Below are 220,505 nucleotides of genomic sequence, written 5' to 3' on the forward strand. Positions count from 1 at the left end.
TCCAACCTCCCTGCCATGGGCAGGGACACCTCTCACTGGCACAGGTTGCTCAAGGTCTCACCCAGCTTGGCCCCAGGGAGGGAGTGGTAAGATGGGAGTGAAGAGTCTCAGTCTCTCAGCAGGGAGCTGCTGGCCAGCCACAAGCCCCTTCCTGCTCTTCTCGCTTGCTCCCTGGGATAGGACAAGCAGCAATGGATGGAAGCTGCAGCACAGCAGGTTCCAGCTCAGCACAAGGGGGAACTTCTTGCCTGGAAGGCTCCCAGAGCCCTGGCACAGGCTGCCCAGAGAGGTTGTGGAGTCTCCTTCACTGGAGCCTTTCCAGGTCTGTCTGGATGTGTTCTGTGTGCCCTGAGCTACATTGAATGGTGCTGCCCTGGCAGGGGGGTTGGACTGGATGATCTCTTTGGATCCCTTCCAACCCCTGACATCCTCTGGTCCCTTCCCCAGTGCTGCTCCTCACAGGGTCTGTGCAGGGCTGGGGGCTCTGTGGCTATGCTGTGGGAGATGTGCAGCACTTGCAGAGGGTCCATGCTGGGGCAGAAAAGGTGATGGCAGGGGAGGGCAGCCCCTCGCTGGGACAGCCAAGGTGTGGTGATCCCTGCTGGAGGAGGAGCAGGAGGAGGTTGCTAGCAGGAGGCCTTGGAGCCGCTGGGCTGCGGCTGGAGCCAGGCAGTGTGAGCATCTGGGAACAGCGAGCGGCGCTGCTCTGGCTCCACAGCCAGCCTGTGGGGGCTGTGCCTTTCGGACACTCATCTGCCTTTGCTTGAAAGGAGGAGGGCCCTGAGGAGGAGGGAGATGTGACCTCTTGGCCACTCAGCTGCCCCTCGACCGCCCTCGAAGCCTTTAGTGGTGAGCAGAGACCGGCAGTGCCCAGCACTGAGCAGGATCCGACGGCAGAATTGACAGGGGGTCGCAAGAGAGACAAACTCCCTCCTGCCTTGTGCCTCTCTGCTGCAGAGGAGCTGCCAAAAACAAACAGGGGGAAAGCCCCAACCCCCAAAACACCCAGAGGCAGAGGAGGTGGTGGAAGGGTGAGGCAGGAGGATGCTCACAGCTGGCATGGGTGGCACCATCGCAGCGGGCACCCAGCATGTGTGACACGGGGAGCAGGGCAGCGTTGGATGTGCCAAAGGAGAGGCAGCAAAGCACCATGAGCCCTTCTGCCTGCTCTGATTCATGCCTTCAGCTCAAGAGAAGCACTCCCCAGGCTGGTTTTCCATCAGCAGCTCACTGGAACTGTGCTGCCTGTGAAGGTTCTGGGAAAGCAACTGACTGCTGGAAAGAACCTCCCTGGTGACCTGGCAGTGCCCAGAGGTAGCTCCTGGTAAGTCCTTCCCATCTCATGTTCTTTCCATTCTGACAGAAGCTGTTGCTACACCTCCTTGTTGGGCCTGGTGCTGCTCTGCTCTGAGGGTGCTTCCTGTCCTCCCCTGGCCTGTGGTCCCCGTGGGATGCTGCACAGCCACTGCACCCCTCCCCCCCACTCAGGACATCACCGTGAGCTGTTCAGGTCCTTTCCCACAACACAACATCCACCTGGGACAGCTGCCCTGGCCCTCAGCTGAGAGTGAAACTCTTGAAGTGGGGAAGTTTTGTTCTCCTTTTTCCCCCCAGCTCTTCCTCCTGTGAGGCAGAGGCAGCTTACATTGTCCCCTGCAGGGGGGAGGAGGGGACAGCCCCCATCTGAAAACGGAAAGCACAGCTTGACCTCAGCAGAGGATGTACAAATGAGTGGACCAAAGGCATCAGACCACATCCTGGCTGTATTTACACATTAAATAGAATAAATAATGTCCTGTCTGCAAGAGTTTGGCACAGGGAGCACAGTGTGGGCAGGGTCACACAGCAGCTGCTGCGCCTATCCTGCACCCCATCAGAGAGCTCAGCCAGCACCCTGAGGCCTTTGCCATCAGGGCTGAAGGCTGAAAGGTCTCTCTAGGGTCAGGAAGGTCCTTTGCTCACTCCAAGTGCAGCCAGCCAGGGTGGGAGCTGCAAGCTCCTAGCAGCAGGGTGGCTGACATCAGGCTGCAGCTCACTTTCGGTGCCTGTGTTGTGAAAGCTTTGGGTGGCATCGCAGCATCGGCGTCAGCTGGAGGCACTGCCCCGGGGAAACTCAAGGATGTTCTCAGCCCCAGGGGTGGCTCTGAGTCCAGGGCTGGGAGCCCCTGCACTGGGCTGCTGGGAGGGCAGACAAAGCAGGGTCACCCCTTGGAAACAGCCCAGTTTCCTTGGGCTTGCTTGTCAGGGATGATGGGGACCAATATCCTTGGCCTCAGTATCCTGTGATCCTTGGGTTTGGTGGTCAGACAGGGTGGGGACAAGCCCCTCCAGCACAGCCTGGTCCCTTGTCTTGTTAGCTTTACCTCACAGATTGGCTGGAGGGAAAGTGCAGGTTGTGCTGGGGGCTGGCCACAGTGGGCCCAGGGCCAAAGCAGCCTCAGAAAGAGGCAAACTGGCACTTCCTGGGCACCACTCAGCTCGGTGCAGTGCCAGTCAGGGACTGACAGTAGCTTATCAGAGCAGCTGCTCCCCATGGGCAGTGGCTAGAAGAGGTAGTTGTGTTGGCATGCAGGGCTGGTGGGCTCCTGGCACAGGGCTGGCTCACAGGCAGCTGTCCTTGCTGCCCCCACTCAGCAGGCTCAGGGGGTTCATCTGCACCTCGAGACACTTGCTGGTGCCAAGGCTGGAGAGGAGGGGCAGTGTCCCCAGGAGGTCAGTGTTGAAGGTGCTCAGGTCAAAAGGAGACTTTGGGAGCTCAGGGCCAGCTTTGGAGGCCAAGGGAGCAGCTGCAGCCTCGTAGCTCAGCAGTGTGGGGGCTTGAGGCCCCACCTGGCTGGCCAAATCCCAGGCTGTGGGCTGCCAGGGGACCCTCCATGGAGCAAGGTCCTGTGCAGGGCCGTGGGGATGCTCAGGAGAGGACTGTTTCAAGTACCCCTTGACCACGGCCAGCTTGGAGCTCTCAACACCCAGCACAGCATCCCTGCTGCCCTGCAGGGACCCTGCCCAGCCCCAGGAGGGCAGCCCCATGGCTGGGTCCTGCCTTGGCTCCACTGTGCCCTTGGACTGCTGCAGGTAACCATGGAACTCCACGCTGTGCCCACAGTCCTGGCTGGCAGCGGGGCAGAGGCTGAGCTCCTGGCCTGGGGGCTGCTTGGCCTCTGTGGGATTCACCTTCCCACTGTCCCAGCAGTGTGTGGGGCCAGGGATGCCCAAACCCACACCACTGTCATCACTGGGGGGCTCCTGCTGCTTGTAGCCCTGGGGCTCGGGGCTGGAGGAGCAGCTGAGCTGGGAGGAGGAGGAGGAGTGCAGGCAAATGCCACTGTCAGTGCTGGTGCAGCTGCTGTCTCTGCTGCCCATGGCCCCCAGTCCCAGCAAGCACGTCTGGTCCTCAGGCCACGCTGGGAGCCTCCAGCCCTCCTCCAGAAGCAGCTGGGCCATGCTGGTGCTGTTGCTGGGGCCACTCTCCTGCTGGGACTCCTTCTGGCAGAGGAAGAGCTGCTGGATAGGGTCTGGGCTGCCCAGGGATGAGGATGATTCCTCCATCCAGAGTGAGCTCTGCTTTATGAAGGATTTCTGGGGAGAGAGACAAGAGAGGGTGAGCTGTGCTTCATCCCTGCTCATCACCTGCCTCTCCCAGCAGCTGCCCGAGCCTGCACCCTCCTGCCCAGCTGCCTTACCAGGACAGATGGTGGCCTCACAGGTTTCTTGATGTAGGTGCACACCAGCAGCAGCCCCAGAAGCCCCAAGAGCAAGAGGGTGATGAAGAAGGAGCTGCTGATGGTCGGGACAAGCTCCAAGCTGCCTGCAAGAGATGAAGTGCCCAGGTGAGGAAGGAAAGGCAGAGTGCTGCATGCCCATGGCACAGAGGCCTTGAGCAGGGGCAGAGAGAGGAGTGCCCAGAGCCGGGCCAGGAGGCTGAGGAGGGTCCAAGGGCAGGGCGAGGAGCACTCACGGTGGCCGTGGCCGGTGGTGATGCACTGCTCGCCGGTGCGCCTGGTGGGGAGGCTCCTGCTGGCCACCTCGGGCTCCACACTCAGGCAGTACTGCGTGGCCCACAGCAGGCTGCTGATGTTGAACTCTGGAGTGGTCTTCATCACTTTGTACTGCAAGGAGCAGAGCGTGGGTTGGTACCTGAGAGACCCCAGCCCCTCTAGGGGTGTTAGGTCCTGTGCTTTCTTCCCTCCTCCTCCTCCTTCACTGGTCCTTGGGCAAAGTATCACAGTATCACAGCATCACAGTATCATCAGGGTTGGAAGAGACCTCACAGATCATCAAGTCCAACCCTTTACCACAGAGCTCAAGGCCAGACCATGGCACCAAGTGCCACGTCCAACCTTGCCTTGAAGTGCCCCAGGGACGGCGACTCCACCACCTCCCCGGGCAGCCCATTCCAGTGTCCAACCCAAAACCCCAACAAAAGCTGGGACCTGACTGCAATGGAATCACAGAAGCACAGAGCTGTTGGGTTGGAACCCTCCCCCCCGAGATCATCCAGTCCAGCCTCCAACCCAACCCCACCAAGGCCACCAAACCCTGTCCCCAAGTGCCATGGCCACAGGGTTCTTGAACACCTCCAGGCATGGGGACTCCACCACCTCCCTGGGCAGCCTGTGCCAATCCCTGACCACTCTTGCAGCAAAGAAATTCTGCCTCCTCTCCAACCTAACCCTTCCCTGGCACAACTTCAGGCCATGTCCTCTGCTCCTATCACCTGATATTAGGGAGAAGTGTCCAACCCCCACCTGAATCCAACCTCCCAGAGCAAAGCTCAGTGCTGCTGTGACCACTGGAGGCATCAGCTGTGGAATCAGCCCAGCGACCACCTTGCTGGGCAGAGCTGGCACATGCCCCCCAGTGCCCACTCCTGCTGCAAGAGGGAAGGGCTCCAAAAAGAGCCCTCATTTGCAGATCCCTGCTCTGCTATCTCAGGCAGGTTTTACTTTCCTCATCTCCAACCTAACCCTCCCCTGGGCACGATTTCAGGCCACATCCTCTCACCCTATCAGCTGATAACGAACACAGGAGAAGAGCCCAACCCTCACTTCACCCCAGGGAGCAACAAGAGGTCTCCTCCCCTCAGCCTCCTGAGCAACCTCTCCACCAGGCTGTGGCTGTGAGGAAGCTCAGTGAGAAGCTTTACAGAAGGCTACTTTAAATGTGCTCTTCAGCCTGAGCAGCCCTGGGGGTGGTTGAGGGAGGGGAAGCAAGGGCCCAGGAGCTGCTCTCACCTCCTTACTGTCCTGTGTCCTGACGTGCACCCAGTAGCGCATCAAGTGTGGGTGGATGTCCTCCAGCCTGAAGGTGCAGTTGCCCACCCAGAACTGCAGCTGCAGCTGCACATGGATGCTGTTGCCCCTCACTGAGAGTCTCTTGCCTGGCAGGCGCAGACTGGCTGCAGACAAAGAGGTCGGAAGAGCTCATCAGGGTCTCCTCCTGCTGTGCCTCCAAGAGCCTTCACCGCAGCGAGGGAGCTGTGACAGCTCCTCACAGCTGGTGCTGCCTGTGTCCCACCCCACAGCCCAGCCAGGTGTGAGGAGAGTCATAGAATCAGAGAGTCATGGAATCAGGCAGGTTGGAAGAGAGCTCCAAGCTCAGCCAGCCCAACCTAGCACCCAGCCCTGCCCAACCAACCAGACCATGGCACTAAGTGCCCCAGCCAGGCTTGGCTGCAACACCTCCAGCCACAGCCACTCCACCACCTCCCTGGGCAGCCCATTCCAATGCCAATCACTCTCTCTGCCAACAACTTCCTCCTAACATCCAGCCTCAACCTGCCCTGGCACAGCTTCAGGCTGTGTCCCCTTCTTCTGTCCCTGGCTGCCTGGCACCAGAGCCCAACCCCACCTGGCCACAGCCTCCCTGCAGGCAGCTGCAGGCAGCAATGAGCTCTGCCCTGAGCCTCCTCTGCTGCAGGCTGCACCCCCCCAGCTCCCTCAGCCTCTCCTCACAGGGCTGTGCTCCAGGCCCCTCCCCAGCCTTGCTGCCCTTCTCCAAACACCTTCCAGCACCTCAACATAAAGCTCTGCCCAACAGTCTGGCACCCTGACCTCTGCCTTCCCCCCTCAGCCGTGGGGTAGAAGCAGACCCCTGACTTACCTTCTTTTGGGGAGAAAATGCTGCTCCTCTGCCACGGGGACATGTGGCTGCCAGCCACAGCCCTGACCCGTGCATGGTAGCGGCAGGCAGCATCCCAGGTGTAGCAGGTGAGGTCACAGGAGTGCCCTGAGATGTTCACACAGGCTGGGATGGGTGCCCAGGAAGCATTAGTGCGATAGCTGTGGGGAGAAGCAGCAGGCATGAGAACAGTGCAAGCAGGTGCCAGGGGCTCATTGGTCACTGCTGTTGATGCCAGGACCAGGGCAGGGCTGGGGGGCCGTTGCTGTACTCACACTTTGTGCTCCACTTGGTACTGGATGTGCCCAGAGGCATTGTGCCCGGGCTCCCAGCGCAGCAGGTGATGCCCAATCTCTGCCTCGAAGCGCACAGCCCTGGGTGCTTCCAGCTTCTTACCTGTGGGACCCAGGGGAGGGCTGGCTGAGGCTGCCTGGCATGGAGCTGGGCACAGCTCCTCACAACTGCCTCACCTGGAACTTCACCCCCAAACCTCAGCAGAGTCTACAGAGACCTGAGCCCTTCCCAAGCCTCTGTTTGCTCATCCCCTTCTTGCCCTTGCCCCTGTGCTCTGGGGAGAGCCCAGCTCAGCCCCAGCGAGAGGCTCTGGCTGCTTCTCTGGCTCCAGAGAGGCTCCTGCTGCGTTTGCAGCTCCGTCTGTCCCTGCCACTTGTGCTTCTCTGCTATCTGGAAGCAGCAGCCTTCCGCACACCTCCAGCCTGCCCCCCGGCAGCAGAGCATCACTCAGTAACATCTGGCACCCCTTCGGTGCTGGTCTCCTCAGCAAGCAGCAAAGCTCCTCACTGCCCAGGCAGGATGGCTGGCAGCAGAGAAGTGTGCCAGCAGCTGGGGCACTTCACGGCAGTATGAGACACTGTGGTCCGTGCTGGTAGAGCTCAGCAGGGCTCCTGCCCAAGGACTGATGCTCTCTATGCTCCCAAGCAGCACAGAAAGGTGGGTGGCAAGCAGGGGACCCTGACTGTGTCCTACTCCGAGCAGGCAGGAGCCTGTGTGCACAGCCAGCAAAGGTATCCAGGCTGAGCGTCCCCAGCCCATGTCTCGGGTGGGACTGAGGGGAGCAGAGCAGCCTAGCAGGAGCTGTGGGGTCGCAGACAGCGAGCAGGGAGCTAAGAAGCAGCAGAGCATGGGCAAAGGAGACTCACCGTCCGCCGGCCGGCTGAGCAGCAGTGCCAGGCAGAGCGCCAGGGCTGCGGTGCAGGGGCCATGCCCGCTCAGCATCCTCGGCGGGCGCCGAGCAGGGTGCCGAGCTGTGCCGTGCCAGGCGCCCAGCCCTCGTTTTTCCCCTGTGGGCTGGCTCTGGGTGACGTCTCGGAGGCGTCAGCGCAGTGGGAAGAAAAGAGCTGCGTAGCCACTTCCACTTTTCTCTGCTGCCCACCCACGCAGCCTCCGCTGCCCTCCAGCCCAGGCTGGGCATTTCCTGAAGGAGGAGCTCTGGGGACTTCTGCGAACAGAGCTGCGCTGCTGAGAAAGGGAAAACGGGAGCGAGTGATGCGTGCTGTGCCGCACCGTCGGAGGAGATGTGGAAAGCCCAGCAAGGGGAGGGGGGTGTGGGGGGGGGGGAGGGTTGTTAGCACCCAGGATGACGTGGCAGCACGGGGTTTGTGATGCCCAGCAGTGTCCCCCTGAGCCGGTGCCCTTGTTCTGCCAGCAACTGAAGCCACCCAGGTCCTGGCCTGCCATGGAGACCCAGAGGAGGGTTTTTGTTCTCTCTTCCCTTGGGCTCACAGTATCACAGTATCACAGCATCACAGTATCACCAAGGTTGGAAGAGACCTCACAGATCATCAAGTCCAACCCTTTACCACAGAGCTCAAGGCCAGACCATGGCACCAAGTGCCACGTCCAGTCCTGCCTTGAACAGCTCCAGGGACGGCGACTCCACCACCTCCCCGGGCAGCCCATTCCAGTGTCCAATGACTCTCTCAGGGAAGAACTTTCTCCTCACCTCCAGCCTAAATCTCCCCTGGCACAGCCTGAGGCTGTGTCCTCTTGTTCTGGTGCTGGCCACCTGAGAGAAGAGAGCAACCTCCTCCTGGCCACAACCTCCCCTCAGGTAGTTGCAGACAGCAATAAGGTCTCCCCTGAGCCTCCTCCTCTCCAGGCTAACCAATCCCAGCTCCCTCAGCCTCTCTCTCCTGGCTCAGCCTGGCTCAGCCTATGCCCTCCTGTTTCTGGGGCCAGCAGGCAACCTCTGGGCTATTTTGTGCCCTGTACATACAGGCTTCTGCCCCGTGGGCATGTCCTGCCTATCTGGTGATGCTGACAGCTGCTCCTAGGACCTAAAGTGCCACCAAGCAGGCTGCCAGTCCCCAGCTCTGCCCTCCGGCAGACCAGAGCACAACAAAGCTCACTCGAAGGCTTTCCTGGGGCCTGTGCAAAGCCCCAGGGAGAGCAATTTGTGTCAAGAGAAGGAAATTCCCACTGGGGAAGTAGTGGAAAGGACTCAGATCAAAAGAGCAAGAGAAAGAATCTGGACTCGGGGTGGTGGTGCTGGTGGGTGCCTGGCAGCAGGGAGAGGCTCTCACTCAGCTGAGAGCTGGGCAGGGGAGCACAACTCCAGCAGCTTGACCCCATCTAGGCTTTACTTTTCCCTCTGTAGGGGACTAGCTGATATGCTGCCACTCTGCTGCAAGCTGGTGAGTCAGATCTGGCAGCCAGTGAATTTGGGAGCCCTGAGATGAGGCAAAGCTCACCCCACACAAAGCCACAGCTCCTGTTTCATCTGAAGGCTTGGAACCTGAAAGCAGCAGGACCAAAAAACGAGGAAGGAGGGAGCCATGTGGAAAACAAACCACCCTGGGGCTGGTCCTGCAGGTGAGGTGGTTCAGAGGCTCGAGAGAACTGCTGCAGTTTGGGGGAACATGGAACAGGCTGAGGAGAAATGTTCTGCTGACTGCTCAGCCCAGGAGTGCTCACTCACTGCGTGCTGCTCGGTGCTGCTGCAGGAGTGTGGGCACTGACAGGTGCCACGGGAAGAGCCAGTGGTGCTGGGACAGTGTGGCACTGCCCCCACAGGCTGCCCACTCTGCAGATGCTGCCCAGGATCCCTATCTTGGCCATTCTTTCCCCCCTCCATTCTCCCTGAAACACCTCTTGGCATCTCCTTCTCTAGAGCCTCTCAGGATGTGTTCCTGGGTGGCCCTGTTTTGGCAGGAGGTGTCAGAGTGAATCAGAGAATCAGGCAGGTTGGAAGAGAGCTCCAGGATCAGCCAGTCCAACCTAGCACCCAGCCCTGCCCAACCAACCAGACCATGGCACTAAGTGCCCCAGCCAGGCTTGGCTGCAACACCTCCAGCCACAGCCACTCCACCACCTCCCTGGGCAGCCCATTCCAGTGCCAATCACTCTCTCTGACAATAACTTCCTCCTAACATCCAGCCTGAACCTGCCCTGGCACAGCTTCAGACTGTGTCCCCTTCTTCTGGCCCTGGGTGATTGGCAGCCCAACTCCACCTGGCTACAGCCTCCCTGCAGGCAGCTGCAGGCAGCAATGAGCTCTGCCCTGAGCCTCCTCTGCTGCAGGCTGCACCCCCCCAGCTCCCTCAGCCTCTCCTCCCAGGGCTGTGCTCCAGGCCCCTCCCCAGCCTTGCTGCCCTTCTCTCAACACCTTCCAGCACCTCAACATCTCTCTTGAATAGAGGAGCCCACAACTGGACCATGGACTGGATGATCTTCAGGGCTCCCTTCCAACCCCTACCATTCTATGACCTCTGGACTGCAGGATTGGTGTCTCCTGCTGCCTTTGCTGCTACCATCTCTGCTGCAAGGGGTTCCAGGAAAGACCTACAGTCCCACAGGGCAACGAGGGCAGAGGCAGACCTGTGCCTGCAGCCTGAAGCAGGTGGGTGCAGCAGTTCCTGCCCAGCACACAGCTCCTGGCACCAGCAGGGAGCTGATGCTCACCACAGCCCTGCTTTGCACTCAAAACCAAAAGGGAAGGAGCAGGCTCAGGTTTTCAGAGTCAGAGAATTCGAGTTAAGCCTCCAGAGCACTGCCAGGTTTCCTTTCCTTCTTCACAGCCACTGAGTAATCTCTGAGCAGGAGCAGCTGTGTTTTGAATAACCTGGAAACCACCTGAGGCAGAGCCAGGCAGCAGGTCTGGGACCAGAGCTTCTGCAGCTCCCTTTGGATGAGGCTGGAGTGGGGCTGGGATCCTAGTGCCCACCCCCCTACCCACCCCCAGTGATGTGACTGACCTTGAAATACCCCCTGGCAGGCCACTGTGTTGGGCAGGGTGGCACCAGCACAGAGAAACCCATCCCATAGGACAACTGGCAGAGCTGATCCAGCTCTTCCCTGCCCTCCACCACTGAGGACTTTGCCCAAGGTGGTGCCCCAGAGGGGCAGGTGTGGGCAGTGATGCTGGGCTGGGGCTGGAGAGTGGTTCTGCTGCAGGATAAAGCATCCTGCCTGGGAGAGCAGGGTTGGACTCTTCCCTTCCCTGGTCCTTCATGCCTGCAGGTCACAGCAGGGAGTGGAGGAGCTCCTGGGCTCTCCTGGCCTGGCTCTGTGTGCCACAAACACCACAGTTTGCTGAGCAGGAGGCAGCAGCAGGGCTCAGAGGAGCAGTTACCAGCAAGAAGGTGTGAGGATGTCACCCAGGAGGTGTTGCACACATGACATTTAACATCAGGTTTCTGAGGTCAAGGCCAGGCACAGAGCTCTTTGTGTCTTGCTTTCTGTAGGTGGCTTTGCAGAAACAGCAGCAAAGAAACGTTCCTGGAGTTAGCACCTGAGGCTGCTTTCTGGGCAGCCCTTTTCAGAAGAGGATGAGGCACAGGGGCAGGGCTGGCTCAAGGCCCACTGGAGAGAGGTAGAATCAGAGAATCATAGAATCAAGCAGGTTGGAAGAGAGCTCCAGGATCACCCAGCTCTGCCCAACCAACCAGACCATGGCACTAAGTGCCCCAGCCAGGCTTGGCTGCAACACCTCCAGCCACAGCCACTCCACCACCTCCCTGGGCAGCCCATTCCAGTGCCAATCACTCTCTCTGACAACAACTTCCTAACAACATCCAGCCTAGACCTGCCCTGGCACAGCTTCAGACTGTGTCCCCTTCTTCTGGTGCTGCTTGCCTGGCAGCAGAGCCCCAACCCCACCTGGCTACAGCCTCCCTGCAGGCAGCTGCAGGCAGCAATGAGCTCTGCCCTGAGCCTTCTCTGCTGCAGGCTGCACCCCCCCAGCTCTCTCAGCCTCTCCTCACAGGGCTCTGCTCCAGGCCCCTCCCCAGCCTTGCTGCCCTTCTCTCAACACCTTCCAGCACCTCAGCATCTCTCTGCAATGGAGGAGCCCAGAACTGGACACAGCACTCCAGGGGTGGCCTGAGCAGTGCTGAGCACAGGGGCACAAGAACCTCCCTTGTTCTGCTGCCCACACTGCTCCTGAGCCAGCCCAGGATGCCATTGGCTCTGCTGCCCACCTGGGCACTGCTGCCTCCTCTGCAGCTCCTCTCTCCCAGCACCCCCAGCTCCCTCTCTGCCTGCCTGCTCTCAGCCACTCTGGCCCCAGCCTGTAGTGCTGCCTGGGGTTGTTGTGGCCAAAGTGCAGAACCCTGCCCTTGGCCTTGTTCAGTCTCATCCCCTTGGCCTCTGCCCACCCATGCAGCCTGGCCAGGTCCCTCTGCAGGGCTCTGTTACCCTCCAACAGCTCCACAGCTGCTCCTAGCTTGGTGTCATCTGCAAACTTACTGATGCTGGACTCAATCTCCTGCTCCAAATCATCAATAAAGACACAGAACAGGACTGTGCCCAGCACTGGTCCCTGGGGCACACCACCAGTGCCAGGTGCCAGCTGCCAGCTGGATGTGGCACCATTCACCACCACTCTCTGGGCCCAGCCCTCCAGCCAGTTCTTGACCCATAACAGAGTGAATCTGTCCAGGCCAGGAGCTGCCAGCTGTGCCAGGAGCTGCTTGTGGCAGATGGTGTAGGTGGTGATGGGCTTGGCAATGACCTGGACACAAGAAATCAGCAGCAAACACCAACACCAGTATGGGCCTAGATGATATTTTGAAGTCACTTCCAACCTTTAACACTCTGTGATTCTGTGACCTGAGCCTCAGCCAGCTCCTCCAGGCAACCTTCTCTGGGCTGCCCAAGTTTGGCCCCAGGCTGTGAGCAGGAAAAGAGCAGGAGATGACCCCCTCTGGAAAGGGATGTGATGAGGAGCCCCAGGACAGGGTGGAGATGAGACCAGGATCCATCCTAGATGAGACCAGGATTCATCCTAGATGAGACCAGGATCCATCCTGGATGAGACCAGGATCCATCCTAGATGAGACCAGGATCCATCCTAGATGAGACCAGGATCCATCCTGGGCTTTCCAGGATTGGAATCAAGAGAGCTTTGAAGAAGGTTTCCTTCGAGCAGCCTGTGCCGGGGTCTCACCACCCTCACTGTGCACAACTCCCTCCTGAAGTCCAACCTAAATCCACCCTGCTCTGGTCCCAAACCCTTGCCTCTCATCCTATCACTCCAAGCAGCCCCTCCCCAGCCTTCCTGTGCATCCCCTTCAGATACTGAAATGCAGCTCTAAGGTCTCCCCGGAGCCTTCTCTTCTCCAGGCTGAGCAACCCCAACTCTCTCAGCCTATCCCCTAACAGAGCTGCTGGCTCCTGCTGCCCTGCCCGGCGCTGCCCGGCTGGGTGCCCAGCAGCAGCAGGGGCAGATGTTTTGCAGGCTGTGCCTGGAGCAGTTGGGAAAGAGGCAGCGGCGGAGCCGGGCAGGTCCGACTGGTTTCCCTCCGCGCCCGGCGCTGGCACTGACGTACGAGCCCAGCTCGCCAAACAGACCCTGCCCCGTCCCCGAGTGCGCCGCCAGCGATGGCAGTGCCGGAGCGCTGAGCCCAGCCCTGCCCTGCCGCGGCCCATGGACGGGAAAACCTCACCGGTAAGCGCTGGCCTGGCACGGGGTACCCAGGGCTGCTTTCCTCGGGGCTCGGTTGGTGCCTGGGGTCTCCCTCGGGCTCGGCAAGGTGTTGTCCTCGCAGCAGCCCTTGGCTCTGGGCTGAGCTGCCTGTGGGATGCTGCCTCTGGCACCCCTTGGGATGCGATGGGAGCAGCAGTGCCAGCGGCATCCCTGGTGGCAGCTCCTTGCTGTTGGGCTCCCGGCTCTGTGAAGCAGGAGGATCAGCTGGTGCTACTTGGCACCTGTGGGAGCTGCATCTTCCTGAGCCCTCTGGCTGGCATGGCAGCTGTGGCATGTCCTTTGCCCACCCTCCTGGCAGCTTTCTCCATCCTTTTGGGACTGGGGTGACTGGAGCTTGCTCAGTCTTGGTTGTGGTTGTGGGGCCTTGCTGGGCATCCTGTCATGGGGCAAACATCCATCGTGGTTGGGCACTGGTGAGGGCAGAAGGTAATCACTGTGCTGAGCACCGCCAGCTATGTCAGTGACAGCTGGAATGGGCAAAGCTGGCAGTGATGGGGTGGATGGGACTTGAAGAGTGGCAGGACCAGCTCTAACAGCCACCCTCCTGCCCCTCAGCATGCAGGTGCCTTGGCAGCAGCCAGGAACAGGGGCAAAGTGGGCTCATGCCAGATGTTGACTGGGTCACAGGCTCACAGGATATTAGGAGTTGGAAGGGACCCAAGGAGCTCATTGAGTCCAACCCCCCTCTGCCAGAGCAGGACAATCCTATCTAACACAGATCACAGAGCAACATATCCAGCACTGCTCTGTCGTGTCACATCTCAGCTCTGGGTGGCTCTGAAAGTGGGCAGCAGCACTGCATCTTGGTATGAGCAGGGTAGGAATTGGGATGCCCACCTGTGGAGATGATTACCTCATCCTGGGCATCCCCACTGGGCCACCTGGGCTGTGTAACTTGGATTAAATGGGCCGTCAGGAGCCCCAGGTGCCACCCTCTGCTTTGGTGCTGCAGGAGAAGTCACTTCATCTGTCGGTGCCCGGTTTGCCCATCTGTGGAATGGGCTGAGCAGGGATTACTCACCCCTGGAACGTGGTCTGCCAGAAGGGCTGCTGGAGCTGGCAGTGGACAGCCCACGGGGCTGACTCAGCTTGCAAAATGGCCCTCACCTGCTCGGGGATCTCACTTCCCTGGCAGCATCCTGCCCTCTTCGTCCCCAGCACCGGGGGTCTGCCCCCTGCCAGGAGGCACAGCTCAGCTGCAGGATGGGTGTCACTGGGGCGGGGAGAACGGAGCCTTCCCAGGCAGGGAGGACAATGCTGCTGTTGTGTGCTCGGTGACCTGATCTGCGGCGGGGGAAGGAGCCAAGCCCCTGCCCCTGCCCCTGCCCCTGCCCCTGCCGGGGCTGCGAGCGGCAGGCAGCGGCGGGGAAGGGCAGGGCTGCCCAGCAGCGGCGGGGAAGGGCAGGGCTGCCCAGCAGCGGTGGGGAAGGACAGCAGTGGGGAGCTCCAGCACCTCTCCAGGCAGCTCCTCCCAGCCTGTTTAAGCCAGGCTGCCTCTCTCCTCTCTTAATGCTCCGGAGTCGTGGGGAGCTGCTGTGTCCTTCTGCTCCTGTGGGACACGGCTGGGCCCTGGGACAGTTGCAACACTGCAGGTGTTGTCTGCTTGCTTCCGCTCTCCCTCCCACTCCGAAACTGCGGCTGAGTGCTGGCTGCCTTCCCTGCCTTCCCTCCACACCACCTGTGGATCCTGAGCCCAACCCAGGCTGTCCTCTGGTGACTGTCCCCTGCCGGTGTGGGTTTGGTGACCTCTCCTCTGCAGCACGGAGCCCTCCAGCTGGAGGTCAGTGCACAGAGCAGCTGGAGGTCAGTGCACAGAGCCCAGCTGGAGGTCAGTGCACAGAGCAGCTGGAGGTCAGTGCACAGAGCCCAGCCAGAGGTCAGTGCACACAGCAGCTGGAGGTCAGTGCACAGAGCCCAGCCAGAGGTCAGTGCACAGAGCCCAGCTGGAGGTCAGTGCACAGAGCCCAGCTGGAGGTCAGTGCACAGAGCCCAGCTGGAGGTCAGTGCACAGAGCAGCTGGAGGTCAGTGCACAGAGCCCAGCCAGAGGTCAGTGCACAGAGCAGCTGGAGGTCAGTGCACACAGCAGCTGGAGGTCAGTGCACAGAGCATGTGGCTGTGTGCAGGGGTCTGTGCTTCTGCTCTCTGTGGTTTGGTGCTTTCCCCTCTCTGCACGAAGCCTTAGGGCAGAGCAGGGAAGGAAGGAGGTGAGGGCTGTGCTCGCAGAATCAGAGAGCTGTTTGGGTTGGAAAAGCCCTCTAAGATCATCCAGTCCAACCTTGAACTCAGCACCACCATGGTCACCAAACCATGCCCCCAACTGCCCTGGCCACAGGCTTCTTGAACCCCTACAGGCATGGGGACCCCACCACCTCCCTGGGCAGCCTGTGCCGATCCCTGACAACACCTGCAGCAAACAAATTCTCCCTAATCTCCAACCTAGCCCTCCCCTGGCACAGTTTCAGGCCATTTCCTCTCCTCTTATCACCTGATACTGCAAAGGGCAGGTGCTGCAGGCAGGCACCAGCAACTCATCCCCCAGCAGCCTGGGCTGGGTGTGAGGTGAGCAGAGCTGGCCCAGGTGTCCCCACTCCGTGTCCTCAGCATCCCTTACCCCCAGCTATTTCTAAACCAGCCCTTGCAAGGCAAGGAGCTGGAGGTGCTGCCCCTCCCCACATCAACCCCCAAGCAGCGCTGAAGCCTTTTGTGGCTGCCGGAACCTTTCAGAGAGGAGATCAGAAGGGTTCAAACCGCAGCCAGGGGTGTGAGAGAGGCATGGCTCCGGGTCTGACTTTTACTGAAAAGCCAGCAAAGGATGAGTAAAGGTTTTGTGGGCAGCAAGAGGCAGGGGCAAGGCACACTCCTGACAGAAACAGCATCCTAGAGCTGCTGGTTTCTGTTCTCTGCCGGCTAGGAAAGAGCAAGCAGCGATGCTGGTTACTGGGAGCTGTGGTAGAGGAATTTGTTTGTTAGATGCTCTGATAGACCCGAAAAAAAACAACACCCCAAACCACCTCGGACTTTAGACTTTGAAGGCAACAAAGTAGGTGAGAGCTCAGCCAAGCGTGAGAAGGAGCATGGGCTTCCTGCTGGGCAACAATAAGAGCAATTTAATGTGTTGATTGGAGGTGTTTGCACAGCCGGGATGGGAGTGCTGCAGTGTCCAGCATCGATGGCTCCTGGGGAAAGCTGAGCTGTGCTGCTTGCGAGTGTGATGGATTCACGGTGAGGCTGGGGAGGCACTGGAACAGGTTGTCCAAGAAGGTTGTGGAGAACAGAGAGGGAGGGTGAGGAGACACTGGCACAGGTTGGCCAGGGAGGATGTGGAGCACAGAGAGGGAGGGTGAGGAGACACTGGCACAGGTTGGCCAGGGAGGTTGTGGAGCACAGAGAGGGAGGGTGAGGAGACACTGGCACAGGTTGGCCAGGGAGGTTGTGGAGCACAGAGAGGGAGGGTGAGGAGACACTGGCACAGGTTGGCCAGGGAGGTTGTGAAGCACAGAGAGGGAGGGTGAGGAGACACTGGCACAGGTTGCCCAGGGAGGCTGTGGAGCACATTCTGTGCTTCTGTGCTCCACAGCCTCCCTGGAGGTGTTCAAGGCCAGGCTGGATGAGGCCTTGAGTAACCTGGGCTGGTGGGAGATGTTCCCTGCCCACAGTAGGGAGGTTGGGGCTGGTTGATTTTCAGGACCCCTGAGGCTTTCAGGCTCTGCTCACTGCTCCCTGGGATAGCACAAGCAGCAATGGATGGAAGCTGCAGCACAGGAGGTTCCAGCTCAGCACAAGGGGGAACTTGATGACTGGAAGGTTCCCAGAGCCCTGACACAGGCTGCCCAGAGAGGTTGTGGAGTCTCCTTCACTGGAGCCTTTGCAGGCCTGTCTGGATGTGTTCCTGTGTGACCTGAGCTAGATTGTATGGTCCTGCTCTGTCAGGGGGGTTGGACTGGATGATCTCTTTGGATCCCTTCCAACCCCTGACATACTCTGACCCTGTGATCTTTTCCAACTCAATCCATTCTGTGAATCTCTGGAGAGGTCCTTAACAGCACTGGAGATCTGCTGAGCTGAGACCTGAAGAGTTCCTGGCTGCTGCAGCATGAGCTGTGGGAAGCATTGGGTGTGTAGAGGTCTCTGGCACTGTTCTGGGCATTTCCAACAGCTGCTGTGTGCACATGGGCAGGAGAAATTCTGCTCCTGGAGTTGCCTGTTGCTTTGTTTCTGCAGAGCAGGTCCTTGCTTTGGTGCAGGACCTGCTGCAGCTCTGCCTCTCCTGCCCACCACTCCCTAACATGTGGCACTGAGATGCCCAGGGGTGCTTCATGGGGTGATACCTGCTGCAAGAGCTTGAATCCCACCAGTGAGGCTGCTCAGACTCCTGGTGGGAGGCTGCTGTACCAGTCCAGGCCACCCACTGCACACGCTGCAGAGCTCTCCTGAGCTCCCTGGCACCTCTGGGTGAGGCCATGAGAGGGCAAACCTGGGGCATAGCTGCCATGGGCTTGCCCACGCAGCTGCTGTGAAAGTCAGGCACAGAGCAATGTGGCTCTGGGCTGCAGGTTGAGCAGATTCAGGCTTGTGGCTGTTGAGGGGGGAAGGGGTGAGAAGGGATGAGTGATGCTGTGAAACAGAAACTGCCTCTGCTCCTCCCTGAGCACATAAGAGCCAGGGAGCTGCTTGCTGGGTCCCTGCCCCCTCATGTGAGTGGGGATGTGGCCTTTGACAGCCAGGAGACATCAGTGGTGCCTGTGCCAAGGGGCCCGCAGGCAGCAGTAGGAGGCTTGTGCCAGGAGGTGGCTCTTGGCACCTCGCTGCTGGCCACGGAAGGCAGCCAAGCAGGCTCCCTAGGCGCCTGGGGTGCTGTGCCTGGGCTGGGAGCAGTTCTGGGGGCACAGCTCAGGAGGTGTGGTGTCCCTGGTGGTGCTCAGGCCAGAGGCAGACCCTGGCAGGAGGCTGCATGGCCACGCCAGGTGAGTGACTCAGGGGATAATGCCCAGGAAGTGACACCAACGCCTTGAGAGGGCACAGCCAGAGTCACGAAGCATGAGCCTGAGCAGGCTCCAGACCTGCTCATTAGGGCTCCTGATTCCCAGCAGGAAACACGAGGGCAGAGAAAAATCCAGCTGGAAAGAGGCAGCTTGGCAGTGGTGGCTCCTGCTCTGCTCAAGGTGCCCATCCTCTGCCCACTCCAGAGCCATGCACAAGCCCCGGTGCTGCTTGCTGGCTTGGCAGGGCAGAGGATGCTTCGTGGCACAGGGAATTGTCCTCTCCAGCAGCTGCAGGGCCAACAGTCAGACAGGCTCCCAGAGGGATGTGTCTGCACCCACCTCCTGGCCACTGAGTGGTGCCAGGCTGGTGAGCTGGGATGTGAGTGCCAAGGTGGCCACACTGTTGCCAAAGGTTGGCAGCTCTGCTTCTCCCGGGGGTGCCCCTGCTGTGGGACAGCAGTGACAGTGTCTGCAGGCACAGACAGAGCCTGGATTGGTTTGGCTTCCCTTGAGCAGCCCCAGTGTGAACGTGGTTGATGTGGGGCTGAGAGGCAGCGAGGACCTGCTGAGAACACAGCTCAGGCTGGGCTGGCAGTGCCCTGTGCTGGCTGGCAGCACCCTTACCGTCTGGGTGAGGCACTCAGCCACTCCTTACTGCCAGAGATGTGTCTCTAGGGGTTTACAAAGGGCAGAGGAAGCAACACACCTCTTGTGGGCTCCTCTCTGAGGTCCGCTGGAGCCCTGGGAAGAGGCTGTCTGGAGGAAAGGAAACAGGAGAGATTCTTCTGCTGCAAACTCATGGCTGAGGAGTGACACAACTGCAGAGCAGCATTCCAGGGTGCAGGACGTTTCAGGGCTTGGAAAACACTGAGGATTATTAAGTGTTACTAAATAACTGCTGGGAATTGCAGTGCGTTTTTCAAGTGGCTAATTAAGGACAGATGCATAAATTGGGGCACCTGCCCCGTGGAACTGGGCCACGGCGTGGCTGACCCCACGCCAAGTCCCCAGCTGATTGCTCTTGATCAAAGCCAGCAGCTGAGGGAATCTGGCCAGCAGCCACCTGAAGGGGGACGAGGGCTGTGACAGAGAGGACTTGAGCTGCCCCAGGTAGAATCATAGAATCATAGAACCAAGCAGGTTGGAAGAGACCTCCAAGCTCATCCAGTCCAACCTAGCACCCAGCCCTATCCAGTCAACCAGACCATGGCACTAAGTGCCTCATCCAGGCTTTGCTTGAACACTTCCAGGGATGGTACCTCCACCACCTCCCTGGGCAGCCCATTCCAATGCCAATCACTCTCTCTGCCAACAACTTCCTCCAAACATCCAGCCTATACCTACCCTGGCACAACTTGAGACTGTGTCTCCTTGTTCTATTGCTGGTTGCCTGGGAGAAGAGGCCACCCCCCACCTGGCTACAGCCTCCCTGCAAGTAGTTGCAGACAGCAATGAAGTCACCCCTGAGCCTCCTCTGCTGCAGGCTGCACACCCCCAGCTCCCTCAGCCTCTCCTCATAGGGTTTGTGTTCCAGGCCCTTCCCCAGCTTTGTTGCCCTTCTCTGGACACCTTCCAGCACCTCAACATCTCTCTTGAATTGAGGGGCCCAGGACTGGACACAGCACTCAAGGTGTGGCCTGAGCAGTGCTGAGTACAGGGGAAGAAGAACCTCCCTTGTCCTGCTGCCCACACTGCTCCTGATGCAGGCCATGGCTCAGGCTGAAGGGCACAGAAAGTGGCACTGCAGTGGTAGCTCTCTGGGTGGTTCAGGGTACCAAGGAGGAACGGGCACTGGTGGCAGTGGATGGCCATGCTGGGCAGCTCAATGCTATGCCAGGGATCTCAGTGCCACGCTGGGAGGCTTGGGTCCATGTCACCTTTGTCGTCACCTGGGTGGTGGGGTGGCAGCCGCGGGGATGGGTGGGTGGGTGGGTGGGCAGCGGTCGCTGGCAGTGACAGTGCCCCCTGCTTGCAGGCCAGCAGTGTCCCTCCCAGCCTCCATGCCTCCACAGTCAGCAACATCTTCAGTGCCCGAGCTCCACAGCCCCGAGACAGTGTCCTTGGCATCAGCTTCAAGCCCTACAGCCCAGAGCCCAGCGCAGCCCCGGCCGCCTGCACGACCTGTGAGAGCCCACGTAAGAGGATGGTGCCAAGGACAGGCTCTGGCAGTCCTGGCTCCTGTCCCACCTCGGGTGGGGAGGCACAGAGGGAGGCAGAGAATGGGCACCTGTGCCCACTGCTGGCACAAGGCTTAGCCCCAGACTTGTGTTTCCCCGGGAGAGTGAGGGGTGCTGAGGACGGTGACCATGGCAGGGTGGGCGATGCCAGGGGACAGTGTGGGGGTGGGCATGACTCTGCTGTCCCACATCTTGTTGCTCCTCTGGGAAGCCAGGAAGCTCTTGCCATGTGCCAGTGGACAGCAGGGTCTGGGCATTCTGCAGAGGCAGCTGCTCCCCCTGACCCCTGCCTGTGCCCTGCTGCCAGGATCCTCCATGTTCAGAGCTCCCTGCATGAGCCAGCGACGCCTCGCACTCATCTTCTGCATCTCCATCCTCATCGTGCTGCTCACTGCCCTCATCCTGCTCTGTGAGTGTGCTCCCAGCCGGGACTCAGGGGGCTGGGGGTCAGCAGAGGGTGGGGACACCTCAGAGGGTCTGGGGGTCAGCAGAGGGTGGGGATGCCTCAGAGGGGCTGGGGATCAGCAGAGGGTGGGGACGCCTCAGAGGGGCTGGGGGGCAGCAGAGGGTGGGGATGCCTCAGAGGGGCTGGGGATCAGCAGAGGGTGGGGATGCCTCAGAGGGGGTGGGGATGTCTCAGAGCGGCTGGGGGTCAGCAGAGGGTGGGGATGCCTCAGAGGGGCTGGGGGTCAGCAGAGGGTGGGGATGCCTCAGAGGGGCTGGGGATCAGCAGAGGCTGAGGAGTGCCCCAGGGAAAGCCCGAAGGGAGCAGGAGAGTTGTGCTCTTCCCATTTCCTGGCCGTTCCTGACATCTGCTGGACAGGCAGGAGCAGACTGCCAGGGCGTTCCTGCTCTGCTGCGGGGGTGCCTGTGGCGCCTGGGGGGGGCGGGGGCTACACAGTGCTTTCCTTCTCAGGGACTGGCTTTGGCAGAGCGCCTCTAGCAGCACTCGCACTTGCCCTCTCTGAGCGTAGGGTTAGGAGGCAGGACCCATCACACAGAGCAGCCTGTGGGTGGAGAGCTGGCACAGGCATGGGGAAGTCACTTTAGTCCTGGTGCCACCCAGCTGCTCTGGCCGGTGGGTTTGAAGCACCTGCCTGGGCAGGCTGGATGCAGCCAGAGCAGTGGGACCTGCAGGACAAGGGAGGGGATTCTGCCCCCCTGCTCTTCTCTGGGGAGACCCCCAACTTGCAGCACTGCATCCAGTTCTGGGGTCCACAGCACAAGAATGACCTGGAGCTGCTGGAGAAGGTCCAGAGGAGACCAGGAAGATGATCAGAGAGCTGGAAAACCTCTGCTGCGGGGACAGGCTGAGAGAGCTGGAGCTGTTCAGAGAAGAGAAGCCTCCAGGGAGACCACAGAGCAGCCTCCCAGTCCCTGAAGGGGCTCCAGGAGAGCTGGGGAGGGACTTCTGACAGGGGCTTCTTCTCTTGCTCCCAGTTATGTTCTGGAGGTCACAGACTGGCATCATCTACAAGGAGCCTGCCGAGAGCTGCAGGGACAGCCCCGTGCGCTGCGACGGCATCGTCGACTGCTCCCAGCGCAGTGATGAGCTGGGCTGTGGTGAGCCCCCAGGGGTGCAGGGGCTGAGGGGACCCCCGGGGTGCTGTAGTGCTGCTGACCCCCTGCTCCCTGCCCTCAGTGCGCTTCACATCCGACCAGTCCTTGCTCCACGTCTACTCCAGCGAGGAGAGCCAGTGGCTGCCGGTGTGCAGCAGCGCCTGGAACGAGTCCTTCTCCAGGAAGACCTGCAGGCAGTTGGGCTTCCAGAAGTGAGTCACAGCCTGCACTGGGCTGCGAGGGACCCTCCAAGGGCATCTTGTCCAACCCCCCCTGCAGGCAGCAGGGACAGCTCCAGCTGGAGCAGGCTGCACAGGGACACAGCAAAGCTGAGCTTGGCTGGCTGCAGGGATGGGGCCTCAAGCACAGCCCTGGGCAGCCTGTGCCAGTGTCTCAGCACCCTCCCTGTGCACAGCTTCCTCCTAGTGTCCAACCTAACTCTGCCCTGCTCCAGCTCCAAACCATTGCCTCTCATCCTATCACTCCAAGCCTTTCTGCACAGTCCCTCCCCAGCCTGCCTGTGGGTCCCCTTCAGCTACTGAAATGCAGCTCTAAGGTCTCCTTGGAGCCTTCTCTTTTCCAGGCTGAGCAGCCTCAACTCTCTCAGCCTGTCCCCATAATAGTGGTTCTCCATCCCTCCGTTCATCTTTGTGGCCTCCTCTGGACCTGCTCCAGCCGGTCTATGTCCCTCTTCTGTTGGGAGGGACCCTGTTGGGGTGCTGGGGTCCTGTCAGCCCCTGAGTATTGCTTCTGCCCTGGCTGGGTGCAGGATGCACTCTGCTGTTCCCCACCCAGTGCTGTGCTTGCTGTTGGAGGCTGTGTCCAGCTCCAGGCATTCCAGCCTGTCCCCAACTGGCTTTAGTGCCCAGACCCTCTTTGAGAAGGCAGGGCCAGGGGGTTGGTGGCCAGCTGGGGGGGATCTTCACTGCCCCTCTCCTCTCCCCTCTCAGTGCATCACAGACTGAGTACATCCCCCTGCACATCTCTGGAAAGAGCCTCACCGTCAGCGACGAGCGAGAGACCATCCAGCAGAGCCTCAACAGGTACCAGGCAGTGCCACCTCCTATCCCTGCCCTTGCCCTGCTCCCACAGGTCTGGGGCTGAGGTTTGCACCTCCTTCTTCTGTCCCACAGCTCCCAGTGTCTGACAGGAAAGTACGTCTCCCTCCGCTGCACAAGTAAGGGGGCTGCCTGGCCGAGGGTGGGCACTGCCAAGGCGGGCTGGAGAGCCCTGTCCTCCTCTCCTTGGCAGTGCTGGGCAAACAGGGCATCTTCCAGCATCCCCCTCATCTCCACTGGTCCTGACGAGTGCACCAAGCAGGGCTGGTGCCCGGGACTGGGGGGAGGAGGGGACTGTGTGCATGCCCCCAGGCTGCCTTGTCTCAGCCTTGCTCTCCCCGCAGCCTGCGGGCAGAGGATCTCGGGGAGGATCATCGGGGGGAAGGAGACCTCGGTGAGCAGGTGGCCCTGGCAGGTCAGCGTGCAGTACGGCCCCATCCACATCTGCGGGGGCACCGTCATCGATGCCCAGTGGGTGCTCACCGCTGCCCACTGCTTCTTCATGTGAGTGCTGCTGCCGGCAGCTGCCCGCAGTGCCCTGCGGGCACCGGGTGCCAGAGCTCAGCCCAGGGCCTCATTCCTTGCTGCCCTCTCCTCGCCCTGCCCAGGAACAGCATGAAGATCCTGGACGACTGGAAGGTGTACGGTGGGGTCTCGGACCTGAAGCAGCAGGCAGAGGGCATCCCTGTGTCCCAGGTCATCATCAACTCCAACTACAGCGACGACCACGACGACTACGACATTGCCCTCATGAAGCTCTCCAGGCCCCTGGCACTCTCAGGTGGGGTTCTCAGCTTGCTGTGCCCTGAGGGCAGGCTTGGCTGGGGCTGGCACTGGGGGGAACAGAGAGTTTGGGGGATGGGCAGGGACAACGTAGATCCCTTCAGAGCTATCCCCTGAGCTGCTGCCAGCTGGAGCATCCTGCTCCGCTGAGGCCACGCTGCTGTTGGGATGTGCCACATCATCCCCTGGCATGGCCTGGCACACTCAGCCGTGCAGCTGGCATGGTGCTGCTGCCTGCGCCCACCACGGGCAACGCAGCAGGGACCCTGCCTGGGTGGGCACAGAGTGGGGAGCCTTTGCTGCCAGCAGGCTCCTCCCTAGCTGCGGGGCTGGTGACTGCAGTGGGTATTTAGCTGCTGGGTGACTCATGCCTTTGTCCCTGCTTGCTGCTCCTGACGCCTCCTGCAGCCCAGGTCCGCCCTGCCTGCCTGCCCATGCACGGGCAGCGCTTCCAGACCGGCAGGTCCTGCTTCATCACCGGCTTCGGGAAGACCAAGGAGAACGAAGGTGAGGGAGGACACAGCTCCTGTCTGCCACGGCCCGAGCTCAGAACCCTCCTGCATCTCTGCTGAGCTACTCTGGGTTTGGTTTTGGGCCACTCCCTCCAAGAAGGACATTGAAAAGCTGGAGGTGTCCAGAGGAGAGAACAATGCTGGGGAAGGGTCTGGAGAACAGGGCTGGGAAGGAGCAGCTGAGGGAGCTGGGGGTGAAAGGGACCTGGGGGTACTGATAGATAGTAGCTGAAGATGAGCCAGCAGTGTGCCCAGGTGGCCAGGAGAGCCAATGGCATCCTAGGCTGCATCAGGAACAGTGTGGCCAGTAGGACAAGGGAGGTTATTCTGCCCCTGTACTCAGCACTGCTCAGGCCACACCTTGAGTGCTGTGTCCAGTTCTGGGCCCCTCAATTCAAGAGAGATGTTGAGGTGCTGGAACGTGTCCAGAGAAGGGCAACAAAGCTGGTGAGGGGCCTGGAGCACAAACCCTATGAGGAGAGGCTGAGGGAGCTGGGGGTGTGCAGTCTGCAGCAGAGGAGGCTCAGGGGTGACCTTATTGCTGTCTACAACTACCTGAAGGGAGGCTGTAGCCAGGTGGGGGGTGGCCTCTTCTCCCAGGCAACCAGCAATAGAACAAGGGGACACAGTCTCAAGTTGTGCCAGGGGAAGTCTAGGCTGGATGTTAGGAGGAAGTTCTTCACAGAGAGGGTGATTGGCATTGGAATGGGCTGCCCAGGGAGGTGGTGGAGGCACCGTCCCTGGGGGTGTTCAAGAAAAGCCTGGCTGAGGCACTTAGTGCCATGGTCTGGTTGACTGGGTAGGGCTGGGTGCTAGGTTGGACTGGCTGAGCTTGGAGGTCTCTTCCAACCTGGTTGATTCTGTGATCCTATGATTAGTGTGGAGAAGAGGAGGCTGAGGGAGAGTTCATTGCTCTCTGCAGCTCCCTGAGAGGAGGCTGCAGGGAGCTGAGGGCTGGGCTCTGCTGCCTGCTTATCAGGTGATAAGAGGAGAGGACATGGCCTGAAACTGTGCCAGGGGAGGGTTAGGTTGGAGAGGAGGAAAAATTTCTTTGCCACAAGAGTGGTCAGGGACTGGCACAGGGAGGTGGTGGAGTCCCCATGCCTGGAGGTGTTCCAGAACCCTGTGGCCCTGCCACTTGGGGGCATGGTTTGGTGGGCACGGCAGGGTTGGGTTGCTGATTGGACTGGATGGTCCTGGAGGGCTTTTCCAACCCAAACAGTTCTGTGATTGGAGAGCCATTCCCACAGCACCTGGGTGCCAGTGTCCTCCCTCACTGCTCAGTACTGTGAAGGGTCCTGGGCATGGCAGAGGGGGACACAACAAAGCCCCTCCTGCCCCACAGCTGCTCCTGCCTTGCAGATAACACATCCCCGAGGCTGCGGGAGGCCGAGGTGAAGCTGATTGACTACAAGATCTGCAACAGCGATAAGGTCTACGAGGGCTACCTCACCCCACGCATGATGTGTGCTGGGTACCTGCAGGGAGGGAAGGATGCCTGCCAGGTGAGCGGGGGGCACATGGCACACCAGGCAGGCTGGCATGGCACCAGCAAGGCTGCCTGCTTTTCCACCAGTGTCACCTGGCTGGGTACCAGCAGAGGGGTATCTCCTGTCCCCTCTCCTTACTGAGCAGAGGGCTGGAGATGCTCTGCTGTGAGGAGAGACTGAGGGAGCTGGGGATGTTCGGTCTGGAGAGGAGAAGGCTCCGAGAGGACCTTCTTGTGGCCTTTCAGTATCTGGAGGGGGCTACAAGAAAGCTGGGGAGGGACTTTGTAGGCTGTCAGGGAGTGATAGGACTGGGGGGAATGGAACAAAGCTGGAGGTGGGCAGAGGCAGACTGGAGGTTAGGAAGAAGTTCTTCAGCATGAGGGTGGTGAGGGCCTGGCAGGGGTTGCTCAGGGAGGTGGTGGTGGCAACCTCATCCCTGGAGGTGTTTAAGGCCAGGCTGGATGAGGCTCTGACCAGCCTGATCTAGTGTGAGGTGTCCCTGGGCATGGCAGGTGGGGGTTGGAACTGGCTGCTGCTTGTGGCCCCCTCCAACCCTGACTGCTTCTGTGATTCTGTGATGATTCCACTGCCCTGCCCCTCCGTGCCAGGGTGACAGCGGAGGGCCCCTGGTCTGTGAGGACAACGGCCGCTGGTACGTGGCTGGGGTGACCAGCTGGGGCACAGGATGTGGGCAGAAGAACAAGCCTGGCGTCTACACACGGGTGACAAAGCTCCTCAGCTGGATATACAGCAAAATGGAGGTGAGTGGGCACGGCAGGGCACTGATGGGTGGCGCTGGGTGCCGCCCGTGGCACCTCGCCCTTGCTCTCCTCTCTCTCTCCTTTGCAGAGCGAGAACGACTAAGACCGGGACGGAGCCTTGCCTGGGCTGTGCCTCTCAGGTTGGCACGGGGCCCCCCTGCCCTTGGTGACTACCAGGGCATGAAGCTACCAGCAGATCTCCCACCTCTTTCAGGGCTGCCCTTGCAGCCAGGGACCTGCCCCCTGCCCCCAGCCCTGGAATACACAGAGCCTGCAGAGTGACTCTGCCCTCGCCCAGTGCGTGGAGGGTGACCTGGCAGCAGCTGGGCAAAGCACTCGCACGGCTGGCAGTGGCAGGGGGCAGCAGCCTGTGCCAGCAGCTGGCATTGCTGGCTCCTCACCCCGTATCTGTGGTTCTCCTGGTGTAAATAGATGTGTCCAGACGGGGTGTCACGAGTGCTTCCTGGTGGGACTGTGGCACACATGGGGCTGCTGGCACTGCCCCTTCAGCTGGTGGAGGTTGTGGATGAGAGCAAGGAGCAGGGAAGCACTGAGGTGCCCATGGCAAGGAAGGGTTTTCCTGCACATGCTGTTCCTAGGTTGCACCCAAGCCACTGGAGTGTGCAGCACGGGGTGCAGCTGGCGTGGTACAGCTCTGTGCCATGTGCATGTGTGCAGCTTACACCTGCCAGGCCATGCTGCCCCTTTTCCTCATGCAGGGCACTGTGAGGTGCAGTTACATCACCCTCTGAGAGGAGCAGCAGTTGCTGTGGTGTTCAGCAACCCAGAATTGTTTGGGTTGGAAAAGCCCTCCAAGGTCATCCAGTCCAACCAGCAACTCAGCCCCACCGTGGCCACCAAACCATGTCCCCAGGTGCCATGGCCACAGGTTTCTTGAGCACCTCCAGGCATGGTGTTTGCAGATGGGTCTGGGAAGCTGATGTCCTCCCCGTGACAGAAGTGCCCATCTCCTTGGTTTTCCATGCCCTGGATGTGCCCCAAGCCAGTGCCCACTCTGCCTGAATGAGGATCTTGCCTTGGGTGTGGGGCAGGAAGAGTTACAGAAGCCAGCAGCAGCTAAAGGCCAAGGTGGAGAGTGGCACCAAGCAGTGGAGGATGTCCCAGCTGCTTTTCCAGTGACCCTCTTGGATTTGCTTCCTCCTCCCTCTGGCTGTTGAGGCTGAAGGGATCATGGGGACAGCCTCAGCTCCCTGGCCACACCAAAGTGGGGACACACTCCCCCCCTGGAAACCAGTGCCCATCACTCCCCATTGGTGCTTTGAGGCTCGGCAGGTGCCACAGGAGATCCCCAGGTTGGCACTGCAAGTGCCTGCTGGGTGAGCAGAGCCTGCACCTGCCTTTTGCCAAGGCTGCAAACCTCTCCCCACATGTGTGGTCAGCTGCAGAGGGGTCCTGGGGAGCCTGCCCCCCTCCCCTGCCCCCTTCTTCTCAATAAACAGTTCAGTAGTGCTCTGCATGGAGATGGCTCTGTTGGACAGGCTGGGAAGAGAGCTGGTGAGTGCCAGTGCCCAGGTAGCCAAGGGGCCCCCAGAGGGGACAGAGCTCTGCCCACCCCTGGCTCTGCACCAGACCCTATCTGGGGACCACACTGTGATACTCCAGGACTGCTCCACTCCTCCTGGCTCTTTGGATTCTGGTGCCAAGGCTGTGCTGTGGGTCCATGGATCTGGTGCTGGTGTGCAGTAGGTGAGTTGGGGGCTGCAGCTGTGTGCCTCCATGTAAAACACCCTTCCTGCCCTTTACCCTCTGGGTTTCTGCTCATGACTGGGAGAAAAGAGGGGGCTGGGTCTTAGGGGGGTCTTGGCAGCAGGTGCTCAGGTCTGGAGGTAATATGGGCACAGAGATGTGTAAAGCCTCTGAGGAAGGATCTGTGGGCATGAGCTCCGGGGAGAGATGTACCAAAATTCAGCTGGTGGATGCTGTGGACCACAGAATCACTGAATCAAGCATTGAATCCAGCCCAACCTAGCACCCAGCCCTGCCCAACCAACCAGACCATGGCACTAAGTGTCCCAGCCAGGACTGGCTGCAACACCTCCAGGCACAGCCACTCCACCATCTCCCTGGGCAGCCCATTCCAATGCCAATCACTCTCTCTGACAACAACTTCCTCCTAACATCCAGCCTCAACCTGCCCTGGCACAGCTTGAGGCTGTGTCCCCTTGTTCTGTTGCTGCTTGCCTAGAAGAGGAGCCAAACCCCACCTGGCTACAGCCTCCCTGCAGGGAGCTGCAGGCAGCAATGAGCTCTGCCCTGAGCCTCCTCTTCTGCAGGCTACACACCTCCAGCTCCCTCAGCTTCTCCTCCCAGGGCTGTGCTCCAGGCCTTCCCAGAGAGGGCTGCACAGCCTCTGCAACAGCTCTAGCATGGAGGAATGGCAGCAATGAGCATCCAGCCTTGAGTTTCCCATGGGAGGATGAAAGGTTACTCACAAGAGGTTCTTTATTTCCCATCTTCCTGCAGCTGGAACCATCTACAGCAGGGACTGCTGCTTTCAGGAGCTCCCTGCCTCTGCTTGGATGCTCTGAAGCTTCCTCAGGAGCCTGGCCCAGCTGTTAGGGCCCCTTCTGTCCCCGGCCCGAGAAGGCAATGGCCACTCTGTCTGTCCCTAGGGAAGGAGGTCGGTGTGGTGTGGGAGAGCCAGCCCGAGCAGAGAGCTCAGGGCTGTGGTGTGCCAAGTGTGCTGCAGAGGAACTGAGCACAGCAGCTCCCCAAGTGGCACAAGGGTTGGACGCTGATCAGCATCCCTCCCAGTGAGGGGCATCTGGTTCCTGGGGGACTGAGAGGGGTCCAACTTCCCAGAAGCTGTGCATTTTTTTCCCAGGAGCTGTGTACTTTTAAAGTGCACAAATTAGAGACACTTTTCCCCCATACCATGGGTTTGATGGGTGAGCCACCAGGTGGATAAAGAACTGGCTTGGTGGCCACACCCAAAGAGTGGCTGCCAATGGCTCCATGGTCAAGTGGAAGCCAAGGACAAGAAGAGTCCCACAGAGATCAGTCCTGGTGCCAGTCTTGTTCAGCATCTCTGTGGGTGCCATGGGCAGAGGCACTGAGTGCAGCCTCAGCAGGTTTGCTGCCCACACCAAGCTGTGTGGTGCAGCAGCCAGGCTGGAGGGCAGGATCCATCCAGAGGGACCTGCACAGGCTGCAGAGGTGGGCACAAGCCAAGCTCAGGAGGGTCAGCAAGAGCAAGGGCAAGGTCCTGCAGCTGGGTTGAGGCAATGCCAAGCACAAATCCAGGCTGGGCAGGGAGTGGCTGAGAGCAGCCCTGAGGAGAAGGACTTGGGGGTGCTGCTGGAGGAGAAGCTCAGCAGCAGCCAGCAGTGTGCACTTGCAGCCCAGAGAGCCAAGCAGAGCCTGGGCTGCAGCAGCAGAAGTGTGGCCAGCAGGGACAGGGAGGGGATTCTCCTCCTCTGTTCTGCTCTGCTGAGACCCAACCTGGAGTGCTGCATCCAGCTCTGGAGCCCCTGGGACAAGAGGGCTGTGGAGATGCTGCAGAGTGTCCAGAGCAGGGCCAGGAGGATGCTCAGAGGCTGCAGCAGCTCTGCTGTGAGCACAGCTTGAAAGAGTTGGGGCTGTGCAGGCTGGAGCAGAGGAGGCTCCCAGGTGACCTTCTTGTGGCCTGACAGGATCTGAAGGGGGCTCCAAACAAGCTGGGGAGGGACTTTTGAGGCTGTGAGGGAGTGTCAGGAGTGGGGGGAATGGAGCAAAGGTGGAGGTGGGGAGAGTGAGGCTGGAGGTGAGGAGGAAGTTGTTGAGCAGGAGAGTGGTGAGAGGCTGGAATGGGTTGCCCAGGGAGGTGGTTGAGGCCCCATGGCTGGAGGTGTTTGAGGCCAGGCTGGCTGAGGCTGTGTGCAGCCTTCTCTAGGGTAGGGTGTCCCTGGGCATGGCAGGGGGGTTGGGACTGGCTGCTCCTTGTGCTCCCTTCCAACCCTGACTGATTCTGTGATTCTAAGTGTTCTAGAGACTCTGGTTTCCAGTCAGGTCTCCAGGATCTGTAGCTGCAGAGACTACCTGAGAAGTGAAGGTGAGAAGTTCGGGGGGTGTGTGGGCTGCAAGCACTTCCTCTCCTCTTCCGAGCATCCCTCAGCTTCCCCGAACTGGCTGCCTGCTGAGAGGGCAGGCAGAGAGCTGTGGTTTGCTGCCGAATTTTGGGATGAGCAGGTTTGGGATTGGGTCTGAAAGGGAGCCCAAAGCACCTCCCTCTGCCCCTGCTTGGAGCAGGTCCCCACGCACAGGGCGGTGCTTGGTGCTGCTCTAGACCTGCCCCAAAACAATGCCAGTCGCTGCCTTTGGGGAGGACTGAGTCAGCCTGACCTCAAACAGCTCTGCCAAGCAGCAACCCAGAGCCCTCCCATGGGGAAGGGCTGTGCCAGAGGCCAGGGCACTGCTTTTGCTTTGCTGCTCTGTGAGATCAGGGGGCAAGAAGCTCCCTGGGGCAATCCCTGATACCAAGGCAGGATGGGGGATGAGGAGGCTGAGAACAGCCCTGCAGAAAACGACTTGGGGGGGGTGCTGGTGGGAGGAGCTGGGCATGAGCCAGCAGTGGGCACTGGCAGGCCACAAGGCCAGTGGCAGAAGTGTGGCCTTTGGGGAAGGAGCAAACCAGCAGCTGGGACCCAGCAAGAGCTGATCTTGCTGGAGCTGTGCTCCTGGTGCTGCTGCCAGCTCAGGCCCGTGGGGGACCTGCTCCTCTGCTGTGCATTTCAGCCCCTCAGAGGTTTAGGTCAGAAGGGACCTCAAAGCTCAGCCAGTTCCAACCCCCCACCATGGGCAGGGACACCTCCCACTAGAATAGGTCATTCAAGACCTCATCCAACCTGGTCCTGAACATCTCCAGGGAGGTTGTGGAGCAGAGAATCACAGAATGTGATCTTTTTGATTCTCTGCTCCACAACCTCCCTGGGCAACCTGTGCCATTGTCTCACCACCTTCACTGTAAAGAACTTCTTTCTACCATCCAGTTTCAATCTAAAGTCTAAACCAATTCCTCCTCCTCCCCCTATCATTACAAGACCCTGTCAATAGTCCCTCCCCAACCTTCCTGTAGCTCCCTTCAGGTACTGGAAGGCCACTCCAAGGTCTCCTCCAAGTCTTTATCTTCTCCAGGCTGCACAGCCCCAACTCTCTCAGCCTGTCCTCATAGGAGAGGGCCTGGGTCTTCTGCTCTCTCCAAGCAGAGAAATGACTTCAGCCCCTAAGACAAATGTAATCTCCTGGCTCTAGGTCTGCCATGCAGTGGTGTCTCCTCACAAGCCCACGGAGAGGTGAGCTGTGCTCTCCCAGGGGCTGAAGTTCTCTCACCAGACGAGAAGTGATCAGTTTCTCCCATAGCTGCCTGCCCACAGCTGCTGTGCTCTGCTCTCCCCCAAAGCCAGCATCACACAGGCAAAGCAGAAGGCTTGGACATGGCTTTCCTCTCTACTTGGGCAGCAGCTGAGCCAAGAAGTCCTGCTGTCCATAGCTCCTGGGGGAGCACAGATGTGGGGGGATGCCAGCTTGGCCCCAAGGAGTCTCCTAGGAGCACCCCAGGCTGGCAGGACCTGCAGCTCTGGCAAAGCTGAGCACCCTGTGCTGAGCACTCTGCTCCAAGAGGAGGGAGCAGATGTGGCAGCCCACATCTGGGCAGGCTGTTCCCTTGTTCCTCACTGCCCTGGAAACCACAGGGCAGCGTCCCCGAGGACGGAACCACAGCCTGGCAGGCACCAGCTGAACTGCTACCCATTAGCGGTGTTTTTCTTCCCAAACTCTCCTTTTATAGCTCTTTGTTCTGCTCTGCGTCCAAGCTGATCTGTTTACACGGCCTGGGAGATGATCTCTCTCCCCAGCAATGTCTTTTTCCCATAGTTTGGGATCGGTTCCCTTCCACCTCGCTAACATCATCGCTTGGCACCGAGCCACCCAACTTCAGCTTGCACAACACCCACGCTGGCTGTAGCTCGACTGCTGACTGCAACCCCTCAGCAGCTTCGGCTTCCCCCAGCTGCTCTTGGCCAGGGCTCCTCGGGAAGCCAGCAGGAAGGGTGAGGCTGTCCTGGTGCGGGGCCGTGGCGCTGGGTTAAGTGCAGCCAAGTGGATCCGCACAGCTCCTGTCACTGCTCCCTTTCTCCCGTGGCCCCTGCCAGGCTGAGGGCTGCTTTGCCACCCAGCAGGCACTTTGCAAGCCCAGCATGGCTTCTCCGGTCTGTGCTTCATAGATTCATCGAATGCTTTGGGTTCGAAGGGAGCTTCAAGATCAGCCAGTTCCAACCCCGCCCCGGCCGTGGGTTGGGACACCTCCAGCCAGCCCAGATTGCTTAAGGCTTCATCCAACCTGGCCTTGAACGCCCCCAGGGCTGTCTGACTGAGCTGTGACTTCAGTGGGTCTTAAGTTACAGCCCCAGCTCATGCTTGTCCAAAGCTCATCCAGGATCTTGGGGGTTCCACTCACAAAAGTCTCCGGTGTGCCCCACAGAGCAGCAGCTTCTACCCTGCTCCCTGGGAGGCAGAGCAGTGCCTCAGGCCCTTCCCTTGCTCTTTAAGGCAAAGGCTTTTGAAGGGGGCAGCTCTGGAGGGCAGTGGCTCCTTCCCCTACCCCCTGCCTGGCCTCACTGCCCCCAGAGCGCCGAGAGGAGACGGCAGCTCGGCTGTAAGATGACACAGGCTGAGATGAAATCATGCCCTCACTGAAGCTGCTGGCAGAGCTCCTATTGACTCATTGACAGCATGAGATCAGCCCAGCCCCCCATCAGCACGAACCAGCATCACCTCTCTGGCCCCCACGCTGCTAGCCCACATTACACCAGCAAGAGCTTTGGTCCCATTTTACCTTACAAGACCTGTACTGGACACAGCTCTCCCAGCAGTGTGGCTTTGGGAGCTGCTGCTTGCTGCTGGAGCCCCTTGCCCACGATGGGAACAGATCCTGGACTCCACCACCCAGAGCAGGGCCTCCTTTTGACCTGAGTTTGTACAGAGGACAAAATCCATGCTGCCAGTTTTGCCACTTCCCCCCTGCCCTCCCCCAGTTTTACTTGCTGTGGGCAAACCTGCAAATGAAGAACTGAAGGAAGATCACTGTAGCCACCCCAGCCCCATCCAAGCACACTGCCCAGCCCCAGCCTGCACTGGGGCTTGGTGGCTGTGCTCTGCAGAGCCCCACCGTGCTCGCTGCAGGCTGCAGGGCATGACCATGGCATCAGAGCCCTTTACTGCGTGCAGTGGCTAATAGCAGCTGACGAGTGGGGAGGGTCAGAGAAGCCCAGAACTTCATTAGAGCTGCTTGATCCCTGCCTTGATCCCTGCAGGGTATCTGACAAGCACACTGGTGTCATCCCTACACATTGAAGAGCCTTGACATTGTCCAGCTCCTCCATCTTGGTCCACATCTCTTGGCTCTTCCCAGTAATTGCCCTGAGATGCCAGTGCTGGTTTATTTTCTGCTCCTGTTTTACTGGAAAGCAGGATGGGCTGTGTGCTGCTGCCTGATTTCTATCTCACAGGCACCTGAGTTACAAGGGGCTGGGCCAGCTTGGTGGTGACAGCATTGCTGGGGTGTTTTTGGAGAAGAAAAGGCCCTCCACGGCCACAGCAAGAGCTCAGCAGGCAGGGGTGTGCCAGCCTGGAAGTCAGCTAGTGCCCTGCAGTGCTCTCAGCGCCCATCCAACACAGTGTCCAGCTGTGGGTGTGCATGGACACCACGGAGCAGCTTTAGTTCTGTGGCTTGCAGAGCACTCAGGAGCTCAGCTGCCTGCGGTCCTGCTGCAGATGTCTACAGCCCTAGGCCAGGTGGCTCCAGACGGAGCCCACGGCCGCATCGGCGGCTCCAAGCCGGGACCGCAGCTCTCCTCCCTGTTGTGGTCACTGTGGCCAGGCTGCTCCCGAGCTACAAGCAGCTCCCCAAGCATGAGTGTTCCCTCCAGGGACCCTGCTGTGCCGTATCAGACACCTCTCACCCTCCGGATCCTGTTCCTCCCAGCTGTCTGGCAGGGATCAGCTGGTCATACGCCACGGAGCTCGGTGGCAGGGCGCTGGCTCGCAGCGGGGGTAGGTCCAGCCCTTCCCCTGCCAGACAGTATTTTGTCTGGGCTGTCAGACGGACGTGTTGCTTTCTGCTCAGCTCTGGGTGAAACCCAAAGGCTCTGGCTTTCTGCAGCTGCTGGATGCCGCTGGATCCAGAGGCGTCGACGCCAGCGGCAGGTCCTGAGTGCGCTCGAAAGCAAAACAGGTTACACCATCACCAAGCCAGGCTGTAAATGCCCCCGATGCCCCCTCCCCCCCAAAGCTTCTACTGAATGATGTGATCAAAGCTGTGTGAACGGGGCCACCTGGCCTGGCAGCCTCTTCCCCAGCTATGCCTTCTGCTCTGAGGTGGCAGCGAGCAGGCGTGCAAAGCCTCTGCTCTGTGCTGCCAGTTTTCCTGGGCACATTTTCTGTCAGCCTCGCAGGAGCGGCAGCCCATCGCTTGCCCATGGCCAGCCCCATGCCAGCTGCATGACACGGGGCGGAATCCAGGCTGCTGCTGCCCGCTGTGGGCAGGGGTTGCTCGAAGCCTGGCGCACGCTGCCCCTGCCCACCCGCACCCTGCACCCGCCGAGATGTTCTGGGGAGCTAACTCCGAGCACCTCCGGAGCTAAATCGCACCGGCCCCACACTCAGAGCACGCCGGGACTCGGCTGCAGGTGGGCGAACGAAGCAGAGCTACTCGGGCACGTCCCCAGGGGGGTGCAGCGGTGAAGGACCGGCTCCACCCCGGTCCCGGACGAGCCGCTCCCGCTCCGGCTGCCGGGGCGCGGCGGCGCCGGCTGCGCTGGGTCCGAGCATCGCTCGGCGGTGGGGGCCGGGCCGGGCCTCCCGCTCCCCCCGGCAGCGCCAGGCGCCGCCCCCGGCCCGCCCCACTCCGCTCCCCTTTGTGCGGCAGTCCCACTCCGCGCACACGCTGCCCGCTCCGCTCCCACCGGCACCGCCCGCAGTCGCAGCGGCCCCGGCCCGGCCCGGCCAGCTCAAGGTGGGTCCGGCCCCGCGGTGCCCCTGGAGAGGAGGGGGCGGCTCTGGGCTAGCAGCTGTTCGGGGCGGGGTGGGCTAAAGGGATCCTGCCTAGTTCGGAGCTCCGCGGAACCGGGGCTCGGCAGCGCCCCGCCGGACATAGCTCTCCCCCTGCCCCGCCCCGGTGCCCCGGGGCATCGCTCCCTAGCCTCGGGGACTCCTCTCCCGGCCGTGGCGGCCGCTATGGCAACGGCAGTACCGTGCTTTCCCTCATCCCCCCGTTGCCTGGCTACCAGCCCCTCATGCTGGGGAGGATGCCCCGGTGGACCAGCCATGCCCACCGGGGAGCAGCAGGAAGGACCGCGGGCACTCCCGGGCGGGTGGAGTGCGGGGAGCGGGCGGGATGCTCCTCTCCCAACTCTGGCACCATCCAGGGTTCTGTGGTTCAACATTTGGGGTAACGCCGTAGGAGGGTACCCCAGCAGCGGCTGCTTCATCCCGGGGAGGTGTAGGCGGAGGAGAGCCCATCTCAGGGCGGGTGTGACCAATGCACCGTGGAGAAGCAGAGCTGGGAGGCCATGTGGTAGAACTCGGATCACGCAGGAACATCTCCGTGGGAGGGGACGTGACAGGTGGTTGGTGTGGATGGACCTGGCTAAGCTTTGCAGCGTGAAGGAGCAGCCTGGCGTGTGGACGAGGACCCGGAGCGCTCCCCTGCAGCTGCCTCGGCAAGCCCCTGCCGTTCCCGGGCACCGCTGGGTCCCGTCGGGATTTCCAGCCTCGCTGAGTGGTTTCACTCCCAGCTTGGAAGGAAGACAAGCACGGAGGGCTCCTGCCTGAGCGTGGTTCCGAGGCAGAGAGACGGGGAGCGAACGAGGGCTGGCTGCCAGCGCGAAGAGCAGTCGCGGCGGTGCCAGGCCACCTGTTAGCGTGTGCCTGCAGCGTGCCAGAGGGTACCCCCTGCCTACACAGTGGGGTCTGCCGCCACCTTTCTCGAGATCCATGTTTCGTGCTGCCTCCTGAAGCTTATCCGTGACGGTCAAACACGCTGGAGAGTCGCGGTCTGCCAGTTTAGATGTTGGCGTTGAGAACCACTCCTTGGTGCCACGCTGTTCCCTTGGCTTCGCTTTTGGGCTCTTGGTGGCATTTCGAAGCGTAAAGAGGCTGCATGGAGAAGGCACCGCTCATGCCAGGCGACGTGGAGGTGTCTGGCTGAGGAGCTGTGCCACCTGCCTGGCTGTCCCTCCTGTGGCGTGTGGCTGCAGCGGTGCCGGTGGGGACCGGTGTCTGCCTTGTGCTCGGTGCTGGTTGTGACTGGAGAGCAGAGAAAATGTCTGCTCTGCTGCTGGGCTGAGCGTGGCAGCTTGGAGGTACCCCAGGACACACGGGAGCTTGAAGCAGCTTCTCTGGAGCTGCCGTTTCAGTGTATTGTGGTGATGTGGATTGCTCCCTCCACCAGGACCCACCAGGTAACCTCTGCTTTGGGTTGACCCGTTCGGTTCCTGCTGTGTTGATGCCTGGCTGTGCCCCACTTGGCACACAGAGCCCGGGAGCTGGGTGCGGTGGGAGGAGAGGACAGTGCGGGCAGGTGTGTCGGCTGGGCTCACAGCACCGCTTATCTAAAGGCAAATGGGAGCAGGATGGGGGCCGGGAGGGGGGGGATGCTGTTTCCCAACACCAAGGGCTGGGTTCCCTTCCTGCCTCCCGACGCCAGCCCTGCCAGGCAGCCATTAGCTCAGCACTCGTTGTGGTTTGCCTCAATGAAGGGCTGCCCTCGCTGCTCCATGCCTGCCACGTTTTGTCTGGTGAGATGTGGATGGTCAGGGTGGGTGCCTGAGCTGGATCTGGCCAAGCAGCTTTGGCTGAGGCTCCTCAATGCTCTGCAGTCAGTTGCCTGAGGCTGGGAGAAGCCCTATAGGAGGCAAGCTTAAAGCTGGGGTCCAGGTTGAGGGCTGCAGCACGGGGTGTGCTCAGAGCCTTGTTTAGCTGTGGGCAGTGATAGTGTGGCCCTGTAAGCACTGCCCCAGCCACAGCTGGGCTATGACTGTCTGCATGTGAGTCTTGTTCTGCAGAAGCAGGGCTGAAGTTGGGGTTCCTGGAGCTCTCAGAGGGGCTTTCCTTTGCCTATGATCTGCTTTGAGGAGACAGCCCAAGCCTACCAGAGAGAATTTCATCTCAGTCAAGTTATCTTTGTGCTTTCCGTTTGGGCAGCAGGCTTGGGAAGTGCCCTCCACACCAGCACGCCGAGGGCTGGGAATCTCTGCTGCTGCCCTCTCGTTCGGCAGCGCCAGGCACAACAACAGGCTCCTAACAGCCAGATTGATGCTGACGTGAAATGGCAGAAGAGCACATCCGTGCGGGGCTGGGGATGTCCATTCACACAGGCATGCTCTGAATCGCTGCAGGCAGCTGAGCGTTGCTGTCACGATCTTGGGGGCTATGCACAGAAACGAGAGATTTTAACTAGGTCTGATCTTCAGGAGATGCCCTGAGGCCTCTTGATGGAAGGAGGAGGCTGCCCTGCGTTGTGCTGTGATGGCTGGGACTTGACAGGGCAGATCTCTGCAAAACAATGGAAGAGAAAGGGGATTTTGAGGTTCAGCAGCGTTACAAATCTACCTGCCTAGCTGTGGGGTGGTTTGTTGTGCTGTGGGGAGCTGCTCAGATAAAAGGAGAGACTTGTTCTGCCTGCCTGGATTTTCCCTTCTCCCACACACCATCTCCATGCACACACCAAACCAGTGGCACGGCTGCTGGGAGGGATAATCCAGGAGCAAGAGGCTGAGGGAGAGCCTTGAATGGAGCAAAGCATGGTGGCTGTGGGCCTGGCAGGGGGGCATGTGGCCAGGAGTGGTTCCTGAGCTGTGCCCATATGGGTACAGGTGATTCCCAGCCCTGCTCTCCCTCAGCCACGTAGGCAGGGATGAGGGTGGTGTCAGTAGAATCATAGAATCAAGCAGATTGGAAGAGACCTCCGAGCTCATCCGGTCCAACCTAGCACCCAGCCCTGTCCAACCAACCAGAGCATGGCACTAAGTGCCCCAGCCAGGCTTTTCTTGAACAGTATTGGGGTTCCCCTTTAAAACTGCAGGATGGGTCGAGGTGAGAGGGAAGAAGAGCTGTAAGCACTGCTGTTCTGCTTCCCGAGCCGCTCAGACTCCCTCTGTATCCAGGCAGCAGGAAAAACCCCTCCTTTGATCCAAGCTGCAGGAGACATGTCCCACGCTGCCCCAGCCCCGTGCCTGCCACGACCGCCTGGCTGCTAGGTTTGGTGGCTGCAAACTTCGTGTCGCTGCTAGGGAGAAAACAGGGAGATGTGCGCCCAGCAGCTGCGCCAACGTGGCCAGGCACGGAGCCACCTTTGCTCTTAAGGCAGCTGCTGCTTTTCCGCTGCCTTTGTGCTCGGGCACAGCTGGGTCCAGCGGGCGCGCAGGGCAGGCAGCGCTGCCTCGGTGCCGGCGCGGCGAAGCCTCGGCGCTGTTTTGCTCTTCTCGCTTTTGATCTCAGCTTCGCAGAAGTGGGTGGGCCAGCTTGAAAAACAGCCCCGGAAAAAAAAACCAACCCCCACCAACCCCAACCTGTGGCACTTCACGAAGCATATGGCTCCCGGGAGGAGGGAGCGGGCTGCTCCGCAACGCTGTGTTTGTGTTGTCGAGCGAGGGCACTGCCAATCCCCACGGGTAACTCCTGCGCCGGGGAGCTTGGGCGTGCGGGAAGTTGTGAATTTTAGGGATTGGGCTGGGAAAACAAAGAACATATGTGTGCTGAGTGCCTGCCTGCCTGGGAAAGCAAACGCTGCTGCGGCGAGAAGCCGAGGAGTTGAGCGGAGGGCTGGAGAGAAGGGCTGCGGCTGCGCAGGGCCCCTCACTGGCTGCCTGCCTCGGAGGAGGGAAGGTGAAGCCTTGGTCAGTGCTTGAGCTGGGGAGCTTCTCTTCTGCCTGTGCTGGCAAAACAAGCAGGCAGCCAGCAACATGCTTCCTGCCCTGTCCCTGAGCTGTGGCGAGCGGAGCAGAGCTGTTTGCTGCTGCTTTCTGAGTGTCACAGAATGCGTTGGGTTGGAAGGGAACCTCAAAGCTCATCTCGTCCTGCCCCTCTGCAGGCAGCAAGGGACACCTCCAACTAGTTCAGGCTGCCCAGGGCTGCATCGAGCCTGATCTTGAATGCGTCCAGGGATTGGGCTGCAAGCTCACATCAGTGTCTCCCCAAAACAGAAAAGGTATGAGGGCAGATGGCTCGTTGACTTGGGGTGTGGAATGGTGTCTTCAGGGGTGCCAGGGCTGCCTGCTGCAGGAGGGGAGTGTGCCAGGGAAAGCACTCCTGGCACACCAACGCTCACAGCAGGGCTGCAGGCAGGGAAGTTTAACTCTGGCAGAGAGGGCCCAGCACCATGGCTGGGGTGGAAGGGCTCAGGACAGGGCAGGGATGGGTGTGAATAATGCAGCGTTCCCCAGGGATGTTCTCTAGGGAGCGTCACTGGAGCTGCTGCTGCTGCTGCAGTGGTAGCGAAAAGAACGTCGGAATAAACAGCCAAAGCTGATGAACGGCTTGTTCAGAAACTAAAAGCATCATTAATACTCTAGAAGAGCCAATTAATACCCTTCATCTAGCACTGCCATGTGCTGTGCTGCATCCCCTTGTGCACACACAACAGCCTGGCGCTGGCTAATGACACTGATTTGGCGTCGGCAGCCTGGGCGGTGAATAGATAAAGGACGTGAGATAAAAGGCAGGGGAGAATGCGCGGCTCGAAGTTACTGTAGCACCAGCTGCTGGGTCCTTTGTAGGTGTCTCTGAGACCTCGTAATTACCCAGGATGACGTCTCCCAGCTAACGAGGGGGCTTGTCTGGGTGCGGGGAGCCAGCGGCGTGCTCCAGCGCGGCCCCGCTCGGCACAATGGCAGCGGCAGCTGCGGGCAGGGAAATGAAAGCCTCCAGTGTGCAGATGAAACGCATCGGCTTCCAGATGACAAGATGGGGAAGGGGAGGGAAGGAGGGGAATTATCATGGGATGTGATTCGTTGTGATGAATAAATCGGGTCCTGGAAACGTGCTCCACATCTTCATGGGGCTGAGCGTGGTGCTGGAGGCAGGCTTCTTGGGAGCTGGCTCATGAAGGCATCACTGGAGAGCAGCCTTGGAGCCAAGCACTGCTGGCACCAGCGCTGGCAGGCTGGTGGGTGCTGCTGAGCCCACTCCCGGGCACCATGGCAGCACAAGCTGGGCTGTGGTGGGATCTGGAGGACCCTGGTGCCTTGGGGAGCCAACCCGGGGCAGCTGAGCTCACACCCCCCTCCCATCGCTGGCAGCTGGGGTGGGCTGGAATGGAGGCTACATTTAAATCAGGTCAGGCTCTGGAGGGGCTGAACAGCAGCACGCTGGGGATCTGCATCCATCAGGCAGCAGAATTCCTGCTCCGTCGAGGGCCCCTTCCTTATCGGCACTAATCCAACGCAGCAGCTGCAGCAGGTCTGTAGCACTCGCTGCTATCAGTGCTCTGCAGGGCCCCTGATAACCCCCCTGCCTCTCCTGTGCCAGCAGCAAACCCTCTCTGCACTCCTGCACCTTGTATGGGCACCCAGCCCCGTCACCGGGGCACTGTGTGACTGCCTGGCAGCAGCAGAGTGCAAACAAGCAGAGCCCTCTGTGCGAGCAAGCTGCGGGCACCCATCTGCCCTCCATGCCCCAGAGCCCCTGGCTTCCTCCTTTGAGGGAGACAGGAATGCCAAGCCCTCTCCTCCTGGCAAGAAGAAGAAGTGTCTGGGTCTGCAGTGCCCTGTGCCAGCTGGCAAGATGGAGAGCAGCCCTATCCCTCTGGGAGCAGGAGGAGGAAAGAGGCTTGAGGCCAGTTCACAGGTAGCTCTGTGCTGTCAGGACCCTCCTATGGCATGGTGGTGGCACTGGTGGCAGCCACTTCCAGCAGCAAGGGTGCCCATCCCAACTGGGTGCAGCAGCTTGGGGCATGGAGACCTGCACCTCTGCCTAAGCTGGCAGGGATGTCACAGCCATGGGTCTGTGCTCCAGCCAGGTGCCCCTGCATGGAGCAGGGTGTGGGTGCCTGTGAGGGGCCAGGGGAGCTCAGCTGTGAGGGGTCCAAGGGGTGCCCCTGATCTCTCTTTGCTGCTGCAGGGGAGCGTGGGGAGCTGGCAGGGCAGGCGTGGCTTCGAACTGTGTCCCACCAGGGCCACTGGCCTCATTGTGCCGTAATTACCCTGCTAATTGGGACAAATTAGCATATGCTCTAGGTGAAGGGCACAGCATCAGCCCTGCTGGAGAGATCGCAGCCCTTGTGCTGCCCCCATTGCCTGCCATGCTGCCCTGAGGCTGCACTGAAATCCATGCCAGGTGCAGAAATGGTTGAAAGTATGCCACAGAGCCCCACAAAACGTCAGTCTGTCTGTCTCTCAGCTCAAATCCTTCCTTTGCAACGTGTCCCTGGCAGGATGGGCACCAGGTATGGTGGCCTGGCTCCCAGAGGTTTCCCAGGGCCAGCCTGGCTCCTTCTCCCGCGGCACAGGCTGCAAGGGTTGTGCCCATAGTCGGGCACAGATTGCCTCTAGTCTCCCTGTGCACCCCAGTGCCCTCCATCAGGTGCTGATGCCTACTTCTCCCCTCTCTCTCAGCAGCCATGGAGGCAGCACTCATCTTCCTGTGCTCCCTGATGGTGCCAGCAGCCCTGACAGACGGTGGGTACCTGGAGCTTCCCGCATGCTAGAGGTGGCAGGGGCATAGGAAAACCCTGGGGCTGGAGTGGGATGTGGGGCTGTGGGAGTGGGATGCTGGCACTGGGAGGGGCACCGTGGCAGGCTCCAGGGACTCAGCTTGCTCACCTCACCGTTCCTTGTCTGCTTCTTTCCAGTGGCCACCCAGCAGAAGGAGGAGGAGGACCCCTTCAACTATGGTGAGGCAGGGACATGTTGGGGCAGGAGGCAACAGGGGCTGCTCCCTTGCCAGAGCCCAGCAGGAGCAAGCCCTGTGTCTCCTCCCTGCAGATTACCAGAGCCTGAGGATTGGGGGTCTGGTTTTTGCCGTGGTCCTGTTCACCGTTGGCATCCTGCTCATACTCAGTAAGCAGGGGAGGGGGCAGCTGCTGGTCCTTGGGGCTGTTCTCATGGGGGGGAGGCTGCTGGGAAGGGCCATGGCCCCTTCCTGCTTTGGCCACGCTCATGGTGTTCCTGTCCCCTTGCAGGCAGGAGGTGCAGGTGCAGTTTCAACCAGAAGCCCAGGTGAGTGAGGGCAGCCCGAGGTGGCACACCTCCCTTGGAGGTAGTGCTCAGCCCTACCCTGTTCCCTCTGCAGCTGGCAACTTTGTGGCTGTGCTCTGAGGTGCCCAACGCCAAGGAATATTCTGCTGCAGAGCTGCTGGGCAGGGCAAAGCACCTCTGCGTGCTCCCAGGGCACCTTCCTTGGCTTGTCCCTGTGCCAGTGGGCACCCCACCCCTGAGACAGGGCACAGATGCCTGCTCTGACTGTGCTCCTCTTCTTGCAGAGCTCCGGGGGATGAAGAGGCTCAGGCTGAGAACCTGATCACCTCTAACGGTAAGGCCACCCCTGCTGCTGCAGCTGCCTGCTCGTGGGGCACCGGGCTCCAGGTGGGCACTGCAAGCTGCTCTGCTCTTCCCTTTCCAGCGACAGGGGCACAGAAAGCGGAGAACTGAACGAGAGCCATGCGGTGAGTCCCGGGGCTGCCGAGGGCCAGTATGTGTGGTGGCATCAGGGCTGCCACAGCCTTGGTGCGGGGAGCAGCCAGGGCTGTTTGTGTGGGCTCTGAGCAGATCAACTTGGTGGGACTGAGCAGCTCTGCAACCCCAGTGTGGTGCAGGAGCAAGCTGGTAGGGACTGGAGCAGGAAAAGCTGCAGTGCTGCTGAGGACTTGGGTGTCCTGTGCTTGGCAAGCCCTGGGCAGCCCCCACAGGATAAGGGAGCATCTACCTGAATTTTCCCTTGGGCTGCATTTCCTTCCCTTGTGCTCCTCCTTCTGCAGAGTGGTTTTATTTTTAGGGTCCCTGGAGCACTGAGCATGAGTCCCTGGAGGTGTTTTGCTCCCTGCCTGCACTCTGAGCTCGGCTGAGCTCCAAGGCTGTGCTGTGGAGGTGAGGGTGGGTGGGTAGAATTCAGGAGCCCATGCTGGAGGCTGTGGCTTTGTGCTGGGGACAGATGAACCCTGTGCAAGGAAAGGCACCAGTGCAGCTCCCAGCCTGACTCTGTCCAGAGCAGGGCCAGGAGGATGCTCAGAGGGCTGCAGCAGCTCTGCTGTGAGCACAGACTGAAAGAGTTGGGGCTGTGCAGGCTGGAGCAGAGGAGGCTCCCAGGGGACCTTCTTGTGGCCTTCCAGGAGCTGAAGGGGACTCCAAAAAAGCTGGGGAGGGACTTTTGAGGCTGTGAGGGAGTGGCAGGAGTGGGGGGAATGGAGCAAAGGTGGAGGTGGAGAGAGTGAGGCTGGAGGTGAAGAGGAAGTTGTTGAGCAGGAGAGTGGTGAGAGGCTGGACTGGGTTGCCCAGGGAGGAGGTTGAGGCCCCATGGCTGGAGGTGTTTGAGGCCAGGCTGGCTGAGGCTGTGTGCAGCCTGCTCTAGGGTAGGGTGTCCCTGGGCATGGCAGGGGGCTTGTAACTGGCTGCTCCTTGTAGTCCAACCCTGACTGATTCTATGATCTGCCCTCCTCCCCATGCAGAGCCAGAGACCCGAGAGCAGACGCTCGGACCGCAGGTGCCAGCAGCCTGCGAGGAAACTGAAGTGGCAGCCACAGGTCCCTCTAAGGAGATGCCAGGCTGCTGTGTCTGTGTCACCCTCTGTACTCCAGCACCGGTTCTCTGCTCACTAACCTGACTCACCTGCGTCCTCCCTGCCTCCCGTGGTGTGTACCCTTGGTGTGAGATGATCATTACCTCTAGGGCTAGTCCTTGCTGGTGTTGTAATAGTGACTTTCTCCTCACCTCTCTCGTGCTGTGCGTGTGATTCGGGCTCTGTACGACTGGCAGGCACTGGCCACCCAGGAACAGGGCAGGACTGTGGGGTGTGGAGCCCACCACAGCCCTGGGGACCCCAGGTTGCCCTGCTCAGAGCCAGCTGTCTATGTGCCAGGCGGTTCACCCCCCGCTGGCTTTAAGCAGGGCTCGGGGATTGGCCCCGCGGCGCTTGGGGGACCTGCCCAGTATGACTCTGGACCATGTGTGGCAGTCTCAGCAATATCCTCCTGCCTGCCCCCCAGCCCAAGGGCAGCCATGGTGGGGATCAAGTCAGGCAGGGACATCCCACACTCAGCTTCCCTCGGTGTTGGCACCAGGGTGCTGGATTTAAGGCTGGAGGCAGCAACCCTTTTGTGCCTGCTCAGCTCTGCGGTTTGCATCCCGGGCTGGGACCAAGCCGTGGGTGTGGGATGCTGCTGTGAGCGTGAGGAAGTGCTGTGGTGGCAGAGAAGCCTGTGGAATCCCCCAGCACGGTGACACTGTGACAGAGGGTGGCTGTGCAGCCCTGACCCTGCCAACCAGCACAAACCAGCTCCTCGCCAGCGCTCCCAGGTGGGCAGGTTCACCAGTCTGAGGGCTAAAAAGAAACAGGGACTGGAATAAGGACCCAGCCCATGCCTGTCTCTGGCAGGGCAGGAGCAGTGACTTTTCCTCCTCCTCCTCCTCCTCCCTGCCCTTCCCAATGCCTTTGTCATTCCCTGTGCCGTGGCCCAGGACGTGGCCACTCGTGCCAGCCCTGCACGTTGTCCTGTGGTGCTTACATGTTGTCAGCTCTCTGGTGCCAACTTCCCTTTCTACCCATGGGGCAGCAACAAGAGCTGCTCAGGCCTGTCAGAGGCAAACCTGTGAGTCTGGCCCCTTCCCCAAGCCTGTGGGCACACAGGAGTGCAGCCTGGACTGGGGCTGGGGGCTGCTGGCCTGGTCAGGGGCTGCTCACCAAGGCAGAGTCAGTCTGGGCAGCAGCAGGGCACCCCCGGGGTGCACTGAAACACAGCACAGCACTGCCCATGTGGCAGGAACAGGTCCTGACCCTCCAGAATGGCTCTGGGTGTGTGTGTGGGGGGGGGGTTCCGCTGTGCTTACCCCACTGCAGTGACCCTGCCTTCAGGGTGGGCTGCGTCGCTGTGTGCTTGGCGCTGGGAAGCACTCTCTGTGCCATCCCTAGGCTGGAGGGGTTGTGTCTCCAGAGCTACGTCCTTTGCCTTCCTCCTGGCCATCACAAAGAGCTCTGCTCCCCCCTTGCCCACGCTGGGCAGAGCAGCCCCCACGCAGCCCAGCCCAAGCACCAGCCCTGTGCCGCGTGTCCCGCGTCGGAGTGCCCCTGCTGCCCGTGGTGTGCCCATCGGTGTTCACACGAAACAAAGCAACCCCTGTGGTGTGTGCAAATGGCAGAGTCCTGACTGGTGTCGAATAAACGGAGCCATTGTGTTTCCTTTTAACTGGGCCAGTGTGGTGAGGGACTGCTCTGTTCTGTGCTGGGACCCAGGGAGGAAGGACTCGAACGTGGCAGCGCCTGGCAGCGTTGGCTCCGGGGCTGCGCCTTCTGCCAGGGCTCCAGGTCTGTGGGGAAGGCTAGTGGGCAAAGAGTGTGGCCAGCAGGTCGAGGGAGGTTCTCCTCCCCCTCTGCTCTGTCCTCTTGAGGTCACTGCTGGAGTGTTGTGCCCAGGGCTGGGCTCCCCAGTGCCAGAGGGGCAGGGGTAGACTAGAGAGTGTCCGATGGAGGCTGTGAGGATGATGAAGGGACTGGAACAGCTGTGTGAGGAGGAGAGGCTGAGAGCCCTGGGGCTGGTTAGCCTGCAGAAGAGCAGCCTGAGAGGGGATCTGAGCAATGCTCATACAGATGTGAAGGGTGGGGACAAGGAGAAGGTGCCAGGCTCTGCTCAGTGCTGTCCTGTGACAGGACAAGGAGCAATGGGCACAACCTGGAGCCCAGGAGGTTCCAGCTCAGCATGAGGAGAAACTTCTTTGGTGTGAGGGTGGCAGAGCCCTGGAGCAGGCTGCCCAGAGAGAGGCTGTGGAGCCTCCTCCTCTGGAGACTTTCAAGACCCTTCTGGATGTGTTCCTGTGTGCCCTGCCCTGGGTGGTCCTGCTCTGGCAGGGGATTGGCCTGGATGATCTCTGGAGGTCCCTTCCAACCCCTACACGTTCTGACTCCCACACTGCCCCTGTGTGCTGGGCAGTGCCAGCAGGCAGGCTGGGGAGGAGGGAAGAGCACCCCCTGAGCAGCACAGCACAGAAGGGCTTTGTGCTGGCTGCAGCAGAGGCCTCTCCAAGCCCCCTCCCTGCTGCTTGTTTTCCGCAGCCAGCAGCAGTTTCACCAGCAGCCAGGGAGGGAGTGAAGGGGGCGTGTGGGCAGCTGGCCCAGCTGCACTGCCCCGGGGCACACAGGCACAGAGTCCCCTTGTGCCCTGGCCTTTCAGGTGGGCACTGGCATGATGGCCAAGGGGGATGCTGAGCACTGTCTCGGCTCCACGGCAGGATGGCTTCATGCATCACCCTCCTGGGGCTTGGCTTTGCAATGCGGTGCCAGAGCAGAGCTGTGTTGGGCTCTGAGTGCCCACACTCCTCCATCAAGCTCTGGGCATGGCAAGGGGAGCACTGCCCTGGGGCTGTCTCCACCCAGCCATGGCAGCAGTAACCAGCTGGGGCGCGTGACACCCTCTCCACGATGGTGAGATTAGAGCAAACTGGATTGAACAGCCCACCTGGCAGCTGGCATTGCCAGCCAGGGCTGGCACAGCCCTGAGAGGATGCAGAGTCCTGCTACCCACTGCTGGGCAGGGATGCACCGTGGATGTTGCTGTGCTGGGGTGCTCCAGGCCCCCTGGCACAGCTCAGTGCTGAGATGGGAGTTACTGACCTGGCTGTGGTGAGGACCTGTAGTGCCAGACTGCAGGGATGGGGCACGATGCCCGCACGTCTCTAGCCACGGGCATCTCTAGTCACAGCCCATCCCCAAGCCCATCTCTCTGCCAGGATGGTGGCAGGTGAAGCCCAGTGGGGCTGATGTTTAGGAAGCAAGGGAGGCTGTGCCACCCCTGTCCCAGCTGGGACACCCGTGACTCCCAGGGTGCTGCCCAGCCCTCCCTTCCTCTGGCACGGTGGGAACATGCCCAGCCCTCCCCTCTTGGGGCCTCCTTCCCAAAGGCGGGCAGCAGCCCTGTGCCTCCCCTCGTGACTGTGATAAACACTGCAGCAGGCCGTTAATGTTTAATGAGGTTTGCCTCCCAATTAATGTGCCTCCCCCCGGGTGCCTGCTGCCAGAGCCAGACGCCCGCCGGACAGCACACCAGGCACCATGAGTGACGGTAAGGGTGCCCCGGGGAGCACCTGCAGCCAGCACTGCCCACCCCAAAGGGGCTTCCCTGGGAGGGGAGGTGCTTTCGCGGGGGCATCTCCACACCACGATGGTGGGATGGTCCCTCCTGCACTGGGGAAGCTCTGGAGGAGCCTTCAGGGCAGACGCGGGGATGGATCCCCAGAGCTCGGCAGCTGTGGGCACACTGGCGCTGGTTGGTGCTTGGCTTCTCAGGGGCATCTCTCCTTCCAAATGGCTCCTGGCAGAGGGGTGCACAGCCAGGTAAGGTAGCTGGAGTGGTGGCACGCAGCCGTTAGATGGGCAAGCCTCCTGGCATGGAAGTAAGCCGCTGGGACACGCCCTGGTGCAAGGCTGCTCGGTGCCATGGGTGCAGAGCCAGCGCTGCCACACCGAGCCCTGTGTGGGCAATGCCACTTCCCGAGGGCACTGTGACCAGCAAGCAGCTGCTGCATGCAGTGGAGGTAAGGCCCTCAGCTGGAGCTTCACCCAAGGGCAACGATGCATCCTGTGGGAGCATCCTGCAGGACCACAACCTTCAAACTTCTTGAGGTCAGAAACAGGAATTTGGGAGTCTTCTCCTGGCGTGGCTATGCCCTGAGGAGGTGGAACTGCTCTTGCTTGCAGGCTTCATTCCCCATCTTTCCCACCTCACCTCCCTCTCCAGGTACCCACCATGAGCCTGGAGCTCCAGCCCTGGCTCTCACTTGGGTTTCTCCTCTTTTCCAGAGCAAGTGCCCGGGCAGGGCATGGACAGGTTCAGCTACGGTGAGTGTGTGCCCCACGCAGCCTGGGCACTGCAGGCAGCAGGACGGGCAGCCCACTCCCACAGCTGCCCTTGGGGTCTGTGCTGTGGGCTCAGCCCCACGCCTCTGCCAGGCTGACACCTGCTGGGCTCTCCTCCTCCCCAGACTATGAGACCATCCGCAACGGGGGCCTGATCTTCGCCGTCGTGGCTTTTGTGGTCGGGCTCCTCATCATCCTCAGTAAGTGCCTTGGCTGGGCTGGAGGCTCCCCTCAGCTCTGTCGCCCCTTTTCCACTCACCTCCCTCCTCACCCGGTGCCGGGGGACTGCTGACCCTACCCCACCGTGCCAGGAGTGGGCATCGCCTGCAGCTGGGGCTGCCTGGGAAGTTTCCACCCAGGCAAGCTCCCAGCAGAAGGCAAGTTGGGAAGGAGACCACGTAAATGTTTGGTGTTTCCCTGCCAGCACTGAGGCTTCAGAGAGAAGGTCACTCAGTAAAAATAGCAGGGAAAACTCTGACATTTCCAGAGTGAGAGAGCAGCTTTCCCAGAGCCCTCAGACCTCCCAGAGGGCCCCCATGCCAGCCTTGCAGGGCACCCTGCGACCCTGCTGCACCCTGTGGGGCCATGGGCAGCTGTGGCAGCTCTGCTGTGCCCAGCTATGTTGCCCAGGGGGGTTGGGGAGAAAGAGGAGAAAACTGCCTGCAGTTGGCATCACAGGGGCAGCTTAGGGAGAAAGGCAGGCAGGCAGCTGAGCAGGCTGTGTCTGGTGCTTTGCTGAGGGCTGCAGGTTCAGGGAGATGCAGAGGGGCTGGCCAGGTAGGGTGGGTAGGAGTGGGGTCAGTGTCACCCTTACACTAGTGGGGAGGGGGCTCAGGGAAGCCTCAGTTGCTGATCCCCAGTGAGGGACAAGCCTGTGAGCAGAGGCAGAGAGGGGTGAGTGAGATGGGGCAGGGGAGGAAGGCTCCAGTGCCGAGAGGTCTCAGTCACTCCTCTTGCCCCCAGGCCAGCGGTTCCACTGCGGAGGGAAGAAGAAGAGGTGAGTACTGCATGTCCTGAAGGCAGCCTCCTCGCTGCTCCCTGTCCTGGTCCTGCCAGCTGTAAAGGCTGGGGCGTGGGGGGTGTGACTCCTACTCCCTCCCACCGCAGCCATGCCCTTGCTTTTCATCCCACAGACGAGGCAACAACGAGGAGCTGTAGTTGCAGGTGAGTTGGAGGCTGCAGCCAGCTGGTAGCCAGGCTCTCTGGCTCTGCCTGTGCCAGGCAGCCACACTTGGAGGCCCCTGTGCTTCAGGGAAGCACTTACACAGGGGTTTGTCTCAGGAGCAGAGGAGCTGGTGGCCGTGTAGCTGTCCCAGCCTGGTTTCAGAGCTGCCATGGAAGCTGAGCTTCATCCCAAGTCCTTGCCAAGAGCCCTTACCCCGCTCCAGTGGATCCATTACCCTGCTCCCCCCTCCAGGCAAGGCCAGAACACAAACTGCCCTCATGCCTTCCCCACTGCCAGATCCAGCAGGAGCTCCTTGGCTAATAAAGTTCAAGCTGAGAGAGGTTAAACTCTATGCCCCAGGCGTTTGAATCACCCACTCTCCTGGCCTGGCACCAATGACTTTTGTGCCCTGCAGACATCTTCCAACACGGGCCTGGGAAAGGTTTCTATGAGCTCCTTTGCACCCCCTGGCACCGAGCAGCCGGCTGGCACCGCTCTGGCTCTGCACCGGGGGCTGCGGGAGGGGGGGTGGGGGAACATGCTCCTGCTCCTGGCTGCTTTTCCAGCTGTCAGTGGCCAAATCTTGTGGCATGTGCCCTTCCCCAGGGATGCCCAGCAGGGGACTTGCAGCACCCCACCGTGTTCTGCAGGCTGCCCAACACAGAAGTGCCCACTCCCACCCAGCTTCTGAGGCACCTGCACTCCGGCAAGGCTTGGGAGCTTGAGAGGTCCTTGATTCCTTAGCAACAACTGAAAACAGGAGTCTATTATCAGCATTCCTCTCGTGCCAAATCCCATGCTGAATCCAAAACACAACACTGCTCCAGCTAGTCAGAAGAAAAATCAGCTCCTTCCCCGCTGAAACCAGGCCCAGAGTGCTTGATCTTGGCACCCTCCTGGGCAAAGAGTGGCGCTGGGATGGTGCAGCCAACTCCTTGGTTTCACAGCCGCTCTTATCTCCGGGTGCAGCCAGGAGCATCTCCGACACCAAACCAGAGCAAACCTGCCCCGGTGGGGTGGTGAGGGAGGAGGGAGAGGGTTCCTCCTGCAGGAGGGTGAGGATCCCTCCTGCCTGCGGCTGAGCTGGTCCGACACAGACCTCTAGCGACCGGCCAGGCAACCCCACCCGCGGCTCCGGCAAACGGGGGGCTGCCGGTCCCCGCTAAACGCACCGGAGCCACAGCCACGGCGCTGCGGGATGGGGAGGGGTCGGTCGGGACTCTTACCCGGCTCCGGAAGGGTCTCTTCTTTCTCTGCCAGTCCCTGCCCGATCGCAGCCCCGCGGGGGCTCAGCTGTGCCCGCTGCAGTGCTCTGGCAGCTCTGGAACTGGCTGCTCTTGGGGCTGCAATTGAGGTCACAGAGTGGCAGTGAAACAGGATTAGCTGGGGGAAGGTTATTAGACAAAATCCGTGCAATTTGTCTGATCTGAGGTGCTTATTTAACACGGTAAGGAGATTATTTGGAACTATAATTTTGACTTAACACTGACCCACCAGGAAAGAGCCAGGACAGCTCTGCAGAGAGCAAAGGAGACCCAGAGTCCTTGGGTGGAAGGGAAAAGCTCCCCTTTGGCTGCAGGGACAAGCTGGAGCCTCTGCTCTCTTCCTGCTCCTCACTACTGTGCTTGTGGCCCCTCCAAGAAGTAGCTAAAGGTCACAGCAGCCAGGAGGGTAGGGCTAGGACATCATGGAGTGTGGAGCCAGGAGGGCAGGGCTAGGACATCATGGAATGTGGAGCCAGGAGGGCACGGCTAGGACATCATGGAGTGTGGAGCCAGGAGGGCAGGTGTAGGACATCATGGAATGTGGAGCCAGGAGGGCACGGCTAGGACATCATGGAGTGTGGAGCCAGGAGGGCAGGTGTAGGACAACATGGAATGTGGAGCCAGGAGGGCAGGGCTAGGACATCATGGAATGTGGAGCCAGGAGGGCAGGTGTAGGACATCATGGAGTGTGGAGCCAGGAGGGCAGGTGTAGGACATCATGGAGTGTGGAGCCAGGAGGGCAGGGCTAGGACATCATGGAATGTGGAGCCAGGAGGGCAGGTGTAGGACATCATGGAATGTGGAGCCAGGAGGGCAGGGCTAGGACATCATGGAGTGTGGAGCCAGGAGGGCAGGGCTAGGACATCATGGAGTGTGGAGCCAGGAGGGCAGGTGTAGGACATCATGAGGATCATGGAATCACAGAGCAGTTTCATTTGGTAACCCCTCCCCAGCCTCCAAGATCACCCAGCCCAGACAGCAAGCCCAACGCCACCATGGCCACTAAATCATGTGCCAAAGTGCCACACCTGTCTTGAACACCTCCAGGGATGGGGACTCCAGCACCACATGACCCCATCCTCAGCAGCGTTCTCACATCTTTTAGACCCTGTGCCCAAGCATGCCAGGGCTGAGGGAGGAGGCAGTGCCCTTCAAGGTACGTGTCCCCTGGCCCCCTGGAGAGCCCCACAGACGGAGCCACTGCGGGTGGAGATTAAGGGGAGTGAAAAGCTGTGTCTGGCTGCTGGGCAGGGCAGCTCTGTCTCAGCACCAGATGGCATTAATAGCATTATTCTGCACGGCTTGTGGACACCCACGTGTGCACCCCCCACACACAGAGTCCTCTGCACCCCAGCTGGGCTCAGGGCTGTGCCATGGCAAGGGCGTGCTGGGCAGGACACGCTGTCACACCTGGAGGGGGTCATGCTTGAAGGCTGCTGTCAGAGCTGAGTCACCTATTTATGTCTCTTCCAGGAGGGAGTCAAGGAACCTGAAACCAAAGAAAGCATCAAGGAGTGGCATGGTGTGTAGTAAGTGTGGCCTCCCCATGCCAGGGGCAGGGGTGCTGGGCTGGCACACAGCATGAGCCACCTAGGAGGCAGGGTTCTCTGCTCCTCTCCACACCTCCACATCCTTCACTCTGCACAGTGAGAGCTGTGGGATCAGCGAGCTGGGAAAGCCACAGGGAGAAGCCACCACGTCCCAGCTCAGCTGCCTCCCTCCAGCCACTGCAAACGCTCAGGGGGTGGCCCATGGGACTGGCACCAGCCCTGCAGCCCTTTCCTTGTGCCCACAGGCTGCCTGGGCAAGGAGGCATTCTTCTCCTCTGAACCAGGCAATCTTGGAGGATTTCTCTCACAGTGCCTTGAGCCATTAATCTTCTCAAAGTAAATCTTTTCTGTGACACAAAGGGGATTGGGTAAATAATGCAGGGGGCAACTGGAGTGCCCTTATCCTCTGGGAAGCCTTCCAGCTCCAGACAGCTTCCTCTTGGCACTGGTTGTCCCCTGTTTGCCTCGCTGGAGGGACAGGTGTGAGGAAGAGGAGCTCTGGGTGGCTGTGGTTTGGCCAGCTCTTGTGCTTCATCCACAGCTGATTGTGAGGAGAGGAGGCAGAGGGGCAGGAACAGGAGGAGCAGCAGCCAGGGAGGCCTGGAGCTTGCCAGCACTGCTCCACCATCTCCACGATGCTAGGGGATGCGTTTGGCCCGGGAGGAAACGTGAATGCAAAATGGCTCCTCATTAGTTAAAAGAGGAGAGCAGCAAATGGTGACTAATGGAGCCAAAGAGGGACACTCGATGAGCGGAGAGCCGGGGCCGGGCTGGCAAGGAGCCAACCGCACTCCTCCTCCTCCTCCTCCTCCTCCTGCTGCCTTTGTTCTGCTCCCAAAAAGGCAGCGCCGTGCCCGCCGGAGGAGCTGCGATCCGAGCTGAATTCTCCAGCCGAAGCCATCCCAAGCCCTGGGCGCTGCACATGCCCCCGAGCCGTGGTTTCTAGGCGATAACCACTCACACCAGGGCAGACGGCCGCCCCGGTGCCAGCCCTGTGCCATGCCACGGCTGCACAGCCCAGCAGCCGGGCTCCGGCAGCGCCTGGCTCCTCGTGGTGGATTAAGGTGGGAAGCCAAAAAAGGGGTCCCCGGGAGTTCAAGCCGCACAGATGAAGACCTGGTAGAGCTTTGCAGAGCCTCCTGTGCCACCGGGCTTGCCCTGGGGCTGGGACGGACGTGAACCCTGGTCACCATTCGGCGTCGGGGCTTCTGCCAGCCTGGGCACACGCCTTGGGCACCCTCACCCGGCTGTGCACCCCAGAGTGCTGCCAGAGTGCCCCGTGGCAGGCTCCGGCACCCCGCGCAGGTGCCCCTGCCTTGTCCTCCTGACTCACTTGGGCACCTGCCCGCCGCTGATGGGGGACACCTGCTCGGCCCACCGCGGGGGGCAAGCGGGGTAAAGAGCCGCAGCTGAGCCCCGGAGAAGCCGAGGCTCGGTGCCCGCTCCGCGCTGTGACACTAGGGGGAAGCAGAAATCCAGCTTCTGGCTTGGAAAGAGCCTTGCCCGGGAAGCGGCGAGTCCCGGAGCAGCCCGGCAGCGGGCACGGCTCCCGCTTGCCCTCGCAGCCCTGCGCAGCGCCTGGGCTGGCAGTGCAATGGCCCAGAGGCTCGGGGAGGACCCTTCCCTCTCTCCCTGTTACCCGGCTCCAAGCACCTCGCTGATTGCTGGGCATTTATTTAGCTTCCCCTTGCCCCACGTGGCAGCGGCTCAGTGCCCTCGGGGGAAACTGAGGCACACAGAGGACTCGCATCCTGCCCACAGCTTGAGGTGGGGGGAACCTATCCCCGCTCAGCATCAGCACACGGCCACTCTCGGGGGGGGCGAGGAGCCTGCCCCTTGCCCGGGTTGCTCAGGGAGGCAGGGACAGGCGAGGGGCACAGCAGGGCTGTGCTGTGCACTCAGGTGCTGCTGGTCACAGCCCTCTCCCCACCAGCTGCTCACGATAGCAGCTCAGCTGCGGCTCGTTCCCTCATCTGAGGGTTGTTTGTGTGGGTTTGCTGGTGGGGCTGGGTTGGTTTTGCAGGCCGAAGCTTGTCCCAGTGAAGGGTCACAGCAGGGCTCGCCCTGCTGGCTGCAGGGGTACTGCGAGGCTAAGCTCTTGCTGCGTGGGAAGCGCCTTGTGGCTGCCCGGCTGGTGCCAGGTAAGGGACCCTGGGGTTTTCCTGGCTGCTTCCCCTTGGGATTTGTCTGGGAGGGCAGCTGAGGCCAGCAGGCTGGGGAGAGGAGGTGAAGTGTGCTCTGGCTGAGGAGTGCTGCAGTGAGGGATGGTCCTTGTGTTCCTCTGCAGGACTCTTTTGCCAGCCCAGGGCAAATCTCTGGGTTGTGGCTGGCCCCAGCAGCTGGGGGGGGGGGGGGGAGGGGGCTTTCAGGACCCTCTTTCTGGTTGCTTTCCCCAGACACCCCTCTGCATGCTGGTATGGAGGGTGGACTTTTCCATATTAGTGGAAGAGATGTCCTTGGGGAAGAGCATGTGGCTGGCTAACAGGGTACATGGGCACAGGGCACTGCAGCCTGCCGAGGGGTGGGTGTGAGCAGGATGCCAGTTCTCGGGGCTGAAGGCTCATGCAAAGGCTGTGCACAAATGCTTCCTGCCCCTATTCAAATGAGGGAGCTGCAGGAAGCCCAAATGGTGGCTGCTGGGCAGGAGCTGAGGCCCAGGTGTGGGCTGGTAAGAGCCAGCTCCGGGGAGTGCCTGGCTGCTTGCCCACCGCTGCCAGGCCTGCGCGTGTGTCTGGGCACGGGAGGCTGACAAATGGCCTGGGCTCAGCAACCAAAGGAGGAGCAAACAGGGCTGTAAGGAATGGTGCAGGCAGCTCAAGGGCTTGCTGGGGCTCCCTGAGTGTGACACGGAGCTGTCACCCACCCTCTGAGCCTTTAGTGGTTGTTGCTCCTTGTGCTACTTGCCAGCTTGCCAGCAGATGTCCTGTCCTGGAGGAAGGAGGTTTGGGCAGGGGGAGGTTGGTGCTCATGGCAGAGGCTGATTCTGTGAGCTAGGGATGCTGACGGAAGGCACAGGGGATGCTGAGCAGCCGGGGGAGCTAAAAATGAGCTGGTGAGTAGCATCTGCTCCCTCTGCACATGTTCCTCACATGGAGATCTGCGAGGCCCTGTGGGTGCCATGCCAAGCGAGTGCCCTGCCAGCCCACGCACCCCCATTTCATTCACTCCTGTGTGTAGGAGGCTGGAAGCTGCATCCGAATCCAACACATTGCGTGAGGGAGAGCAAAGCTCTCTAGCAGGTTTTGTGGCTGTTAGCAGGCTGATCCATGCTGCCATTCTGCTGCAGCTGCCAGCAAGAGAAGGGGGCAGGTGCCTGGCATGTGGCTGGGGGCTCCCCAGAGCCTGGAATTTGCTTGTTTCCTTAGGTGTGGGCATGAATACCAATTTCCTTGCCAAGTGCCAGCTAACATCTGTATGGGGCTGTTGGCAGCAGTTGAAATGCACCCCAGTTCCTCGAGGGGTGCGTGGGCACCAGGTCTGCATCAGCTGCCGCTTCATCGGGACGCGGGTGGCACGGGCAGGGGTACGAGCGAGTGGCAGGGGGCCAGGAAGCAGCACATGCACGCGTGGGAGGGCTGTGTGCTGGGGACACCCACACACTGTGACAGAGCTGCTGAGGTGGCCCGGGAATGGGCTGAGTAGGGGGTGGTGACAGCTATGGAGCTTGGCAACAGCGGAGAAGGGGAAGCACATCCTCAGGGAGGAGGAGGAGGAGGAGGAGGAAGGCTGTGGTGTGTTGGACCCACACAGCACGGGCACAGTGTGTGCTCCCACCTCTGCTGTTGGCTTTCGGTGCTGAGGTCTGGTGGGGTGCATGTGCATGGGTTAGGGGGCAGTTGGCTTACATCCTGCTTGCCACTAAAGCGAGGATGTCTCTGCTGTGGGTGGCCTGGAGCAGGGAGGGAGGCTTTGGGGGGTGTGGTGTGTGCCAGGAGCCAGCTTCTCCATGCTCTTCAGCAGTGTGACACAGGAACCGCACACCCACACTGTGCCAGGACCACCTTGGTGGTGTGGGGGAGAGCTCTGACTCTTCCATGGGACCTCCAAGCATGAGGAATTGCAATGAACTGGTGTGGGTTAACACTGGGCAAGGAGCTGCTGGGTTTCCTTTTTAATTTCCTAGTCTATTTTTGGTGGGTTTGTTTTTTTTCTGGGGACCATGGTTGGGTTTTCAGCCAGGCCTGGTTGTTTGGTTTGGGTTTGGGTTTTGGTGTTGGTTGGTTTTGGTTTAATAATTGGTTTTGGGGGGGGGGGGGGGGGGTGGTGTTTCTTTAATGCTTGCTCTTTGGTTTGAGATCTGGGTGCTTCGATTCCAGTTTGCTGGCAAATGGAAATCTGGAAGGGCTGTTTGGGCAAGCCAAGCAAACCTGCCCTGATCACTCCAGGAAAAGACATTCCAAATGGCTCTAACGGTCAGAATAGGCTTTGGTGTGATTTAAGTCTTGAGGAGCAAGATCCTGGCCTTGAATTACTACCTTGGCTAAATACTCCCCTAAAGTGCAGTGGGACCCTAAGGTCGGTGTTTGCTGGTTAGAGGATGAATGTGTGGTGCAAGATCAGGCCTAGCAGAGTTCATGGGAGCAGCTGGGTGCTGCCTGTGCCATGAAAACCCAATTGCTATCCTCGGGCTGCTAAAAAGTGTCCAGGAGACCCGAGGAAAGGTGCTGGGACCAGCATGTCCTGGGTGGCCCAGCATCGGGGTTAGGACGTGGGGGTAGAGCTTGCAGGAGCTGGGGGGAGCCTGCTTCCTGGTGGGGGTGCAGCAGCGAGCTGGGGCTCTTCGTGGAGTGTGGCCATCAAGATAACCTTCCTCTGGCACCTGCCCACGGGTGCCACCCGGGTGCAGGGTGTGCGGCTCGGGCTCGTGGAGCAGCCCCCCCCCCCCTGCTCGCACACGGTGAGGAGGAGGAGGAAAAGGAGGAAGGGGGGAGCGGGGTGCTGCCCTCGGCGGGGGGCCGGGGAGCGGGGCGCGGGGCGGGGAGTGTGCGGGAGCCCGGCCCATCTCCCGCCGCCAGTCGCCGGGCGAGGGCCGGAGGAGGAGGAGGAGCGGCGGCGGCGGCGGCGGCGAGCGGGGCTGTGGGCACCTCCGGCGGGCTGGCAGCGCGGCGGCAGGAGCGCGGCACGCCGGGGCACCGCACCGCCCGCAATTGCGCCGCAGCCCGGGGCCACGGCTGCTCTTTATGGCATGTGGCTGGTAACTTTTCTCCTGCTGTACTCTTTGCGGAAAGGTAGGTGGGCACGGGGCGGGGGTGGACGAAGGGGGTCGCTGGGCACCGGCTGCGTGGCGTCGGGTTGGCCCCGGAAGCGGCTGGGGCGAAGCCGGTCTGGGCTCTCGGGACGAACCGGACTCGGAGCCTCGCGGTCCTCGGTGCGCCGTCCGCAGGGTCCCCGGAACTCCCCGAGGCTTCCGGTGCAGCCTCTCCGGAGGGTTCGGTCCCGGAGCCCTCCGTGCAGCCCATCCCGGGTCCTCGGAGCTCGCCGGGGCTCTCGGTGCACAACCTTTCCGCGGGAGCCGGCGGCGGCGGCTCTCGGCGCTCGCTCACGGGACGCAGCCGTCTCGGCGCTCCGAAGCAACGCGGTGCGCAGCCCCCGGAGCTCCCCGGTGCTGTCTGTGCAGCCCCTCTGGCGGACCGACTCCGGGACTCGGCGTTTCTCGGTGCTCTCCCCCGGGACGAGCCGTCTCGGCGGGGCTCTCGATGCGCGGTGCCCGGCGTTCTGCGGGGCTCTCGGTGCGCCCGCCGCGGACGGAGCGGAGCGGAGCGCGTTGCGGAGAGCGCGGAGCGGTGTCGCGTCCCGGAGCGATCTCAGAGCCGCTTGTCGGGGGTCCGCCGGTGGCTCCATGGAGCTGGAAGGCGGAATCGACGTGCGCAGCATCGCCGGACTGGGGCTCACCGCGGCTCCTCGTCCCCGCTTCCCGGGAGAACTTGGAGCGCTAACCTGATCCCGTGAGGCAGAGGAGATCCGGCGATGTTCTGGAAATCGCATCCTTCCCTCTTGGAATGCTGCACCGGTGCAACCCGGCGGCTCGGCAGGAGTCGGTTGAGAGGGGCTGGGGGGGGGGTGTGTGTGGAAATAATGAAACGAGTGTGAAGGAGATGCGCACGTAAAGATTAGAGATGGATTTGAAGTTGGAGATGAAGGGAATGCTGCCCACATCCATAGAGGTGATACTCTGCAGCGAGTCTCTAGATGCGATTAAGAAGCGAGGCAAAGAGCTGCGCCGAGCCCGGGTGGTTCAATCGCGGCGCTTGTCCCCGCCACCGGTCGGGGTTACATAAAGGACCTGCCCCTTGCCCAATCTGCAGGAATTTTAAATGGAATTCCTCTTCCAAATTGCCACCTCATTGCCACCTTGCCCATGACCCGACCTGCAGATGTGGCAATGGAGGCGCCCACCTTTCGGAAACCGTCTGCTGGGAGGATGCGCGATGACATCTGCCCTAATTATCGGTGGGGACATCTGGGAACAGCCGAAGGGACGTTTGGTGGAGGAAGGAGACAAGTGGAAGAGAAGGGGCCAGAGCTACCTCCTCGCCCTGAGCCCCCCCAACCCCCCGCTCTTGCTGCCCGCTGCTTTGCCCACTCAACCTTAATCCGCTGACAAATATTTACGGAGGTTTAATAGGGCACCCTGGCCGCTTCCGTGGGGGTGATCAATTATTCCATCAATTAGGAATTGTGGGATAGCTGCTGGATTCCAGCTGGAGCCGAAAGCTACGTTTGGGAGCTTTCCCCAAAATCGCTATTGTGTTCAGGATCCGCGGAGCCGAACGTGCCAGCCTCTGCTTTGCTTACATTTGCATTTTTTTGCTGTGCTAGAAGGGGAGGTGGAGGGGGGGGAGGGGGGGGGAAGAGAAACTAAACCCAACAACCGTCGAGGATGCTGTGATTTCTAACCCCTCCCTCCCCTTCTACCCTTACCCCACCGCCACCACCCCCCCTCCAGTCACCAAAATAACCAAGAGCTGCCCCTGGCTTTGTGGCTTTTGCAGGTTTTCAGCCTGGGCTTGTTGGAAAAGAGCTCACTTCCCACAGAGCTATCTCTTTGGAGGAGAGCAAATTAAAAGCCTCCATTAGCACAACTCCTCCTGGCCTCATTTTCTCCCTTTCCTTTTTTTTTTCTCCTGTAAGGAATAAAAAAACGTAATCTTCAGTGCTGATCCAGTCCTGGTGACGGTAAAAGCGTTAAAGCAAGACGGTTCCAGAGAGAGGACAGCAGTACAATGGAAGTTTCATTAGAATAATAGGCTTTGAAAATAGATATATAGATATATATATTAATAAATAAACCCCCCAATTGCTTAATGCATGATAAACCTTTCAGATACTTTAATATTTCTGGGCACTGAAGCGCATCCTTTTTAATGTGTTCCTGCTGTAGAACAAGAGCTCAAGTAGAAACTGAAAGCAAATAAAACACTTGATCCAGGGGAAACCACTGAAGTTTAGCAGTTCCCTCGGTGGGTTGGAGCTGCTCGTTTCTACCCCTCGACCCCCCCCTCCCAACACCATCACCCGACTTGGGAAACAAAAAGAGATGGTTGGCAAGCAAACAAAACGAGGAGTTGAGCAGAGAGATGGTCTGGCAGTGCGAAGGGGAGCAGGCAGGCAGAGGAAGAGGGGGAAGGAGCGACGCGAGGAAGGGCAGGCTGGTCGAAATTGAGAGGTTTGGAGCTGGGAGAGCATCTCCCTGCGTGTTCTTGCTGGGTATCTGTGCCGCCTGATCTGTGCTGGCGTTCTGGCTGCGTGCTGCTCTGCGCTGGGTGCAGTCAGCTATGCAGCCTGCGCCTCCTCGGCTCGCCCCATCCCGGCCCCCCAGTGTGGCACAGCGCTCGTTTGTCTCTGAAATGAAACATGGAAGCCTCATTAAATGCGCGGCGGAGAAGCCCGCAGAGCTTGCCCGCTCCTCGTCCTGCCCGGGGTTTGTTTGCCTTGCTGGTAGCCAGCGGTGCTGCCCAGCACAAGGAGAGGCAGTGGGCACTTGCCCTTAAGCGCTTACCTGTGCCTGGCATGGGCTGAGGGCTCCTGCTGCCCTTGGGTGAGGAAATCGAGGGAGGCAACCCAGATGTTTCTGGGTGCGTTTGTTCTGCGGAGGAGCAGGCTGTGCCTCGTGCGGGTGCCAGGGATGTGCCATGGCACAGCCCTCCCTGCTCAGCAGCTGGGGGCTTAGTCTTGGGCAGCCATGGCAGCAGGCACCTTTCTGCTGTGATGCTCTGCGCCCTATCTCTGTAGCCCTGATCTGGAGGGACGGGCAGCGCTCTGTCCTCCTTTGGAGCCATTGGCAGAGCCGAGTGCAGGGGATAAGGCTGGAAGCTTCTCTTTGTGGCAGGAATTCTGCCATGGCAGCACACGGGCTCTGAGCTGTGCCATGGAGAACGTGAGGCCATCTTGCACCCTGGTACGCAGAGTGTGACTTCCTCGGAGGGCACGGAGGTGGAAGACGTTGCGCGGCCGCGGCCGTTACCGTGCGGGCACGGCTGGGAGCAGCGGTGGGGTTGGGTGCAGTGTTCCTCACCCTGGAGTGCTTTTATGTAATCCTCATGGTGTGAGTTCCTCCTTCCCTGCGCCTGGATCCTGGAGGAAGCCAGCCCAGCACGGGCGAACTGCGCGCTGCTGCCGCCATCATCTGCCAGCAGCCCTCCACCAAACAGCTAGGAAATCCATGTCCCTGCCCCAGCTGCTGCCTCTGGGCTCTGCTGGCTCCTCTCAGAGAGAGGGGAGTGAGCGTGGCTCGGAGGGGAAGAGGTGGGGAGGTTTGGGAGCTTGCTCCTTTGTGCTGTTCCTCAAACCTGCTGGTGGTAATCCTCGTGCGCTGGATGGCATGGACCAGTGGGTCCAGAGGAAGCCTGGCAGCAGGTGTGTGTGGATCCCCTTGTACCTGCTTGGCTTGGCCCTGGCCTCAAAGGGGGGACTGTGCTGTCGCCTTGGCTTGGTAGTGCCACCAGATGTTCCCTAGGGACCCAGCTGTAGCTCCTCAGGTTCCACGTTCAGCGTGGCTGAGGTGTGGAAGTGGACTGTGGAAGGGGAGTGAGAGGCCATTGCCTGTGGTGCCTGAGCTCATGGCTCACCCCCAGAGCCCCTGGGAAAGGCTTGGGCAAGTTCAGGGGCTTGGGAGGTGGTGCAGAGCTGGGGGATGTCCAGCTCTGGGTCAGCCCTCTGTGTGGATGGGGTGGTGAGACTGGTGTCTCCAGCAAGCTGATGTGGCAGGTCCAGGGGCCAGGCGCATCAGTGGGCAGAGCTCTTCTTGTGCCAGGCAAGGGTTACAGCCTGAGCCTGGGTGCTGGCGTGATCACTGGAGGTGGCTCAGGCTGTAATTTCCATGCAGATGCATTAAGGAGCAGGCAGCTCCAAGCCTGTTTGAGCAGTGCCCTTTGGTGGTGGTGCCTGCCAGTCAGGAGGGACCACGGTGCTCAGATAGCAGGGGCTGTACCACAATGCTGACCCTCCTGAGGTGCCTGAACCTCGATGCCAGGGCAGGGAAGGTGCTGTGGTGTCAGCCATCTCTGTGCTGGACACCAGCTGAATGCTACAGGCCCTCTTTGCCATTTCGTGGCACAGTTTCCACCTCTCTGGCCACAGCGTGGGAGAGGCCTCTAGGCTGGAGTCATGGCTTTAACCCTTTGGGCTGGAAAGCCACCACGGTGGGGTGACATCCTGCATGGCTGCACCGTGCTCCTGGCAGGGTGTGTGCACCTCCTGAGAGGGTGCCAGCCTGATGCTTCCCACCTCACCTCAACTGCTCCTCTCCACATCCCTTCTGTGATGCTTGGAGATGCCACTTCTGGCCCTGTCAGCTCCGAGGCTGCTCCCTTCCTTAGGAGAAAGGCCATGAAAAGTGTCCTGAAGATGAGGGCTGAGGGCTTGGAGGAAGCTGGTGCCAGGGAAGGTAGAAGACTGCTGCAGCGCTGCAAATGGGCAGGCAGGATGTGATGCCACCACTGGCGTGTGGCAGCAGAGAGCAAAGGTGAGGACTTGCCACCTGCCTGTAATTCCCACCCTGCAATGCATGCCAAGCCTCAGGTCACATCCTCCTTGAGCAGGGCAGGTGTTAAACCCCCTTAATGAGGATAATGAATGAGCCACGAGATGGTGGTTACCCTCCTGTGCTGCACAGCAGCCCTGCAGCCCCTATAGCTGCTGGCTGGAGAAGCCCTGGTGGCTCCTGTAGTCCCTCAGCTGGATGGCAAATGGGTAGATCAGGGAATCATCCAGGTTGGAAGAGAGCTCCAAGCTCAGCCAGCCCAACCTAACACCCAGCCCTGCCCAACCAACCAGACCATGGCACTAAGTGCCCCAGCCAGGCTTGGCTGCAACACCTCCAGGCATGGTGACTCCATCACCTCCCTGGGCAGCCCATTCCAATGCCAATCACTCTCTCTGCCAACAACTTCCTCCTAACATCCAGCCTAGACCTGCCCTGGCACAGCTTGAGGCTGTGTCCCCTTCTTCTGGCCCTGCCTGCCTGGCAGCAGAGCCCAACCCCACCTGGCTACAGCCTCCCTGCAGGCAGCTGCAGACAGCAATGAGCTCTGCCCTGAGCCTCCTCTGCTGCAGGCTGCACCCCCCCAGCTCCCTCAGCCTCTCCTCCCAGGGCTGTGCTCCAGGCCCCTCCCCAGCCTTGCTGCCCTTCTCTCAACACCTTCCAGTAGCTCACCATGGACCTATTCCACCTCTTGAGGAATGGCATCAGCCCAGCCTAGATCCCCATGCTAGAGGAGAGCCTGAGCACCCCTGAAACACAACTTGTGTAGCCTTTTCTCATCTCTGCTGGATTTCCACCCAGTTTGATATACAGAGGACCTTGCTCAGCTGTGAGGAACTGGCTGGGTTTGGGTGGGCATGGGGCTGGTGAGGGGGGGATCCTGAGCAAAGAGATTGCCCACACAGATGATGTCTGTGCATCAGGGGTAGAAAAAGCTTCTTAGCTCAGGAGAAAAGGCTCTGATTGCACTGGCACAAAGCTTGTCATTGTCTGAGAGCAGTCCTAAATCCACCTCACAGCAGAGGGAAGGGAACATCTGTGGATGTTCCTCATGAAGTTTGGAGGAGAGGAGGGATTGTGTCAGTGGGCACTGGCCTGGGATGGCATTTCTGGGGTGCAGAGGCTGAGGTTTGGTCCCTGCCACTCCTCATGCAGGATTTGTGCCTACATCTCACAGAACAGTTTGTTTGGGTTGGAAGGGACCTTAAAGATCATCCCAAGGGCAGGGACACCCACATGCAGCACCAACGACCACCCAAGCACCTCAAAGCAGCACCAGTTCTGCTGCAAACCCTCATGTCCCCCAGGATGCAGGCACAGCCAGCACCCCACTACCACATCAATTCCCCAGAGCAGCTGCAGCTGCCCAGCAGGGATCAGGGCAGGATCCTTCCTGTGCCACCAACACTGCCCCCAAAGCTGCAGCACCCCTAGGAGAGGAGCAGGAGAGCTGCACTCGGTGCTGCTCCCCACTCCCAGGCTCAGCAGGAGAGGAACTTGGTCCTGCCTCAACAAGAACCCAAGCCACAGCCTGCTGCCAGGCATTGCTGGAGCATCCAAACACCAACATGTGCCATGTTAAAGGGCATGCTCCAAGACAGAGCTTGCAGCAGCCCAGAGGCCCAGCAGCAGCTCTAGAGGGCACTTCCTTGCTTCAGAACAGGGGACAGGACCAATGTATAGATCCAGAGACTCATAGAACAGTTTAGGTTGGAAGGGACCTTCAAGATCATCCAGTGCCAACTCCATGCCACAGGCAGGGACACCTCCAACCAGGCCAGGGTTGCTCAAGGCCTCATCCAGCCTGGCACTGAACACCTCCAGGGAGGTTGTGGATCAAAGATCACATTCTGTGCTTCTGTGCTCCACAACCTCCCTGGGCAACCTGTGCCAGTATCTCCTCGCCCTCCCTGCCTGTGCTCCACAACCTCCCTGGGCAACCTGTGCCAGTGTCTCCTCACCCTCCCTGCCTGTGCTCCACAACCTCCCTGGGCAACCTGTGCCAGTGTTTCCTCACTCTCCCTCTCTGTGCTCCACAACCTCCCTGGGCCAACCTGTGCCAGTGTCTCCTCACCCTCCCTCTCTGCTCCACATCCTCCCTGGGCAACCTGTGCCAGTGTCTCCTCACTCTCCCTCTCTGTGCTCCACAACCTTCCTGGGCAGCCTGTGCCAGTGTCTCCCCACCTTCACTGCCAAGAGTTCCTTACCCCCCCTCCAGTCTAAATCTGCCCTCCACCAGCTCCTCTTGGCTGCCTCTTCCAGAAGCAGGTGCCTGGTGGCAGCTCTTGGGGGTCGCTCTGTGCCGCTATCCAAGCTTGGAAAAGTCCGAACCGGGGAAGCTGGCAAATATTCCAAGGGGATGATGATAGCAAAATGATTTGCTGCTCCCAGTTCAGATAGAGGTATTAATATTTCAACAGCTCCAGGTTGTAATTTAGCCCAATTTAGGAAGATTGCACTTCTGATAACTTCAAATTCCTGCCTCTCAGTACCGGGCAGGCTGCGGCCGGCTTCGCGCGGAGCTTTCGCTCTGCTTCTGCTCTCCAGGCTTTGCCTCCTCCAATGCTGCAACCAACCCTCCCCCAAGCAGAAACTGTTCCATTTTGACTCTTCTTTTTCAGGTTCCTATGAATTAATGCCCTTTCCCCCCCCCCTCCCCAATCCTGGGTATTTAGGTTAGGGTCAGCACATCTGACCAGATGTGAGCAGTGATTTCTGGGTTAAAAATATTGCGGCGCTATTTTCTGCCTCGTTTAATCTCTCCTGGGTGATTTGGAGGCAGTTTTATGAAACATGGAATTAGGATGGAGGGAGCTCAATGCTAAATGGTAAAGGAGATTATCTGGATTTAACTCTATGCGTCTGTCACATAACTATTGCCAATCCCATAACCTCCATTTTCGAGGGAAAAGCCTTTTCTCCCTTTGACCTGAAAACAACAACAACAACAACAAAAAAGCAGCTGGGTGGGTAAGCTGAGAGATGCTCTTCAGGAGGGATTTTTCCACTCTGAACCCCAGACCCTCACCCATCCAGCCCTCAACCTTTGTGGGTGCTGCCTGGGGTGAAGGTGTTTCCCTCTCTTGGGTTGGAGGTGTTCTTTGGTCTTTGTCGTGGCAGCTTTTGTGTCTCAGGATTGCAGGGTGCCAGGGCAGAGTCATAGAATCAGGCAGGGTCGGAAGGGAGCACAAGGAGCAGCCAGTTCCAACCCCCCTGCCATGCCCAGGGACACCCTACCCTAGAGCAGGCTGCACACAGCCTCAGCCAACCTGGCCTCAAACACATCCAGCCTTGGGGCCTCAACCACCTCCCTGGGCAACCCATTCCAGCCTCTCACCACTCTCCTGCTCAACAACTTCCTCCTCACCTCCAGCCTCACTCTCCCCACCTCCTCCTTTGCTTCATTGCCCCCAGTCCTGACACTCCCTCACACCCTCAAAAGTCCCTCCCCAGCTTTTTTGCAGCCCCCTTCAGATCCTGGCAGGCCACAAGAAGGTCCCCTGGGAGCCTCCTCTGCTCCAGCCTGCACAGCCCCAACTCTTCCAGTCTTTGCTCACAGCAGAGCTGCTGCAGCCTCTGAGCATCCTCCTGGCCCTGCTCTGGACACTCTCCCACATCTCCACATCCCTCTTGTCCCAGGGGCTCCAGAGCTGGATGCAGGACTCCAGGTGGGCTCTCAGCAGAGCAGAGCAGAGCAGAGCAGAGGGGCAGAATCCCCTCCCTGGCCCTGCTGGCCACACTTCTGCTGCTGCAGCCCAGGCTCTGCTTGGCTTTCTGGGCTGCAAGTGCACACTGCTGGCTCCTGCTGAGCTTCTCCTCCAGCAGCACCCCCAAGTCCCTCTCCTCAGGGCTGCTCTCCAGCCACTCACTGCCCAGCCTGAATTTATGCTTGGGATTGCAGATCATCTGCTGCAACCCCTCTAGCAAACAGAATGGTTGGAAGGGACCCCAAGGATCATCTGCTCCTTTCTAGGTGACAGAAGGGTTGAAAGGAACTGGCACAGATGCTGCCAAGCTGAGCCTTCAAACTGCCCAGTGCAGGGCACTCCACTGCTGCCCTTGGGAGGTGATTCCAGCATCCAGCTGTTCTCACAGTGACAAATATCCTTCTGTAGCCCAATGGGAATGTCCTCAGCAGTAGTTTGTCCCCATCAGCCCTTGTCTTCTCCATGGGACTCTTCGTGTAAAAATCTTTCAAACTGCCTGTTCCTGTTCAATGAGACCTTGGGACAGGACCTCCTAGGAAGCTGTTTGCAGGTGATTCTCCTCTTGCATCTTAAAGCTGCTGCTTTTTCAAGCCCTAGACTGTGTCAGGAGGAAGCTCAACACAATGAGAGTGGTCAGCTAGTGGAAGAGATTGCCCAGAGTGGTCAGAGAGTGGAACAGATTGCCCAGAGCTGTGATTGAGGCCCCCATCTCTGGAGACATTCAAGATCAGCCTTGATATGTTCCTGTGCAGCCTGCTCTAGCTGGAGGTGTTCCTGCTGCCTGCAGGAAGGTTGGACAGACACATTCAAGAAGAGACTGGATGTGACCCTGGGCAGCCTGCTCTAGAGGTGCCCCTGGCTGACCACAGAGGTGCTGGACACGATGCCCTTGGGGGATCCCTTCCCACTCATTGCAGCCTGTGAGTGTGAGCGTGGCCATACTGAAACTGGTCTGGGGCGGAGGTGCTGAACGGAGCAGATCTAGGTGGTGGTTGGGGGTGTTGAGCAGTGCTCTGTTGGCCCCAGGCTGGTGGGTGAGGAGGGATGGATGAAGAGGGGTGGGTGAGGAGGGTTGGCTTTCTCTGTGCTCCTCACACGTGCCTGCCCCAGCTCCAGCCATCTTCTGCTGCGCTCGGGCGACAGGCATCGCCGCAAATAGCTCTCTGCTGCTGCTGGCGCGGGCTTTGTTTGCCTCCTCCGCCTGCAAACGTGCCTCTGCCTCTTTCATCTGTTGGGGAGCAGCACCGTGCTGCTCTGATGAAGGGAAGTGCTGATTCATGACGACAAACCAGCCTGGAGATGTCACAAAATGACATCCGCAGGGCCGAGCGTGGCCCCGCAGCTCTGCAAAGCCTCCTTTGGAGCTTTCGCTCCTCTGGGTCCTCCTCGGTCTTCTGCTGCTTGTCAGCGAGGGAGGACAAGATAAAAGGCTTTGTCTGCTGCTGCCTCTGCGTGGACGTGGGGAGCTGGTGCGTGGGGAGGTGTGGAGGTGCTTTCTTGACCCGTAAATCTGTTTGGTTCGTGTGGTGGCAGCGCCTGCCCTTGCTAGTCAGCTCATGTGTGATGTGGAAGGCTTTGCTGGGCACTCTGGCTGGGCAGTGCCCCTGGTGTGGGACAGTGGGGCCCTGAGGAGGCCAAGGAGGGAACTTGGTCATCTTAGGTGATGATTCAGAGTCCACAGAGAGCAGCAACCAAATGCTCTCACTTCTGGTTTCATGGGTGCTGAGAAGCGGCGGGAGGTTGTGTCCAGGTGGGAGCAGGCTGGGGAGGGCTCTGCTCTGGGATGGGGGTGAGGAGCTTTGGGGTTTCCCATCAGAAGGCTGAGGCACTTCTCCTGTGAACACAGGCTGAGAGAGTTGGGGCTGCTCAGCCTGGAGAGAAGGCTCCAGGGAGACCTTAGAGCTGCATTTCAGTAGCTGAAAGGGACCCACAGGCAGGCTGGGGAGGGACTGTGCAGAAGGGCTTGGAGTGACAGGATGAGAAGCAATGGTTTGGAGCTGGAGCAGGGCAGAGTTAGGTTGGACATCAGGAGGAAGCTGTGCACAGGGAGGGTGCTGAGACACTGGCACAGGCTGCCCAGGGCTGTGCTTGAGGCCACATCCCTGCAGCCAGCCAAGCTCAGCCTTGCTGTGTCCCTGTGCAGCCTGCTCCAGCTGGAGCTGTCCCTGCTGCCTGCAGGGGGTTGGACAAGCTGACCTTTGAGATTTCCTTCCAACCTAATGCAATTGATGAATCTTGACCTGGGCTGGTGGCACAGCACCAAGCCAGGAGAGACATCTACTCAGCACCACTGGGCGCTGTAGGATGCTTCGTGGGGAGGTGCAAATGGCTGTGACCAGTGACGCTCAATCAGCCATTCCTTGGGCAAGCAGCCACGAGGCCACCCATGGAGATGAGGCTTTCCTTCTCCTTGCTCCTGTCCCCTCCTCCCCAAGTGAAGAAATCGAGGTCAGGGAGGGTCCCCCGTGGCTGGTTCTGAGGCAGCAGCATGGCAGTGATCTGCTTATTGGCTCCGCAGCACCGCGCGCCCCGTGCCCAGCCCCAGCTATTAATACACCACCCAGGGCCACCTCCCCACCCTGGCCTGCTGCCTGCCTGCAAGGAGTGTGGCTAAAAACAGCAGCCAGACCCCAGAGGCTGGGGCTCCTCATCCTTATTTATAGTCCTTTTTGCTTTGGCTAGGAAGGAGGGACTGGAGGAGTTCCTAGGGTCCTGCCGCTATGGGCACATGCTGCAAGGGTTGGAGCTGTTCAGCATGCAGAAGGTTCCAGGGAGACCTTAGAGCATCCTCTCAGTACCCGAGGGGGTGACAGGAGAGCCTGGGAGGGACTTCTGACAAGGATTGGGAGTGATAGGATGAGAGGGAATGGATTGAAGCTGGAGGAGGGCAGATTGAGACTGGAGATGAGGAAGAAATTCTTGGCAGTGAGGGTTGGGATGCACTGGCACAGGTTGCCCAGGGAGGTTGTGGAGCAGAGAGAGGGAGGGTGAGGAGACACTGGCACAGGTTGGCCAGGGAGGTTGTGGAGTACAGAGAGGGAGGGTGAGGAGACACTGGCACAGGTTGGCCAGGGAGGTTGTGGAGCACAGAGAGGGAGGGTGAGGAGACACTGGCACAGGTTGCCCAGGGAGGTTGTGGAGCACAGAGAGGGAGGGTGAGGAGACACTGGCACAGGTTGCCCAGGGAGGTTGTGGAGCACAGAAGCACAGAATCTTTGGTCACATTCTGTGCTTCTGTGCTCCACAACCTCCCTAGAGGTGTTCAGTGCCAGGCTGGATGAGGTCTCGAGCAACCTGGGCTGGTGGGAGGTGTCCCTGCCTGTGGCATGGAGTTTGCACTGGATGATCTTGAAGGTCCCTTCCAACCTAAACTGTTCTATGAGTCTCTGGATCTATACATTGCTCCTGTCCCCTGTTCTGAAGCAGGGAAGTGCCCTCTAGAGCTGCTGCTGGGCCTCTGGGCTGCTGCAAGCTCTGTCTTGGAGCATGCCCTTTAACATGGCACATGTTGGTGTTTGGATGCTCCAGCAATGCCTGGCAGCAGGCTGTGGCTTGGGTTCTTGTGGAGGCAGGACCAAGTTCCTCTCCTGCTGAGCCTGGGAGTGGGGAGCAGCACCGAGTGCAGCTCTCCTGCTCCTCTCCTAGGGGTGCTGCAGCTTTGGGGGCAGTGTTGGTGGCACAGGAAGGATCCTGCCCTGATCCCTGCTGGGCAGCTGCAGCTGCTCTGGGGATCTGATGTGGTAGTGGGGTGCTGGCTGTGCCTGCATCCTGGGGGACATGAGGGCTTGCAGCAGAACTGGTGCTGCTTTGTGGTGCTTGGGTGGTCGTTGGTGCTGCATGTGGGTGTCCTCTGGCCTGTGGTTACTAAGGCACAGTCAGACCTGGTGCCCAGAGCCAGCTGGGGAAGCTTTGGGGGATGCCCTGGATACCCTTCCCTGCTCCCACAGCTGATTATCCTGGCTGGGTGTGATCCCTGCTGCCAGCAGGAGCACTGCCCTGTGAAGGTGGCTTTGTGCTTTCAGCTGATGCCCGCAGGTGCCAGGCTGTGGGCAGGGATGCCCTGCGGGGGGCTGACTGTGCCCGCAGAGATCATAGAACCATAGAATCAATCAGGTTGGAAGAGACCTCCAAGCTCAGCCAGTCCAACCTAGCACTCAGCCCTATCCAATCAACCAGACCATGGCACTAAGTGCCTCATCCAGGCTTTGCTTGAAGACTCCCAGGGACGCTGCCTCCACCACCTCCCTGGGCAGCCCATTCCAATGCCAATCACTCTCTCTGCCAACAACTTCCTCCTAACATCCAGCCTGTACCTACCCCAGCACAACTTGAGACTGTGTCCCCTTGTTCTATTGCTGGTTGGCTGGCAGAAGAGGCCACCCCCCACCTGGCTACAGTGTCCCTTCAGGTAGTTGTAGACAGCAATAAGGTCACCCCTGAGCCTCCTCTTCTCCAGGCTAAACAGGCCCAGCTCCCTCAGCCTCTCCTCATAGGATTTGTGCTCCAGGCCCCTCACCAGCTTTGTCACCCTTCTCTGGACATGTTCCAGCACCTCAACATCTCTCTTGAATTGAGTGGCCCAGAACTGGACACAGTACTCAAGGTGTGGCCTGACCAGTGCTGAGCACAGGGGCAGAATAACCTCCCTTGTCGTGCTGCCCACACTGCTCCTGAGCCAGCCCAGGATGCCATTGGCTCTCTTGGCCACCTGGGCACACTGCTGGCTCATCTTCAGCTTACTATCTATCAGTACCCCCAGGTCCCTTTCCTCCTGGCTGCTCTCCAGCCACTCATTCCCCAGCCTGTAGTGCTGCTTGGGGTTGTTGTGGCCAAAGTGCAGAACCCTGCCCTTGGCCTTGTTCAATCTCATCCCATTGGCCTCTGCCCACCCATCCAGCCTGGCCAGGTCCCTCTGCAGGGATGGTAACCCTCCCGCCCCTGTGGCTCTGCTCTCTCTGCAGCACATGCTGAAGATGTTGGAACCAGCCTCTACTTTGTGAACGACTCTATCCAGCAGGTCACCTTCTCCAGCACAGTGGGGGTGGTGATCCCCTGCCCGGCAGCAGGGTCACCCAGCGCCGTCCTTCGGTGGTACCTGGCCACGGGCGACGACATCTACGATGTGCCCCACATCAGGCATGTCCATGCCAATGGGACTTTGCAGCTCTACCCCTTCTCGCCATCAGCCTTCAACAGCTTCATCCACGACAACGACTACTTCTGCACTGCGGAGAACTCGGCTGGCAAGATCAGGAGCCCCAACATCCGTGTTAAAGCAGGTAGGAGCTGCTGGTGGGCACGGGGCTTGTGCCCGCTCTTGGCTTTCCTCTGCTCTTCTCTGCTGCTTGGCACGCAGAGCATGCACAGCTCAGCTCTCTCTCCCTGGCATGGCTCGCTGCTGCTGCTAACTGGCAGCTTGCTGCTGTTGGGGTGGTGGACTTGGGCTGTTTGGAAGGGGAGCAGGCTGCTGTCATCGCTGCCTTGCTGGGGCTGAGTTGCTGTTCTGCCTGCACCTTGGAGAGCAGCCTGGTGCTGGGCATTTCTGGAGGATCCAAACACCAACATGTGCCATGTTCAAGGGCATGGTCCAAAACAGAGCTTGCAGCAACCCAGATGCCCAGCAGCAGCTCTACAGGGCACTGCTGCTGCCCACCCAGGAGCAGAGCACAGAAGCAGGGCTGCTGTCGGAGGGCATCGATGGGTGCTGTGTGAGTGGAGGGCAGAAGGGCAGGGTGCTGGCTAAGCAGGGCTGCCAGCACATGTGTGCCAAGCAGCATCCTGCCCCTGCTAAGTCAGCTCTAACTCAGGCTGGTTACTGCCTAGGAGAGGCCTGGGATGGGCAGCTCAGAAGTGATGTGCAGCAACGTGAGGGTCTCCAGCGAGTGCCTGGAGGCTGTGGCGAGGCTGCAGCCTCGCAGCAGGAGAGGTCCTCTCACTTTGAACTGCTGTTGGCAGACCCAGGCACATCTGGGAGCTTTCCCTTGAAGCAGGAGAGGACCTCTCACTTTGAACTGCTGTTGGCAGACCCAGCCACATCTGGGAGCTTTGCCTCGCTGTGGGGTGAGCCATCTGAGTTTGTGTCCTGCTCCTGTCCCACATGCCCTCCTCGAGCCTGTCCCTTCCCACCCAGCCTCAGCGTGCCAAGGCTTATTAAGCTGAAGGAAAAGAAAGAGAAGGGGACTGTGGCAAAGAGCCGAGTGCCAAAGCCATTACAGTAAATGATTGACCAGGCTGAGGAGGGCTAATAGCCCAGGAACGGCTTCATTATGTAACCTATTAAAAGTGGGGCTGGCAGAGGGGATGCGACAGCAGCAGCTACAGGGGTTTTGGGTTTAATGCCTTGTAGTGCAGAGTAAATGAGTATTAACCCCCTTCCCGAGGGTGAATTATTTACCAGCACTCCCAGGTTGCCCAGAAACCACAGCCTGGCGAGCAGGGTGGCAGCAGATGGGCTGCAGGAAGGTTGGTGCCCAAGCACTGCAGGCTGGGCTTCCCCGGAGGGGAGAAGTCTTTGATCTGCCCTTACCCAGGCTGGGCTGGGGGATGAGAGGGAATGGATTGAAGCTGGAGGAGGGCAGGTTGAGAGTGGAGATGAGGAAGAAATTCTTGGCAGTGAGGGTGAGGAGACACTGGCACAGGTTGCCCAGGGAGGTTGTGGAGCACAGGGAGGGAGGGTGAGGAGACACTGGCAAAGGTTGCCCAAGGACGCTGTGGATTGGACAGTGAGGGTGAGGAGACACTGGCACAGGTTGCCCAGGGAGGTTGTGGATCACAGAAGCACCCTGGAGGTGTTCAGTGCCAGGCTGGTGGAATGGAGGAGATTGGCACTGGATGACCTTGAAGGTCCCTTCCAACCGAACCCATTCTGGGAATCGCTGCTGGTGGTGGGATTCAAGTGGGAGCCCTGCCCTGGTGCATCTGGCAGCAGACATGGGTGCTGGCCAGACATGAGGCTCTGTGAGGGCCACCAGCATGGCCACCAGCATGGCACCTTGAGCTGCTTCAGCTTCATGACATTTGGAAGAGGTTGTGAAGCATTCCCCTGCTTCTGTGCCCTGCTGGTCAGTTGTGTCCCAGTTGGACTCCAGCACTCTCTGTGGCAAGGCACTGAGTAAAGGCAGTGAGAGCTCTGTGAAGGAAGCAACTGAGTGCAGCTGGAAATGGGAAGGATGGAGAGAACCTCTGGAAGCCTTGGAGAAGCTGTTAGTGAGCACCTGGAGCAGTGGACAACAGCTTGGAAATGGAGCAGGGCAGAGTTAGGTTGGACATCAGGAGGAAGCTGTGCACAGGGAGGGTGCTGAGACACTGGCACAGGCTGCCCAGGGCTGTGCTTGAGGCCCCATCCCTGCAGCCAGCCAAGCTCAGCCTTGCTGTGTCCCTGTGCAGCCTGCTCCAGCTGGAGCTGTCCCTGCTGCCTGCAGGGGGTTGGACAAGATGCCCTTGGAGGGTCCCTTCCCAGGCAGTGCATTCTGTGGCTCTGTGATCTCTCCAGCCAAGGGAAAGTTGTAAGCTGTGGCCATAAGTCACCCTGGTGGGAATTACTGCCTGTGGCAGCTAAGGGCCAGGGTCAGAGCTGCTGGGCCAGCCGTGCCCAGCGTGCAGCAGGCTGGGCTGGGTGCTCCTCCTGGTCCTCACTGACCTTTAAACCCTGTGAATAAACCTCCTGCTTCGTGTGATTAAGGAGGCTTTTGCTGGCTAATCTGCTTTGCCTCTGGGGTCCCTTTCTGTGGTAGGCTTCTCCAGCTGTCTGCAGCTTGGACTTCAACATCTTCTGCTCACTGCTGGTCTCCCTGGGGGGACAGCTGGAGTGTGGAGCCCTGGGGTTCAGGGGGCAAACACTGCCACCCTGCCCTGCTTGTGTCTTTGCAGGATGGGCACCCAGTGGGGGCTTTCCTTTGGGGGCTGCTGAGGAGCTCTGCCTCAGGAGGGTTGTTGAGCTTCTCCTGCTCTGGTGGAAGGGACTTGCTAGGTGGTGAAGGAAGGATCTCTCCTGGTGCTCAGGTGCTGCAGGGCACAGTTGTTGCACTAAGGAGGAGCCTGCACTCACCCTGGGTTAGACTCAGCCTGCAGGAGATTGTGGTGTCTGCCTGTGCCATTGGCCATGGTGGCATCTTCTTGTCTCTCTGAAGAGGCTGGGGTGGATCTGCCTTATCTAGTGAGTGCTGCTGGAGGCTTGTGGCACTGGGGAGTCCTTGTCACCAGTCCAGGGAGCAGCATGGAGCTGTCAAAGGGATGTGCATCTCCCCAAGGAATAGGGCACATAGTGGGGACAGCTCCTGGCTCTCACTGTGCTGTTGCTTGGATAATTGTCCTCTGCTTCCCTGAATACTCCTCTGGTGGGCCTGGGAGGGTGCCAGGCTGTGTCACAGACTGTCCCTCCCAGCTGCATTGACAGCAGTGGGGATGATTATCCCCAAGGTGTGATGTTGAACATTGCAGCTCCTAACTGCCTGTGGTCCCCGTCCTGAAACCTGGCTGCTGACAACCTTTGCCTTAGCAGCTTCCATGACTCCAAAGCCAGCAGCTTGCCCTGGTGGCAAGCTGAGGTGATGCTGGGCATCAGAGGATGTTAGGGGTTGGAAGGGACCCAAAAAGATCACCCAGTCCAACCCCCCTGCCAGAGCAGGACCATTTAATCTAGCTCAGGGCACTCGGGGACACACCCAGACAGGCCTGGAAGGGATCCACAGAAGGAGATGCCACAACCTCTCTGGGCAGCCTGTGCCAGGGCTCTGGGACCCTTCCAGTCAAGAAGTTGCCCCTTGTGCTGAGCTGGAACCTCCTGTGCTGCAGCTTACACCCATCCCAGGGAGCAGTGAGCAGAGCCTGTCCCCAGCTCCTGACCCTCAGCCCTCAGATATTGATAAACATGTATTAGATCTCCTCTCAGTCTTCTCTTTTCCAGACTGAACAGCCCCAGGTACCTATCCCAGGGAGCAGTGAGCAGAGCCTGTCCCCTCCCCTCCTGACCCCCAGCCCTCAGAGATTGATAAACATTGATCATTGATCCCCTCTCAGCCTTCCCTTCTCCAGCCTAAGCAGCCCCAGGACCCTCAGCCTCTCCTCAGCAGGCAGTGCTCCAGTCCCCTCCTCATCCTCCTAGCCCTCCCTTGGCCTCTCTCCAGCAGATCCCTGTCCCTCTGCAACTGAGGATGTCTCTGACTACCAACCCCACCCCTGCAGCACACCCAGGGCTGCCTGGCATTCCCCTGGCAGGTTGCTTGGCAGAGTGCTCAGAGAGATACCTCTTCACCTGGGGAGCCCCACGCTGAAGGCAGTACTCAAGACGAGGTCTCACCAGGGCATCGTGGCAGGAGCCCTCCTCCTCCAGCCACTGCCCAGCGAGCCCAAAACTGCCATCTGCAAAGGCAAAGCTGCTTGCTGGGCACCTGTTTCGGGTGGGTTGGTTTGTTTGGGAGCCGTGGGCCTGAAGCAAAAGGCAGAGTGCTTCCCTGCAGCACTGCCGAGCTCCCGACCATCTGCTCTCCCCCACGCAGTGTTCAGGGAGCCGTACACCGTTCGGGTGGAGGACCAAAGGTCGATGCGTGGAAACGTGGCTGTCTTCAAGTGCCTCATCCCCTCTTCAGTGCAGGAATACGTTAGTGTTGTCTCCTGGGAGAAGGACACCGTCTCCATCATCCCAGGTAAGAGCTGCTGCCCCTTCTCTGTGCCGAGCCCGACCTGCCGCGGCCGCGCGCGGAACTGGCTGCCCCTGGAGGGGCTTTTCTTGCCTGGGTGTCCTCCCTGGTGCTGCCCGAGGAGGGCATCTCGGGATGAGCATCTGGTGGTGGTGAGCAGAGCTGTTGTGGTTAGGGTCTGCTCGCTGCTGTGGTTGGTACTTTGGGTGTCTCTGGGCTCGGGGGTGTTTGGTGTGGTGGTGTATGTGGTCCGTGCTGGCTTCTCCTGCGTGCCTGGTGGCATGAGCAATGTACTGAGTGCTGTGTTCAGTTCTGGGCCCCCCAGTTTAGGAGGGACATTGAGATGCTTGAGCGTGTCCAGAGAAGGGCAACGAGGCTGGGGAGAGGCCTTGAGCACAGCCCTACGAGGAGAGGCTGAGGGAGCTGGGATTGGTTAGCCTGGAGAAGAGGAGGCTCAGGGGTGACCTTATTGCTGTCTACAACTACCTGAGGGGTGGTTGTGGCCAGGAGGAGGTTGCTCTCTTCTCTCAGGTGGCCAGCACCAGAACGAGAGGACACAGCCTCAAGCTATGCCAGGGGAGATTTAGGCTGGAGGTGAGGAGAAAGTTCTTCCCTGAGAGAGTCATTGGACACTGGAATGGGCTGCCCGGGGAGGTGGTGGAGTCGCCGTCCCTGGAGCTGTTCAAGGCAGGACTGGACGTGGCACTTGGTGCCATGGTCTGGCCTTGAGCTCTGTGCTAAAGGGTTGGACTTGATGATCTGTGAGGTCTCTTCCAACCTTTGTGATACTGTTGATACTGTGAAAGTCTGTCCAGGCTGGCTGTGTCCCAGTTGGAGCTGGTTGATATTGGTGTTACCACATAGCAGTGCACAAAGGGAGGCTGCCAGGAGAATGGAGACTGCCTCCTGATAAAGGAGTCCCAAAGAGAAGACAGGAGGTGATGGGGACAAGTTATGGCTGGGGACATTCCCATTGGGCTCCAGAGGAAAATGTTTCCTCTCCAAAGCAGTTGGGCACTGGAATCATCTCCCAGGGGCAGCAGTGGAGTGCCCTGCACTGGGCAGTTTGAAGGCTCAGCTTGGCAGTGTCTGAGGCAGCTCCTCTCAACCCTTCTGTCACCTAGAAAGGAGCAGATAATCCTTAGGGTCCCTTCCAACCTAGCACTCTGTGAGTCCGTGAGGGTGAAGCACCAGCAACATTCCAGCTTCTCCTGGAGGCCTTCCCAAGTCTTTCAGCCCTGGGAAAGGAACTCGGTCAGAGCAGCACTGTGCCCCTCTTCCCTGTGCCAGCGCCTGCCAGCTGCCCGGCCCCGTGTGCCATGTGCCTGGGGGCAGGTGCTGGGCGCAGCGTGGGGCCAGCCCCGTGTACTGGGGTGACCTTTGGGCTCCCTCCTCAGCGGCTGTATTGATGGCAGCGCTGCCTGCCCGGCACAGCCTGTGTCAGCTGGCAGCGAGGTGATCGATAGCCACGGCCCGGGGGGGGGACAGGGACAGTTAAAGGATTTGGCCCAAAGTGACTGCTGGCAGCCTGGCATCTGCTCACAGCTCAGCAAGTCCCCAGGCTCCTCCAGGGCTTGGCATTGCTGCACCAGCTGCACCCTGGGGAGCAAGTGCTGGAGGGCAGGTGCCACCAGGAGCCAGGGGAGCAGATTCAGGAGGGCAGGTGCCACCAGGAGCCAGGGGAGCAGATTCAGGAGGGCAGATGCCCCCAGGAGCCCCGGGAGCAGGTTCAGGAGGGCAGGTGCCACCAGGAGCCAGGGGAGCAGATTCAGGAGGGCAGGTGCCCCCAGGAGCCCCGGGAGCAGGTTCAGGAGGGCAGGTGCCACCAGGAGCCAGGGGAGCAGATTCAGGAGGGCAGGTGCCACCAGGAGCCAGGGGAGCAGATTCAGGAGGGCAGATGCCCCCAGGAGCCCCGGGAGCAGGTTCAGGAGGGCAGGTGCCACCAGGAGCCAGGGGAGCAGATTCAGGAGGGCAGATGCCCCCAGGAGCCAGGGGAGCAGATTCAGGAGGGCAGATGCCCCCAGGAGCCAGGGGAGCAGATTCAGGAGGGCAGATGCCCCCAGGAGCCAGGGGAGCAGACTCAGCAGGTCAGATGCCATCAGGAGCAGGGCAGAAGCCTGGCACTAGCTGGGGCAGCACTGATGGAGCATGAGAGGTGGTTTGCTGTAATCCTTCCTGCAGGGATGTGTTGTTCTCAGGGAGCTGCTTCAGCTGGAGGGTGGCACAGCTCGTCCTGAGGCTGTGCTGGTGCCCTGCCCTGCCACTCCTCAGCTCATCTGCTGACTCAGCACTGCCCATATGCTGGCAGGTGGGTGAAGGAAAGCTGAACTCTGAGGCTGTAAGGCACCAGCAGGGTGTGTGTGCAGCTCCCTGCACAGCAGGGGACCCACCTGCATTGAGTGACTGCCCAGGGAGCACAGCCACCCCTCCTGGCCGAGGCCATGCCCTGGCTGGCACAGAGCCCGTCACGGTTGGCAACGCCAGGGCTGGGAGCCAGCTGCCTGCCTGAGGGGTCAGGACCTGAGTGTGCAGAGCTTCTCCTCCCCAGCACTGACCCCTTCCTGGCAGGCTTGGGATGAGCTCCAACATGGAACTCCTCACCTGGAGGACGTGGTCAGCCCTGGATGGATGTTCAGAGCCGTGAGCTCACCCTGCTCAGCAGCCAACCCATGCCTACAGCAAGGGCAACCCCATGGCAGCAGCTTGCAGCTGGAGGATCTTTAAGGTCCCTTCCAACTTTCCTTGCTGAAAAATGTCATTTGTCCATGCCATATCCACACATTCCTTGCACACCTCCAGGGACAGTGACTCCTTCTCTGGAGCCTTTCAGGACCCATCTGGATGCGTTCCTCTGTGATCTGTGCTGAGTTGTGTGGTTCTGCTCTGGCAGGGGGAATGGATTCGATGATCTCCTTGGGTCCCTTCCTACCCCTAATATCCTGTGATCCTGTGATCCTGTGGCTCCACCACCTCCCTGATCATGAACTTGTGTAAGGAGCTTCTGGAGCATTGGGGTGCTTGGGAATGCTGTGGAAATGTCCTTTTCTTCTTCATGGCTGAGAAAGCTCTGGTGAGTGGTCCTGGTTTGAAGATCCAGCTCTGGCAGTGCTCACAGAGGGTTGTGGTGAACCCTCAGGGTGGTGGTGAGATGGGGCAGAGTGGTGCCCACCACTCCTCCGAGGAGCAGTTCTGGTTGGCACTGAGCGTCCCCTGCGCTCGTGGTCTCCCCCAGCCACGTTCTCTGGTTGGCTGTGGCAGTGGATTTCTTTAGTTTTAATATGATGATTTAATTAGGGTGGAAGGATTTTAACATTCTAAAGCAATAATTACCCTAAAGACAGAACATATAAATTGTGTTACAGTGCAGAGTCAACACAAGCAAACAGCTCTGCCGCCGGATTACAAACACAGGAGCTGCCTGAGGCTTTTCTTTTTGCCTTCTGGCTCTTGTTAGAGCCAAAAGTGGCTTTGCTGCTACCAAACCCCTGGTCATTTCTCAGCCTCTGCTGAGCTGATGGTTCTGGCCTGATGCTGAGCTAGGCAGAGGAGGAAGGAAGAGGAGGTCTGTGCCATTGGGAGCGAGCGATGTGAGGGCTGAGTGGGCTGAAGTGTGGTCCCTCCGGCCATGGAGGTGTCCTTTTGGAGTGCTGATCCTCAGATGTGCTCTCCTGGCAGGGGTCAGGGCTCTGGAGGCACCAGAGCTCCTTCAGAATGTGTGGCTGCACCACACATGGCTCTTTCCTAGCCTCACTCTGCCAAACTCCCTGCTTTTCCTGAAACTTCCCTCCAGTGCTTCCCGTGGGAGCTGGGGAATCTTCCCAGCAAGTCCTGGTGCAGCTGTGCTGAGCAGTCCTGATCTGCAGGAGCAGGAGAAGCCTCCAGCCACACCTCTCCACGGCAGTAAAAATTTGGAAGTCACTCTTCTCCCAGGAAAATCCCTGCTTTCCATAGCATCCTTGGTTTCTCCTCCACTAAACTGGAACATTTTGTAGCCCAGGTCTTGGGAGAGGCAGCATGGCCCTGGGAATGCTGCTCTCACGAGCTGCAGGTGTGGGCTGGGAACCCACTGGTGAGCTGCTGCTGTTTTCTTGGTGGGCATTATTTGGGTTACAGGGCTTTGAGGTGTGGCTGGGCTTGCTGCTGCTCTTGCTGGCCCAGGAGCACTCCTCTTGTATGGCTTGTGTGGCCCCAGCTGAGGGAGCTGGGGGTGTGCAGCCTGCAGCAGAGGAGGCTCAGGGCAGAGCTCATTGCTGCCTGCAGCTGCCTGCAGGGAGGCTGTAGCCAGGTGGGGTTGGGCTCTGCTGCCAGGCAGCCAGCAACAGAACATGGGGACACAGTCTCAAGTTGTGCCAGGGGAGGTTCAGGCTGGATGTTAGGAGGAAGTTGTTGTCAGAGAGAGTGATTGGCATTGGAATGGGCTGCCCAGGGAGGTGGTGGAATCATCGTCCCTGGAGGTGTTGAAGCCAATCCTGGCTGGGGCACTTAGTGCCATGGTCTGGTTGGTTGGGCAGGGCTGGGTGCTAGGTTGGGCTGGCTGAGCTTGGAGCTCTCTTCCAACCTGCCTGATTCTCTGATTCTTTCTGTCAGAGCCCCTGGCAAAGATGTCTTTGCAGGAGCACATGGTGAGGCTGTTCAAGGAGATGATGGAATTGTTTGGGTTGGAAAAGATCCCTAAAATTGAGTCCAGCCTTCAGCTCAGCACCACCATGGCCACCAAAACATGTCCCCAGGTGGCCACATCCAGGGATGGGACTCCACCACTTCCCTGGACAGCCTGTTCCAACCCGTGACCACTCTTGCAGCAAATCAGTTTTCCTCATCTCCAACCTAACCTTCCCCTGGCACAATTTCAGACCATTTCCTCTCCTTCTATCACCTGAGACCAGGGAGCAGAGCCCAACCCCCACCTCACTGCCACCTCCTCTCAGGGAGCTACAGAGAGCAACGAGGTCTCCCTCAGCCTCCTTTTCTCTATCCATCACACCTTCTTCATGGGTGAGGAAGCTCTGGTGAGTGGTCCTGGTTTGAAGATCCAGCTCTGGCAGTGCTCACAGGGTTGTGGTGAACACTCAGGGTGGTGGTGAGATGGGGCAGAGTGGTGCCCACCACTCCTCTGAGTAGTTCTGGTTGGCACTGAGCGCCCCCTGCGCTCGTGTGGTCTCCCCCAGCCACGTTCCCTGGTTGGCTGTGGCAGTGGATGTCTTTAGTTTTAATATGAGATGCTACAATCCTAGAGTGGCTCAGGTTAGATGTGCCCTCAGAAATCATCTCCAACCTCCCCACCACGCTCAGCAACACCGCTCAAAGCTCGCCAAGGCAGCTTGCCGGGAGCGCTCTGCGTGGCTCTGTGTCTGCGTGGCTGCAGGAGGGGCTTGGGGGTGGCGAGCTGCATGATTTGGTTAAGTTGGCAAGATGGTAACTTACCCTGAAATCAGAGGTAAATCCTTGATGGGAGGTTACCCTGCCCATAAATCATCGTTAGTGCGGCTGGGCTCTGCGCGGCGCCCGCCTCGCCGCGCTGGAGTCTAAAGATGTGTGTTTAGTGGAGTCAAGGGTTGAGCAGAAATTACAGGCTTCTCAAAAACCCATTTGCTGCCTTTTGCTGCTGCTGCTGCTGCTCCTCCTCGCAGCAGAATCAATCTTGCTCCCGGTTCCCAGGGCTGGCTGCAAACCTTCAGCCCAGCTCGCTGGACCGCGGCCCCCAGCGCGGGCGGTGCTGGCGCAGGCAGGGGCTGCGCAGAGCACTTCGCAGCCAGGTGGTGATTGCAAACTCTGCTGCTGCTGCTGCTGCTGCTGCTGCTGCTGCATCTCGGTCTCTGTGAGCTGGGGGAGAGCTCTGCTGCTGAGCAGGGTGTTTCTCAGACCCTCCTGCCTTGGCTGTAGGGAAAGAGGGAGAAAGTCCTGCTGCAAAGTGGAGCACTGCTTGGGTCGTTGGAGAATCTGCTGCTCCTGCCTGGCTGCCTTCTATCAGAGTTCCCTGGCAAAGGTGGCTTTGCAGGAGCACATGCTGGGGCTGCTTGAGGAGATCACAGGGAGTTGTCTGGAGTGGAAAAGCTCTATCAGAGCATCCAGTCCAACCAGCAACCCAACCCCACTGTGGCCACTAAACCATGTCCCCAGGTGCCATGGCCACGTTTCTTGAACAGCTCCAGAGATGGTCCTGTCTTTGGGAAGCAAAACAAAAAGGGTAGAACTGACCCAAAATGGAACTCTGAGAAGCTGGAGGTGTGTTTTTGTGAATCTTCTTGGTTGAGCAGGAGCTTTTAGGAGTTCAGGAAATATCTGTCCTCACCTGTTTGTGGTATGAGCTGAATTTGACCTGTGTGGCACTTCCTGGCCCAGCCCCTGTGGTGCCCAAGGCTGCTTACAGGATCCTGAAACTCATCCCAGCAGCTCTTCAGAGAGGTGGGGAATGAGCATGCAGCAGTGTTCCTGTGGTCATAGAATCACAGAATCAAGCAGGCTGGAAGAGAGCTCCAAGCTCAGCCAGTCCAACCTAGCACCCAGCCCTGCCCAACCAACCACACCATGGCACTAAGTGCCCCAGCCAGGCTTGGCTGCAACACCTCCAGGGACGATGATTCCACCACCTCCCTGGGCAGCCCATTCCAATGCCAATCACTCTCTCTGGGAAGAGCTTCCTCCTACTATCAAGCCTAAACAAGTGTGGCCATCCAGTGGCTCTCCTGCACCACACCTTCCAGCCTCTGCATTCCCCTCTGGAATCTGAGAGGTTTGAGGAGCACAAACTCCAGCACCATCCACCTCCAGCTGTGGTGAGCCTGGGCAGCAATGTGAGGCTACCAGCAGTGAATCACTCAGCCAGGGCAGCCTTCTGTAGTTGGAGGTGTCCCTGCTGACTGCAGAGGGGTTGGACAAGATGCCCTTTGAGAGTCCTTTGCAACCCAACGCAGTCTGTGAAGCTGTGTGACCTGTGGGTGCTGCGTGCTGGGAGGGACAAGCCAAGGGGCAGAAGAGCCAGGACCTGGATAATTCAGCATTGTCCTGGTGTCAATAGGCTCGTTCTGGGACACATCAATCCCCTGTTACTGGAGGGGGAAAGCTGGAAGCTGGGAGGGAGTAAACACGGTGAGGCAGAAGGCAGCCCTTGTTCGGGTGTTTGTCACACGCCGAGGGGGCTTGGGGACAGGAGCTGCTGAGGAGCCTGAGCAGCCCTCAGCCTTTTGGTTTAGTGCTGCCTGAATGCAGGGTGGCCCCAGCTGGTTTGGTGTGAGGTGCCTGGCAGTGGGCAGCCCACGGTTCAGAGCGTGCCAGGCTACCCTGCTGCCCTGTCCCCAGCGCCACCTGCGGCAGGACGCCAGGCTGGTGGCTGGTGGAGACCTTCCCGGCGCGCTGGGGAGAGGAAGGTGCCCAAGGCTGCCTCTACCTCCTGTGCAGAGCGATGCGGATGGGCAGCTCCACCAGGAGAGCCCTGCCCACCGGGCAGAAGGTGGCAAGGACTTGGCCTTTCCACCGCTCCCGTGGCCCTTGCCGGGCCGGGCTGGAGGCAGCACGCAGCAACCTGATGTGATGCGAGGCAGCATCGTCCTGCCCTGCGCTCTCGGTGGGGGGGGGGGGGTGCCGCAGAGCCTCTGCCTCTGCCCATCCCCAAGGTGTCCTGGCTTTCTCCCCCACACCCTTGCCACCCTCTCTGGCTGTGACATGTGCCCAGACCTGTTACAGAGGGAAGTAGCTCCAGGCGTTATTCTCACCAAGTGGGGTGAGATTCTGTCTGAAATCATTTCATCCTTCCCCAGAGACTTGGCGTGAATTTTATCTAATCGCCATGGCAACAGATAAAAAAAGGTGTGAGCACATCTCCTTTTGCTGTGATAATTCAGATTTATATATTCAGATCAGATTGGAGTTAGAGGGCTGGGTTTTTTCTTCTCTCTTTTAAAGGGAGCAGATGCAGCAGAAGGTGTGACTGCAAATAATGTGGCGAGAACGTTTGATGATCCTGCCCTTTAAGAGGGGGGAGAGAGAGAGAGAGAGAGAGCTTTTTTTCCTGCAGGTTTTTTTGGAATATAATTATTCCATCAAATCCACTTTAACAAGGACTCATTACAGCCCTGATAATGCAGAGTCACGATGGAGACAATCTCACACACGCATGCACACACACACACACACACACACACAGAGCCAGGGAGGGACCACAGCCAGGAAACAAGATGCTTGGTCAACCAGCATGGTGCCGGTGCCTGGTTGCTGCTGGGGCCCTGGAGAGCAGGCCCAGGCTGGGCTGGTTGAGATCTGGCTGCCCTGGCCCATGTGTCACTGTGGTGGCCCTTGTGTAGCTGGGGAGATGCTCACAAGCACCTTTGGGTGCTTGGATCCTGTGCAGCCAGGCAGAGAAGTGACCAGTCACTGCTGGTGCCCTGTAGAGCAGGGTCAGGCTGGGCTGGTTGAGGTCTGGCCCATGTGTTATCATGGTGGCCCTTGTGTAGCTGGGGAAATGCTCACAAGCACCTTTGGGTGCTTGGATCCTGTGTATCCCAGCAGAGAAGTGCCCAGTCGCTGCTGGTGCCCTGTAGAGCAGGGCCAGGCTGGGCTGGTTGAGGTCTGGCCCATGTGTCACCGTGGTGGCCCTTGTGTAGCTGGGGAGATGTTCACAAGCACTCTTGGGTGCTTGGATCCTGTGTAGCTGGGGAGATGCTCACAAGCACCCTTGGGTGCTTGGATCCTGTGTAGCTGGGGAGATGCTCACAAGCACCCTTGGGTGCTTGGATCCTGTGTATCCCGGCAGAGAAGTGCCCAGTCGCTGCTGGTGCCTTGTAGAGCAGAGCTAAGCTGGGCTGGTTGAGATCTGGCTGCCATGGCCCATGTGCCACCATGGTGGTCTTGATGTGGCTGGGGAGATGCTCACAAGCACCTTTGGGTGCTTGGATCCTGTGCAGCCAGGCAGAGAAGTGCCCAGTCGCTGCTGGTGCCTTGTAGAGCAGGGCCAGGCTGGGCTGGTTGAGGTCAGGCTGCCCTGGCCCATGTGCCACTGTGGTGGCCTTTACATGGCTGGGGAGATGCCTGGCTCAGGAGCAGTGTGGGCAGCAGGACAAGGGAGGTTCTTTTTCCCTGTACTCAGCACTGCTCAGAACACACCTTGAGTGCTGTGTCCAGTGCTGAGCTACTCCATTCAAGAGAGATGTTGAGGTGCTGGAAGGTGTCCAGAGAAGGGCAATGAAGCTGGTGAGGGGCCTGGTACACAAACCCTACAAGGAGAGGCTGAGGGAGCTGGGGGTGTGCAGCCTGCAGCAGAGGAGGCTCAGGGCAGAGCTCATTGCTGTCTGCAGCTGCCTGCAGGGAGGCTGTAGCCAGGTGGGGTTGGGCTCTGCTGTCAGGCAGCCAGCAACAGAACACAGGACACAGCCTGGAGCTGTGCCAGGGTAGGTTCAGGCTGGATGTTGTTAGGAAGTTGTTGTCAGAGAGAGTGATTGGCATTGGAATGGGCTGCCCAGGGAGGTGGTGGAGTGGCTGTGCCTGGAGGTGTTCAGTCAAAGCCTGGCTGAGGCACTTAGTGCCATGGTCTAGATGACTGGATAGGGCTGGGTGCTAGGTTGGACTGGATGAGCTTGGAGGTCTCTTCCAACCTGATTGATTCTATGATTCTGTGATTCTCACAAGCACCTTTGAGTGCCTGGTTCCTGTGCAGCCAGGCAGAGAAGTGCCCAGTCACTGCTGGTGCCATGTAGAGCAGGGCCAGGCTGGGCTGGTTGAGATCTGGCTGCCCTGGCCCATGTGCCACTGTGGTGGCCTTTGTGTGGCTGGGGAGATCCTCACAGGCACCTTTGGGTGCTTGGATCCTGTGCAACCAGGCAGACAGTGGCACAGTGAGAGTGGTGAAACCTTGGCACAGGCTGCCCAGGGCTGTGCTTGAGGCCCCATCCCTGCAGCCAGCCAAGCTCAGCCTTGCTGTGTCCCTCTGCAGCCTGCTCCAGCTGGAGCTGTCCCTGCTGCCTGCAGGGGGTTGGACGAGATGCCTCAGGAGGGTCCCTTTCAGCCCAATGCAATCTGTGAAGCTGTGGACCAGGGGCTTGGGCTGGAGGGTCTGGAGCTGTGAGTTTCCAGCAGCAAGTTGTGGCTTTGTAAGGCACTGGGAAGAAGTTAGGAACAAGAGGACAAGCCTCTGGAGCTTTGGTGGCAGGCAGGAAGGGGAACGACCCAGGCTGATGTTCAGAAGGGCTGATTGACCTCCCATGCCTCCTGAGACATGTTCTTGGCCTCCTGGGCCAGCTGGGCTTGCTGGAGGAGCCTGGAGCCCCTGGGGCCAGGCACTGCCCACCTCACCAAGAGGCTTCTCTGCTGAAACCCAGCCCTTGGAGAAGGCTGCAGGCCCAGATCCTGCTGGAGCTGAGCTGCACAATGCTGTCTGGTGCTCTGTGTGGCTCCTGCTCCAGCACAGCCTGCTGCTGCTCCTTGCTGCCAGCAGCACCAAGCTTAGCAGAGCAGGTCCTGCTGGGCCAGAAGGGCTGTGGCACTCCTGTCCCCTGCCCAGAGGGCACTTCCTTCATTGTAAGGGTTTGTGCCTTATCAGGACCTCCCTGCTGCAGCAGAGGTGGTGTCCTCTGGGCTGGGAGTTCCTGTAGGCACTGGAGCAGCTCAGCCTGATGCTGTTGTGCCCGCTCTGCATGCATGCTGGGCATGGGGGTTGCAGCTCATGCTCCTTAGGGCCAGCTTGCCTAAGGGACCTTTGGGAGCCACTTGAAGCACTCTGCAGGGCTGCCACCAGCTCACTGGGCTTGGAAAGCACCAAATCCCCTTGGGAAAGCACCAAATCCCCTTGGAAAAGCCCAAGGAATGGGTTTGGAGGGAGAGGGTTCACTTCACCAGCTGTTTGCTGGCATCTTGAGCTTCTGCACCCTGCCCAAAGCTTGTTGTTTTTATACCCCCTTTGAAATTGTCACCTAATGTCCTGGCTCTGCTCCTGCTGTGCCCTGCCATCCCCAGGGAGCTGTGCCTACCAGGGCAGCCTGGCAGCACAGGCTGCAGCAAAGCCAAGGGATGTGGGAGCCGGGCACAGGTCAAAACTTTGCTAACCAGAGGTCTTCATGAGCTTGAGCCCCCTGCCCTTGGGGCCTCCTGATGGGCAGTGGAGGCACAGCGTTGAAGCCACTGCTGCTTTGTGCCATCACAGCCACTGCACCCACTCAGGAGGCTGGCACCTGTGTGCCCTGAGCGGGCAGCAGCAGGTGTCCGTGGGGAGGGGGCTGTTGGTGGTGTGGGTGTACACATACACACCCCCCCCTCCCCCCCTGCCCGGGGCCGTGCCCCCACGCACACAGGCAGATGCAGGAACAATCAGGGTCGTTATTCCTGCCGCGGTGCCAGTGGCAGTGGCAGCAGTGCCAGCTCCCTCACACAGACGGCTTTATTTCATCTCCTCTGCCTTTCAAAGCCTCTTTCATTTTGCATGAGCAGACAGATGTGAAGGGCTGCAGGCTGATAAATTCTGCTGCCTTCTGAAAGCAGAGGGTGGGGTTTCTGGTGTGGTTGCTTCTCTCTTCCTCCCTCTCCCCCCACCCCGACCCCCTCTCCGCAGCCGCCTTCGGTAGAGGATGCTCCGGCCATGGGACACTGCCTGATGCCCACCTGGTTGGGCAGTGAGGGTTGTAGTGCCAGCCTGAACATCCCCAGGGATAGCAGGACTGGGCTTTGGTGGGCACCTGGTGAGCAGAGAGGTGCAGATGCCCTCTCCAGAAGGCAGTGGCAGCTCTGGCACGCTCCGAGCCACAGCCGCACGCTTGCAGGGAGCTGCTGATCTCAGCTGGGCTTTGCTTTGGCCTCACAACCCAAATCCTCCTTCCCATACCTGCACCAAGCCTCTGGGGCTGCTGAGTTAGGGCCACTGCCAGCTGGGGAGCTGCTGAGGGCTGTGCCAGCTGCCAGCATCAGGCACAGAGAGCAAAGCATTGCTTGTGACAGGCACCCTGTGGGTGCTGCGCCACTGCTCCAAAGCCTGTCTGACCATGGGGGCTTGGGTGGCAGTGTTGGGAGGGTGGTCCCTGCACATCTCCTCTTCCTCCTCTTCTTCTTCTTCTGCCTGCTGAGAGCTGGGATTTAAAAATAAATCTCTCCATCTTTAATTGCAGTTTAAATGACTGCTGCATTTGTATTGAAATGTGGCTCTGTGAGGCTTGGAGAACAAGCAGGGGCACTGCTGTGGTGCCAGTCTTCAAGCCTGGCATTCATTTGGGTGAGGGCTTTTTTTATCTTGGGTTTTGTTGCTCTTTGCCAAAGCTGGAAGAAAGATCTGATTGTTCCCCTCAGGTGTAGTCAAAGGCAGCAGCCCCTTTGGTGCTCCTCAGGTTCCTGGATCTTTAGGTTGAGGTTGGATCTCAGGAAGTGTTTCTGTGCTTGAAAGGGGTCTCAAAGATGGGAGTGAGTTCCTCAAGGGTCATCAGCCCTGGAGGTGTCCAAGCAGCCTGTGGTGCTCAGGGATGTGGTTTAGTGGTGATCCTGCAGTGCTGGGTGAGGGTTGGACTGGATGAGCTTGGAGCTCTCTTTCAACCAGATGTGTTCTGGGAGGGTGTAAATAGAATGGAAGGGACCTTAAAGGTCGTGCAGGGACAGCTCCCACCAGCCTAAGGTTGCTCAAGGCTTCATCCAGCCCAGACTTGAACACCTCCCTGGGCAACCTGTGCCAGTGTCTCCTCACCCTCCCTCTCTGTGCTCCACAACCTCCCTGAGCAACCTGTGCCAGTGTCTCCTCACCCTCCCTCTCTGAGCTCCACAACCTCCCTGGGCAACCTGTGCCAGTGTCTCCTCACCCTCACTGCCAAGTACTTCCTTCTGATCTCTAGAGCTTGTGCTGTGGCACCCAGCAGGCTGAACCCTGAGAAGTGCTTTGCTGCCTTCTGCCACCCCAGGGCCTGTCTGCTGGGGCTTAGCACCTCTCAAGGTCCAGGCTGGTTGGGACTGTTGGATACATCCTCAGCTCCTTCTGAGGGCTTTTGGATCCAAGAACCTATGCTGGGTGCTGGCTGGGGTGAGGGTTGGTGCTTTGCTGTTGCTGGATGTTGCTGTTGTTGCTGTTGCTGATGTTGCTGGATGGCATTAAAAGCCTAATCAATGACTTGGGAGGATTGGATCAGATCTCTGAGAGGCTCTGAACGCCCCCCTAAGAGCAATGGACTGACTTCTGCCACCGCAGGACTGCCTGCAGGGGTTTGGGGGCTGGAAGCGAATGGTGTATGCATGGCACTGGATGGTGTCAGCTGATAGGTTGTGCTTGATGGTCTCCAAGGTCTTTGCCAACCTGCTCAACTCATGATCCTTGAGGTTCCTTCCAGCCCTGACAAGTCTATGCTGTCTCTCTGGGTCCAGGCTGGTCATGGCTATGGGATGCATCCTCAGTTCCTTCTGCAGGCTCTTGGATCCAAGAAGCCATGCTGGGGGCTGGCTGGGGTGAGGGCTGGTGCTTTGCTGTTGCTGTTGCTGATGTTGCTGGATGGCATTAAAAGCCCAATCAATGATTTGGAAGGGTTGGATCAGATCTCTGAGAGGCTCTGAACGCCCCCCTAAGAGCAATGGACTGACTTCTGCCACCCCAGGGCTGCCTGCAGGGGTTTGGGGGCTGGAAGCAGATGGTGTATGCATGGCTTTAGATGGTGTTAGCTGATAGCTTGGGCTTGATGGTCTCCAAGGTCTTTGCCAACCTGCTCAATTCGTGATCCTTGAGGTTCCTTCCAGCCCTGACAAGTCTATGCTGTCTCTCTGGGACCAGGCTGGTCGTGGCTATGGGATGCATCCTCAGTTCCTTCTGCAGGCTTTTGGATGCAAGAAGCCATGCTGGGGGCTGAGGGCTGGGGTGAGGGCTGGTGCTTTGTTGTTGCTGATGTTGCTGGATGGCATTAAAAGCCTAATCAATGACTTGGGAGGGTTGGATCAGATCTCTGAGAGGCTCTGAACGCCCCCCTAAGAGCAATGGACTGACTTCTGCCACCCCAGGGCTGGAAGCAGATGGTGTCTGCATGGCTTTAGATGGTGTTAGCTGATAGCTTGGGCTTGATGGTCTCCAAGGTCTTTGCCAACCTGCTCAATTCGTGATCCTTGAGGTTCCTTCCAGCTCTGACAAGTCTATGCTATCTCTCTGGGACCAGGCTGGTCGTGGCTATGGGATGCATCCTCAGCCCCTTCCGCAGGCTTTTGGATGCAAGAAGCCATGCTGGGGGCTGAGGGCTGGTGCTTTGTTGTTGATGGATGGTACTTAAAGGCTAATCAATGACTTGGGGGCGCGGGGTGAGATCTCTGCAAGGCTCTGCCTGACCCAGAGCCCTGGCTCAGAAGCCAGCCAGCCATTCAGGAGCATAAATCTCATTCAGAGTCGATAGGGATTAGGCTCCTAAGTGCCCAACATAGCTAAAGTGCTTCTGAAAACGTTGCTTGTTAGAGGGCTGTGGAGGAAGCCGCATGTGGTCTGCCCAGGCTCTAAGCTTATCAGTCAAAGGTGCTTTACTTGGTGACAGAAGCCACTTGTGGTAAACAAGCTGCTGGCCCCTCGGACCCGTGGCAATCTTTTAACCATTTATTAAAGCAGAGATGAACTCTTGCAGGAGATGAAAATCTTTAATAGGGAGCGTGGCAGAGATTTTTCACAGATGGCAGCACTGCCAAAAGCAGGCTTTGGAGACAGCATCCATCAAACACACTCCCTGCTCGCAGAGGGGAGCCGGCGTGGGGAGCTCAGAGGCGAGCTGGGGACTCGTTTGCTTTGCCCTTCGGTGCCTGAGTGCTTAGAGGCCACGTTCGTGTGCTCCTCAGAGGGCCAGAAAGCAGGGCTGTGTTCAGCTGGAAACTCAGAGTCCTCTGGAGCAACCCGGCAGGGAGAAGTGGGATGTGCAGAAAGGATGGGCAGGACCCCAGGGACAGTTGGGGTGACAGTGCTGGGGGGATGGTTCTGGCTGCTTGCTCCACTGCAGTCTCTGCCTGTCCTCCTGCCTGACACCTTCTGCCTGCTGCCACTCTGGCTGCTTGCACTGCTGAGGCTGCAGTCTCTGCCTGTCCTCCTGCCTGACACCTCCTGCTTGCTGCCACTGACTGCCTGCACTGCTGAGGCTGCAGCCTCTGCCTGACACCTTCTGCCTGCTGCCACTCTGGCTGCCTGCACTGCTGAGGCTGCAGTCTCTGCCTGTCCTCCTGCCTGACACCTTCTGCCTGCTGCCACTCTGGCTGCTTGCACTGCTGAGGCTGCAGCCTCTGCCTGTCCTTCTGCCTGCTGCCACTCTGCCTGCCTGCACTGCTGAGACTGCAGCCTCTGCCTGTCCTCCTGCCTGACACCTTCTGCTTGCTGCCACTGACTGCCTGCACTGCTGAGGCTGCAGCCTCTGCCTGTCCTCCTGCCTGACACCTTCTGCCTGCTGCCACTCTGGCTGCCTGCACTGCTGAGACTGCAGCCTCTGCCTGTCCTCCTGCCTGACACCTCCTGCTTGCTGCCACTGACTGCCTGCACTGCTGAGGCTCCACTCCAGCCTCTCCCTGTCCTCCTCCCTGACACCTCCTGCCAGTCCTAGAGCTGCCGCACCCTGCCTGGGCGCTGGGCAGGACAGGTCTGCTTCTCCCCCACCCCCAAACTGCCACCACCTTAAAAAGGCAGAATTCCCTTGGGAGCAGCAGTCAGCTGGCAGCTCATCTCCATTTCATCTGAAGGCTGCACCATGCTGGGTTCCAGCCCTGTTATGTTTTCTCTGGAGCAATCCCTTTTATTCCTGCCGTGGTTAATATTCCTTCCCAGAGCCTCTCTTGCCTCTTCTGGGTCTTTCCACCCAAAGCAGCCCTGAAACTGTAAATCCTCCTGGCCAAGCTCTGCTTCTTGTTTGCATGTCCCAAGCAGCTGCTTCCCTGCCTGCTCAGCTGCTGGCACCACCACCCAGCCTCTTCCCCACTGCCTGCTTTCTGCCCTCCCTTCCTGGCATCCTATTCTGGGATACCCTTTGCAGGCAGTGCTCAGCTTGGGCTCAGAGAGGAGATGTTTCTCTTGGTGCTCAGTGTTGGGCACTGTGCAGGGCTGTTGGTGCCATTTTAGGACTGGGCAAGAATGATTTGGGTTGGAAGGGACCTTCAAGATCTATGGCAGGGACATCTTCCACCAGCCCCAGGTTGCTCAAAGCCTCATCCAGCCTAGCCCAGAACACCTCCAGGGAGGTTGTGATCTTTGATCACATTCTGTGCTTCTGTGCTCCACAACCTCCCTGGCCAACCTGTGCCAGTGTCTCCTCACCCTCCCTCTCTGTCACCCACAACCTCCCTGGGCAACCTGTGCCAGTGTCTCCTCACCCTCCCTCTCTGTGCTTCACAACCTCCCTGAGCAAACCTGTGCCAGTGTCTCCTCACCCTCCCTCTCTGTGCTCCACAACCTCCCTGGGCAACCTGTGCCAGTGTCTCCTCACCCTCCCTCTCTGTGCTCCACAACCTCCCTGGGCAAACCTGTGCCAGTGTCTAGCAGGTTGCCCAAAGCCCCATTCAACCTAGCCTGGCATGTTTCCAGGGATAGAGCTTGTACCACCTCTGTGCCAAGCTTTCACCACCCTGAGTGTAAAAATCTTCATCCTTCTCTCTAACTCAAATCTCCCCTCTAGGAGTTTAAACCTCTCACCTCCTGTCTTGTTGTAACAGGCCCTGATTAAAACAAGGATTCCTGTATCCTGAGCAACCTGATCTAGTCAGGGATGCTGCTGCCCAGCACAGGAGGGTGGTGCTGCCCAGTGCAGGGGTGTTGCTGCCCCATGCACCCGTGCAGGGATGCTGCTGCCCAGTGTAGGGGGATTGCTGCCCAGTGCAGGGAGGTTACTGCCCAGTGCAGGGGTGCTGCTGCCCAGTGCAGGGGGATTGCTGCCCAGTGCAAGGGGATTGCTGCCCAGTGCAAGAGGATTGCTGTCCAGTGCAGGGGGGTTGCTGCCCAGTGCAAGGGGATTGCTGCCCAGTGCAAGAGGATTGCTGTCCAGTGCAGGGGGGTTGCTGCCCAGTGCAGGGGTGCTGCTGCCCAGTGCAGGGAGGTTACTGCCCAGTGCAGGGGTTCTGCTGCCCACTGCAGGGGTGCTGCTGCCCAGTGCAGGAGGATTGGTGCCCAGTGCAGGGGTGCTGCTGCCCAGTGCAGGGCGATTGCTGCCCAGTGCAGGGGTTCTGCTGCCCAGCGCAGGGGGATTGGTGCCCAGTGCAGGGGTGCTGCTGCCCAGTGCTGGGGGATTGCTGCCCAGTGCAGGGGTTCTGCTGCCCAGCGCAGGAGGATTGGTGCCCAGTGCAGGGGTGCTGCTGCCCAGTGCAGGGGTGCTGCTGCCCAGTGCTGGGGGATTGCTGCCCAGTGCAGGGAGGTTACTGCCCAGTGCAGGGAGGTTACTGCCCAGTGCAGGGGTGCTGCTGCCCAGTGCAGGGGTGCTGCTGCCCAGTGCTGGGGAATTGCTGCCCAGTGCAAGGGTGCTGCTGCCCAGTGCTGGGGGATTGCTGCCCAGTGCAAGGAGATTGCTGTCCAGTGCAGGGGTGCTGCTACCCAGTGCAGGGAGCTTGCAGCTTGGGGCAGCTCTTGCCATGCATTCTCTTGCTGAGCATCACTCCTGTACCTCGAGCACTGCAGATCTGACAGTGATTCAAACAAGGATTATTGTCCCTGAGCAGCCTGATCCAGTCAGTGGTGCTGCTGCTTGGTGCAGAGGGATTGCTACTCACTGCAGGAGCATTGCTGCCCAGGGCTGTGGTGTTGCTATCTGTGTCCAGAGAAGGACCACAAGGATGAGCTGAGGGCTGGAGCTGCTCTGCTGTGAGGAGAGACTGAGGGAGTTGGGGCTGTGCAGTCCAGAGAGGAGAAGGCTCCCAGGTGACCTTATTGTGGCCTTCCAGTGTCTGAAGTGGGCTACAAGAAAGCTGGGGAGGGACTTTTTAGGCTGTCAGGGAGTGATAGGACTGGGAGGAATGGAACAAAGCTGGAAAGGAGGAGAGTCAGACTGGAGGTTAGGAAGTTCTTCAGCATGAGGATGGTGAGAGCCTGGAATGCTCATGGAGGTGGTGGCAGCCTCATCCCTGGAGGTGTTTAAGGCCAGGCTGGCTGAGGCTGTGGGCAGCCTGCTCTAGTGTGAGGTGTCCCTGGGCATGGCAGGTGGGGGTTGGAACTGGCTGCTCTTTCGTGATCCCTTCCAGCTTCTATGTTTCTACCTAGTGCAAAGTGTTCCAGCTTGGAGCACCCCTTACCACATGCCCCCTTGCTGGGCATCCCCCCTGCACCCCAAGCTCTGCAGATCTGGCAGCCTCCTTCCCAGAGGCTGTTCCAAACTCCTCACGTGGGCTTCTCTTTCCTGCAGGGAAGAGTTCTCAAGAGATTGCATTTTTGTTTTGTTCTAGTGCAGAGCAGCTTTGCCCAAGTGGCCATCTCCAGCTTGCTGCCAGAGCACCTCGCAGTGCCAGCACCCTGTGGAGTGTGAATGGCTGAATTTCTTCTTTATTTAGACACAATGCATGGCACAAAGGAGCTAAAAATGATGAATTGCAGCTAATGCTGCTGCCTGATGCAGATAAGGCTGTAATTATTTGTTTGGGCAGCTTTAAATCAACAGCCAAAAGCCTGATGGAAAACAAAGCAGTAATTTCAATCTCAGCCTGGGAGGTTGGTGGATTGGGTGACCAAATGTCAACCTCAGTCCCAGGTTGGTGTGATCTCTGCCTTTTTTTGGGTGGTCAAAGCAGCTCAATGCTGTGCCACGCTTCATGTGCTGCCCTCAAACCTGCCCAGCACCATGCCTGGGCAGAGCTGCCCTCCTCAAAGCTTTCAGGCAGGGTTTGGCTCCTCTCTGTTTGTCTCAGCCTTGGCATTTTGCTGCTTCTGCTACTGTGAGTGCTGCAGGGAGGATGTGGCCACTCTGCCCACTGCAGAGAGGTGGTTTGGTCTCTTTCCTGAGGCCATTCCTGGCTCAAAAGGAGATTCACAGAAACATAGATTGGGTTGGGTTGGAAGGGAACTTGAAGCTCCTCCAGTGCCAACATCCTTCCATGGGCAAGGACACCTCCCACCAGCCCAGGTTGCTTAGGGTCTCATCCAGCCTGGCCTTGAACACCTCCAGGGAGGTTGTGGAGCACAGAGGCACAGAATGTGGCAACCTGTGCCAGTGTCTCCTCACCCTCCCTCTCTGTGCTCCACAACCTCCCTGGCCAACCTGTGCCAGTGTCTCCTCACCCTCCCTCTCTGTGCTCCACAACCTCCCTGGCCAACCTGTGCCAGTGTCTCCTCACCCTCACTGCCAAGAATTTCTTCCTCATCTCCAGTCCCAATCTGCCCTCTTCCAGCTTCAATCCAATCCCTCTCATCCTATCACTCCAATCCCTTGTCAAAAGTCCTTTCCCAGCATTCTTGTAGCTCCTTTAAGGTGCTGAGAGGGTTTGGGTTGGAGCTGTCTCAACTCTGGCTGCAGCTGAACCTGTGGTTGTCAGGTTTTCAGGTTCACTGTGTTTGTTTTGCTTCAGTTTAATTAAGTGATCCTGCAGCCACCAGAAATCAGCTCTCATGCTGCAAGTGGGGACTGGGCACAGTCCTGCTTGCTGGGCTGGGGGAGGGCAGCTCTGGAGGCTGGAAAAACCTGGGATGAGTGACAGAGAAACAGTTCCATGATTCTATCCCTTGAGCAGTTCCATCACTCCATGTTTTCTCCCCCCTCCCCCTCCCCAGGACAGGGATTCAGTGGTGGAAGCTTCATCCCTGGATGGTTTTAAGGCCAGGGTGGATGTGGCTCTGGGCAACTTGATCTAGCATGAGGTGTCCCTGGCCATGGCAGGGGAGGTTGGAACTGGATGATCCTTGAGGTCCCTTCCAACCCTGCCAATTCTGTGATCCCTGGCTGCAGCCATCAGCCCTGTCTCTGCTTAGAACCACAGAGCTGGTTGGGTTGGAAGAGACCTCCAAGGTCCTTGAGTCTTTGGTCATGCCAAATCTGTTGTGCTGCAGTCTCCCAAACACAGCTCAGTTTGCTTTTTATCAGATGCTCCTTTCCATCTCTGAGCAGACCTTATTGTGGCCTTCCAGGATCTGAAAGGGGCTAGAGAAAAGCTGGGGAGGGACTTTTCAGGCTGTCAGGGAGTGATAGGGCTGGAGAGAATGGATCAGAAGTAGGAGTAGATTCAGATGGGATGTTAGGAAGGAGATGTTCAGCATGAGAGTAGTGAGAGACTGGCTCAGGTTGCCCAGGGAAGTGGTGGAAGCTTCATCCCTGGAGATCACAGAATCAGTCAGGGTTGGAAGGGACCAGAAGGAGCAGCCAGTTCCAACCCCCCTGCCATAGGCAGGGAGACCCTGCCCTAGATCAGGCTGGCCTCATCCAGCCTGGCCATAAACACCTCCAGGGATGGAGCCTCAACCACCTCCCTGGGCAGCTGAGCTATTTAAAGCCAGGCTGGCTGAGGCTGTGGGCAGCCTGACCTAGCTTGAGGTGTCCCTGCCCATGGCAGGGGGGGGGGGTTGGAACTGGCTGCTCCTTCTGGTCCCTCCCAACCCTGACACTTCTGTGATTCCATCCCAGCTTCCACTGCAATCCTTCCTCCTGCAGAAAAGTGTTTTTAGGGAAGGGAGGAGCTGCCAGGGAGAGAGAGGCTTGGAGACTTTCAGGATCAGAGGGAGGCTGTGTGGTGGAGGAAAAGCTTTTTTGTCTCCTGCTTTCCCACCCCATGTAACTGTTTGGATGGGAAGGGGCAAACCACACATCTCACCAACTGCTTACCAAGGTGGGGGGGGAGGGGGGTTGGAGGTTTTTTTATCTCCTTTATGGCTTCTAATGCTATATCTGGTTTAAAAAAAAAACCCCTCTAAAAGCATCAGCATTAAAGCAATTTTCCAGAGTAATATAGCAAGAGGTCTACAAAAGCTCTGCAACAGTTGATAATAGTTGCCATCTTCAGCTGCAGATAATGATGTTAACAAATGTAAAGGCAGTAATGAGTGGAGAGTCAAAAAGCAGCTTTTGTTTCATGCGTTGGGGTTCTTTTTTTTTTGGGGGGGATGATGTCATTTTTGTGATGCAAATGAGATGGGGAATAAAGGAGGAGAGCAGCAAAAGGGAAAAAATCATGAAAAGCTTCGTTTGAAATGAGTCTTAATCCTCCCAGGCCAGAGTTGGAGGAGAGGGAGGGAAGGGAGAGAGGGAGGAGGGAAGGAAGAGAGGAGGGAGGAAGGAGGGAAAGAAGAGAGGAGGGAGGGAAGGAAGAGAGGAGAGAAGGAAGGGAAGGAGGAAAGGGAGAGAGGAAGGAGGGAAGGAAGAGAGGAGGGAGGAAGGAGGGAGAGAAGAGAGGAGAGAAGGAAGGGAAGGAGGAAAGGGAGAGAGGAAGGAGGGAAGGGAGGGAGGAAGGATGGAAGGGAGGGAGGAAGGAGGGAAGGGGAAAGAGGGGGAGAGAAGGAAGAGAAGAAGGAAGGAAGGAAGGAAGGAAGGAAGGAAGGAAGGAAGGAAGGAAGGAAGGAAGGAAGGAAGGAAGGAAGGAAGGAAGGAAGGAAGGAAGGAAGGAAGGAAGGAAGGAAGGAAGGAGAGAAGTGAGGTAGGAGGGGAGGGAGGAGGGAAGGAAGGGAGAAAGGTGAGAAGGAAGAGAGGAAGGAGGGGAAGGAAGGAAGGAAGAGGAAAGGAGAGAAGTGAGGTAGGAGGGGAGGGAGGAGGGAAGGAAGGGAGAAAGGAGAGAAGGAAGAGAGGAAGAGAGGAAGGAAGAGAGGAAGGAAGAGAGGAAGGGAGGAAGGGAGGGAGGGAGGGAGGGAGGAAGGGAGGAAGGGAGGAAGGGAGGAAGGGAGGAAGGGAGGAAGGGAGGAAGGGAGGAAGGGAGGAAGGGAGGAAGGGAGGAAGGGAGGAAGGGAGGAAGGAAGGAAGGAAGGAAGGAAGGAAGGAAGGAAGGAAGGAAGGAAGGAAGGAAGGAAGGAAGGAAGGAAGGAAGGAAGGAAGGAAGGAAGGAGGGAAGGAGGGAAGGAGGGAAGGGAGGGAGGAAGGGACGGAGGGAGGGAGGGAGGGAGGAAGGGGGAAGGAAGGACGGGGGGAAGGGGGGAAGGAGGGACGGAGGGAAGGAAGGAAGGGAGGACGGAAGGAAGGAAGGAAGGAAGGAAGGAAGGAAGGAAGGAAGGAAGGAAGGAAGGAAGGAAGGAAGGAAGGAAGGGACAGAGAGCCTGTGGCTGAGTGAGGTAGAGGTGTGAAGTTTGGCAGTCCCAGGTTTTGGGTGGGCAGTGCTGGGGATGGGTGGCCAGGGCTGGGCACTGCCAGGCAGCAGTGCAGGTCTGTTGTCATTGGTGGGCCTCAGCACTGGAGGAAAAATCTGTTAATGTGGGATTCCTGGGATGAATCCTGTCCCCTGAGGGACCTCCAGAGATCATCCAGGCCAATCCCCTGCCAGAGCAGGACCACCCAGGGCAGGGCACACAGGAACACATCCAGAAGGGTCTTGAAAGTCTCCAGAGGAGGAGGCTCCACAGCCTCTCTCTGGGCAGCCTGCTCCAGGGCTCTGCCACCCTCACACCAAAGAAGTTTCTCCTCATGCTGAGCTGGAACCTCCTGGGCTCCAGGTTGTGCCCATTGCTCCTTGTCCTGTCACAGGACAGCACTGAGCAGAGCCTGGCACCTTCTCCTTGTCCCCACCCTTCACATCTGTATGAGCATTGCTCAGATCCCCTCTCAGGCTGCTCTTCTCCAGGCTAACCAGCCCCAGGGCTCTCAGCCTCTCCTCCTCACACAGCTGTTCCAGTCCCTTCATCATCCTCACAGCCTCCACTGGACACTCTCTAGTCTACCCCTGCCCCTCTGGCACTGGGGAGCCCAGCCCTGGGCACAACACTCCAGCAGTACTCTCACCAGGGAAGGCATCAGAGCTGGCTGTGGCCTCGGCCACCACCACAGCACCGCTCCTGGGCAGGGAGTTTGGGCCAGTGCTGTCCTGGGCACAATCCTGCAGCTGTGGTCTCCCCAGGGCAGAGGAAAGGAGGCTTCAGCAGCCCAGCTCCTCATAGGCAAGGCTCTAGGGCTGCTGTCTCCTGACACAGCTGCTTCGAGGCAGAGCAGGATCCCTTCTTCTTGCTCCTGAGAGGCTGCAAATGCCACCTGCAGCGTTTCTGCAGCACCTTCCACTCCAAAACGATGCCAGCCGAGTTCAACCTTCTGCCAGCCCAGTGACTGCCTCTCCCCATCAGGAGGAGTGGATTTGCTTTATTTAGATTGACTCCCAGCCAAAGTGATAGGGACGAGGCTGGCAAATAAGCATCCTTGTGATGAGGACTGGCACTTCTGCATGTGCAGGAGACTCAGGTCTGTCAGCTCGTGTCAGCTCCACGACGATGGAAGTGTTTAATCTCCTAACCCTTGGCCAAGAAATGCATTAGGAGAGCTGCAGCAAAGAGGTGCTCAAGAAGGGAGGGAGGCTGCTGCCTGCCCCTCTCCTGGTAGCCTGCCTGTGAGGGGATGGGAAGAGGACAGCAGGAGGGGGTGCAGGGCAGAGCAGGTGCTGCAGCTGGAGGAGAGCTGTTGGGGTGGAGCTGGGGGGGGAGGGACTGGAGGAACCAGAGAAGCTTTTTGAAGGGTGTGCCTGGAAGAGCTGAAGTGGCCTAAAAGATAGCCAGAAAAGGACTTCTGACAAGGGCTTGTTGTGATAGGATGAGAGGGAATGGATTGAAGCTGGAGGAGGGGAGACTGAGACTGGAGACGAGGAAGAAATTCTTGCCAGTGAAGATGAGGAGACACTGGCATAGGTTGCCCAGGGAGGCTGCCCTGGAGGTGTTCAAGGCCTTGAGCAACCTGGGCTGGTGGGAGGTGTCCCTGCCCATGGCAGGGGGGTTGGCACTGGATGGTGTTTGAGGTCCTTTCCAACCCAGTCCATGAATTTGTGTCCTTCAGGCTGGGTCAGTGGCAGCTCAGGGGGCAGTGGGTGACCCTTGTGCCCACGCTGGCTGTGGGCAGTGGCTGTGGGCAGTATGCTTCTGCTGCAGCCTGAGCTGGCTCACGCTCTGCCAGCGAGCAGATGGTGGTCAAGGTTGCCTGAATGTCCTTGGGCACCATAAGCAGTGTCCCCAGTGCCAGGAGGATCACATCTGTCCCCTCTCGGAGCCTGGACTGGCACAGCTGGGCAGGGCAGCAGGGTGGGATCTGCTCCTGTGGCTCTCAGGAAGGCAGAGCTTGGTCAGGTGGATCTGGAGAGCTCCGAGGCTCCTCTCCACCCAGGGACAGGTCACCTTTGGAAGGATGTCCCCCGTGGCATCGTCCCTCTCTGCATGCTGGCTGTGGAGCTGGAGCTGTGTGAGCAGGCAGGCTCTGAGCAGCAGCATCCTCACTGGGGCAGCAAACTGGTGGCACTGGGACAGGAGGGAGAGCTCTGAGTGTTGAGAGCAGCCTGAGGGGGATCTCATCGATGCTGATCCATACTGCCAGGGTGGGGGTCAGGAGGATGGGGCCAGGCTTGGCTCAGTGGTACCCAGTGACAGGACCAGGGGTGATAGGCACCAACTGGGATGTCAGAAGTTCCACCTGAACACGAGGAGGAACTTCTCCAAGTTGAGGGTGAGGGAGCCCTGGGGGAGGCTGCCCAGTGAGGTGATGGAGTCTCCATCTCCAGAGGCATTCCCAACCCACCTGGGTGCATTCCTGTGTGACCTCCTCCAGGTGACCCTGCCTTGCCAGGGAGGCTGCACCACAGCGATCTCAGGGGGTCCCTTCCAACCCCCTGTGATTCCTTGGCATGTGTGAAGCATCTCAGGGGGTCTGGAAGGCAGCGATGCCCTGGCTGTGGGCACTGGCTGGGGCACACTGAGGAGGCAGTGATGTGGCCCTGGGCTGAGTGTGACATCTCATGGGGACAGGCCACGCTCTGAAACAAGAGGTCCTCATTCTCCTCATCTCTTTTTTATCCTTTTTTTTGTCTTTTCCCCATTTCCCCCCCCCTCTTTTTTCTGTTTTTCCTTTGTTTTCTTTGCCTTCTTTTCTTTCCATTCTTTTCTTTCTTTTTCTTTCTTCTGTTTTATTCCTTTCTTTTCTTTCTCCTTTTTTTTCTTTCATTTTCTTTTTTCATTCCATTTTTTCTTTCTTTTTTTTCTTTCACTTTTTCCTGTGTTCTATTTTCTTTCATTTTTTCCCATTCTGTTTCATCTTCCTCTTTTCTTTTCTTTCTTTTTTCTTTCTCTTTTTTTCTTCTATTTTATTTTTTCTTTCTATTTTTCTTCCTTTTGTTCTTTCTCCTTTATTCCTTTCTTTTTTTTCTGTCTTTTTTCCCTTTCTTTTTTCTTTTTTGTCTTTTTTTCTTTCACTTTTTTCTATCTTCTATTTTCTTTCATTTTTTCTTTCTTTTTCTTTTTCTTTTTCTTTTTCTTTTTCTTTTTCTTTTTCTTTTTCTTTTTCTTTTTCTTTTTCTTTTTCTTTTTCTTTTTCTTTTTCTTTTTCTTTTTCTTTTTCTTTTTCTTTTTCTTTTTTCTTTCTTTTTCTACTTTCTCCTTTCTTTGTTCTCTTTTCTTTCTTTTTTCTTTCTCTTTTTTCTTTCTTCTATTTTCTTTTTTCTTTGTATTTTCTCTTTTTTTTTCACTTTTTTCTACCTTCTATTTTGTTTTTTCCCTTTTTCTTTTTTCTTCCTTATTTCTTTCTTTTTCTTCGTTCTCTTTTCTTTCTTCTATTTTCTTCTTTCTTTCTTTTTTTCTTTCACTTTTTTCTTCAGTTTTCTTTCATTTTTTCCTTTCATTTTTTCCTTTTTTCTTTCTTTTTTCTTTCTTTTTCTTCTTCTTTTCTCTCTTCTCTTTTCTTTTTTCTTTCACTTTTTTCTATCTTCTATTTTCTTTCTTTTTTCCTTTTTTCTTTCTTTTTTCTTTCTTTTTCTTCTTTCTCTTTTCTTCTATTTTCTTTTTTTCTTTCTATTTCTTCTTTCCTTTTTTCCTTTCACTATTTTCTATCTTCTATTTTCTTTCATTTTTTCCTTTTTCTTTCATTTTTCCCCTTTTTCTTTCTTTTTCCTTTCTTTTTTCTTTCTTTTTCTTCTTTCTCTTTTCTTTCTTCTATTTTCTTTTTTCTATTTTTTTTCTTTCACTTTTTTCTGTCTTCTATTTTCTTTCTTTTTTCCTTTTTTCTTTTTTCTTTCTTTTTCTTCTTTCTCTTTTCTTCTCTTTTCTTTTTTTTTTCTATTTCTTCTTTCTTTTTTCTTTCACTTTTTTCTGTCTTCTATTTTCTTTCATTTTTCCTTTTTTCTTTCATTTTCCCCCCTTTTCTTTCTTTTTCCCTTTTTCTTTCTTTTTCTTCTTTCTCTTTTCTTTCTTCTATTTTCTTTTTTTCTATTTTTTGTTTCTTTTTTCTTTCACTTTTTTCTATCTTCTATTTTCTTTCCTTTTTTCCTTTTTTCTTTCATTTTCCCCCCTTTTCTTTCTTTTTCCCTTCTTTTTTCTTTCTTTTTCTTCTTTCTCTTTCCTCTCTTCTCTTTTCTTTCTTTTTTCTTTCTCTTTTTTCTTTCTTCTATTTTCTTTTTTCTGTCTATTTTTTCCTTTCACTTTTTTCTATCTTCTATTTTCTTTCATTTTTCCTTTTTTCTTCCTTTTTTCTTTCTTTATTTTCCCTTTTTTTCCTTTCTTTTTCTTCTTTCTCTTTTCTCTTTTCTTTCTTTTTTTTTTTCTCTTTTTTCTTTCTTCTATTTTCTTCTTTTCTTTCTCTTTTTTTTTCCCCTTTTTTTTTTCTTTTTTTTGAAGGGTGAAGCTGTGAGTTATCACATCTGGCTCTGCAATTTACAGCTTTTAATTAATCTGAAATTTCAGCCCAGATTTTTACGAGGGGCAGAGGCCTCTCCACGAGCTGGGGAGGAGCTGCAGCGAGGCTGTGAGATGGATCTGCAGGATGAAATATTGAGGCAATAAACAAGGCTGTATAAAACAGAGATGCAAAATAAAACCTGCCTGAGATAGCAGAGCAGGGATCTGCAAATGAGGGCTCTTTTTGGAGCCCTTCCCTCTTGCAGCAGGAGTGGGCACTGGGGGGCATGTGCCAGCTCTGCCCAGCAGGGTGGTCTCTGGGCTGATTCCACAGCTGATGCCTCCAGCGGTCACAGCAGCACTGAGCTTTGCTCTGGGAGGTTGGATTCAGGTGGGGGTTGGACACTTCTCCCTAATATCAGGTGATAGGAGCAGAGGACATGGCCTGAAGTTGTGCCAGGGGAGGGTTAGGTTGGAGAGGAGGCACAATTTCTTTGCTGCAAGAGTGGTCAGGGATTGGCACAGGCTGCCCAGGGAGGTGGTGAAGTTCCCATGCCTGGAGGTGTTCAAGAACCCTGTGGCCATGGCACTTGGGGACAGGGTTTGGTGGCTGTGGTGGTGCTGGGTTGGAGGCTGGACTGGATGATCCTGGAGGGCTTTTCTAGATGGAACATTCTATGAAGCATGAGGCAATGAGCCCTTAGCTGTCCTCCTGTGATGGACACTCAACCCACCTCCAGAGGCCTGTGAGGCCAAAGGAATGAATAGTCTGAGGAGTAAGGAAGGTTGCTCTGGGACTGGGCTCGGGATGTGGAGCTCTGGGGGAGCTCTCTGCAGCCTCCTGCCTCCGTTGCAGCAGACCTGGGCTGGGCTGGGCCAGGGAGGGGCACAAGGCATCCTCTCTCCATCAGCATCCCAGAGTCACAGCAGTGCTTCTGTTGGAAAAGTCTTCTAAGATCATCAAATTCAACCCTGCACCACTTTGGCCACCAAACTGTGTCTCCAAGTTTCTCAAACCCCTCCAGGGCTGGGAACTCCACCACCTCCCTGGGCAGCCTGTGCCTGTAGTACTCTGCTGCTCCTTCTTGGTGTGCAGAGCCAGAGCTGCTCTCTTGCTCTGAAACCTGACACAAGGATGTGTCTGTGTGGTCTGTCAGGGCTGCTTTAGACCCTCAGGAGGGTTGTTTGTGGTTACTAAACAAGCCAGCAGTTCTCTAGCCCTCATTAGCTGCCTCATCCTTCCTGGCTAACCTCTGGCTCAGTGCCCTGCAGAGTGCCCAAGCCCCTGTGCCCTGGGCATGGTGGCTGTGCTGTGCTGCCTGCCCTGGGGACGTGCAGGGGATCAGCACCCAGCACCGCACCCCCGTGGGAGCTGCAGGGTTGGATTGAGAGAGCAGAGGTGGATATTGGCTCGTGGGGCACACACTGCTCTGCCAGCTGCTGTGCTGGGTACTGGGGCGTTTGGCCGAGCCACAACCCACAGGGGTTTCTGCCTCTGCCCTCAGGGGCTCCCTGTGCTGCCAGGGAGGGTTGGCAGAGCTGGAAACAGCTTAATTTTCCCAGCAGTGAGCAGGAGCACGTCGGAAATGTGCTGACATCCACCTCGTTTGTGAGCTCAGGCTCTAATTACCCTGAGGATGCTGTGCTGGAGCTGCGGAGCCAGCACCCACCACGTGCCCCTGTGCCCAGAGTCACCCGTGCAGAGTCGGGTTGGGCAGCACCGTTTGGGCTCAGCAGCCCCCACGCTGTGGTGATGCTGGCAGTGCCCTTGTCCTGCAAGAGAGACCTAAGTGTCCCCTGAGGATGCTGCCTGTGGCTGGACAGCCTCAGCTCTCCCAGTGCCCCACGGCTGCTGGTGCCCTCCTGGGTGGGTCCAACAAGCTGCAGGTGCTGAGAGGAGGGAAGGAGGTGCCGGAGCTCTGGGGATGCTTCGGCCAGGAGGCTGCGAGTCAGACTTGCTGCCCTCCCTGGCGTTTCTTTCTGCAGCTCTCACGGGTGCTGCATTTATCCTCTGTTTTCCTTCTCAAGCCACCTAAAGCCTGGGAAATTGCACTAATGAAGGGTAATGACAGAGTGTGGGGAGCAGGCTGCTGCTGGGAGCCTTCTCGAGTTGGATAAACAGAGGCAGGAAATGCTTATTTGCAAATATCTTCTAGTGAGAGAGAGAGAGGAGGCAGCAAGCTGCTGCTGCCTCCACCACCACCTCCTCTCCTTCCATCAGCCTTCCTCCCTGCCAGCACCCTGCTGCTGCTGCTGCTCTGCCCATCACTGTGTGCCAGGATCAATCCCTTGGCAGCAGGGTGGGTACAAAGGGATGCTCCAGCCCTGCCTGAGGTAATTTCTCCTGCTGACCCCAGAGGTGGGGGCAGTGGACTGGGGGCTGGTGGCACTGGAGGTGCCTCCTTGTGCCCCAGGGTTCTGTGTGGTGTGAGAATGGCATGGGAGCTGTGGGCGAGGGGTGAGCTGGGAGCCTGCAGCAGGGTGGGTACAAGGGGATGCTCCAACCCTGCCTGAGGTGGTTTCTCCTGCTGACCCCAGAGGTTGGGGCAGTGGACTGGGGGCTGGTGGCACTGGAGGTGCCTCCTTGTGCCCCAGGGTTCTGTGTGGTGTGAGAATGGCATGGGAGCTGCGGGCGAGGGGCGAGCTGGGAGCCTGCTTTTAACATCAATATTCAGAGATGGTGCCCGTGAATAATTGATGGTCCTGTGAGCTGGGGCTTGTCTGTCTGTCACAGCAAAGCAGAGGGGACAGAGTGACAGGCTAGGGTGGGGGCAGACTCCTGTGGCATGCACAGGGTGGGCTCTTGCCTGCGTCTCAGCGGCTTCCCCTGGCACTGGGCAGAGCTCCTCCATGCTTGCCATGGTCCTGCTCTTGGGCAGGGCTGCCCAGCATGGGTCAGGGGGCTGCCAACAGCTCCTCCAGCTGCTCTCCAGCTCCTGGCAGGCTGTGGTGGCTGAGCCACCTTTTAGGTGAAAAATAATCTGTCAGCAGGATTTGTCTGACCTTAAATTAGCTCCTGCAGGAAGGGCTTAACCCTTATTGCTTCCTGCCTGGGTCTGCTGCAGGATTTGCTCTGAGGAGGGCTGGGCTCTTGGGAGGGTTTCAATCCACCTGTCCCTCAGTGGCCCCAGAGCTGGAGGTGTGGAGCAGTCTGGGTTTGGGGTTGAGGTGTGGAGCAGTTTGGGTTTGGGGCTGAGGTGTGGAGCAGTCTGGGTTTGGGACTGAGGTGTGGAGCAGTTTGGGTTTGGGGCTGAGGTGTGGAGCAGTCTGGGTTTGGGGCTGAGGCGTGGAGCAGTTTGGGTTTGGGGCTGAGGTGTGGAGCAGTCTGGGTTTGGGGCTGAGGTGTGGAGCAGCCTGGGTTTGGGGCTGCTGTGTTGGCTGTAGGGGATGGGGTCTGGCTTGCTCTGGTGGGTTGGATTTCATAGAACCATTAAGGTTGGAAGAGACCTCCAGGATCATCCAGTCCAGCCAGCAACCCAGCACCACCATGGCCACCAAACCCTGTCTCCAGGTGCCATGGCCACAGGGTTCTTGAACGCCTCCAGGCCTGGGGACTCCACCACCTCCCTGGGCAGCCTGTGCCCATCCCTGACCACTCTTGAAGCAAAGGAATTGTTTCCTGATATCCAGCCCAAGTTTGGAGCATGATTTGATTCAAGTCTTGTGTCTGGCTGGAGGTGCTCAGTGGTGCCCACTGCAAGCAGCAGAGACTCTGCTGGCTAAGAGTGACCCTGGGCCACATGGTGCCACCATCCCTGGAGATGGTGACAGCTGGGATGGATTTGATCTCATGCAGTTGGCCTCTCTGGAGCCCATGCAGGGCTGTTCTGCAGGCGTTCAGGGCTCACCTGTCCCTCTGCACATGGCTGCAGTCACCCTGCTGGCAGCAGGGGCAGGTGGCTCAATGGGGCTAAGCCTCCTGCCAGCCTTGGCACAAACCAAAGCCTCTCAGTTACCCTTTGGCAACCTCTGGCACTTCCTGCACGGAGCCCAAACCGCAAAGGAGAAGGCAGAGCTGGAAGCTTTGTTGCAGGAGGCCCTGAACGGGAGGGAGGAGCAGGGTTTGAGCTCCTGCTGCCAGCGCCGAGCTCGCTCCAAAGCAGCCTGGCAGCCTGGCGGGCGAGATGCAGCCCAGAGGTGCCCAAGTTGTGACCTCAGCAAATGTGCGAGGCGGGAGGGGAAAGCTTTCTTCCCTCTCCCCCGGCCTGGTGTCAGCCCAGCCGTGGCTTTTAAACCGCATTACACAGGCTTGTCAGCCCGGAGAAGATGTTATTAAGCTAAAATGCTGCGCGGGGAGCAGCAGGGGACTTCAGCGCTGCCTTTCAGCGCAGCTCTAACGCTGCTGCGGCTGCTGCCGCCGGAGCAAGCACCCGCGGCCGGGGCTGTAGCTGCCTGCCGAGCCCTGCTGGATAGACACAAGGGCCACGGGCACGGGGAGGTGTCGGTGCCAACGCACCCGGGCATCACCGTCCCTCTTCCAGCTGCAATGCCCCAGCGGCCGGGGCTGTAGCTGGCTGCCGAGCCCTGCTGGATGGACACAAGGGCCACGGGCACGGGGAGGTGTCGGTGCCAACGCGCCCGGGCATCACCGTCCCTCTTCCAGCTGCAAAGCCCCCGCGGCCGGGGCTGTAGCTGCCTGCCGAGCCCTGCTGGATAGACACAAGGGCTACGGGCACGGGGAGGTGTCGGTGCCAACGCGCCCGGGCATCACTGTCCCTCTTCCAGCTGCAAAGCAGGGTTGGGCTTTGCCCGCGGGCAGGCTGGGGAGGTGCGGGGTGGGGTGGGGGGGAGGGAGGCGAAGGCATCAGGGCAGCGGCTTGTGTGGAGCTGACAGCGAGCATGTGGGCAGCCCAGGGGCTCTCCTGCGGCCCTTCCTTCACGGGTCAGGGCTCTCGCTGCTGCCTGCCTCTCCTCTGGCCTCTGTTTGCCCCCCAGCACAGCTCCCGAGGCAGCCCGAGGTGCTCAGGCACGGCCAGGGCATCCCGCGGCTGGCATCCCGCACTGCCTGGCTTCACCCAGATGGCATCCACTTCTTCAGGCATGGTGGTGTTGGGTTGGTGATTGGACTCGATGATCTTAGAGACTGTTTCCAACCTTAGTGGCACTCGGGGACGTGGGTTAGTGGCTGTGATGGTGTTGGGTTGATAGGACCATAGAAGCAGTCAGGGTTGGAAGGGAGCACAAGGAGCAGCCAGTGCCAACCCCTCTGCCATGCCCAGGGACACCCTATCCTAGAGCAGGCTGCACACAGCCTCAGCCAGCCTGGCTTCAAACACCTCCAGCCATGGGACCTCAACCACCTCCCTGGGCAACCCATTCCAGCCTCTCACCACTCTGCTGCTCAACAACTTGCTCCTCATGTCCAGTTGATGGTTGGACTTGATGATCATAGAGGGCTTCTCCAATCCAAACCATTCCATGATTCTATGCTGGAGCTCTTTAGCCTGGCCAACAGCCTGTGGATAATATTCCTGAACTCCAGCCTCTTTTCCTCTCCATGCCAAGTCTCCTCCTGCTCTGTGCCATCCCTTTACCCACCACGTGAAGGTGACCTGAGTGTGCGGCGCGATGCCCGCAGCGGTGTGTGGGAAGGCAGCTGCAGGTGGGTGCAGGTTGAGCTTCAGAGCCTTCCAGAGCTGGCTCTGTGTGATGACACCACTTAGGTGAATCCTTTGAGTGGAATAAAGCAGGGTTGTGGTGCCCTGCTCCTGTACAGCACAAAAGGAAAGGGCAGGGGACAAAGTCTGGAGCGTGGGAGGGACCTGGTGGCACTTGTGTGATCTGCGGGCAAAGCAAAAGGTGGAGAGGGAAGAGCTGCTTTGACCTGACCCCAGGGAAGAACAGAACGAGGGAAGAAAGGGGAGAGGAGGTGAGCTGTAGTTACAAGGCTTGGTAATCCCTGAGTTGAGCCTGGTGAGTGCCGTGCTGGAGCCTGAACTCTTCCTGGGCTTGTTCAGCTCGGAGCAGGGATGAATGTTAAAGCAAAGCTGTTAGCAGCCTTATTAAAGGCTCTGGCCTCAGTCAATATCCCTGAGTCCCTGGTGGCTCAGGACTCTAATTCCTAAAGCTTCACACTTCCTTGCCAGCACTTTTTGCTTGGAGGTTCCCTTGTGTCATTTAAACCTTCCCACCCCTTTGCTGTCCTGGGATTTCATCTCATGTGGGGAGAGGACAGACCTTGGGCTGGAGTGTGAAACCCATCTGAGTGCTGCCAGCACATCTGGACCTTGCTGTGGGGCTCTCTCCAGCTCCAGGTGCCAGGGCTGCCCAGTCTCAGGCAGTGTTGGAGGTGGCAGTGCCAGAGGAGTCTACAAGGAAGCTGAGAAGGGACTTTTGTCAAGGACAAAAGCACATTCTGTGCTTCTGTGCTCCACAACCTCCCTGGGCAACCTGTGCCAGTGTCTCCTCACCCTCCCTCTCTGTGCTCCACAACCTCCCTGGGCAACCTTTGCCAGTGTCTCCTCACCCTCCCTCTTTGTGCTCCACAACCTCCCTGGGCAACCTGTGCCAGTGTCTCCTCACCCTCCCTCTTTGTGCTCCACAACCTCCCTGGGCAACCTGTGCCAGTGTCTCCTCACCCTCACTGTAAAGAGCTTCTTCCTGACATCCAGTTTCAGTCTCCCCTCTGCCAGTTCAAACCCATTTCTCCTCCTCCTGTCATTACCAGACCTTGGCAATAGTCCCTCTCCAGCCTTCCTGTAGCCCACTTCAGATCCTGGAAAGCCACTCCAAGCTCTCCTCCAAGCCTTCTCTTCTCCAGGCTGCAGAGCCCCAACTCTCTCAGCCTGTCCTCAGAGCAGAGCTGCTGCAGCCCTCTCAGCATCTTGATGGAAGAAACTCTTGACAGCAAGGGTGGGGAGCCTCAAGGGGCTCTGGGCAGCCTGTTCCTGCCTCACTTGTGGAAAAGGAATGGGAAAGCTCCCATCAGAGTGGATGTGATTCATAGAATCACAGAATGTCAGGGGCTGGAAGGGACCTTCAGAGCTCAGCCAGTCCAAGCCCCCTGCCAGAGCAGCATCACCCAGAGCAGATCACACAAGAAACACATCCAGGTGGCTTTTGAATATCTCCACAGAGGGAGACTCCACAGCCCCCCTGGGCAGCCTGTGCCAGGCTTCTGTCACCCTCACAGGGAAAAACAAATTCCTCCTCATGTTTCCATGGCACTTCCTCTGCCTCAGCTCCCACCACTGCCCCTTGTGCTGGCACTGGCATCCCCCAGCAGAGCCTGGCTCCAGCCTCCTGCCACTCACCTGCACATCCTAAAACCATTGCTGAGCTCACCTCTCGATGTCCTCCAAGCTCCCAGCCCCAGCTCCCTCAGGCACTGCTCCTAACAGAGCTGTTCCATTCCCTTCAGCATCTCTGTGGCTCTGTGCTGGACTCTCTCCAGCAGTTCTATGTCCCTCTTGAACTGGGGGGCCCAGAACTGGCCCCAATACTCCATTGACTGATGCCCCCAGTGCTTGACAACATGAAATGGCCCAGGCTAGCTCTACTTTAGAGGCACCAGGGGGGCTGACTTTTGCCTCTGGCCCCACCTGGGGCTGCCCAGAAGGGGAACCACATCCAACCTGGTGCCAGTGGGCAGGCTGAGGGTGGCTGGCAGGTGCCAGTGGTGCAGTTGCTCCAGCACCGTCGGTGCTCTGGCAGCTCCGCCTGGGAATAAATGTTTCAGTTGCACTATAAATAATGGAGGCAGTGAAGATGTTGTGTAAGTGGTGCTCTGGGTTTTGCCAGGAGGTGTGTAGTTTGTTGAGGGCTTTTGTTGTGCTTGTTTTACCTTCTTCTCCCTCCCTCCCTCCCTCCCTCCCCCCTCTCCACCTTGGTTGTTTGGTGGTTTTTGTTCCTGCTTCAATCTCCAGTCCAACAGAGAAAGCTTCACGTGGGGGACTTGAGGGAGCAGCACTGCTGCAAGGGAAGCAGAAAGTGGAACTGGTGGAACTGAGTCAATCAGTCCTTGTCAGTGACTTTGCAGCGCTGTGGAAGCAGCAGTGATGCTTCCCCTGGCCAGGAGCAGCCTTCCAGAGGCAAGGGCTGGGGCTGCTGTGGCTCTTACCTCAGCCAAAGCACCTCTGGACCCTGCTGCTGCAGCTGAGCAGGACCCCAGGTGGGCAGGGCAGCAGTGGCTGGGGTCTTGATGCTCCTGGTGAGATGCAGCTGGGACAGGAGGGGCTGCTGGGGTTACAAGCTGGGCTGCTGCCCCGGAGCACACTCAGCTGCCTCACATCCTGCTCTGCTCTCCAGCTCAGCACCCCTGTGCTCATGCCTGAGGGGCTGCTGGTGGTGGTTCAAGATGCTCTGCTGGTGACCCTTGGCAGCTCTGCCAACTGCTGCACCTTTTGTCTTCGTGGTGCTGAGCAAAGAAGGCTTTTGTGGTTTAGCTCACAGCCCTCTGCTCCTCCTGGGCTCTGCGAGCTCCAGCCTGCTGCTGCTGCAACCTTGTGCCTGCCAGCCCTAAAGCCAGGGTCAGGCCTTTAACCTGAGTGCTGCCAAGCCCTGAGAGCCTGTAGGCAGCTTGTTCTGTGCTCCTCTGGAAGGGAGCTTTGTGGAACACCCTAGGAGGTGCCACCCAGCCTATTTCACCTGTGCCCTAGGCAGTGTGGGGGTGCCCTGAGCCCTCGTTTGCAGGAGATCCCCTCCTGCTCTGCAGAGCTTCCCAATGCCTGTTGTGTTGGTGGTCACAGGGATGCTTGGAGGGCTGGAGAGGCTGCCAGGAGCAGCCCAGGAGGGCTGGAGCAGCTGGGCCTGCTGGGGAGGTGTCTGGGTGCAGGGAAGATCCCTGGAATCCCTGGAAGTGTTAAAGCCATAAAAGCTGTTTGTGATCATGGGGGTTGAAGAAGGCAGGGAGGGAGCAGTGCTGGAGCTCCTGGGCTGTGCTGCAGCCAAGGTCTGGAGTCTGGCTCCAAGCTGGTGAGTGCAGAGCCTGCCTGTGGCAATGTCCATTCCTGGAGCTGGCCTTGGCAGCAGGGACGCCTGCTCCTGGCTGTTGTGGGCAGGAGGCCATGCCCACTGCTATTTCGTGCCAGGGTGTTTCGTTCTGGAGCAGGGAGGAGGTGGAGTCTCCATCTCTGGAGACATTCAAAACCCTCCTGGAGGTGTTCCTGTGGGACCTTCTCAGGGTGCTGCTGTGAGAGGCAGCTGGCAGAGCTGCACCCTGAATGTACAGCTCCCCTCCCTCCCTGCAAGGTTTGCACAGCAGGGGTGCCCATCCTGCCCGTGTGCACATGGTTCTGCTGGCTGGCAGCCCCTGGTCTCTGGCAGCAGCTGCACAGGAGTTTCCATAGTGCCCGGTGTGGTTGGCACTCGGTGCCAGGCAGGGCCTCTGGGAGTGATTGGGGTTTAAATGGAATTGCCCCCAAGGAAAAGGTCCTGGTAACGGTGCCTGGCAAGAGGTGGAGCTAGGAGGTGCCAGCTGCGGGCCAGCAGGGCTGGGTGTGCTCTGAATGCAGGGCGAGCAGGAGCCCAGGGACACCAGGGGGACCCTTACCTGCTGTGGCCGAGGAGAGCCAGCAGCAGCTCCACCTGAGCCTCTGCTCCTCAGTCACCTGTGTCTCCATTTCTCACGGCCTGGCAGCAGCTGAGGGCACCGCAGGGCAGGTGGTGCTGGCAGCTTGGCCCTGCCAGACGTGCTGCGGGGCAGGAGGTGGCTGAAGGGGAAGGATGCTCGGAGCAGCAAGGAGGCACCGTGGGCTCCACAGACGTCTGCTTTGCCAGAGCTACCGCCCACAGCTCCCACCACCCCTCCTCCTCCTCCTCCTCCTCCTCCTCCTGGGGCAGGCAGCAGGGTGTCCTCCCCTCTCCTGGGGGGCCCAGCAGCCCTCTGTTCCGGGGGGGAGTGGATTAGGACAGGGCTTTGCTTCTCTGGGAGATGAGTGCTCCTAAGCACTTTGTGTTGTTGTGCATCCTGCTGAGAAGGAGCCAAATGTTCAGCCAGCTGGCCAGAGCCCGGCCTGGGGAGGGCTTATCTGTAGGTGTTGCAAACAAGACCTTAATTGATTTATCTGCACACACGACTTTTCATTTGGTGGTGGAGTGAAGAGCATGGCCCCAGAGCAGGGGGAAGGAGAGAGCAGGGAGGTGCTGAGTTGTCTCCACATCCCCAGCTGCATCCCTGGGTCGGGATGAGATGCTTATGGCAGGGGTGCCCCAAATGCTCTGCTCCTCTGGGGCTCCCAGCCTGCCCCACAGCTCTGGGGCAATCATGGAGCCATCCAGTGGGATGAAGCCAGAGAGGTTTGTTGCATCCCTTGGAAGGTGCTTGGGAGCCTGCTGAGGCTGGAGCCTCTGGCTCCCGGGAGAGATGTGAGGGGCGTGGAGGTGGCAGCTCTGCCTCCCTGGTTCTGCTCTGGAGTGGTGCAGAGAGGCAGGGAAGCACCAAGGAGACCTTCTCCTGAGAGTGACAGAGACCATGAATATTTCACAGCTCTGCCCAGGCCTGGCAGGAGCCAATGGATGTGGTTCTAATGCTGCTTGACAGGTGCCACACTCCCGGGGCCTTCAGCTCCTTGCTGCCCCTGCCTGAACGCAGGTCCCCGGGGAGGGGGCAGCTGTGTCCACCCTGGCATCTCTCGGTGCTGGTGCCCAGGGAGGGGCTGGTGATGCTCAGGCTGTTTGCAGGCTGCTGGGCAGTGGAGGAAGGAGTTTGGTTGTGCAGATTGGACCTCTGTGAATTCCTGCTGGGAGCCTGAGGAGCTCTCAGGGAAAGGAACCCACTTGGGGATGTGGTTTAATGTTCATGTTTGAACTTGATGACCTCAGAGGCTTATTCCAGCCAAAAAATGGTGACTGGACAAGAGGACATGGACTGAACTTGTGGCAGGGGAGGGTTAGGTTGGAGAGGAGGAACAATTTCTTTGCTGCAAGAGTGGTCAAAGCTTGGCACAGGCTGGCCAGGGAGGTGGTGGAGTCCCCATGCCTGGAGGTGTTCAATAACCCTGTGGCCATGGCACCCAGGGACATGGTTTGGTGGCTGTGGTGGTGATGCTGGGTTGAAGGTTGGGCTGGATGATCCTGGAGAGCTTTTCCAGCCCAAACAGTGCTATGGTTCTAGGGAGGTGAAACACAGCATCCTCAGGAGCTGCCCCAGTCGGTGCCACAGCCATGCCCACCACACCTGCCACCTTTGCAGGCATCTCCCTCAGCACTCTGCCAGCAACCTGCCAGGGGAATGCCAGGCAGCCCTGGGCATGCTGCAGGGGTGGGGTTGGTAGTCAGAGACACCCCCAGTTGAAGAGGGACAGGGATCTGCTGGAGAGAGGCCAAGGGAGGGCCAGGAGGATGATGAGGAGACTGAAGCACTGCCTGCTGAGGAGAGGCTGAGGGCCCTGGGGCTGCTTAGTCTGGAGAAGGGAAGACTGAGAGGGGATCAATGATCAATGTTTATCAGTGTCTGAGGGCTGGGGGTCAGCAGGGGGGGACAGGCTCTGCTCACTGCTGCCTGGGATAGGGATCTGGGATTGTCCCTGGGATAGGACAAGCAGCAATGGATGGAAGCTGCAGCACAGGAGGTTCCAGCTCAGCAGAAGGGGGAACTTCTTGACTGGAAGGCTCCCAGAGCCCTGGCACAGGCTGCCCAGAGAGGTTGTGGAGTCTCCTTCTCTGGAGCCTTTCCAGGCCTGTCTGGATGTGTTCCTGTGTGCCCTGAGCTAGATTGTGTGGTCCTGTTCTGGCAGGGGGATTGGACTGGATGAGCTCTTTGGGTCCCTTCCAATCCCTAACATCCTGTGATGCCCAGCATCACCTCAGCTTGTTCAGGCTGGAGGAGAAAACTCCAGGGAGACCTTAGGTGTTGAACACCTCCCTGGAGGTGTTGAAGAAAAGCCTGGATGGGGCACACAGTGTCATGGTCTGGTTGATTGGATAGGGCTGGGGAATAGGTTGGACTGGATGAATCATAGAATCAGTCAGGGCTGGAAGGGACCACAAGGAGCAGCCAGTTCCAAGCCCCCTGCCATGTCCAGGGACACCCTACCCTAGAGCAGGCTGCACACAGCCTCAGCCAGCCTGGCCTCAAACACCTCCAGCCATGGGGCCTCAACCACCTCCCTGGGCAACCCATTCCAGCCTCTCACCACTCTCCTGCTCAACAACTTCCTCCTCACCTCCAGCCTGAACCTATCCACCTCCACCTTTGCTCCATTCCCCCCACTCCTGCCACTCCCTCACAGCCTCAAAAGTCCCTCCCCAGCTTTTTTTGTAGCCCACTTCAGGCCACAAGAAGGTCCCCTGGGAGCCTTCTCTGCTCCAGCCTGCACAGCCCCAACTCTTTCAGTCTGTCCTCGTAGCAGAGAGGTCCCTTCCAACCCCTCACATCCTCTGATCCTCAGCCCCAGCTTGTGTCTGGCCTCCATCAGCTCCTGTAGGCCATCACTTCAGTCAGGCAGATGTGAGTGTACAGCTGCTGCCAGCAGGCTGCCCTCTGCTCCCTGCCAAGCCCAGGCCACTTACGCAGATCTCTTCTCACGCTGCCGGAATTGAAGCTGTCAGATGGGCTGCACCTTTTTATTCCCCCTCCTTCCTCTCCCTCACCCCCCTCCTTCCTGGCAATACAGACAGATTAATTCCACTATGGATACCCCAGCAGCCAGCAGAGATCAATAAAATGAGGTTGCATCCCTGACATATATATTACAGGAGTGGCACCAGCAATATTTTGTCGGCAGAGCTGAGCTGGATAGAGGCATGGAGAGCCCTGGAGAGGCCTTTTGGGCATGGGGGAGGCAAGAGGTAGTCACAGAATGGGTTGGGTTGGGTTGGGTTGGAAGGGACTTTTAAGAGCATCCAGTGGCAATCTTCCTGCCATGGGCAGGGACACCTAGCACCAGCCCCAGGTTGCTCAAGGGCTCATCCAACCTGGCATTGAGCACCATCAGCCCTGGAGGTGTCCAAGCAGCCTGTGGTGCTCAGGGATGTGGTTTAGTGGTGATCCTGCAGTGCTGGGTGAGGGTTGGACTGGATGAGCTTGGAGCTCTCTTTCAACCAGATGTGTTCTGGGAGGGTGTGATAGAGTGGAAGGGACCTTAAAGGTCGTGCAGGGACAGCTCCCACCAGCCTAAGGTTGCTCAAAGCCTCATCCAGCCTGGCCTTGAACACCTCCAGGGAGGTTGTGGAGCACAGAAGCACAGAATGGGATCAAAGATCTTTGATCCCATTCTGTGCTTCTGTGCTCCACAGCCTCCCTGGGCAAACCTGTGCCAGTGTCTCCTCACCCTCCCTGGGCAACCTGTTCTCCACAACCTCCCTCTCTGTGCTCCACAACCTCCCTGGCCAACCTGTGCCAGTGTCTCCTCAACCTCCCTGGGCAACCTGTGCTCCACAACCTCCCTCTCTGTGCTCCACAACCTCCCTGGCCAACCTGTGCCAGTGTCTCCTCACCCTCCCTCTCTGTGCTCCACAACCTCCCTGGGCATCCTGTGCCAGTGTCTCCTCACCCTCCGTCTCTGTGCTCCACAACCTCCCTGGCCAACCTGTGCCAGTGTCTCCTCACCCTCCCTCTCTGTGCTCCACAACCTCCCTGGGCATCCTGTGCCAGTGTCTCCTCACCCTCCCTCTCTGTGCTCCACAACCTCCCTGGCCAACCTGTGCCAGCATCTCCTCACCCTCCCTCTTTGTGCTCCACAACCTCCCTGGGCAACCTGTGCCAGTGTCTCCTCACCCTCCTTCTCTGTGCTCCACAACCTCCCTGGGCAACCTGTGCCAGTGTCTCCTCACCCTCCCTCCCTGCGCTCCACAACCTCCCTGGCCAACCTGTGCCACAGCTGGGGGTGCTTCCCACCTCCCCCCCTCTCCATTCAGCTCCCTCCAGAAATCCTCGCAGCAGGGATTTGCGCTTTGATTATTTCCACATACCATGGGGGGGGGGGGGGGGGGGAAGGTTTTGTGTAAAATTTGATTTGAGGAAACATTTTTTTTTCCCCCCCCTCCTGCAGCACGCTGTAGGATTGAGGGCTGTGTAATCCCTGCTAAATCACCCACCCGAGCCTGGTATTGCAGTGCCAGTATCAGAGCTAACAAAGGGGGATTAAGACGGGGAAAATGCCGCGTGAAAACCTGCCGCTCTTTGAGGGCTTTTAGTACAAAGAAGATAAGATAGGTAGAGCAGAGCCATTTTTAACCCAGTTTTTAATGCACTCCCTGCTTCTCTCTCTCTCTCTCTGTCTCTGCTGTGAGCACAGCCTGAAAGAGTTGGGGTTGTGCAGGCTGGAGCAGAGGAGGCTCCCAGGGGACCTTCTTGTGGTCTTCCAGGAGCTGAAGTGGGGCTACAGAAGAAGTTGGGGAGGGACTTTTGAGGCTGTGAGGGAGTGGCAGGAGTGGGGGGAATGGAGCAAAGGTGGAGGTGGATAGGTTCAGCCTGGAGGTGAGGAGGAAGTTGTTGAGCAGGAGAGTGGTGAGAGGCTGGAATGGGTTGCCCAGGGAGGTGGTTGAGGCCCCATGGCTGGAGGTGTTTGAGGCCAGGCTGGCTGAGGCTGTGTGCAGCCTGCTCTAGGGTAGGGTGTCCCTGGGCATGGCAGGGGTTGGCACTGGCTGCTCCTTGTGCTCCCTTCCAACCCTGACTGATTCTATGATTCTCCCTTCTGAGGCAAAGGAGAGGACAGGTGACAGCCCTTTAACCCTTCCCCTTCCTAGGCAAAGGAGAGGGAAGTTTTCAGCCCTTTAACCCTTTCCCTTCCTAGGCAAAGGAGAGGGAAGGTTTCAGCCCTTTAACCCTTTCCCTTCCTAGGCAAAGGAGAGGGAAGGTTTCAGCCCTTTAACCCTTTCCCTTCCTAGGCAAAGGAGAGGGAAGGTTTCAGCCCTTTAACCCTTCCCCTCCCACTGAACTGCTTTACACTGCAGAGGGTGGTGAGACACTGCCACAGGCTGCCCAGGGAGGTGGTTGAGGCTCTGTCCTTGAACGCATTTGATTTCAGCCTTGCTGTGGCCCTGCTCTGGTTGGGGGTGTCCCTGTTGGCTGCAGGAGGGTTGGACAAGATGCCCTTGGAGGGTCTCTTCTAAGGCAGTGTAATTTGTGAATCTGCATGGAGGAAGCACTCTGAAATGTGCTGGGCAGGAGAAGCTGCTGGGAGGATGCCCATGGCAGGTTGTTGTCCCCTGGTACCATTGCCAGCTCCAGGTACCAGGTGATAAAATGAGAGAAAATGGCCTGGAATTGTGCCAGGTGCCTGGGGAGGGTTAGGTTGGAGATGAGGGACAATGAGTTGGCTGCAAGAGTGGTCAGGGATTGGCACAGGCTGCTCAGGGAGGTGGTGGAGTCCCCATCCCTGGAGGTGTTCGAGCAACCTGTGGCTGTGGTGGGGTTGGTTTGATGGTTGGACTGGATGACTTTGGAGAGCTTTTCCAGCCAAAAGAATTCCAGATCCCAGGACTGAGTTGGTGTCTGCACATTGGACTGTCAGTGCTGGCTGTGCCACTCAGAGCTCTGTTGTGCCACCCAGCCTGGGAGCAAAGCACATTTCCATCTTGCCTCTCACTGTTGGGTGCTGTGGTGGCTGTGACCTGGGAGGGGATCCTTGTCCTGCTGGGAAGGGATCCCTGTCCCACTCTCCTGCTGGGAGGGGATCCCTGTCCTGCTTTCCTGTTGGGAAGAGATCTTCTGCTCTGCTGGGAAGGGATTGCTGTCCTGCTGGGAAGGGATCACTGTCCTACTGTCTTGCTGGGAAAGGATCCTTGTCCCACTGTCCTGCTGGGAAGGGATCTTGTCCTACTGTCTTGCTGGGAAAGGATCCTTGTCCCACTGTCCTGCTGGGAAGGGATCCCTGTCTCACTGTCCTGCTGGGAAGGGATCTTTGTCCCACTGTCTTGCTGGGAAAGGATCCTTGTCCCACTGTCCTGCTGGGAAGGGATCTTGTCCTACTGTCTTGCTGGGAAAGGATCCTTGTCCCACTGTCCTGCTGGGAAGGGATCCCTGTCTCACTGTCCTGCTGGGAAGGGATCTTTGTCCCACTGTCTTGCTGGGAAAGGATCCCTGTCCCACTGTCCTGCTGGGAAGGGATCCTTGTCCCACTGTCCTGCTGGGAGAGGATCGCTGTCCTGCTGGGAAGGGATCCAGGTCTCACTCTCCTGCTGGGAAGGGATCCCTGTCCCACTGTCCTGCTGGGAAGGGATCCTTGTCCCACTGTCCTGCTGGGAGAGGATCGCTGTCCTGCTGGGAAGGGATCCAGGTCTCACTCTCCTGCTGGGAAGGGATCCCTGTCCCACTGTCCTGCTGGGAAGGGATCCCTGTCCCACTGGGAAGGGATCCTTGTCCCACTGTCCTGCTGAGAAAGGATCCTTGTCCCATTGTCCTGCTGGGAAAGGATCACTGTCCTGCTGGGAAGGGATCCAGGTCTCACTGTCCTGCTGGGAGGGGATCCTTGTCCCACTGTCCTGCTGGGAAGGGATCCAGGTCTCACTGTCCTGCTGGGAGGGGATCCTTGTCCCACTGTCCTGCTGGGAAGGGATCCAGGTCTCACTGTCCTGCTGGGAGGGGATCCTTGTCCCGCTGTCCTGCTGGGAAAGGATCACTGTCCTGCTGAAAAGGGATCCCTGTCCCACTGGGAAGGGATCTCTGTCCCGCTGTCCTGCTGGGAGGGGCTCCCTGTCCCGCTGTCCTCCTGTCCCTCTGTCCCGCCGCCTCTCGGTCCGCCGTCCCCGGGCACCGCCGCGGTGCCGCTGGCAGCCGTCTCGGTCGCGTCGCCTCCTGCAGATGTATTAGCTGAGCTCGGGGAGTGCCAAGGCTCATCAGGCCAAGGGAAGAGATGCTCCAGGGGGAGATGAAAGGATCCCTTCAGTGGAATTCATGTGGAATAAGCTTTCCACAGGAGATATCTCCTCCTAATCCTCCTCAGCACTCGGCTGCTGCCTGGCAGCATCGGGGTTTATGGGCCTGTTAAAAATTCATTCTCCCTGCTCCAGCAGCAGGTCTGAGCTCTGGCAGCCCTGCCCAGGTCCTGCCAGGGCTGGGCTGTGCCCTTGGACCTGCCTCCTGCAGGACTTGTACAGGTCACCTGTGTGCCTGGCAAAACCAGCCTCCTAAACGTGCTTGCCTGGCAGGGTGGTGAGGCAGGCAGGGCTGTGCCAACCACGGGCTTGTGATGTTAAATGATAGAACAGTTTGGGATTGGAAGGGACCTTAAAAGTCAGCCAGTTCCAACCCCCTGCCATGGGCAGAGACACCTCCCACCAGCCCAGGTTGCTCAAGGGCTCATCTAGCCTGGCACTGAACACCTCCAGGGAGGTTGTGGAGCACAGAAGCAGAGAATGTGATCTTTGATCACATTCTGTGCTTCTGTGCTCCACAACCTCCCTGGACAACCTGTGCCAGTGTCTCCTCACCCTCCCTCTCTGTGCTCCACAACCTCCCTGCCCAACCTGTGCCAGTGTCTCCTCACCCTCCCTCTCTGTGCTCCACAACCTCCCTGCCCAACCTGTGCCAGTGTCTCTTCACCCTCACTATCAAGAGTTTCTTCCTCACCTCCAGTCTAAATCTGCCCTCCTCAAGCTTCAATCCATTCCCTCTCATCCTATCACTCCAGGTCCTTGTGAGAAGCCCCCCCCCCATCTCTCCTGTAGCCCCTTCAGATACTGAAACACAGCTCTAAGGTCTCCCTGGAGCCTTCTCTTCTCCAGACTCAACAGCCCCAACTCTCTCACCATGTCCCCACGGGGGAGGTTCTCCAACCCTCTGCTCATCTTCATGGCCCCCTCTGGACCCACTCCAGCAGCTGTGTCTGTCTTGTACTGGGGGGTCAAGAATTTTGTCCTCATCTCCAGTCTACTACCCAGATGGCTGAGGAGCTGCCTCTCAGCCATGCCACTACTGCAGTTTGGCATTGCCAAGCTGCCCAGCAGAGCCCCTGGAGCTGCTGTTCCCTCAGCTCTGCCCTTGCCTGCCTTACTGCAGCTCTGGCACTGCCAAGTGTTTCACTGCAGTGCTTTATGGTCCCAGGCAGGCTGAGGACAAGGGAGCTGTGAGAGCTGTGGGTGCCAGGTTGTCTTTACTCTGCCATCTGTGCCCAGGAGGTGGTAGATGCCTGTGCGTGGCAGCCTGAGATCCTGCAGATGTTGCTGCTCACAGGCTGGTATTGAGAACCAGAGCTGCACTGAGAGAGCCATCATTAATCTGCTGCACATCAACAGCCACCAGCAGGTCAGACTCTGCAGGGGACATTTTCCAGGTGACTGAACAGGGCTTTCCTCCTGCTGCTGCTGCTGCTGCTGCTGCTGGGGCCATGCCCTTCTCGGCCACTGGAAAACCCCACCCGGGTCTGGGGGACCTGCTGCAGCCCCCAGAGGTGCTGCCAGGACTGTGGTGGTGCTGCCTGGTGTGTTTGTCTGGCACCCAGCACGTGGCTGAGACCATCTGGAACCAAGCATGTCACAGGATCCTATAATGGCTTTTGAGTTGGGAGAGACCTTAAAGATCATCCAGTCCAACCCTCCTGCCACTAGCCCAGGTTGTTCAAGGCCTCATCCAACCTGGTCTTGCACACTTCCAGGGATGAGGTGTCCAGAGCTTCTCTGGGCAGCCTGTCCTAGTGTCTCACCATGCTGATAGCAGAGAGTTTCTTCCTAATGTCACAGAATCACAGAATCAGGCAGGTTGGCAGAGAGCTCCAAGCTCAGCCAGCCCAACCTAGCACCCAGCCCTGCCCAACCAACCAGACCATGGCACTAAGTGCCCCAGCCAGGACTGGCTGCAACACCTCCAGGCACAGCCACTCCACCACCTCCCTGGGCAGCCCATTCCAGTGCCAATCACTCTTTCTGGCAAGAACTTCCTCCTAACATCCAGCCTGAACCTCCCCCAGCACAACTTGAGGCTGTGTCCCCTTGTTCTGTTGCTGGCTGCCTGGCAGCAGAGACCAACCCCACCTGGCTACAACCTCCCTGCAGGTAGTTGTAGACAGCAATGAGCTCTGCCCTGAGCCTCCTCTTCTCCAGGCTAAACAACCTCAACCCACCCTGCTCTGCTTTCAGACCATTGCTCCTCGTCCTGTCACCTTTACCAACAGTCCTTCTCCAGCTCTCCTCTAGCTCCCTTCAGGTACATGGCCAAAAAAGTGTCCCTGTGAGGCAGAGGGGTAACTTCTGGTGCTGCTGGTCTGCATAAAGTGGATGGGAGGAAGAGCAGAGCTCCTGCAGCTCCTCATCCTCGCAGCAGCTCGATGGTTGCATGATAAACAACTTTGAGGGAGTGTTCAAATGCTGGAGGTGGGGCTGGCAGGAGAAGGGAGTCCATAATTGCAGGGGGAAAATAATGAGCTGCACTCCTCTTGGAACGTGCAGAGGCCTAACAAGAATCAGAGAATTAATTATCTGCTGTAATTAGTGTAATGACCTACACTATTAGAGGTTATTTACAGCAGGAATAAAGCTTCCCCCCTATAAATGTCAGGCTGGGCCGTGGAGATGCAAAGGCTGGAGCAAGCCCTGCATGGCTGCAGTGAGGGGCTGGGGGCAGGGCAGGGTGTAGGTGCCAGCCTGGATCCCCCTGGCAGGGCTCTGTTGTCCCTGGCACTGGGTAACAGTGGTCGTCACGTTCCCTGCTGCCTTGTGGCACTGTGGTGGCACTGTTGCTTTGGTGGAGATTGGCTGCATCTGAGCCTGCCTTGGGTGGCATTTGCCATGCTGGGGGTCGTGGCTCCTGCCAGACAGCAGTCTGGTGGCCCTCTGGGGTGCTGGAGGTGTTCAGACCTCACTGCTCCTCTGGCTGAGCACAGCCTGCTCTTCTCCCGTGCTCCAGAAAGGCTCTTTCCCTGCCTGAGGCACTCACCAGCTGCCCTCACAGCTCATAATGGAGACCTCAGCCTGCTGCTGTTCCCCAGCCCAAAGCCCTCCTGCCTCTGACAGGGTCCTTTTCTGTGCCTAGAGTGCACCAAGCAGGTCCATGAGTGGCATGGCCCCAGCATGGTGCACAGGGAGCTAGAGAGGCTCACTGCAGGGGGGCTCATTGCCCCCCGTGGAAGCAGAGAGTGGCAGTTTGGGTCCATGTGAGGGAGTTTTCCAAGGCATGGAATGGCTTGGGTTGGAAGAGACCTTAGAGACCATCTAGTTCAAACCCCTCTGCCCTGGGCTGGGACACCATAGAATCATAGAGTCAACCAAGTTGGAAGAGACCTCCAAGCTCATCCAGTCCAACCTATCCCCCAGCCCTATGCAATCAACCAGACCATGGCACTAAGTGCCCCAGCCAGGCTTGGCTTGGACACTTAAGTTATCTGAAGTGACACAACATCATCAATGTCTGAAGGATGGGGAGCAAGAGGGTGGTGCCAGGCTCTGTTCAGGTGGTGGCCTGTGACAGGACAAGGAGCAATGGGCACAAACTGGAACCCAGGAGGTTCCACCTCAACATGAGGAGAAACTTCTTTGGTGTGAGGGTGGCAGAGCCCTGGAGCAGACTGCCCAGAGAGGCTGTGGAGCCTTCTTCTCTGGAGGCATTCAAGACCCAACTGGATGTGTTCCTGTGTGCCCTGCTCTGGATGCTGCTGCTTTGGCAGGGGGGGTGGACTGGATGATGTCCAGAGGTCCATTCTGTGGTTCCTGGGGAACCAGAGCATCCCCAGCATCAGCAGTTTGGCCTTTGCAGGGGCATCTGCTTCTGCTCCTCTTGCACTCTCCAGTGTGGCTGTGGCTGCAGAGGCTCAGTCTGAGCAAGAACCCAGGCTGTGTGCTGGGCTCTGCTCTCCCCTCCCTCTGACTCAGGACTTTGACAGAGCAGCTCTCCTGTTCAGAGCATCCTCTGTGTGAGGAGCAGCATGAAGGGCAGGTGCTTCCCCAGTGCCCTCGATGGGGGTTACAAGGCTGCTGCCCTCATCCAGGCTTTGCTTGAACACCTCCAGGGAAGGCAGCTCCACCACCAGCCATGCCAAGGCCACAGGCAGCAGCGTGGCTGTGTGCAAGGGAGGTGTTTGGGGCTGCTTCTGGATGGCACCAGCAAGCTCTGCCCGCCCTCCTGTTCCTCTGGCCCTGTTGTTGCTCTGCCACTTGCTGGCCTGACTCAGGTGTCTCTGATGGGGCTGGGAGAGGTGCCATGGGGGAGGCAGGATGACCCTGCTCTAGGGTGCTGCCCGGTGCCATCTGCTGTGGAGCAGGTGGGAAGCTGGTGGTGAGTCCCCGGCAGCGAGAAGGAAGGGGAGGGCAGGGGGAAAGTTGTGAGCCTGGCGAAGGTAACCTGAGAATTCCTTGACATTTGAGAGAGGAGGATCATGACTGCTGCATTATTAACGCTGCAGAGATGAAATGCCTCACCTGTCACTGAGAACTGGCATCAATAATTCACTCTGGCACCTGCTGATTGCAGGGAAAGCAGCACTGGCCCAAACTCCCTGCCCAGGAGCAATGCTGTGGTGGTGGCCGAGGCCACAGCCAGCCCTGATGCCTTCCCTGGTGAGAGCACTGCTGGAGTGCTGTGCCCAGGGCTGGGCTCCCCAGTGCCAGAGGGGCAGGGGTAGACTAGAGAGTGTCCAGTGGAGGCTGTGAGGATGATGAAGGGACTGGAACAGCTGTGTGAGGAGGAGAGGCTGAGAGCCCTGGGGCTGGTTAGCCTGGAGAAGAGCAGCCTGAGAGGGGATCTGAGCAATGCTCATACAGATGTGAAGGGTGGGGACAAGGAGAAGGTGCCAGGCTCTGCTCAGTGCTGTCCTGTGACAGGACAAGGAGCAATGGGCACAACCTGGAGCCCAGGAGGTTCCAGCTCAGCATGAGGAGAAACTTCTTTGGTGTGAGGGTGGCAGAGCCCTGGAGCAGGCTGCCCAGAGAGAGGCTGTGGAGCCTCCTCCTCTGGAGACTTTCAAGACCCTTCTGGATGTGTTCCTGTGTGCCTTGCCCTGGGTGGTCCTGCTCTGGCAGGGAGGTTGGCCTGGATGATCTCTGGAGGTCCCTTCCAGCCTCTCCTATCCCATGATTCCCTCCAGTCAAGGTCCACCTGGACCACCACTACTTCTGCAAGCAGCCCCTGAAGCTGGTGCGGCTGCAGCAGGTGTGTGACAGGCAGCTGGACTGCCTGCAGGGCGAGGACGAGGCCAACTGCCCCCAGTGGGTCCCTGAGGGACCCCCAGCCCCTCTATCCCTCTGCGCTTCCCCCAGCCTCTGCTCCTCACTTCCCCCAGCCTCTGCTCCTCACTTCCCCCAGCCTCTGCTCCTCACTTCCCCCAGCCTCTGCTCCTCACTTCCCCAGCCTCTGCTCCTCACTTCCCCAGCCTCTGCTCCTCTCTTCCCCCAGCCTCTGCTTCTCACTTCCCCAGCCTCTGCTCCTCTCTTCCCACAGCCTCTGCTCCTCACTTCCCCAGCCTCTGCTCCTCTCTTCCCCCAGCCTCTGCTCCTCACTTCCCCAGCCTCTGCTCCTCACTTCCCCCAGCCCCTGATCCTCTCTTCCCCCAGTCCCTGCTCCTCTCTTCCCCCAGTCTCTGCTCCTCGCTTCCCCCAGCTTCTGCTCCTCTCTTCCCCCAGTCCCTGCTCCTCACTTCCCCCAGCCTCTGCTCCTCACTTCCCCCAGCCTCTGCTCCTCACTTCCCCAGCCTCTGCTCCTCACTTTCTCCAGTCTCTGCTCCTCTCTTCCCCCAGTCCCTGCTCCTCTCTTCCCCCAGCCTCTGCTCCTCTCTTCCCCCAGTCCCTGATCCTCTCTTCCCCCAGTCCCTGATCCTCTCTTCCCCCAGTCCCTGATCCTCACTTCCCCCTGTCCCTGATCCTTGCTTCCCCCAGCCTCTGCTCCTCTCTTCCCCCAGTCCCTGATCCTCTCTTCCCCCAGTCCCTGATCCTCACTTCCCCCTGTCCCTGATCCTTGCTTCCCCCAGCCTCTGCTCCTCTCTTCCCCCAGTCCCTGCTCCTCTCTTCCCCCAGCCCCTGCTCCTCTCTGCCTGCGCACGCCCAACCGCAGAGCCTGGGTCACCTCCCTCGGGGCTGCCAGGCAGGGTCAGCCGAGGGCATCACGGGCGGGCATCTGCACAGTGCCCAGGGGGCAGCGAGCAGAGCCAGGAGAGGAGCTGCTGCCCGAGCAGCAACCCCTGCTGGATCCCGGTGATGCAAACAGAGCGGAGCGCAGCTCTCGAGAGCTCGCTCCTTCCAACAGCCCCTTCATGTAATTTGAATGTACAATCGAGGGTTTTTATAGCTTAATATTCCAAGTGTTTGTGGTGCATCCTGGAATTTAAGTGTCTTAAACGTAATTATTGTTAATTGCTGGCAGGGTTCTATAAACTCATCCAATTAAAAAAAAGTTATTAACTTTATAAAATACGGCAGGCGTCCTGCAGAGCAGGAAATGACAGCTCCAGCAGCACAGCCCAGCTGCTGCCAGCTGCCTCCCTGCCACCTTGGAGGCAGAGAGTCAGAGAATCAAGCAGGTTGGAAGAGACCTCCAAGATCATCCAGTCCAACCTAGCACCCAGCCCTAGCCAGTCAACCAGACCATGGCACTAAGTGCCCCAGCCAGGCTTGGCTGCAACACCTCCAGCCACAGCCACTCCACCACCTCCCTGGGCAGCCCATTCCAATGCCAATCACTCTCTCTGACAACAACTTCCTCCTAACATCCAGCCTGTACCTACCCCAGCACAACTTGAGACTGTGTCCCCTTGTTCTGTTGCTGGTTACCTGGGAGAAGAGGCCACCCCCCACCCGGCTACAATGTCCCTTCAGGTAGTTGTAGACAGTAATAAGATCACCTCTGAGCCTCCTCTTCTCCAGGCTGCACACCCCCAGCTCCCTCAGCCTCTCCTCATAGGGTTTGTGTTCCAGGCCCCTCACCAGCTTTGTTGCCCTTCTCTGGACACCTTCCAGCACCTCAGCATCTCTCTTGAATTGAGGAGCCCAGAACTGGACACAGTACTCAAGGTGTGGCCTGAGCAGTGCTGAGTACAGGGGCAGAATAACCTCCTTTGTCCTACTGGCCACACTGTTCCTGATGCAGCCCAGGATGCCATTGGCTCTCTTGGCCACCTGGGCACACTGCTGGCTCAGCTTCAGCTACTATCTATCAGTACCCCCAGGTCCCTTTCCTCCTGGCTGCTCTCCAGCCACTCAGTCCCCAGCCTGTAGCTCTGCTTGGGGTTGTTGTGGCAGAGGATCAAGCAGGTTGGAAGAGACCTCCAAGCTCAGCCAGTCCAACCCAGCCCTAGCCAATCGACCAGACCGTGGCACTAAGTGACATCCCTGGAGGTGTTTAAGACCAGGCTGGACGAGGCTCTGGGCAGCCTGATCTAGGGTACAGTGTCCCTGACCATGGCAGGGGGGTTGGAACTGGATGATCCTTTTGGTCCCTTTCAACTCTGACAGATTCTATGATCCTTGTTGTCCCTTCCAACCTTCACTGATTCTATGATCCTTGTGATCCCTTCCAACCCTCACTGATTCTATGATCCTTGTGATCCCTTCCAACCCTCACTGATTCTATGATCCTTGTGATCCCTTCCAACCCTCACTGATTCTATGATTCTATGATCCTTGTGGTCCCTTCCAACCCTCACTGATTCTATGATTCTATGATCCTTGTGGTTCCTTCCAACCTTGACTGATTCTATGATCCTTGTGATCTCTTCCAACTCTGACAGATTCTATGATCCTTGTGATCCCTTCCATCCCTGACTGATTCTATGATTCTATTCTATGATTCACCCAGTCCAACCTAGCACCCAGCCCTGCCCAACCAACCAGACCATGGCACTAAGTGGCCCAGCCAGGCTTGGCTGCAACACCTCCAGCCACAGCCACTCCACCACCTCCCTGGGCAGCCCATTCCAATGCCAATCACTCTCTTTCTGGCAAGAACTTCCTCCTAACATCCACCCTGAACCTGCCCTGGCACAGCTTCAGGCTGTGTCCCCTTGTTCTGTTGCTGGTTGCCTGGCAGAAGAGACCAACCCCCACTTGTCTACAACCTCCCTGCAGGCAGCTGCAGACAGCAATGAGCTCTGCCCTGAGCCTCCTCTGCTGCAGGCTGCACACCCCCAGCTCCCTCAGCCTCTCCTCATAGGGTTTGTGCTCCAGGCCTTTCACCATCTTTGCTGCCCTTCTCTGGACACCTTCCAGCACCTTCAACATGGGAACCTCACTCTCTGTGCTGAATCCACCCTATGGAGCCCCAGCAACATTGGGGAGCTCCTGAATCATAGAATCAACCAGGTTGAAAGAGAGAAGTGGGGCACAAAATGAACAGAAGCCTCTGAGGAGGGAGAGTGGGGCTGGAAGGTGATCAGTGTGGGGTCAGGACCCAGGTGGGCATTTCTGCTTCCTGAGCTTGCCCTGCATCCTCCTGCTCCCTGAGCTGAGGGCCACTTGCAGCCAGCTGGGGATGATGATTGGAGTCTTACAGCCTAGTGCCAGAATTTATAGCCAGGGATTTATTGTCCCCTGATTGCTCTCCGCTGCCGTTTAACTCATGCCCTGGAAGAATTATTTAACGCACAGCAAGTGGAGTTGTGCTGAGGCTGCCTCATGCACATACATCTCCAACCTCCTCCTCCTCCTCTCATTTTCCTTCTGGGATTGAAATCCTGCTGTGTGTGGAAACAAACTCTGCTGGAGCCAGGAGGATTTGGATAGGGCTGCCCAGCTTTGGAAGGATTGACCATTTCCCTTCCTGGGTGCCTGCTGCCCCTCAGGTTGGCTCAGCCCAAAATCTCACTCAGGTAAGAGCTGGTGGAATCCTTCCAGGGAAGAGAGGGTCTGTAGGAAGGAAAAGAGATGAGGAAAAAGGAAGCTTTCTCTCAGATGAAGACACAGTGAAACAGGTTGCCCAGCGAGGCTGTGGATCACAGACAGGGTGGTGAGATGCTGGCACAGGTTGCCCAGGGAGGTTGTGGAGCACAGAGAGGGAGGGTGAGGAGACACTGGCACAGGTTGCCCAGGGAGGTTGTGGAGCACAGAGAGGGAGGGTGAGCAGACACTGGCACAGTTGTCCAGAGAGGTTGTGGAGCTCAGAGAGGGAGGGTGAGGAGATACTGGCATGGTTTGCCCAGGGAGGTTGTGGAGCACAGAGATGGAGGGTGAGCAGACACTGGCACAGATTGGCCAGGGAGGTTGTGGAGCACAGAGAGGGAGGGTGAGGAGACACTGGCATGGTTTGCCCAGGGAGGTTGTGGACCACATAGAGGGAGGGTGAGGAGACACTGGCATGGTTTGCCCAGGGAGGTTGTACATTCTGTGTTTCTGTGCTCCACAACCTCCCTGGACATGTTCAAATACAGGACGGACGAGGCCTTGAGCAACCTGTGTTGATGGGAGATGTCCCTGCCCATGGCAGGGGGTTGGCACTGGGTGATCTTGAAGGTCCCTTCCAACCCAACTCACTCTGTGATTCTAAGCAATGGCTCTTGAAAGTCAGCAGAGGAGCCTGGCTGAAGGCTCTCTCCTTTTCCCTGCTGGAAGCCAAGCAGGGAGACGAGAGGACGGCAGGCAGGGGACAGGTTTGGGAAGAGACCCATCCTAGGTAGGGAGGGTCGTTGTTTGGGCAGCATGTGGTGACATGTGGCCATGGAGCAGAGCCACGGGAGCTGAGATGGTCTGGGAGAGGGTCTGGGAGCAGCTGGGGCTGGGGCACAACACGGAGCACACCCGCGCCAGCTCCGCCAGCGGCTTTGGAGCCGACCTGGGCACGCAGCTTCGCTTTAGGATTGTTCCAGCCCTGCTTAATTGGCTCTTGGGCTCCCTGTGCAAGGCGGCCAGTGCATCTTAATGAGGGATGCTCAAAGCCTGCCTTTTTTTTTCCCTGGGACTAGAAGGAGGTGGTGTTTAATATTCATGTGTAGCTCTGCTCATTTGGAAGGTAACGAGGGAGTTGGATTCCCTGCTGGCAGCGGCTCGTGATGGGGTCTGGGCTCCTAAATCACCTGCGCCTCGTGGTGATGCTAGGCTGGGCTGGGCTGCAAGAGGCTGCCCCATAGGCGTGGGGATGGTGAGGTCTCCTTTGGTGCTCAGCATGGGCTCTGGAAAGTGCTTTTTCGTACCACTCACGGTCACGAGCTGGAGAATATTGCCACAGGCAACCGTGGAGGTCGAGCTCTTAGCCCAGAGCAATTGGATGTTGACATGGCAGGGAGATGCTGCCGAGCCAGAACAGCTTCTGAGTGCCTTCTGACAGAGCTGCTAAAGCCTTTGCTGCAGGCAGGGCTTCAGCTGCTCCTTGGCCCTTAGGGTCACTCCACGTCTGCCCACACTGGCATCTTTTGTGCTTCCCTGCCTGGAGCCAGGTGCTGGACATGGGAAGGGAAAGGAGGTGCTGGGGAGGCTGGGTGCCGGGAGGGCAATGCCACCTCCCCGCTCTCTGAATCAGGCTGGCCTGGCCGGAGAGGCATTTGTGAGCCCTGATTGTTGGGAGGAGCAGAAGATAGCCATGGGGAGCAGAGCTTTGCTTTCCATCTGTTCCCCTGACTCTGCTGCCATTCCCATCTCACCATGCTCGGGGAAGATGGGAGGGAGGAGATGCTGGCTCTGTTGTTGGGGTGGACCTCTGGGCATCCTGGCCAGCCTGTGCTCATGCAGCAAAATGGTAGCTCCTGGAGCCTTTTGGGGGGGGGGGGGGGGGGGGGGGGGGTGTCATTCTGCTGGGCAGATGTCAGCTGCCCGGAAGGGACCATCCTGGTGTCATCTGCTCTCTGAAACCCCTTCGCTTCCAACCTACCCGCATCATGCCCGTGTAAGCCCTTGGAGCCCTGAGCGCCATACTTGTGCCTGGCTCCTGTTCATGGCAAAGATGCCTACCCCAGTTGCCTCCCCCTGCCTGCCTCTCCTCTCCCCTGCCTTGCCTCATTGTCATTTTAGCCCAGCTCAGAGGCAGTCGGGCGCGGCGCTGTGCGCATGTTCCGAGCGGTGTCTTTTCGCAGCGCTGCGCTGATGCCAAGCAGTAATGACAGGTTCAAGCTTTTCTGCATCACAAATGAACTGCATGCAAATGGCTAGTCCTGAATGGAGCATAATTGTCAGCACCCAGAGTCCTGCCCTCCACCCATCCTCTTCCCCTCGTTCCGCAGGGGAGAGAAGCCATCAAACGGTTAACGGGCGACCGGGGCCGCGGAGGTTAGCGGGGAGCTGCCGTTTCCACTCTGCTAGAGCCCGAACCTGTTAGTGCAGAGCTGTGTGAAGAATGTCAGGGATTTGTTCCAAGCGTTATCGAGATGTGGCTTTACATCTGTAAATCCTTTTACGCATCGCAGCTCAGCCGTGAGGCTTCCCCACGTGACGGGCAGCGCTGCCTGCCTGGCACGGCCCCGACCGTGGTGCCCGGACAGAGCCAGGCACATGCATGTGGGATGCGATGGTGCTTTCGGGGCTCTGCAGCTTTGAGAGAGAAGCACACACCCCACCCCCCACCCCCAAAATGTTGATGCTTTTCACCTAAATCTGGCTGCAGGTCAAACCAAACCTGCTCGATGGTACCAGACCATCCCTCTCTGGGCTGCTTTGGGGCTCTGGCATTGACTGTTAGCATTGTTGCCATCACCATGGCCTCATTCGTGTTGTGGATTGAGACTGGAGATTAGGCAGAAATGCTTGTCAGGGAGGGTGGGGAGAGACTGGCACAGGTTGAGAGTGATGAGACACTGGCACAGGTTACCCAGGGAGGTTGTGGAGCACAGAGAGGGAGGGTGAGGAGACACTGGCACAGGTTTGCCCAGGGAGGTTGTGGAGCACAGGAGCACAGAATGTGATCAAAGATCACATTCTGTGCTCCTGTGCTCCACAACCTCCCTGGAGGTGTTCAAGGCCAGGCTGGATGAGACCTCGAGCAACCCTGGGCTAGTGGGAGATGTCTCTGCCCATGGAAGGGGGTTGGAACTGGATGATCTTGAAGGCCCCTTCCAACCCAACCCATTCGTCCTTGGAGTAGAGGAGGCTCCAAGGTGACCTTCTTGTGGCCTTCCAGGATCTGAAGGAAGCTACAAAAAAGCTGGGGAGGGACTTTTGAGGCTGTGAGGGAGTGGCAGGAGTGGGGGGAGTGGAGCAAAGCTGGAGGTGGGTAGGTTCAGCCTGGACATGAGGAGGAAGTTGTTGAGCAGGAGAGTGGTGAGAGGCTGGAATGGGTTGCCCAGGAAGGTGGTTGAGGCCCCATGGCTGGAGGTGTTTGAGGCCAGGCTGGCTGAGGCTGTGTGCAGCCTGCTCTAGGGTAGGGTGTCCCTGGGCATGGCAGGGGGCTTGGGACTGGCTGCTCCTTGTGCTCCCTTCCAACCCTGACTGCTTCTATGATTCTCTGATTCCATGAATCCAATCTGCATCAATGCTTTTCAGTCATGGTTGTGCCTGCAACCTTGGCTGGTGTAGCTGACCCCTGGGGAGCTTCTCCCATCGGGCAGCAGAGGGTTTAGCTTCGATGCCGCTTGGGTGCTTCTGCCGCGATGTCAGCAGCAGAACTGAATTCAGCAAGAGACTGTGAGGATCTCGGGCAGCATCAGGCAAAGATGCTCTATCATTCACTGTGATGTGTGCTGATGGGAGGGGGGGGGAAGGCTTGTTCATCCATCAGAAACTCAGCCACGCTGTCTCTGGGTGAGCAATTTGCCAGCGTTACCTGGTGTCACTCATTAGACGCAAGCTGTAACAGTCTCATTTACTCCTCAGGCTTCCTGCCGCTCAGTTACTCCTGCGTTTGACTTTGCACACCCAAACTTCAGCTCGTTTTTAGCCTCTGTCGAGTTCCCTCTTTCAAATGCCTGCTCGTTAAGCCCGGGCACAGCGTGTGGGCTACACGCACAGGAGAGAGGTTGGGAAGCCAGAATAGGACCCTGGTGCCCGATGCCATTCAGCTTTGCAGAGCAGTGTGAGTGGATTTCAAAGCCTGAGAGGGAAGCAGTTCCATCTCTAAGTCTGAACTACACCAACTGCCTTGGCTTTGGCTGCATTTTGGCTCTGGTTTTGACAGAGCTGTGAGCTTCTTAATAGAGCTGAATTTTTACATCAAATTGGATTGGTGCTCTTGGCCCATTCAGGGTTTTTTATCGACTTGGGCATAAAAGAAGAGGGGCAGAGAGTGCAAGGACTTTGTTTCCTCTAAGGAAGCAGAACTGAGGGCTTGAGTGAGTGTTTTGTGGTTTGAGCAGGTGTTTATTGGCTGGAGTTTTGCTGGTGTCTGAGAGCAGCAGCACCTGAAGGTGCAGGTGGGGACATGTTTCAGTGGCAAACTCGAGTGTTTCCCTTCAGCACTTGCCTTTGCTTCTGTGCTTAGATGATTTTTGCCACTCCTCTGGCTGGACCCAAGGTGTGAGCAGGATGATGGGGGAAGGTGAAGCCTTGGGTGCTGCCAGCTCACAAAACTGCCTTGCATGCATGGATGGGGCAGCTATTGCCATTCCACCAGCTCCCCAAATGCCCTGCAGCCCTCCTGGCTGTTTGGGCTCACAGCTGACCAGGGCCTGTTGTGCAGCTGTGCCAGGGGCTCGAGTGGCCACTGCAGTAGAGCTTGCTGCTCTCCATCTCTTTCAGATGGGAATGGTCCTCCTTTGTCTTTAAGTATGTCCCTCCTATTTGTCTGTCCCTTCCTGCACCACCTAAAGACTCCTGTCCTTGCTGATTTACAAGTCCTGGCTGAGGGTGAATCTCAGGCTTGACGTGGACAAAGAACCAAGACATTTGAGTAACATCAATCAGAGCTGTGGGATGTGTAAGCAATGCCTTGGGAATGATCCTGCAGGATGCAAACTAGGGAAGTGGTGTCAGGAATGCTTGGTGTTATGCTGAGACAAAAACAGCCCCTTAGAAGCAGCCTTTGTGCCTTCACACCACTGCTTGAGTTGTCACTGCAGCTGAGCTCTTTGGGAGGGAGAAGGTGAGGAGCAGTCATCTATGACCTGGTAGGGGAGAAGGTGATAATCTTTAGGATGTCTCTGGATACAGTGTTGGGAAATCTGTGTCTGTCTTGGACGCCACAGGAGGGGCTGATTTCTTCACCCCCAGCAACTGCAGTGATTTGTGTGGTTAGAGCTGGTTCTAGTCAGAGTGGAGGGAGTGGTGTTGAGATGTGCATCACAGTGATCATCCTGCAAATTCCAGAGCATTAGTGTCAGTGAAATGTCAGGCTGATATCTTCCTTGGCATTAGAACTCTTAATGCACTTTATCCTTTTGAACTTGTGGGGCTTCAAGTTAAAGCATGAGGGGAAAAAAAGTGGTTATAGAGCAGAGAATTAACACAGAAGGGAAAGGGGATGCCCTGCTCCTGGGCTGCTGGGCACAAAGCTTCCTTTAGTCTTTCAGTCAGGTTGAGCTCCAGCAAGCTGTGTTCATTTCTGTGACAACAGCCTGAAACTTGCTTGCTTTGCCCAAAGGGAACCTTAGCAGCAGCCTCTGAGCCTTTCCTGTTGTTGAAAAAGAGCTGCTCTGGTTGGACCTGGCCAATAATCCCAGGTGCCCACACAAATCCCTTCTGTCCCACAGCCAAGTGGCAGGAGCAAAGGTCTCCTGTCCCTTCAGGTACAAAGCTGGCCCAGGGCTTGTGGCTGTTGGTGGGGTGGACTTTCAGTGTATCCAGATGATATCCTGGGGGAGAAACCGTTCAGGGAAAGGAAAACCGCTGCTTATGCCTCCTCACATCCACAGTGCTGGGTGCTTGTGCTGCTTCTTCAGACCATCTCGGATGGCACTTCCCACTCCTCGGAGCTTCCCAGGGAAGCCACTACGTCCGTAGGTGGCAAGACGCGCTGGCAGCTGGACGGGGTTTGTGGGGAGGATGAGCTGAGAGGCTGAGTTCTCTCTCTGCCGCTTTGCCAGGCTCAGAGCCCACAGAGTGCCACCACCTCGGGCAGGAAACCCCCGCCTGGGGGGCAGGGAGCGAACCCGAACCTCGCAGCATCTAAGGGGGCCTGTGACGGGGGGGCCGAGACTCTGCCCGTGGTGCTGGCTGTGCCCTTAGCCTGTCCTGCATCCCTTGGCTACTGCCCGCGGTGCTGGCCCTGCCCTTAGCCTGTCCTGCATCCCTTGGCTACTGCCCGTGGTGCTGGCTGTGCCCTTAGCCTGTCCTGCATCCCTTGGCTACTGCCCGCGGTGCTGGCCCTGCCCTTAGCCTGTCCTGCATCCCTTGGCTACTGCCCGCGGTGCTGCCCATGCCCTTAGCCTGTCCTGCATCCCTTGGCTACTGCCCGCGGTGCTGGCCCTGCCCTTAGCCTGTCCTGCATCCCTTGGCCGCTGCCCGCGGTGCTGGCTGTGCCCTTAGCCTGTCCCTCGTCCCTCGGCCACTGCCCGCGGTGCTGGCTGTGCCCTTAGCCTGTTCCTCGGCCCTCGGCCACTGCCCGCGGTGCTGCCCATGCCCTTAGCCTGTCCTGCATCCCTTGGCCGCTGCCCGCGGTGCTGGCCGTGCCCAGGGCACCTGAGCCTCTCTCCATGGTGCTGACCGATCCGGAGGACTCGTGGCTGCCTACCGGCCCTTGGGTGCTCTCAAGAGACGCTGCTGAGGCTGAGGCCCAGGCTTCTGCTCACCGTTCCCACCCCGTGGGCTGTAATTGTGCCATGTCTCCAGCCCTCCACCACAGTCCCAGGCTTGCTGCCTGCCCCCAGCTCCTGCTGAGCGCAGCCAGGCAGTGCCAGGTGACCTGGAGTCCTGCTTTGGGCAGCTCTCCAGTTGCTGCCTGTTCTCATTTATGGTTGTATCTCTTTCAAAGCCCTTCACCTGGAAACCTGAAGTCTGCTACAATGTCCTAAGCACAGCACCGGGCTCTCTGGAGCCCTCAGCACCTGCTCTTCACACTCTCCCAATGTTTTTTCCACGATGAAGTGGGCTCTTCTGAAATGAGGACAGACTGAAAGAGTTGGGGTTGTGCAGGCTGGAGAAGAGGAGGCCTCGAGGTGACCTTCTTGTGGCCTTTCAATATCTGAAGTGGGCTACAAAAAAGCTGAGGAGAGACTTTCTAGGTTATCAGGGAGTGCCAGGAGTGGGGGGAATGGAGCAAAGCTGAGATGGATAGGTTCAGGCTGGAGGTGAGGGGGAAGTTGTTGGTGATGAGAGTGGTGAGAGGCTGGAATGGGTTGCCCAGGGAGGTGGTTGAGGTCCCATGGCTGGAGGTGTTTAAGGCCAGGCTGGCTGAGGCTGTGTGCAGCCTGCTCTAGGGTAGGGTGTCCCTGGGCATGGCAGGGGGGTTGGGACTGGCTGCTCCTTGTGCTCCCTCCCAACCCTGACTGATTCTATGATTCTATGAGATGTGAGGCAATGACCCCTTAGCTGTCCTCCTGTGATGGACACTCAACCCATCTCCAGAGGCCTGTAAGGCCAAGGCAATGAACAGACTGAGCAGTAAGGGGTAGGGTGTCCCTGCCCATGGCAGGAGGGTTGGAACTGGCTGCTCCTTGTGCTCCCTTCCAACCCTGCCTGATTCTGTGATTCTATGATTCTATGAAACCCAACTGGCTTCCTGCACCGCTGCAGCTTTCAGTGCCTCTCCTCATGCAGCAGCAGAGAGGAATCCAGTCCCCAGGCAGTGAATTAGGAGGTGGTAGCTGCTCATTTTTCATCTGACAAAAAAAAAAAAAAAAAAAGGAAAAAAAAATAGAGGCAGAAAAAAAATCAAATACAATCATCAAAAAATAAAGCTGCGTTTTTCATGTCTTCACCATTAGGAACATCTCTTGCTGCTGCTCTCCTCTCCCTCCTACCCCCAAATTATTGAGGCCTCAGCAGTGCTTCAAACCCTGTTGGCCACAACAACCCCATGCAGAGATACAGGCTGGGGTCAGAGTGGCTGAGAGCAGCCAGACAGAAAGGGATCTGGGGGTGCTGATTGATACCTGCCTGAACATGAGCCAGCAGTGTGCCCAGGTGGCCAAGAGAGCCAGTGGCATCCTGGCCTGCATCAGGAATGGTGTGGTCAGCAGGAGCAGGGAGGTCATTCTGCCCCTGTACTCTGCACTGGTTAGACCACACCTTGAGTGCTGTGTTCAGTTCTGGGCCCCCCAGTTTAGGAGGGACATTGAGATGCTTGAGCGTGTCCAGAGAAGGGCAACGAGGCTGGGGAGAGGCCTTGAGCACAGCCCTACGAGGAGAGGCTGAGGGAGCTGGGATTGGTTAGCCTGGAGAAGAGGAGGCTCAGGGCAGACCTTATTGCTGTCTGCAACTACCTGAGGGGTGGTTGTGGCCAGGAGGAGGTTGCTCTCTTCTCTCAGGTGGCCTGCACCAGAACAAGAGGACACAGCCTCAAGCTATGCCAGGGGAAATTTAGGCTGGAGGTGAGGAGAAAGTTCTTCCCTGAGAGAGTCATTGGACACTGGAATGGGCTGCCCGGGGAGGTGGTGGAGTCGCCGTCCCTGGAGCTGCTCAAGGCAGGACTGGACGTGGCACTTGGTGCCATGGTCTGGCCTTGAGCTCTGTGGCAAAGGGTTGGACTTGATGATCTGTGAGGTCTCTTCCAACCTTGGTGATACTGTGACACTGTGATACTGTGAAATTCATTCTCATTATTTTTTTGGATGCCAGCAGAGGGGTGGGAGTTGGAGCAGCCCCTGGGGCCGTAGCGTTGCAGAGGAGTCGCCTTCCCTTCATAAAAACCACTTTGTTGTTTGGAAACATCAATGTTGCTCTTCCAAAAGGCATCATCCTGCACGGAGCTGGGTTGGTTGCTTTTTTTTTTTGCTTCCCCTTGTCCTTAAGCTGTTACAACTCCTGGGAGATGTTTCCCTGGGCTTAGCAAAGCCACAGCCTCACGTTTATTGCCTCCGCGCGCGTGGCCGCAGCAGCCCCCTCGGATAATTTTGTTTAGGGCTGTGAAATTTGCCTTCAGATCTGAAATTGAATCCATTCTCTGCTTTCAGCAGCGTGATGGCTTTCTGCCTCCTCTCTCTCTTTCCCAAGGATGTTTGCAGTTATTGATGCTGAGTGCTGCTATTTATCACAGACAATACAGAACAAAGAAGAATTTATTAATAAGTCTGCTGTGCCCAGATGCTTTCTGCAGGAACCTCAAGCATACTATTTTCTCCTTGCCCCATTTATATCTACATGCTTTGGCTCCTGTCCTCTCAGATTAGATGCTTGCTGAGCAAAAGGGGGTGGCCCTGGAGCGTGTGGATGGGTTGGGTTCAATGCAGCAGGGAGGCTGCCTGGGGTATTGGCTGGGGGAAATAACAGAGTCCAGCGAGACTGGCGCTGAGGTGCAAGGCAGAGGTGTGGGCAGCACAGTGCCTTGGTGGCACCAGGGCTTCTGGGGACTGCTCTGCTTGCCTCTTGGCACAGGTTGGTTTGCCTCAAGCGAGGAGGATGTCCACAGGCAGGAGGTCTGCTCTGTGTCCTGCTGGGTTGTAGGAGTATTCTAGGGGACAGGCAGCATATGCTGAATGCCTTTGGCCCTTCTCTTCCTTCACTCACAATCACATCCTGCAAGCATCCTGGGTACTGTGTTTGCCCAGCCATCCTCCTCCTCTTGGCCTTCCTGTGAGGTGGTCTCAGCAGCAGCAGCAGAGGCAAGAGAGGGAGAGGATGTTTTGTGGCAGCTCCTCCTGGAAAACTGGAGTTGCTGAGGTAGTGACACCGATTCTTGCTGCTCCGGAGAAAGGGAAGGTGCCATGGGAAGTTGTGGTGCTGCTCTCCCCCTCAGGATGCTTATGCTCTAATTAAAGGTCAGTCTCCATTTGCATGCAGAGCATCTCGCTCCCTCCCTGGGCGCTTCAGCAGCAGAGGGCTGGTTTCCATCTGACCAAGCCCTGGCTGCAGCAATCACCCCGGGGGCTGAGAGGACCCTCTCCAGCTTTGGGAAATCCAGCAGAAACCATCGCGGCTCAGCCCCTATCATTGGGCAGCTTTGGCAGGGGGGAGAGAGAGAGAGAGAGAGCCCCTCCGCCGCTGCTCCCCCTCTCCAGCCCCCCAGGATGAGTGCCAGGCATTTATAGGTTCTTCTCCATGGATACATGTGCGGGCAGGGCGGTAAAAATACACCCAGGCACGAGTATATTTATCTGAAGTGCGCTGGAGCCGGCGCAGGCTGCGAGCTGATTCCCCCCGGGCGAAGCAGCATCCTCCCCCCACCCCCCACCACCACCACACCCCCACCCCACGCCCCCGAAGGGGAGCTGCACTGATAATTACTGCAAATATTTTGAATACAGAGCTCATCACAGGCCTTTGTCACCCTGACAGGCAGTGACCTGAGATGCAGTTCTCCTTTCTTCGTGCACCCAGGATGTGTAATTAAGGGGTGACTAAAAGATTCCTTATCAGCCTTTTGTTTCCCCGATGCGGCAGGCGGGTAGGAAATGCAGCCCCCATCCTTGCCTGCCTCCTGCCTCCCCACTGGAAACAGTGGGATTGACATTTGCTTTGCTCCTTTCCCTTCCCTCTGCCACGGGTCCTGCGCTTCCAGGGCCTCACTCTTCTCTGCCTGCAGCTTGGTGCTGAACGGTTTCAGCTCTGAACGGTCGCAGCTGCCCGGGAGAAGGCTGCTGGTTGAGTGGGCAACTTTGCAGCAGAGGAGCTGCGGACGTAGGAGGTACTGATGGGAGGGCACAGTGGTGCCAGCAGCCCATGAGACCATCGCTGAGGTGCAAGGCAGAGGTGTGGGCAGCACAGTGCCTCGGTGGCACCAGGGCTTCTGGGGACTGCTCTGCTTGCCTCTTGGCACAGGTCGGTTTGCGTCAAGCGAGGAGGATGTCCACGGGCAGGAGGTCTGCTCTGTGTCCTGCTGGGTGGCAGGAGCACTCTAGGGGACAGGCAGCATATGCTGAATGCCTTTGGCCCTTCTCTTCCTTCACTCACAATCACATCCTGCAAGCATCCTGGGTACTGTGTTTGCCCAGCCATCCTCCTCCTCTTAGCCTTCCTGTGAGGTGGTCTCAGCAGTAGCAGCAGCAGAGGCAAGAGAGGGAGAGGATGTTTTGTGGCAGCTCCTCCTGGAAAACTGGAGTTGCTGATGTAGTGACACTGATTCTTCTCAGCACCCCAAAGGCCTGGGGACACTGGGTGCAGGCACTTCACCTTAGATTGGCCTTCCAGTAGCTCAGAGAGCTTACAGGAAAGCTGGAGAGGGACTTTTGACAAGGGCTTGTTGTGATAGGGCAAGGGGCAACAGATTAAAGGTGGGAGAGGGCAGATTTAGACTGGAGATGAGGAAGAAATTCTTGACAGTGAAGGTGAGGAGACACTGGCACAGGTTGGCCAGGGAGGTTGTGGAGCACAGAGAGGGAGGGTGAGGAGACACTGGCACAGGTTGGCCAGGGAGGTTGTGGAGCACAGAGAGGGAGGGTGAGGAGACACTGGCACAGGTTGGCCAGGGAGGTTGTGGATTACAGAGAGGGAGGGTGAGGAGACACTGGCACAGGTTGCCCAGGGATGTTGTGGAGCACAGAGAGGGAGGGTGAGGAGACACTGGCACAGGTTGCCCAGGGAGGTTGTGGAGCACAGAAGCACAGAATGTGATCAAAGATCACATTCTGTGCTTCTGTGCTCCACAACCTCCCTGGAGGTGCTGAAGGCCAGGCTGGATGAAGTCCTGAGCAACCTGGGCTGGCACAAGGAGTCCCTGCCCATGGCAGGGGGCTTGGCACTGGCTGATCTTCAAAGTCCCTTCCGACTCCACCCACTCTGTGATTGTATGATGAAAGAAGCCCAAAGAACAGGGTGGAGAAGGCAGGACGGTGACAGGGAGAGGCAGGAGCTCTTGCAGTGATGCCTCACCAGCTGCTGACACCCCGAGCCGCTGGGGGCTGGGTGCTGGGGCTGGGCCAGGCTGTGCCACGCTGCGGTTAAATGCGGCGTGACAGCACCTGAGCGCGGCTACGTGCGGAGCAGCTGGCTGGGTGCTGGGGCTGGGCTGCACACATCAGCACCCCATCAATTATAGATCTCTGCTTCCCTCTGCTTCCAGGAGCAGGCACTTGGAGCTGGTAAAGGAGAGCAAGGAAAGGTTGGAGAGCAAGAGAGGGACTTGTGAGCTCAGGGCTTAGTCGTAGAAGCAGTCAGGGTTGGAAGGGACCAAAAAGATCAGTCAGTTCCAACCCCCCCCCTCCTGCCATGGGCAGGGACACCTCACACTAGATCAGGCTGGCCACAGCCTCATCCAGACTGCCCTTAATCACCTCCAGGGATGAGGTTGCCACCACCTCCCTGGGCAACCCCTTCCAGGTTCTCACCACCCTCGTGCTGAACAACTTCTTCCTAACATCCAGCCTGAATCTCCCCATTTCCAGCTTTGTTCCATCCTATCACTACCTGACAGCCTAAAAAGTCCATTTCCAGCTTTGTTCCATCCTATCACTACCTGACAGCCTAAAAAGTCCCTCCCCAGCTTTCTCGTAGACCCTTTAAAGATATTTAAAGGTTACAATTAGGTCCTCTCAGAGCCTTCCCCTCTCTGGACTGCACAGCCTCAAGTCCCTCAGTCTCTCCTCACAGCAGAGCAGCTCCAAGCCCTCTGCTCATCCTCGTGGCTCTTCTCTGGACACCTTCCAGCACCTCCATGACTCTCTTTGTATTAGGGGCTCCAAAACCAGGACCTGTTTCTCATCTGGAGGTGGCAAGCACTTGGCAGTCCTCTCATTGCTCCTTGACCAGCCCTGCCGTGCTCTCCAGTGCACCCTTGCACCTCTCCATGATGGGATCCTCACCTCCCTCACTCCAGCTATAGGCAGTGCCACAGGTTCCTCCTGCTCCTTAACAGGCAGCCCTAGACTCATAGAGTGGTTTGGGTTGGAAGAGACCTTAAAGCTCATCCAGTTCCAACCCCCTGCTACAGGCAGGGACACCTCCCACCATTCCAGGTCACTCAAGGCTTCATCCAGCCTGGCCCTGAACACCTCCCTGGGCAACCTGTGCCAGTGTCTCCTCACCCTCCCTCTCTGCAATCCACAACCTCCCTGGCCAACCTGTGCCAGTGTCTCTTCACCCTCCCTCTCTGCAATCCACAACCTCCCTGGCCAACCTGTGCCAGTGTCTCCTCACCCTCCCTCTCTGCAATCCACAACCTTCCTGGGCAACCTGTGCCAGTGTCTCCTCACCCTCCCTCTCTGTGCTCCACAACCTTCCTGGGCAACCTGTGCCAGTGTCTCCTCACCCTCCCTCTCTGCAATCCACAACCTCCCTGGGCAAACCTGTGCCAGTGTCTCCTCACCCTCCCTCTCTGTGATCAGGATCACATTCTGTGCTTCTGTGCTCCACAACCTCCCTGGGCAGCCTGTTCCAGCGTCTCCCCATCACAGGAATGATGGGTCCAGATCTTGCTCTGAGATCCTGGCACGGCTGCAGGAGCCTGACAGCCTTCCTGGAGCCACCAAACCTCCTCCTCACCTTCTCTTCCCCTCTTTCCTTGTGCGTCTCATTTCTCCAGCCAGCTGCCCTTACCTGGCAGCGCCACCTCCCCCTACCCTCCCTCCCCCCAGGGGCAGCGCAGGGCTCCGGTTACAGCTGTAGGGCACCGGGGGAGGGTTTCTCACTGGAGCTATCATTTGCCTGCTCCGAAAAGAAAAAAAAACCCCAAAACCATTCGCAGAATGAATTCACCTCCTGCAAACAGTTTGGGTTAATGAAAATGCATCTTTTCGTGTGGGCTCTCTCGGTAGGAGCTGGCTGCAGCTCAAGAGCTGCTCTGATCCATCCGGCACGAGGAGGAGATGGAGTTTGGTTGGGAATGAAATAAATAACACCCTCCCCAACCCCCCCCCCACCACTACCACCACCCCCAGCCCCCATTTTTAATACAATGTGGCCCAGCAGTAATCTCTGAGCAGACTGCAAGGGCTGCAGCAGGCTCCATCTGTGGCATTTTAATATGCAGCATTGTCTCCTTTCCCTGTGGTCCTCCTGTCCCGTCCCCCCCCCCCCCCCCCCCATCCCACTCCCTCCCCCTCACCCCCCGGCTCCTGCCTCACGCTCGGGCGAGTGAGATGTGAGCTGCTGGCACCTTCCCTGCTCACCCCCTCGGAGCTGGACGCAGCCGTGGAGCCCTGCCCGTCTCGACAGGCATATTTTAGGGTAATTGCTGCTGAATTCATTTTGCAGCCTCGGTTCTCCTCAGCTTTCCCCCCCTCCCCCCTCCCTCCTAACCCCCTCCTCCATATCTACATGGGGGAAAAAAAAATAGCCCATCCTCCCCGGGCCAGATGGCAGCTGAGGGCTCCCAGCCCTGCGCTGGTGTTTGGTGGCTCCTCCTGGCCAGTGAGGGAACAGAGGCTGGAGGTGGGACACTGAGTACCGTGGTCATGCCAGGCAGTGCCTGCCCTGTGTCCAGAGAACGTGTCCAGAGAAGGGCAGCAAGGCTGGGGAGGGGCCTGGAGCACAGCCCTGTGAGGAGAGGCTGAGGGAGCTGGGGGGGCGCAGCCTGCAGCAGAGGAGGCTCAGGGCAGAGCTCATTGCTGCCTGCAGCTGCCTGCAGGGAGGCTGTAGCCAGGTGGGGTTGGGCTCTGCTGCCAGGCAGGCAGGGCCAGAACAAGGAGACACAGCCTGAAGCTGTGCCAGGGGAGGTTGAGGCTGGATGTTAGGAGGAAGTTGTTGTCAGAGAGAGTGATTGGCATTGGAATGGGCTGCCCAGGGAGGTGGTGGAGTGGCTGTGGCTGGAGGTGTTCTTGCCAAGCCTGGCTGGGGCACTTAGTGCCATGGTCTGGTTGGTTGGGCAGGGCTGGGTGCTAGGTTGGGCTGGCTGAGCTTGGAGCTCTCTTCCAACCTGCTTGAGTCTATGATTCTAATGGTGATGTGCTGGAGCTTATGCTCTCACTCAGCCACCACTCTGCCAACCCTGGGCTGGCTTTGGGCCCGAGCTGCTTAAGCTGAGCTTTGCAGGTGGCCAGCTCTGACTTCTCAGTCAAGGTGGCTCTGGGTAATGTCACCTGGGCTGGCATCAGCAGAGCTGTGTACCTGTCCACGGGACTGTGAGCGCTGGAGGTGAGACTGACAGAGCCATTTCAAGGCTCACAGGGATGCCCTGTGCCATCCTGTCCCAGACTTTTAGGAACCCTGACAGCTGCCTCCTGTAGCTTGCTTTTGGAGACTGCAGTTCCCCTGTACTCTGTTCTGGTGAGGCTGCACCTCAAATACTGGGCTTTGGGCCACTCACTCCAAGAAGGGCATTGAGAGGCTGGAACATGTCCAGAGAAGGGCAACAAAGCTGCTGAGGGTCTGGAGAATGGGACAGGAGAGCAGCAGCTGAGGGCACTGGGGGTGTTTAGTCTGGAGACCTCATTGCTCTCTACAGCTCCCTGAGAGGAGGCTGCAGTGAGGTGGGGGTTGGGCTCTGCTCCCTAGTATGGTGATAGAAGGAGAGGAAATGGCCTGAAATTGTGCTAAGGGAGGCTTAGGTTGGAAATGAGGACAAATTCCTTTGGTCAGGGACTGGGCACAGGCTGCCCAGGCAGGTGATGGAGTCCCTATGCCTGGAAGAGTTCAAGAAAGGTTGGAAATGAGGAAAATGAGGACCAATTCCTTTGGTCAGGGACTGGGCACAGGCTGCCCAGGCAGGTGATGGAGTCCCTATGCCTGGAGGTGTTCAAGAAAGGTTGGAAATGAGGAAAATGAGGACCAATTCCTTTGGTCAGGGACTGGGCACAGGCTGCCCAGGCAGGCGATGGAGTCCCTATGCCTGGAGGTGTTCAAGAACCCTGTGGCCGTGGCACTTGGGGCCATAGTTCAGTGGCCATGGTGGTGCTGGGTTGCTGCTTGGACTGGCTGATCCTGGAGGGCTTTTCCAGCCCAAGCAATCCTGTGATTCCTCACCGAGGAGCATTCCCATCAGCTGCCACTCCGCGCTCGTGTTCTTGCAGCTCGGCCTCCCGTGTTATGTTTATCTCCTTCCAGGACTGCTGGCAGCAATGCCACTCTAGGCAGAAACTTAATTATCTCTCCTCGGGTAGCAGCAGGGCAGTGATTTATTGCTGCCTTTTGTTTCCATCCTCCCCTCACCTCTCTCTAATTGTGCTCCGGGAGAGACCTGCGCACGGCTTTGCCGCGCGGAGACACTGACACTGCTCTGCCGCTCTGCTGGAGCTGTGGGGCCTGGGCTTGGGATGTGGCAGTGGGCAGGGAGCTGAGCTGTGGCTGTGGAGCTCTCAGTGACCACGGATCTGGCTCTCAGTGCCCATGGAGCTCTCCTCTTGCTGGCCATGGAGCTCTTCTTCTTGCTGGCCATGGAGCTCCTTCTTGCTGCCCATGGAGCTCTCCTCTTGCTGGCCATGGAGCTCCCTCATGCTGGCTATGGAACTCCTTCTTGCTGGCCTTGGAGCTCTCCTCTTGCTGCCCATGGAGCTCCCTCTTGCTGCCCATGGAGCTCTCCTTTTGCTGGCCATGGAGCTCCCTCATGCTGGCTATGGAGCTCCTTCTTGCTGGCCTTGGAGCTCTCCTCTTGCTGGCCATGGAGCTCTCCTCTTGCTGGCCATGGAGCTCTCCTCTTGCTGGCCTTGGAGCTCTCCTCTTGCTGGCCATGGAGCTCTCCTCTTGCTGGCCTTGGAGCTCTCCTCTTGCTGGCCATGGAGCTCTCCTTGTGCTGCCCATGGAGTTCTTCTTCTTGCTGGCCATGGAGCTCTCCTCTTGCTGGCCATGGAGCTCTTCTTCTTGCTGGCCATGGAGTTCTCCTTTCTGGCCATGGAGCTCTCCTCTTGCTGGCCATGGAGCACTCCTCTTGCTGGCCATGGAGCTCTCTTGTGCTGGCCATGGAGCTCTCCTCTTGCTGGCCATGGAGCTCTCTCTTGCTGGCCATGGAGCTCTCTTGTGCTGGCCATGGAGCTCTCCTTCTTGTTGGCCGTGGAGCTCTCCTCTTGCTGGCCATGGAGCTCCCTTGTGCTGGCCATGGAGCTCCTTCTTGCTGGCCATGGAGCTCTCCTTCTTGCTGGCCATGCAGCTCTCTCTTGCTGGCCTTGGAGCTCCCTCTTGCTGGCCATGGAGCTCCCTCCTGCTGGCCTTGGAGCTCTTGGCCATAGAGTTCCCTCTTGGTGTCCATGGAGCTCCTTCTTTGTGGCCACAGAGTTCTTTTCCACGGAGCTGCCTCTCAGTAGCCATGGAGCTCTGTCTCAGTGCCCCAGTCCATACACCTGCCCAACGTGGTGACAGAGCATGCTGGGGTGTTTGGGGGTGCAGGGTGGGGGCTTGCAGTGCTGATGCTCTGCGATGCCTTTTCCCACTGTTGGTGGATGCTTTCCTTTGCCACAGTTAGTTGGCAGAGGCAACAGTGCCCTGGCTGAGATGGCTCCCCAGGAGCAGACCTGCTGGCTCCTCAGAGCCTCTGCAACCAAACCCACAGCTTTCTCCTGCTCCCCTGTCACGCCAGAGGGTTCTCCCTCTCTCCCCTCTCTCCCCTTTCTCCCCTCTCTCCCCCTCACCCCCTCTCCCCTGCACTGATCTGGGTGCGTGCTGACGGCAGCAGCCCCTGGGGAGCATCCTCCCTGCTGCTCTCGGGCACTGTGCTCTGCCCCCAGATCTGAAGGGAAGCAAAGAAGTTTGGGAAATGGCTTCTCCTCCCGGTGCCATCCACCGAGGCCCTGCTCTCACTCTCTGGGGACCAGGAAGGTGCTTTAATTATTCCTGCCTTCTGGAAGCACCGTGGTAATTAGCAGTGCTGCAGAGAGCAGGCCCTGGCTGGGCTTCTGAGCACTCCGAGGAGGTGGAAGCTCCTCAGTGTCTCCTCCGAGGCACAGCTGTGCCAGGAGCAGGGGAACACAGAGCTCCTACCCAGCCCAGACCCTTCCCCCTTTTCCCCCTCTCCTCTTTGTGTGGGGTCAGGAGGAATCGCTAAAGGGTGGGCACAGAAATGGTGGGGAAGGGCTTTGTGTTGGCTTCTACCCTGGCATCTGCTGGAGGGCTTTGAAGGTTTGATGTCCTGTGCCAGAGCTTTGCTGCAGCTGTGGTGCTCTGCTGGGAGGAGCTGCAAGGGGCAGTTCAGTGCTGGTTTATCTCTTGTCCCTTGCTTGTCTCTTGTCCCTTGTTTGTCTCTCATCCCTTGCTTGTCTCTTGTCCCTTGCTTCTCTCTCAGTTCAGTGCTGGTCTGTCTCTTGTCCCTTGCTTGTCTCTCATCCTTTGCTTGTCTCTTGTCTCTTGCTTCTCTCTCAGTTCAGTGCTGGTTTGTCTCTTGTCCCTTGCTTGTCTCTTGTCCCTTGCTTGTCTCTCATCCCTTGCTTGTCTCTCAGTTCAGTGTTGGTTTGTCTCTTGTCCCTTGCTTGTCTCTCATCCCTTGCTTGTCTCTCAGTTTAGTGCTGGTTTGTCTCTTGTCCCTTGCTTGTCTCTCATCCCTTGCTTGTCTCTCAGTTCAGTGTTGGTTTGTCTCTTGTCCCTTGCTTGTCTCTCATCCCTTGCTTGTCTCTCAGTTTAGTGCTGGTTTGTCTCTTGTCCCTTGCTTGTCTCTCATCCCTTGCTTGTCTCTCAGTTCAGTGTTGGTTTGTCTCTTGTCCCTTGCTTGTCTCTTGACCCTTGCTTGTCTCTCAGTTCAGTGCTGGTTTGTCTCTTGTCCCTTGCTTGTCTCTTGTCCCTTGCTTTCTGTGAGCAGAGTGGGCTGTGTCTGATGGGCCCTGGAAGTGCTGAGGGTACAGGAGCCAGCCCACTGCAGCTCTCTTGTCCTCACAGGGATGAGCTGGCAGCGTTGGTCCGAGCTCTATAGGGAACAGGGATGCTGCCCTGTCCAGCAGCTGAGCTGAGGTCAGCAGGAGTTGCAGCTCCTTCTCCTGTCCAAGCACTGTGACCTCTCCTGACCCATCCACCTCCAGCAGCTTGAGCCCCAGCTGCAAACCTGACTTGCAAGGAGCATCTATGTGAGTCAGGGCAGCTCAGCCTGTCTCATTGGGGTCTGACCCTCACTGCTGGGTGATGGGCACCTGGCACAGGCAGCTCTTGTGGGTGCCATGGGGGGGGGGGGGTTGTAGCTCCAGCAGCACGGCTGGGCAGGACGCAGCAGTTCCGCCTCAGTATGCAGAGCAGAGCTCTGCCATGAGGCCTTCCCTCTGCTTCTGAACAAATTGCTGATTATTTTTCCCCTCATTATTCATCTGACAGAGGAGCAGGTTGAGTAATTAGCGAGAGTGTGTGAACCTTGCAGAGACTTGGGAGGAAGGAGCTGGTGAAGGGGCTGGGTATTGGCCCTGCTGCTGCCGCCTGTCAGTGAGGAGCATCCGCAGCCCTCCCCACCCTGCCTTCCCCAGGGCACCTCAGCTGTTTTGCCCCCCCAAATCCCTTTCCCCACCCTTCCAGCACAGCATCAGCTGCGTGTGAGGCAGCAGCTGCTGGGAACAGTGGCCAGCAAGGCCTGGAGAGCAGCTGGAGGGGTGAGTAATGTGTAGCCATCAGCTCTGACGAGCTCTGGGAGGTGAGACCTGGCAGGGGCTGGACCAGGGCTGAAGTGTCAGCGTTGCCAGGCTGGGGAGGGATGGAGGTCTGTGTCCCTGCCCTAGCCAGAAGGGCTGAGTTTTGGCAGGGGGAAGGAGGCCTTTAGTGGGAATCTGTCACCAAGCTCACCAGGAGGCAGTGCCCCATGGTCTGTAGCTTTGGAGCTGGACACGTGAGGTGCTGCGTGGCCAGGCCGGGGGCTGTGTGCCACAGGCTCTCCCTTGGCACCCCTGTGTCCAAGGCTCCTGGGGTGCCCCAGCCGTGGAGGCTTCCCAGTATGGGCTGCTGCCTCTCTGCAGCAGCCAGCACGGATGAAGGCAGCCTGCTGGAGCCAGCGCTGCGGCCCCAGGCTGTCCTGGCACAGCGGCTGCTGGAAAGGCACCACTGAACCGTGCAGAGCAGGAGGGAGCCGTGGGCAGAAGGCCAGTGGCAGAGGAGGTGTCCCCCCAGGCTGGTGATGACAGCGTCCAGGCTGTCCTCCTCGTGTCCTTTGCCCTAAGCAGTGCTGCGACCTGGCAGGGCTGGGGGTGGGCACCTCTGGAGAGCCTTCCACATTGGCACGAGAGGAGAGGATCCACTCCGGGTGTCACTGCAGGGGAGCAAAGTGGGGCAGGAGCTCAGGGCTCAGCACATGGGTGCTGCTGACCAGGGAGTCACCAGCCAGCTGTAGGGTGCCAGCTGCGGGGTGCCAGCTGCCAGGAACCCAGCACCCAGAGCACGGCGTGGGTGCAGAGGGTGCTGTGCATCTCTGTGTGCCCTGCTTTTGCTGGGCCAGCCAAGGGCTGCAGGCCATTGGCAGTCAGCCAGGAGCTTCATCTGAGAGGGCAGAAGCCAGGGCAGCTGCTCTGAGTTTGCTCCAGGTGTATCCCATCACACAAACCTAGAGCTCAGTATAAAGGGGGGAGCTGGAGCAGGAAGCTTTTGCTGCTCCTTTTCCTGCTTCTCCTTGGCCCTGGGGGGACTTGGTCACCATTCTGCTCCCGAGGAGCCCTCCTGCTCACTGTGGCCTCTGTCCACACAGGAACACATCCAGGTGGGTCTTGAATGGCCCCAGATCAAAAGCCTCTGGGTGGAGCCTGATGCTGTTGGCAAGCTGCTGGGATCACAGCAGAGCTCTCCTGCCCTGCTTGTTTCTTGCTGTGAGCCTCGGTGCTACCTGCCAGAGTTTATCAGCAAGGACTTTAAGAGGTGTCTAGAGGGTTGGTAAGGAGCCAGCAGTGCTGGGCAGAGACTTGGTGGGCACAGTGCCATTTCCAGCCAGACTAAGCTGAGTCCTGGAAAGCAGTAACATGAGGAAGATGGTGAGAGTCAGGAGGTGTGCAGTGAGCATGGTTCTAGAGCCTCCCAGCTCCATCTCCCTGGCTCTTGCTCTAGCCAAGGGCAGCATGGTCCTGGCATGCTCTTGAGCTGCCTCCTCAGCATCTCAGTCAGAAGCCCTACACTTGATGCCATGGCAGGACAGCTGGTGGGCTGCCTTCCTGCTTAGCAGGGAGGGAGGTCACACAGCTCTGCAGCACAGCCATGCTCAGACCCCACCGAAGGAGGCAGGGCAGTGCTGCTCCTGCTCCCAGCCAGCCTGCTCTGCTCAGTGTAGCAGCAGTTCATGGTCCAGGTGCCATGCCTGCAGATAAATTCTGCCAGCTGAGCGGGTACCAGAGCTCTCCTGGGCTCCCCTGGCAACCTGTGCAGCTGCTGACGTGCAGACTCCTCTCCTGAGGTCTGCAGCAAGACCACTCCAGGGACCACTGCACCTTTGTCCCCTCTGACCTGTGGTGCTTTGGGTGCTGCTGCCCCTTGCGGGGTGCAGGTGTTGGTGCTGAGACCCCACTGCAACCACAGCTCTGCCAGAGCTGCTGGGCTGGGCTTGGTCTTGGGCCTCTAACTAGGTCAGTACATTTGCATTAATTACTGCTCAGATGTGGGGGGAGGAAGGGGCTGCTCCCTCCCCTCCCCCCCCACCTACCTCAGCCTCACTGTTCCCCAGAGTTGCAGTGGATTGGTGCCCGACCTGTGTCAAGGGAGCAGCACTGAGGCAACACCAGGAATGATTCCTCAGCTGCTCCCTGAGCCTTCCCAGCACATGGATGTGAGTGAATGGTGACTTTCGTGGCTCTGGAGGTGTTCCCCTCCCTGTTCTTCCTGGCAGGAGGGACTCGTGCTGGAATCTGCCTGCCCTGGGGCAGAGCCAGTGTGCAGGGCAGGAGGATTTGGGGTGAATCCATTGGTGTGGGCACCCATCTGTGCCTCCTTCAAGGAGATGATCTCTTTGGGTCCCTTCCAACCCTTAACATCCTGTGAGAAGAGGCTCAGGGGTGATCTGTCTGCAGCTCCCTGAAGGGAGGCTGTAGCCAGGTGGGGTTGGTCTCTCCTGCCAGGCAGTGAGCAACAGAAGAAGGGGACACAGCCTCAGGTTGTGCCAGGGCAGGTTCAGGGTGGATGTTAGGAGGAAGTTGTTGTCAGAGAGAGTGATTGGCACTGGAATGGGCTGCCCAGGGAGGTGGTGGAGTGGCTGTGGCTGGAGGTGTTCTTGCCAAGCCTGGCTGGGGCACTTAGTGCCATGGTCTGGTTGGTTGGGCAGGGCTGGGTGCTAGGTTGGGCTGGCTGAGCTTGGAGCTCTCTTCCAACCTGCTTGATCCTATGAGTCTATGATCTGCAGACCAATGCTGAGCAAGGGGAAAGGCAAAGAACAATCACAGGCAGCCTTCCTGAGCCATTCAGACTTCAGAGCTGCAGAGGAGGTTGTGTCCTGGGGATTTTTTTTTCTGTTGCTTTTGCAGCACTAATGAGCAGGGAGGAGGTTCTGCTCTTTGTTCCAGTCACATTCACTGTTGGGTTTTTTTTCCTTCTTCTTTCCTCTTTCCCCTGGTGAGAGGGGAGGAGGGGAGGACGAGATGCACTGTGCCTGCCTGCACTGGCATGTGGGACCCTGGCAGCGAGTGGCAGGGTAGGATCCTGCCACTCCACTCCAGAGTTGCTCGAGTTCTGCAGCTGCCTGCAGGGAGGCTGTAGCCAGGTGGGGTTGGTCTCTCCTGCCAGGCAGCCAGCAACAGAAAAGGGGGACACAGGCTCAAGCTGTGCCAGGGCAGGGTCAGGCTGGATGTTAGGAGAAAGTTGTTGGCAGAGAGAGTGATTGGCACTGGAATAGGCTGCCCAGGGAGGTGGTGGAGTCACTGTGGCTGGAGGTGTTGAAGCCAAGCCTGGCTGGGGCACTTAGTGCCATGGTCTGGTTGGTTGGGCAGGGCTGGGTGCTAGGTTGGGCTGGATGAGCTTGGAGCTCTCTTCCAGCCTGCTTGGTTCCATGATTCTGTGATTCCTCTCATGAGGCTTTTCTCAGCAGATCAAAGCAAGGCTTTGGCTGCCGCAGGATTCGCTGATCCTGGTGCAGGGCAGGGATTATTTTGCAGCTCTCCTGCAGTGTTCTGTGTTGCAGTGGAAGCTTTTCTGCCCTTGGGACGTCCCTCCTCGAGCTCCAGAAAGTTTCTCCCCCTGTTCATAGAATCAAGCAGGTTGGAGGAGACCTCCAAGCTCACCCAGTCCAACCTCTCCCCCAGCCCTATGCACTCAACCAGACCATGGCACTAAGTGCCCCAGCCAGGCTTGGCTTGGACACTTAAGTTATCTGAAGTGACACAACATCATCTATGTCTGAAGGATGGGGAGCAAGAGGGTGGTGCCAGGCTCTGTTCAGGTGGTGGCCTGTGACAGGACAAGGAGAAATGGGCACAAACTGGGACCCAGGAGGTTCCACCTCATCATGAGGAGAAACTTCTTTGGTGTGAGGGTGGCAGAGCCCTGGAGCAGGCTGCCCAGAGAGGCTGTGGAGCCTTCTCTGGAGGCATTCAAGACCCAGCTGGATGTGTTCCTGTGTGCCCTGCTCTGGATGCTGCTGCTTTGGCAGGGGGGGTGGACTGGATGATGTCCAGAGGTCCATTCTGTGGTTCCTGGGGAACCAGAGCATCCCCAGCATCAGCAGTTTGGCCTTTGCAGGGGCATCTGCTTCTGCTCCTCTTGCACTCTCCAGTGTGGCTGTGGCTGCAGAGGCTCAGTCTGAGCAAGAACCCAGGCTGTGTGCTGGGCTCTGCTCTCCCCTCCCTCTGACTCAGGACTTTGACAGAGCAGCTCTCCTGTTCAGAGCATCCTCTGTGTGAGGAGCAGCATGAAGGGCAGGTGCTTCCCCAGTGCCCTCGATGGGGGTTACAAGGCTGCTGTCTTGTTCAACCTCCCCCTGCTCTTCCCCTCCTCCCCACCTGAGGACTTCATCATCATGCAGCATGAATTTCATTAGCTCGTTTGGCGCTCGCAGCCAGGAGATAATTTAATCCAGAAGTGGCTTACAAGGAGGAGCATGGTTTAGTCTGCAAAGCTTTAATAACCCCCTTGGGCTTCTGTGGGTAGTGCCAGACTGTGGGCCAGGGCAGGGCTGCAGGTGCTGAGCTCCAAGCCCTTTGGACCTCGTTAGGAGGATCCTGCAGCACAGGATCCTGGCGGCAGCTCCGTGCCTCACTGACTGTCTGCAGGTTAACAGCTGTGCCTCTTTCCTGGCCACGGCCTCTTGACAGCCCCAGGGCTGGGGACACACTGCCAGCACAGACCTGTGGAATTGTTTGGGCTGGAAAAGCCCTCCAAGATCACCCAATCCAACCAGCAACCCAGCACCACCATGGCCACCGAACCCTGTCCCCACTGCATTGGCCACAGGGTTCTTGAATGCCTCCAGGGATGGGGACTCCACCACCTCCCTGGGCAGCCTGTGCCAATCCCTGACCACTCCTGCAGCAAAGTAATTTTTCCTCATCTCCAACATTCTCTCTTCCTATCATCTGAGATTAAGGAGCAGAGCCCAACCCCACCTTATGCAGCCTCCTCTCAGGGAGCTGTAGAGAGCCTCCTTTGCTCCTGGCTCCACACCCCCAGCTCCCTCAGCTGCTCCTCCCCAGCCCTGTTCTCCAAACCCTTCCCCAGCTTTGCTGCCCTTCTCTGAACACACTCCAGCCCCTCAGTGTCCTTGCAGTGAGGGGCCCAAAACTTAGGTGTGGCCCCACCAGTGCTGACTACAGGGGGACAGCCTTGCTGGTCACACTGTTCCTCCCTTCCCTGCTGTGTGTGCCTTTGAACAGGGGCTGACAAGTCCCCTTCCTGACGTGAAGCAGGTCACATCCAGGTTCTCCTCCAGGATTTGCTGTCTACGACTACCTAAAGGGAAGCTGTAGCCAGGTGGGGTTGGGCTCTGCTGCCAGGCACCCAGCAACAGAACAAGGGGACACAGCCTCAAGTGTGCCAGGGGAGCTTCAGGCTGGATGTGAGGAGGAAGTTCCTGGCAGAGAGAGTGATTGGCATTGGAATGGGCTGCCCAGGGAGGTGGTGGAGTCATTGTTCAAGCAGGTGCAAGCCAAGCCTGGCTGGGGCACTTAGTGCCATGGTCTGGTTGATTGGGCAGGGCTGGGTGCTAGGTTGGGCTGGCTGAGCTTGGAGATCTCTTCCAACCTGATTGATTCTGTGATTCTATGATTCCAAGCCCATTTGCGTCTGGGGGTTGTGATTTAAGCCCAGCTGGCAACTCAGCACCATGCAGCTGCTCACTCATTCCTCCCCCTGCCCAATGGGGCAGGCAGCAGAGTTGGACAAAGTCAAGCTTGTGTGGTCAGATGAGAACAATCAAATGATTGAAACCAAGTAGAAAAAAATAATCAAGGTCAGGTAGGATGTGGCTCAGAGCAACCTGATGGAGTCAAAGATGTGCTGCACTTTGGCTACAACAACCCCATGGAGAGATACAGGCTAGGGTCAGAGTGGCTGGAGAGCAGCCAGACAGAGAGGGATCTGGGGGTGCTGATTGATACCTGCCTGAACATGAGCCAGCAGTGTGCCCAGGTGGCCAAGAGAGCCAGTGGCATCCTGGCCTGCATCAGGAATGGTGTGGTCAGCAGGAGCAGGGAGGTCATTCTGCCCCTGTACTCTGCACTGGTTAGACCACACCTTGAGTATTGTGTTCAGTTCTGGGCTCCCCAGTTTAAAAGGGATGTTGAGATGCTTGAGCATGTCCAGAGAAGGGCAACGAGGCTGGGGAGAGGCCTTGAGCACAGCCCTACGAGGAGAGGCTGAGGGAGCTGGGATTGGTTAGCCTGGAGAAGAGGAGGCTCAGGGGTGACCTCATTGCTGTCTGCAACTACCTGAGGGGTGGTTGTGGCCAGGGGGAGGTTGCTCTCTTCTCTCAGGTGGCCAGCGCCAGAACAAGAGGACACAGCCTCAGGCTGCACCAGGGGAGATTTAGACTCGAGGTGAGGAGAAAGTTCTTCCCTGAGAGAGTCATTGGACACTGGAATGGGCTGCCCGGGGAGGTGGTGGAGTCGCCGTCCCTGGGGCACTTTAAGGCAAGGTTGGACGTGGCACTTGGTGCCATGGTCTGGCCTTGAGCTCTGTGGTAAAGGGTTGGGCTTGATGATCTGTGAGGTCTCTTCCAACCCTGATGATACTATGATACTATGATGATACTATGATGTCCCTGCTCACCACAGGAGGTTGGTTTGGTTGACCTTTAAAGGTCCCTTCCAATCCAAACTATTGGATGGAGTCACCACCACTGGAGACATTTAAAAAGCAGATGTGGACCTGGTGCTTAGGGATGTGGTTCAGTGGTGGCTTTGTAGTGCTGGATTAAAGGCTGGACTGGATGAACTTGGAGGTTTCTTCCAACCATAGTTATTCTGTGATTCATGAGCTGGAGCAGGGAGATCAGGTCAGGAGGAGGTGACAGGTCCTTCACAAATGCATCTTCATAGAATCAGTCAGGGTTGGAAGGGAGCACAAGGAGCAGCCAGTTCCAACCCCCCTGCCATGCCCAGGGACACCCTACCCTAGAGCAGGCTGCACACAGCCTCAGCCAGCCTGGCCTCAAACACCTCCAGCCATGGGGCCTCAACCACCTCCCTGGGCAACCCATTCCAGCCTCTCACCACTCTCCTGCTCAACAACTTCCTCCTCACCTCCAGCCTCACTCTCCCCACCTCCACCTTTGCTCCATTCTCCCCACTCCTGACACTCCCTCACAGCCTCAAAAGTCTCTCCCCAACTTTTTTTGTAGCCCCCTTCAGCTCCTGCAAGACCACAAGAAGCTCACCTTGGGGCTTTCTTTTCTGCAGACTGCACAGCCCCAACTCTTTCAGTCTGTCCTCACAGCAGAGCTGCTGCAGCCCTCTGAGCATCCCAGTGGCCCTTCTCTGGCCACACTCCAGCATCTCCACATCCCTCCTGTAACGTGGGGGGGAGGCTGCAGAACCGGATGCAGTTTAGTGAGCAAGCTGCAAGGAAAACAAACCAAAAGAAAAGAGAAACCAACCCAAAACCGACCAAACAACAAAAAAAAAAGCTTCCATATGCTGCTAGTGGCCTGGTTAATTAAGATCCACAGTTCTCTGGGTAGGAAAAGCCGACCTATATTTACTGTACGTAGGCAGACATCTGTCAGCTCCACGCCCGACACAGCCCCGCGCAGGTCCCTCCTGCTTCCTGCAGGCTTTCCCCATCGCAACTGTTTGAAGCTCTGCCGCAGACCCGAGTTAATTTTAAGCTGACTGTTACTATTCTAAACAGAAGGGAGGGCATATTTAGCCTCTCAGTACTCAAGAAGGCAAACCCACCCTCACCCCACACCCCCACCCCCCCCCTCTCCCTGCATGTTTCTAGTCATTTTTTTTTCCCCTAACAGTTTGCAGACAACAACAAACAACAAATCCTATTTGCTTCCTGCAGGAGAATATGTTCGGGGGTGATGGGGAAATGGATTATTTTTAAAGCTGCAGATGGTTCCCACATATTCCTCCTCAGCTCACTGCAGCTTTCCACCTCACTACGCTGCTTTGTAATTTAGCCCAGGGCTGTGGAGCAAGCGTTCTGTCGGCTCGGTTTTCTTGCTCTCCTCCTTCAGCCCCCCACTGCTTTCTGTCCCTTTTCTTCTTCTTCTTCTCCTCTTTCTCCTCCCCCTCTTCCTCTCCTTCTCCTCCTTCTCCCCCTCTTCCTCTCCTTCTCCTCCTTCTCCCCCTCTTCCTCTCCTTCTCCTCCTTCTCCCCCTCTTCCTCTCCTTCTCCTCCTTCTCCCCCTCTTCCTCTCCTTCTCCTCCTTCTCCCCCTCTTCCTCTCCTTCTCCTCCTTCTCCCCCTCTTCCTCTCCTTCTCCTCCTTCTCCCCCTCTTCCTCTCCTTCTCCTCCTTCTCCCCCTCTTCCTCTCCTTCTCCTCCTTCTCCCCCTCTTCCTCTCCTTCTCCTCCTTCTCCCCCTCTTCCTCTCCTTCTCCTCCTTCTCCCCCTCTTCCTCTCCTTCTCCTCCTTCTCCCCCTCTTCCTCTCCTTCTCCTCCTTCTCCCCCTCTTCCTCTCCTTCTCCTCCTTCTCCCCCTCTTCCTCTCCTCCTCGTCCTCCTGCTCCCCCTCTTCCTCTCCTCCTCGTCCTCCTGCTCCCCCTCTTCCTCTCCTCCTCGTCCTCCTGCTCCCCCTCTTCCTCTCCTCCTCGTCCTCCTTCTCCCCCTCTTCCTCTCCTCCTCGTCCTCCTGCTCCCCCTCTTCCTCTCCTCCTCGTCCTCCTGCTCCCCCTCTTCCTCTCCTCCTCGTCCTCCTGCTCCCCCTCTTCCTCTCCTCCTCGTCCTCCTCTCCCCCTCTTCCTCTCCTCCTCGTCCTCCTGCTCCCCCCCTTCCTCTCCTCCTCGTCCTCCTCCTCCCCCCCTTCCTCTCCTCCTCTTCTCCTTCTCCTCCTCTTCCCAAGCTTTTGTCCCACTGTTGGGATGGGTGCAAAGGCCAAGTGTGCTCTGTCTGGCCTTTCCTTTCAGATGTTGGAACAGATTGCCCAGGACAGTAGCAGAGTCCCCATCCCTGGAGGTGTGGGACGTGCTTTGGTGGCCATGGTGCTGTTGGGCTGCTGGTGGGACTGGATGATCTCAGAGAGCTTTTCTAGCCAAAACAGTTCTGTGATTCTATCATAGAATCCCTCCCAGCCTTTGTCAGAAGTCCCTCCCCAGCTCTCCTGAAGCCCCTTCAGGTATTGGGAGGCTGCCCTAAGAATCCTAGAATCAAGCAGGTTGGAAGAGACCTCCAAGATCATCCAGTCCAACCTAGCACCCAGCCCTATCCAGTCAACCAGACCATGGCACTAAGTGCCTCATCCAGGCTTTTCTTGAAGACCTCCAAGGTTGGTGACTCCACCACCTCCCTGGGCAGCCCATGCCAATGCCAGTCACTCTCTCTGTGAAGAACTTCCTCCTAACATCCAGCCTAGACCTGCCCTGGCACAACTTGAGACTGTCCCTTTGTTCTATTGGTGGTTGCCTGGGAGAAGAGGCCACCCCCCACCTGGCTACAATGTCCCTTCAGGTAGTTGTAGACAGCAATGAGCTCTGCCCTGAGCCTCCTCTGCTGCAGGCTGCACACCCCCAGCTCCCTCAGCCTCTCCTCACAGGGCTGTGCTCCAGGCCCCTCCCCAGCCTTGCTGCCCTTCTCTGGACACCTTCCAGCACCTCAACATCTCTCTTGAATTGAGGAACCCAGAACTGGACACAGCACTCAAGCTGTGGCCTGACCAGTGTTGAGTACAGTGCCTCATCCAGGCTTGGCTTGTACACCTCTATGGACAGGGACTCCACCACCTCCCTGGGCAGCCCATTCCAATGCCAACCACTCTCTCAAATATCACGATGAGCAGGGGATGCCTTCTCCCTCTCCCCATCACCTGGTGGGTTCACTCCTCTGCTGGGGCTTTCTCACTGCTGAGGTGAGGGCTGCACAAGCCCTGGGAAGGCTAACGAGGGGAAGGACACACTTCCAGCCCTGCACTTGCACTTCTTCCCCCCACCCCCCCCTCGCTTCCTCCTCCTCTGGCTCCCTGGTAGAAAACACAGCTTGCTTCTTTCTTTTTTTTTCTTTCTTTCTTTATTTCTTTGTTCTTCCATGGTTCAGCATTATAATTACTGAGATTTCACTGCAGGGCAAAATGATCATTTGACAATGTAAGTGGGGAAAATAATTCTGGTGTTATCCAGCAGCCTGACTCGTGTTATAATTATGGCACAACTCCTGCAGACTGGAGTGGGGGGGCAAAGAATTTCCTCTGATGCTGGTGTTTGTCTCCCCCAGATTTGATTGCAGATGGGAGGGTTTTGGGTCCCTCCTGTATTTTTAATAACCCAGGGTTGTTGATGGATGGCCAAGGACCAGAGTACCTGTTGTTTTCCCCTTTGTTTTCATTAGGTGTTCTCCATTTCTGTCACTCTTGGCGTCCGTGATGGATTCTTTATGAGCAAATATCTTGGGTAGAGCCCTTTGGAGTTGTCTGTGTGGTGATGTCTGCAGCAGCAGCAGCAAAGCCCAATTAAAACATGGGGAAATTGATTGGGGGTGGGGGGAAGGAACATAAATCAGGGCAGACTCTCAAAACGGGGGGGGGAGCAGCCACCACTCGGTGGGCTCTGGTGCCAAGGTGGGCAGGAGGAAGGCAGTTGGGAGACATCGAGGTGGTCAGGCAGAGCCATGGCTTTATTGTGACCTTGGGCGAGATGTTTTAGGGGCGCACGGAGCCACCAGGAGGTTATGGCTGAGGCAGCTGGAAGGTGCTGCAGGAATTTCTTCCTCTGGGTGGGAATTCGCACCGCTGGTGTCGGTGAAGCCTCTCCAGATGTGCAGCCTTTCTTGCAGACCTCCCTTCCTGAGTCTGTTTTGCTCCTCGTACTGAACTTCATCCCACGCTGTGAGCCCGGCTCTGGGCATCCTTCGTGCCAGGGCTGGGTACCACGGTGGGGTAATGCTTCTCAGCGCTGCGGTGAGGGAGCCTGCTACTGCTGTCCCCTGCTACCCTGGGGCTGATGGAAATGAGCTGACAGAGGAGAGGCAGCATTAGCCTAATTATGGCCCTACGAGCTACCTCGGTGCTGGATTTTCCTTTCTTAGCGACTTCCTGTTTTCCTCTTTGAGATGCAAATTTTTGCACAGTCCTCGATCCAGATTCTCTTCTCATTAGCATGAAATCTGACGAGTTCCGCGGGTTTTTAAATAGCAAATTAAGGGGAAGAATTAACCGCTGCGCACAAAGTCACGGCGAAGCCCCTGCCACCGGCGGGGACGGGAGCTGGAGGGGCTGCTGGGGGTCCTGCTGTCCTTCCTCGGGCATCCCATAGCTGTGCCAGGCTGCTCTTGCCTCGCTTTTGCATGGCTGAGCAAGAGGCAGGCGTCAGCTCCGCGGGTGCTAAGCAGGTAGAGCTGCAAGCATGGGGGGTACCGGTGGGCAGAGCCCAGATCCTCAGCCCCTACTGGGGTGCCACCTCGAGCCCCCAGCCCACATTGCATCAGAGCCCAGGCGGGACATGATCAGTCCATAGACCGAAGCCTTTCCTCTTGCTTCCTCCTGGGAAATGCAGCTTGTCCTAACAGGTTCAAAAGAGCTACGCCGGGGAAAAAAACCAACCTGGGGTTGTGGTGAGCCTCATCCCGATGCGTTTGTTTTGGTTGGTTGGTTTTGGTTTTTAGCTGCCTGCTGTAGTCTGTGCCCACCGCAACTCGGCGCCGGGAGAGGGCTGCAAGCACGGCTGGGGCAGGAGGCGCTGGTTCGTGCTAAATGTCACTCCGGGAACCAGCGACTCTCCTTGGAAATGGGAATGCGATCCTCACTGGAGAGATGCGCCCAATCTAGAGCTGCGGTGCTCTCCTTCCAGCCCCGGTGCCCTCCTGCCAACCCCGGAGTTCTCCTGCCAGCCCCGGGCTGGGGATGCCTTTTGCCTGCCGTCGCTTTCCTCCCCCCTCCCCCTGCAGCCTTTCCCCGGCTCCCTTCACAGCCCCTCCCTCCCCTTCCCCCCCCCCCCTCCCCTCCCGCTTTCTGCCACATAATGAGTTTGATAAGAAATAGTCTCGTTAACAGGATTAGCCATGGAAATCTCTAGTCCCCTCCTATTCATTTTGTAATGCTCTTCAGCCTCTTCTGTAATTTTCTGCTGCTATTAGACAGCTCCGGACCACCTCGGGAGATAAATTCCTCCTCCTTCTGAGATAGTGCCAGCACAGGCAGTGCCAGGGACCCCTCTGCGGGCCAGCGCTGGATCCGGGTTGTAGAGCTGTCCTCTCACCCGGGAGAGTTACTCCTGCTCGATTTGTTCCAGTGAAAGTGGGTCACTTTCCAAACCACGTCCACAAACAAACCAAAGCGTCCCCAAACACCAAAGTGTCCCCAGACGTGTGCAGCTTTCACTGCCTGCGTCTGCAAAGAGCTCTGGGGGGCTCGGAGGTGCATTAAAACCCAGCGAGGAGAGCCCTGCTCTCCTCCTTGTCCGCATGAATCCCATTCCCTGGGTCCTGGATTTCCTTCTAGGAAAGCTCCTTGGCAGCCCGGCCCTTTGCTCGATCATTCCCCTTGATTTAATAACTCGTGGCAGCCCCGCAGGATGCCTGACTTCTGAGGGAGCTGAGGGGAAGAGACCTTCGCCTAACGCTGCTTCTCCCAAGTTCACCAACTCCCGAGCACAGCAGCATCTGGGAAGCAGCATCCAGGCAGCAGCGACTGCAGGCTGCGAGTCGAGTGGGAAAGATCCAGAGCTGCCGCTCAGGGTGCAGGGAAAAGAGTGTGGGAGCCGCAACGCAGGAAGGGTTTCGTCTGCTCAGCTGGTGGGAAGTGAATGTTTGTGGTTTGCTTAAGCTGTGCTCACGCAGCCTTTTGCCTCCCCCTTCCTCCCAAAATCTCCCTCCGCACAAATGGGGACCTTCTCTCTCGTGCCTCTCTTGCCCAGACAGAGCGATGCAGATGGTGAAGCTGTCGCAGCAGGAGTCAAGTGACAGAGATGCTAATTGTGACACGGAGTGTGAGATGTTTGGGGCTAACGCGTGCGGTGGCACCAGGAGAGCAGGGCACAGGGCAGCAGCTTCAGCAGGGCTATTCCCCCCTGGCATATTCCTTGCGAGGGCAGGGATTTATTCACCCCACTTTTGCACCCTGCGATGTGAGTGTCCCTGAACACATCGTACCCTTCCTCTGCTCGCTGCAAACTCTTTGTCTTGCTGCTGGGGATTCGTTTTTGCCGTGGGGGTGGTAGCGGCTTGGTTGGGAAGAGGTCTGGAAAGGGTGGTGCGGCTGTGGTGCTCCTGAGGCTCCTTCCGACCGTGGATTGCCGCACGCTAATCTGATTTACCACTGCCGTAATCATTTCAGCGGGCGTTTTCCTGGGATCCACCAAGGAAATCCCGGGCTCCAGAGGCTGCCTGTGCTCTCCGACCTGGCCACCACCACGGCAGCTGCTGCCGGTGTTCCCTTGGCTATGGCATTGTCCCAGCCCGGAGACCCCTGTGTCCTGGGCACCCATCTCAGCAGGGCAGAGCGGAGGTGCTCGGTGCTGTTGTACTCTTGCAGGCTGGCAGTGCTGTGGTGAGAGCAGCGGGCTCGGGAGCTGTGCCCCTTCCTGTACGCCGGGCAGGAGCTGCAATCCAGCAGTGCCAGCTGCAGGTCGCTCCTCTCCACAGCTATTGCATAGGGTGTTTGTACAGTGGCTCTCCCCAGCCGTCAGCCCAGAGGTCAGAGCCAGCCGCGGTGCTCAGGTTTCCTTTTGGGATGTGCCGAGTCGCTGGCAGCCGGCTGGAGCTCGCCAGCAATTCCGTGACGCTTTCAGAGCGATTCACCGGAGAGGGAGCCGGTGCTAAGCAGTACCTGGCTGGGTTCTGCCAGGGCTGAGCCAGCAGAAGGTGAACGGATCCCGTCCCCAGCTGATCCAGCCACGATTGGGTCCCTGGGGCACCCAGGAGCCGGCACCTGGCACCACGGCTGGCAGGCAGCAGTGTGACAGAGAGATGACAATGATATCCTCCTTTTAAACCTTGCCTTCTGCTTCTCTCTCTCTCTCTCTCTGTTTTGTTTCCTCTCTCCCCCTCAGACAAGCCATTTAAATGTAATTCCACTCTGAAAGCCTCTCCCTCATGCATGGCTAATGAGCGCAGGCAGCGCGCAGGCAGCGGCCCGGCTGGGATCCAATCTCGCCGAGTGTCGACAAGTCATTTGGAAGCAGCCCTGGGAGCGCGCCCGGCTTTATTACAGCGTAATTAGAAATAAAATCTTGTTGGGAGAGGAGAATGAGAGCCCAGCACTAATCCTGTCACGGGAGGAGATGGAGCCCTGCGTACAAAGGAGATTAGGAAGGGGAGGCGGAAAGCTCGTCACGGCTCCGCGGCTTCCAGCCCTCCTCTGCGCTCCCCCTCTCTGGCTCCGCAGCTGCCAGCAGCAGGCGGCAAAGTGTGCCTGGCGTCTCTGCCTGTCCCTACCTGTGCTTCTGCTTGTCCCTGCCTGTGCTTCTCCCCGCTTCTGCCTGTCCCTTCCTGTGCTCCTCTTGTCCCTGCCTGTCCCTTCCTAGAATCATCGAATGGTTTAGGTTGGAAGAGACCCCAAAGCTCATTCACAGGCAGGGACACCTCCCACTGGAACAGGTACCTGTCCTTGCCTGTGCTTCTGCTTGTCCCTGCCTGTGCTTCTCCCCGCTTCTGCCTGTCGCTTCCTGCGTTCCTCTTGTCCCTGCCTCTTGTCCCATTCATAGGCAGAGACATCTCCTGCTAGAACAGGTTCCTGTCCTTGCCTTTGCTCCTGCCTGTCCCTGCCTCTGCCTGCCCCTTCCTGTGCTCCTCTTGTCCCTGCCTGTCCCTTCCTAGAATCATCGAACGGTTTAGGTTGGAAGAGACCCCAAAGCTCATTCATAGGCAGGGACATCTCCCACTAGAACAGGTTCCTGTCCTTGCCTGTGCTCCTGCCTCTCCCTGCCTCTGCCTGCCCCTTCCTGTGCTCCTCTTGTCCCTGTCTGTCCCTTCCTAGAATCATCGAATGGTTTAGGTTGGAAGAGACCCCAAAGCTCATTCATAGGCAGGGACATCTCCCGCTAGAACAGGTTCCTGTCCTTGCCTGTGCTCCTGCCTGTCCCTGCCTCTGCCTGCCCCTTCCTGTGCTCCTCTTGACCCTGCCTGTCCCTTCCTAAAATCATAGAATGGTTTAGGTTGGAAGAGACCCCAAAGCTCATTCATAGGCAGGGACACCTCCCACTGGAACCGGTACCTGTCCTTGCCTGTGCTCCTGCCTCTCCCTGCCTGCACTCCTGCCTGCAGCCAGCCGGGAAGGGCCTTGCATGGAGACTGTCCTCCAGGTCTGCGAGGCAAGGCTGCCAGCGAAGCCTCTCCGGTGGTCAAAGGAGCAGGCAGAGTGGGCTGCAGGCAGCTCCCCAGGGCAAAGAGCAGTGCAGGCAGACCCCAGGGCAGGCAACTGTCTGTGCCGCGCCCTCTCTAGGATGCAGCAGGGCAGGGACTGCTGTGGACACAGCTTCTGAGGACCAGGTTTGTGAGTGCCACACACCTCCCTCGGGGCTTGGATGGCAGCAAACAGGGACATAAACCTGCTGCATGTTACGTGGCTCTGATTAAATTTGCATTGGGCTTGAGCTGCAGCTCCCCTTCAGCATCTCTGGGATGAATCTTTAGTTTCAGTGCCCAACACAGGTTCTTTCTGCCCTGGTATTTACTGTGGCACCAAGCAGGGCTCAGTCTGCTGAGACAAGAAGCAGCTCTGCCAGTCCCCTCCTATGCCCCATGTCCCCTGCCTCATCTGAGCACTACATTTCCACTACCCTGCTCCATCCAGCGATGGCAGGGAGATGGGGCATGCAGTGCCATGTTGTGCCACACTGTGCCATAGAGATTCCCAGCTGGCTGGGTTTGCTGGCCTACCTTGGGGAGGCTCCTCATGCCCAGACCAGCCCCATGCCAGTCAGATGGCATCCTGGAAGAGCAGCTACAGCAGCAAAGTGCTGATACAGCAGCAGTGGAAAATCCCAGGCGTTGTTCTTCGGGGCTTCCCCTTCCGTTCCTTTCTCACCCCAGGGGAGGTGTTTGTCACTTTAAACCGTAGCCAAAAATAGCACCAAGCCGTTCCTGGGTTTGCCTGGGATGCTTTGGGATGCAGTGCTCCAAGTATGGCTAATTCATGAGGGCTGGCACCTATTGATTCCCCCTGCAGTTAAATCAGAGAGCGCGAGGAAATATCGGCCCCGGAGTACCGAAGGGAAGTTATCTCATTAGTCTTATGAACTATTAAATGTGCTCTCTGCTGGAGCCCTGACCCCATTGCTTTTATAAATCCCTGTTGGATGGAGCAGTTGCTGGTAGCCTGGATAGGCTGCAATTTTTCTCTGGAAATTGGGAGACCCTTGGGAATGCTGCTGGAGTTTCATGGCCGCTGCAGGCTGTGGCTGTGGTAACAGCGAGTCAGAGAACCACAGAAAGGTGAAGGTTGGAAGGGACCACTGAAGATCATCAAGTCCAACCCTGCTGCCAAGGGAGGGTCACTGAGAGAAGGTCACACAGGAATGTGTCAGGTGGGTTTTGGATGACTTCCAAGACAGAGACTCCACCACCTCTCTGGGCAGCCTGCTTCAGTGCTGCACTGCCCTTCAAGTTGCTCCACATGTTCAGATGGAACTGTTGATGTTCCAGTTTGTGCCCAGTGCCCCTTGTCCTGTCACTGAGCATCACTGGGAAGAGTCTGGCCCCATCTTCCTGACTCCCACCCCTTAGATATTGGTAAGCATTGGTCAGATCTCAGGTTCCCCAAGCTAAACAGACCCATCTGTCTGGTTTGGACCTGGTTTAGTGGCCATAGTGGTGTGAGGTCATGGTTGGACTGGGTGATCTTAGAGGGCTTTTCCAACCAAACCAGTTCTATGGTTCTGGCTCTCTCAGCCTTTCCTTATCCTCATGTCTGGCCAGCCTGATCTAGGCTAGGGTGTCCCTGCCCATGGCAGGGGGTTTGGAACTAAATGATCCTTGTGGTCCCTTCCAACCCTGACAGACTCTATGATGATTCTGATGCTATGATTCCAGTCCCCTCAGCATCTCGGTGGCCCTGTGCTGGACACTGCAGTAGAGAGAACACTTCTCTGTGTGCATGCACACGTGGTAAAAGACCCAAAGTTTGCTCTGTGGGACAATTCCCCTCTCACTCAACTGCTTTACTTTGAGTGAGCTCCCAGGGGCTGCCCCGGGCTAGGCATGAGGAGCTTTGCCAGGCAATCCCAAAGACAACGACTCAGATCTAGCTGAAGAGTGATTAGAGACACATTGCTCCAGCCTGGGTGCGGATGTGCTTAATCCTCTGCTTCCCGTAAAGCTTTTCCACCTCCTGGCAGGCAGAAAGATCTGATTTTATTCAGCGACCTTCGATGTTAATCTCTCTGGCAAGCTCAGCAATAAGTCACTTCGGCGCGGGCTCTGTCGCAGCCGTTTACATCAACGACTGCCCTGCATCTCTCCCTTGAACCAGAGCAGCACTCCTTGGCGGAGTCACTTGTCCCTTTTCATGGGGAGAAAAACCCAAAAGGAAGCTGTGCTGTCAGGCAGCGTAGCCCTGACATTTACTGTCGCGGCGGCTTCAAAGCTGCGCTGTGCGAGGGGACAGCTGCTTCCCGTCACTGCGCGGCACTGAGCTGGATGTTAAAAGCTGCAGATTTTCCTGCCCGTTCCTGTCTCTGGGGTGGATGCTCTGGCTTGAGCCCCAGCTCAGAGGCTCCGTCTCGGCTGCACAGGCTGGGAAAGTTGGGGGGGTTCCAGCAGATTAGAGGGCTGAGGGTAGCAGGTCCAGGCAGGGCTTGGATTTGTCATCTCCCACGGTCCAGGCAGGAGCTTGAGGTCTGCTTCTCTTGGCCTCATCGCATGCAAAGGTTTGGCTCTTGTAGGCCCTGCTGTCGCAGGTCCAGGGGGCACCCAGCACCCCTGCTTTTGGCTCCTCCAGCCCTGGCAGGGCTTTGTTTGCAGAGGAGCAGCGCAGCGTCTGCAGGCAGGGCTGCGGTTCACCGTGCACGGGTGTGCGTGAAGGGTGTGGGGAGGGGAGCGGAGCCCAGTGGGGGCTGCTGAGCACTCTGCAAAAAACACGGCCCTGTTACCATGGAAACTGGCTCCCCCCCCCCATCTCAAATTCCAGTGCAGCCAATATTCCTCGCTTACTGGTTTGATGGGAGATGAAAAATTAATGGTTGATTTGCATCTCCTTCCAGTGGCGCTTGCGGGACTGCTCCCCCCTCGCCTTTGTGTCAGTCCCCTGGCACCTCCGAGGCTCACACTGCCGCCCATCTGCTCCCAGTTGCATACTGGCGTGGCCCTGCTGTGGCTTAGAGGCTACACCGTGCCTGAGGTTGTGGCTGGGGAGCCCTCGACCCTCTCTCCAAGCAGGGGTGATGGAGATGTGGGTCCCACGATTCTGCGGAGGGTCGCAGGTTGCAGGAGGCTTCTGGAGGTTTGGGGATGGCACCCATGGCACCCCATGGCAGCCTGTGGGGCTGCTGGTCGTACTCCCAGTGCTTCCAAGTTGAGCCTGCCTGTGCCTCCACTGACCACAGCCAGGCTCCTGTTTTCTAGAGGCTGCTGGCTGTTCAGAGTCCCCAGTGCTCTCCCATTAAGCAGCTGGAGCTGACCAAGTGCATCCAGCTGAGCTGCAGCTGGAACGGGACTGTGCCAGGGAAGTGCTCTGGGTCCCTGGTTGAGGAGCTCTGTATCCTGCCAGTCTGTCCTCACAGAGTAAGACTCATGTGGTCCTGCTCTGAGAGAGGACAGCCAGGCCGCTCAGGCTGGCAGCTCCTCTGCATCCCATACTTACAGGTTTCACCACGGTTTGGCTGGTGACATGGTGCCACCAGGCAGATGGATGGACCACTCTGTCCAAGATGAGGTCCAGTGTCAGCTGGAGCTGCAGCAGCCCCCCCCAAACCCTACAGAAGCTGGGGTTAAAGCTTGCTGTCACTGTCAACTCTGGCTGTGGGGTGGGGTGACAGAGTCTGGGTGGCCAGGGCAGCTTCTTACTCTGCTCTCCAAGTAGGCATCACACAGAGCTTTCTCTTCCTGTTAATTACTGATACTGTTCTGATGAGTTATGGGGGTCAGGATGGCTTCACAAGCCAGTGGAAGACATCTTCTCCTGTGTGTGCCAGGCTCCAAACCCTGCTGATAGAGGGGGCTGCCTTGGCAGCACTGCCGGGGGCTATACTCTCTGCCTACTCTCTGCCTACTCCCTGCCACTCCCCTCCAAGGGCTCTAACAGCAGCTCAAGCCCTTATTTGTTTTCTTGTGCTTCCAAGTAACTTAAGTTAATTATTAACTCAGCAGGACAGATTCACTTTTAATTGCCAGGTTGCTGTGCAGCGCGTGGCAGAGCACCGTGCCACCACAGCACTGTGCCACCAGAGCATCGTGCCACCACAGCACCATGCCACCACAGCACCGTGCCACCAGAGCACCATGCCACCAGAGCATCATGCCACCAGAGCATCATGCCACCACAGCACTGTGCCACCAGAGCATCGTGCCACCACAGCACCGTGCCACCACAGCACCGTGCCACCACAGCACCATGCCACCAGAGCATCGTGCCACCACAGCACCGTGCCACCACAGCACCATGCCACCATGGCACCGTGCCACCACAGCACCGTGCCACCACAGCACCGTGCCACCACAGCATCGTGCCACCACAGCACTGTGCCACCACAGCACCGTGCCACCACAGCACTGTGCCACCACAGCATCGTGCCACCACAGCTCCGTGCCACCACAGCACCGTGCCACCACAGCACTGTGCTACCCGCTCTCCTCACCCTCTGCAGCCACTCCATGCCCAGAGATGCTTGCACTAGGCTGTGGGCAAGCTACTCAGTGCCCCAAATCTGAGCCCTGAGCATCTCAGCTGTGTGCAAGGATGCCCCAAGCCCAGCTCTGTGCCTGGGTGACAAGTGCTGGATGGAGACAGGCTGTGACCATGGTCACAAGGGCTGCTGGTGCACACTCAGGTGCTGTTAGGGCACCCCCGAGGCTACTGCTCACCCATTTTGGCTCGATTCTCCAGCCTGCCCAAAACTTCAGCCTTGAAAGTGAAGCCAAAGGCTGCATCTGGTGCAGCTGGGGTGCGAGCAGGGGAGGGGAAGGACCCACTTTGCCTGCCTGGCTCCCTCCTGGAGCGTGGTGGCAGCTCTTGCCTGCCCTGGGTGCCAAGAGCCTGGGAGACCTGCTGGGTGCGGGCTGAGCTCACTCACCTCTCTCCTCCCCTTGTGTCTCCAGAAAATAGGTTTTTTATTACTTCTTACGGAGGTTTGTACATATCGGACGTGCAGAAGGAAGATGCCTTGTCCACCTATAGGTGTATCACCAAGCACAAGTACAGCGGCGAGACGCGGCAGAGCAACGGCGCCAGGCTCTCCGTCTCAGGTGAGCCACTCTCCTCCACCCACCACGGTGCCCAGCCCTCCCAGCGCACGCATTCCTCTGCCTGCCCACTCCGGCGCCCGTTTGCCAGGAGGCAGCAGTGGCAGACTGCAGTGATAGAAGGAGGGGGAATGGGTTGAAGCTGGAGGAGGGCAGATTGAGAGTGGAGATGAGGGAGGAATTCTTGGCAGTGAGGGTGGGGAGGCACTGGCACAGGTTACCCGGGGAGGCTGTGGACCACGGAAGCACAGAATGTGATCTGCAGATTACACTCTGTGATCCACAACCTCCCTGAAAGCGTTCGAGGCCAGGCTGGATGAGTCCTTAAGCAACTCGGGCTAGCGGGAGGTATCCCTGCCCATGGCAGAGGGTCGGAACTGGATGATTTTTAAGGTCCTCTCCAACCCAGCCCACCCTTTGAGTCTCTGAATCCCGTCGCGGGGCAGAGGGACCCGTCGGGGGCTGCGCGGGGGTGTTGGTGCTGCCTTGGCAGGTCCCCCCGAGCCCGCAGCACCCCGGTGCTGGCCGCGGAGGGCGGCAGCGCTGCGCTACGCTGCACCCCGAGCGAGAGGCGACAGGCTGCGAGGGGATGCGATGTGACAGGCGGCGATGTGAGCAGCCTGACGCGATGTGACGAAGACGCAAGCGATACTGCGGCGCAAGCAGTGTGCAGTGCAGTCCCCAGTGCCGCCTGTCCCGCGGCGCTGCCGGCTCCGCTCTCTGCCCAAATGACTCCGCTCGGGAGGGAGTTCGCTCGACTCAGCCTCGCCGCTGCTTGCGACGCTTGGCTGCAACCTGTCCGCGCTCTGCCCGGTAATTTTGCCAGCCTGGCTTCCCCAATTCACGCCACGGAGTGGCTTCAAGAGAACGGTTTGGGTTGGAAGAGACTTTAAAGATCATCCAGTTCCAACCCCCTTGTCGTGGGCAGGGACAGATCCCACCGGCACAGGTTGCTCAAGGACTTCTCCAACTTGGTCTTGAACACCTCCAGGGTGGTTGTGGATCACAGAAGCACAGAACGGGATCGAAGATGCTTCTGTGATCCACAACCACCCTGGGCAATCTGTGCCATCTGTGCCAGTGTCCCCTCACCCTCACTGTCTGATCCACAACCTCCCTGGGCAACCTGTGCCAGTGTCTCCTCATCCTCACTGTCTCTGTGCTCCACAATCTCCCTGGGCAACCTGTGCCAGTGTCTCCTCATCCTCACTGTCTCTGTGCTCCACAATCTCCCTGGACAACCTGTGCCAGTGTCTCCTCATCCTCACTGTCTCTGTGCTCCACAATCTCCCTGGGCAACCTGTGCCAGTGTCTCCTCATCCTCAGTGGAGATAATGTCTTTCTAATATCCAATCTAAATTTACCTTCCTCAGGCTCCAATCCATTCTCTCTCATTCTGTCACTCCCAGCCCTTGTCAGAAGTCCCTCCTCAGCTCCTACCTGGAGCCTCCATCAGATACTGGATTTCAGAAGGGCTACAGATATCTAAGGGCTGGGTGTCAGGAAGATGGGGCCAGGCTTCTCTTGCTGGTGCCCACTGACAGGACAAGAGGTGATGGACACAAACATGAAGATAGGAAGTTCCATCTGAACATGAGGAGAAACTTCTTTACGTTGGGGGGTGACATAGCCCTGGAGCAGGCTGCCCAGACAGATTGTGGAGTCTCCATCTTTGGAGACATTCAAGAGCTGCCTGGGTGTGTTCCTGTGTGATCTGCTTTAGCTGATCGTGCTCTGGCAGTGGGGTTGGACTCAATCTTCAGAGGTCCCTTCTTACCCCTTCTGTGAGAGTAGGGAAGGGCTCTGGGACAGCCAGGCTGTGCCTCTCCAGACCTTGCCCAGCCTCCAAAACCCTTAGGGTCCTGAGTCCCACCCTTGGTAGGCAGCATGGCAGGCAGCCCCTGAGGAGCACAGCTGGATCATTGCCTCTCCCTGCACTTCACCTTGGCCCGGTCCCCTCCTGGTCACTGTCATTATTTACACCTCCTGGCGTTTTGCTCCTGCTCGGCAGCAATGAAAGAGGTTTCTTTCCCCTGGAATTTAATTTCACGCCTGAGACTTGGTGATTAATTTTCTCCTTTCCCAGCTGCTGATGGGCCTCTCTGCTTGTAAATGCTGAAATGTGCCACAGAATTTGTGTGGTTTGCACCCAATTAGGTGTCACCTTGAATAATTCCCCCGCTGCTGAGTTTATTTGTCCCATAAGCTAGTGAGATGTGTTTTCTCACCCACCTGCCCCCAAGCCTACTGCCCTGGCCACCCAAGGCTGTGTGCCAGCCATCGTGGGTGTGCTGAGCCATCATGCCCAGCTGAGGATGTGGCTGGCGTCCTGTGCCTGGTTGGCCCCTGCTTGACAGGGTGCTGGGCCACTTCGTTTCAACTCCACTATCACCTAGAGAGATTGGACCAGGCAGTGCTTGGGGTCCATTCCAGCCTGACGTTCTGTGATCCTGTGCTCTTGGCCAGCACAGCCACGCAGCTCATGGGGACAGGGACATCACCAACTGGACACAGCAATGCTTTTGTCACCATGCCAAGGGTTCTCCTGGTGCCCGTGCGAGGAGGAGCCTCCCTGCCTCCTCTTCCCCAGGTGAACCCTGTTTCCTCTCCCACCTCAGACCCAGCAGAATCCATCCCCACGATGCTAGACAGCTTCCAGTCCCGGGAGGTGAAGGCTGGCAGGCTGGTGGAGCTGCCTTGCATCGCCTCGGGCTACCCCAACCCAGCCGTGCGGTGGATCAAGGACGGGCGCCCGCTGCCTGCCGACGGGCGCTGGGCCAAGCGCATCACAGGGCTGACCATCAGCGACCTGCGGGTGGAGGACAGCGGCACCTACATCTGCGAGGTGACCAACACCTTCGGCTCCGCAGAGGTCACAGGGACCCTCACCGTCATAGGTGAGAGCCGGCGGGCGGCGGCAGGGCAGGGTGGCAAGGGAGGCTTCTGTCCTGCTGCCCTCCGAAACGGGAAGCCTTTGAACTAAGAAGCCTCGAGGGTCTCTGCAGCCGTAGGAAGGCCAGGCCATGCCTGGCAGCGTGGGAGCTGCTGTCTCACGGTGCACTCACTGGGAGGTTTACCCTGCTGCAGCACCTGCGGACAGCCCCTGAGTAACTGCTTCCATCGGGGCTGGGGGAACAGGTGGCTAGCAGGAGGATGGAGACTCCCTTCTGACAAGGAGTCTCATGGAGGAGACAAGGGGCAATGGGGACAAGTTCCTGCTGGGATCATTCCCACTGGATCCATTAGAAAATGTTTCCCCGTGGGCACAGCTGGACGCTGGAATCATCTCCCAGGGGAAGCAGCAGAGTGCCCTACTTTGGTCAGATTTAAGACTCAGCTTGGCAGGGTCTGAGCCAGCTCATTGCAATACTGCTCTTACCTAGAGTGGTTGGAGCAGACAATCCTTGGGGTCCCTTCCAACCTGGAGTTCTGTGAGTGTGTGAACATCACTGACTGGGCGCCAGCAGCCTGCTGGGGTCCTCCTTAGGAATCATAGAATCAACCAGGTTGGAAGAGACCTCCAAGATCATCCAGTCCAACCTAGCACCCAGCCCTACCCAGTCACCAAGTGCCTCATCCAGGCTTTGCTTGAACACCTCCAGGGACGGTGCCTCCACCACCTCCCTGGGCAGCCCATTCCAATGCCAATCACTCTCTCTGTGAAGAACTTCCTCCTAACATCCAGCCTGTACTTCCCTAGGCACAACTTGAGGCTGTGTCCTTGGCACAGCTCCAGCTGAGCGCAGGTGACATCTAACTTGCAGTCGGGCTGGCACTGCCAGGGCAGGGGAGGCAGAGCCCAGTCACACCGAGAGATGCCTCCCGCTGCTGCCTGGCCCTGCCAACACCTCTCCTGCTCTCGCCCTTTCTCGCACAGACCCTCTGCGTGTGACCCTCACACCAAAGAAGCTCAAGACAGGCATCGGCAGCACCGTCATCCTCTCTTGTGCCCTCAGCGGCTCCCCCGAGTACGTCATCCGCTGGTACCGCAACACGGAGCTGGTGGTGGTGGATGACTACATCTCCATCCGGGGCATCAGCAACGAGACCCTGCTCATCACGGCCGCGCAGAAGAGCCACTCTGGGGCTTACCAATGCTTCGCCACCCGCAAGTCCCAGACGGCGCAGGACTTCTCCATCATCACACTGGAGGGTGAGCTGACTGCCTCGAGCTGGGGGCTTTCCTCTGCCCCTCTCTGAGCCGCCACGCACCTGGGGTGTGCAGGGATGCTTCATGCGTGGCTGGAGGGCAGGGAGACCCATTGTGGTAGGGGATCCTGGGGGATCCTGGGCTGTGTGTGCCCTCTGCAAGCAGCTCGGGGATGCAGCACCAAGATAAGGGTTGACTTGTCCATCCCCAGCGCTGCCTTTCACTGGGTGTCCCTATCCTGCTCCAGCTCACTGGATCTTTGCAGAAGGGATGGGTTCTGCAGAGTCAGGTGTCCCCTAGGCTGAGGTCCACATCCACCAGCACATCTCCTTGCAGCACCTCCCTGCTGCAGGGATGCAGGCAGTTGCTGCAGTCCAAGGCTACGCCGGGCTTCCCCACCTTGGACAGGAGCTCGAAGCCCGTCCTGCCAGCGGGTGACTGCTGCCGCCTGTGGCTGCCGCTCCCTGACCCCCCTCCCCCCGGGTGCCCCCCAGATGGGACCCCCCGCATCGTCTCCTCCTTCAGCGAGAAGGTGGTCAACCCCGGGGAGCAGTTCTCCCTGATGTGTGCCGCCAAGGGGGCCCCGCCGCCGACCGTCACCTGGGCACTGGACGACGAGCCCATCCCGCGGGACAGCGGGCACCGCACCAACCAATACACCATGTCGGATGGCACCACCGTCAGCCACATGAACGTGACGAGCCCGCAGATCAAGGACGGCGGCGTCTACCGGTGCACCGCGCGGAACTCGGTGGGCAGCGCCGAATACCAAGCGCGAATAAACGTAAGAGGTGCCTGTCTACTTTTAAATATCAGAATAGGACTTTAACTGGGCTTGTGGTTGTGTTCTGTTCCCTCCTCTCCCAACCCCCCACCCTGCTCCCTCCTCTTCCCAGCTGCCCCAAGCCCGCCCCTGCCCCGCTCTCCGCGCTCCCTGCTCCTGCCCTGCTCTCCGCGCTCCCTGCTCCTGCCCTGCCCGCTCGCAGCATTCGAAGCGAGGAGTAAAAGAGAACAGGCTGGGAGAATTGGGGCTGCTCAAGCCTGGAGAGGAGAAGGCTCCAAGGAGATCTTAGAGCTGCATTTCAGGAAGGCTGGAGAGGGACTGTTCAGAAGGGCTTGGAGTGACAGGATGAGAGACAGCAGTTTGGAACTGGAGCAGGGCAGGTTTAGGTTGGACATCAGGAGGAAGTTGTGCACGGTGAGGGTGGTGAGACACTGGCACAGGTTGCCCAAGGATGTGGTTGAGGCCCCATCCCTGGAGATATTCAAGGTCAGCCTCGATGTAGCTCTGGGTAGCCTGATCCACTTGGAATTGTCCTTGCTGACTGCAGGGGGTTTGGACAGGATGCCTTTGGAGGGTCCTGTCCAACCCGAGGCAATCTGTGAGTCTGAGTTTTCCCAAGAGGTCTTGTAGGAGGTCCTGTAGCCAGCAAGAGATGGAGTTTGGCTTAGCAGGAGCAAAAGGACATCAGGGCCTCCTCTCACCCTACGGAACCCTCACAGGGCTGGCAAACACCTCCCCACGGTCCCCCTACCGCTGGAGAAGGCAGTGGTGGCAACAAAAGCATCCCGGTCCCCTCATGGCCTCCCAAATACACCCCAGTCCCAGCACGCAGCTGGGCTCCCTGCAGCACAAGGATCTGCATGACAAACGCTGATGAGGCAGCACATGAAATCGTGGAGAATGAGCTTTGATTTGTCGTATCTCTGTTTTCTTTGTCTGCTAAAAGCCATGGCCGCGTTAATCACTGCGTTACTGCGGCGCCGGCGTCTCGCTGGCTGCGTTGCGGGGAGCGCCGTCAGGCGCTGCGCACGGTGTGAGCCCCTGCCCGTCAATAATCACCGCTTACAGCTCCCAGGCTTACAGGTGGGAGCGAGACGGGAGCCAAGGTAGTGTGGATTTGTCTCCCGAGAAGGAAGGTTGAAGGGCTGTGTTTGCGTCTCGGCTCTGAAACAGATCTAGTGGCTTTTTGGCTGGGATCCCAGGAGAGTCTGCATTTTGCTGCCGTTTGCTGTGAAATTTGGAGCAAGCTCGTCCCTCAGCCCTGAGAAGCCAGAGCAGGACGTGTCCTTGTCTCCCTTTTTCCCCCCCTTCTCTCAGGTCTTGACAGGCTGTCACTAGATAAGATTCAGTATCTTTTATCCCTGGAATGCAGCAAGTCTCTCAGACAGGCCCGAGAGAGGGTCACAGAGCGAGATGCTAATTCCTTCTTCCCTGCTCCTTCTCTAAACGCGTCCCAGCACGAGCAGCTCCGTCCATCAGCTTATCCTGAGTGTCTGCTAAGCTGTTATCCTGCTTCACCCTCGGGTCGAGGAGTCAAGATAGGGTTAAGCTTTAGATTAGTTTGCTGTTTCCGGGAGAACAATGTAATTATTGATGCATGAAACCTCTTGTTGAGATCCTCACCTGCAGCATTCTCCTGGTCCTCCAGCCAGCACGCCAGCCGGCCAGAAAGTAGGGGCTTGTCTGGCTCTCCAGCCGTGCACGGGCTGTCAGCAGGAGGCTGCAGAAGGTGTATTTTGGGGGAGGTGAACTACGTTTGCCAACAGCAGTCAGGTTCCCAAAGCAGCTCTTGGCGAGGACGTTTGGCACAGCACAGGCAGTTTCCTCCTAAAAGAGGCAGAGAGCAGCTGTGGCCTGGGGGGAGCCTTCCCCATCTCTTTTAGAGCTCCTCTGGCCACAGTGGTGCGCCTCGGTGGCCGCGGTTCCTACTGCACAGACACTCCCAGACACCCTCCAGCCTCCTGTGATGGCAACAGTGGTGTCTGCGGGCGCAGCTTCCCCAGCGCTGAGGTTGCCCCTGAGATCGAGGGTGGGACTGGCTGGAGCCTGGCCGTGGCGGAGGGACCACAGTCCCCGTTCGGAGCTGCGGCTGTCGCAGGCGTGGGCGAGGAGCTGTAGCTGGAGGTTGCAGCTGCTGAGCAGCTTTCCCCACGCACGCTCAAGGAGGAGCCCGAGCCCGCTCCTCACCCAAAACCAGGCTGGGTCCCGACTGCTCTGGTTGCCTCCTTTGCCTGCGAAGCTGACTCTGAAGTAGCAGCAGATCTGCACGCAAGCAGCCTGCCCTTCGGAATTAACCTAGCCTGCCTCTTCCTTCCTCCCCAATATGTAGGTCCCCCCAGCATCCGAGCCATGAAGAACATAACGGCGGTAGCGGGTAGGGACACTTTCATCAACTGCAGGGTGATTGGGTACCCCTATTACTCCATCAAGTGGTACAAGGACTCCCTGCTGCTGCCCGATAACCACCGCCAAGTGGTCTTTGAGAACGGGACACTTAAGCTGATGGACGTGCAGAAAGGCATGGACGAAGGGGAGTATCTGTGCAGCGTGCTGATCCAGCCCCAGCTCTCCATCAGCCAGAGCGTCCATGTCACCGTCAAAGGTAAGCAGGTGCAGAGGCCATCCCGGTGGCAGTGGGGACTGGAGGGCTGGAGCATCCCCACCCCTGTGGGGACAGGCTGAAAGAACTGGGGCTGCTCAGCCTGGAGAAGAGGAGGTTCCAAGGAAAGGTTAGAGCTGTATTTCAGTACCTGAAGGAGACCTGCAGGAAGGCTGGGGAGGGGCTGTTCGGAAGGGCTTGGAGTGGTTAAGTTTTGGATGGTTTGAAACTGCAGCAGGGCAGAGTTAGGTCGGACATCAGGAGGAAGTTTTGCACAGTGAGGTTGGTGAGATGCTGACACAGGCTGCTCGGGGATGTGGTTGAGGCCCCATCCCCGGAGACATTCCAGATCAGATTTGATGTGTCCCTGTGCAGCCTGCTCTAGCTGGAGGTGTCCCTGCTGCCTGCAGCGGGTTGGACGAGATGCTCTTGAAAGTCCCTTCCAACCCGATGCAACCTGTGAAGCTCCTCTGCGGGGCAGAGGCAGAGAGGAGTTTGGCAGAGGGGAATCTGCCCGTGAACGCTGTGCCAGTGGTAACTCAGCTCCCACCAGGGCAGCCCTCGGGAGCTGGCTGAGCTCCTGCCGGAGCGGCTACCCCTGGCCCTGCCCGCACGCCCGCAGCCACCCCGTGCCACGCCGTATCCATTTCCCGCGACAAGGCAGGGAGCAAGGCTGCACGGTGTAAACACAGCGTATTAAAGCAGCTAACCTTTGCTCGGATCACCCTCGCCCGTGTTTTTCTCTGCGTGTTAGCTTTTAAAAAAATAATACCCTCGGTCTTCCGAGCACGCAGAACATCTTAAAAGCTTCTGGAGGCCATCAATTATTCAGCCCCTTTGAGGGAGCTATCAGTCCTAATGAATTGAGCCGGATGCTTTCCCTCCCAGTGCCGCGCTGAGATTGCGCCGAGGAGCAGGCGGCGCTGCCGTCCCTGCCGGCCCCAGCCCTGTCGGGTCGCGTCCGCCGCTCGCCGGCGCAGTGCCCGCAGTAAATCATCTCGACAAACGCGGCCGCGCCGGGCAGCGAGCCGGCCAATTGTCTGTCTGGGGCTCACCCAGCAGGGTATTTCTGGACTGGATTTTCCTCTGATCTTCTCCCTCTCCCCCCCCCCTCCATCCTCTGCTTCTCTACCCTCCCTTCCCCTCCCAGCCACCATTTTCTTATTAGGAATGAGGTTAGCGAGAGAGCAGATCAAGCTGATTACAGATGCCACCACTTGATTAGCTGAGGCTCTTCTGCCAGGCTTTGTGAAGGGAAGAGGAGGCTGTGGGTAACCTGAGAGTAGGTGGGGAGGGTTTTTATCTCCTTGGGATGGCCAGCCCTGCTCTCCTCACTGCACAGGTGAGTGAGTTTTGGTCCACAAAAAAAAGAGATGTGGACAGGTTGGAAAGTGTCCAGGGAAGGGCGAGGAGAATGGTCAGAGGACTGGAGGAAAGGTTGAGAGTGGGGTTTGTGCAGGCTGGAGAAGAAAAGGCTTTAGGGAGACCTTATTGCCATGGAGCAGTGCACAAAGGGTGGCTGCCAGGAGGGTGGAGACTCCCTTTGACCAGGAGTCCCATGGAGAAGACAAGAGGTGATGGGGACAAGTTACTGCTTGGGGACATTCCCGCTGGACTCCAGAGGAAAATGAGAACAGTCAGACATTGGAATCATCTCCCAAGGGCAGCAGTGCAGTGCTCTACATGGGCAGTTTGAAGGCTCAGCTTGGCAGGATGCTGAGCCAGCTCACTGCAACTGCACTGCCACCGACATAAGTTGGAGCAGATGATCCTTGGGGTCATTTCCAGTCTGGCACTCTGGGGTTCTATGAAGATTCCCATCCGCCTGTGAAGACCTAGTCCCTGATGTTTGGAGTTGTTCAGCCTCGAGAAGGCCCTGGGAATCAACCCTGTTGAGTACTTCAAGAGGCTGATGAGACAGCTGGGGACAGACCCGAGCAGGGCTCGTTGTGATAGGACGAGGGGCGATGGTTTGAAACTGAAAGAGGGAGATTCAGACTGAAGAGGAGGAAGAAATGTTTGACACTGAGGGTGTTGAGAGCGTGGCCCTGGTTGCCCAGAGAGGTGGTAGGTGCCCTCCCAGGTCAGGTTATCTGATGTCCCTGCTGACTGCAGGGGTTTTTGACTGGCTGGCTTTGAAAGGTCCCTTCATGCCCAAACCGAGATGAGCAGGGCTGGTGTGGAGAGAGCAGCCACAGGGCTCTGTGTGTGTGTGTGTGTGTGTGTGTGTGTGTGCCTGAAGCACCAGGAGATACCATCAGATGGTTCAGGATGCTGGAGCTCAGCCAAGGTTTGTACTCCAGGAGACAACAACTTGCAAACCCTTCCCAGGCAGAATTTACTGCCGTGATTAGTGGCCGGTGGCAGGCTGGGGAAGGCGAGCGGCTGGAGCGCGGTGCGGGCGGCAGCTCGCTGCTCTGCCGCAGCCAGATGTCTTCATCCCACCCGTGGCACGGCTGCTGGAGATTTATACCCAGCTCCAGGGATAAAAACTCTGTGGGAAAGGTCTGCTGAGGCCCTAGAAGAGTCAGAGCCAGCTCCACGGAGAGGACTGAGTGGATGGAGCTGTGGAGAGAGAGGAGGGCAGGGTGGTGTGGAGCCCCACAGGGCTTTTATTGGCACACGTGCCTGGCCACCACATGAGGTTGTGGCCTGAGATTGTGCTAGGGAGGGGTGAGGTTGGAAATCAGGAACAATTTCTTTGCTGCAGGAGTGGTCAGGGATTGACACAGGCTGCCCAGAGAGGTGGTGGAGTCTCCATCCCTGGAGGTGTTCAAGAAAGCTATGGCCATGGCACTTGGGGACGTGATTTTGATGAACCATGTGTGGGTTTGGTGCTGTCCTGGGCTCTGTGATGGGCACCATGGGCAGAGGGACCTTTATGTGGTGCCAACTGCTGCTGCAGCAAGCTCTGGCTGTGGGGAGCCGTTTGGAGGGAAAACTCATCTGTGTCCTTCTCATGGCAACTCAGCAGCAGCCGATGGGGCGTGTTTGGAGAGCGCAGATCCACAAGCCCAGCCCTGCTCTGCAATAGACTGCAGTGCATTCCCAATTAATTATTCATTAATTATGGAAAACAGGCAGCCTGGCTCCATGGCTCCAGCAGCTCCAGCCACGTCGCTGTGGCTGCCGAAGGGGCAAGCCAGCCCTGCCTGCACCATTCTGCCTGCACCCGTCAGCTCTGCATGCACCCCTCTGCCTGCACCCATCAGCTCTGCATGTACCCTTCTGCCTGCACCCGTCAGCTCTGCATGCACCCCTCTGCCTGCACCCATCATAAGCCCTGCCTGCACCCATCAGCTCTGCATGTACCCTTCTGCCTGCACCCATCAGCTCTGCATACACCACTCTGCCTGCACCCATCAGCTCTGCATGTACCCTTCTGACTGCACCCATCAGCTCTGCATGTACCCTTCTGCCTGCACCCATCAGCTCTGCATGCACCCCTCTGCCTGCACCCATCATAAGCCCTGCCTGCACCCATCAGCTCTGCATACACCCCTCTGCCTGCACCCCTCAGCTCTGCATGCACCCTTCTGCCTAAACCCATCATAAGCCCTGCCTGCACCCATCAGCTCTGCATGCACCTCTCTGCCTCCACCCATCAGCTCTGCCTGCACCCTTCTGCTTGCACCCATCTTAAGCCCTGCCTGCACCCATCAGCTCTGCCTGCACCCTTCTGCCTGCACCCATCATAAGCCCTGCCTGCACCCATCAGCTCTGCGTGCACCTCTCTGCCTCCACCCATCAGCTCCGCATGCACCCTTCTGCCTGCACCCATTATAAGCCCTGCTTGCACTCATCAGCTCTGCCTGCACCCTTCTGCTTGCACCCATCATAAGCCCTGCCTGCACCCATCAGTCTGCATGTACCCTTCTACCTGCACCCATCAGCTCTGCATCCACTCCTCTGCATGCACCCATCATAAGCCCTGCCTGCACCCATCAGCTCTTCATGAACCCCATGCCTGCACCCATCATGAGCCTTGCCTGCACCTCTGCCTACCGGCAGTGGTTTGCAGCTCAGGAGGGTGGCCAGCAGGCCTCAGCTTGCCCCCTGCTCCTCAGAGCTCCCAGCCAAGCTGGGCAGAGCCCTGGCACAGAGCCCTTTGCTGTGAGCCCAGGGCCGTGCGTGGCGGTGCGGGGAGCCCGCAGGAGAGGGCAGCTCCTTTCTGCCGAGGGGACAATTGGCAGCCTGCTAATTTAATTAGGGAGACTGCGGAAAGAGGATCTCATCACCCAGGTGCTGAGCCTTGTTAAGCTAATTGTCTCCCTCTCTCCACTTTCTTCCCCCTCCCACATTGCCAGAGATGCTGCGGTTGCCTAATTAAGTTATCAGAAAGATAATGGCTGGTTCTGAATCCAGGGCCTTTAAGAAAAGCATCCATCTAATAATTGCTTTTCCATGAGCAGATAAGTGCTGAGGTGGAATTTCGGCTGGGTGGGGGCTGGCTAGGGCTTCCCCCAGCACAGGGAGGTAGATGTTTCTCCATCCTGCTCTTAGCGTGGTGGCTGTGCCAGATGGGAGATGTCTTTCTGCTGTTCTCTCTGCTCAGCAGCAGCCTCTGTTCTCCCTGGCTGTATTCCTGGTGGAAACAAAAGCCAGCCTTAATTTCTGGGCTGCTCCTCCTCCTCCTGGGAAGCATCTCCCCCAAGCCTTGCTGCAACCCATCCCTGCTGGAGGAAGGTTGTCCCTGGATGGGCTCTCCAGTGTGTTCTCTGCCTCTTCCCTCGACAGTCCCTCCACTGATCCAGCCCTTCGAGTTCCCACCAGCCTCCATCGGGCAGCTCCTCTACATCCCCTGCGTGGTCTCCTCCGGGGACATGCCCATCCACATCACCTGGAGGAAGGACGGGCACGTCATCCTCTCTGGCTCTGGAGTCACCATCGAGAGCAAGGAGTTCATGAGCTCCCTGCAGATCTCCAGTGTCTCCCTCAAGCACAATGGCAACTACACCTGCATCGCCAGCAACGCCGCCGCCACCGTCAGCCGCGAGCGGCAGCTCATCGTGCGCGGTGAGTGCCGTGGTGGTGACTGAGTGGATGGTGATGGAGAGGCAGCACAGCAGGGAGCAGAGAGAAGTTCAAGGCTGGAGAGCAATGAGGCTCTTGCCCTGTTGCAGGAGCACCCCAGGAGCAGGCTGGGAGGGTGAGGAGAAGGGCAGGGAGGAGTTGCAAGGAGCTGGAGGGGTTTGGGCTGTGGTGATCATCTTCTCCCTCCACTTGCTCAGTGCCTCCTCGCTTTGTGGTGCAACCTAACAACCAAGATGGCATTTATGGCAAAGCTGGGGTGCTGAACTGCTCCGTTGATGGGTACCCCCCTCCAAAAGTCATGTGGAAACATGCAAAAGGTAGGGATGAGACCCAGTGGCACCTCCCCGGCGCTGGGGAGAGGCCTCCTTTGGTAATGGCAGCACCCAGAGCCTCCCAAGGGCTCCTCTGCCTTGGCTGAGCTCCATGTCTCTGTGCCCTCCTAGGAAGTGGCAACCCACAGCAGTACCACCCCATACCACTCACGGGCCGCATCCAGATCCTGCCCAACAGCTCCCTGCTCATCCGCCACGTGCTGGAGGAGGACATTGGCTACTACCTCTGCCAGGCCAGCAACGGCGTGGGCACAGACATCAGCAAGTCCATGTTCCTCACCGTGAAGAGTAAGTAGCCAGAGCCATGCCACGATGCAAAGGGGCCAAGGACCTAGTGAAGGTGGCTGTGGCTGCAGGGTGGGGGTTGCTGAGCAGAGCCTGGCCCGGTGCAGCCCCCTCCTCAGCGCAGAGGGTGCGGCACGGCTCTGCCCTCGGCACCGCAGCATCCCCGTGATCGATGAGCAGGGCACGGGGAGGGCATTGATCCCCCACTCCTCCAGGGACCTGCATCCCTTTTGCTATTAAATGCACTTTGTCCTTAATAAACCCAGCGATCAATCGACATCGTGCGGGAGGGAAGGAGCTGGCGGGGCTAATTTGCCGGGGCTGGGCTGGGAAGTGTTGTCAGACGCCGCCTTTGAACTGCGCTGCTTATTGGATTCCTCTCCCGTGGCTAGCAGCAGGCTGCATAATCCCCATCTCCTCCGTGTTTGTTAGGGTTGCTGCTGCCACACGAAGGGGGTGGGGAAAGAGGGTGCCAGCCTCTCATCGCTCGCTTCCCCTGGCAGCTCCCGCACCGCCGGGATCAGGGCTGGGTTCAGCAGGGCTAAACTCTGCCCTGTCCGTGCCCATGGGATGAGGCGGTGGGGACACAGCGATGGGGGCTGCAGGTGATTCTCCTCTGCTCTGCTCTGGTGAAACCCCACCTGAAGTACTGTGTTCCTTTCTGGGAACCCCAATACAAGACAGACACAGCTGCTGGAGTGGGTCCAGAGGGGGCCATGAAGATGAGCAGAGGGTTGGAGAACCTCCCCCGTGGGGACATGGTGAGAGAGTTGGGGCTGTTGAGTCTGGAGAAGAGAAGGCTCCAGGGAGACCTTAGAGCTGCGTTTCAGTATCTGAAGGGGCTACAGGAGAGCTGGGGGGGGGGCTTCTCACAAGGACTTGGAGTGATAGGATGAGAGGGAATGGATTGAAGCTTGAGGAGGGCAGATTTAGACTGGAGGTGAGGAAGAAATTCTTGATAGTGAGGGTGAGGAAACACCGGCACAGGGTGCCCAGGGAGACTGTGGATGCCCCCTCCCTGGAGGTGCCCAGGGCCAGGTTGAATGAAGTCTTGAGCAACCTGGGCTGGTGGGAGGTGTCCCTGCCCATGACAGGGAGTTGGAACTGGATAAGCTTTGTGGTCCCTTCCAAACCAACCCATTCCATGATTCTGTGAAGCCCTGGGAGCCATCCCCACCCTGCTGACCCCAGGGGGTGCACAGCCTTCCCCAAGTGACATTGTGTGCTGCTGAGGATCTGACACCTGGGACAAGACAAGGAGAGAGCAGCTCCTCTCAGGCAGCCCCCTCGCTGCCTTCCCCTCCCCAGCCCTCGCTGCCTTTCCTGGCAGTGGCAGGCATTTCTCTGAGGGCTTCTCCCTTCCCTGTCAGCCTCTTCTTTCCCGTGGCTCCCCTCCCCTCCCTGTCAGCTGCTTAATTTCTCCCACCGACTGATGAATCCAAACGAGCCACTTCAAACAAGGCACTTCAAGGCGGCCAGGTACAAAGTCGAGGCGATTAATCCCGGGTGAGCGTGCGGCAGGCTGGGAGCTGGATCCTCTGCCGTGTCCCTGCTCTCGGCCCTTAATTGCATCCCAGGACAGGTTGCTTGCTGACTTGAAGAGCAGTAACCTTATTATGCAACGGACTGCTCCATTTCCTGGAGACCTCGCAGCCTTTGAAAAGGTTGGGGATGAATCGGCGCCGGCGAAGCGCCACAGCCAATTAAGGGAGATGTGGGGTTCTTTGTTTTGGTTCATCTAGGAGAGGGGGGGGTCGGGGCTGGGGGGAGTTGTTTGTTTAGTGAAATGTCAGCCAATTACAGCCAGATCAGCGCTGGCTTTCCTGGAAAGTCAGGGAGCCGCAGACGGACTGAAGGGAAAGTTAATCACAGCCCGAACAAAGGCTTGGGGGTGGGCAGGGGGAGCAGGCAGCGCGGGCAGCTCCAAGCCCCTTGCCTGACGCCACCAAGGTGGGTTCCAGGGACCGGGATGGCCTCCTGGTGGAATCATGGAATTGTAGAGTTGTTTGGGGGGGGGGGGGAAAGGCCTCCGAGATCATCGAGTCCTGGTGCCACCATGGCCACCAAAGCCTGTCCCCAAGTGCCATGGCAACTGCTTGCTTACAGAATCAGGCAGGTTGGAAGAGAGCTCCAAGCTCAGCCAGCCCAACCTAGCACCCAGCCCTGCCCAACCAACCAGACCATGGCACTAAGTGCCCCAGCCAGGCTTGGCTTGAATACCTCCAGGGACAGTGACCCCAGCACCCCCCTGGGCAGCCCATTCCAATGCCAATCACTCTCTCTGCCAACAACTTCCTCCTAACATCCAGCCTGAACGTCCACTTTGAGACTGTGTCCCCATGTTCTGTTGCTGGCTGCCTGGGAAAGGAGACCAACCCCCACCTGGCTACAGCCTCCCTTCACTTAGTTGTAGACACCTGAACACCTCCAGGGACAGGGACTCCACTACCTTCCTGGACAGTCTGTGTCAATCCCTGACCACTCTTGCAGCAAACAATTTTTTCCTCATCTCCAACCTAAGCCTTCCCCGGCACAATTTCAGGCCATTTTCTCTCCTATCATCTGAATCAGGGGAGAAGAGACTAACTCCCACCTCCCTGCAGCTTCCTATCAGGAAGTTGTGATGCAGACCAGCATGCATGGTCCTGACTGAGGGTCTGTGGACCTCCTAGTGGCAGGAGGCGATTTTGTTAGGTGGTGGGCAAGGAAGGCCACCCAGCTTTGCTGGTACCAGCCTGGGAATGTGACCCTCCTCTGTGTCTGTCCCATTTCTGTGGTGCAGCCACACCTGAGGCTTTCACATCCTCTGCTCAGCTCCCGGTGGAGGTGCCTGGCAGTGTGCAGACAGCATCTCCCTGCTCTGACACAGTGACAGTTCCATCCTGGCTCTGGAAAGGAACTGATTAGCTCCTGGTGGTGAGGGCATTGTGAAGCCGGTGGATGCTGGGGGATGGGAGTGTGTGCCTGGGGGGTGGGCGCAGGTGAGGGGCCCACCAGTGCGTGATAAATGGCATTTAGCAGATGGCTGCACACCCACCCGGGTGTCAAGAGCAGAGAGTGTGGGATGGAGAGGGACACATCCTCAGGGGGTCCTGCAGGCTGTGCTGGAGCTGCTGGAGTGGTGGCACGCAGAGGCACAGTAGGCAGCACTCAGTGGGGACCAGGCTCCTGTGCTCAGCACTCCCTGGCACTGCCGTGGTCAGCAGTTTGGGTCTAGAGAGGGAGCTGGCAGAGGCACAGCTGCCCGCAGGTGGGGCACAGGTTGTGTGGTTGCTTCTGTGCCACGGGGGTTCGGCTCCTGCTTCAGGGGGAGCTCAGCTCACCAGGGGAGCAGGGAAGCTGCAGTGGCTGCAATCGAATTAGCATCACAGAGCTGGCTCCGAACAAGAGCGAGGGGGTGAGGGAGGCAGGCACAGCCCTTGTCACTCTTGTCACCGTTCTCATTCACTTGTCACCGGTGGCTCACAGCCTCAGTCGGGTGTGGGATGGCAGAACATGCCAAGGCTCCTCCTGTTACCAGCCTTATCTGTGCCCAGCAAGCAGCACCAGCCTGGTGTCAGGGCCCTGTTAACAAGGCTCAGTGGGAGTGTGACACAGCACGGGCAGGGGCTGGGGACAGGGAGGCACAGAAGGTGTCAGAGGCAAGTTCTCCTGCACAGCAGCAGGGCTCTGGCTGGTGCTCTGGCAGGCAGGAACCAGCGTTCCTGGTGTCTCCACAGCCAGGTTTGGGGGACTTGGGACAGCCTGCAGCAGCCCCCAGCAGCCCTTGGAGGGTCGACCCCAGTGATGCTATCCCTCCATACACAGCAGAGCAGGTGCTGGATGCCAGCAGTCAGAGATGCTGTCTCTGTGCCCCCACCAGTGCTGTCTGCACAGCTGCTTGGGGTTTCCTCCAGGTTAGCTTTGCTGCTCCCCCTGCTGCGGACTGCACATCGCTCCCCTGGGACCTGCCAGCTGAGAGAAGCTGAAATGTTTACATCCAGGGAGCTGCTCTTAATCAAACATCAATAAGTGCATTTCAGCAGAGCACAGCCTGCAGTGGAGCAGCTCCACTCCCAGGGCTGCCACTTGCCAGGAAGGGGCCTGATGCCCTGTGGCTAGAGCAGCCCTGCAGGACCCCACTGGCCCTTTGGCCTCCATGGAGGCTAGATTAGGCCAAGTAAAGGCTGAATTCAGGGAAGCAGCCACCTGTCTGTGGGTGCTAAGTGACAGGGTGGTCCCTCACAGGACCATGGAACTGCTGAGGTTGCAAGAGACCTTGAGATCATCCAGTCCAACTGCTCCCCTGGAGCTCTCAACCCTTCCTCCCCACCGCCACTGCTGCTAAGCCCCTGCCACTAAACCCTGTCCCTCAGCACCACCTCCATGTCTTCTAAATCCCTCCAGGGATGGGGACTCCACCACCTCCCTGGCCAGCCTGTGCCAGTGCCTTGAGAACCCTCACTGGGAAGAAATTTTTCCTAATATCCAACCTGAAGCTCTGCTGGAACAAATTTGTCCCTTTCCTCTTGTCCTATCACCTGTTGTGTGTGAGAAGAGACCAACCCCACCTGGCTCCAACCTCCTTTCAAGGAGTTGTAGAAGGCAATGAGGTCTCCCTCAACCTCCTCTTCTGAAGGGTGAACAAATTCAGTTCCCTCAGCTGCTCCTCACAAGATTTGTTTCCAGGCTCTTCCCCAGCTTCGTTGTCCTTCTTTGGACCTGCTCCAGCCCCTCAATGTCCTTGAAGTGTGCCCCAAGCCTGACCCCAGCACTCGAGGTGCAGCCTCACCAATGCCAGCAGGCACACGCCACGAGTCTGAGCACCCCTCTTAGGCTAATGCTTGGACTTGATGCTCTTGGAGGTCCCTTCCAACCCAAACAACTCTGTGATTCCATGTTCCTACCCTTCTCCATCATATTCCTACAGTTCAGTTCTGGGCCCCCCAGTTTAGGAGGGACATTGAGATGCTTGAGTGTGTCCAGAGAAGGGCAACGAGGCTGGGGAGAGGCCTTGAGCACAGCCCTACGAGGAGAGGCTGAGGGAGCTGGGATTGGTTAGCCTGGAGAAGAGGAGGCTCAGGGGAGACCTCATTGCTGTCTGCAACTACCTGAGGGGAGGTTGTGGCCAGGAGGAGGTTGCTCTCTTCTCTCAGGTGGCCAGCACCAGAACGAGAGGACACAGCCTCAGGCTGTGCCAGGGGAGATTTAGGCTGGAGGTGAGGAGAAAGTTCTTCCCTGAGAGAGTCATTGGGCACTGGAATGGGCTGCCCGGGGAGGTGGTGGAGTCGCCGTCCCTGGAGCTGCTCAAGGCAGGATTGGATGTGGCACTTGGTGCCATGGTCTGGCCTTGAGCTCTGTGGTAAAGGGTTGGACTTGATGATCTGTGAGGTCTCTTCCAACCCTGATGATACTGTGAGACTGTGATACTGTGATATTCCTACCCTTCTCCATCATGTTCCTACCCTTCTCCATCATGTTCCTACCCTTCTCCATCATATTCCTACCCTTCTCCATCAGGCCACCTCCTTGCCTTTGCTAGGAGGGGCAGGGGAGTGCCAGCAGCTGAACACCAGGCTGGGCACCACCACTCCACGTGGGTACCTCCACTGCACCCCACAAAGAGCAGCAGCTCCGGAGGAGGAGGAGGTTTCCTTGGCTGTTAATTGAATTACATTGGCAGCACCAGGCACGGAGCCGTAGCTCATTAGAGCCTCTGGTGCCCCATTAGAGCCGCGTGTGTTGCCTTTGCGGCTGTCATTACCATACATTACTGTGGGGCTCGGCGCTGCTGTTTGTTTATGCATTGCATTCTTGTGGGTTTTTCCCCCCCCTCTCTCTCTTTTGTCGCCTTGCCCAGCCTGCCCTTGCCCCTCCAGCCTGCTGCTCAGAGTGCTTGGGCACCCAGCTCGACGGCACTGCCGTGGCCAAGCTGGCGGTGCCTGCGTCTAGGTGGGAGGTGGCAGCTTTGTGGCAGGGCTGTGGGTGTTTGCCGGCAGCAGGAGGTCTGTGCTGGGGGCTGGGCGAGAGTTGGGGATGTTCAGTCTGGAGAGGTAGAAGGCTCCGAGGGGACCTTATTGTGACCTTTCAGTATCTTAAAGTGGCTTAGGAGAAAGCTGGGGAGGGACTTTTTAGGCTGTCAGGGACTGGGGGGAATGGAACAAGGCTGGAAATGGGGAGATTCAGAGTGGAGGTTAGGAAGAAGTTGTTCAGCATGAGAGTGATGAAAGCCTGGAAGGGGCTGCCCAGGGAGGTGGTGGCAGCCTCATCCCTGGAGGTGTTCAAGGCCAGGCTGGATGAGACTGTGGCCAGCCTGATCTAGTGTGAGGTGTCCCTGCCCATGGCAGGGGAGGTTTGGAACTGTCTGATCCCTGTGGTCCCTTCCAACCCTGACTGATTCTATGGTTCTATGATTCTAAGATGCTCTTTGAGAGTCACTTCCAGCACAGTGCAAGCTGAGAGGCTGTGCTGTCCTGAACCTCACCCATGCTGGGTGCTGCAGCATGGCACAAGGCCCCCTCACCATCCTCCTTCACACCCTGTGGCACTGGAATGGTTTGCCCAGAGAAGTCATGGCTGCCTCATCCCTGGGAGGTGTTTAGACCAGGCTGGCTGAGGCTTTGAGCCTGCAGGCCTAGTAGGAGGTGTCCCTGTCCGTAGCAGGGGCTTTGAAACGAGATGACTGGTTGGAAAAAGCCCTCTGAGACCAACTATAAACCCAACACCACCATGGCCACCAAACCAAGTGCCATGGCCACGGATTTCTCTCAGGTGGCCAGCGCCAGAACAAGAGGACACAGCCTTAGGCTGCGCCGGGGGAGGTTTAGGCTGGAGGTGAGGAGAAAGTTCTTCCCTGAGAGAGTCATTGGACACTGGAATGGGCTGCCCGGGGAGGTGGTGGAGTCGCTGTCCCTGGGGCACTTTAAGGCAAGGTTGGACGTGGCACTTGGTGCCATGGTCTGGCCTTGAGCTCTGTGCTAAAGGGTTGGACTCGATGATCTGTGAGGTCTCTTCCAACCCTGATGATGCTATGATACTATGATACTATGATTTCTTGAACCCCTCCAGGGATGGGCACACCACCACCTCCCTGGGCAGCCTGTGCCAATCCCTGACCGCTCTCACAAGGAATTATCCCTAATCTCTAACCTAACCCTCCCTTAATCTCTAAGGCCCATTCCAACTCAAGCCATTCCACGATTCCATTCCCTGATTCTCTCTTGGAATGTCCCGGGGCGGGGGGAGGAGAGAAAAAATCCCCTCCCCCCTCCATCTCTCCGTGGCATCTGCAGTGCCAAGGCAGGCTGGCCGCTGTGCTATCCCACTCTGTATTCTGCCCAGGTTTCCAGGAGTGAATTATGCAAATCTGTGATGGAAAACATTCCTCCTCTCATCCTCGGGAGTGTAAAACCTTAGTCAATAATTCATACCTGCGCGTCCCCGGCTGCAGCCTCTCTCTTCATTACGGCCTGCGCGGGGTTATTTGTCTTTCCCAGTTTATTGTCTGCCCTGCTGTAATGCTCTGCATTATAAAATTTATCTGCTTCATTATTTTATGAGCCTGAGCTCCAGAATGCTTGCCAAGAATCAGAGAATCATAGAATCAAGCAGGTTGGAAGATACCTCCAAGATCATCCAGTCCAACCTAGTGCCCAGCCCTGCCCAATCAACCAGACCATGGCACTAAGTGCCTCATCCAGGCTTTTCTTGAACACCTCCAGGGATGGTGACTCCACCACCTCCCTGGGCAGCCCATTCCAATGCTAATCACTCTCTCTGTGAAGAACTTCCTCCTAACATCCAGCCTAGACCTGCCCTGGCACAACTTGAGACTGTGTCCCCTTGTTCTATTGCTGGTTGTCTGGCAGAAGAGCCCAACCCCACCTGGCTACAATGTCCCTTCAGGTAGTTGTAGACAGTAATAAGGTCACCCCTGAGCCTCCTCTGCTGCAGGCTGCACACCCCCAGCTCCCTCAGCCTCTCCTCATAGGGTTTGTGTTCCAGGCCCTTCACCAGCTTTGTTGCCCTTCTCTGGACACCTTCCAGCACCTCAACATCTCTCTTGAATTGAGGAGCCCAGAACTGGACACAGCACTCAAGGTGTGGCCTGACCAGTGCTGAGCACAGGGGAAGAATAACCTCCCTTGTCCTGCTGGCCACACTGTTCCTGATGCAGCCCAGGATGCCATTGGCTCTCTTGGCCACCTGGGCACACTGCTGGCTCATCTTCAGCTACTATCTATCAGTACCCCCAGGTCCGTTTCCTCCTGGCTGCTCTCAGCCACTCAGTCCCCAGCCTATAGCGCTGCTTGGGGTTGTTGTGGCCAAAGTGCAGAAGCCTGCCCTTGGCCTTGTTCAATCTCATGATTAACCAAGCCACTTCGGGCTGCTCGGTGCCTCGTGGCAAGACGCCACCACCCCGCTCCCCGCCCCACCTCTGCGGCGCTGGGCAGCCGCGGGCGGCAGACTTGGCTTGACCCTTCCCTCTGCTTCCCCCAACGCAGTCCCGGCCATGATCACCTCCCACCCCAACACCACCATCGCCATCAAGGGGCAGACCAAGGAGCTGAACTGCACGGCGCGGGGCGAGCGGCCGATCATCATCCGCTGGGAGAAGGGCGACACCGTCATCGACCCCGACCGCAACATGCGCTACGCCATCGCCACCAAGGACAACGGCGACGAGGTCATCTCCACCCTCAAGGTGAGGGCTTCTTGGGTGGCTTGCATGAGCCCAGTTGGCCTTGTGGTGAGCAGAGGGCTGCAGCACCTCTGCTATGAGGAGAGACTGAAGGAGTTGGGGATGTTCAGTCTGGAGAGGAGAAGGCTCCAAGGGGGCTTTGTTGTGGCCTTTCAGTAGCTTTCAGGGGGCTACAGGAAAGCTGGGGAGGGATGTTTTAGGCTGTCAGGGAGTGATAGGAATGGGGGGAATGGAGCAAAGCTGGAAATGGGGAGAGTCAGCCTGAAGGTTTTCAGCATGAGGGTGGTGAAAACCTGGAAGGGATTGCCCAGGGAGGTGGAAGTCTCAGCCCTGCAGGTGTTTAAGGACAGGCTGGATGAGGCTGTGGGCAGCCTGCTCTAGTGTGAGGTGTCCCTGCCCATGGCAGGGGGCTTGGAACTGGCTGCTCCTTGTGGTCCCTTCCAACCCTGACTGCTTCTATAATTCCAAGTGTCCTGCTGGGCTGACGGAGTGGGGCTGAGGGTGCTCAGGGAGGGTGTTGGTGGTCCCTGTGTGGTCCCCATTGGGTGTAGCTGCATTTGGGCTCCCAGGATGGTAAAATTTGGTCCAACAGGGAGGAGAGTTAGAAACTGCATCTCCAGCCAGTGGCACCAAGCTCTGGCCGTGTCTATGCCAGCCCCAGCGTGCTGCAGTGCAGCCAGGAGAAGCACCTGGCCAGCACCTGGACTTTTACAACCACCACAAGTGTTAGCACTGCCCTGGGCCCGAGCAAGGAGCCAGGCTTCCAGTTTTGATTACCCCAATTAAAAACCAGCCCCTGGCTGTGTCAAGCCCCTGGATTCTGCACCAGGCCTCAGCTGCCTGCACGAGAGGCTCTGCTGGTGAAGGTGTTCGGCAGCACCAGGGTTGTCCCCAAAAACAGATCCAAGGAGGATCTGCTGAACAGATTTTCAGCACAGATCCAAGGAGGAGGACTGGGATTTGGAGGGTGACCTGCCCCATGGGCACAGCTCCACAGTGCTGGAGCAGGCTGGGGTGCTGGGAGCAGGCTTGGATGCTGGGAGTGGGTTGGGATGCTGCAAGCAGTCCGGAGTGCTGGGAGCAGGCTTGGATGCTGGGAGTGGGTTGGGATGCTGCAAGCAGTCCAGAGTGCTGGGAGCAGGCTTGGATGCTGGGAGTGGGTTGGGATGCTGCAAGCAGTCCGGAGTGCTGGGAGCAGGCTTGGATGCTGGGTGTGGGTTGGGATGCTGCAAGCAGTCCGGAGTGCTGGGAGCAGGCTTGGATGCTGGGAGTGGGTTGGGATGCTGCAAGCAGTCCAGAGTGCTGGGAGCAGGCTTGGATGCTGGGAGTGGGTTGGGATGCTGCAAGCAGTCCAGAGTGCTGGGAGCAGGCTTGGATGCTGGGAGTGGGTTGGGATGCTGCGAGCAGTCTGGAGTGCTGGGAGCAGGCTTGGATGCTGGGAGTGGATTGGGATGCTGCGAGCAGTCTGGAGTGCTGGGAGCAGGCTTGGATGCTGGGAGTGGATTGGGATGCTGCGAGCAGTCTGGAGTGCTGGGAGCAGGCTTGGATGCTGGGAGTGGATTGGGATGCTGCGAGCAGTCTGGAGTGCTGGGAGCAGGCTTGGATGCTGGGAGTGGATTGGGATGCTGCAAGCAGTCTGGAGTGCTGGGAGCAGGCTTGGGCGCTGGGAGTGGATTGGGATGCTGCAAGCAGTCCGGAGTGCTGGGAGTGGGCTAGGATGCTGGGAGTGGGTTGGGATGCTGCAAGCAGGTTGGGGTGTTGGGAGCAGGTTGGGGTGTTGGGAGCAGGCTGGGGTGCTGTGAGCAGGTTGGGGTGCTGTGAGCAGTCTGGGGTGCTGTGAGCAGGCTGGGATGCTGGGAGTGGGCTAGGATGCTGGGAGTGGGTTGGGATGCTGCAAGCAGGCTTGGGTGCTGGGAACAGGCTGGGGTGCTGGGAGCAGGCTGGGATGCTGGGGGAAGGTGAGGGCAAGGTGCTGGGGGCAGCTGAGGCTGAGGTGGCTTCTCTTCTCCCCCTGAAACGCTGGCAGCTGAAACCAGCCGACCGCGGGGACTCCGTCTTCTTCTCCTGCCATGCCATCAACTCGTACGGGGAGGACCGAGGCTTGATCCAGCTCACTGTCCAAGGTACACCTTGAAACCTCACCACGAGGCTCCTCCCGCTCCCAAGGGGCTTCTGTGCCTCTCGTCCCTAACCTGCCGCTGTGTCCCCAAGAGCCCCCGGACCCGCCGGAGCTGGAGATCCGTGAGGTGAAAGCTCGGAGCATGAACCTGCGCTGGACGCAGCGGTTCGATGGCAACAGCATCATCACCGGCTTCGACATCGAGTACAAGAACAAGTCGGGTGGGTGGTGCCTGGCATCTCCTCCCCGCCCTCTCCTCCTAGCGAGCGTTGGGGCCGGAGGCTGTGCCGCGGCCGCTGCAGCCCGGGGCAGGGCTGCGTGGGCAGGTGCAGGGCTGGCGGTGGCTCCAAGGGGATGTTCTGCATCCCGGCTCCTTTGATGAAGGAAGAAGAGAACAGCAGGAATGAAATATGTTAATTTCTGTTGGGTGGGAGCATTTGAAAGGGAATATGAAAGGAGATAATATTGGTAAGAAGCCAAACCCAAACAGCAGCGAGGAGGGAGAAGCCCCAATGGGGGCTGGGGGTGAAAGCTTGGAGGTGCTTGGGGCCTTCATCTACCTGAGCATGGCCTCCTCAGTACTGTGGACCCCAGGGTCATAGAACTGTTTTGGTTGGAAAAGCTCTCCAAGGTCATCCAGTCTGACCAGCAACCCAACACCACTGTGGCCACCAAAACCATATCCCACAGTGCCATGGCCACAGGGTTCTTGGGCACTCCACCACCTCCCTGGGCAGCCTGTGCCAGTCCCTCAGTCCCTGACCACTCTTGCACCGAAGAAATTTTTCCTCCTCTCATAAGATCATAAGATCATAGATCACATAAGATCATAGAATCAACCAGGTTGGAAGAGACCTCCAAGATCATGCAGTCCAACTTAGCACCCAGCCCTATCCAATCAACCAGACCATGGCACTAAGTGCCTCATCCAGGCTTTTCTTGAAGACCCCCAGCGATGGTGCCTCCACCACCTCCCTGGGCAGCCCACTCCAATGGGAAATCACTCTCTCTGTGAAGAACTTCTTCCTAACAACCTAACCTTCCCCTGGCACAATTTCAGCCCATTTCCTCTCCTTCTCTCACCTGAGACTAGGGAGCAGAGCCCAACCCCCAGCTCACTGCAGCCTGCTCTCAGGGAGCTGTAGAGAACAATGAGGTCTGCCCTCAGCCTCCTTCCCCAGCCTCAACACCCCCAGCTCCCTCAGCTGCTTCTCCCCAGCCCTGTTCTTCGTGCAGACCCTTCCCCAGCTTTGCTGCCCTTCTCTGGACACGCTTTGGGAACAGGGAGGTTTGGGTGCTGACCTTCCTGCCTCCCTCTGCTGCTGCTTTTCCAGACTCCTGGGATTTCAAGCAGTCCACTCGCAACATCTCCCCCACCATCAACCAGGCCAACATCGTGGACCTGCACCCAGCCTCCGTCTACAGCATCCGCATGTACTCCTTCAACAAGATCGGCCGCAGCGAGCCCAGCAAGGAGCTCACCATCAGCACGGAGGAAGCAGGTGCTGCTGCCAGCCTGGGCACCGGGGCTGGGCACGCCTCAGCTGGGCATTGTCCCGCCGAGGACTCTCTCCTGCTGCTCCTCACTCTGCTCCCCTGCCTCTGTTTCTCCGCAGCTCCCGATGGGCCCCCGATGGATGTCACCTTGCAGCCGATGACATCCCAGAGCATCCAGGTCACCTGGAAGGTGAGTGCAGCTGGGATGGTTCTTGGGCTTTCCCTGCCCTGCATCCTCTCAAGGCTCTGTGGTGGCAGCTTGCCCTGGGACCCAGGAATAAATTCCCAGGCTAAATTCCCCCTCACAGAATCACAGAAACATCCAGGTTGGAAAAGCCTCTCAGGATCATCAAGTCCAACCTATAACCCTGCTCAACTGGAGGTGTTCAAGGCCAGCTTGGATGGAGCCTTGAGCAACCTGGGCTAGTGGGAGGTGTCTCTACCCTTGGCAGCGTGGATGAGCTTTAAGGTCCCTTTCAACCCAACCCATTCCTGACTTGAAAATGAAAACCTGAAAGGCAGGTGGGCAGCTGAGCTCTGTCTGGGGAAGGCAGAGCAGGGGGAGGTCCTTCTTAATCAGTTTGTAACTGTCCAGTTTCGGTCACCACAGCATAGGAGGGACATGGAGGTGCTGGAACAGGTGCAGGGAAGAGCAACAAGGCTGGGGAGAGGTCTGGCAAACATGACCTGTGAGGAGCGGCTGAGGGAGCTGAGGGATGTTTAGTGTGAAGAAGAGGAGGCTGAGAAGGGACCTTATTGCCCTCTACAACTATCTAAAAGGAGGTTGTAGTGAGGCTGGAGCTGGTCTCTTCTCCCCAGTTACTAATGACAGGACAAGAGGAAATGTCCTCAAGTTGTGTCGGGGGAGGTTTAGGTTGGCTGTTGGGAGGAAGTCCTTTCTCAGCAGGTGGTCAGGCACTGGCACAGGCTGCCCAGGGAGGTGGTGGAGTCGCCATCCCTGGAGGTGTTTAAAAGGAGAGTGGATATGGTGCTTGAGGCTGTGGTCTGGTGATGAAGGCTGCTGGGATGAAGGTTGGACTGGCTGATCCTGGTGGTCCTTTCCAACCATAGCGATTCACAGTGATCAGATGTTGTGCTGAGGGGTTTGAGTTAGTCAAGGACTTGCCAGTGTGAAACTAATGATTGGACTTGAGGAGCTTGAAGGGCTTCCCAATCTAAGCAATTCTGTGATTCAGTGTAACAAGCTCATTATATCCTGAGGTGGTCATGGTGGGTGAGAGCGTGGGGACATAAAACCCATGGCACTGGGCTGAGAAAGTCTTGGAGCAAGGCTCAATAACGTTTGGAATCAGATTTGTTCTTCCAAAGGTGCATAATGAAAAGCAGGATTGATTAGGAAGTTAGGAGTTGGGAATGAAGTGGTGAGTCAATAAATTTAGGGTTCCAGCTTCTGCCTCCCCACTCACCTTAAGCACTGGAGAGCAGATGAATGGCAAATGTGCTTGGCTGGTGAGCTACAGTCCCTTCCCTGGGAGTGTGCTGCAGCCAGCTGGGTCGCCTGGGCTGTGCAACATAAACCTGCAATCAGCCCCATCGATCGCTCCCTGCTTGGCAGAGATGTGGTTAGCATCGATCCCTGAGCCTCCTTAAGGCTGTCAGACCTTGGCAGGGGAGTTCCCTCTTCCTGCTGAGCTGCTCCACTTGGGAAGCCTTGCTGGGATAGCAGGCAGAGGGATGTGCCTGGGCAGTGCTTTCCCCTCTGCTGGCCTCCAGAAAGAACTTTTGGTAGCATGGAGCCTGCAAGGTCATCCAGGTTGACCAGCAGCTCAACCCCCACCATGGCCACCAAACTGTGCCACAGTGCCATGGCCACGGGGTTCTTAAATGTCTTCAGGGGTGGGGACTTCACCACGTCCCTGGGCAGCCTCTTCCAATCCCTGACCAAGACATTTTTCTTCCTCTCCAACCTAACTCTCCCCTGGCACAATTTCAGGCCATTCCCTCTCCTCCTATCCCCTGAGACCAGTGAGAAGAGCCGAGCCCACCCCTCACCTCGCTGCAGCCTCCTTTCAGGGAGCTGTAGGGAGCAATGAGGTCCCCCCTCAGCCTCCTCTCCTCCAAGCTGAACAACCTCAGCTCCCTCACCTGCTCCTCCCCAGCCCTGCTCTGCCACTCAGAGCCAAACGCTCTGCGGGGAGAGCAAACTGAACAGCTTGAGAAGAGCCACTGGGGAGGGGCAGTGAGGACAAGGGACCCTACAAAGCTTCCTGGGACATGCTTGCTGCGTGTGACACCATCTTGCACCCCTCCCCCTCAGGCCCCCAAGAAGGAGCTGCAGAACGGAGTGATCCGTGGGTACCAGATCGGGTACCGGGAGAACAGCCCAGGCAGCAACGGGCAGTACAGCATCGTGGAGATGAAGGCCACGGGGGACAGCGAGCTCTACACTCTGGACAACCTGAAGAAGTTTGCCCAGTATGGGGTGGTGGTGCAGGCCTTCAACCGTGCAGGCACGGGGCCATCATCCAGCGAGATCAACGCCACCACGCTGGAGGATGGTAAGGCTGGCCCTGACCTGCTCCCTGCTGCCACATCCCACCTTGGGGTCTCCCAACCCACCCCAGGCAGGTCTTGGTGTAGTTTGGCTCTTGGCTGCATGGACCCTTCTGTGGAGCCTGTCAAGGACTGTCTGGATGTGTTGCTCTGTGATCTGTGTTAGTGTTGTCCTGCTCTGGCATGGGGGTTGGACTCAATGATCTCCTCGGGTCCCTTCCACCCCCTAACATCCTGTGAGCCTGTGAGCCACCAGCAGCTGCCCCAGGGAAGGGTGGGAGCACCTTTGGTACAAAGACAGGCTGAGGGAGCTGGAGAAGAGAAAGCTCCAGGAAGACCTCAGAGCAGCCTGCCAGGACCTGAAGGGGGTTACAGGAAGGCTGCAGAGAGACTGTGTCTGAAGGGGGTTACAAGAAAGCTGCAGAGAGACTGTGTCTGAAGGGGGTTACAAGAAGGCTGCAGAGAGTCTGTGACTGAAAGGGGTTACAAGAAGGCTGCAGAGAGACTGTGTCTGAAGGGGGTTACAAGAAGGCTGCAGAGAGACTGTGTCTGAAGGGGGTTACAAGAAAGCTGCAGAGAGACTGTGTCTGAAGGGGTTACAAGAAGGCTGCAGAGAGTCTGTGACTGAAAGGGGTTACAAGAAGGCTGCAGAGAGACTGTGTCTGAAGGGGGTTACAAGAAGGCTGCAGAGAGACTGTGTCTGAAGGGGGTTACAAGAAGGCTGCAGAGAGTCTGTGACTGAAAGGGGTTACAAGAAGGCTGCAGAGAGACTGTGTCTGAAGGGGGTTACAAGAAGGCTGCAGAGAGTCTGTGACTGAAAGGGGTTACAAGAAGGCTGCAGAGAGTCTGTGACTGAAGGGGGTTACAAGAAGGCTGCAGAGAGACTGTGTCCAAAGGCCTGCAGGGACAGGATGAGGGCAGTTGGCAGAGCAGATTGAGACTGGGTGTGAGGAACAAGTTCTGCAGCAGGAGGCTGCTGGAACGCTACAGCAGGTTGCCCAGGCAGGTGGTTCAGGCTCCATCCCTGGAGATACTCAAGGTGAGGCTGCAGAGGACTCTGGGCAAGCTGCTCTAGAGGAGGATGCCCCTGTGACTTCAGGGGGTTGCCCTGGGTAACCTGTGGAGATCCCTTCCAACCCAGCCCGTTCTGTGGTTGTGTGTGATGCCACGGGAGCGCCAGGATGCCAGCACACCATGGCACTGCCTTTCTGCCACCATTAGAAAGCCTTCGAGGTGGATTTGGCCAACTCCAGAGAGGCTTCCACCCCGGGGAGGAGCTCGCTGGTGGCCTCAGCCTGGTGGAAAAGGGAGGAGAGAAAAGTTTTGCGGTGTTCTCTGCTGCAGTTTTTCATCCTTAATTAAGGCTCTCGTTAGCCTGTCAAAGCAGGCTCGTTTCCTGGCTGCATTAGCACTCCTCCCGGGGTATTCAAGGGGCCCTGTTTTAGCAGCAGTGTCTTTTCCATAATTATATTACCTTAATTTTGTTCAAACGGACTGCCTGTATTAGTTTATTATAGCCTGCCCCTAATTACACGGTGCTTACATTCCTGCACCCAAGTAATCTGAAACAATAATCATTGTCAGAGGGGCTCGTTAGGCTGATCTATGAGCGTTTAAATGCTCGTCAAAACCCAGAGGTACCTCTGGAGGGGCCACGGCAGCTAATTACCTCCCATCCCCTCGTTGGGAAGCTCAGCTTTGGACCGGCAGCCTCCCCGGCCCCATCAGCACGGGGCTCACAGCTCCATCCGTGCTCTGGAGGCAGCCAAAACACCTGTTGAGGGCAGAGCTCTGTGTCTGGCTGCAGGGACAGCCTGGGGAGAGTGGGCAGCAGCATGGTGAGAATCATAGAATCATAGAATCAAGCAGGTTGGAAGAGACCTCCAAGATCATCCAGTCCAACCTAGCACCCAGCCCTATCCAGTCAACCAGACCATGGCACCAAGTGCCCCAGCCAGGCTTTTCTTGAACAGCTCCAGGGATGGTGAATCCACCACCTCCCTGGGCAGCCCATTCCAATGCCAATCACTCTCTCTGTGAAAAACTTCCTCCTAACATCCAGCCTAGACCTACCCCAGCACAACTTGAGACTGTGTCCCCTTGTTCTATTGCTGGTTGTCTGGGAGAAGAGACCAACCCCCATCTAGCTACAACCTCCCTTCAGGTAGTTGTAGACAGGCTCTCATTGTGGGGGCAGCAGTGGTTGGTCCATGGGACACAGCTCCTTCAGGCTGGAATAGAATCATGGAATTGCCTGGCTAGGAAAAGCCTTCTGAGGTCATTCAGTCCAGCCAGCAGCACAACCCCTCCATGGCCATTGAGCCGTGTCCCCAGGTGCCATGGGCATGCCTTTGGGGTGTATTAGAAGGGCTGTGGTTAGTAGGTTGAGGGAGGTTCTTCTTCCCCTCTACTCTGCCCTGGTCAGGCCTCATCTGGAGTATTGTGTCCAGTTCTGGGCCCTCCAGCTCAAGAAGCACAGGGAGCTGCTTGAGACAGTCCAGCGCAGAGCCACAAAGATGATTGAGGAAGCTGAACATCGTCCTTAAGAGGAGAACCTGAGGGAGCTGGGGCTGGGAGCTTGCAGAGGAGGAGACTGAGGGGTGACCTTATGAATGCTTATGAATATGTAAGGGCTGAGTGGCAGGAGGATGGAGCCAGCCTCTTCTTGGTGATGCCCAATGACAGGGCTAGGGGCAATGGTGGGAGCGGAAGCGTAGGAGGTTCCGTGTGAACCTGAGGAGGGATTTTTACCCTGTGAGGGTGACAGAGCACTGGAGCAGGCTGCCATGGGGCGTTGTGGAGTCTCCCTCTCTGGAGATATTCAAGAACCATCTGGATGTGTTCATGTGTGATCTGCTCTGGGTGATCCTGCTCTGGCAGGGGGGGCTGGGCCAGATGAACTTTCGAGGTCCCTTCCAGCCCCTGACATTCTGTGATTCTGTACTCTCCTGAACACCTCCACTACCTCCCTGGGTAACCTAAGGCCTGACCAGTCTTTCCAGAAAGAATCTGCTTCTCCACTTCCTGCTGATTGTCCTCCCCACCCCTTCCCTCCTCAGTTCCCAGCCAGCCCCCCGAGAACGTGAGGGCCATCTCCATCACGTCGGACGTGGCTGTCATCTCCTGGTCGGAGCCTCCGCGCAGCACCCTCAACGGGGTGCTGAAGGGCTACAGGGTCATCTTCTGGTCCCTCTACATGGATGGAGGTGAGCAGTGGTGGGGAGCAGGGGGCGTGGGGGAGCCCGGGGGGGGCTGGTAGCCGGGGGCTGATGGGCACCACCTGCCTGCAGAGTGGGGCGAGATGCAGAACATCACCACCACGCGGGAGCGAGTGGAGCTGAGGGGCATGGAGAAGTTCACCAACTACAGCGTGCAGGTGCTGGCATACACCCAGGCTGGCGACGGCGTCCGCAGCAGCGTGCTCTACATCCAGACCAAGGAGGACAGTAAGTGGCACTGCCCAGGGCAGCAGGGCTGGGAGTGCTCAACCCCCTGGCCCTGGCTGATTCATCCACCTGTTTGTTAGGAGTAAGAAGATGGAGCGTTGGGAAAGAGCCCTCAGTGGCTCACCAACTGCTCAGAGTCATGCCTGGTTGGGCTGGGAGGATGGCACCTGGTGCTGCCCAGCCGTGGGTGCTTGGTTCTCAGCTGCTCCTCACATTGGCAGAGCCTGAGCCAGCCCCTGCTGGTCTTGCTGCCATCACTTGTGGTTCCAAGAGCGCTTGCTGGTGCCACAGCTCATTGTGGCTGCGCTGATGAGGGAAGCGCTGAAGTGACTGTTGGGATGTGGAGGAGCCCCCCTGAGCACAGCCAGGGGCAGGGCATTTCCCTTCCTCTCCTTTTCTTTCCCCTGCGTGCAGATGGTTAAATATTTACACCCCTGCCTGCCCTACTTTAGTGCCATTGGCTCTGCAGTGGTGCCATTCCCGGCCCGTGGGCTGGCATGGCTGCCCGCCCACCCTGGGCAGTGCCAGATGCTGGGGAGGCTCAGCTGGGCAGGGTAAGGCTGAGCCAGAGCCACTCGGGCAGATTAAGGAGATGGCCATTAAAAGCCAATCGTGGCTTCTAGGCCAGAGCCTGGGCTGCAGTTAACCCTCCTGCCTTCTGCCCAGCAGGACCCACAGCTGCCCGTGGAGAGGTGTCCCATGGGCAGTGCAGTGATGGTGGCAGAGTGCCTGCTCCCCTGCAGATCTGCCCCCACTTGCTCCTGCCCAATGCTCTGCCATTCTGAGGCAGAATGAGGCAGAGATGAGGCTGTGGCCAGCCTGATCTAGGGTAGAGTGTCCCTGCCCATGGCAGGGGGGTTGGAACTAGATGATCCTTGTGGTCCCTTCCAACCCTAACTGATTCTATCATTGTCTCCTTCCTCCAGTTCCAGGTCCCCCAGCTGGCATCAAGGCTGTCCCATCCTCTGCCAGCAGCGTGGTGGTGTCCTGGCTGCCTCCAGCCAAGCCCAACGGCATCATTCGGAAGTACACCATCTTCTGCTCCAGCCCCGGCTCGGGGCAGCCGGTATGGCATGGGCACAGGGATGGGCATGGCATGAGGCTGGGCAATTGCTGGGTGTGCCAGGGAAGTGTGGAGCTGTCCGAGAAGAAAAGGTCTCTGCTGCTGGGCTGCAGCAACAGAAGGTCCCTTAAGCACTGCAGGGTTGGAAGGGCACCCATGGGCACTCTGCACCGGGACACAGTGCCAGCATCTACCTCCTCCGTGCTGGCTCCAGGAGGGGAAAACATGCCAGCAGCTGCCCGAAAACAAACCAGAAATCAAACCTGGCCCCATCCCTCCTTCACAAGGGAGAGGTTGATGGGAGGTCTGCAGACTGGTGCTTATCAAAAGCTCCTTCTCAAACTCATTTCACTATCCGAGCCTCTGGTTTCCAGGGCAACATAATCTTTTCATCAAAGCGCCTGGCAAAACCGCTGGGATCTGATATTGTTTTCCTGGCATCTTGTCAAAACTGTCATTTGGGGGGGGGGGGGGGGGGGAGAGAGAAATGATGCATGGGATACAATATTCATAGAGGGGTCTGCTTCTGGGGTACCTCCACACCGGCAGCCCTGCCAGGGCAGAGGGCTCCACGCAGCCACCTTCACGCTCGTCAGTGCCACGTCCAGCCCAGGCCAGTGTGGTGGCACAGCTCTGGCAGGGCAGCTGGGTGCCAGGCAGGAGTGGCTTTGGTTTTGATGTGATGGAGGCTTGCGCCCAGCCTGGCTGTGAGGCAGTGGGCTAGAGATCTTCAGAGGAGCACCCTTTGGGATGGGGACAGTTGATGTGGGAGATGAGCCCAGGCAGGGGTTTGGGGATGCTCTGAATGCTGCCGCAGCCACAAAGGGGTTTTAGCAGCTGCCCAGGGCTTGCCTCCATACCCAGTGCCCGCTCAGCTCGGCAGGCAGCCGGGGAAGTGTCCTTTCCTGGGAACAAACCGTGCAGCCATCTGTTCCTGGGCTCTGGCTCCCTGGAGGAATCACGACACCAGCTGGCATCCAGCGGCACTGGGAGATGCAGCGGGGCCGGAGCACTGCTGGGGAGCAAACCGCAGCACCTCGAGGAGGTGACTGCCAGGGTGGCTGGGAGAGTGAAGGCAGCTCCCCAGGGATCCCTCCTGGGTGATGGGAACCTGTGTATCCCCTTTGCCAACTGGCAAGGGCAATGGCATGATCGGGGTGCCCAGCGTTGGGGATGCCCAGGGCCAGGCAGAGGGACCAGAGGTAGCTTTTCCTTGCTGACAGCTCAGGCACTGTGCCCACCTCTGCTTTGCTGCTGCTGGGGTGTTTGGGGCATCCGAGACAGGGGTGGTGGAGATGAGGGTCTCTTACTGGCTGGACCTTCTGCCATCTGCTTCTCCACAGGCTCCCAGTGAGTACGAGACCAGCCCTGACCAGCTCTTCTACCGCATTGCCCACCTGAACCGCGGGCAGCAGTACATGCTCTGGGTGGCTGCCGTCACCTCCGCCGGCCGCGGCAACATCAGTGAGAAAGTCACCATCGAGCCTGCTGGGAAAGGTGTGTGCAGGCCACCAGCTGCCAGGGACATGCTGCTGTCCCCTGGCCCTGCTGTCCCCTGGCCCTGCTGTCCCCTGGCCCTTGTGTTTCTTTGGCTATTCTCTGTCAGCCTGCAGCAAGGGACGGTTGGGGTGACCGGGGCAGAGGAGGGGCAGCACGGGTGGTCTCAGCTCTCATGACACGTTGTGGGGTCTGTGCTTGAGGCTTGGTGCCAGGCTGACCTCCTCCTTGTCCCCAAGCCCCTGCCAAGATCATCTCCTTTGGCGGCACCGTCACCACGCCGTGGATGAAGGACGTGAGGCTGCCATGCAACTCGGTCGGGGAGCCAGTCCCTGCCATCAAGTGGACCAAGGACAGGTACTGAGTGGGGGGCCAGGGCTGGCCCCACCCCTTTGCCGTGTCAGCCATGACTGATGCCCCCTCTCCCCTCTGGGCAGCGAGGACTCTGCCATCCCTGTGACAGTGGACGGCCATCGGCTGATCCAGGCCAACGGCACCCTGGTGCTGCGCTCCGTCAAAGCAGAGGACTCAGGCTACTACACCTGCACGGCCACCAACACCTGGGGCTTCGACACCATCATCATCAACCTGCTGGTGCAAGGTGAGAGGTGCTAGAGGGGAACCTGAGGACCCATCTGTGTGCCCATGAGGAGGTGCCTGGCATGGCCACACTTCATTTTGGCAGGTGGCACAGCAAGCCTGCGCTCTGGCTTGTCCCTGCCTTTGGTGGGGTGAAGCACTACAGGCTCTGCCCCTTGAGAGTGGCTCTTGCTGAGCAGGGAGTCTCTCAGTCTGGGGGGCATGGCTCAGGGCACTTTCAGGCAGTGTCTGGGAGGTGCTCACAGGCTGTTTCCTCCTCCCCAGTGCCCCCGGACCAGCCCCGCCTGACTGTCTCCAAGACCTCGGCGTCGTCCATCACTCTGGCCTGGATCCCTGGGGACAATGGGGGCAGCTCCATCCGAGGTATGGCTGCTGCAGCTGCCCCAGGCTCAGCCTGCTCTCCTCCAGCTTCAGTCCATTCCCTCTCATCCTGTCACTCCCAGCCCTTGTCAGAAGTTCCTCCCCAGCTCTCCTGGAGCCCCTTCAGGTATTGGGAGGCTACTCTAAGAATCATAGAATCAAGCAGGTTGGAAGAGACCTCCAAGCTCATCCAGTCCAACCTAGCACCCAGCCCTATGCAGTCAACCAGTCCATGGCACTAAGTGCCCCATCCAGTCTTGTCTTGAACACCTGCAGAGAGGTGTTCAACACCTAAGGTCTCCCTGGAGAGCTTTCTCCCGCAGCCTGAACAGCCCCAACTCATTCACCCTATCCCCACAGGGCAGCTTCTCCAGCCCTCTAATCATCTCAGTGGCCTCCTCTAGAGCTGCTCCAGCAGCTCCAGGTCCTTCTTGTGCTGTTGGCCCCAGAACTGGAGGCAGTGCTGCAGGTGTGGTCTCAGAGAGCAGAGCAGAGGGGCAGAACCCCCTCACCCTTTTTACCCTGCTGTTCTCCCTACCTTGGCTGCAACCCAGCACCGGTGCAACAAGGCAGAATCATAGAATCATAGAATCAACCAGGCTGGAAGAGACCTCCAAGATCATCCAGTCCAACCTAGCACCCAGCCCTATCCAGTCAACTAGACCATGGCACTAAGTGCCTCAGCCAGGCTTTGCTTGAAGACCCCCAGGGACGGTGCCTCCACCACCTCCCTGGGCAGCCCATTCCAATGCCAATCACTCTCTCTGTGAAGAACTTCTTCCTAACATCCAGCCTATACCTACCCTGGCACAACTTGAGATTGTGTCCCCTTGTTCTATTGCTGGTTGCCTGGGAGAAGAGGCCACCCCCCACCTGGCTACAATGTCCCTTCAGGTAGTAGTAGACAGCAATAAGATCACCCCTGAGCCTCCTCTTCTCCAGGCTAAACAGGCCCAGCTCCCTCAACCTCTCCTCATAGGATTTGTGCTCCAGGCCCCTCACCAGCTTTGTTGCCCTTCTCTGGACACCTTCCAGCACCTCAACCTCTCTCTTGAATTGAGGAGCCCAGAACTGGACACAGCACTCAAGGTGTGGCCTGACCAGTGCTGAGTAGAGGGGAAGAATAACCTCCCTTGTCCTACTGGCCACAGGGCAGGATTTGTCTCCTTGTCCCCTAGCATGCCTTGTCCCTGGCAGGCTGAGGGCTGCTGGAGCATCCTTGCTTTGCAGAGCCTCCTTTCTGCTCTGATTCATCTCCTGGATCACAGGCTGCAGCAGCTGCCCGCAGAGTGGGGAGCAGGGAGCGGGGAAGGAGCCCTCGCTTACAATTAATTAAAAGCATGAAAGTAATTACAAGCAAATCTCCCCAGCCAGCAGCAGCTCACTCCAGTGGACTCTGTTGATAAATTTGGTTATAATTGGATTAGAAATATTAAAAACATGCTGCAGCCTACCAAAATAAATAACCAGCGGCAGGCACCAGGCTGCCAGGCACCGCGGGCAAGTGTGGTGGGGGTAAGAGGGCTGGTTTGGGCATGGCCAGGAAAGGCTGGGCCTGTAGGCAGAGCTGTGCCACCCCAGGAAGGTTCTGGTAGCCCTGTCCTGTATCTGCAGAGGAACTCTAATGATGAGCAGGTGTGAGAAGCCTGCCCGGCCTCAGCAGTGCTTTGCCAGAGCTGGAGCTGGGCATTTGCAGAGCTGACATGGGAATGGTTGGAAATAGATTGCCCAGGGAGGTTGTGGAGCACAGAGAGGGAGGGTGAGGAGACACTGGCACAGGTTGCCCAGGGAGGTTGTGGAGCACAGAGAGGGAGGGTGAGGAGACACTGGCACAGGTTTGCCCAGGGAGGTTGTGGTCTTTGATCACATTCTGTGCTCCACAACCTCCCTGGAGGTGTTCAAGGCCAGGCTGCATGAGACCTTGAGCAACCTGTGCTGGTGGGAGGTGTCCCTGCCCATGGCAGGGGACTGGCACTGGATCATCTTCAAGGTCTTCAAGCCATCCACTGGAGGGAAATCCACCCCTCACGTGCATTCAGCTGGGCAGGAACTGCTGGGTGCTGGGTGCCCTGGCACTGCAAGGCTGCACTGGACTTTCCCATGAGATGTCCCTAGGGCGAGCTCAGAGTACCCACTGGTGGCAACCCTTTCTGCTGCACCATCTGGGCACTGCTCACCAGCCTGTCCCTGCCCCCCCACAGGCTTCGTGCTGCAGTACTCAGTGGACAACAGCGAGGAGTGGAAAGATGTCTTCATCAGCTCCTCCGAGCGCTCCTTCAAGCTGGAGAGCCTCAAGTGTGGCACCTGGTACAAGGTGAAGCTGGCAGCCAAGAACAGCGTCGGGGCTGGCCGCATCAGCGAAATCATCGAGGCCAAGACCCACGGCAGAGGTGAGCCCACCCTGCAGCATCCCCACCCCCCAGCCCGGGGCAGAGGCACCGCCGTGCCCACTCCGTGGCTTCCTCCCTGACGGCTCCTCTCCCGCAGAGCCTTCCTTCAGCAAGGACCAGCATCTCTTCACCCACATCAACTCCACGCACGCCAGGCTCAACCTGCAGGGCTGGAGCAGTGGCGGCTGCCCCATCACCGCCATCGTCCTGGAGTACAGACCCAAGGGCAACTGGGGCTGGCAGAGCCTCCGCACCAACAGCTCCAGCGAGGTCTTCCTGACCGAGCTGCGCGAGGCCACCTGGTATGAACTGCGCATGAAGGCCTGCAACAGCGCCGGCTGCGGCAACGAGAGCGCCCAGTTTGCCACGCTGGACTACGATGGCAGTGAGTGGGGTGGCCTGGGAGGGTGGCACTGGGCACAGGGCGGGCAGCCACCCGGCAGCGCTGACCGCTCGCCTGCCCGCGCTCTGCCCTAGGCACCATCCCCCCCATCAAGTCTGCCCAAGGGGAGGGCGACGACGTGAAGAAGCTCTTCACCATCGCCTGCCCTATCATCCTGGCCACGCTGGGAGTGGCTCTGCTCTTCATCATCCGCAAGAAGAGGAAGGAGAAGAGGCTGAAGAGGCTCCGAGGTGAGATGGGGAGCAGCGCGCGGCAGCGGGCGCGGAGCTGCGCTTTGCTGGCCCAGCCCTTCGTGGGCAGCTCTCCTAAAACCCTCCCTCCTTGTGCTTCTCGTGTCTCCTGCACAGACGCCAAGAGCTTGGCTGAAATGCTGATCAGGTAAGTCCCTGGGGGGCTGAGGATGCTGGGGGGGGGGACCTTGGGTGGTAGAGGTCATCCTGAGTAAGGCAGGTTCAGCCCTCACTCGGGCTCGGCCCCATGGAGGTTGTGTTGGCCTCTCTGGCTGCTCCTGCCAGAAGGTCCCAGCACCCAAAGCGGAGCTTGCCTGGCGAGGGGCTGGCAGCAAGCCCTGGCTGGGCCTGGGGTAATGGCCAGGCCTGCGTCCCCTCTCGCCTCACAGCAAGAATAACCGCAGCTTCGACACGCCAGTGAAGGGGCCCCCGCAGGGCCCTCGCCTGCACATCGACATCCCGCGGGTGCAGCTGCTCATCGAGGACAAGGAAGGCATCAAGCAGCTGGGTAAGCATCCTGCCCTCCATGCAGCCTGAGAACCCAGCCCTGACCACAGCAGCACTGCCCGGGGAAGGCTCAGGAGCCAGCATGGCCCCGAGAAGCCCACAGTGTCCCTAGGCTGTCCCCGTGGCAGAGAAGGACGCAGGGCTGTGCCCATGGCTCCTGCCCTCCTCGCTGCTGGCAGCCTCCAGCAGCCTCCTTGGCAAGGTTCTGCCTTGGGTGGGGGATAGTGGAGAGCAGCCCTGGCAGATGTTCCAACCCCACCTGCCCTGGAGTGCTGGTGGAGCTGCTGGCAGCAGGGATCCCGGGGTGGGTGCTGAGCAGGGGCTGGGGAGAAAGCTGTCAGCTGTGCCTTGTTCCCCCAGGGGATGACAAAGCCACCATGCCCGTGACGGACACCGAGTTCAGCCAGGCCGTGAACCCCCAGAGCTTCTGCACGGGCGTCTCACTGCACCACCCTGCGCTGATCCAGAACACAGGGCCCCTCATCGACATGTCCGACATCCGCCCTGGCACCAGTGAGCCCTGGGGCTGGGCAGGGGCAGCCAGGGAGTGCTGGCAGCTGGGGGTGGCATGGGCACCCTGGCAGCACAGGGGCATCGTGGCTCAGCCCTGCGTGCACTGGAGAGTAGGAACAATGCCTGTGCTGCCAGAGCGGTCAGGGACTGGCACAGGCTGCCCAGGGGGGTGGTGTTCAAGAAACCTGTGGCCATGGCACTTGGGGACAGGGTGTGGTGGGCATGGTGGCGCTGGGTTGCTGGTTGGACTGGATGCCCTTGGAGGGCTTTTCCAGCCCAAACAAATCCATGGTTCTGTGGGGCGCTGGGGTGCAGACCCTGTCCCAGCACTGGACATGCCCAAAAGCAGCTGTTGGCAAGGCAGGAGGTGTGGGGAGTGCTCCGGGCAGCTGGGACAGTGTCTTGGCTGTCCCCAGCAGTGACCTGCTGTGACTCTGCCACCTCTGTGCCCTAGACCCTGTGTCAAGGAAGAGTGTAAAGTCTGCCCACAGCACCCGCAACCGCTACTCCAGCCAGTGGACCCTCACCAAGTGCCAGGCGTCGACGCCAGCGCGGACCCTCACCTCTGACTGGAGGACAGTAGGCTCCCAGCATGGCATCACGGTCACTGAGAGCGACAGTTACAGTGCCAGCCTCTCGCAGGACACAGGTATGCCCTGGCACCCCCAGCTCCTGGGGCTGTTCCTAGCAGGGATCTGCCAGTCTGGGGCATGGCTTCAAGCCAGACATTTGCGGTGAGTGCAGCAGGAGGCAGCGTGGGGTCAGTGGGGCTGTGGAGCCGCTGAGCTGAGCACTGAGATATCTACTGCAGCTTCTAGGGAAGGTTGTGAAGGGCACCACGGGCAGATGCCCTCAGCTCTTGTGCTCTCGGTGAGCTGCTGGGCAACTGGGTGTCTCCTGCCCTAAGTTGTCGAGCTCCAGGTCAGCTGAGGTGGCTGCCCTGGCCTGGGTGTGCAGGCAGGGCTGGGGCTCTGCTCTCACCTCCTCATCTCCTCCAGGAGCTTGGTGATGGCTCCTCAAGCCTGGCCGCTGGGGCTAGATGGCAGAGGGCATCTCGGTGAGGACAGCCTGGGTGTTGCTGCAGCCAGGGAGATGCAGAAAAGGGCATTCCCTGGGCCAGGGCCAGCCCACAGGTAGGTGCCACGTCCTGTGCCCACAGACAAGGGGCGGAACAGCATGGTGTCCACCGAGAGCGCCTCCTCCACCTACGAGGAGCTGGCCCGCGCCTACGAGCACGCCAAGCTGGAGGAGCAGCTGCAGCACGCCAAGTTCGAGATCACGGAGTGCTTCATCTCCGACAGCTCCTCCGACCAGATGACCACCGGCACCACGGACAACGCCGACAGCATGACCTCCATGAGCACCCCCTCGGAGCCGGGCATCTGCCGCTTCACAGCCTCCCCGCCCAAGCCCCAGGACAGCGAGCGGGGCAAGAGCGTGGCCGTCCCCATCCCGCACCGTGCCAGCAAGAGTGAGTGCCCCCTGGCCTTGGCTGGGCACCGCCTGCCTGTCCCTGCGTGGCACAAGCCACCGATGGTTCCCGCAGCAGCCTCAGGCTGCCTTGCATGTGGCCACTGCCAGGAGTCTTTGTAAGGCTTTCCCTTGGGATCGCGACCAGACTGCAGCGGAGTCTGCGGAGATCCTTCCCGGATCCCGAGTTGGTCTGGGAAGGTCTCCCACATGCCCCCTCCCTGGAGGTGTTCAGGGCCAGGCTGGATGAGGCCCTGAGCTGGGCTGGTGGGAGGTGTCCTTGCAGGGGGCTGGAACTGGATGATCTTCGAGGTCCCTTCTAGCCCAACCCATTCCATGGATCCATAGCTCATGTCCACTGAGTGTTGCATGTTCTAGCTCCAAGGCAGCCAGAGGATGCCACAGCCACCTGTTGCGTTACCCAGGCTGTGCCAGCCAACGGTGGTGACCCCCATGTGCCCATCACCATGTGCAGAGCGTGGGGGCCAGGAGGGGTGCTGGGAGCAGGCAGGCTCCCTCCGTGCCCTCAGCTGCCTCCTCTCTCCCCCACCCTCGCAGGCGACTACTGCAACCTGCCGCTCTACGTCAAGTCGGAGGCCTTCTTCCGCAAGCCGGATGCCCACGAGCCGTGCCCGGTGGTGCCGCCGCGGGAAGCCTCCATCCGCAACCTCGCCCGGGCCTACCACGCGCAAGCCCGGCACATGACACTGGAGCCTGGCACCGCCAAGCCCCTGGGCCTACCGCCCCCGGCCTCCGCCGCAACCACCTTACCTCAGAGGACTCTACCCATACCCACCGCCGTACCCGGCCCCGCCACCGCCGCCGCTGCCGCCACCTCCGCCGCTCCCACCGCCACCGCCGCCCCGGTGCCCCCCGCTGCCGCCGCCACCGCTGCCGCCACCACCGAACCCACCGCCGCCGCCAGCAGCAGCGGTGCCAGCGCCGAGGCGCGGGTGCCCACGCACTCCAAAGTGGGGGGTTCCAGGGACTCGCTCCTAGAGATGAGCACATCAGGCGTGGGCAGGTCTCAGAAGCAAGGAGCCGGAGCCTACTCCAAGTCCTACACCTTGGTGTAGGGGCAGGGGTTGGGGTGGGGGAGGGAGCCTGAAGCAGGCTCATTTCCTACCTCCCCTACCCCTACCCCATCCCCACGCCCTCCCCACACCCCGACCTGCGCCGTTTCTATTTAATTAACAAACTTGTAGATAATGAACTCTTTTGTATAAATGAAGCTATTTTCTTCTTCTCCAAACAAGAGAAAAACAACAAAAAAAAACAAACAAAAACAAAACAAAACAACATAAAAAAGACAAAAAAAAGAAAAAAGAGGGGAAAAAAAAAAAAACCCAACCCAAAAACAAAGAAGCAAGCAGGGCACAAAAAGGATTTGCTGTGACAGATTTACAAATATAATATATATGTGACCAGATCCTGAGATATTTCACATCATTTTGGAAGGGGCACAAAAGACTCAGCCACTTAGTGTTGGGGTTTGGTTATTTTTGGGGGGGGGAGGGGCGGTTGGTTTGGTTTTGGTTTGACTTTGGTTTGGTTTTGGGTTTGATTTTGGTTTGCTTTGGTCTTGGGTTTGATTTGGTTTTGGTTTTTGTTTGGTTTCGGGTTGGTTCTGAGTTTGGTTTTGGGTTGGTTTTGGATTTGATTTTGGTTTGGGGTTCATTTTGGGTTGATTTTGGTTTGGTTTTGGGGTTGGTTTTGGGTTTGATTTTGGTTTGGTTTTGTGTTGGTTTTGGGTTTGATTTTGGTTTGGTCTTGGGTTTGATTTTTGTTTGGTTTTGGGTTTGATTTTGGTTTGGTTTTGGATTGTTTTGAGTTTGATTTTGGTTTGGTCTTGGGTTTGATTTTGGTTTGATTTTGGTTTGGGTTTGGTTTTGAGTTTGATTTTGGGTTTGATTTTGGTTTGGTCTTGGGTTTGATTTTGGTTTGGTTTGGGGTTGGTTTTGAGTTTGATTTTGAGTTTGATTTTGGTTTGGTTTTGGGTTTGATTTTGGTTTGGTCTTGGGTTTGATTTTTGTTTGGTTTTGGGGTTGGTTTTGGTTTGGTTTTAGGTTTGGTTTTGGGTTTGGTTTGGTTTTGAGTTTGATTTTGGTTTGGGTTTGATTTTGGTTTGGTCTTGGGTTTGATTTTGAGTTTGACTTTGGTTTGGTTTTGGGTTTGATTTTGGGTTGGTTTTGGTTTGATTTTAGTTCGGTTTTGGGCTGATTTTAGTTTGGTTTTGGGCTGATTTTGATTTTGGTTTGGTTTTAGTTTGGTTTTGGGTTTGATTTTGGTTTGGGTTCGGTTTGATTTTAGTTTGGTTTTGGGTTGATTTTGGTTGGGTTTGATTTTGGTTTGCTTTTTGTTTGATTTTGGGTTGGTTTGGGTTTTTTTTTTTCCCCTCCATTTTTTTTGGGTTGGTTTCATTTTCATTTTTGGGGGTTGCTTTTGTTGGCTTTGGGTTTTACTTCCCCACTCCCACTCCACCTCCTTGATCTCGATGGTTTGACCACCCCCACCCCTCTCCCCCCCCACCTCCCTGATCTCGTTGGTGGTTTGGCAAAGGAGCGTCTCGAGGACCCTTGCATGCTGTTTGACTGTTCTGATGCCAACAGGAGTTGCTTCCATTTGCAAAATGCTTTCATGTGTTCAGATCTTTTTCTATGGATAAAAAAAAAAACCCAAACAACAACAACAAAAAAAACCCAACAAAGCAACCCCAGAGCTGTGTGCAATAAAGGTTATGTTTGTACCGGGGTGTTGGTGCTGCCAGACAGGGCCAGGGCAGGGCAGTCTGGCTTGGATCTCAATACTGAGTGCTGTGTCCAGTTCTGGGCCTCTCAATTCAAGAGAGATGTTGAGGTGCTGGAAGGTGTTTGGAGAAGGGCAGCAAGGCTGGGGAGGGGCCTGGAGCAGAGCCCTGTGAGGAGAGGCTGAGGGAGCTGGGGGGGTGCAGCCTGCAGCAGAGGAGGCTCAGGGCAGAGCTCATTGCTGCCTGCAGCTGCCTGCAGGGAGGCTGTAGCCAGGTGGGGTTGGGCTCTGCTGCCAGGCAGACAGCAACAGAAGAAGGGGACACAGCCTCAAGCTGTGCCAGGGCAGGTTGAAGGTGGATGTTAGGAGGAAGTTGTTGTCAGAGAGAGTGATTGGCACTGGAATGGGCTGCCCAGGGAGGTGGTGGAGTGGCTGTGGCTGGAGGTGTTGCAGCCAAGCCTGGCTGGGGCACTTAGTGCCATGGTCTGGTTGGTTGGGCGGGGCTGGGTGCGAGGTTGGGCTGGAGGAGCTTGGAGCTCTCTTCCAACGTTGTTGATTCTATGATTCAGGATCTCAGGGGCTGGAAGAGACCTCTGGAGCTCTTCCAGTCCAACTCCCACCCCTGCCAGAGCAGGAGCAGAGAATCCAGCACAGGTTGCACAGAACACATCCAGGCAGGGCTGGAAAGGCTCCAGAGAAGGAGACTCCACAGCCCTTCTGGGCAGCCTGTGCCAGGGCTCTCTCACCCTTACAGTCAAGAAGTTCTTCATCATGTTGAAGTGGAACTGCCTGTGCTGAAGTTTCCATCCCTTGCTCCTTGTCCTATCCCAGGCACAAGTGAGCAGAGCCTGTCCCTGTCCCTTCCTTCCTGACCCCCAGCCCTCAGCTATAGATAGACATTGCTCAGATCCCCTCTCAGCCTTCTCCTCTCCAGACTCTCAGCCACAGGGATCTCAGCCTCTCCTCCTCAGGCAATGCTCCAGGCCCTACAGCACCCTTGGAGCTGCATTCCCTTGAGTAGATCTCTGTCCCTCTTGAACTGGTGAGACCAGAACTGGATGAAATATTCCAGGTGGGGGCCTCAGCAGGACAGAGTAGAGGGGGAGGATGGTGAAGGGCAGCTCAAATCAAAGCAGAGCTCAAGGGAATGCAGCTCCAAGCAGCTCACTGCTGAGCTGTGCCAACCTGCAGAGCCGAGCCACGGGTTGGGATGGGAGTGGAAAGAGTTCAGGCTGGAGAGGAGAAGGCTTCAGGGATGTCTCAGAGCTGCATTTCAGTAGCTGAAGGGGACCCACAGGCAGGCTGGGGAGGGACTGTGCAGAAGGGCTTGGAGTGACAGGATGAGAGGCAATGGTTTGGAGCTGGAGCAGGGCAGAGTTAGGTTGGACAGCAGGAGGAAGCTGTGCACAGGGAGGCTGCTGAGACACTGGCACAGGCTGCCCAGGGCTGTGCTTGAGGCCCCATCCCTGCAGCCAGCCAAGCTCAGCCTTGCTGTGTCCCTGTGCAGCCTGCTCCAGCTGGAGCTGTCCCTGCTGCCTGCAGGGGGTTGGACAAGATGCCCTTTGTGGGCACTCTGGAATGGTACCACCAAGCAGGACACCCTTGCACCCACTGCCCCAGATGACAGACACCTACTTACTGGTAAGTCCACACTGCAGGCAAGCTCCAGCCCAGGATGAACCACGGTGCAGGGCAGGGAACCCCATCGAATGTGGCCAGAGGGCTGAAGCACTTCACAGCCCCTCCTGAGCCATGGCACAGCTCCAGCAGCACCAGGTAAGGGCAGTGCATGGGCAGTACAGGGCACGGAGCTGGCTAAGCACAGCTCCTGCTCCCCAAGGCATTGCAGCACTGCATGGGAGCAGCAGGGGAAGCCCAGCACCGTTGTCCTCTGCTGCAGTGGAGCTGTGAAGCAGTGTGGTGAGGCCCAAAGCTTGGTGAATCCAGCACAGCACCACCATTGGTGCTATTGCTGCCTCCCCCATCACAGCCCCAGGGTCAGAGCAGTGTGGTGAAGCACAGCCCAGCCACCCCCTCCTTGCTGTGGCTAGTGGGGGAAAAAGCCAAGAGGAAACCCAGACCAAACCAATTACCCAGCAAGCAGCACCAATTTCATCCTCCCCCTGCACATCTGGCAGCAAAAGCTGCCAACCCCTGGGGCTGGCAACCTTCCCTATCTCTGCTGCTCCCCAGGAGGCCAAACCCAGCCAGGGCTGTTAGTTGTGTTCAGCAGCCAAAGCAGAACTTTGGCTCCTGGAGGAGGTTCTGCTGCTACCTGAGCACTAAGGGCACTTCCACTGCCTTATTCCCTCTGCTTTTCCAGCTGCTTTCATCACTCCCCAGCCACGCTTGCTGCCCACCGCTGCCAGCTCCTCTCTCTCTCCACAACAGAAAAGCTTCTCTGTTCCCACAGCCCAGCAGGACCCCTGCTGCAGGCAGGGTTTGCCCATTCTGCTTGCCCCCCAGGTGCTGGTTTTAACAGAGTTCAAAGTTGTTAACACTCTGCAGATCGTTCCTTTCTTTAATGAGCAGCCCAACCAACCCTCGGCAAACCAAGTGGATGCTGTTACCGGTACCATCGCCTGCCCCCTCCCTTGCCAGCCTGCTCCTGTTGTCTGCTCAGCAGCTCCTCCTTCAAACCAGCAAGAGCTTGGAGCAGGCTGCCCAGGGGCAGCTCTGGAGGGGACAGAGAGCAGCAACCAGTCCCCAGCACCTCAGCCTTTGGCAGCCATCAGCTCGCAGCTGTGGAGGCTTCCTCCCACCGACACAGCTGGGGGCTCTCAGACTTGCTGGGGCCCAGCATCCCCCCTGGGTGCCGAGGTCCCAAAGTGGCTGTGCCCTGGCCCCCGAGGCAGTGCTGCCCAGGGAGGGCCTGAGTGGGCAGAAGCTGTCAGTGAGCAGCACAGAGGGCAAGGGCAGAGCATCTACAGCCACACACGCACCAGAAGCTACCGATCGGGGACAGGCTGAGTCACCAGGGCTGCATCTCGGGGGCACAGAGCAGGGACAGAGCAGGGCACAGGTGGTTGATGTGGCTACTTCTTCTCCTGCTTCTGCTGCTGGTACCTCCTGAAGTGGGTCTGGATGGTGAGGGCTGCCTTCTCAGAGGGATCGCTGAAGAACGTGGTCTCGCTGCTGGCATCAGGAGTCACACTGCCTGGGAGGGCATCAGAGCATCACAAGGAGCCCTGGACAGGCTCCACTGAGCACAGCAGGGCTCTGGCACCACCCCCCAGGCTCCCCACAGAGCACCCACAAGCAGGAGGGCTTCCCTCTGCTATGGAGGTGAGAGAAGCTGGGATGTCCACAGTGTGGAACCACAGCCCCAGAGCTCAGAGGCACAGAATGCAGTGAGTTGGAAGGGACCCCCCCCCCCCCAAGGGCATCTTGTCCAACCCCTGCCCAGAGCACTACCCTACCACTGCAAACCCTTCTGAACAGTCCCTCCCCAGCCTTCCTGTAGCCCCCTGCAGATACTGAAATGCAGCTCCAAGGTCTCCTTGGAGCCTTCTCTCCAGGCTGAGCAGCCTCAACTCTCCCAGCCTGTATTCAGCAGAGATCTGCAGAGCAGGAGGAGCAGGCTCCTGGCAGCACTAAGCCCTCACAGGATCAGAGGATGTTAGGGGTTGGAAGGGACCCAAAGAGCTCATCCAGTCCAACCACCCCCTGCCAGAGCAGGACCATCCAGTCTAGCTCAGGGCACACAGGAACACATCCAGACAGGCCTGGAAAGGCTCCAGACAAGGAGACTCCACAACCTCTCTGGGCAGCCTGTGCCAGGGCTCTGGGACCCTTCCAGGCAAGAAGTTGCCCCTTGTGCTGAGCTGGAACCTCCTGTGCTGCAGCTTCCATCCATGCCTCTACTTCCACAGCTTTCCTCCCCAGAGCCCTCAGCCTCCCCAGCTGCACTCACCCAGGCTCCTGCTCACTTTGCTTCCCCCTCTCCCAAATGCAGTTAGCACAGAGCTGGGCACTGCCCAGCACTGAAGCTCTCAGGCTGCCAAGGGGGAGCCTTCCCCACCCCACCCAAACGGGGCACCAGGGGAGTGTTGTGCAAGTCGAGGGCTGGATCAAAGCCGCTCAGCAGCGCTGCTCTTAGCCAGCCTGGTGCTGCCGAGCACCCCCCGAGCTGCCAGCTGCTGCTGGCCAAACTCACCTCTGCCACCCTAAAAGGCATGGCAAAGTGGCAGACACACAAAGAGCCCTCGCTGGGACTCTGCTGCCTCCTGCCCACGCTGCTGGCTGCCAGTCCTGCCCACCACAGACACCACACAGCAGAGGCTGTGGAGCTGCCCGGGCAGGCACTGCCCCGTGGGTGCAGGATCCAGCCCCTGGCCCTGGGGGCTGCCCACAGCCCTGTGCAAAAGACACCAGAGGGGCTCAGCTCCTGCCCCGAGGGGACCTTCCTCCACTCACAGGGCAGCAAAGCACCCAAAGAAGTGCCCAGGGCTACTGGTCCACCAAGGAGGAAGGTCAGAGCTCAGCACCCTGCCCGCACTGCTGCAGTGGGCAGCGGGCAGCACCCAGCCCAGCCCCAGGGCATCGCCTCACCTGCCTTCATCTGCTGCCTGCCCGAGCCCTGCCCGGAATAGAAGAGTGCAAATCCTCTTTGCTGAGCATTTGACTTCAGCAGAGGGGGCAGGGGCTGGGGGAGCAGAGGAACTGTGCTCACGGCCAGAGGCGTTGCAGGCGAAGGAGCTGAAGCAGGACGCAGGCTCTGCAGTGCCCGCTCTGATGTGGCACCCCAGGGGCACAGCCACCTCTGCCCCACACTCACCTTTCTCTCCTGACAGGGAGTGGATGCTGTTGTGTCGAGAGCTGCGACCCCTCTGGAAAGGCAGAGAATAGAAACCTGACAGAGTCTGGCAGAGCTCGGGCACAGCTGGCACCAGCCCTGAAGCACCAGGGCTGGTGCCACCAAGCCTTCACCGGCCTCTCCTTTGGGAAATGGGAAGCTGCTGACTGTTGCTCCTTCAAGGGGCACCCCCAGAGCCCTTAGATCTCAGCTGCCTTTGTGGACAGGCCTCCAGGAGAGGCAGAAGAGAGCTGTGTGGCCCCATCCCAGCTGGCAGCACCCAGGAGTGCCCATGGGCACAGAGCAGCCTCACCAGAGCTGCACTGCACAGCAGCACGGACCCAGCCGGGGTTCAGTTCCTCAACTCCAGTCCCTACCATCGAACTGCAGCTACTGGGATGCCAGGTCTGCTGGGGGGAGGGGGGGTTCCAAACCGGGCATTGCCCTGCTCCCTGGCAGCTGCCTCAGCTGGCAGCAGCCCTCACCTCGCTGTCCCGGCTGGTGCGGCGGCTCTGTGTCACACACTGGATCTGCCAGGGCAGGGGCTGGTACACGAGGTATGGCAGAGGCTCCTCCTGGAACAGGCTGGTCCCCAGCTGGGCACCAAAAGGGTTTGCAGCAGGTGAGAGGAGAGAGGAGACCAACAGGCTGAGCTGCAACTCTGTACACATCTCCACTGCCCACAAGCCCTGGTGGCAGTGCCAGCCGGGGGATGCTCAGCACATCCTCCTGGCACCACATCAGAGCTCAGGGGCAATGCTGAGCCCACATGGGTGGCCCAGACATGCTGCCCAGGGAGGCATCAGGGCAAGCAGAGTACTCTGCCTCCCCTCCCTGCCCCAAAGCATGCCCAGTGCTCCAAGGCTCAGTGGGCATTCATGCCACCTGCCCACCAGACTGGGCAGCTCAAGACTCTGGCACTTGCTTCCTGCTAACCCAAAGTCTGCTCCCAAGGCAGTACCAGGGGCAGCTTGCTGGGGTCACAGGGACCTGCTGGGCTGGTGGCACAGCCATGGGCACAAAGGAGCAGGAGCAGCTCTGCTGGGCTGATGGCACAGCCACGGGCACAAAGGAGCAGGAGCAGCTCTGCTGGGCTGGTGGGCACAGCAATGGGCACAAAGGAGCAGAGGCAGCCCTGCTGGGCTGATGGCACAGCCACGGGCACAAAGAAGCAGGGCAGCCCTGCTGGGCTGGTGGCACAGCCACGGGCACAAAGGAGCATGGGCAGCCCTGACGGGCTGATGGCACAGCCACAGGCACAAAAGAGCAGAGGCAGCCCTGCTGGGCTGATGGTACAGCCATGGGCACAAAGAAGCAGGGCAGCCCTGCTGGGCTGATGGCACAGCCACGGGCACAAAGGAGCAGGGGCAGCCCTGCTGGGCTGATGGCACAGCCACGGGCACAAAGAAGCAGGGCAGCCCTGCTGGGCTGATGGCACAGCCACAGGCACAAAAGAGCAGAGGCAGCCCTGCTGGGCTGATGGCACAGCCACGGGCACAAAAGAGCAGGGGCAGCCCTGCTGGGCTGATGGCACAGCCACGGGCACAAAGGAACAGGGGCAGCCCTGCTGGGCTGGTGGCACAGCCACGGGCACAAAGGAGCTGAGGCAGCCCTGCTGGGCTGATGGCACAGCCATGGGCACAAAGGAGCAGGGGCAGCCCTGCTGGGCTGGTGGCACAGCCATGGGCACAAAGGAGCAGGGGCAGCCCTGCTGGGCTGATGGCACAGCCACGGGCACAAAGGAGCAGGGGCAGCCCTGCTGGGCTGATGGCACAGCCATGGGCACAAAGGAGCAGGGGCAGCCCTGCTGGGCTGGTGGCACAGCCACGGGCACAAAGGAGCAGGGGCAGCCCTGCTGGGCTGATGGCACAGCCATGGCTATGCAGAACCCAGAGCAGCTCCAAGCCCACACTCCCCATGGCTCACTCCCTTCCTAAGGTGCCCCAATCCCCCCTGCTGCCAGCCTGGCCCAGCCTCACCTGTCCAAAGGCTCTCACCACGAAGAAGAGAGCTGTCATCAGCGTGCCCAGCATGGCTGAGGTGTGCCAGGGGCTCCCTGGGGCCCGGGATGGCAGAGCTCTGGGAGCAAGGAGCAGCAGGCTCCCGGCAGGCAGGGACTGGACTGTCCCAGCTGGGCAGGCAGAAGCCAAGCCCCTTAATGAGCTTAGTGCTGCTGCTCAGCTTGGCAAAGCTCTCCTGCGTGTCCTCCTGCCACTCTAATCAGCCTGGCTCCAGCATGGGCACTGCTGCCCGGCCAGAAAAGGCAAATCCTCTTCTCCCCACGTAGGCTCCCACGCATGCCACAGCTGTCACTGCCACCCAGCAGCTGCCATGGGGCTCCTCTGCTGGGCACACATGCCACAGCTGCCACTGCCACCCAGCAGCTGGCACGGGGCTCCTCTGCTGGGCACACATGCCACGGCTGCCACTGCCACCCAGCAGCTGCCATGGGGCTCCTCTGCTGGGCACACATGCCACAGCTGCCACTGCCACCCAGCAGCTGGCACGGGGCTCCTCTGCTGGGCACACATGCCACGGCTGCCACTGCCACCCAGCAGCTGCCATGGGGCTCCTCTGCTGGGCACACATGCCACAGCTGCCACTGCCACCCAGCAGATGCCATGGGGCTCCTCTGCTGGGCACTGCTTCCCAGCAGGGCCTCACCAAGTGGCACCTCTGGAGATCCTGCAGTCCAATCACCCCACGGGCACAGGCACACCCAGAGCAGCTTGCCCAGGATCACAACAGCCAGGTGGGGCTTGAGAGTCTCCAGTGGAGGAGGCTCCACAGCCTCTCTGGGCAGCCTGCTCTGGGCTCAGCACACTCCCAGGAGAGGATTTTCTCCTTCAGCTCAAGTGAAACCTTCTGGGCTCCAGCCTGTGCCCACTGCAGCACCAGAAAGAGCCTGGCCCCATCCTCACCACCTCCACCCTTCAGATCTCGGCCAGTGCTGACCAGATCCCTTCTCGGGATGCTCTTCTCCAGCCTGACCCCAGCCCCAGGTCGCTCACAAGAGGTGCTCCGACCCCTGCAGCAGCTTTGTGGCCCTCTGTTGGACTCTCTCCAGCGGTTCCCTGTCCCTCTCCAGCTGGGGAGCCCCGAACTGGCCGCTCAGGGCTGCTGGAGGAGAGGAAAAGCAGAGCACATCCCCAACCCTGCCTGGCTGCTGCTGGGAGCGGTGCTGGCAAGACCCCGGCAGGCACAGCGCAGCAGCAGCACCTGGGACAGCGGGGGGGGGGGGGGGGGGGGGGGGGTGGTGGGGGTCCCAGTTGCTCCCAGGCACCTGCAGAAATGGGGTCACAGCCAGCTGCAGGCTCAGCCACCTCCCACATAGCCCAGGCTGCTGGGGAGCAGCTCCAGAGCAGAGTCCTGCTCCCCACGCATGCCCCACAGCTGTCCACGCATCCAGGAAGGGTTCCCCCACTTACAGGAAGGGTTCCCCACTCGCTCCACCCCAGCATCTGCACTCACCTCTCTTTCCTAGCACGCAGCTGGGCTGCCCTTAGCCCACCCCAGCACACAGCCCAGCCTCTGGCCTTGGCACAGGGCTCCAGAGCCAGCCACCCTTTGTCCCAGCAGCGTGAAAAGGGCAGGAGAGCAACCCCTGAAAGCCTCCTGCTGGCTGACAGCTCCAGGAAGAGCTGCAGCTGTGCCCTGCCCTGCCCCTGAAGAGCTGCAGCTCTGCCCTGCCCTGCCCCTGAAGAGCTGCAACTGTGCCCTGCCCTGCCCCTGAAGAGCTGCAGCTGTGCCCTGCCCTGCCCCTGAAGAGCTGCAGCTCTGCCCTGCCCTGCCCCTGAAGAGCTGCAACTGTGCCCTGCCCTGCCCCTGAAGAGCTGCAGCTGTGCCCTGCCCTGCCCCTGAAGAGCTGCAGCTCTGCCCTGCCCCTGCCTCCCCTGCCCCGGGCAGGTACTTAATGGAATAATGGTCACAAAGCCCCAGGCAGTGAAGGGCTCCTGGCAAGAGCCTGCAGTGACCTTGACAAGACAAAACCTGGAGCAGCCTGGAGCCAGGCAAGGGCTGGGCACAGGCTTGAGGGCTCCAGCAGGGGAAAAAGGAGAGCTCCAAAGAGCATCTCCCTGCAGAGCAGGCTCAAGGTGATGATGGAGTTTGTGTGCAAAGCCAGACACAGCTGCTCCCAAGGCTCTCACAAGCAAAAGGGAGAAGCTGCAAACTAAGTTACTGCTCAGAAAACAGGCATCTGCCCCCTGTGCTGCTGCTGGGTGCTGGGGGAAGCAGGCCTGGCCTTGGTGATGTGGTGTTGGGGCACAGCACCCAGCAGGCTGCCAGCTTGCCCATGCTGCAGGGGTGCTGATGGCTTCTGGATGCAGCTTCTCCAGAAGAACCCCACCTGGGGTACAAAGCAGGTGCCAGGGCTGTGCTTCTCACCACCTTGGGCAGCTCTGGCCACACCAGCCCTGCTGGAAGTTGTTGGCAGAGAGAGTGATTGGCATTGGAATGGGCTGCCCAGGGAGGTGGTGGAGTGGCTGTGGCTGGAGGTGTTGCAGCCAAGCCTGGCTGGGGCACTTAGTGCCATGGTCTGGTTGGTTGGGCAGGGCTGGGTGCTAGGTTGTGCTGGCTGAGCTTGGAGCTCTCTTCCAACCTGCCTGATTCTCTGAGTCTATGGAGGAGCTGCCATGGCACAGCCACACTGCCTGGTGCAGCAGGAAGGAGGCAGGGGGTGAGGGTGCAGCTCTGCCAGGGAGAGCT

The 220,505-nt window shown here is 58.3% G+C and overlaps 4 protein-coding genes and 1 long non-coding RNA gene across 11 annotated transcripts; 3 read left to right on the forward strand and 2 right to left on the reverse strand.

Annotated features, from left to right (window-relative positions):
- Window positions 1-1,233: 1,233 nt before the first annotated feature.
- On the reverse strand, window positions 1,234-13,211 carry IL10RA (interleukin 10 receptor subunit alpha). Its single transcript, XM_064173093.1, has 9 exons — window positions 13,023-13,211; window positions 11,993-12,088; window positions 7,278-7,431; window positions 6,393-6,513; window positions 6,100-6,278; window positions 5,232-5,395; window positions 3,956-4,106; window positions 3,681-3,805; window positions 1,234-3,576 (listed from the first exon to the last, which is right to left on the reverse strand). Exons 1-9 carry the CDS (start codon window positions 13,209-13,211, stop codon window positions 2,602-2,604), a joined length of 2,154 nt encoding a protein of 717 aa, XP_064029163.1. The 3' UTR covers window positions 1,234-2,601.
- Window positions 13,212-16,175: 2,964 nt separating this feature from the next.
- On the forward strand, window positions 16,176-26,828 carry TMPRSS13 (transmembrane serine protease 13; the record flags this gene model as incomplete). The annotated part of the gene is made up of 13 exons (XM_064173045.1): window positions 16,176-16,286; window positions 20,022-20,181; window positions 20,531-20,632; window positions 21,664-21,786; window positions 21,866-21,995; window positions 22,734-22,826; window positions 22,917-22,960; window positions 23,186-23,345; window positions 23,450-23,622; window positions 24,033-24,131; window positions 25,499-25,641; window positions 26,235-26,387; window positions 26,476-26,828. Coding segments are annotated over 13 exons (1,506 nt in total), but the record flags the coding sequence as incomplete, so codon positions are not given.
- Window positions 26,829-35,250: 8,422 nt separating this feature from the next.
- On the forward strand, window positions 35,251-49,441 carry LOC135191103 (FXYD domain-containing ion transport regulator 6-like). The gene is given in 12 exon segments (XM_064173094.1): window positions 35,251-35,397; window positions 41,999-42,058; window positions 42,232-42,273; window positions 42,365-42,439; window positions 42,562-42,598; window positions 42,862-42,911; window positions 43,002-43,009; window positions 47,549-47,629; window positions 47,631-47,646; window positions 48,384-48,422; window positions 48,566-48,640; window positions 49,404-49,441. Coding segments are annotated over 11 exon segments (519 nt in total). The 5' UTR covers window positions 35,251-35,397; window positions 41,999-42,000.
- A 5,029-nt stretch (window positions 49,442-54,470) lies between these two features.
- On the forward strand, window positions 54,471-211,004 carry DSCAML1 (DS cell adhesion molecule like 1). Of its 7 annotated transcripts, none has more exons than XM_064172985.1 (33): window positions 54,471-54,561; window positions 71,071-71,388; window positions 75,607-75,753; window positions 167,642-167,783; window positions 170,399-170,682; window positions 171,663-171,938; window positions 172,430-172,726; window positions 175,049-175,321; window positions 180,056-180,334; window positions 180,550-180,669; window positions 180,796-180,972; window positions 189,453-189,652; window positions 191,676-191,772; window positions 191,861-191,989; window positions 193,103-193,270; window positions 193,385-193,455; window positions 195,544-195,784; window positions 198,839-198,985; window positions 199,070-199,225; window positions 200,152-200,291; window positions 201,632-201,785; window positions 202,025-202,142; window positions 202,223-202,386; window positions 202,650-202,748; window positions 204,947-205,135; window positions 205,233-205,520; window positions 205,613-205,768; window positions 205,886-205,916; window positions 206,158-206,276; window positions 206,636-206,788; window positions 207,243-207,437; window positions 207,948-208,259; window positions 208,817-211,004. In XM_064172985.1, exons 3-33 carry the CDS (start codon window positions 75,651-75,653, stop codon window positions 209,332-209,334), a joined length of 5,796 nt encoding a protein of 1,931 aa, XP_064029055.1. In that variant the 5' UTR covers window positions 54,471-54,561; window positions 71,071-71,388; window positions 75,607-75,650; the 3' UTR covers window positions 209,335-211,004. The 7 variants fall into 7 exon arrangements, with proteins under 7 accessions (XP_064029055.1, XP_064029054.1, XP_064029059.1 ...); XM_064172984.1 differs by lacking the exon at window positions 54,471-54,561 and adding an exon at window positions 57,490-57,648; XM_064172986.1 differs by lacking the exons at window positions 54,471-54,561; window positions 71,071-71,388; window positions 75,607-75,753; window positions 167,642-167,783; window positions 170,399-170,682 and having other exon boundaries at window positions 171,706-171,938; window positions 172,461-172,719.
- Window positions 211,005-213,506: 2,502 nt separating this feature from the next.
- LOC135191046 (uncharacterized) lies at window positions 213,507-219,507 on the reverse strand. The gene is made up of 4 exons (XR_010308719.1): window positions 219,270-219,507; window positions 216,284-216,394; window positions 215,781-215,832; window positions 213,507-214,160 (listed from the first exon to the last, which is right to left on the reverse strand). It is a non-coding gene; the product is annotated as an uncharacterized LOC135191046 (long non-coding RNA).
- Window positions 219,508-220,505: the final 998 nt, after the last annotated feature.

The sequence above is a fragment of the Pogoniulus pusillus genome, chromosome 38 (genome assembly GCF_015220805.1).
Source record: "Pogoniulus pusillus isolate bPogPus1 chromosome 38, bPogPus1.pri, whole genome shotgun sequence".
NCBI classification, from domain to species: domain Eukaryota; kingdom Metazoa; phylum Chordata; class Aves; order Piciformes; family Lybiidae; genus Pogoniulus; species Pogoniulus pusillus.

What these genes read in the sequence shown, in the direction of transcription:
- DSCAML1 (XM_064172984.1), top strand. Translation starts at nt 57,606, where the DNA reads ATGTGGCTGGTAACTTTTCTCCTGCTGTACTCTTTGCGGAAAG. An exon ending in CGTCCATGTCACCGTCAAAG is followed by an intron (nt 175,322 to 180,055) that starts GTAAGCAGGTGC and finishes TTCCCTCGACAG; the next exon opens with TCCCTCCACTGATCCAGCCC. An exon ending in CATCGAGCCTGCTGGGAAAG is followed by an intron (nt 201,786 to 202,024) that starts GTGTGTGCAGGC and finishes CTTGTCCCCAAG; the next exon opens with CCCCTGCCAAGATCATCTCC.
- IL10RA (XM_064173093.1), bottom strand. Translation starts at nt 13,211, where the DNA reads ATGCCGCTGGCACTGCTGCTCCCATCGCATCCCAAGGGGTGCCAGAGG. An exon ending in GCTCAGCCGGCCGGCGGACG is followed by an intron (nt 6,514 to 7,277) that starts GTGAGTCTCCTT and finishes TGGGTCCCACAG; the next exon opens with GTAAGAAGCTGGAAGCACCC. An exon ending in TGAGGCCACCATCTGTCCTG is followed by an intron (nt 3,577 to 3,680) that starts GTAAGGCAGCTG and finishes CTCTCTCCCCAG; the next exon opens with AAATCCTTCATAAAGCAGAG.